The 288,358-nt window shown below is 39.6% G+C and overlaps 12 protein-coding genes, 1 long non-coding RNA gene and 1 other non-coding gene across 19 annotated transcripts; 11 read left to right on the top strand and 3 right to left on the bottom strand.

Annotated features, from left to right (window-relative positions):
- The first annotated feature begins 5,119 nt into the window (after window positions 1–5,119).
- On the top strand, window positions 5,120–27,064 carry LOC122662569. The gene is made up of 3 exons (XR_006333055.1): window positions 5,120–5,265; window positions 26,321–26,325; window positions 27,053–27,064. It is a non-coding gene; the product is annotated as an uncharacterized LOC122662569 (long non-coding RNA).
- Window positions 9,007–10,578, top strand: LOC122662568 (phosphoprotein ECPP44-like). The gene is made up of 2 exons (XM_043858235.1): window positions 9,007–9,362; window positions 10,121–10,578. Exons 1-2 carry the CDS (start codon window positions 9,114–9,116, stop codon window positions 10,529–10,531), a joined length of 660 nt encoding a protein of 219 aa, XP_043714170.1. The 5' UTR covers window positions 9,007–9,113; the 3' UTR covers window positions 10,532–10,578.
- Window positions 15,395–15,466, top strand: TRNAT-UGU. The gene has a single exon. It is a non-coding gene; the product is annotated as a tRNA-Thr (tRNA).
- LOC122662567 (NDR1/HIN1-like protein 1) lies at window positions 17,129–23,725 on the bottom strand. The gene is made up of 5 exons (XM_043858234.1): window positions 23,720–23,725; window positions 20,177–20,187; window positions 18,356–18,844; window positions 17,985–18,170; window positions 17,129–17,460 (listed from the first exon to the last, which is right to left on the bottom strand). The coding sequence occupies exons 3-5, from the start codon at window positions 18,785–18,787 to the stop codon at window positions 17,167–17,169; spliced, it is 912 nt and encodes a 303-aa protein (XP_043714169.1). The 5' UTR covers window positions 18,788–18,844; window positions 20,177–20,187; window positions 23,720–23,725; the 3' UTR covers window positions 17,129–17,166.
- A 20,402-nt stretch (window positions 27,065–47,466) lies between the features above and the next one.
- LOC122661938 (ubiquitin-like domain-containing protein CIP73) lies at window positions 47,467–89,145 on the top strand. Its single transcript, XM_043857457.1, has 17 exons — window positions 47,467–47,599; window positions 66,457–66,574; window positions 67,305–67,412; window positions 67,512–67,630; window positions 67,784–67,856; window positions 67,941–68,131; window positions 68,218–68,287; window positions 68,374–68,528; window positions 84,318–84,482; window positions 84,568–84,639; window positions 85,087–85,213; window positions 85,294–85,752; window positions 85,828–85,982; window positions 86,218–86,418; window positions 87,037–87,672; window positions 88,620–88,775; window positions 88,995–89,145. Exons 1-17 carry the CDS (start codon window positions 47,471–47,473, stop codon window positions 89,061–89,063), a joined length of 3,003 nt encoding a protein of 1,000 aa, XP_043713392.1. The 5' UTR covers window positions 47,467–47,470; the 3' UTR covers window positions 89,064–89,145.
- Window positions 89,146–93,645: 4,500 nt separating this feature from the next.
- Window positions 93,646–119,471, top strand: LOC122661728 (cytoplasmic tRNA 2-thiolation protein 1). Of its 2 annotated transcripts, XM_043857226.1 has the most exons (11): window positions 93,646–93,809; window positions 93,891–94,005; window positions 94,604–94,746; window positions 95,809–95,928; window positions 96,484–96,596; window positions 96,705–96,797; window positions 97,025–97,065; window positions 100,815–100,881; window positions 101,036–101,147; window positions 101,687–101,855; window positions 119,460–119,471. In XM_043857226.1, exons 1-10 carry the CDS (start codon window positions 93,708–93,710, stop codon window positions 101,843–101,845), a joined length of 1,065 nt encoding a protein of 354 aa, XP_043713161.1. In that variant the 5' UTR covers window positions 93,646–93,707; the 3' UTR covers window positions 101,846–101,855; window positions 119,460–119,471. The 2 variants fall into 2 exon arrangements, with proteins under 2 accessions (XP_043713161.1, XP_043713159.1); XM_043857224.1 differs by lacking the exon at window positions 119,460–119,471 and having other exon boundaries at window positions 101,687–101,965.
- On the bottom strand, window positions 102,317–103,582 carry LOC122661727 (signal recognition particle 43 kDa protein, chloroplastic). Its single transcript, XM_043857223.1, has one exon. The coding sequence runs from the start codon at window positions 103,508–103,510 to the stop codon at window positions 102,359–102,361; it is 1,152 nt and encodes a 383-aa protein (XP_043713158.1). The 5' UTR covers window positions 103,511–103,582; the 3' UTR covers window positions 102,317–102,358.
- A 1,044-nt stretch (window positions 119,472–120,515) lies between the features above and the next one.
- Window positions 120,516–163,628, top strand: LOC122660960 (L-ascorbate oxidase homolog). 2 transcript variants are annotated; one of them, XM_043856226.1, is made up of 9 exons: window positions 120,516–120,720; window positions 120,855–120,964; window positions 122,570–122,840; window positions 123,687–123,789; window positions 139,368–139,713; window positions 139,839–140,204; window positions 140,323–140,401; window positions 140,802–141,014; window positions 163,595–163,628. In XM_043856226.1, exons 1-8 carry the CDS (start codon window positions 120,568–120,570, stop codon window positions 141,012–141,014), a joined length of 1,641 nt encoding a protein of 546 aa, XP_043712161.1. In that variant the 5' UTR covers window positions 120,516–120,567; the 3' UTR covers window positions 163,595–163,628. The 2 variants fall into 2 exon arrangements, with proteins under 2 accessions (XP_043712161.1, XP_043712160.1); XM_043856225.1 differs by lacking the exon at window positions 163,595–163,628 and having other exon boundaries at window positions 140,802–141,037.
- Window positions 147,383–172,961, top strand: LOC122660961 (T-complex protein 1 subunit beta-like). The gene is made up of 12 exons (XM_043856227.1): window positions 147,383–147,541; window positions 148,012–148,100; window positions 148,194–148,250; window positions 149,022–149,087; window positions 149,199–149,310; window positions 149,687–149,815; window positions 165,635–165,706; window positions 166,113–166,228; window positions 167,126–167,202; window positions 168,500–168,985; window positions 171,914–172,229; window positions 172,668–172,961. The coding sequence occupies exons 2-12, from the start codon at window positions 148,095–148,097 to the stop codon at window positions 172,812–172,814; spliced, it is 1,584 nt and encodes a 527-aa protein (XP_043712162.1). The 5' UTR covers window positions 147,383–147,541; window positions 148,012–148,094; the 3' UTR covers window positions 172,815–172,961.
- Window positions 172,962–182,445: 9,484 nt separating this feature from the next.
- Window positions 182,446–195,653, top strand: LOC122661128 (enoyl-CoA hydratase 2, peroxisomal-like). Its single transcript, XM_043856447.1, has 11 exons — window positions 182,446–182,624; window positions 183,551–183,573; window positions 183,714–183,819; window positions 189,056–189,123; window positions 189,321–189,393; window positions 190,830–190,869; window positions 192,049–192,121; window positions 192,192–192,342; window positions 194,308–194,378; window positions 195,151–195,324; window positions 195,429–195,653. Exons 1-11 carry the CDS (start codon window positions 182,565–182,567, stop codon window positions 195,514–195,516), a joined length of 927 nt encoding a protein of 308 aa, XP_043712382.1. The 5' UTR covers window positions 182,446–182,564; the 3' UTR covers window positions 195,517–195,653.
- Window positions 195,654–212,975: 17,322 nt separating this feature from the next.
- On the top strand, window positions 212,976–228,507 carry LOC122662700 (tRNA pseudouridine synthase Pus10). Of its 3 annotated transcripts, XM_043858402.1 has the most exons (15): window positions 212,976–213,302; window positions 214,663–215,057; window positions 215,842–215,962; window positions 216,266–216,383; window positions 219,648–219,787; window positions 220,065–220,136; window positions 222,454–222,522; window positions 222,606–222,686; window positions 222,766–222,885; window positions 222,974–223,048; window positions 223,178–223,258; window positions 225,046–225,119; window positions 225,222–225,282; window positions 227,645–227,700; window positions 228,307–228,507. In XM_043858402.1, exons 1-15 carry the CDS (start codon window positions 213,132–213,134, stop codon window positions 228,389–228,391), a joined length of 1,719 nt encoding a protein of 572 aa, XP_043714337.1. In that variant the 5' UTR covers window positions 212,976–213,131; the 3' UTR covers window positions 228,392–228,507. The 3 variants fall into 3 exon arrangements, with proteins under 3 accessions (XP_043714337.1, XP_043714338.1, XP_043714339.1); XM_043858403.1 differs by lacking the exon at window positions 220,065–220,136; XM_043858404.1 differs by lacking the exon at window positions 216,266–216,383 and having other exon boundaries at window positions 219,638–219,787.
- Window positions 228,508–234,171: 5,664 nt separating this feature from the next.
- Window positions 234,172–252,958, bottom strand: LOC122661491 (prolyl endopeptidase-like). The gene is made up of 14 exons (XM_043856897.1): window positions 252,561–252,958; window positions 252,251–252,470; window positions 251,956–252,156; window positions 251,768–251,838; window positions 251,501–251,663; window positions 250,332–250,925; window positions 248,991–249,371; window positions 248,813–248,888; window positions 248,658–248,721; window positions 246,350–246,482; window positions 246,092–246,205; window positions 245,886–245,985; window positions 235,235–235,241; window positions 234,172–234,183 (listed from the first exon to the last, which is right to left on the bottom strand). Exons 1-12 carry the CDS (start codon window positions 252,890–252,892, stop codon window positions 245,920–245,922), a joined length of 2,415 nt encoding a protein of 804 aa, XP_043712832.1. The 5' UTR covers window positions 252,893–252,958; the 3' UTR covers window positions 234,172–234,183; window positions 235,235–235,241; window positions 245,886–245,919.
- On the top strand, window positions 237,033–239,642 carry LOC122661492 (UPF0548 protein At2g17695). The gene is made up of 4 exons (XM_043856898.1): window positions 237,033–237,180; window positions 237,276–237,452; window positions 237,544–237,742; window positions 239,282–239,642. Exons 1-4 carry the CDS (start codon window positions 237,122–237,124, stop codon window positions 239,474–239,476), a joined length of 630 nt encoding a protein of 209 aa, XP_043712833.1. The 5' UTR covers window positions 237,033–237,121; the 3' UTR covers window positions 239,477–239,642.
- Window positions 252,959–266,273: 13,315 nt separating the features above from the next.
- LOC122662156 (rop guanine nucleotide exchange factor 1-like) lies at window positions 266,274–271,369 on the top strand. 2 transcript variants are annotated; one of them, XM_043857725.1, is made up of 6 exons: window positions 266,274–266,674; window positions 266,847–266,963; window positions 267,074–267,612; window positions 269,543–269,896; window positions 270,680–271,120; window positions 271,162–271,369. In XM_043857725.1, the coding sequence occupies exons 1-5, from the start codon at window positions 266,389–266,391 to the stop codon at window positions 271,100–271,102; spliced, it is 1,719 nt and encodes a 572-aa protein (XP_043713660.1). In that variant the 5' UTR covers window positions 266,274–266,388; the 3' UTR covers window positions 271,103–271,120; window positions 271,162–271,369. The 2 variants fall into 2 exon arrangements, with proteins under 2 accessions (XP_043713660.1, XP_043713659.1); XM_043857724.1 differs by having other exon boundaries at window positions 270,680–271,369.
- Window positions 271,370–288,358: the final 16,989 nt, after the last annotated feature.

Genomic DNA, 288,358 nt, shown 5'->3' on the forward strand with positions numbered 1-288,358 from the left:
ACAGGAAATAAAAGAGGTAGGGTTCTAGGGTTAAGGTTGCTTAGGGTTTTCGATTCAGTTCCTAGAATCTGAGATGGAGAGATGAAGAATCGAGAGGGATCAGTACCTCTCTTGCTGGACTGCTATGGTCGCAGGAATAGGGGAGCAAGCAAGAAGAAGAAGAGGGAAGAGATTGCACAGAAGAAGGGAGAAGAAGGAAGATCGCACACACCAGCCACATAGGCACTCATCCCCGTAGCTTAATCTTATTCCATTGTTTTATTGTGTTTTCACCATTGATTTAGCTTTAAATGGTTTTTCCTATTTTTAGGGATTTTACAAATTTTTCTAGGCTTATTTTAGCCCTAGAGCTATTTTGGCAATTTTGTCTTCTTGTTTTTTTCATGCACGAATTTGATGCAATATTTTATTTGTATTAGATTATAAATTAGGGTTTCCACCATATTTTATTTGTGTTAGATTATGGAATTAAGGTGGAATGGATGAAATGAAGAGGTGTGATCGGAATATTGTGTGATCGACACATTCCCCTAAAGCTTAAAAGAAAGTTCTACAAGACTGTTGTCCAACCTGCTATGATGTATGGGGCAGTTAAGAAGTGTCATATTGCAAAACTTTGTGTTGCAGGGATGAGGATGTTAAGATGAATATGCGGCAAAACTAGGAAGGATAAAGGAACGAACGTATTAGAGTTGATGTGGGAGTTGCCCTAATCAACGACAAGCTCCGGGAATGTTCGTCTGAGGTGGTTTGGCCATATGAAACGGAGGCTTGGGGACACCCCAGTAAGGAGGAGTGATCTGATTCTGATCGAAGGAGCAAAAAGAGCCAGGGACATGCCTAAAATGACAATAGGTGAGGTTATGAAGAATGGCATGCATAGTTTGGGCCTTGTGTCAAGTATGACCTCAGATAGAGCCTATTGGAGGGCAAGGATCCACATTGTTAACACCATATAGCTTTGATTCTCCTGATTTCCTGGGCTATTCTTTTTCCTCTTACTTTCTTTGATTTTTCATTTTTCATTTATCACTTTTCTTATCTCATTTCTTCATTTTTATTTCATTTCTATTTCATTTCTTTTTCTTTTCTCTGATTTCTTCTTTCTTTCTAAATGGATCCATATAGCTTACTCCATTTAGTTGGGATAAGGCTGAGTTTATTGTTGTTGTTGTTGTTGTGGAATTAAGGTTTCCCTTATTTTTCCATGCATTTAGGGTTAGGTCCATGCCTGTTGCATATCTTGCTTTTCTTGTTAAACTTTTGTATACTAATCCTTTAATGCAATCAAACTTCTAGGTATATGTTTTCTAAACCATAGCTCTTTATGTCAATGTTTTATTTTTGATGGATTATAGTTTATGAATGTGTTATAATTTAGCCAAATAATACAGAGGTTGATTTTTACCGGACGGACCAAAGTGCCTAACACATTCCCTGGACCGTAACATAGACCCGTACTCAAATCGACAGTTTGACCAATTACTCATTGAATGGTCATGGAGTCATTCTTTATTTTGTGGGCCCTAAACCCTAATCTAGGCAACGTCTCTGATTGTTTCTCTCTCTTTTCTCCAAAAGAGGTGAGATGGAGGATGAGTATGTCCCTCGCCGGTGTACCATGTTCTCATAAGGGACGCCTCCCTTGTTTACATCACCTATACCAACTGTAGAAGCATTATCATCGTTAGCATCACCCCCTGCATTTCTATTGTCTTGTTGTACATCTCTACCATCATTGTGTGACATGGGAAAAGGATCTAAACAAGATCAATGAGGTCATCCATATGAACACTTTATTGAGGAGGTGTTTGTCTTCGAACTTTCATTCCTCAATCCACTAATTTGTTCTTTCGTATACCTCCCCACCAATAAATAAAGCCACATAGGAATAACCGAACCATGTCTACAAAATGCCAGTGCCATGCAATTATTTCAAAGCCGCCGAATTTTTCATTTAACCATAAAAAATAATACTATCTCCATCTGAGTAGATGTCACCGGTCTCTCTCTCTCTCTCTCTCTATGACAAATGTTTTTTGTTAAGGTGAACCCAATGATTTTCTTCTTATCTCTTCATTCAACAAATTTTCTAAAACTTGACTCAATTTGAGTGCCACATTTGGTGCAAAATTACTAAGAGATACCATTAGTATCTCCTAACTATCAAGTAACAAGTTCAGAAGTAACAGGGCTTGTAAGTCATTATCAAGTATCATCTTCATGGAGGAGAGCTTATCATAATTCTTTGCACCTTGTTCAAATGTTTTACACTGAGTTTTCTTCTCAGTACTTCAAGTGCACAAGTTTTCTGATTAGGAAAGTTTTGTTGTCAGTAGTCTTTATTTCGTATAGTACTTCTAATTTCTTCCACAGTGAATGCACCGACGTATCTGTAGATACGTGTTGGAAAGTGATGTCATTAAAAAATTGTCAGATAAATCCAACAAATTTTTTATTAAAAGTCTTTCATTCGATATCAATCATCTTTTTGAGTTTTGTAGTATCACCTTCTACTGGTGCATACAAATCCTTGTAATATAGCAAGTCTATTATCTTCGTTTTTCAAATGATCCAGTTGCTCTCATTTTAAGCAAAATTATCGGTATTGTGGTTTTTCCCTCCATCTTTTACTCACGATTTCATAAACCTCATTCCAATACCACTTGTTAGGACTTGGGAAGAACTCATCCTTAATGCCTAGCTTTTCAGGATAAGTTCTACCTAAGGCCCAATAAATGTTATGAAAGCCAGGCAATCCCAGTATAACTCTGACGATAGAAAAAATATATCAAAGAAGTTATCAGTTCCCACATGTGCTCCCGCATGGAAGGGGAAATTGTTCAATTTCCACACAAAAGGAGCAATAACCCAATATAAGTTCTTATAGAAATCCTTAATGGCTAGCTTTTAAATATTAGTTCTACTCATATCCCAACAACAAGAGAATTTTTCTCCTCTCAGGTTCCCTGCCTGATCAAGTGTGTAGGTTCCTCTCATAGGGAGGGGCGGAAATGACAACCTCACCCCACCCAGGCAGTGTGTTCGGGCAGGGGGTGAGGTCGTCATTTCCGATCCTCTATAAGAGGAATCTACGAACCTGATCGGACAGGAAACCTGAGAGGAGTTAGATTTCCAACAAAACGCTCACTCAAGCCTTGACTGGAGCAAAGAAAAAGAAACCAATTAATTGGACGAGAAACTAATAATGTAAGGGTGTCCCTCCGATTGCTTAAAGAAGCAACCATGGCGAACATTAGGTTTCGCCGTTTAGGCCATAGTAGTTTATGACTGATATTAATCGACTCTTGAGTCTTGCACATGTCCTTTCTATATATGACTCTATCAATAAGATGCTCACAAGGCTGTGTCTTGTTGGAACTTGGAAGTGAAATAAACGAAAGAGAAATTATGTTAATATAAAAATAAAATAGAAATCAATAATCATTAACAATAATGATCATGTTATTAATTCTAAAACATTATAATTCTGATTGTTAAATATTATTTTATTTTACAATCAAATCCTTATTGACTCTTGAAAAAAATTTAAAAATTTCATTTAAAAATGTAATAAGATTTTTAAAGATATTAGATAATCACGATTATAAAAATTATTTTTATTTTACTTGCATTTTTTTATAAGAATTTTCTTATATTCGCAACCAAACGGAGCCAAACAGAAAAGGCAAAGGAGATTGCCACTTGGCATGTATGGAGAGGACTGCCTTTATATTCCTTATTGGTTTGGGAAATGATACCCATGAGACCCATAATTCAAAGTTCAAATTCCAAGGGCCCCTCGAGGCATTGAGGGAGGGAAAGTGACTCTCAAATCTTGGAGAGTCTAGATCTATCCCCATCGTTTCCATGTGAGGACCTGATCCAAACTCAGAGAGTGGTATCTCTCTCTTTGATACAGCCAAGTGCCCCCACTTAGGAATCGGCTGGGAACACAATGATGCATCTGCAGGGTCTATCCTATAATGCAATATGGTTAATTATTTGATTGTTGATGGCTTGCCAACGGTTTCTAATTATTAGCATTCATGTAAACAGACAATACCGAATGAAGGACCAAGCTACACTGACAAGAACAGTAACACTCTTATATGATTAAAAAAAAACCGATAAAAAACTGAGATGAGATAAAAAAAATGATTTGTGTTGGTGGGTGGATGGGTGAGGAAGAACGCACCTGTGGCCCCTGCGATTAGACGCGGTGGGATGTGAAATGACTGTCCCATCTTATAGAAAGATAAAATTCTATCTCCCATTGTTTTTTTGCGTATATTTCCAGCCGCCCCCGTGTTTGCTTAGGAGCCACGCAAACAGACAGCACATTGACTCTTGAGTCTTGCACACACATATTTTTTTTATGGGAGAGGGTTAGGTATGTCATTAGCTTTCGAAAAACTAGCGGCATATATCAATCGGACTGTACTCCTGAGGGTAAGGAGGTTTTTTTCAAAAGAAAAAGAGAGACGGTGACACAGGCTGAGCATCTTGATGGCTTGCCTGGCCTTTTCCCTACTTGATGGAGTCAATGGGAGAACCTCCCATGTACAAATACTATGTAATACTATATCTATATATATATATATATATATATATATATGAAAAGACCAATAAGAGCTTGTTAAGCTTACCCAATAGAGAACCAGACTGAAACCAAAACCAACAAAAACTGATTTTGACTTAAGGATTTGATTTTGGTTTGACTCAATACCAACCTGAAGCTGAATCAACCTAATCAAAACTAGATTGAACGGAGGGATTGTTGTTAGAGTTAGGGGTGTAAATTTCAAACCCAGCCCAGCAGGCCCGATCAAGCACGCTAGGTTAAGCCCAACATATATAATAATCAGGTGATCTCGATGTGGGGTTCTAGCCCGTTGGGCGCCTGACCAGACCAACCGATTTCAGGCCTGACCTAGCTTGACCCTTTAACTTGAACCTTCCCTCTCTCGGATAACACGAGTATAACACGATGTGTAAACCTGATTCACTCTATTAAACTTGTGCCCCATGTATAATACGATGTCTGAACCTGTTTCACTCTCTTATGGTTACTTACAGATGCTTTATTATATGAATCACTAGCGTGGAAATTGCAGCCGAAGGGACTGTTGATGAAGAGACCAAAGCCCAAGTGAAGGCTTGAGCTAGGGCAAGTATAAAGTTAAAAAAATTGCAGCTTTCAAGACTCTGGTCTTGGATGAGAGAGATCTGTGGATGGAGCAGATGACATTGACGGCAACAAGAGTATAAAAAACCTCTGCGGTATTGCAGATGCCATGTGTGTCATGTGTGTCATGTGGCCTCTGTTGTGCCATAAGATGTGCATCGCACACCATGCAGTACGGTAGAGGATCCAGATTTCAAAAGTATAAAAATCCTCTGTCGTACTACAAGGTGTGCAATGCACATCCTACGACACAATAGAGTGTTATTGGTGAAGCCTGATCTTAGTCCAGAAAGTGTTGTGGGGAATCTTCGGAGGGTTGTTTCGTCTTCGAAATGTGCCAAAAAGGATATGTATTTCGACATATGTTCAATTCTAGTCCGAACCAGACCAGGTGGGTCTTTTGAGTTTCCAAGGGCATTTTTGTACTTTCGAGGTTAGGGCTTCTCTATAAAGTGTTCTTATCTCGTTAACAGAGTAAGGTGAGATCTAAAGGTATGTAACTTGCTTCAAAGAAGTAGCGAAAATAGTTTTATCGCTCGCAAAAGTCAAAATTGGGGTTGAACCACGTAAAATCTCGTGTGGTGTGTTTGTCTTCTTTTCTTTTTCGTTTTCTTTTGCAAAAGTCCCCATTTCTGGGCATTGTTGTTCTAACATAGAGGTCATGTGTGCCATGTGACCTCTGCTATGTCGCAGGATACGCACTGCACACCCTGCAGTACAGCAGAGGATCTGAATTCATAAACTTGCAGGTAATAGAAGCCAATAGACAGATGATCAGAATTGGATGCCCACCAGAAACGGCTAGGTGTTTTCTCACTTGTGAAGCATGCACTTCACTGCTTGAGGCATTAAAAAGAAGCCACAACCAAGTACCAACATGCATTGAGTAAACCGGAGAAGATGGGCGTTGCTAACCGTTAATCACATAACTAGAAAAGTCAATTAATTTTGATTAAAACAAACTCTAAAATCTTAGGACTCAAACAACTTAGAAAGAGGATAATAAACTTTTATTTTCGCTATATGTTATGTGAAAGAGAATAATAAACTTTGGGTTCTAATATTTTTTTTTTTAGGGTTGCATCGTTTAAAGTCCGTTCAGATTTAAACATGCCCATTACCAGATCAAAATCCAATTAAGGTCTTATTCTAGTACCCGATTTATAGCCTAAACCCAACCGAGTCCATACAGACCCGATCCAATTTATCTAAACAGACAACCACAGTACATGCTCCAAGCTTGATTAAACCCGATTAGGCCCGATCGGTTGACACCCCTGGTCTACTTAGAATCGTGTATTTGTATGATCTGCCAGTGCCGACAAGCTTCCAAACGAAAATTTTCCAAAAAAAAATGGTGCCTGAATGAAGAATCGACAGGCTTTAACTTACCCAAAAAACAAAAATCGAAAGGCTATAAATTCAAAAAAGAATGTCAGTTCACTCTGAATTCTGAATACGAGAGTGCCAGAGTGGTGAGTTATGGGAAATGGGTCCCAAAAGCAAGAAATCATCATGGAAGAAGCCAGGCCGAAAGACACCACCCCCATGTCCTCAATTTAAGGTTTTAGGAAATGGGGACAGGTTTTAATCATAACTTCTTTAACAGTGAAAGCAGAATTAAAGGAAGGAAAATATACGGTTCTCCTTAAAAAGGAAAAGCGACTTGGAGGTGTCTACTTCAAATCAATGCCCCGCCTTGAACGGAGATTTGAGTTTGAACTTGGAATAATGCAGAATAATTTGATATGATTTCTATTTCAAATTTACTTTCGGATTTATTTTTATTTTCATAAAATTTTTGTTTTGATTTCTGTATTTTATTCTATTTAAATAAAAATCAAATCAAATAGAAATTCTAAAATAGTTGAGGAACTGTTTCAATTTTGAAATTAAAATTTATTTTACCTCTTAGAAGGCATACCTTGTGCAGGAGGCTTCCATCACGACGGGGTTTGGGGCAAGTCATAATGTACACAATCTTACCCCTGTTTTCATAGAGAGACTGTTTTTAGACTTGAACCCGTGGCCACTTGGTTTCAATGGAGCAACTTCACTTTTGCTCTTTAATAACCACATGGTTAATTTGATGGGCAAAACAATAATTTCATGTTAAAAATATAATATCACCCTTCTTCTTCTTCTTATGGTCTCACGACCACCATGCTCCTCCCACCTTGCTGCCACCACCTCTACCTCCCCATCATCACCATCGCTACCTTGCCATTGCCATCACCAACACCACCTTGGTACAACCACCTTTTCTCAAAGAAATATAAAGAATTATCCCAAAAGTCAGCTCAGGTGGCAAAAGACCAACTTCTCAAATATAAGAGGTCATAAGTTCAAACCACCTTGGGGCCCATCCCCATCCCCATCCCCATCCCCATCCCCTATCCCCCTCCCCCACTATTAAAGCTGTCCAATTTCAAAATATATATATATAAACAATTTCAATTTCTTGATCAAAAAATTATTTATTGACTATTTCATAAAATCAATCTGAAATTGAAATAGAATATCAAAAAAATTAGGCTTTAGTGCTATGCGGCCAATTAGGCATACTAGATTTATATCAGCCTATCAGTTCAACCAACCTAACCTTTCACCAATCTTAAAAAAGCCTCTTTAGTAGGGGTGTAAGTTTGGCTTTGATGGTTCGAGTCTATGTTAGTCCGCTCTAAGCCCGAACAGGGTTGGGAATTTTTGGCTCTGGGACAGGGTCAGGTCGAGTCCTCGGGCTACACCTAGCCTAGCCCAACTTGACCTTACCTTGTCTTCTTCTTCTTGTTCTTTCTTAATTTTTTTTTTTTTTTATGTTCTTGTTCTTCTTCCTCTTCTTCTTTCTTCCTCTTCTTCTTCTTCCCAACCTGGCCAAGCCCATGCATCTCCCTCCCACCTTCATGTTTAGGGCCAATCAGGGTTAGCACAGCCCGACCCTAAAAGTGGGTTAGGGTTGAATCTTTCAAGCCCTGAATTAGGGCTAGGTCGAGCCTGGGCCAAGCTAAGGGGACTCAGAATTGGGAATTAGTTTTAAAAGACTCAGCCCAACCCGACCCTATTGCAACCCCACTCTTTAGTATTCAAGTTTGGAATAGAAATCTATTTATTAACTATTTCATTTAATCAATACCAAATTGGAATCGAAATCATATGGAAAAAAATTAGGCATACCATATTAGCGAACCTAACCAGTCACCAATCCTAAAAAACTTGATCTTTTAGTATTCAAGTTTGGATGTCTCCATGTATGTGTATACGTTACACGTACCGTTTTTCTTTTATTAATAGAAACGTTACACGAGGATGCCAGGTGTCTTTTTTAAATTATTATATTGATATTGATTATAGTTGTAACGTACAACATCGATGTCCCATGACACCGGCACGTGTCTGTCTCGTGATACGAACTACGTGTCAACACCGACCTTTCATATTTATTTTCCCAATGCCGACATGTTGGGTCCCACATTACTCGCAGTGACTCACTCCTCACGTTGTTCTTCCACGTGTCTTTAATGTCATTGGTTGTTGGTACGCAACTTCCATTTACAGCAATTTCCAACGTTACGTCGGTCCACGTCTCGTCTCTCTCTTCAACACCTCTTTTCACTTTTTTTCTCTTTAATTTCTCTTTACGAGATTTCGTCGGTTACAAACTTATAATCTTATTCTTGGCTCCCCTCTTTTCCTTTCTCTCCTTTTCTTTTATTTATTTCCAATTTAATCGCGTTCAACCCGCGTACGCAATCATATTCCCCCGTCACCCACTATAAAGACCCCTCACTACTCTCTCTACTTTTCCAGTCCAGAGCGATCAACAGATCATCAACGTTTCAAATTCTCATTTCGTTTCGATTTCGATTTTAGTTTTTCAACTTTCTTGTAGGAGTTTGTGTTAAGGTGATCGATCAGTGTTTTGGTAATGGCGGATGAACACCAGAAAAGCCATGAGTGCGAGATCAACCCTACCACTACCGATGTGGAAACTACTGAACGAGGGATGTTTGATTTCCTGGGGAAGAAAGAGGAAGCGAAGCCACAAGAGGAGGTGATCGTCGCCGAATTTGATGAGAAGGTCAAAATCTCCGAACAACCCGAGGAAAATAAGGAAGAAGAGAAGCCCAGTCTCCTTGAGAAACTCCACCGATCTCACAGCAGCTCCAGTAGCTCGGTAATTTTCTTTATATAATTCATTATTCAGTCATAGTCATATCCGATGTGAGACTATTTTACCCATGTAGTCATGGGTTCGAGTCTGAAACACAGTTCGTAATCTTGGATTGGATCGGACCGATCCGACCAATTGTACGAACAGGAGTTAAAAGGTCAAAAAATTAGAATTTTTTTATAAAAAAAAGGAGTTCAAAGGTGTCATATTTGCCTGAGTTTGGGCGATCCTGATCCGGCCGATCCAATCTGATTCAGTTGATACTGAGATTACGAACCTTGATCTGGAAACAGCCTCTCTGTGAAAGCAAGGGTAAGGTTGTGTATATTATGACCGAAGCCCTATAGTGGTGGAATCCAGATCTCCTATGACACGGGCTATCCGTCCTGCCCTACGGCCGATCCAATCTGATTCAGTTGATACTGAGATTACGAACCATGATCTGGAAACAGCCTCTCTGTGAAAGCAAGGGTAAGGTTGTGTATATTATGACCGAAGCCCTATAGTGGTGGAATCCAGATCTCCTATGACACGGGCTATCCGCAAACACAAGGCGGCGTGTATTGATCACCTTACCCCTGCCCAAGTGCCTTCCCCGAGTAGGGGTAAGGCGGTCATTGCATGTGGCCCTATGTCTCCGTAGCACAAGCAAGACAGGACAGCGTATCGTAGAAGATCTGTGTTGATAGTGGTGGGTCCCTTTTGAACTAGGTAAGATCTTTTTAGTTGACTGATACATTTTAATTTTTTTAATTTTACAGTCCAGTGACGAGGAAGAAGCAGAGGAGGGAGGAGAGGAAAAGAAGAAGAAGAAGGGACTGAAGGAGAAGCTGAAGGAGAAGATAGAGGGTGACAAGAAAGAGCAGAAGAAAGAGGAACACGAGGACACCTATGTCCCCATAGAGAAGTGTGACGACGTCACCCAAGTCCCTACGCAGCCAGAGGAGAAGAAGGGATTCATGGAGAAGATCAAAGAGAAATTTCCAGGTCAGAACAAGAAGACTGAAGAGGTCACTACCCCTTCCCCGGTTGTTCATGCTCCGGTGGAGTGTGCCGGAGAAGGGCATGTTCAGGAAGGTGAGGCCAAAGAGAAAAAGGGAATTTTTGAGAAGCTCAAGGAAAAATTTCATAAGAATGGAGAAGAGAAGAAAGAGGAATCTCCAGCCAACTAAGAAGCTACCCAAATCACAATAGAGATATATCGGCGATTGTGTTTCTTTTTTTATTCTATGATTATATGTGATTGTGTATTTGTGTTCATGTTCCCCTATCCGTATATATAGGTGCTTTACGTGCTTATGTATATAAGTTTGCTTTGGATTTTGGTTTATTTTTTTCTTCCTTTCTAGAGAGAGAAATATAGGGGATCGGAGTTTGAGTTTCTATTAGTTCCTATCTATGCTTTTTAAATTAAACAGTGTTTCAATAGATTGGTTACTTTTTCTTTTTCTTTGGTATAAGAAAATTACTATTACTCTTCTCAATCTTTATGTTCTTTTTACCTAATGCCCTTATGTGTAATTGAATCAATGCTCTTTGTCTCTTATAAAAATAAACGGGGAAGGTATTTGTACACGGGAGATTTTCTCATCTGACTCCATCAAATAAAGAATAAGGATTTTTTTATATCATTTGGTAAGGTAAGGGTATTTATGTCAAACGCATTCAATGTCAACTAGTGATAAGGATCTCACTCACCTAAATTCTACAAAGAAGTAAACATTATCTCAAGAAGGTGATATCTTGTATACCATGAATCAAGCAATCTCTACATATTTCTTTTTTTTGCATTTGCTTTATTACAAATCGTGCAAGCTTACACATCACATCTAATTGATTTACTTTCATGGTATTAGAGCCAAGTTAGCCTCATCCTCTATGTAAAACTCTCTCCTCTCCTTTTTTTTTTTTTTTTTTTTTTTTTTGCCTTCTACAATCTTCATCTCCAACCTCTCCAACTTGGTAGCTGTCAAACGAGATGGCATCAACTATCTTCTCTAGAAAGAACAACTTGAATCAATCTTCGTCAAAGCCCAATTTAATGGGGTATGTTGATGGCTCAATAACCGCACCATCACCTAACCATTTCCTCCATCTCTGAATCAACTGGCTCAACCTTTAACCACTGAGTCTCCCAATCAGGTGTTTCATATGTGGAGGAAAATCGATCATTTCATTCAAGCTTGCATTAGTGTTATTACATGAGTCTCTTTCCTCTCACATCCTTGTACTCAAAACCTCAAAGGACGCCTGGGATGCTACTGCTAAACTTTTTCAGCAACAATCAAAAGCCAAAAAACGTACCTCCGTAGTGAACTTCAAACAATTGAAAGAATCCTCTTCTATCACCAAGTACCTTCAGAAACTCAAATCTTTGGTTGACTCTCTTGTAACCATTGATTAACGAGTAAAGGACTCAGATCATGTGGGTTAGGACCTAGATACAATCCCCTCATCATTACGTACTATTGAAAACATCAATCCTCCCGTCGCATTCACTGATTTACATGTAAAATCAAAATCTCCAACCAACAAGATCCATTAACTCAATAGATCGTAAACCTTTAAAGCGTAAAAGCGTACCTTGTTTGGCATCCATTGTCACAATAACGCACAATGGAAATCTTTAAATCCCCAAAGCAAGATACTTCTCCTCTATTCCCTTCTAGATCATTGGCTAGATGAGAGAACAGAATGCACAAGGAAAAACACTAAAGTGACTCTTCACCTTCTCAAGATATGAGAACCGCTACTTATGTGTATTAGGGTTAAAGGAAGGACCTAGCTCTTTATTTATAAAGTTTTCCAATAGGCTCACTCATCACAGGCCCAAAGGTTGACTCAAAAACCCACACTAACCAGCCCATATTAAACTACTCAAAACCTGTATGTCTCACTTATTTAGATTAATCAATTAGCCTTGTTTTATTTAAGTACAAATACCCAATTAATATAAGCCCACATATAGAAATATTCTAACATTCTCCCACTTGAGCTATATTAATTATTATCAATTTTGAAAACATTTTGTCTTTAAAAAACACTCACAAGATAATGTCCCTTTTAAACTTTATGTGTGCACCTTTATTTATAAAAAAAAATATTGGTCTAGAGACTATTCTGAAAGTCAATCCCATCCCATAAAGTTTCAAACACCAAATCATGGCAGTAACTACATCTTTTAAGCTTCATAGGACCTTCCATGGTCACGAGAGCTCTTAACTCTACTGACATGGATCCAATATGGTAGTGTGGCAACTGAAAAACACCCACATAGTGGTTTCTTATGCATTATCCCCTTTGTCAGTCCAATTTTCTCATTTTTTAAGTAGCACAGGCACACTAGAGAAAATTCCTTATGGTTCCAACGAACCTGTATGTCTTATGCTTAACAACTCGAGTTATTATTTATGTGTTACAAGACATACCTTAAGGCTAATAACTCAATGCCCCAGCCTTTGCTTAAGGTTAACACATACCTTAAGACTTCAAAAATATGTATGTACAACATGCCAACATATATAAAACTCTCATGTGATAAATGGAATTACATGCAAAAGAAAGTTGATATATATAGTCCAAAGTTCACCAAACGGTAAAATTACAAATGGAAAATTTTATTATATAATAGAGCAAAAAATAAAATACCTCCCACTAAACAACCACATCCCATGATGCTCCTAAGCCCATGCTAATGACATGTGTTTCAAAAACACAAGGGTGATTGTCTTTAGTTAGTGGAATAAGTGAAATAGAATATGAGGCAGTCTCCCACGCGTCGTGGTTACGTTATTTCATCACAGATCTCCAGGATATTCCATCTATTGAAAGGTCTATACGGATATACTGTGATAACACTGCGGTAGTAAAGTTCTCTAACAACACATGCTCTGCGAGTCAAGTATTTTGTTGTAAAAGAGGATGTTCGGGATCGTCGTGTTTCAATAGAACACATTGGTACTAATAAGATGTTAGCAGATCCTTTCACTAAAGGGCTTCAACTTAATGTATTTGTGGAACATGTTGGGAATATGGGACTGATGTAAATCTTAGTACATGATGTTTTATCTTATATGTTGCAACATTAATTTTGATGATTCTTGAACCTTAAGTTTTTCTGTCATTTATAAAGTTTGCGAGCAATTTATGTTTTGAAATGACAGATGCCCATTAAGTTTCAAGGCAATAAAGTTTACCCTCGAATTGACCATGGGGTTGATTCTGAAGTGATCATTGGATCAATTTTCTAAAGTTTTTTAAACTAACCACATTAGAGTTCACTATGAAAATAACAGCTCATTGTAATACATGGAAGGGAGTGGCTTACTTATTGGACATGAACCGCCCTCATTTTGAATGTTAAGGAAAACTAAAAGTTTCATGTATGGCCATACAACAAATGCAACACAAGGCATTATCTTGGCATTGGCAATATGGGCCAAGTGGGAGAATGTTGGCTAATGTGGCCTAAGTTGCCGCATCAGCAAACGTGTTGCAAAAGGTGGTTAGTTACCTTACTGACTAGCTAACTACTGTGATGGTGGGTAGTTATCTGGGGAGTAAAATAGAGTAAAGAGGGTTCTGGCTCTATTATTTGGATATGCACACAATTACCATTGTTTGTGTGTTTTTTAGAGAGAAACTATCAAGAGCCAGATAATCTCTTACCCATTGACGGAGTCCTACCAGAGGAAGACTTCGCCGGAGAAGAAGATAGTTCATTGTTTCCGCAAGTTGATCAGAGACATGGCATCAAACGATTCAAATATTTTTCTGAGACCGTCAAGAGGTAGAGTGCATTACCTCTGATTAATTTTGACCCTGTTTGTGGAATGGGTATTTCTTACAATACGTACCTATATATATAAGACAAACTCCAGTCCAAAGCTCTCCTTTAGTAATTGCATGAAGCTCACTTGACTTTGTGGTCATTAATTCGATTCAATCGTAAGTTGTTTTGTTTCTGAACTCTTTATGATTCTTCAAGTCTTACGTGCTTATTGAGATTTATTTTTGTTATCATTAGAAAGTTTTCTTCCTCAACTTGTTAGATTGCCTAATGAGCTTCTGGTCTTCATTGATTGAGGAATTAAAGGTTTCTTATGGATTTGAAGCTAGTCGACCATAGAATTACGTGGTTCATGTTTCATTCTCTTTTTTTGTTATTTTTTTTCCTTAGAAATATTATTCTCCCGGTTGACAAACCACTTGACCCCACCATCTCCCATTTCTTCTCCATCTCGCATGCATGCACACATGTGATGTTATGTGCTTAATGGGGCATCAGTTGTAAAGCTTTTGGTGTATCGGTCAAATACTAAATATTTAGTATCCTAGCTGAACACCACATCATGGATTCAAGTCACGAAAAATACTACCTAAGAGAAGGTCACTTTGAGTAGAGTGAAAGTCATTAAGAAAAGTTTGTCAAGGAGAAAACTTTGGTGCAAAGTAGAGCCGTCTAGAAAGGACTACCCACAGCCAGAATGAGAGCCACCGAGGATGACTGCTGCGAAAGTATAGTGGTTATGACACTATCATAGAATATTGAAGTCGTTATCGCCACAAAAAATCAATAAATTAACCTAATATTTTGGCATATTCCCACTCTATATACTCAAACCAAAAATTCTAAAATTAGAAACAAAACAAAACCCATGACCATAACACTGAGGCCCAAGAATATAAAATAACTAAAAGAATATCAGTCTCAAGATTACCCGCGTATATGTGTTCTTCTTGTTAAAAGTCTTTAGGTTTCTCTCTCCTTTCAAATCACACACGAATGATCTAATCTACCACAAATTTTTCCTTCCATCATGCATAAGAAAAAATTGTGTGGAATGAATTCACGTCTCAACAACTCTATGCAAAAAAGGAAACTTGCCTCCGGGAAAACTCCCTTATTCCACGAGTCAGATTCAAACAGAAAATAATTTATAAGTGTTTTGACCTACTCTTTGGTGAGAACCAAAGCCACCTCCTGCTAGCTTTTAGGGTCTGTTACTTATAATTATAAATATTGTACACATCTCGCCTCTATAGCTCAGTGGTAGAGCGTCAGTCTTGTAAACTGAAGGTCTGTAGTTCGATCCTGCATGGAGGCATTTTTAGTGTTTTTTTATTTTTTTATTTTTTTTGCCACTGCTCAGAAGTTTGATTCCGTTTTAAAACAATCCTAACGGTCTCTGAAGGACTGCAACTGATCAGGCTCAACTTACAAAGATTTTGATGGGCTGGACTTCTCTCTGACTACTCTAGCAGGTGTATTGGAGCAATTGGAGCCCAAAGCTTATAAAAGTAATTTGGTAGACTTATTCAAGCCCAAAGCTTACAAAAGTAATTTGGTGGGCTTGCAGGCTAATTCAAGCCCACAGCTTACAGTAATTTAGGAGACTGATTCAAGCCCAGATTCCAATCCATAGCCCATGTTGATACTAAATGCCACCAATCTCTCTTTGTCTGTTTTTCTCCCAAGGGAAGCAGTTTTCTGTCCGAGTGTGGCCTACACTATCTCTCTCCTCTTTAAAACAAGTGGGTAGAGTTTTCATATGGGGAGGAGAGATAAGACTCATGGGAGTGCTGGCGTAGGCCACACTCCTGGACAGAGTTCTTGTTCCCTTTTCCCAAGTAGCGAAATGATTTCTCTTATGGTAAGTATTTCTTTTCTGCCATAGGAAGGGATAATTTAGTCACTCCCATCATCTAATTGACATGAGATTTTCTAAAATAGACCATATGAAATTCAGTATGACCAATCTCAATAACTATATGGCTCACCATGTGCATAGCCCTCCCCTGCTTTCCTTCAAGGGATCAAGTTCTTCAAAACAGATTTGACTTTTCAAACAATGTAAAATGTGAAGTTGGATGAGACTAGTAAAGACCTTGACACCATAGACTTAATTTGACCACTAACATAAGTGCCAGGTGGGAGATGACAACTGATGTTCAAGAATGGCTTTTCCTAGTAGGCAAAATAAAAGAGAGAGAGTAGCTACCAGTTTGTGGCAAATTTTCGATTTTAATAAAATAAAGGGAAAAAGACCTACGCCAGCACTTCCATTAGTCTCTTTATCCTCCTCATATGAAAAGATACCTTTGTCCCCTTGTTTTGAGAGAGAGAGATTCAAGGGAGTGCTGACGTAGGCCACATTCACGGACATAAAACTACTTTCCTGAAATAAAATAGGAATCCAGTTTCTCCCCAAGTATGCTGAAGAGAAAATCTCTTCATTCATCCCATCCGAACCCTTTGAATGAACTATAAAAAGGTATTTTAGACAATTAACAATAGAAATAAAAGTTGATGATGAATTAACCCAGAGTCTAATCATATCATTACATCACCATTGGTGAAGAAATTCCCTCTTCAATGAGGGTTTAGGGAAAAGTGTCACGCCCCACTCACAAGGAGTAAATCAAGGAAGAAGAATTATTAGTTTTAAGGAAGAATACTTTCATATGCTCTTGCCACAGAAAAGAGTGGGTCATATGGACCCGATAGTCAGGCCCGGACCTACATGAGACCGAAGTACCCAGAAGTACTAGTGCCTAACTTCAGGGACTCGGGCCCTTCACCAAACCAAAGCAGTGAAAGCATCAATAATAGAAGTCAGACAGTGAAGCAAATACCTCCTTAACTGAAACCCACCAAGCATTGCCATGGATAGGTGTCCAAAGGGAGGAACCCTTCTCCCACGGTGGAGGAAAATTTTCTCTTACTAGTAATTAATTTAACAAGAAAGAAAATTATAAATTAATTAATCTAAAGAGTTTCATTACATTTCATAACAGTTTAAAAAGTTCATTGATAAACACAAGAATCGTGCAAAGAGAGCGGCTTGCCGAGTCGTTTGCCTTGCAAGGTGACGGCGCAACGGACGTTCCGGTAGAACTTGGGCTTCACCAGCTTCCCAAGAACGTAAGCCCTCGACCTCACCACAAACGTCAGGTTTAACGGCACCTCCACACTCTGTAGGTCCTGTTTTATTAATCCACCGTTCACCGCCGATACACCGCCGTAGAGCGGCACTTGGTTCCCCTTTACCATCACCGTTATCACCCGCTGACTCTTCCTCGACTGGTAGAACTTCCCCATCTGCACAGTGTTCGTCCCCCCATTTAGTTCCATTTCATACATTGGTAGCTCTAACCTTATAGCTCCTTCATTAATTAGTATTATTACTTAAATAATCTTAATTAATTACAGAAAATGACCAAATTAGTAGATCATAAACGGATGAACTCCGGTCGGACCGGACACTATCTTTACAATAGTGCGAGAGGCAGCTCATCAACGAGGGTGGGGCCCATCGATATCCCCAACGTCGTAAATTTACTTTGTCGCCACGCAGACATGGGAAAAAGGAGTCTGCAGTAACGGACGGATTATGCGGTCCCGTATTTAAGTTCAATTACATAAATGCCCCTAAGATACCTATCCAATCGTCAACAGCTCGTTTGCACCTAAAGTAGTACTTACCATATCCTCACATCGGACTACGGAATCACGATTCACGAGACCCACAGTCAGATGGTTTGATATGACATCTCGAACGGTGGTAATTAATTAATTAATTAATTGAGATTAGAGAGAGGAAAAGAAGGATTAGTTTGACTTACATAACCAGAGGCTAGCTTAAGCTGGTAATAGTAAAGTTGAAGCGGGGTGGAAGTGACGTGGACGCCGAAGAAGGTAGCTGGGTTCCGGAACCAAATCTTGACCGTCGAATTCACTGACATCATATCTGTTGCGACTCCTGAGTTGTCCATCCCTGCTTGTATATTAAAGCTCTCGAATACCATACTCTGCACAGTCACACATCCCAACGTTATCTCCCAAAAACATTCTCTTAATCCTTAATCACTGTTCTGATTTATGAAAACACGCAAAACTGAGTTACCTAGGACGATTTCCGAGTTTCAATAATAGCGAGAGAGGAAAGGAATAAAAAAAAAGGGAAAAATGAGGTTTTCAGGGAAAGATCTCAAACCTTAATGGAGATTTTAGGTTTGTATGGCTTACTTGCGGCCCACAAAATCAAGGAAAACACCGTGAACAGAACAACGAACGAAAAAACAAAACAGATCACATAAAACCTCTTGACGTCGCCGGAATCCCACCGACCTGCGTCATCGTCGTCGTCTTCGTCTCCGTCATCGTGCTCTCCGTGCATTTTCTTCCAAGCGGTAGCGTTCTTAGGGTTTTTGAGAGAAGCGGAGAATCGAGTAGTGGATGATTCACGTGAGTGATGAATGGGAGAACAATGGTAGTGATGTGGAGAACCCAAGGGGCTTGATCCATACGACATTTTCTCCACATCGTGTTGCGACGGGCTCTGCACGTAGTAGAGGAGCCGCCGGGGAGACCGTGGCGGCGACAATGGGTCGAGACTCGTGACCTCCGAGTCGGATTTCGCGTGCATTGTAACCTTCCCGAATGTTTCTGCCAAGGCCTTATGAGTCAATAGCGAGAGCAGAGAAGTTAACGGCGAGAAGAGAGAGCGAAGTACAGGGGATAGGGATATGTTTTCTCTTATAGTCTTATCTTATAATTTCTGCGTTTTGGTTTGGATTTCTTTCTCATTGGATGTACTGAAAGTCTGAAAAGTCGGAGGTCATATAACAGCAGGATCGATGTCGGGCTTCAAACGACCAGTTTGGAGACTTGGGTCTTGGGTTTGGTTTAGTTCCTATCATAGGTTAGATTATCTAACATGCACCCATGGTGCGTATTATCTAAGCCGGTCTTCTTCTCCTTACAACGGTCTATTTTGGGATGTGGGGCCAGGGGGCACCTGTTTTCCATTTTTACCCTTATTGGGTTGCTCCAGTCTTAGAAAGGAAAAGCTGTCTCTGACGGTTTTGGACAGTTGCCACTTGGTTTGGTTTACCGAGCTCTGGACCCTGCATTGGGCCATTGGCCCTTGTTTGATCATTTTATTGGGAAAATGCATTTATGAGATATATAATATAGGATCAAATTTTCCTCCACCCACAGTGAATGGGATTCTGATCATGATCACCACCGGTGTCGGATAGATCAGAGAAGTCAGATCCAAGTCCTCTCTACAGAGTGGAAAGCCCAATGAGGCATCTGACGGTTAGATTGTGCCACACACATCCCAACGGTTGACTGAACGTGCATCAAGATGTATACGGCACAGCCCAACCATCAAATGCCTCATTGAGCTCTCCACTCAATGGAGAGGAGCGAACCACCGTGAAAGTATTTTGAGAAAATACTAAAACTTTATAGAGTTTGTAAACCCTACTACCTTGGTGGGTGAATTGTCTTTGGTCTTCCATTGGTGAAGGAAAACTCTGTCCTATAATATATGGGAAAAATACATTTCAAAAATTGTTTATGATATTTACTATCTAATATCGGAAAACCAATCAAACGCACGTTTGAAAACTCTAGGAAGTAGTTTTCCCTTATTCCCTCATGGAAACCACCTATCATTATCCACACAAATCAGACATCTTGTTTTTTGGTGCAAAATTTGGCAATATGTAAAATATTAGCATGATTTTATATATTATTCATTATATTAAGTAGGGAAATTTTTGCATACACCCCTGTACTTTGCCTAAAGTACTACTCGACCCAAAGTTTCAAAAATCAAACTCGTACACACCCTGAATTTTTCAAAAAATATAAATTAACATTCCACTAGCTATATCATGTTAAGTGATGATGCGGGGTTTAAAGTGGACATGAAATTAATTTTTTTACCTTTTTACCCTACCCTTAACAAACCAATCATCTTCCCAAAACCTCTCCCCGTCTCCGGTGAAGAGGCAAACCAACTCTGTTCTTACACATATTTTCCATAAGCTCTCTTTGATCATCATCAGGAAATCCTTTATCAAACTAGCATCATGGCCACCTGAATATGACTCAACAAAAACCCTAGTTAAATCCCCATTTTCTACAAAGCTCACATTTTTCTTTAATTTTGCTCCAAGGGCACGCCGTTTCACCAAAATCCCACCATCGTTGGGAGGAATCCTAGGGTCATCTTCATCATCACTAATCTGATGAAAGGATTCAAGCTCCACATGCATTCCCGCATTATTCTCATATATGCCCCGAGCTTGGCTACTCAATTTCTCCAAGAGTTCTCTCTGTTCCCCATTCAAATCACTATGATAGGTTGTTTGCACCCAAATTTCACAAATTGGGATTCGTTTATACATGCCATAAGGCCGTGCATTGCACGCTGCCATCAAAGAATTACCTTTTTAAATTTGAATAACTAAGTGGAAAGGTGAGACCCGCCATGACTATAGATGGTGGGAGGTTACAAACCCCCACATGGCCACATGGCGTAGGAGATTAGCACTTTGGAATGAAAGTGGCCCAAATACAAGGAAGCAGGTGGAAGTGTTGGTTATGGGAGTTACCAAGTGAATTTCTTCTAAATAAGACAAAAGCCAAGCAAAAGAGAGGGGACCCAACGGATCAACAACACACTCTAGACAAGAGTCTATCTTTATTTTATCCTTTCTTTTTTTTTTTTATCTTTTAGGATGTAATCTTTCATCCTTCTCTGTAATTCTCCAGCCACCAATGCCTCATTGGCTTGTGTTTCAAGGGGCATTCATGTAGGTCTTGCTTGGAGATTAACTCCAACAACCATGTCTTTTGGCCCGCGTTTCAGAAGACAACCATCATCATCAAGTTGCAAGCTTCATCAGTCCGTGGCTGGCAGAGTTGTGGAAGCTTCATCAAAACCGTTTTTAGGAGATGCTTTGAGAATAACTCTAGCAATCTTGTCTTTTGGCCTGTGTTTCAGAAGACAACCATTAACATCAAGTTGCAAGCTCCATCAATCCATGGCTGGCAGAGTTGTGAAGCTTCATCAAATCCATTTCTGTGAGATTATGCGATTTGGTCGTAGAGTAGTTGTACTGTAAACGTCAAGTTGTAAATCTCATCAATGTTGGATTTCGTAAGTTGTAATGACTCCAACGGATGCAGGCTGTAAGTAAGCAATTTGATCTTCAATCTTCTTCCTTTGCTTTGTCCATCATGATTTTCTTTTACCCAAAAGACCTCAGAGCTACTCAGGCACGGAAGGATCCCCTTCTCGTCCTGGTTAGAAGTCAGAACAGGCCATTTCTGGCCTCTTAGAATAGGCCATTTCAGCCTAGCTGGAAGTTAGAACAGGCCGTTTCATCTTAGAACAGGCCGTTTAGTCATTTAGAATAGGCCGTTTCGGCCTGGCTGGAAGTTAGAACAGGCTGTTTCGTCTTAGAACATGTCGTTCAGTCATTTAGAACAGGCCGTTTCATCTTGGTCGAAAGTTAGAATAGGCCGTTTTGTCCTGGTTGGAAGCCTAGATAGGCCGTTTTCAGTTTCGTTTGGGCCTGCATCAAAGGCTCTGGCACGCCCGTGTTACCTCCACCACATGCGTTGTGCCCCTATGTGTAGGTGTTGGATTTTTCACCAACACATTTTGGCATGCCCGGTGGGACTCCAGAAAGCAAAATCGTGATGGTTCGAGGAAGAAGAAATACCGGTGAAGGAAATCAATTCCCAAATCAGGCAGGGACAATGTGCTCAACCAGGGGCAATTCTCACTATCAATGAACACTGAAAGGTCGTAGCCCATCAGCAAGGGGCACGGTTTACGTCCAACGGAATTTGGGTGGTTCGAGGAGGAAGGTACGCCACCAAGCAAAGGACAAGTCCTTCTGTTGATGCTGTGATAATCCATTGTGCCTGCGATTACGGCCTAGATAGTCCATTGGCATCGGGTGACCTGTCGTGCTTCACCTACCTTCCTAAATCGAAGTTGATTCTCACATTCCTGATGTAAGTAGCAGCAGTTTCTCTTTTTAAAATTTTGTTTCGCAGATGATGCCATCGGAGAATCAAAATAAAGTCGAACCAAAGTTTCCATTGGGTGTGAAATCAAGAGCCAGAGGACCTTCACCTTTCCATGGCCCCAAGCCACGGAGTCGTGGTCCTTCATTTCCATTTCTAGCGGCGTAAAATGTGCGTCATATCGATCAACTCGGTATTCAGTTTGCAAAAAAAAAAAAAAAAAAAAGGAAAAAGAGGGAAAAATGAAAAAATCTAAGGTATACTCAGAGCAAGAGGCCGATTTACTCGGCTCGTGAAGTACGAGATGTGGGTAGTTGAAGATAAATTAGATTCTCTCTCCCCTCTCACATGCCTTCCACGATTCTCATTTATCTCTTCTAAAATCTCTCATCTCCCCATTATCTCTCTCTCTCTCTCTTCTCCCCCATGCTTTCCACCACCTCTCTCCCTAAGTTATCTCTCTTTTCTCTCCACATGCCACCCACTACTTCCATCTCTCCTAAACATCCTAAAATCTCTCTTTTCTCTCTCATCTCCCTATTATCCCACTTCCTCCATTCACATCTACAACCCCTTCCTCCATTCACACCTACGACCATTTCCTCTATTCAAACCACCCTAGTTTTGAAAGCAACGATTAGTAAGGCTCCAAAACATGGGATCGGCAAATGAATCGATCATTGCCGCTTCTAATTTGAATTGGAGTGGAACTAAGGTTAATCGGCCTGAATCGGTTGATTTTTAGCAATAAAAGGTGTGGAATTATAATCGGCCTTGGAAATGGTTTGAAGAAAAGAATTAAGGAATGAGGAAGACCAAATTCCAAGGGCCATGTGTATCCAATTAAAGATCGACGACGGTTGCAATAGCAGAAATGATATCGGATTGGTCCGACAACGTCTGGCCGTATCTCTCGGCCATTTTATCCTAGGGTAACTGATTCTGATCATCTCGCCATTATTGTGGCTGGGGTTTGGAAAGCCACGGTGGATTGTTGATGGCATGGAGGTAGTTACGTAACTTACCATCATGGAGATAGTTATGTGACTTGCCATCTAATGTGGGTTGTAGTTATAACTACCTGGGAGTTAGGTATGTTTGAAACTTATTATCCTATTTCATGGGCATACGTGGCATGGAGATTTCCAAAAAAAAAATATTGGTTGCCACCTAGCAAGGGGCAACCATCTGTTTCTCCTAAAGTCTGTAGTCTCTATGGTTTTGCAAACCTGAAACAGAGACAGAGAGATTGAAAGAATTGATAAGGATGAAGAAGTTGTACAAGAAAAGCAAAGTTCGCTTACCAACCCCATCGCTTCACGTGGCATGACGAATCTATTTTCTGGCATCGTGTGGCTCGCAACTTTGAATTCGGAGGGCCGTGTTTCTGCCAATTTATTTTCTGGCATAACGGTAATGGTGACGGTGATGGAGACGACATCAAATTGATTCGCCAATGCTTCGCCGTGTTTTTCAGTGGATCAGTTTGGGTGTAACTGATTCTAACATCACAGTCATCGCTGCTGGTGTCCAAGATCAGTGGTATTGGTACCCTGCCCATGGGGCATATAGATACTAGTGTTCTTATATCCGGTCACGGATACAATGGCTCGAAATCTACAGTGTTGCTGCACATGGGTTTCATTACTCTATGATCCATATGTTTCAACCATGATTGATGAAGATGAACACGTGAGGTACCCACTCCACAATATATTGGATTTCCCATGCAACATTGAAAAGAAAAAAACAGAAAGAAGATAGTATGCAAGATGCTGAGATGTTTGAAAAGACTGATTAATGAAGAAACAAAAGAAATCGGTCTATGGAGGAATGAAGATCGATCTTGAAGTTACGTGACTCATGTGGCAATGGCCGAAACCTGAATATTTTTCGCCATGGATACTTCTCGACAATCCATCCCACGTTCTCCTTTTCTTTCTCTTACTGTCGTCGCTATGTGCCCACGAGGTCATTGCGTGTCGTCAACTGTGACGGGGAAGGAAAATTCAAGATGGGGCTTGAAGCCGTCGCCACACCTCGGCTTGTGAAATGGCCTATAGGGGTCTTCTTTGTATGCGGTCGAGCTTGTCAAGGCAAGAGCTTTATATTCGGCCTGCTTCTTAATTTCAATCTACATCAACCCATCGGTCTTGCACAGTCGCACCACAGGACTTTGGAGGTGGAGTGCTCTCTGAAAGACAACTGTGCTTACCAGGTTAGAATACAATCTTATATTTTTGGATAGTGAAGCCATTCCAAAGGCATTGATGCGTGCGATCAAACGGGGAATATTCTACATGGCTGTTTTCTTATCTAAAAGGCTTTTGAGGATTATAAATGCATTTATTAGTGGGACCATCTCAAGGCTGGTTTATTGGGTTACTCAAGTGGGACTTCAAGTGGGACTACCTCAAGGCTGGTTTATTCTCATCTCCATTGAGAGTTTGAGACCGAAGATGACTATTCAAATCAGGCCACCTCAGGATATGATGTCAACAATATGTTTGCAAAGACCGACCCTATTTTTGGTTACTAAAAATATTATGTTCGATTTCATAGACCGAACCAATTTTGGGTCAATAGGCTTAACTGGAGAGTATAAAAATATATCCACAATCCCATTCGAACTCGTGTGGCCTCGTTCAAACGGGATTATGAGGGGCATTATTTGCACCCAAATTTCACAAATTAGGATTCGTTTATACGTGCCATAAGGCCGTGCATTGCACGCGGCCATCAAAGAGTTACCCATTTAAATTTGAATAACTAAGTGGAAAGGTGGGACCCGCCATGACTATAGATGGTGGGAGGTTACAAACCCCACATGGCCAAGATTAGCACTTTGGAATGAAAGTGGCCCCAATACAAGGAAGCAGGTGGAAGTGTTGGTTATGGGAGTTACCAAGTGAATATCTTCTATATAAGACAAAAGCCAAGCAAAGGAGAGGGGACCCAACGGATCAACAACACACTCTAGACAATAGTCTATCTTTATTTTATCCTTTCTTTTTTTTTATCTTTCAAGATGTAATCTTTCATCCTTCTCTGTAATTTTTGCTGGAGTTGGCTTCCAGCCACCAATGCCTTATTGGCTTGTGCTTCAAGGGGCATTCATGTAGGTTTTGCTTGGAGAATAACTCCAGCAACCATGTCTTTTGGCCTGTGTTTCAGAAGACAACCATCATCATCAAGTTGCAAGCTTCATCAGTCCGTGGTTGGCAGAGTTGTGGAAGCTTCATCAAAACCATTTTTGGGAGATGCTTGGAGGACAACTCTAGCAATCTTGTCTTTTGGCCCGTGTTTCAGAAGATGACCATTAACATCAAGTTGCACGCTCCATCAATCCATGGTTGGCAGAGTTGTGAAGCTTCATCAAATCCATTTCTGTGAGAATATGCGATTTGGTCATAGAGTAGTTGTACTGTAAACGTCAAGTTGTAAATCTCATCAATGTCGGATTTCGTAAGTTGTAATGACTCCAACGGATACAGGCTGTAAGTAAGCAATTTGATCTTCAATCTTCTTCCTTTGCTTTGTCCATCGCAATTTTCTGTTACCCAAAAGACCTTAGAGCTACTTAGGCATGGAAGGATCCCCTTCTTGTCCTGGTTAGAAGTCAGAACAGGCCGTTTCTGGCCTCTTAGAACAGGCCATTTTGCCAGTCAGAACAGGCCATTTCGGCCTGGCTGGAAGGTAGAACAGGCCGTTTCATCTTAGAACAGGCCATTTAGTCATTTAGAACATGTCGTTTTGTCTTAGAACAAGTCGTTCAGTCATTTAGAACAGGTCGTTTCATCCTGGTCGAAAGTCAAAACAGGTCATTTTGTCCTGGTTGGAAACCCAAACAGGCCGTTTCCAGTTCCGTTTGGGCCTGCGTCAAAGGCTCTGGCACGCCCGCGTTACCTCCACCACATGCGTTGTGCCCCTATATGTAGGTGTTGGATTTTTCACCAACAGATAGGTGCCAATGATTGGATGATTTCTTACTGTTTTCTGCAAGTCTCAAGCTCTTCGTTGCTTTAGAAGAAAGTTCCCGTCCCATTGATGAACCAGATCTCTGCTAACCGATTTCTTTCCACCCGTAATCAGTGAATCACCTCCCTGCAAATAACATGCCCAGATTGCGTTATTGCTTAGAAGAAGGGGGAAATCCAGAAATGTTGTTACCCTATTTTATTCCTACCTAAATCGAATCAAGCTTGAAAAGCAAATCCATGGCTTTCAGTGAGAGAACCTCAAGCTTGATTTGGGAACCATCGGAGATTGAGGATTTCAGGTTGTTGAGACTGACCTTGATAAAAGCTAGGTCTTTAATTTGTCGAAGGGTTCACGATCTACAGACAAGGAAGGCACGAAAATGGGTCTGTATGATAGGGAAACAATGTCACGAAGAGAATTCGAAGGAGGAGATGGAGGAAGAGAAGCGGGGATTTGGTGGAGAGAGGATTCAAGAGCTTCGATGCGACAGAGTAGAGAGGAGAGAAGCGATTGGGTCTGTTGGTGTTTTTGTTGCTTCTGGTATATATAATTATTTTTTGACGGAACTGGTGTTGTTGGGGTTTCAAGTACTGGGCATAGAGATGTGTTTGCGAAGATTGAAGGAGTTGAGCAGCTAGGGCTTGAAGAAGAGGATCTTTAGTTGGGGACTGAGAGACCTGAGAGGGATGGGAAGAGTTGCAACTACAACAGCAGCAAATAAAATTGGGAAAAACAATTCTTATATGCTCTTCTACTCCACAATCGCCGACTGATTGATTATCGATCAATCGAACCTGCAAGTAAATTCCTCCTTCCTTTTACCCTCTTTTGTAGTGTCTCCACCCAGGCGTCCGATCCATATGGGGAAGAAAAGGGTTTATGAGTCTTTTGCTCTTTCTAATTCTGTCATTCTGGTCTATTTACAGTGAGTGAATTTTAGGGATGGAGACTTGGGAGGACTCATAGGAGGAGGCCAAGATTGCTATCACTTTTGTACCCTTTAAATGTGCTAGAGGATGCGCCAGAACAGAGGAACAAGGTTGGTCTTCTCTCCGGTGCCAGAGGAGGAACAGAGATGGTTCGCCTCTTCGTCGGAGACAGGGATGATAAGGTTTGGGGAAGATGATTGGTTTTTTAAGGGTAGGATAAAAGGGTAAAAAAATAATTTCATGTCCACTTTAAAAACCACATCATCACTTAACGTGGTATGGCTAACGAACTGTTAATTTTGCATTTTTTGAAATATTCAGGGGGTGTTCAAGTTCAATTTTGAAACTTCAGGTCGAGTAGTACTTTAGGCAAAGTGCAGGGGGTGTACGCGTAAATTTCCCTATTAAGTATAAAAAAATACAACAAAATATATTAATATGATTTTATCTATTATTCATTATATTATGCATGACTAAAATACAACCAAATCTTGGAATAGTACAACCAAAGTTCATGAATAATACAGTCATGTTGTATATGCCACTTTTTATGTATCCTTCTTTAGTGTGTATTTTTAAAATTTTTAATAAGTATTAATTAACCACTAACATTCAATCTTATAGTGTATTGCACATCTCATCCTTTGAGCTCCACCATTATCGTCACAAGCTCTTATTGACACATAGTTGTCACTACTTCAAGGGATTATCTACATACATAGTCATTTCAAACAAGATCATAGCATTGACCATATCTTCAATTGATAATATTTGATTGCTCGTATCCTAGTTGTCATACAGCTAATATTCAATTCTTGTTGTCTAGGCAATTTGTTATTCTTACGTATCTTACTTTTTATGTAAAGATTGTGATATTCTTTCCATTGTATTACATCATGGTGTGCATTCAATTATATAAGAAGAATCCCCTCCTCTCATTGAGTTGAGCAAGGGATACCAGAATATCTATGTTCTTCATTTACCAAAACCATTGTATGTCTTCGTGGTATCAAACTTCTTTCCTAACATAGCTTCCATCTCCTTTCTTGGTTTTCTCTTATCTCTTTTTTTAAGCTACTGCAATGGCTGCCTCTTCTTCTTAATCTCCCCCACACCTTTTTTGGAACTCCTGTTGACCCTTCATTTCGTCTCAGCCTTAATAGGCCAAACTACATGGTATGAAAAACTCACTTCATTCCTTACCTTCGTGGAAGTAAAATTCTTGGCATAGTTGATGGTATGAGCATCTGCCCTTCAACCACTCTCACTACCAGTAATGACAATGAAGGTAAACCCACTACCTCACCAAATCCTACTCATCAACAAGGATCATTTGTGATCAACTCGCACTGGAATGGATTTTGAGCAATGCTTTCGATGCTATTGTGACCAGGTCATGGATCTACAATCGGTGCGTGAAGTCTGGCTCTCTCTTTGGATGATCTTTTGCCTCTCAGAAGAATGCACAAGCTATCACCCTTCAATTTCAACTTCAAGCTCTTCGCAAAGGTAAAAAGATGGTCATTAAGTTCCTTCAATAGGCCAAGACCATTGTTGATAGCTTCTCTTCCATTGGCAAGAACATCTTCATTGATGGATAACAAACCTATCTTTTTCGCAGTTTGGGATTGAACTATGAAAACTTAGAGCATGACATCTTTGTCCGTAGTGATTCCTTCACTCACGAGGATTTGCATGCAACGTTTCTCACCAAGGAAGCTCAACTTGAACTATCTCGATCCGATTGGTTTGCTTGGGGCTATCCCCACAGATCATTTAGCCTCTACTTAGAAACATGTGTTGTCTTCTCATTCAAACCAACACCAACGCAATGTGGTGCCCCCTCAAGCTTATGTTGCTGCTATTTCTCCATTTCCCCAATCTATTGGGGATTACAATTGGTACCTGGACTCAGGTGATACCCATCACATGATGACTAATATGTTCAATCTGTTTATCCGATAATTGATACCAAATGGTAAAAAAAAATAGTTCTAAGTGAAGTTAGAGGCATGGGAGAACCTAAAGCTACTTAAGAAAACATAAACACATCCATGGGCCCTTGTTTATCATCTATATGCATAACTTTCAAGGTGATAAAATGAGATATGCACAAAATGTCCCTCTTTAACTAGGGCCACTCAGTGGATGAAAGTCAAAGGAATGACTCCTCTTTTTATTGAGTATATGCTAAAACAATTCTAATAACTTGCTCAATGATATGGAAGAAAAGAGCGAATTCGATAAAATCATATGGTCCATTGGTCTAAAAATCATAAAAAACATGACATAGCAGCTCTTAAGGGTGTCGAAACCAGACTAAAATTGAATACTGAATCCAAAACCGAGCTGAATTATCCGAACCATATAAATTCGGTTAGGTTTTAGATCTGCTGTATGAGTATTTAATTTAGTTCAGTTAGGATACAGTTACAGTTTCATTGGTTTGAACCGAAACAGAACTGAATTACCCACTTAAATCCTAAATGACCTTTTATATTACCCTTTACTATTTTACTTTTGCTACTGCGATGTCTCTCTCGACTCTTAACTCCTACACTGCCAAACTCTAACCTACAAAGCTGCAACGTCCATCTTCTCCGATGCTGATGCCGATGTCGACACCGACAACGATATCCTTTTGCTAGACATACGTGGTACCATGATGGACTGGTGGTGCTTTTCCTTTTCTTTAAGCCAAAAGCATTTATGAATAAGTGACTTGAGACGAACGGGAGGAAAACGGTGGGTATCTTCTCACGATTCTCTGGGAGAAGTAGAGAATAGAGCATATATGACTCTATTGCTATTTGATAGGTAAGCTGAAAGATATGATCTAAAGTGGAGAACTAACTTGGGATTCTTGTTTATTTATTAATATTTTTGGTTCTATTGGATAAATAACTTAGCCCCTATTGTAGCTCTAGGTTCTAAAAGAGGTTAGAACTTGGAGTCCTAAAGGTTTTGTGAGCATTATACTTACACAAATGGAGTTCTTGATAACACATCTAGGCTACAACAACAACCGAAAACCTAGCAGAATGGATTGTGATGCGGTAAAAAACTGAAAGGACAGCGTGTACCGTCCGATACGCCAACCTGCACAAAAGAAAAGAGAGCACAAGAGGTGAATCAGAGATGGCCTCGGTATAATCCTCTGATGCCTAAGTCAGTTTGTGGCACAACCAATCAAAGGAGAGAGACGAGTTTGAGAAGAAATGTAGAACCAAATCAGGGTTCTTCAACCTTAGTCAAATTGTGTCCAAAGCTGGTTCTAAGATGTGGGATGGAGTTTTCCCCTCTTCCTTACCAAGTGACTTCATCTGGTTTTTATAGGCGATCAGAAAGAGATGCCATGATGTGACATAATGGGGCTTTGAACCCGCATGTGACCCAAGATTAGTTAGCTTACGTAAGCGTACATTAAATGAGAGGGAGCTTGTCAGAGGACAGTTAACCCTTTCGGTGGGCGTCTTATCTCATTAAGCACGCCTCCATTAAATGCAGTCAATTTGTAGCGTGACTTGATACATTGAGATGGGAAGTAACGGGGGACATGGACGATGGAAGTTCGTTCCCCATCTCTCAATGCCGAATGATTGATAGCCTATGCCATCCTCATGTATGTGTCAGATGCTATCTTTACATGCTAGGAATAGTAGGCTAGCCACTCCAGTTTCCAAAGACTTCTATGAATCAATATCGAACCTTGCTTCTTCGTGAACCGACTTTAAGATTTTCCACATGTCATCCATCCGTGGAGCTATCTTTTAGTGACACATCATTTGTCCCCTCACTCGCTTAAGACTAATAAGGCACCGGGGAGCGAATAATCTTTGTCGTAATTGAGTCAGAATCGTTCGATATTATGAGTAGAAAGAATGCTCTCGGGGTTGAGGTGTGAAGTAGCCTTATAGGGAGAAATAACACAAAAAGTCTCACGCCTTTTATAAAAGCGCCAATAATGGCTTTATATCTCCAGATTAGGGCGTTGCGTATTTTCAAGGTTTTGCTACTCGATATTTTGTGGGACCTTTCACTTCTCATTCCTTTGCCCAGGCAATAGTTTTCCTCCTTGAAAAATCAACTTTCTCATAACTGAAGACTTCTCAGATTGCCACTTGTCCTGCTGTCACCAGGGGAGAGAGGATTATTGGATCGATGCTTTGATTCACTTGCTCTGTACAATCTGAACCGCTAACTGATCCTTTAAATAGACTATATCCTTGCTTCCTTTAGTTTCTTTATCTTCGTTTATCAAACCTTTTTTCATTCTTCCTGCTACCTGTTAGCTTGCTATCCAGATCTTCACCACTCTTGTATCTTCAAAACCTTCTTCTTATCTACATAATCAGTAAGTTTCTTGTCTTCACTTTCTGATTATTATAACTCATCATAGGACTGCTGATCCTTTGAGGCCAATGGAGAGTCTTCACTTTTTTATTATCATGATTCGTCGTAGGGTAGTTAATCCTTTGAGGCCAATGGAGAGGGCCTAGCCTTCGCCCACACTAAATGTGAATCAGGCTGTCAACATTATGACTATTGAGGACTTAGAGCGTCTCCAGATGGAATTCCGGATTTCGATTGATGTAGAGGTTGGGATACCCTTCGAATATGAGAGGGCTAATTCTTGCCCCGTTGGGGAGGTCTGCCTCTATGAGGCTACCTTTCGGGCAGGTCTTCAACTTAACTTTCGTTCCTTCTTCTATGAAGTACTAGAATGGTACCATCTGTCCCTAGCCCAGTTTGTTCAAATTTATTAGACCATGATCATAGGCGTTATCCTTATCTGTGAGGGTTTAGATATCATCCTTAGGGCGAAATTTTTTTTTGCATTGTCACTTACTTCAGGAGGATTGGTATTATTTCAGTCATCGGCAAGAGACGATGCCTAATCTAGTATCAGAGCTTCCCTCTTCAAACAAACGTTGGAAGAACAAGTATTTCTTCGCCTGGATTCTTGATCTGGAGAATAATTGTTTCTCTCTGGGGTGGAGGCAAATGTCCGAGAAGAGGTATCATCAGTTCCGTAAGGAGGTGCTCCTGCTAGAGCCTCAACTTGTATAAGACCTGTATACCCTTAAGGATAAAGCAAAACCCATTAATAAACGCATATTGACTCTGCTATTAGGTCCTAGTGAGTCTAGGAATCTTGGATGTAATCTTAGCCGAGTCCTCATCCTTTTCATCACATAATTGACTTTTTTTCATTAGTGTTTTCTTTAGTGAAATTCAATCGAGAAGAGCTTACAAAAGCATCAACAAAAAAAGCCAAGAGTGTGACTGGAACCAAGGTAAAGAAGAGGGCTCCTTCCAATTATGAGGGGTCTGCTTCAAGTAAGAAGGCCAAATTGCGTTCAGATAACACTACTCTTGAGAGGGAGGAAGCCGAAGAGGAGGAGAGTAAGATTAGGAGCACCTCTGATAAGGATAAGGAGATTGTCCAAGATGCAAGGGATAATAGAGCTAGTGGTGCCCTTCAAATTGTTGGAGCTTCAACAGGCACCGAGCCCTTTGGCCCGACTGCGGTTGGTCATGTGGTCGGGCCTGGCTTGATGATGGATATGCGATGGGCATGGACCTTGAGCTGTGGGGGCCCCGAAGCACCAAGGGACCAGATGCAATCTCTGGAGGAGTCAAGGGATTCTAACGATGGGCTTCCCATGATATGGGATGAAGGACCTTCATCTTCCCATGGGTGTGTCCTACTTCATGCAAGCCCGGGGGTCCTTATATTTTCAATCCTTTTGGAATTTAACGGAGGATGACACCACCTACCAGAACCCCAGATTCAGCAAAGAATTGATCTTACTGTTGCGATTGCCTCATGATAGAGAGACTTATGCTGAACTTGAGGACGAGTTGCTTTTTGAAGGGGGTTATGATTACTTGTGCAGGGTGAGGCTTTCCAAAGCAATTCCAATTACACCTTTCTATTGTCTGGAACTCTAAAAGTTTTTCTTTCTTTCCTGTCTTGCAGGGTCATTTGGGAATGGCTAAAATCATCCAACGCTTTGCTTCATATTTCCCAGAAGTTGAATGGTCTAGAAGGAGGTTGGGAGAGATGGATTCATCTTTGACCGAGATGATGGGTAGCGTAGAGCGCTATAAGAACGATAACATTCTCCTTACAGATAAACTGAAGGAGGCTGAGGGGAAGGATGAGAAACTTTGCGAACAACTGGGCCTGGTCGATACAAAACTTAAGACCAATGAGGAGCTCAATGCCAAAGCAGTTGAAGAAGCTCATGTCAAAGATGTAAAGATAAAGGATCTCAACCTTAATCTTCAGGATTTGTCCAGGTGCTTCTTGAGTACGGAGGAGAGGGCGGTGACTACTGAAGGGAAGGTAGTGGCCGTAGAGGAGAGGACAAAGGCAATAGAGGCCGCCCGAGTCCAGTCCAAGGAGGCTCTGAGAACGATAGAGATGCAGATGTCGTTCTCCATCTCCACAATAGTTGAGGAGGTTGCTGCCTCTACTCTGTAAGAATATAGGGAGTTAGAATATTTCAAGGATGAAGTGATGAAAGCCATCGTTGATGCATACAATTAGGGCAAAGCAGCGGCTCGCAACTTCGTGCTTCTACAAATACCCGATTTTTATTTTTCTGGCATGGATGTCATGGTCACCCCTTCTCTTGAACTTTCTCATGATGACAATTTGGTCGATGATCCTCTCCCTCAAGCTACTTCCATCACTCCTGATGTTCAAGATTCTAACCTCCCTAACTGTAAGGACTGAAGCTGTTCCTGAAGAAATCACAACTTCCCTTGCCCGAGCCATAGACGGTACGAAGAATATAGCTTCAATTCTCCCTTATCATATTCCCTTGTGACCATTTCAGCTTCAGAGTTTTAGATCTCCCTTTTTTTTGTGGAAAGTAATGACAAATCTCTTCTTGTAAAATACTTCGTCATTGAATACAAATTGATTTTTTCTCTTTCAAAAGCTAGACTTGATTCAATCAAAATATTTCTTCTGGATTAGTGTCTTCTCTTGTGATTCCTTGTGCACAAACATGCCACATGAAAAACCGTATCTTTGGTAGAGTTCAGCACCCCCAGATCCTTTTCTAAATCAATATCCCAAGGTTTTGTGTGAGAAGAAGATGGTTGTTGATATTCCAAATTATATTGTTGGTTTGAAAGAAATTGTATACTGATTTAACCGTGAAAACAACATTTTTTGAACCACTTCATACGAGCGTATCATCCAAATGATACAAGCTCAATTGGATTTGTATAATTGCCACTTTATCACAAAGATAAAAGATGGTGTCTAACAAATCTTCCTTCCACCTTCTACATAAATGATCAATGAGATCAGCTATACATTCAAGAGTGTACCCAATTGGTTTTGGATTGGTAGGACGAAAACCTTTTATCGAGGGAATCCAATTGATTTCCCAAATTTTTATGTTTTCCCCATTTCCTACTTGCCGAACAAGACCCACAAGCAAGACAGATTGGCCTTCCATAATACTTCTCCATACCCATAAAAGATGATTTCCAAGCTTTGCATTTAGGAAATCAGTTCGTTAAAAATAAATACCTTGGAAAAATCATGCCCATGGGGAGTCTGTCCAAGCTTTGCATTTAGGAAATCAGTTCGTTAAAAATAAATACCTTGAAAAAATCATGCCCATGGGGAGTCTAGCGAAGACTAAATCCACGATGCCAACTTAGCAAGAAGGGCACGATTATGTAAATGGGGATCACGAATTCCCAATCCTCCATTTTCCTTGGATCAGTATAATCGATTCCAAGAGATCCATTACACAACTTTTGTATCCTTATCCCCCCTAATAAATTTTGTTGTTGCCCTCCTTATATCATCATGATATGATGCTGGCATTTTAAAATGTGAGGACTTGGAATGCATTCATTATTTTGTATAGAGTGTAATTTCATTAGAGTTCAACACTATAATTATGTTTGACATATAGAGCTCAAATCTATGTGAGCCCTTCAATTTTTTTTGTTTAAAGGTTCACTTCGATAGTGTCGTGCTGCTGAAAAATTAGAGTTCACCACTATAATTCTGCCTGACATATAGAGCTCAAATCTATGTAGACTCTTCAACCTTTTTTTGTTTAAAGGTTCACTTCGATAGTGTCATACTGCTGAAAAATTAGAGTTCACCACTATAATTTTGCCAGACATATGGAGCTCAAATCTATGTGGACCCTTCAACCTTTTTTTGTTTATAGATTCACTTCAATAGTGTCGTACTGCTGAAAAATTAGAGTTCGCCACTATAATTCTGCCTGACATATGGAGCTCAAATCTATGTGGACCCTTTAACCTTTTTTTGTTTAAAGGTTCACTTCGATAGTGTCATACTGTTGAAAAATTAGAGAGTATCATTACGTTTGTAGATATTTTTTACTGGTGTTTGAGATGTTGAGAAAGACTTCAACTGTCATTCTTTCCCTTTCCTTTGATAAATAAAAGTTTTCATCATTTTTTTTTATAAGAAACGTTATTGTTATATTTTTTTTTTATTATTTTAGGTGATTTTGGCATCTCAGAGTTTATAGGCTTCTAACTTCTTGTTCTTCTCAAAGTGATATGGCCCTCTACTTATTGTTCGTCTTTTTTAAAATTTTATTTTTTCTTTCCCTTTTACCTGCTTCCATGGGCAGAAATATTCAAAAAAACAAGTAGAAGAAACCTTGTGAGTTTTGATGTCTATCAATGCTTTATAATGGTCTTGTTACACTTTGTTGCTTCTCATTTGCTTCTATTTTTTTTTTTTAATTTTACTTTTAGTGCCGTCTTGTGGGAATTTGAACTCAAAGAGGTTCCCATGGAATAGCTAATTTTATTTTTTCAAATAATCCATGATGTAGTCCCTAACTTAGTGACTACATCATTTACATTCAACAACAACAACCATCAAATAGAGGGTAAAACCACAAAGATTTATCCAAATAGGTCAATTGAGAATGCTATAATGATCGGTAATAAGTAGATTGGAGCTATCAACCCACTTGATTTCAATAATTAACCACCACATAATCAAACCCTTTTTACCAAAAAGAAATAAAAATAACCATTATTTGATTTAGATTTTAATTCTCAAAAATTTTAATTCAGAATTGTCTAACTTGTGGCCGTCTAAAATTCAAATTTGTTATCATGACATCTTATGTATAATTTTATTATGAAAAATATATGACAAACAAGCATTGAAAAACATACGGTGATATTTTACAATGTATTTTACCTCTTGGAAAAACATCGGAAAATTTGTCAATTTTACGGAGCTTAGGGTTTGACAATTCTTTAACAATTAAATCAAAATTAAACAAGAATTAAAAAAAAAAAAAGCAAAAGGTTTGAACCAAATGATTTAAGACTTTATAGAGTAATGGAGAAAACTTTCCCACAATGGGAGATTGTAATTTCCTTCTCATATTTTTTTTTTTTTTAATTTTCTCTCATGTTCTGAATTATGTGGATTCCATGTGGATGATACATTTTACAAGGTGTAGCACTTTTTTTTTAAAATAATTTTATTAACCAAAGCCTCTAGGAAAAGAAACATTACAAGAGCCCTAAAATAAAGCATTACATTACCAAGATGGGGGAGATGAGAAGCAAAGGAGGGGGGGGGATTTGGAAGAAGCTCCTGATGAAGAAAGGAGGTCATCCACAACATTACCCTCTCTAAGGGTATGAGAAAAAACTACATAATCAACGAGGTGCTAAAGTTGAATGGAGTCTTCAATGATGTAGTGTATGCGTCACAGGATCAAGGATCCTTCTACCTTGCCTATTCAAAATGTCGATGACCATAACATTATCACTTTTAATGCACAAAGAACTGTAGACACTGAATTTTATCACCCTCCGGGGATGATGACAACAGGACACGGACAGACATCGGTATCTCTCTCAAGAAGGACTCTTGTCCCTACATATAAACCAAATCACCCTAACATCCCTAAAATGACTTATAAGACCCTTTTATCAAATCTTGAAAGAGTCTGCTCACCCTCCCTACCACGCGCCGTGGACTCTTCCCACGCGCGTGGATGCCTTCCCACGCCTGTGGGGATGTGTACCGTTTTCACGGTGCCATGAGGGTGTGACATCAGCCCGTCACCACGACGCCGTGGAAAAGTCCCCACGACGCCGTGGACATCTCCACGGCGCCGTGGAGGACTTATCTAGCCAGGAGAGAGAGGGGACCCCTCCCTATAAATAGGAGGGTCTCCCCCCCTCATTTTTCAAGCTTTTTTCGGGTAAGGAGACCCTCCAGGGCTTGTTTTGCCCCCTTTTCACCCTCTTTTCCTCCGTCTTTCCCTCTTGAGTATATGAGTGAGTGGAGTTCTTCGGCTTGGGTAGATCCTTCGATTACCCATCCCAGCATAGAGCGATTCTGCTTTTGGGTATTGTTATCCCGTCAGTGTACGGATAACGAAAAACTTCCTTTACAGTCGTTATTCTATCTGTATACAGATAACGAAAATCTCTTATATAATCGTTATTCTGCCCGAAGTCTGAGTGACAAAACTCATCTCGTATAGTCTCATTCTGTCCGACAAGAGAGAGACAAGCCGATCGTCTGTCTCCACCTGAGCCGTGGGACATCACATATTTTGCCCTTGGTGCGCTTTCATTTATTTCTTGCATTTCTAGACAGGTATCTGTCTCTTTCCCTTTCATTATTTTTGGCATAAGATAGACAATTAAAGCAACTCGTTTAGTGTACATAATAGATGATTTTCTCTTCCTTTGTCAAGATTAGTGTATCATAATTTAGCCTTACATGTTAGTATAAGATATATTATCAAGGGAGAATATTCAAAAACCAACATCTAGTAGAAAGATCGGTTTATCCGGGCGAGGTGGGTGCCTAACACCTTCCCACCCTCGTAACCTGACTACGTACCTTGAATCTTTGACCAGACCATATGGAATCAGGTACCCCTTTCCGCTAACCCCGGATGGGGCTACACCCACCTAGGCCCTAATCCTAGGTGGCGACTCCATTTCTTTATAAAGTAGGATCCCCATCCCCATGATGATATATCGGAATGATACGCCATTATTCATCGAAGCCAATCCTTGTAGCCATAAGGCTGAGGAACCCTCGTCCCGAGGACCACGGTACTTACAAGAACAAAGAACAGAAAACCTCAAACATGTGCCAAAATTATAGCTTATTTAATATAAGGGTGTCAAAACCTGGCCCGAACTGTTAAAACCAACCAAAAAAATCCAGACCGAACCGAACCGATCCTTATTGGATTGGTTTTGGACTGGGTATGATGGGACCGACTAAAAACCAGACCAATCGATAGCAAACCGAAAACCGAACCGAATGAAACCGATAAAAAATCAATGAATATAAGGTTATGAATAATTAAATTGATTTCAATATTAGTGAGCAAATTTATGGTTGCAAGGGGAATTGTTACAAATCTATGAGTTCAGTTATGAAAAAAGGGAAATTGATTTGTAATAATGCTTCTTCCATTGATCTCCTTTTTAAGTGTGGGGCTAATGAAATATTTTATGTAGTTAAAAAGAGAAAGAGAAGAAAATAGGCACAAATTGAACCCAACCCGTTTAAAAAACTGGTACCATACCAAATCCAAATCGCTATCAACCCGTTATCATAAATTGAAACAACACAAAACCAAACCGCATCGAAATCGAAAATTCTTTATTGGTTCAGTTTTGATTTCCTTAAAAACCATATTAAAACCAAAAAATCGACCCAAACCCGCACCGAACCGACCGATTGAGACCCCTAGTTTAATAGCTAAAGCCTCAATCACACAAGCTGCATAGAAGCCAATGAGGAATCTCTGGAGCTAATCCCTTCCAGCACTACCAAAGCCACTCTCACCCACTATTGCATTAGGAAATCATACAAGGGTCCTTTTGAGTGTCGTAACCTGCAAAAGAACCTGGGTGACAAAGGAGAACTGGTGTGGTTCCGGCCTAGGACTCTCCGATGCCTAAGTTAGATCTCTCTGAGCAAACAGATGAATGATAGAATTCAAGATGGGTTCAAGGGGTAGAGTACCTTCCTTTTATAGTGCAGTGTGGCTATGTGGAGAGTCCCAGTTGATGACGAGTAACCCTCGTAATAGATAGACGTTCCTAGGTAGTAGGATTCTTACTTGATTGCTCGCATCTCTTTAGGTGGTAGTATCCCAATAGGGTTGGTGTCCCTGGTAGATAGATATTTATATGCCTTAGTTTGTTGGATAAGGTCCTTGGTGCTTGAGTCCATTTAGGACTGTGTTCTTGGTAGATGGTACCCTGTACCCATGAGATGATGTATATCTTGTTGTTGGCGGTAGTAGCCTGGGTGCAGTACTTGGACTTAGTCCTTGATGATAGTAGCCCGTAGTACCTGGACTTGGTCCTTTCCCATTCGGGTTACCAAGCAAGACGTAAGATGATCGGCCTTGGGATGGTCTCCCTGCTTGGGTCGGGACACGTGGCATCTCACGATTGGCCGGTGTGATTTTGGGTTTATCATTTACCCCCCACTCTCTTGGATCAGAATGTCCAAGAGAGTAGACTTTACATTTTTGCTTTGAAGCTTTGTCTCCCTTTCTTTCCTCTAGTCTCTTCCTTTCTTGGCTATTGGCCCTTGGCCTTCCTGATGGCTTGCCTAGCCTTGGCCTATTTAGTGTCGCTTCCTACTTTTGATGTTTACGGTTGAATTCTTGCCTCCCTTCTGGGTGTTGTTGTTCCTCGTCCTCCGTATGTGGAAGATATGCCTTGGTAGTCATTCAACCTTAGTGGCCTTGAGCCTTGGTGGTCGTCGAACCTTGGTGACCTTGAGTCTTGGGGTCTGTGGACCTTGGTGGCATTACACCTCGGTGGTCCATGGACCTTAGGGGCCTTGTGCCTTGATGGTTCCTGGACCTTGGTGGCTTTGCACTTTAGTGGTCTACGGACCTTGGTGTTATTGCTTCTTGGTGGTCTATGGACCTTGGTGGCATTGCGCCTTGGTGGTCTACGGACCTTGGTGACCTTGAGTCTTGGGAGTCTATGGACCTTGGTGGCCTTACGCCTCGGTGGTCCGTGGACCTTGGGGGCCTTGTGCCTTGATGGTTCCTGGACCTTGGTGGTCTGTGGACCATGGTGGCTTTGTACCTTGGTGGTCTATGGACCTTGGTGTCATTGCGCTTTGGTGGTCTATGGACCTTAGTGGTCTACGAAAGTTGGTGGCCTTGTGCCTTGGTGGTCTACAGACCTTAGTGGCATTACGCCTTGGTAGTCTATGGACCTTGGCGGCATTGTGCCTTGGTGGTCTACGGATCTTGGCGGCATTGTGCATTGGTGGTCTACGGACCTTGGTGGCATTGTGTCTTAGTGGTCTACAGACCTTGGTGGCAAGCCTTGGTGGTCTACGGACCTTGGTGCTTGAAAGTACTGAAGTAGATGGCAAAAGTAGACAGATGTAGCCCCGAACAAATTATTTACTTCAAACTCCCAAAAAAATTTTAAATCATTCTTGAAAACGGAATGAGATAATCTTGGTTGAAAGTCGACCTATCGCTACTAATGCTACTACTTTTGTTACTACCGGTGACTTTGCTTCTACTACTGGTGGTACTGCTATTGCTATTCTTATGGTGGTGCTTCCTCGGATACTCTGAGTTCCAGGCATGGTCTACCTTCTTGCCCCCCAAAATTTTTAAGAGGTAAGTCCCTGGGCATATCTGCTTAAAAATTATGTAGGGTCCTTCCCAGTTGGTCGTTAGCTTGCCCTCCGTCCTTGGCTGTGATGCTCTAGCTTTCCTTAACTCCTCCAAGCAGTGTTCTGTTTGTCACCTCCACCTGACCATTGGCCTGTAGGTAGGTTATTGATACAGGCTGATAGTCAATGTTGTAGAGTTGGCAAAAAGCCTTGAACTTTGGATGTCAATTTGGTGGTGGGTAGATGGGGTACTGGGGCGAACAATTGACATTGCTTCGCAAGTCTTGGCATACTGTATGGCTTCCTCTTACATCCGTGGCCAGTAGAACCCTGGCAGAGGACTTTGTAGGCTAGCGCTCGCCTTCCCATGTGGCTTCCGCATATCCCCTCATGGACCTCTGCCAGGGCGTACTTGACCCCCTTGGGTCCTAGGCACCTGAGTAGTGGTGCAGTGACCCCTCTCTTGTATAGTACCCCGTCCATGACCGTGTACTTTGCAGCTCTCATCCTTATCTTCCTTACCTCAATCTTGTCCTCTGATAGGACATCGCTCTGTAGGTAGTTGAGTATAGGGTCCATCCAGCTTGGCCCCTCCTCAATCTCGACCCTTAGTACTCGATCCTTGGCCACAGACACATCTTTGCTCGAACCTCAACCTCGAACCTTCGCAAACTCCAACCTCGGATCTCGACCTCGAACCCTCGCGAACTCCAACCTCGGACCTCGAACCTTGTCCATGTCCATGGCCTGTCGCCTACGACCCTTCTCTTTTTTTTTTTTTTTTATATTGACTCGATTTGATCTTTGGCCACAAACACATCTTTGCTCAAACCTTGATCTCGAACCCTTGCGAACTCTGACCTTGGACATCGGACCTCAAACGTCGTCCATGGCCTATCGCCTACGTTCCTTGGCTGTGGCAATTTTTTTATTTTTTTATTTTTTTTTTGTGACTCGATTTGATCTTTGGCCAGAGACCCATCTTTGCTTGAACCTTGACCTCGAACCTTCCCGAACTCCGACCTCGGACCTCGATCCTCGACTTCGGACCTCGAACCTCAAACCTCATCCATGGCCTGTCACCTACGGTCCTTGGCCGTGGCCTTCCTCTTTTTTTTTTTTTTTTGCTCCTCTCTCTCATGCTTTTTGATTTTCATCCTTTCTTTACATTTGGCAGTTACTTCTTGGTGCCCCCCAAGTGTTTGGCTTTAGGTGGCAAAGACTAGTGTGGTCCACTATTAGCTTCGGCCTTTGGGTTGGCATGCCTTGTGTGCTAGCCTTGTTCACTCTTGGTTATGTCTTCATGCTGCACTTGTGGGGCTTTCTTGTGCTTGGTGTTTGGTCTATGACTTGAGCTCTGACCTTGTATTCACGTCCTTAGTGGGAGCCACGCCCTGGGTCTACGCCCTGGTGCCCTCGATCCACGACTATCGACACTCCCTCGATCCGCGCCTGGGCGACGTCCTTTGATCGACGCCCTTGGCTCTTGTTTGACGATTCGCATCCCGCGACCTTCATTCAATTTGCGCTTAACGACGCCCAATGATTGACGCCCGACGCCGCTCATTCGACGATTCACGTCCAGGGACCCTCCTTCTATCGGTGTCTGGGGCTCCTTGTTCGTTGATCCACGTCCAGGGATCCTCCTTCGATCAGCGGCTAGGGACCCCTTGTCCGTCGATCCACGTCCAGGGACCCTCCTTTGATCGGTGCCCGGGGACCCTCATTTGTCGACCCCCACTCGTGCCCTCGTTCGACGATTCATGCCCAGGGACCCTCCTTCGATTGGCGTTCGGGGCTCCTCGTTCGTTGATCCACGTCCAGGGACCCTCCTTCGATCAGCGCCGAGGGACCCTCATTCGACGATTCATGTCCATGGGCTCTCGTTGATCCACGTCCAAGGACCCTCCTTTGATCGGGGCCCGGTGACCCTCATTCGACGCTTTGCGTCCGTGGGCTCTCACTCGATCGACATCCGTTGCCCGTGGTCTATGCTTGGTATGGATCCATTCTCTTCCCTTTCTTTCTCTCTCTCTCTCTCTCTTTTTCCGATCCTTGACCTTGACCTTGACCCTTCGCGAACTTCGACCTCGGACCTCGGACCTCGTCCTAGGACCTCGATGGTTGCCTGTCGGTTAAGGGTAAAATGTCATCGCTTCTGTTGGATGGACTTTCTGGCTGAGTCTATATGTAGCCTGTGCTTTGCTATGGATCTAGGTATGCCTGGCATATCGGAGGTCGATCATGCGAAGACATCCATGTTTGATTGGCAGAGACGCCCAAGCTCATTCTTCTGTTCCTTGCTCAATAGCGAGCCAACCTGTACGACCTTGGAATGGTCGTCCTTGCTGAGTGGCCATGGGATGGGGTCCTCCACTAGCCTTCCTCTTCTCTCTGTCTGTTCATCTCTTTGGTCGCTGACAAGGTTCTTCCTGCACAACGTCATTCCACGGGTGTTGCCCTGGTTCTTCTTGATGAAGGTCGCATAACATTCTCTGGTTTTCTTCTGATCTTCTCTCCCACCCCATTCTCTGTGGGGAACTTCATCTTCAGATGTATGGGTGATACAACTCCTCCAAGGGCTATTACAGATGGTCGCTCTAGGAGGCTGCTGAAGGATACCACGGACCTAACGACCATAAAGTTCACTATGATTGTCATCTGTCGAGGGTGTTCTCCAAAGGTGACGAGCAAGTCTATGGTACCTCTGATGGAGGCGGTGGCGCCCGAGAACCCATAAAGGTAGGTAAGCTCTGATTTGAGTTAGTTGTCGTCAAATCCAAACTGGCGGTAGGCTTCCAATGCGAGTACATCCACAGACCCCCAGTGTCTATCAACACCCTGTGTACTGGTCTATCGGCTATCTCCACCTGCACTACCAGGGCGTCCTTATGTGGAAGGCTTACTCCCTCCACGTCTGCATCTGAGAAGGTGATTACTGTCTCCGTCTTGGTCATCTTGCTTGGCTTCTCTGCTACTCCCACGAACCTGCCATAGGCTTTGGCCTTCCTGATTGATTCCTGTTTTGGTCCTCCTAATATGGTGAGGATGGGGGCTCCCTTGGTGCCACTTGGTTTTGCTGTATCTCTCCTTTCTTTTGGGCGATCTCTTTCCTGATCTCGATTTGTCTTTCTTTCTTCCCTTTGTGGTTCCTCTCTTTCTCGATCACGACCTCGATCTCCTTGGGTCGAACGGTCGTCGTTCCCTCCCTTCACATATTTATTCAGACTCCATGCCCTCACAAGCTGTTTTATCTCCCTTTTCAGTTGGATGCAATCCTCTGTATCATGCCCTGTGTCTTTATGGAAGAGACAGTACTTGTTGGGGTTACGCTTCTCAGGTCCTGCTAGTGTGGGTCATGGCCAACGTAGTAGGTCACGATCCTAGATCTGCACAAGGATCTGGGACCTGGTGGTGTTTAGGGGTGTGAACTCTGGACTGCTTGCTCGTTCACTTCTCTCTGGGCGACGGTCCCTCCTTCCTGATGGGCGATCGCTCTTCTCCTGTTGACGCTCGGTCCTCGACCTCTTACTTTCTTTGCGGTCCTTCGACGCCGACCTCTTGTTATCCTGGGGCTTGGCTTTGATCACCTTCTTCTGAGCTTGTAGTACCTCGACCATGTTGGCGAACTCATTACACCGCTCTAGGAGCTCCTTCATGATCTTGGTCTCATGATATGTCAGGTCCTTGATCAAGTCAAGGTCCCTGATACCCCCAGCCAAGGCTGCATGCTGGGTCTGATCATCTAAGTCTCGGACCTCCAGGGATTCCTTTGTGAACCTGCTGACATATTCCCGGAGGGACTCCCCAGGGTTCTGTACCACGTTCAATTGATTGATCGTGGTCTTATTCTGTTTGACACTGCTCTGAAAACGAGTGACGAACTGCTCGTATAATTCTACGAACGAACCAATCGACCTCGGTTACAGTCTAGAGAACCATGAGGTGGCTGCACCCTTGAGGGATGCAGGGAACGCTCGATAGGAGACCACGTCCGATCCACCGTATAGGGTCATCATCCCGTTGAAGTAGTTGATGTGGTCATTAGGGTCCGTGGTACCGCTGTAGAGTTCGAAGGTGGGTAACCTGAACCTGGAGGGGAGTGAGGCTAACATGATCTTTTATGAGAATCGATGTTGTCTAGGGACCGAGTGTGTCTCGCCCTTGGTCTGCTTCTTCAGTCCTTCCAACTTCTCGTCCAAATCTCGGAGTCTCTTGTCTAGCTCTTCATCCCGTGATTGTCCCTCAAGTCTGACTGGTCGTTCACAGCGACCTCGTTCTCGTCCTCTCCTTAAAGTCCCCTCTCGTCTTGAATGTTGGCGGGATGGTGAAGGGTCACGTCGCGATGAACCTTGTCGTGAACGCGAGGGGCTCTCTTCTCGATAGGTCTGGCTTTATCCTGGTGTACGACTCCCTCCTAGTCGACCTTGGAACACCGACCTCCTGATGGACCCTTCTGGGTTGGGTACCACAGATCGGTGTGATGGTGTTCTCCCACTGTCTGACTGTACTGGAAGGTCTGCTGTTCTTCTGGGAGGTTGGGATGGCTCCCCCCGCTGCTTAGTGTACCTCTCTGACCTATCTCCCCTGAGAGGTGACCTCCTAGAGCTCTGCTCATGTCGAAGATCTATCCTACGATGGTGGGATGTTGCACGCTACCTTAGGTAGTTGCAGAAGAGTTGTTTGTCATGGAGGATCTGTCGCTGCAAGTCATTGATTTGACCCACGGTCGCTGGTGCTTTAGGATCAGGTACTGGTTCCACGACGGCTTCGATGGCTACTTTGAGGTTGAGGTCAATTACCCCAACTTGTTGGTTCTAGGGGACCTCCCTCTCCTGAGAGACATGGTCAGTGGTTCTGCGACGTGAGCTCTCTGGAGGAGGTGATCCGTTCCACTCCCTCGCAACATTGTTGGTGGAGGGAGCGGTCTTCTTGCCTCGTGGTGCCATGGAATGATCATGAGAACAAGCTAGTAGGTACGATGGCTAGCGTCGTTCCCACAGACGGCGCCAATTTGTTACATCAGAAAATCGTTCAGGGGTCCTTTCGAGTGCCGTAACTTGCAAAAGAACCTGGGTGACAAAGGAGAACCGATGTGGTTCCGGCCTAGGACTCTTCGATGCCTAAGTTAGATCTCTCTGAGTAAACAGATGAATGATAGAATTCAAGATGGGTTCAAGGGGTAGAGTACCTTCCTTTTTATATTGGAGTGTGGCGATGTGGAGAGTCCCAGTTGATGACGAGTAACCCTCGTAGTAGATAGACGTTCCTAGGTAGTAGGATTCTTCCTTGATTGCTTGCATCTCTTTAGGTGGTAGTATCCCAATAGGGTTGGTGTCCCTAGTAGATAGACATTTATACGTCTTAGTGTGTTGGATAAGGTCCTTGGTGCTTGAGTCCATCTGGGACTGTGTTCTTGGTAGACGGTACCCTGTACCATTAGATGATGGATATCTTGTTGTTGGCAGTAGTAGCTTGCGTGTAGTACCTGGACTTAGTCCTTGATGATAGGAGCCCGTAGTACCTGGACTTGGTCCTTTCCCATCCGGGTTACCAAGCGAGACGTAAGATGGCTGGCCTTGGGATGGTCTCCCTGCTTGGGCCGGGATATGTGGCGGTTCATGATTGACCGGTGTGATTTTGGGTTTATCACCTGCGTTCCCCGAAAACTTATTATTATTGGCAGTGTGGGGAAGCCTTTCCATAGATTATTATTGGGTTAATATAGGTCCGAATAGGAGCCCGAATATGGTGGAATGAAACCAATGGAGAGTGGAGACCCATCCGTATTCCGTACGTACGTCCGAATGTTTTCAACCTCGAATATCCGGAGTTTGGACCAGGCCATTAAATTGGGTGGACCGTCAGTGATCCAACAACCCATATGTGCGTATCGCGCACGTACAGGGATTCTAGCACATTCCGGCGACACAAATGCTTCATGCCTTCGTGGAAGAAGGGGTTTGCCAGCTTGACCAAAGTACGAAACCGAAGCTGAAAGAAAAAACTGCTCTGCCATCGCTTCCCTCCTTCATAAAGATCTCTCTCTTGGTGTCCGAAGCTTCCCTCCTTCATAAAGATCTCTCCCTTGGTGTTCGAAGCTTCAGATTTTCTGTCCGATTTACAGGTTTTGGGTAACTAAAGGTAGAATTTCTCGTACTTTTCTTTGTAGTCTATCTTCTGTCAATTGAAGTTTCCGTTGCTTTGTTGTTCCTGTGTTTTGCTTCCGTTTTGCAAAACCCTAAGATTAAATCCTGGGTTTGTTCCGCTGAAACGAGAGGATTCTAGGTTGTTTGGCCCGGAGGTTTCGGGTAATGTTGCCCTTTCTGACTCTCTCGTTCTCACTCATATCCCCTGGTTTTTATTTATATCAATCTCTTGGGGCCCTTGAGTTGGTTGATAATGGTGAATTCATGAAAACCCTTCTGAAAACTATTGTCCACGAGGCTAATAATCGTTTGGGGGCACACTATTTGTTGTCTGGATTTACCATTGTTGAAACGATTACATTCCCTTTGGTGCATGCAAATGATCATGTGACTTCCAATTCGGATGCCAATGGTTGGTTGGTGAGAGCATGTAAACAGCAAAACCCCGTAGCGACTTGCCCACTTTCCCCTTTTATGTTATTAGCTAATGAATAATCAAGTTTCTGTATATTTTTGATACCATCCTTTTCAGTAGAATGGCGGATGAAAATTCCTCTGATGCTGCAAGTACAAGTGAAGGTGCCGGTGGAAGTTCAGAATCAACAGTTGAGCTCAACGTGAAGACTCTGGATTCACAGCTATATACTTTCCATGTTGATAGAAATGTAATGTATTGCTTACTTTCCTTGATACATATATATTTCCTAAAGCATGCTGATAGTTTCAGTGGTGTAGACAATACCTATGAATTGTTCATTCTGAAATCACACTGCTTCTACTTAGTGAATTCTATAATGTCTATAATGCATGACCCCGAAGGATGTACACCAAATAAGTGAGAGCTGTTAAAATACCTCACATGCACGAACGCATGTAACTTGTGCTGATTGCCCTTCTTTTTTATTGCAAATGAAATTGCACGTGTATTGCATGTGATAACAATCTGGAAGAATATCATAGAATTACCAACATTTGTTAGGGGTAATTGTTAAATCTTATATGTATATCATATCAAAATTTTAATTTTCCAGTTGTCACGATAGTTTCATCTATGTATCTGGGGGTATGCATTTGGCATATTTAAATGTCTTGATATGTTTACACAATTGATCACTTAGGTTTATAATTTCAAATGTTCTATTCGCGGAACCAAATTTAGACTTTTAGGTCAATTTTTCACCCTGCAGAAAGGGAAATATATCAGTAAAATCGGATAAGCCTTGGGGAAATCATGTAAAAACCATTGAGATAGTGGATTTTCCTCGGAGTTATCTTGTGAAACTTTATGAACTGCTATTTTAAGCATGGACAATTCTAGGAATGACTTTGCAGTAGAAAACTCTCCAAGATGGTTTTGTAATTTCAAAGCTTCTTTGGCAATCCGTCATGTTGTTTTGAGCAGAATATATAAGCACATATAAAGGGTCTACTATGTAATGTGATTTTTGCCTTAAAAAGTACCAGCTATCGCCGGGTACTTAAAAAAAAGGGCATGCCCAGTGCACGAGGCCCCCGCCACTGTGGGGTCTGGGAAGGGTCATAATGGACGCAGCCTTACCCCCGCTTCACGGAGAGGCTGTTTCCAGAGACTCGAACCTGTGACCATTTGGAGACAATGGAGCAACCTTACCGTTGCACCAAGGTCCACCCTCATTACCGGGTACTTATCCTTACGTAATGTTTCCTAACATATTGAACCTTTTACATTTTCTCTTTCCCTTCTATGTTTCTCTCCTCTTAATGGAAATCTAGTTAAGGAATTAGGGATTGGAAAACCAAAGCAACTCCAGATTCGCGGTGGTTAGGAACTCAAAGATAGTAACCAGAATTTAGAAATTTTAATTAACTCAGAAAAGACAGATCAGATGGGCTTACTTTCCTATTTGAGTAATCTATTATAAATGGAGTACAATCCCTTTAGTCTGATCCAGATCTGAGGGTCGGATCTTAAGTTTTATCATGTAGTCAGAAATAGAAAGTAACCAAAATAGAAACCCCAATTTAGGGTCTTTTTGGTATCATTTTTCATTTTATTTTTCTGACACAAACATTTTTACAAGTGTTTGGTACAATTTATGGACCCTATATCTATTTAAAAAACACCAAAATAATAGAAAAACCATAATATAGTTGAGACCTTATTATGGATTTTGGCCAAAAATCCTTTTTAGTCATTTTTCCGGAACTTTAATGAGCATGTGCTTATAAAGTCCCAAAGTCGAAGGTAAATGAGTCATTTCCTCCTTTAATTAGAAAGGCAAGCGCCCACTCCCCCCTCCTCTTCTTCTTCCCTGACCAAGGAATTTAGGGGAAAAATACAGCGGCGACTTGCGGCTAACCATCCGGCCTTGAAACCCTACGGCGAACGCCCGCAAGACTCCAACAACCAAAACGCTGGCCTAAACGCCGGAAAGACACAGCGGCGGCTCACAGCTAACCATCGCTGGTTCCCATCTCAGTTGCGGATTTTAGGGTTTTTAAGTGTTGGTTCCCATTGCTGCAACTCGCGGCTAACCGGAGCAGCAGGGGCCAATATGTCCTGGCGAAGGGACATCTCTTAACCCATTTCTTAAAAAAACCATTTTGCACATAGGGATACCAAACCCATTTCTCGGAAAAACCATTTTATGTCTATTGGTTACCAAACCATTTTTATGTTTTGATAAAAAATGGTTTTCATTAATGATTTGTGTTAAATAGGCAAAAATAAATGAAAAATGATACCAAAAGGACCCTTAGTAACTGACAGAAAATAGCAACTAGAAACCAGGAAATAAAAAAAATACTCCGAATAGAAACATGTAAAACTAAACTAGACAGAAATAGCCACTGATAAAATAGAAACTGAGACGAACAAAGAAACAATCAGTAGCTAACCAGCAATCGCCGGATAAGAAGGATTCAGACAACTGATTTAGGGAACAAATTGAATCTTGAACTACTTCTATTTATGGAAGGAAAAAAAAACAGTTAGATTAGTAACCTGAATCAATAAAAGGGAAACCAGTGAGAAATCTATCCACAGAATTATGATTTGATTAAGAAGCAGAACTAGACAAAGGAAATACTTACCAGTTGCGGGAATGGTAAACAGAAAACTAACCTCAGTTGATAATAGTGAAAGAAAGAAGGAAAGGATTTGTTCAAGCCTCCCACTTGAACTGCAGAGCTTGAATCTCACCTAACTCCAAACCTGGAAGCTCACAAGGCCCACCACTGGATAAAACAGCAGGAAAACAGTAGTGCATCTTACAGAACTAAGAAAGCACAATCTGGAATGTATATCAAATTGTGGTGAGGGCTTAGACGCCCTTCTCTTAATTATAACTTTGAGAAACAACCGATAAAAGGAAACTTCTCCAAATGCCGGTAAGGGAGAAGTCCTTTTATAACTTGGACTCTTTAAAATGGAAAATAATAAAATGGATAGTCTAGAAACAAAAACAAAGCAAGCTGGATCTCATAGGTGCTAACCATCTTTCTAGAAACTCTAAGAAAATAGAAATAAACACCTAATTTCATCTAGGCCTTAAATCCTTCATATTTGGGCTTATATAGTTGGCCCATTGCAATAGAAAACCCAAAAATACTAACATGACTCTTATAACCCATAGGGAACTTGAAATTAAATTTAACTTGAACCAATCTTGAATTGCAAGTTTAGTTTGACCCTGAAAACTTAATTAAACCCAAAACAACATGCTGATTGCCCTTCTTTTTTCTTCATCATTGTTCTATTTGTCGATTTCATCCAGTGGAATCGAGCATATAAATTTACCCATTGTGTCTTCTCCATCCTCATCACAATATTCTATTTCATCATCATCAGGTGGATGGGGCTAATAAAATTGCATCTCCTCATTGGCTTCAATTACTGCTACAATGGCATTTGTCCTCTTCCGTCGTTGAGGGCAATATCTGGCAAAATGCCCATATTTGTTGTATGTGTAGCACTTTGTTTCACCACCACTGTTCATTGGAGCCTTGCCCTTGTCTGCGACTGTATGTATGCTGCTCTGTCTACCTGTGAACCTTAAGCCTGGTAGGATTGGTGGTCTCTTGTTCTCCCCGGCTTGGAAGCCAACTCACCTAACAGGAGTCTTCTGTAATTCTTCTGCTCGTAATGCCTTTTGGAAGCTGTCCTGTAAATCATAAACATCGACCACACCAATCTCCTATCGTAACCCCAATTTGAATTGAGACACAAGCCGGACATCATCCCCTTTGATCTCCATCCATGAAGTAAGAGAGTCAAACTGCTCCATATACTTGGCTACAGGGAATGCAGCCTGCTGTAGGGAATTTAGCTGGTCATACAGTCATGATCGGAAAATCTGAAGGAGATACTTGCTCTTCTACTCTTCTTTCATCCTGTCTCATGTGGTTAGTGCTGTACTCTGTACCTGTAATCCTCATTTTTGAGTATTCCACCCCTTGCTACTCCGATCAACTTGGCTCGGGCTAGCTTCAGCTTCCTCGGCTTTCTTAAGTCATTCCAGTCCAAATAATTATCTTAAGAGGCTAGCCAGTCGTAGAACACCTGTGGTTTGAGTTTCCCACTGTATTCCTTCAACTCTAGCTTCACCTTTTGGGTGTTGCCAATATACCGATTAGCTACACCATTACTCTTTCAAAATAAGCTCACATATGATCCTCAAAAGAAGGCTGCGGTGTAGGAGGATCCTCTATGGTCCTCTACCAACAAATCCTTAGGTATTTTGAGAATCGTGGTGCTCCATAGCAGTCATTCTATCGGCCAGCAGTTCCCACTTTTGATTCATGTCATTAGATATCTACTTAAAGCCCTCAAGTAGATGAACTTAAATATCTGGTGGGACATCAGGGTTCCTTGAACTATGTTCTGCCATAGCTCTGATACCAATCAATGGGGATCTAGGTCACCTAAGGAATCAGGGATTGGAAAACCAAAGGAAACTCTAGAATCGCAGTGATTAGGAACCCAAAGACAGAAACCAGAATTTAGAAATTTTGATAACTCGGAAAAGACAGATCAGATGGGCCTACTTTCCTGGTTGAGTAATCTATTGTAGATGGGGTTCAATTGCACAAAGTCTGATCCAGCTCTGTTGGTCAGATCTTAAGTTATCATGTCGCCTCAGAAATCACAAGTAATCAAAATAGAAACCCAGATTTAGATGCTAACAGAAAATAGCACCTAGAACGAAGGTTTCAGAGAACTGAAGTTTTTCGAACAAATTGAGTCTTTAACAACCTGGATCTGAACATCCTCATCTCTGCAACACATAGTTTTTCTATATGTGTTAGCTATATGGCCAGAATACTGTGGGGGTATTCTGGTCCTCTTTCTTTTGTTATTTTATTTATTTCGTACATGTGGTTTAGTCCCTCATTGCTAATGTACAATTGTTTCATTCTTCATTATGATTATAAATAAAGATGTGCTTGGGATGACTAAATCATCCAAGCCTTTCCCTAATTTAAGTCTCTCTACATGGTATCAGAGACAACTTCGAATTAGGGACCCCCCCCCCTTTCGATGTCTTTTCCCTTTTTTTCCTTCCATCGTTTTTTTCTCTTTGTTTCTGCTTTTTCCTCCTTGGTTCTCCGTCTTCCATAAGGGCAACACTACAAGAGGTGATCGTATGATCTAGTGGCTGCCCCTCCCTACCTCTTTTTCCTTTTTTTTCCTCATGAATTAATACATGCTTGATAGCTGCTGGACATCACTTGCCGTATTGAAGCCTTCAAGTTTTTTGGAGATCAGCCCCTGCCATTATTGCTGGCTGTTTCTCACCTATTGGAGCTTCTTCAGCACCCTTTCCAGCATTTGTCCAGCCTTTTTTCTCATTGATTGAAGACCCCCACTCCCAATCAATCTCCAACTTCAGGGTTTTTTTCAAAACCTTGATAATTGTCGACTTTGGGTGTGGGGCTGCTTGTTGCTGCCGTTTGGTTCTGATTTTTTGTAGGGTGTTTCTTCTATCATAGAGGGTCCCTCGACCTCAGTTGCAGCCACTTCTCTGCAGATTTTTGACACCTTATTCCCTTCATCGATTTCAGTATTACAGGGTTTTTTTCAAAACCTTGACAATATCGTTTCTATCATATAGGGTTTTGGACCTGAATTTCTGCAGAATATTTTCTACATTATACAGTGTTATTCAACTACAGTTATAGCCAATCATTTGCAAGTTCTGTCCCTCACTTGTCCCTTTATCGATTTCCACAATTCAGGTTTTTTCAAAACCCTGACACTATCGATATAGGGGTCTTCTTGTGCTGCTGGTTCTGATTTTTTGTGAGGTGATTCAGCCTTTACTTTGAAGTTATTATTGGCCATATTTGCTGTCAGTATGGGTGATTCGACCAATTCTTCGGCTACTTCAGATCATGCACTTAATGATGGTCACAGCAAGACAGAGTACCATAGCTTCCCACCAAATCCTATTAAACTAGATGGCTTGAATTATCTTCTCTGGTCCAGATCTGCCTCTTTTGCCATTGCAGGCCGTGGTCTCACCAGTCATATTAATGGCACTTGTGTTATGCCTACTGAACCAGGACCTGCTCAGGACAAGTGGCTTGCCAATAATGGTGTTCTGATGTCTTATCTGATAGGCTCTATGACTTCAGATTTACAACATAACTTTCTTCTTCTGGACACTGCCTCTTAGATTTGGGCTGCATGCAAGGAAACATATGGACAGCTTGGCAATGATGCCCAAGTATATGAAATCCGGAAGAAGGTCCTTCACACCACTCAGGGAGAACTTTCAGTGTCCAAATATTATGCTACTTTGCGTAGCCTTTGGCAGCAACTGGACCACTTTTCTGACTTTCACCCAAGTACAGCTGCTGATATTACTTCTTACAAACAACATATGGACAAGATCAGAGTCTATGATTTTTTGGTAGGTTTGAATGTCGAGTATGATCAGATTCGGGTTCAGGTGTAGGGTCATAAGCCATTTCCCACACTTGAACAGTCCTATGCCCTGGTCTCCTCTGAAGAAAACCGTAGGGCTGCCATGTTGCACCTTCCTATTACTGACAGATCGGCACTCCAGGCTGCTGCCCCTGCCACTCCTAACTTAGTGGCACTGCTTCTCTTGGTGATTCTACTACTGGGTCTGTTGTTTGTGAGTACTGTCACAAACCTTACCACACCAAGGAGAAGTGCTGGAAACTTCATGGGAAACCGGCTGACTTTAAAGCTAAAAGGGCTGCCAAGACCAAGACAAAGACTAAGACCAAGGCCCATCGATCGAGACTATCATCGCGCCCTCAAGCATCGACTCCCGGTCTATCCCAGGATGATCTACATGCACTCCTTCATATGCCGAGGTCTTCCACCGTCGCGCTCTACTACATCAGCTACTGCTAATTCTTCTGCTACTTCAGGTTCCCACTTTGCCCAGTCAGGTATTCCATTTGGGGGTCATTATGCTTCTGTAGCTTCACATCCTTGGATCATAGATTCTGGGGCTACAGATCATATGACCGGTTCCTCTGGTTTGTTTCATAGATATTCTCCCACTTCTGGGAAAGACAAGGTCAAGGTAGCTGATGGTTCCTTTCTTCTATATCTGGAAAAGGAATCATCAGCTGCACTTCCTATCTTCCATTAACTTCTGTTTTGCATATTCCTAATTTTACTACTAACATTCTTTCCATTAGTAGTATTACTCGTGATCTTAACTGCAAAGTCACTTTCTTTCCTTCTCATTGTGTGTTTCAGGATCTGGACTTTGGGAGGACGATTGGATTGGGTAAAGTGCACGGTGGGCTGTACCTGCTTGATGATGGTCGCTTCTCTCCATCACCATTGCCTTCTTCACTACTCCAAAACTCCATGGTCTCTTCTGAACTCTACCAGTGGCACTCTAGGTTAGGTCACCCCCCTTTAGGAATTTTAGCACATTTATTTCCTAGTTTGGTCACCCTTCGTACTAAGGATGACTTTTTTTGTGAGGCGTGTGTTCTGGCCAAACAGACACGTTCAAATTATCCTATTTTAAATAAAAGTTCTTCTTGCTTTTAATTAGTGCACTCTGATGTTTGGGGCCCTAATTGTAAACCCTCTATTTCTGGTCATCGGTGGTTTGTCTCTTTCATTGATTGTCATTCTAGGCACACATGGGTGTATCTTTTGCACACAAAAAATCAGTTTTTTTTTCATGTTTTCAGCACTTTCATAAAATGGTCCAAACTCAGTTCCAGGCTACTCTCAAAATATTGAGAAGTGATAATGGGATAGAGTATAAAGAATCACAATTTCAAAAATATTTGGCTGACCATGGCATCATTCATCAAACTAGTTGTGTTGATACCCCTGCCCAGAATGGTGTGGCAGAAAGGAAAAACCGCCACTTGTTAGAAATGGCCAGAGCTTTGATGTTTGCGAAAAATGTCCTGTCTCAATATTGGGGGGATGCGGTTTTTACGGCGGCCTATCTCATCAATAGGCTGCCCTCTAGGGTACTTAACTTCCGTAGCCCCTCTGATATTTTGATTGGTAATTCCTCCTTTATTGTGCCTCCCAAGGTGTTTGGTTGTGTGTGTTATGCTAAAGATACCAAATTTCCAGGCAAACTTGAACCTCGGGGGCTCCGTTGTATTTTCTTGGGTTATTCTCCTACCCAGAAAGGCTATAAATGCTACCATCCCCCTTCCCGCCGTACTTTCGTTGGTATGGATGTTATTTTCCATGAGTCCATATCTTATTATTCTTCGCCACCTCTTCAGGGGGAGAATGCTGGTGAAGATGTGGCTTTCGAAATTCCTTTACCTGAGGTGCCTCTGGTTGCTGTCCAACCCCCTTTACCACCCACGGCTGCTGCCCAGCCCTTTTTGGATGCGTCCTATCCAACTTTGGATGCTGCCCATCCTACTTTGGAGATTGCCCAACAACCTCTGGCTGTTCCTCCCTCACCTAATGGGAATCCTTTACAGGGGGAGACCATAGAAAATAGTGTTGTTAATATTCCTATTCGGGGAGCGACTCTCCCGAGAACTATTGGTGAATTTCGAAGAGAATTGACAACTCCAACATGATCACCTATACAAGGGGCAGATCCACCAGAGGGCAGCTGCATCCCACTGTAGCACCAGTACCCATCCAATTGCCGGCTCCAGGCACAGATCCTACATCTCCTGGTAATCCATCTCCTTCCGACCTACCTATTGCACTTCACAAAGGTACTAAGACTTGCACTTTACATCCCATATCTCATTTTGTTTCTTATAACTCTCTTTCTTCATCTTTTCGTGCATTTGTATCTTCTCTTTCCTCTATCTCGATTCCTAGAAATTGGCAAGAAGCATCTACAGATGGAAAGTGGAAGGCAGCAATGTTGGAAGAAATGAGAGCACTACACAAAAATAATACGTGGGATCTTGTGGCTCTTCCTCCAGGGAGAAAACCAGTGGGATGTAGATGGGTCTTTGTGGTTAAACAAAAAGCTGATGGCTCGGTGGATAGGTATAAGGCACGTCTGGTTGCAAAGGGGTTCACTCAGACTTATGGAATTGACTATCAGGAGACCTTTGCACCAGTGGCAAAGCTCAACACCGTCAGGGTGTTATTATCTTGTGCTGCGAATCTTCGGTGGGATCTTCAGCAGTTAGATGTCAAAAATGCCTTCCTCCACGGAGAGCTTGAGGAGGAGGTATATATGGACATTTCACCAGGTTTTTCTGATGACAGGACTAAGGGCAGGGTTTGTAATTGAAGCGTGCCCTTTATGGTTTGAAGCAGTCACCTAGGGCCTAGTTTGGCAGATTTCATGAGGCTATGATTTCAGCAGGTTACAAGCAAAGCAATGCTGATCACACTTTGTTTATCAGACGACTTGGTAACAAGGTTACTCTTCTCATAGTCTATGTGGATGATATTGTGGTCACGGGTAATGATGATGCTGCAATCAGGGATTTGAAAATTCTTCTTGGCCGTGAGTTTGAGGTCAAAGATCTTGGTCCCCTAAAATATTTTCTAGGGATAGAAGTTGCTCGATCTTCAAAGGGCATCTTTCTTTCTCAAAGAAAATACGTACTTGATCTATTGACTGAGACAGGGCTACTTGGCTGTCATCCTTCAGTTACTCCTATGGAAGCTACTACAAAACTTAGGGAGAAAGAGGGTGAGCCTGTTGACAAGGGTGCTTATTAGCGGTTAGTGGGCAAACTAATCTACCTTTCTCACACACGCCCTGACATTGCAGTTGCTGTAAGTTTGGTGAGTCAGTTCATGCATGATCCCTATTCCTCTCATATGGATGCAGTCCGTCGAATTTTGAGGTATTTGAAGTCTGCTCCGGGAAAGGGAATCCTTCTATCTCCCAATGGTCGCTTGAAGATTGAAGCTTATACTGATGCTGATTGGGCTGGTTCTCCTGATAGGAAATCTATCTCTGGCTACTGTTCCTTTGTGGGTGGGAACCTTGTCACATGGCGTAGCAAAAACCAGAATGTTGTGGCAAGGTCTAGTGCTGAAGCCAAGTTCCGCGCAATGGCACAAGGAATTTGTGAACTTCTGTGGCTTAGAGGATTATTGCAGGATATTGGTGTTGTTGTCCATCTTCCTATGATGCTTTATTGTGACAATAAAGCCTCCATTAGCATTGCTCATAACCCTGTCCAGCATGATCGTACTAAACACGTGGAGGTTGACCGTCATTTCATCAAGGAGAAGCTTGAAGCCGGCCTCATTTGTGTTCCCTTTGTGAAGTCCACTGATCAACTGGCTGATGTGTTCACTAAGGGGCTGAGTAGCAAGTTGTTTCATCCTATCTTAGTCAAGAAGGGCATGCATGATATATATGCACCAACTTGAGGGGGAGTGTTAGCTATATGGCCAGAATACCATGGGGGTATTCTGGTCCTCTTTCTTTTGTTATTTTATTTATTTCGTACATGTGGTTTAGTCCCACATTGCTAATGTACAATTGTTTCATTCTTCATTATGATTATAAATAAAGATGTGCTTGGGATGACTAAATCATCCAAGCCTTTCCCTAATTTAAGTCTCTCTACAATATGACACTTCTTAACTGCCAAACATTCCGCCCCATACATCATAGCAGGTCGGACAACAGTCCTGTAGAACTTTCCTTTAAGCTTTAAAGGAATGTGTCAGTCACACAATACTCCTGTTGCACCTCTCCACTTCATCCATCTCACTTTATTTTTTTGTGAAACATCATCATTTATGTCTCCTTCTTTGTGTATGATAGACCCCAGATATCTGAAATAGTTACTTGGCGGTATCTCTCTCCTCAATTTTCACGATGTCATTATCCATCATGGTGTGACTAAAGTTACACATTATATACTCCGTCTTTGAACTACTAATCTTAAAGCCTCTTGTTTCCAAGGTCGATCTCCACATCTCTAACTTGGCATCAATCCCTGCTTTTGTCTCATCCACCAAAACGATATCATTGGCGAAGAGCATACACCACAGTACCTGGTCTTGGATGTTCTTGGTTAATTCATACATGATAAGCGCAAACAAATAAGGGCTTAGGGCTAATCCTTGATGTAACCCAACCGTAATTGGGAATTCCTTGCGCTGGCCGCCCACAAATCTCACACTAGTCACCACACCCTCATACATATCTTTAATTACCTTTTTTATATTTACTCGACACCCCTCTCTTCGTCAGGATATGCCAGATTAAATTTCTAGGGACTCTGTCATAGGCTTTCTCCAGGTTAATAAAGACCATATGGAGATCCTTCTTGCTAGCTCTACATCTTTCCATGAGCCTCCTCAGTAGGTAGATAGCTTCTGTCGTGGATCTACATGGCATAAAACCAAATTGATTGTTTGAGATATGAATGTCTCCTTTCTCAGACAGGCTTCAATAACTTCTCCTAAACTTGGAATCTTTAAAATAGAAACTAATAAAATAGAAAGTCTAGAAACAGAAATAAAGCAAGCTGGATCTCCTAGCTGCTAATCCAGTTTTCTAGAAACTCTTGAAAAAATATAAATAAACCCCTAATTTTGTGTAGGCCTTAAATCCCTCATATTTGGGCTTATAGACTTGTCCCATTACTATAGAAAACCCATAAATACTAACCCCATTACCCTTATAGCCCATAGGGGAGTTGAAATTAAGTCTAATTTGAACCAATCTTGAACTGCAGTTTTAGTTTGACCCAAAAAACTTAACCAAACTGAAAACTAACACACTCTTCTTCTCATCGTGCTGGAATTCTGCATCAACTCCCTTGAATCTCCCTTTAAATTTCTCTTCCACTCATTTTCTCCTCTACCACGTCTCTTCCTGTCTCTAAACCTCTTCGTTGCAAGTGAATTTGTACTCACTGTTAGTTTTCCATGTGATCCATGATTCTATGCTTCTGTTTCTTCTCCTTCTCGCTACCTGAAGATCTCTGGACCCATGTGTTAACTGATGCAGCTCAAGGAAGAAGACTTAACTGTTCCTGTGGACTTGGTGTGGGCCCCATGAAGCCAGCTCGGTGGGAGATATTGGGAGCTGCAAAGATCTTTTAGGAGCTACTAATTACTTGGTTTCTATATTCATGTTATAGCTACTTTTAGTTTCTATTCTTGTAATAGGCTCTCAGTCTTCGCAACTAAGAGTCTCTTTTTATTTTAGTAATGTAGCGAGATTAGCAGCTAGGGAACCAGAACCGAAAGATGGGAGAGGGAATGGAGAGAAAAATGTAACAGAGAAAAGAGGAGAACTGTCCAATATGACAGTCTCCCTCAGCATACTTGTATTTATAACTTGAAATTACAATAGAAAAGAGGGAACTCCTAATCTGATTAGGAATTCCTAATCAGGATAGGAGTCCAAGTTACAATAGGAGAATAATAAAACTAAAGACTAACAATTAGGACTCAAAGTAGAACTAGGACTACCAACTAGGACTACAGCAACTCAAAGAGAAATAGGACAGACTCAAACTATAACTAGGAGTTTATAATCCTAATTATAAAACACAAAAACCAAATCACTGTTCACGTCACTGTTCATGTGAACAGTACTTCAACACTCCCCCTCAAGCTGGAGCATACAAATCACCTAGACCCAGCTTGGAACAACTTCGACGGAAAGCAGGTACAAACAATGCCTTTGTAAACATATCACCAAGTTGATTGGTAGTAGAAACAAAAGGAGTAACAACCAACTTCTTCATAACAGCATCCCGAACAAAGTGACAATCAACCTCAATGTGCTTTGTCCTCTCATGAAAAACAGGATTACTTGCAATATAGATAGCGGCTTGATTATCACAAAACATTTGCATAGGCTGGTTGATGGGAAACCCTAATTCCTGGAGTAAAGATTTGACCCACATCAACTCAGCTGTAGTATGTGCTATCGCTCGATATTCGGCTTCAGCACTGGATCGAGCAACGGTGGTTTGTTTCTTGTTTTTTCATGTGATCAAATTTCCACCCACAAAAGTACAATAACCAGAAGTGGACCGTTTATCACCATCAGCACCAGCCCAATCAGCATCAGAGAACCCAACCAGATTAGCATTTCGATTAGGTCGATAAATGAGACCTTTACCAGGAGCACTCTTTAGATAGGGCAACACACGGCAAGCAACTTCTCAATGAATTTTCTTTGGACACTGCATAAATTGACTAATAACCCCAACAACAAAGGATATATCCGGACGAGTGACTGTAAGATAAATAAGTTTGCCAACTAGTTTTCTATATCGATGAACATCTGAGAAATCCTCACCCTCATCGGATCCAAGTTTCTGATGAGGATCCATAGGAGTATTTACTGGTTTGGAAGCAAGCATTCCAGTGTCAGTCAGAAGGTCAAAGACATATTTCCTCTGAGACAAGTTACAACCGTTCTTGCTTCTCAAAACCTCAATACCAAGAAAATACTTGAGAGTACCCAAGTCCTTCATCTAAAAATGCTGATGAAGATATGCTTTAACTTGGGCAATACCAGAAGCATCATTACCAGATATAATAATGTCATCCACATAGACGACCACCACCACCACTTTAGAATTTTGACGGCGAACAAAAATAGAATGGTCAGAGTAACATTGAGAGAATCCTACCTTAGTAACAATGGAGTTGAACTTATCAAACCATGCTCGTGGAGATTGTTTCAACCCTTAAATTGCCTTGCGAAGCTTGCAAACTTTGGTAGAAGACTCCCCCTGAGCAACATACCCTGGAGGTTGCTACATATAAACCTCCTCTTGAAGATCACCATAGAGAAAAGCATTTTTTATATCCATTTGATATAGGGGCCAATCAAAATTAACAGCCAAAGAAATAAGGATCCGAACAGAGTTCAGATGAGCAACTGGAGAAAAATCTCAAAGTAATCCACACCATAGGTTTGTCAAGTATAGCCTTTAGCAACTAGGCGGGCCGTCAGTCGTTCAACAGAACCATCAGGATTGTATTTGATTGTATAAACCCACCGACACTTAACAAGATCTTTCCCAGCAGGTAATAGAACTAGAGTCCAGGTATGGCGAGATAGCAATGCATCCATCTCGGTGTCCATGGCTGATTTCCAACTAGGGTGAGAGAATGCCTCATGGTGGGTGTGAGGAATAAAGTTAGTAGATAATGCGGAAGCAAGTGGATGATGGTGAGAAGGAAGATGAGAAATGGTTACATAGTGCTCAATAGGATAAACAGGTTTTTTAGTACAAGAACGAGTACCTTTACGAAAAGCAATGGGTAAGTCGATGGAGCCTTCAGCATCAGAATCAGATTGAGTGTCGGGCTGAGTAGCGTCCGCTGTATGCCTGCATCACTAGGTAGTACCGAAATAGTACGAACAGGGTCTGTAGTAGGAGTGGGTAATGGATTAGAGATGGGTACAGGTGGCGGAGCCGTGGGAGTAGGTAATGTTGGTGGTCGACGTCGACAACGGTGATAGACCTGAATTGGTGAAGGAACAGGTATGGCTGGACCTAAAGGATCTTCACTGTTCACTATAGATGGTACAGTAGAAGAGGGAAAATAAGGTGTATTTTCAAAGAATGTGACATCGGCATTAATAAATTGTTTGTTGGAAATGGGATCAAAACATTTATACCCTTTCTGAGTACGAGAATAACCAAGAAAAAGACATGTGACAGACCGAGGTGAGAGTTTATCAATGGTGGGATGGAGAATGTGAACAAAACACACACAACCAAAAACACGCGGTGGAGAGGAAAACAGTGGACGATCAGGATGAAGAATAGAAAAAGGAATTTTATTTTGTAAAACAGAAGACGACATACGATTAATGAGATAACAGGCTGTGAGAACAGCATCACACCAAAAACATTTGGGAACATTCATGTGGATCAAAATAGAACAGGCAACTTCGAGTAAGTGCCGATTTTTGCATTCGGTCACCCCATTTTGTTGTGGAGTGTACGAGCAGCTAGTTTGGTGAATAATACCATGAGTAAGACAAAAATCAGAAATAGCAGACTGAGTGTACTCCAAGGCATTAGCTGAACGAAAAGTTTTAATGGATGTGGCAAATTGAGTTTTTATTTCTTGATAAAAATTTTGAAATACAGTAAGAAACTGACTACGGTCTTTTAACAAATAAACGCAAGTGGAGCGAGAATAATCATCCACAAAACTAACAAAATAAGAAAACCCTAGCCTATTACGAACTCGACACGGACCCCAAATATCAAAATGAACTAAAGAGAACAATGAAGAACTTCTAGGTAAAGTACGGGCAGGAAAAGAATGATGGTGTTTGCCTAGTTCACAAGCCTCACATTCAAGGTGAGATGTGGTCTTGCAACTAGGAACTATTAATTGCAGTTTCGGTAATGATGGGTGACCAAGTCGTAGATGCCATTGCATGGGGGATGGAGTGGTAGTAGATGTAGCAGCAGTGGAAGGTCCGGTGCCCTCCAGGTAATATAGTCCGTCATGCTCAAGCTCTCCACCAGTCGTCTTCTTTGTCTGAAGGTCCTGAAAAACACAATAAGAAGGATAAAAGGTTACCGAGCAGTTAAGGGATTTAGTAAGTTGACTAACAGAAACATGATTTAAGGGTAATTTAGGAACATGAAGAATAGGAGAAAAAGTCATGGATGATGTTGGAGACACAGTATCATGACCAGTTATCTTGGTAGAGGATCCATGAGCAAGAATAACATTGGAAGAGGTTTGAACAGGATTAATGGAAGAAAATAAACTTGACTTACCAGTCATGTGGCATGAAGCCCCTGAATCGATAAACCATGAAGTAGAAGAAGGAAAAAATGCAGCATTACCTTTATAGGCTAGAGTGGCGGTAGAGGAAGAGGCAGATGTAGCTTCAAGTTGTGGAGGCGTTTGACTAGCTGGTTGTAATCATCATGAGACACAGAAGATGAAGTTGTTGAACTCTGGTGCATGTCACTAGTAGGTTTAGTAGCAGTATCAGTGGTAGCAGCATTGGCTAGTTCAATCGCCCAATCAGGTTTTCCATGCTTGGCCCAACAAGTGTCAACTGTATGATTAGGTTTGCCACAATATGTGCATTGACGGGTAGATTTGTCAATATATTGAGAATCTGTACCTTGTCCACTATATCCACGGCCACGGCCTCTAAATTGGCCACAGCCATGTCCCCTTCCACGATTGGCAACAAAGACTGAGTTGTCTTTGGGAGTATTCTCAGGTTTGGATGGATTAGCCAAACGGTTAATGTGGGAGAACACTTCATTGAGAGAAGGAACCTTCTCTCTTGCAAGCAACTGACTTTTCATAGACCGATAGTCAGGATGTAGCTCAGCTAAAAATTTTGCAACATGAAACTCAGCTCGTTGTTGCTTTAACTGATCAAGATTAGTGGTTAAGGGTTGGTGTATCTGGAGTTCAACCATGCCCTTATAACTTGCAAAGTACTCATTCAAGGTCTTATCTCCTTGTTGGAAAGTAAAGAGTTTCTCATAAAGATCATACATATGAGAGATATTCCTTTCTTGGGAGAAGCTTTCACATAAGTCATTCCAAACATCCTTGGCCAGTGTGTGAAACATCACATTAGAGGCAATAGCAGGTTCAACAGTGTTCCATAGCCATATCTCGATGATAGAATTTTCACGCATCCACTCATCATGAGCTGTGAGTGTGGTAGGGTCCTTAGGATCACGATTAGGAGGATCATCTGTATTGTATTTCAGTTTGCCCTTGGCATGTATGTAAGCTTGTACTGCCTGGGCCCATAGTAAATAATTTGAAACTCCAGAGAGTTTGATAGTAGTTATCTGTACTTGGACATTGTCCATAGGTGGTTTGGGATCAGCCATCAAATCAGATTAACTTAGTAATACCAGTAGTGTAGATCGGCTCTAAAGTAGAACCTGACTAGGGTTGAATAATCTTCAACCAGCAGCAGTAGAGCAGGAATTAGGTTCTGATAACCTAAAACAGCAGTAAACCAGTGCAATAGCACACTCGGCAGTAGTAGAAATTTGGGTTTAATGACCCAAATATGCAGAACCAGAATCAGTGGATGTTAAATTCAACTCAGATCAACAGTATTAGAGTACCGAGTGAAGTTTAGAATAGCAACAGAATCTGATAACTTATCTGGGATCGATCAGAGAAAAGAGAGAACCCTGCGATGTTGCTGTAGAGTAGAAACCTTATACTTTCTCAAATAAACTTCAATCTTCCGAGAACATCTATAGAATGGGTAGAAAACTTCAATAGGGAATTGTAGAACCTGTCTTCAAAACATTGCCGCAGGTTGAGAAGAGTCTTCTCCAATCAATCTGAACTTCAGATATAATAAAACCCTAGTTTTCAATTGAAAACTTCATCTAGGGTTAAACTGTAATAATTTGCAGCATAGGGTGCTGCCCCCCTTTAAGAGGAATTGAGTTAAGGAATTCTCAAACCAGAATCGAGGAAGAAAACTAGCTTAAGAGTTGTGCTCTGATACCATGTAGCGAGATTAGCAGCTAGGGAACCAGAACCGAAAGATGGGAGAGGGAATGGTGAGAAAAATGTAACAGAGAAAAGAGGAGAATTGTCCAATATGACAGTCTCCCTCAGCATACTTGTATTTATAACTTGAAGTTACAATAGAAAAGAGGGAACTCCTAATCTGATTTGGAATTCCTAATCAGGATAGGAGTCCAAGTTACAATAGGAGAATAATAAAACTAAAGACTAACAATTAGGACTCAAAGTAGAACTAGGACTACCAACTAGGACTACAGCAACTCAAAGAGAAATAGGACAGACTCAAACTATAACTAGGAGTTTATAATCCTAATTATAAAACACAAAAACCAAATCACTGTTCACGTGAACAGTACTTCAACAAGTAAGTTTCTAATTTTGTAATAGCAAGGGACCTTCTTTCTAGAAGTCTGTAAATATCTTGGCAGCCAAGCAACCCACACAATAGAAGTGTTACTAGTTTTGTATTGTGGCCATTGGTTATTATTATTGTAGATAAAGATGAAGGGCTGCTAGCCCCACAGATTTGATGTTTGAGGAAATTATGCTCTATGTGAGTGTGCACTGTGAGAATCAGTCACAGCCCATGTGGTGAAGCACGTGGCAACCAAGATGGTGAAAACTTGGAGGGAGGGTGGTGATGCCCAACCGTAGGTTATAGGTGGTGATACCTATTGTTCATATGACTCATATCCTTTCTTTTCTTTATTCTCTGTTGAGTTTTCTTCTCTATCTTACACTGTTCCAACAAGCATTCCAGCAACCTACTTCCTTCCGTGGGCGTCCCTAGTTGACTTCTTACCTTCTACTTTGTTATTATTTAATTTCTAACACTGTTGTTAAGTTCGTCCATATTCTGTTAGTTGATCTCCAGCACCTATTTGATGTCTGATATCTACTGTTGGACAACAACCTAGTTCAAACTTCAGTGGATAGATTCTAAGAATCTAACCATCAGTTTGGGCTGATATTTATGTTACTCTCCTCTACCTCTACTCCATTCAATACACATTTTATGTTCATCGGATGGCTGGTTAGTGAGTTACCCAGTTTCTCAACTTTCTATTTTGCTGTTTCGTGACTTGCTAATTTCTGTCCATGTCAGTTTTTCACCATCCAACTGTTAGATTCCTTTGATATTTTTACCACTTAAGCACCCTTATAAGTTCTCTAGGATATCTTAATTTCACCTTCATCAGGGTCATCGTTTGAGAGTTCTATTTGGTCAAATTTTCTGCCGTATTTTGGGTTACTTCGATTCTGTTTCTGTAGGTTTGTTAGCATTGGTATGTTTCAGGCTACCATACCTCATCATTGACCTAGTGACCCACCACCTAGTACTGGCAATGGGCGGGTGAATGGTCTGGGTTTCAACCTATTGCTTCTCAGAGACATACCAGTAGATCATTTGGAGATTCAATTTGTATAAATTCAGTAAGATAAAATGACAGAACTAAAAATAGACAGGATATTTTGTTATACAATGATTTCTTATAAAAAAGTGTGTTTATTCTATTTTGGTAAGAAAATTCTCCTTATTTGACCATGTAATTGAAGCTGTTATTCCAAAATTTCAAATGTTTTCATTTTGAACATTTTCAGATGCCAGTTCCATTGTTCAAGGAGAAAATAGCAAATACAATCGGTGTTCCTGTTGGGCAGCAACGACTAATTTTCAGGGGAAAGGTCTTAAAGGATGATCACCTCCTCTCTGAGTATCGTATCCCATTATTTCACACATGTGTGATGCTTTGTTTGTTGTTCCTTTTTTATGTTTTTTATTTTTGACTAGCGTTTATTTTTATCTCTTTTTACTAAGGAATTTTCTTATTGACACCCCTCAAGGTGTAAAATAATATGTAACCTTACATTTTTGCCCTTTTGGTGTGACAATTTTTTTCCAATGAGGGTAATAATGTCATTTCACATTCGTACTTGAAAAATGTGCATGACAATGACACCATTTGATAATGACATAATGATGTGTTCTTTCTACTTTTTTGGAAACCCTTTTATACCTTTATCTTAAAAACCTTTTTAGAATAAGACAAAGGGCAATTAAAAGAAGGTGTCATGTTCTAAATACACCTATAGAGGTGTCATTTAGAGTTTTTCACACACCCTATTACTAATTAGCCAGAGAATTACATTTTCAGTTACTAAAATGTTTTCGTAGTCCATAAAATTCTTTGACCTATTTTTGTTGAACATTTGCTTACCAAATTTCACTGTCAGTAGGACTAATCATCACTGTTCTGATTCAGTTCACGTTGGGTGGTAGACCGTAGACTGGCTGTGTATTTCATAATGTGTGTTAAGTATACATGATCCATCCATGTAACATTTTCATGCTGTGTGCATGAGCTCATGTACAATGCTGGATGCAAGGGCTCACAAGGGGGGTGGGGGGGAGAGATTATCATTTTGTAGTACCCCTTGACCATACATAGATGTGGAAGATGGGCACACACTGCATTTAGTAGCAAGACAGCCTGCCCAGTCACAGCCTTCGTTTGGAACAGGCTCTGGAGAGGCCAACGGGAATAGTGATGTTCATGGTATTAATTCTTCCTTTACATCTAATGAATAGCTAATGCATAGCTTGTTGTATTAATAGCTTGACTTCTATTTTGGACTGATTTTATTTTATTTTTCAGGAAATGATGCTAATGCTGGCGCTCCACGCAACCGGGCTGGACAAGTTTCACATAGTGTAGTTCTTGGAACCTTCAATCTTGGGGACCAAGGTGAAGGAGTTGTTCCTGACGTTACTCGGGTATGCTCTTTTGGCTCTTTGCTTGGTTGGTGGCTATCTTGTGTCTGAGCTTCATGCCTTCATGTAATGCTGAGATGTCATTATTGGTGGTACTATTCACATCAATCAGCAAGATAATACTTCATGGGTTCTGACTTGTCGCTTTACTTTTAGATTATTGGGGCAGTGTTGAACTCTTTTGGACTTGGGAACCAGACTGCCACTGCTGGGACTAGAAATGTGAGTAGCGCTTTCCCCCCCCCCCCCTCTCTCTATAAGGCCTTGGTGTTCACTCAAGTCAAGCCAAATCTAATGGTGTTATTTGTGTTTTTTCAGTCCAATGATTCTGCTCAGGCATCTCAAGGTGTCGAAACAGAAGGAACAAATAATCTTGGTGGCAGGAGCCAGACAGAAAATCAAGTCCCTCCTGCGCAGACACCTCCAAATCACCCATTCCTATCTCTGCCGCAATCTTTGCAATTCTCTATGGCAGGGGCCCCTATACCTCCTCCACTCCGTGTGGTAGAATCCACTCTCCCCTCATGTTTCTTTCACCTTGTAAATGACTTTTTCTAATTCTTTCTGTGGGTTTTTTTGTTTTGTCTCAGCCCATTCCTGATTCTTTGAACACACTTTTTGAGTTTATAAACCGAATGGAGCAGGCATTATCACGCAATGGTGAATAGCTTCCCAAATGTTCTATTCAATTAGGCTGTAATTATGACTACCTCTCTGTTTCCTAATCTTGCTCTGGTTTTCTGCAGGATATCAATCAAATTTTTCACCCACCAATGTTGGGGATCCAGAAAGAGTGGAGTTACCATCTGATGTGAGAGGATTGCCAACACCCGAAACATTAGCTGTTGTTGCTCGACGAGCACAACAACTTCTCAGCGGTCATGCTGCAGCTGCACTTTCTGTATGTACCATACGAATTCAACAGTTTTTTGTAAAGATATCCTTTGTACCTTATGCAAATCTGTCTTTGTGGTGTGTTTGAATACAGTTAAGTTGTTTGGCATATAAATTGGAGCTTTTAGTATCTTTCATCTTACTGTCAATGGTCTTCTCCAGCAACTTATTATAGGGCAAGCTCTTCTTTGATTTTGTCTCATTTAATTTTGCATTTTTTTTTATTTAATACCATATATTTATTTTAACTAAGGGAAATATGAGTACAAACGATGGAGGTGTTTCTCCAATCTTTATCTACAAAACAGTCTTCTAAAATGCTAGGGTACCTGATGACAATTTTGCTCAGTCATCCGCTAGGACTACCTTTGGCAGGTAGTCTGCTTCATAGCTTGCGCACTGTGTACATGTCCATGTACAACATGAGCAAAATATTTCTCCAACTGTATATAATTAATTGGATGCAATGCGAAGAAGGCACCCAAGCGGCAGTAGGAAGAGCTGGGATATGTGAACTAGTTAGAGAATCACTTTTTAACGAAGGGTGCTGGATACCGATGTCATGAATCATGAACAAGACTTGGGCTCTCTTTGATACCATTTTTTATTTTGTTTATGGCCTATTTTAAAAAAATCATTAATGAAAACCATTTTCGATTGAAAAATGAGAACCATTTGGTAAACATTAGACATAATAGTGTATGGAATGAGAAACCATTTGGTAACTACCTAGGTGTAAATAATTTTTTATTACAGTTTTGAAGAAATGGGCCCAAGCTATGGAAAATTAGCATTCAAATTGGCCTTTTATGAAGACATGGGCCCAAAGCCCATATATAGTTTTAACTAGTGAGTGAAGGGAGTCCCCCTTCACCCATCTTCCATTACATTGTGTTTCAAATAAAGAGACTGGGTTCTCAAATTCTGTCGAATGGAAGGTAGGCATAATCCATATCACCCATTTCACGGGTGCTGCAGAAGGTGATGATTTGGCATTGTTTGAAATTGATAAATGCTTCTATTTTGTATTTTTTTCTGAGGCTGTGATGTTCTCCACCGGACTACGTGGTGTTCCCTCTGGACTTCCAAACCTCTTGAGAGTTTTGATAGCTACCTGGGATTTGCCTTCACCGGACTTCGTGGTGTTCCCTTGGACTTCCAAACCTCTTGAGAGTTTTGATGGATTTGCTTCCACCGGACTTGTGAACTGCTCTCATGACTGAAAATCCCCCTCCATCTAAAACTTCTTCGACATCATTATTGTCTGATAATTCCTTTGTTTTCTACCCCATCATTGTCCCAATTTCTGGTACCAAAGATCACCAAGGATCTTGATATGTTCTCTACTTGTTGGCTCCAAAACAAAGAAATGTTATGCTTAAAATTAAAACCTTAGTAGTCCAAAAACAGAATTAGAACTATCAATGCAATGATTGCAAGAATCTTGCCCATGATTCATTTGAAAATTATCCAAGTTACATTGTATCAAGAAAAAGTAACAATAATTAGGAGAGAGATCGACGCCTTTCCAGAGAGGACAACATCTGAAAGCTGGAGATCTCAAAAGGAATAAACTGATGTGGCAGTGCAAGCACCAAGCACAGATCTGGAGCATGGAGCCTGGAAGTTGGAACCCAGTTGGATGCCTAGCAATTTTCGGAGTGGCAGTGCAAACACCAAGCGCGGGAGCAGGGTGGTTCCAGCGGCTGGTGCATTGCAGGGGTGGTGGTGGTGGCAGGTAGGTGGATTGGGGCTGCTGCAGGGCAGGATGGGGATGGAGGGAATGGGGTGGGGTGGGGGTGAGGTGGGGTTGCAAGAAGAAGAAGAAGGGGTGGGGGCTTACCTTTCTAATAACAAAAGCAAATTACTATTTTATCCCTCAATTTTGGGAATTATGAGTACATGCTCATTAAAGTGTCTGCATAAATGGCCCAAAACAATTTTTGGTCATAATAGATAAATGAGTCTTGACCTTATTATGGTTTTTCTATTATTCTGATTTATTTTAAATAGAAATAGGGTCCATAAATGCTACCAAAAACTTGCAAAAATGTTGTGTCAGAAAAACAAAAATAAGAATGATACGAAAGAGAGCCTTAATGAAGAGCCACCCTTTTTTTCTCCCTGTGGTTACACCCTGAGATTATTACGACTTCTGGCTCATCAGAATTGTGGAATGTGGAAAACAGGACAGAATCAGAGAAATTTCTGCAACTAAAGTTAAACAGATCAAAATAGGTTTAAACTCCAGTCGATGGATCTGTTCTACTGGCAGAACAGGTCTGCAAATTTATCAGAATCTGATCACAGGAAAGTGAGTTTTTGAAGTGTCATACTGTGATGCAGAAGTGTTGCCATGGACCGGGCATGAACTCGTTTGCAAGCCTAGACTGAGACGAACCGGGTCCAAATCTGGTTTTGGCCCAGTAGGATATTTAGGCATTAATTTTGGCTGATATTGTAATATTATTTTGATAGGAGTTGGACATGTAGGAGTCCTTTTAGTGTTGGTTTCCTAATTGCGATCCATCTCTTTTAGAATGTAATTAGGAGTTTTATCTTTATATATATATATATATATATATATATATATATATATATATGCTTTTAACCTACGATGGGAATAGATAATGAAATATTGAATTTGGTTTTGAGTTGTTGCCTGCATGGACTGTTTACCAAAGCCAATAGGTGCTCAGTGCTCTTGGTTCTCCTCTCCTTCTCTGACCTCTTCATGCCTTGGGCTGTCTCTTCTTCATCCTTCATTGCTTTACTTCTTCTACTCTTCTTACATATTCTTCTTTTTTTTTTCCCCCTTCTTTTCTCTTTCTTCCTGTTTTGTTCTAACATTGCTTGACGCCCCAAGCATTGACATCGATCTCTATTGATTCTCCCCAGATCAGTTTGAAACTTTAAGATGGTCTGATGGTCATCCCGGTGGAAACAAGGTTCGAGAACTCGCGAGATCTGCCGAGTTTCTCGATTTTGAAATCTCGAGCGAGATTGCTTGCAGTCTCAAAGTGCAATATCTCGCGAGATCTCGGCGAGATCTTGGATCTCGGTTGGATCTCGGTTTCAACCATTAGTTTAACAAGGTACTAAAACTCGGTCTCGGTGCCAACTCGACTCTTGGAAAAACCGAGTCGAGTCGAGATCTCGCCGAGATCTCGCCGAGTTGGTGTTTTTTTCAACTCGAGCCTCAACTTTGGGTCCAAGATCGGACCCGAGATCGAGATCTGCGAGATATGTCGAGTTTTGTCCAATTAGGTAAGGTATTTAAGTGGTAGGTGGGTTAAAATAATGGGTTGAAACCGAGATCAAGAGATAGATCTCGCGAGATATTGCACTTTTGAGACTCGCGGCAATCTCGCTCGAGATTTCAAAAATCCGAGAAACTCGGCGAGATCTCGAACCTTGATTTTAACCCACCTACCACTTAAATACCTTACCTAATTGGACAAACTCGACATATCTCTGCGAGATCTCAGATCTCGGGTCCAGATCTTGGGTTGACCCAAAGTTGAGGCTTCGAGTTGAAAAAAAAAATGCACCAACTCGGCGAGATCTCGCTGATCTCGACTCGACTCGGTTTTTCCAAGAGTCGAGTTGGCACCGAGACCTGAGTTTTAGTACCTTGGGTGGAAATGATGCATCATGTACAGCTTACAGTCAAGATTTTATCTCTGCTGGAAGTTCTAACCAGAATTTCAAATCTGGTTCCTTGTCTTACTGCAGACCCAGTTGTAGAACTTATTTCTTCCCTAATCCTCATCGTTTGGGTCTGATATTAGTTGGAATCAAAAGGAAAGGGGATTACAAACCCTCTCTTAAGGTTCTGTGTGGTTTGGGCTCAAGTTCCACTTGGGTTTTTTGCTCCTAAATCTACCGTGTTTCTGATTTAATCAAAAGGAAGAAGACATCAACTTCCTTTATTTGCAAGTAAGTACAAACTACTGTTAATTACTTTCAGCCCCTTCTTTCTATGGTTCAATTTTATACAATTACATTTTAAATTCCAGAATATGGTCCCTTCACTTTAATTTTAATTCCTGGCTTGTCCTAGTTCCTGTTTTCTTACCAAAAGGGGTCCAAAGCTTCTTGATGTAGATCACAAGCCCATATGTACCCGAAAGAACAAGCCCCAAAACCAGCCCAGCAAGGTTGTGGGATGCAACTGCTGTGAGAGGCAGCCTGGTCTGATGATGTGGCAAGTTTTTGTTGGTTCGATGGAGCATCATCTAAGGCAGCCTCAGCCCAGAGTGAAGCATGAAGAAGTTAAAAGACTAAAACAATTCACATGAACAGTGTCACAGCCCATATTTTCCGGGGATATTTTTTAGAAGATTTTGTGGGCCCATCAAGTGGAGAAAGATTCTATCCTAATGCTTCCATAGTTTAGGTTCTATTTTCAGTTTTAGAAAGTATATTAGGTAGCTGCTAATTTCAGTTTGTTTCTATTTTTGTTTCCTTGCTTGTTTAGAAGGCTAGATCTATAAAGCCTTGGTAGTTTCTATTTTCAGCTAGTTTCTATTTTTCACTAGCTGCTATTTTCCAACCTTCTATTTTGGTTTTAGGAAGTTTCTATTTTCTACCTTTTATTTTGTAAGCTTGCCTATGCTATTAATAGGCCCCCTATTGTAAGGAAGGAGAAGATTTTGGAGAAAAGAATTTTCAGGTCTTGTTGCCATCGGTTATGGGAGAAATTCCTTGTTTCAACAGATGGGAAAGTTGTGGGTGAGAGACCCAGGCTGAGAGAGCCATTCCCCTACTCCCTTCTCTTCTATCTTCTCTATTTCCTCTTCTTCTTCTTCTTCTTATCCTTTTCTATGTTCTTTCATATGTAAACAGAAAAAATAAAAACAATAAAAGTTTCAGTTATTCAATTTGTTCATCCTTATTGTGTTGATCCTGGCTGCAATCGATCTCCTGCTGGTTTCCCTGGTTCGAGGTTGACTTCTTGCATTACTTCTACGTAATTACAAAATTGCCATTAACTTTAATTTTTGGGTTCGTTTTTCACTTGGGTGGGCCTATAGCGATCCCAAACGGGGTTTTGTGACCCAGGATTGCATTATACTTCTATTAGGAATTCTGTTAAATAAATTTAGAACCGCAGTAACTGACTACAAGGTCAGAAATTCAGAACAGAAACTGATTTGGTTAATAAATTGGATGCTACTGAAGCGATCAATCAACAGAATACAGCAGTACTAGTAAACAGTAGCAAAGTCTGAGAATTAACAGAGAATACAATAATCACAGGGTAATGAAGTGTTCAAATTATCTATCAAAAAAACAAAAAAAGTGTTCAAATCTGACCTGTAACTCCATAGAAGGATTGATAGAATAATGGATAGAAATATGGCAGGATAACCGGTTAGGAATCCACAAGGTACACCACTGAATCCACAGCAGTATCACTTAAAAAAATTCTGAACTTGTATAATACTGAAATCAATGGGAAGGCCTCAAGGCCTTACATATATTTAAAATAATCTTTAAATCCCTAAGCATGATTGACTTATGAGAGGTAAAGTTAATCCTGTTCAGAAAAGAAAACATAAACATAAACCAAACCAGACTAATTGACCACCCATGGAAGCATAGTTGTCACGGCCCGGCATCCAAGTCGGTGGAGGTGTCACGTATACGACTCGCCCAATGGCTAGCATGGAATGTTTTATTTTTATTTTCTCTATTTTTAATGTGTTAATAGATGTATACTCAAGCCATGTTTTATTTTTCTCTATTGTTTCTCAAGTTTTAAGAAGAAAATTCAGAAATCGAAGAAGAAATCGAAGAGGGAAAGAAGAAATCGAAAGAAATCAAGAGGGAAAGAAGACAGAAGAAGAAATCGAAGACGAAGAAGAAATCAAGAGGAAGAGAGTGAAGAAGAAATCAAGAGGGTGCCATGGCCCCGCCATGGCGTAGGCATGCAGCCCTCTCGCGCCGCTGGCGTCGCCATGGCACGCCATGCAATATGCATGGAAGAGATATAAATAACTAGGAAAGCTTAAATAATAAAAATAAAAAAGAGTGTCCTAGCGTATGAGGCTCCCATTACTACAGGGTCTTGGAGAGGCAAATGTACGCAGCCTTACCCCCGCTTCGCAAAGAGGTTATTTCCATGTTTTGAACCCGCAACCTGATGGTTGTAATAATGCAACTTGATGGTTGCAATAATGCAACTTAACCGTTGAGCCAGGCTTGCCCACTAAAGAAAATACAAACTAAACAGGATGGAAATTAATAAACCTAATCCAGCCTGCCTTAATAGCAATCAAAAAAGGAAAGTAAATTGCTAAAAGACCTCATAATTTGGACTGAAGATAATATTCCTGATCATAGTTGTCAAGGCATCGCCAAGGCACCGCTTAGGCGTCTAGGCGGATTTCTAGGTGCCTAGGCGGCTGCCGCCTTATTGTAGGGCGCCTTGCATTGGGCTAATTGGTAACGAAGCAGGTTGTGGCTCTTATTTATGCCAAATATCATTTAAGTAAATGTTTTGATATTTCATTTACTTATAAATAAGCAAATACCCCCCTATTTGAATCCAATAAAAATAGTTAGAAAAATCAAATTCCAAAAGGATAAAAAGTAAACCCCCCCAATTCAAGAACAAAAATTGGATTTTTGGCGATAGGTGAAATTTTCAACTTTGTAATGTTGGATTTTTTCTCAAATCTAAAAATTCTATAAATCTTAATATGATAAAACATTGCTAAAAACCAAAAGTGTAGTAAAATATTCATGTGTTTTGATATCTAAAAATATTTTCATTTAGAGCAATTTTGACAGCATTCGGGCACACCAAATAAGGTTTGACCGTAACATAACTCATCAATACAAATCAGATTTAAGCAATCTTGGATTTGTTGGAAAGTTGGTTTTGTGCTTTACCTAATACAAAAAGTCTCATGTAAAAATAAAATCATTTGATCAATCAAATTTCTTAGAAAACAAGAACATTTCTGTAAATCAAGAGCAGGTTAATTATTTATTGATAACTTCATATTTTCTAAGAACAGTATAAACCAAATGTGAGACTAGGTATACTTGAAAATGACCAATTTCAAGAACATATAAACCAAATGTGTGTTTTGATTGTTTCACACATATAATTGATATATTAAAAAAATAATATTGGAACACGATTTAGGCCGCCTAGGCACCGCTTAGGCGCCGCCTAAGTGCCTAAGAGCCTAGGGAGGACCTCAAATGCCTTGGATCGCGTAGCGCCTTGACAACTATGTTCCTGATGTGGCCAAGAATCAGAAACTGGACAGAACTGGAAACAGCAGGCTGTCATGGCTGTCACAAGCTGTTGTCAGATCTGGAAATAGATCGTCTTCTTTCTCCTCTGTTACTGCTGCTGTTACCTTGGTTCTGCATCACTGACTTCCACAATTTGTATGGGGGATGATCATAAGTCTTCGCCCCCGTCCCCACCACCAAAAAAAAGAGAGACAGGACTAATGGAGTGGGTGAGCCTTGGCGCCATTGTTGTCATGGCGTCTAGGCGGCATAAAGCACTGGAGAGGGTAAAAAACATGGCGACACCAACAAGGCGTTCAAGGTGCCCGCCTAGGCGACCAAGGTGCCTCGACGCCTAGGCGACGCCTTGACAAACTATGCTTGGCGCAACGGTTAAGTTGCGCTATTGCAACCATCAGGTTGCGGGTTCGAAACATGGAAACAGCCTCTCCGTGAAGCGGGGGGTTAAGGCTGCGTACAATTGCCCCTCCCAGACCTTGTAGTAGCAGGAGCCTCGTGCACTGGGATACGCTTTTTTTCTAGGACTACCCTTACTGTTGCTACATGACATTTGAAGTCATCTAATCTGTCAACTTCCACTTTGTTGTTACTAACTTTTTTGTTTTGATTGATGCAGCTATTGTTATCCATTTCATGCATGGCTTTGGTGTGATGTTCACCTTTATCCATCTTTGTTGCTTCCTTGTTGAAGTTTTGGGATATAACTGATATTATAAACTTCATCTCAATCCTATCTTATATTTGACTAATGATGGAGGTTTATTACTAAATTGGGCTTCTTTCCCTAGAAATAAGTCTAGGGTTGGGTTATGGACATGTTGGGCCTTTGATCCCATGGGTTTTCTATGTAATAGGCCACTTTAATGGGCCTGAAATATGGGTACATAAGTTGCATACGGGATTAGCCTTATACTGAGTTTATTTTCATGTTTTAGTGTTTTAAATTGAACCGGTTGAACCACTAGTCCAATTTAAGTGATTTTAGAATATTCTCTTAGGATAGAATCTTTTTAACTTAAAGTCATATTTTAGGGTCCTCACCTCTAAACGAATTTTGGAGGGAGTGTTTTGTATTTAGACTCAGCCTGGGATTTATTATTCCTAGGCTGCATAGGAATTTAGGCCTTTACCCATTATAAATAAAGGCAAACCATGGGGCTCCTCTTTACCTCACTGTTTATGAAATTTCTCTCTTGCAAGCTGCTGCAACTGTTCTTCTACTGAATATATGCTTTGTGTATGATCAAAGCAAGGTGGGATTGGTGTGTGATCCAATCGACACCTTGCGGTGTGAAGCCCGTGGTTCGTTGGTGGGATTGGAGTCTGATCCAATCGACACTCTGTGGTGTGAAGCCCAAGTGGTTCTCTTCAAATTCTAGTTTCAAGTTCAAGTTCCAAGATCCAAAATTTATTCAAGCTATTGCCATTACAAGTTGTTGCGAACTACTCCCTACTACTGCAAGTAAGTGTGACAGCATCCGCATCCCCCTACTTCTTCTAAACCGTCTACAGCCCATACCTAACTTTCCCCTTTTATTTTCTTCAATTTCCCTAAACCTAATTCACTCACAGCCATAACCCACCATCAGAATTCATCCAATTTTGAACCACAGCATCCTCACAGTACCTCTTCCACTCGACCTTGGCTTCTGCCTCATCCCACCATTAAAAGCCCTAATTTCCCTTAACCTTCATTAAACCCGAAACCCTAAAATCCTGCCCAGCTACATTCAGCCATCAGTAGACCACCATGCCCTGGCCGAGTGACTCTCCCTACCCCTAGAGAACTCAACTTTGCCCTGCCCTAATTCCATCTCTAAACCTTAGATCCCCTCACTTCCATCTTTTCAAAAACCTGAAACCCTAATTTGCTCTTCTTTGACTTCTCATACTTCGCTCATCAAAACATCATTGGATCAATACTGATAGACTCCCCTGCACCTGCCTAGAAAAAACATATCTTCAAACCCTAACCTAACCTAACCTTAATTTGGACTAAAAACCCTTTTTCTGCCCAATCGGACTGCCTGTTCATAGCAGATCCTGTTGCTTGGCTCCTGGCTGGTATCCTTGCCACCTAGGACTACATTAACAGATGGGCGATTTGCTCACTTTTAATGATAACCAGTCTTGGCTTCCTAATAGTCATTGACGCAGTTGTGCTTTTCTAGCCCTTGATCATGAGTAGAAGTTCTAACTATAAATATTACAGCTGTGTCCATAAAGCAGGATAAGGGATGGCAATTTCTTTTGTCCATTTAGGTGCTATTACTGAAGCTCCTCTAATGGAGGATAATCTTGGACCAGGCTGACCCAACTGGTGCACTACCTTGGACCGACCCAAATCCAGTTGCGTATCCAGATGGAGATGAACTGGCTCCAATTTGAGTGTTTGGATCTAATAGGAGTTTAGGAAGTTTATTTTATTTGGGGAAGTATTATGTAATCTTTAATTTTGGGATAGTTATTTGACATGTAGGGAAATTTCCAATTTGAGTTTTATTGGGTTTCTATTTTAGTTAGCCTAAGCTTTAGTAAGTAATTAGGAGTCTTTATTTTTTTGGGTTTTATAAATAGATGTGTAACCAACGATTGAAGAATGAATTAAAGTTTGAGTTTGTGTGCGTGTGCACCCTTCTCCCTCCTGCCCCCCCTTCTTCTCCTCCACGGTTTCTTCTCTTTCCCCCTGCAACTCTGATTTGTTCCAAGCTTTTCTTTTCTCCTTTCTGGCCCCCCATTATCTGGTATCAGAGCCCGAACCTGAGTGAATATCTCCCTCTCTCTCTCTCTCTCTCTCTCTCGGATTCTTCACCCTCTCAGTCTCTCTTTTCCCCATCTGTTCTTCTTCCTCCTTTTTTCTTTCCTAATTTCTTTTCTCTGTGGTTGTGACTGAACAACATCAGCAGCAACCCCCACCTTCCCTTTGATTCCCGTAAAACCCCAAATCATCTGCGTGTCATCCATCATTGTCGTCATCATCACATTCTGTCCGTGACCTGTCAACCCCATCCATTCCCTTTCCATCCTCTGCAGCACCCCTACCCTTCCCTTCCCTTCGACATCCACTGAAACCCTACCCCAGCCCATTTCTATGACTTCCCAAAAAAAAAAAAATGAATCAAACCCCATCCCTTCGATCCCCACCACAAGTCACTTCTCTTCGATTCCCAAGTGCTAACCCTTCCCCACTGCTCTCCTTTGTTTTTCATTTTTTTTTTCTGCTTCTTTGATCAACATCATCCCTCTAGCCCAGGGTTCCGCCAGATCTGAAAACAAAAAAAAGTAAAAAATATAAATAAATAAATAAATAAAAGAGCGAGAAGAGAAGAGAAAGCAAGAACCAGGGGGAAAAAAATACATACCTGGTTCAAGACTTCACTGCAGGTTGACTCCCGGCATCGACGGCATCCTTCGAGCTGTTCTTCTGGTTCGATTCCATGCGTCTCCTCCTTCGCATCACAGTTTTCCAGTTGGTTTCAAACACTGCAGCTGCAATACCCCGCCGGATTCTCTGCTGGTAGAAGCTGAGTGAAACACCCCTCCTCTATCGTTTCCCCCTGGAGTACAAGACTCCAAGCAGGAGGCGGTAACCCCCTATTTTTTTCCCCCTAAACTGCCCCTCCAATTTACCCCTATTCTGTTATTACCCTTTTTCTTTTCATTTGGGCCACTTTCCTCGTATTACCCTCACTTTAGTCTTTTTAGTTTATTTAGGTCCTTTCTTATTTCTTCCTAATTTTCCCTCCCCAGTCCCCACTCATCATTACACCACACTTCTTTTCTTCTCTTTAAATCCACTACCCCGATAAGTCCAGAACAGAATTGATGCAGGAGAATCTTGGACCGGGCCGACCCAACTGGTGCACTACCTTGGACCGACCCAAACCCAGTTGCGTATCCAGACGGAGATGAACCGGGTCCAGTTTGAGTCTTTGGATCTAGTAGGATTTTAGGAAGCTTATTTTATTTGGGGAAGTACTATGTAATCTTTTATTTTGGGATTGTTATTAGACACGTAGGGAAATTTCCAATTTGAGTTTTATTGGGTTTCTGTTTTAGTTTGCCTAAGTTTTAGTAAGTAAATAGGAGTCTTTATTTTTTTGGGTTTTATAAATAGATGTGTAACCAACGATTGAAGGATGATAATGAAGAATGAATTGAAGTTTGAGTTTGTGTGCGTGTGCACCCCTCTTCCCCCCCCCCCCCCTCTTCTCTTTCCCCCTGCAACTCTGATTTCTTCCAAGCTTTTCTTTTCTCCTTTCTGGCCCCCCATTATCCTCCTATGCTTCTCTTCATGAACTTATCTCCTACCACCAGCATTATCTTTAGAACTTGTGTTCTACCACCATCACTACAAAGTCTTGGTTATTCAGTGACACTCTTCTTCTGTTATTCTGATGTATTTACTTATCCTACTATTTTTTCATGATTCTAATTATTGTTTAAAAATTGATTGTGCAGACTTAAAAGTTGCGACTAGTAAAAGGAAGCTACAACTGAAAAAGAAAAATAGAATTTGTTCAACCAAGGAATTATTTAATGTTGTTAATTACGCTTGAGGAGTTTCTTCCCCTTTTCTAATTTAAGCTTCTCTATGAAGCGTGATGCTGAAAGTGAGGAGTTTTTACATCCCTTAGTGGCCTGTACCTGTTTTGTTTGGAGGTTGGACGAACAATTGTGCATGCCTGTGCACATCCTCTTAGTTTCCTTCTTCCAGTTTTGATGTGGTGCTCCTGGGTTTGAAAAAATCCCGTTTGGGATGGTTATGGACCCTTCCGAAGAAATATTACCCGATTATAAGGAGGTAATGGCAACATGATAATTAACCAGAATTCTGGTGGGGTCACTGGGTAGAATAAAAGAACAAAGGACACAAGGGGATTTATTATTATTTAACAGGGAAAAACTAGGAATGAAAGTAAATGACAATAGAAATAAGGAAGAAATGAGGAGTAATTTTGGAAACAAGAAACAAGGGTTAGAATTAACCCACGGCCTGAGGTTGTCTTTAACCTCTCGACAGAGAGTCCAGCATCAAGCAGATAGGTGTTTGATTGATAGAACTCCTCCTTTGGTTCAGGTCACCTATAGAAGTACCTTCTTTGACGAAAATCTTAGGTCAATCAGAGTTGTATTGAGAGAATCCCAACGAACTCTTCTTTAACCACTTATGCATCGGTACAGGATAGGGGAGTATACCCACCAGAATAACAGGGAAAGAAGAAGGATAAGAAGAATAAAAGAAAAAAGAAAGAGGGAAAGGAGAAACACTGACAACAGCAGTCTCAACACATCACAAAAAATATACTGATTCTTCAGTACATCCAATTCTTAAACTCCATATTAGGTACATGCTATATAAATAAGAAAAGAAAAGACTTGTTAGTATCTAAAACAGAAATAGAATTAGTCTTAAACTCGGAAACTACAACTCAATCAAAGAGCTACCTTCCTAAGTATCCAACTTCCTACCCCCCCCCCCCTCAAAAAAAAAAAAAAAAAAAGCAAAACAAAAAAAAAAAACATATTGTTGTAGGTTTCCATAGTGGGTCGTGCCTGTCCATCCATGTCAATGCTACTGCATCAATTCTCCTCCGAAAAGAACTCGAATCCGTCAAGTTTGGATAGGGACTAAGAATACCATCTGGCTTAACTTGTTGGAGGAAAAACGATTCTGCTGTCCGCTTAAACTTAATGGGAAGACCTTAGCGGGAAGAAGCTTAATCTCGAGGCCACCGTGCTTGAAGGAATAAATGTTCTCATATCCACAATACTATACCTTCTAATCAAATAACCAGAGTCACCCAAGGAGGATGTGACACCTTCAAATATAGGACATCGCATAGCACTGTATCGATCAAATCCCCAATAGAATACGTGAGTAAACACCTTCCATTGATTTTTAGATTGGTGTTGTTCACCCAAGCAACTTTGCTGGGGTTAGGATGTGGTTTTGTCTTTAACCTGAGCTTTGAATGGAGTTTTTAGTGAAAACGTTGGTACAACTATCACTGTCGATTACTATAGTGCATGTTCTGTCGTTGCATCTCACTTCGGTCTGGCAAATACTGTTGCGATCCCAATCATTTTCTTTAGAAGCTGTGTAGCCAAAAGTGGACGAAGAACGGAACAATGTTGCTGCTCTCCATCACTATCACTGTTGTTGACCTCACTAGGTTCACGGCCATACTCTGCCTCCGTAAGTACTTTCTCATTCTTTCATTGCTCTTCTGAAGCAGTAGCCATGGATTCTTCTTTATCAGCGAAAGCAATCAGACGATTGGGACACTTAGAAAGAGATGAAGAGAGCAATAGTCAGTCTCTTGGGCGGCCCCCTATGCTCTCTTCATTCATCCATTTAGGAATGGATGAAGAATTGGGGCCGGGAAGCGGAAAAATAGAATGATTTCAATCAGTGGATCGGAAAGTTGAAAAATGCTCGTACCGCTTGCATGTGAAGCTCTGCATCTCAGCCTTGGCTTTGAAGGAGGTCTATCAGAACCATGCTGAGGTGGAGAATAAGGGTGGTTTGGCCTTGAAGATGCCATTGATGAACGGCTAACCTGTGGCTTGTTGAATGATTTATCTTGGGGAAATGACTGCCGATAACTGTAACTATCTGTAAAAGTCTTCCGAGTGTAGGGCCTTTTCCTTTTTAGACTTTCTTCTACCTGATATACCACCTATGCGGCGTTCTCCATCGTAAGTAGTCAACTGGACACTAGTCTGACACTGATCTGGTAATGCAAGCCATTGCAAAACTGTGCCACCAATACCTCTTCATCCCACTCAAAATTAGATGGAGTGGCTAAGTAATAAAATCTAGCTACATACTCATCAACAATCATGTTGCTGCGAAACTGTGCCACCAATACGTTCCAACGAACTCTTCTTTGACCACTTTACTGTCAATACAGAACTGGGGAGTATACCCACCAGAATATCAGGGAAAGAAGAAAAATAAAAGAAACAAGAAAGAAAGAGGAAATGGAAATGGAAATGAACTGAGATGGGAGGAGTCGTACCTGAAGGGAGATGGGGCCAGAGTCAGAGAAGGGAGGAACTGACCAGAGAGGACGATTCACCCTGTAAGAAGAGCAGAGAGGGAAAAGAGAAACACAGGCAACAGCAGTCTCAACATGTCACAACAAATCTACTTATTCTTCAGTTCATCCAATTCTTAAACTCCATCTTAGCCTCTTAGGTACATGCTATATAAATAAGAAAGATAGGACTTATAAGTATCTAAAACAGAAATAGAAAGTCTTAAACTAGGAAACTACAACTCAATCAAAGAGCTACCTTCCTACTTATCCAACTTCTTACCAAAACTAAAACCAAATACAATAAAAGAGAAGATTACATGTTATCCCCCCAGGATAGCAATAAATCCTACCAACCATTCTTGGACCAATAAGCCAGATTGGGCCTGTTCTGTCTTGGCGTAGGCTTCCACAGCGGGTTGTGCTGGTCCATCCACGCCAACACTACTGCATCATCATGCTTTGGAAGTCATAGACTTAGGTATCTTGCTTCGTTCTTGGAAGTGAGTTCATTAGTAACAATAGTGATGCAGCACCAGCCTTGACAACCAAATTAGGTTGCCGTATTTTAGGACTTACCAATTGAATTGAAGTTTATAGAACAAGCTTCACAGCATCAGTCTGGTTGTCATACACTCAGACAAAAGTGGCACAAAAGAAAAGTATTCTATGAACTCAAATCTAGCTTATCAAAACCGATGACTCTTATGTCAATTAAAATGATCGACTTAAATCTCCAAGAAAGACAAAAATCTATTAATATGACTCCCCAAAAAATATTACCTAGATCTTTTTATGCTTAAGTGATTCTTTAGGAAATTTTCTGGAACTGACGTAACTGGGCTAACTTAATCTGAAGTTACTGAAAATGGTTTCTCTGTTTAACTGTTTTGAAAAGTGACAAAAAGTATGAAGTAACAAAGGTTGTAAAATCTTTATTCTTGTGATTTCTTTGTCTTGGGAAGCCCATCTTTTTGGTGAGGGGGACTGATGTGGTGCTAATTAGGCAATATCTCTTGGTGCCCATTCTTCCACATGTTCATCAGTTTGTATAGTCTGCCAATTACTGTTATGATGGTGATATGGCATTATGTGGTCACCAAGAATTATATAGTAATGAACTCCATAAAGTATAAAATTCACCATTGTAGTAAGACCAAAAGTACTGATCGTAAATTACAGATTTCTAATGCTGTAGGGATTAATTTTTTTTTGGATAGTGATTAGGCGTACATGAGTTTGGTTGTCATCCTTCAATTTTTATGTATCTGCTATTATCAATATTTGGTAATTGTTTCTGTGATCTTGGTATGTTGTTGCCACCTAATGGTGCATGGAAGTTGTTGCTGGGGAAAAGGAGTCATTTAAATGCATGAGTTTGCCAATCATTTCAATGGACAATTGTTTATTTCTAGATCCTTAGCTATCCATTTTAGGAATTGATTATGTGTTAATCATAATTTGCCGCAACTCTGTAGCATATTGCAGGACGTTTGGAAAGAGAAGGAGCTTCTGCTGATCCTGCTGTACGCAGCCAAATTCAGACAGAGTCAGTGCAAGTAGGGCTAGCAATGCAACATTTAGGTGCTCTGCTTTTAGAACTTGGTCGCACAACTCTGACACTGCGTATGGGGCAGTCACCAGTTATAGTCTTCTCCTTTCTCTTCCCTCTTTATTATTATTATTAGTATGAACTATATTTTAGGACTAATTTTGTATTAACTGCAGGCTGAATCTGTGGTGAATGCTGGCCCTGCAGTTTATATATCTCCATCAGGGCCAAATCCTATAATGGTTCAGGTTAGTTAAAAACCTTCTAAAGATGTATGTTATGTTAGAGTCCTTTATTCACTACAATCCAGTGATGATGTATAATGAAATGTTGAACACATGCAGAGGCAGGAAAATTTAAGACTGACCTTTTGGTGGTTCTCATCCATGAGACGTCCTCATATGAAAATCACCTGATTGTTACCCTCTTAACTGTAGTTTTGTTGTTCTGATTTATTAGGAAAAACTGTTGTGAGTTCTAGCAAAGGAATTTTGATAAATCATATTTAAGTATGATTTGTTTTGTTTTGTCATCGGAATATCGTCTGTGAGCTTGAGTGGTGGAACCTGAGGTCTGTGTATAAATGTATATCTATTCAAACTGGAGCAATTAAAGTTTTACCTTTTCCAATTTTTTTGTGTTTATTCTATGTTGAATATGGTTTAATTTAGCCTTTTTTTCTTTTTCTTCCTCAGCCATTTCCTTTTCAAACCAGCTCCCTTTTTGCTGGTCCTTCTCCAGCTACTTTTGTAAATCAAGGAACCCTAGGCACGTTCGGTCCTGGAGATGCCCCTAGAAACGTAAACATTCATATACATGCAGGTGAGAAATTGCACTTCTTAGGTGCATTTGATCTTTTAATTTTTCAGATAAACTGATATTACACCTTATTTGATAAACAGGTACAGCGCTTCCGCATGGTGCATTATTAGTTGGTCCCAGGGCATCTACTGGGGAAGGCAGTCAAGGGGAACATCCTAATGGGGCTGGTGCAGGTGATTCAGGTCCTGCGCGGGTACTGCCTATGAGAAATGTCATTGCAGCTGCTGTTCCATCCCGATCCTCTACAGAAGCAGCAGGTCAAGTTCGAAGTTTTTTCTACCCGGTCCATGCAAGATCTCAGCTGTCAAACTCTAGCACTATGGTCCCTGGACAGGTTTCTGGTGGAACTGTATCCAATGAAGCACAGTCTGGTCCAGGTGTTTCTGTTTCACAGCCACCTTCTGAATCACTTTCCTTCACCAATGCTGTGGCTGAGTTAAACTCTGAATCACTTTCCTTCACCAATGCTGTGGCTGAAATTAATACACACCTTAGAAATCTTGTTGATAACATGAGGAGAGAGAATCAAGCTCCATCAGGTAACTTGAAATCCAATACTACTAAAATGGAGCAATTTTCCGAGTGGTGAATATTAAATAATTTCATGTAGCCAGGCCAATCAGAAGCTTCTGCAATTGAGGATTCATTCAGTGGATCTGGCACTGGAGATAATGTAGGGGATCGTCAGCAGGAATGCATTGTAACTGATGAAGCTCAAGAGGCCAGTGTATCTGGACGTGATTGCATTTCTGATGCAAAAGGGCTGCCGGTACTTTTCTGCATGGACTTGACATTGCTCTTTTGTGAAATAAAATTTCGTTGATTATGAGGATTTGAAGGGTTTACGTGTTTAAAGAAACTTGAATTATGGTTATATCTCTAATAAAGGTTCCAGTCTTTGATCGAGTTTTCAATTTTTTCTTTGTAGTTCAGCTGATGCAGGAATTCACTAACAGATGCCTACTTTATTTTTGTTTCTTTATTTTGGTGGTTTCTACCTACTGCAGATAAAGGCTGAGAAATTTGATGACAAGAAGCCCCAACCTGAGGGAGGTTCTTCATGCTGCCCCAGTGGAGAATCAACTGTTTCTTGTAAATCAGTACTTGTTTCAGAGAATGTTACAGGATCAAGGCAGAGCCATGATCCTACCGAGAGTGCTGAGCATGTTCCTTTGGGATTAGGGCTTGGAGGTTTGCGACCCAAGGTGAGGTTCATATTATCAATTTCTCTTTCTTTTTTTTTTGGGGTGGGGAAGGGGAGAGATTTGTGAATCATTAATGAAATGTTTTAGGAGGATGAAAATCACTCCTTTTGTGACATCAGACCTAGCAGTCTTTTTTATGTCCACACATATGGTGTAAAGGTTTCTCTATCTGTACCAGCTGAGCATTAGTTAGTGCTAAACCAAAGTAGGACATTGCTTTTGGACTTGCCTCTTCAATGGGTGGAAGCCTGAGATTAATATCTGCATTGTCATAATAATTGCAGGTATTAAGCTAATTCTAATATTAGTACATGGGCCGAGTAAAAACATTATTCATAAAGAAAGTGAAAAATGGTGTGCCTGTGCATTCTCCTATGTAATTAATATCTTCTTTATCCTTCTTCTTATATGATGATTTGCCTAGTTTTGACATAACTTATTTTAAAAGCAGTTACAATTCTGAACATCTGATTGTGCCTGGTCAACTGGTGCTAGGTTGTTCAGATTGATGAGCATATGTGCCTCACATAAGGGGGCACAGATCTCCTTTTCATTCTTTATGTGTCTTTATTTGGTTGTTGTGGCTTCTTATAAATCTAAGTTCCCATATGTGCTCAGAGACAAAGCGTAAAATCGCAAGGGAAAGATGCTGGGGGAACATCCAGTGCACCTCCTGTCAATCATAGTCAAGAAACCGTTGCCAATGGGCAGCGAGTTTTGCAGACTCTTTTGTCCCAGGGTTCAAATGCAAATAGGAATGGCACAAGTGGTCCTTCTGTAGGGCAACTTCCTTTTGTGCTTGGACAGATTACGGAGAGTATGCCATCAGAAGGCCAGGGTTCCAATCGTCAAGTGGATGCAACTAGTGTAATGTCTCAGGTTCTTAACAGCCCAGCTCTAAATGGTTTATTGGCTGGCGTGTCAGAGCAAGCAGGGATTGGTTCACCTGGCATCTTGAGAAATATGCTGGAGCAATTCACACAGAGCCCAGTAATGAGGAATACACTTGATCAGATTGCTCAACAGGTTGAAAGCCAAGACATTGGCAACATGTTTTCAGGGTCAGGTACTGGCCAAAGCCATGGCATGGATTTTTCTAGGATGCTTCAACAGATGATGCCAATTGTGTCCCAGGCTCTTACAAGTAGTTCAATCCAGGCAGAATCTCTACAAACTGTCAACCCTGAACAGCAGCCACAATGTAATGAGCAGAGGGCAGCTAGTGATGGCAGATCAAATGATTGGAGTTCTGAGGTATGCCTTTTCTGACTTCTTTAATTGCCCCCTCTCTCTTTGCCTAACTGGAATCTGAGTTACTGGAGATTACCCTACAAGCCAAGCTTGGAGAGGGGGCAAGACATGCAGATGTTATTTTGGTTGATATACCCTGCATATATGCCTTTCTGTTTTTCATCCCTCTCTTCTGATTGGGTCTGTAGTGCAAATCCTTTGGTTCTGATGCAACATTCTCTCTTTAACCAGTGATTCATGAACGTAGATTCAAATTACAAGATCTCATTGGATCTTCACAAATTTTAAGTCCTTGCATACATGTTCCTTCTATTATATTTATTTATTTTATTGCCAGTATTTGGTTTATTCTTCTTGTCCACTATGTAATTTAATATGTGGTCCCTCTCTGTGATTCGGACTGCAAGTGTGAAGATGTGGGTTTGAGTCTGAGATTGACCGCTATGTGCAAAAAATGCTGAAGGTTAGGACCATCTCTAGTCCACCTCACCAAGGACCTGCAAAAAACGTGACATGCATTTTGTTTTGGCCCTTTCCTTTTTTGGTTTTTGTATCTGTAGCTTGTGTTGATCTTAGTGGAAGGAATCTCTTACTTTATTTTTATCTTTCCATATCCCCCCCCCTCCAGCATATGGAAAGAATGGAATTCTTGTAATCACAGTTATACATCACGAATTAATTTTTTATTTGATTCTCCAAATTCCAAAACGACTGTTCACAATCTATTATTGATGATTTGAAGCGGGACCAATAAATGAATGGTACACACTCCCTGCTCTTTCAACATTATTATGGTTTGACGAATCCCCGTGCTTGTTTTTTTTGCCGTATTTTTTCCCTTTTATATGAAAGCATAGTTAGAAACGGAAACATAACCTGCTTATGTGTGTGTGTGTGTGTGTATTGACTGATTTTAGATTTAGACTGGTTTTACTTGTTATGTTTTGCAGATTGACCTCCAGCAGACGGCACTGAGGATTGAGCGCGGTGATCCACCTGCAACCGTCTTCCATTCTGTGGTTGAAAATGCTGCCCGAATGTATAGCAATGGAAATGGTTCTGAAGATCTTGTAGAAGAACTGTGCAGAAACAGTGATCTTGCTGATGTATGTATTTCTCATTTTTCTGATCTTCCATCTATTTGTATCATTGTATGGCATGTCTTAACATAATAACATATACACCTGTCATTGTAGATTGGTTCTATTGTGCATGCGCTAGATGCCTAGATAGAGAGATTATCATGTAAATTACCTCATATATTGTATTCAATGGTATTTTCTTGTCATTGAGCTCAGAAGTGCAAGATGTCTTTGCTTTGACAGGAATTTATGGAGATGATAGGCCACAATATCAGACAGCGACTTCAGGAGGATTCTGGATCTGCAGACTAACCTTCTCTATGCCATAAGCATCAGATGCTAGTTATTTTAGCAACAATGCCATTATTTTGGAACTCTTTTCCTCTTTATACTCTTTTTTCTTTTTGAGCGTATTACTTTCAGTTGAACAGAGACCTTGAATTCAACCCTACAAGACTTTAATGTATATTGATAGAATATCGGACAGTTTATCCAAAAAAAAAAAAAAATAGAGGAAAGTGGTTTGGGGGGGGGGGGGGGGGAAAGAAAAAGGTAGAAACATAAGACATTTCTTCGGACATAATAGTGTACTCAGTAACTTTCAGTAAATTTGGTTGGTGGTCTTATTTATTCTTTCATGTGTTTGTTCTCTCTTCCAGCTCCCTGATCTGTAATTAAATGGGAAACTGAATGATAAACCTTCAGGATTAAATGTATTACAAGATCTTAAGGTGCAGTTTGGGTTCATTGATAGGGGCGCCAGGTCCTATATGGTCTACTTGAGGGCAGTGCTCACATTGCTCCTATCTTTCTGTCTGACCCCCGAAGTGGAGTTTAATGATGATGGCTCAACTTGGTATTGAGAAGATGCTCAAAATAGAGAGATAAGAAAAAAGAAAATACCAACGCATAGGGACAGGTGAGTAGAGAAGCTGCAGAGCAGCTCAGATGCAATGAAGCACAAGGGGTGAAATGGACCAATGAAGATTACAAGTCATGGCAATGAGTCTTCTTTCCGATTCTTCTTGATATTAAACAGTTTTTGTCTAACTTGATGGATGTGTTTAATATGTTTGTTGTAGATAGCATAATATGGAAGCTCAATGCTATTCGCTGCAATGTGTCATGGGGATGAGTTCACTACAGTGACCATCTTCAGCAGAACTGGATGTTTGATTCTCAGACTCTCTGGTTCTGGTTTTAGTTTTGAGAAGCTGTTTAGGTGCCTCCTAGTTTCTTCAATGAAATAATCCTTTTCAACAGAAAGAGAAGGAGGGGGGGGGGGGGAGGGAAGGGTTTGGTTTGATGCGAAGACTCGAGTCCTGGCTTTCTTTGCCTATCTGATGGAGTTTAAGGTATCATTATTGTTCTACTGAAGGGCTGTTTGTTTCCATGGGGAGGACAATATGAGATTCGTAGCAATAATTTTTTTCCTCACAAATTTTTTTTTTTTGGATGGGAGGTGGTGTGTGTTGGTTAGGGGGGGAGAGGGGGGAGGCTTTGGCTGTTACCAGTTAAGGGTGACTTTCCCCTGCTTCCTAACTAGGTGCATTTTCGTGGTATGATGAGGGTTTTGCTGTTTTGGGGTTGGTTAGGGTTGATGGCTTCATTCATAGTTGGATTAGAGCACTTGCAGCAGGGCATACAGCCCAGATCAATGCACTGACATTACGCACAAGATTTGCAACCATGATAAAATCTTAGAATTTTTATTAATGAAATGAAATCCTATAAAACCAGGAAGAAGCAAATATTTCCAAATATCTGTGATTTTTTGGAGCTTTGATCCAAACGACAGACTAGTAGATCTTGCTGTAGAAGATTAGTTGATTTTATGCTATTTTATTTACTAAAAGGGGTGGGGGTGGGGGTGGGGGTGGGGGAGGGTAATGGCAAAAAATAAAGATCAAAGAACCATTCATGGCGGAGCGAATCTGGAAAGATTGCCTCAGTTCGGGTTGTTCTCTGCAACTCGGGAAAATGAAGTTGGAATCGCTAGTAATTGCGGATCAGCAGGCCACGGTGAATATGTACGCGGTCCCTGTACACACCGCCTGTCACACCCTGGGAATTGGTTTCGCCCGAAGCACTGGACCAATGATCACCCATTCCTTTGTGTACCACACTAGTGCCACAAAGGGTTTTGGTGGTCTTATTGGTGCTTACCACAGTGGGGTCGAAGAGGGGGATTTAATCCTCTCCAATTCCCTAAACTATGCAGTGCGGTAGTTCGGTGTGGAGATTTCGACACATGGTAGCTTTGACATCCAACGGTCTGAGCTCATTGACTTCCATTTTTTTTTTTTTGTTGAGCTTGGCATCGTTGGATGTCTGTGCTGCCATGTGTCGACATCTCCACCCCGAACTGCCACACTGCACAGTTTTAGGGAATTGGAGAGGATAATGGCAAAAAATAAAGATCAAATAACGTTCACGGTGATTTCAAAATCAGCTGAAAGAATCAACATTAATCGAAATCGAGATCGGTCAATTGCAATTGGATTCTAAAACCATAGCCAAATAGAGACATGAGGAGAGCGGCAATAGTGCTTGATGCCAATCCCTTGGTTGTTTGATGTTTCAAGTCGACGAACACGAAGAGTGCTTGTTTGGAAATAATTATCCAAACCACACATGATATCACATGTAAATAAGGGGGATAGAGTATTTATTTGAACCTTAGACAAACCAATCGATACATTGACGACAAATACCAAATACAACATTACAAACCTAAAAATACATGGAGAAATTTAAGGAATTGATGGGCCTGAGTCGTTCCACGGACACTTTCCTTAAAAGTGTAGACATCCTTTTTGTTGCAAACTGGATTCTTGTTGTTGCACTCGCTTACTAGACCACGTCGGGACCATAGTTAGCAAAAAGGGAATGACAAAAAAATGGAGTTTTACGGTATAGGTTTTAAATAGTAAAAATAAAACAGAGAACGATAAAAAACGGAAAATAGACGGTGCGGGTTTTAAACGTTTATATTTAATAAAAAAAATAGAACAAAAAAAAGGGCACTATTCTCAAATAAATTGAGGAACTTTTATTTAAAATACAAGCTTCTAATTTTGGTGTCCGTGCCTTGATCTTGAGTTGAAGGTAATATCATGAAAAATGTAGCCCTTCGAGCCATCTTTACGTCGATGAAAGAATCAGGCCAATTAAAGTTTGGGAGAGAGAGATATTGTCAATTAAGTAAGCCATTGTTCAACAAGTCCAAGTCTCCAAGGTCTTAAAAAACGCCAAAAAAATGGAAACGTGTTTTAAATGCGTTTTAAACGGTAATGCTTTTCGTTTGCCTTTTTCCCAATATATTTGGGAAACATACGACAAAACATGTTTAAAATGGTAAAAAACGGGAACACGTTTTTTGCTAATTGAGGTCGGGACACGACAACACTCATTTGGATACAAAATTATAATGGATAAAACTATGAGAAAAACAAAAGTTGAGACTACCTCTCAAATGTTGGAGAAATGGGCTTAACCCTCTCTATATATGGCATGTACATGATCTCGGCGAGATCTCGAAAAAAACTCGATTTCATGAAGTCTTGAGACGAGATGGTAGGTGAAATATCTCGATCTCCATTCGACTCAATAGAAAACCAAGCTATAAAAAGGCACCCTCTCAACGAGATTTCGACCTCAACTCAAAATCTCGCCTCTATCTCGCTCTGCTATGAAGAAAAAACACTTGGAGTTGAGGGTTTTGATACTTTTTTTTGGTATATCTCACCTCAAATGAAACATTAAGAGAGGGTTTTGGTGCTTACTTCAATTGAAGATCAAAGCTTGGAGAATCAAGATTAAAGTTTCAACATCAAGAGAGGGTTTTGATGCTTTTTTTCATAAATTCATGATCAATACTTGTTTGTTGACTATGTAGTTTTCAGTACTAGCTACTCTCAAATGGTAGGACTTGTTACACACTTACACTTGTATTTGTTTAATTTATGTCTCTTTCCAAGTTTCTAATAATTATTAACAAACCGTCAAACCATCACCATGTATGATTATGAATATGATGCTTAATGCTTAAATGGTTTATAGTTTGATGTTTTTTAATTCTTAATGCTTAATTAAGTTGTTTCACACCTCTACTTTAATTATATGTGTTCTAAACATTGTGTGGAATAGCCTAAGGTAGAGCTCACCTATGCCAACTACCAACATAGGGTTCGAAATCAAAATACCATTTTGGGTTTGAATTTGGTAAAATTGATGTTGGTAAAATTGATGTTTTCATTGTGTTTAGAAGACCTAAAATAGGGTGGGTGTCAAGTTTCAGGACCTATCTTGGCCATAAGGCCACTGAAACCCACCACCGATTCAAGACGGAAAAAAATACACCAACTCGCTATGATCTCGTCAAAACTCGGTTCGTGGCCTAGCGAAACTAGGGGCAAAACCGAGACCTAAAACCTTGATATATGGAGGAAAAAAAGATGTCACCAAGGGTTTATCTCCAAAAGATATGTCCAAAAACCATGTCCTTTCGGCTTTTCCTACAAAACATGTTGGTTGACACTATGTCTTCCAATAGTCACTCATATTGGTCATTTAGGTGCCTTAGGAAAAGATCCAACTCTCAATCATATTGGTCATTTAGGTGCCTATGGAAAAGATCCAATTCTTTAATACACTTTAAAAAAAAAAATTTGAAGGGAGAAAGTTTTTTGTCCAATGAGTTTGGTTAAGAATCTCCCACGCAAGCAGGATAGTAGCCCTTGGATCGTGGGAGATGCTTACACTTACCCCTTTACAACCAAACGGAGACATCCGATAAAATTCGAACTATACCCGTTTCCGCCGTTTCACCTATCCTCGTCTGTGTCTTCGTCTGTTAGAGCACTTTTAGTTAAGCCCCAACATTACCTGCAACAGCGTATTGTATTACTGTATTGGTGCCCGGGGTTTAATCGGGTAACTTCTCTCATTTTTCTCATGGATGAAGCCGAGTTGAAGTCGAAGAAGGGGCCTTTGAGGCTCTGCTCTATCTGCAACCAGAGGAAGCCCGCCCTCAAAAGACCTAAAACTCTGGAACAGGTTGGTCAGTAATCCTCTCTTTTTTTTCGTTTGATGACTCTTCTGCTAAATTTCTGAAGTTCATTCAATTCTCTGTTATAGATATGCAAGGAATGTTTCTATGCCGTCTTTGAGGAGGAGATCCACCAGGTTATTGTGGACAACCAACTTTTCAAGCCTGGAGAACGTATCGCCATCGGAGCTTCTGGTGGTAAAGGTGAATTCTTCACTCTCACTGATGCAATTCTCTAGTTCTGGGATTTTTTTTTCTCTTGAACATGACTGTTACTGTCACCTGACGACTATGGTTGAGAATGTAAAGTCATTCTTGGCGACAGAAGATTCTCTCTTTGTTTTTATTCCTTTTCCCCTTCTCTTTTTGGTTAAGGGAGACAGAAGATTGTTAACTCCTTTTCAGAAAACACTGGTACCTGTATTGTAGGAACATTTGAGTCTGTTGTTTGTTTTGCAGTGTTATTGTAGCTGAGTGTGAAATCCTGAATTAGGATTAGAGAGCTTTCTCTGTAACTATTACCTTTGGGGATTGTTTTATGTCAGTCTGTCTGAGTGCAACAAGTTTCCCTATTAATCCAACTGGGATGCATGCCCACTCTATTTTGTCGGTTTGCTATGGTTCAAAACATTTGATTTTCAATGATGCAGATGTTATTCAGTTTATCTGATCCTGTGCTGTTTTATTAGATGATGCATGTTCATCCTTATAGATATGCGGTAGATTGAATGCAAAGTTGTTATTTCATGTTCCTCAATACTTATAGGTTCCAACCCCCCCCCCCCCCAAAAAAAAAATGCAGATTCCACTGTCCTTGCTTATGTAATGTCAGAATTGAATCGTCGCCACAATTATGGACTGGATCTCTTCCTATTATCTGTTGATGAAGGGATTACAGGGTACAGGGACGACTCACTGGAGACTGTTAAAAGAAATGAAATTCAGGTGACTATTCAATTACCTCCTTCTTTTATAAGATTTTTTAAATTAATTGTTTTTGAGTATTATGAATTATTTAATGTAGGATTACCAAAACAACAAAATTTGTCATTAGTCCTTATTTAACAAAGCTCAATAAATTCGCTAGAGATGCTTATATATCAAGTTACACGGTAGACTAATAACAAAAGAAACAAGACATGTTTAAATTTGACCAATGCTAAAGAACTGTAGTCCAGATAGGAGAGAAACACTTTCTTTTCAACCACTTCAAAGGGCTGACCAAATGTCTTTCTTTTCAGTCATATCTAATGAAGCAAACATTTTGTAGGAAAAAAGTTATGTTTCTTTCCTGCCATAAACCCCAACAGATTTCTAATGGAAGCGTCCATGTTATATTTTTTGTAGTTTATTTCCGGGATCTACCATTTAGATTTCTCATTTGTGTTGTTTTGTTCTACTTCAACCTTTCCCCCTTTTCTAGTTTGTGTGCAGTAAATTTACCAGCCAACTCCTTACTTTGCCATGTCCAGACAACCAATTTGCATAAGTAATTAAATACACTTGGGCTATCTTTCCATCCCCCCCCCCCCCCCCCAAACACCATATTGGCATGAGTGAATGATTTCTTTCGGTTGTTTCTATTGAAAAGTATGGCAAATGGAATGCTAGAGTATCAGATATTTACTATTTTTTCCTGGAACATCACTTCTCACTTAAATTTTCTGTACATTAGTTTATCTCATTTCTATCCAAAAAAAAAAACATTACTTTATCTCATGACTTGCCAGGGTCTAGTTATATGGATTTCAAAAATGAGTTTCCACACAATTGTTTTCTAGTGCCTTTTATCAGATCTATCAATTTTTGGCTTGTAAATTTTCTTGCTCGTCATTCTACCAGAAAATTCCAATCCTGTGTCTGCTCATTTAATTTTCTTATTATATTACTCTTACATTAAAAAAAAAAAAAAAATTTGGAGGGGGAGGGGGGGAAGGTTTGTTGCTTTGGAATTTGGATAACACTGTATTTCAATGAAACTTATGCATGCGTTCATATTCTCTACAGTATGGCCTGCCACTGAAAGTTGTCTCATACAAGGATCTGTATGGATGGACGATGGACGAAATAGTGAAGATGATAGGCTTAAAAAACAATTGTACATTTTGTGGGGTCTTTCGCCGTCAGGTATGAGAACTAGTTTTATGTCTTCTAGTTGACACAGGTGGTTCTGTTGGTAGTATTGCCATATTTCTTTTCACTTCGATAGGAATTTTTGCAGTAATTAATATTAATATGTAATTCTGTATGAATAAAAAGTAGAATGATGAAATAAACCGACATTCTATGACCCTTCAGTATGGCAAACACAATGTTTGGAACCTATCATTTGACGGGTTTCCTCCATTTTTTTTTCTCTCTACACCATCAATAGTATCCTTGGGACATTTTGTTGGGAGCTGCAAAAGCTGTCTTAGGTGTAGTATGAACTCTCAGGAGAACTCTTTGCAGGTGGGTATGAAGAAAGAAGTTTTAGTCAAGTCTTATAAGAATTCTACAATTTTTTTTTTTTGGTGAATATGGAATTCTGCAATTTAATAGGAGTTTCTCCTTCAACCTAGTGTCTTGAATATTCTGCTTGAACTCTTCTATTTGTTCCCCTTAGAAAAACCTTCACTCAAGTTCAAAAGACCTAAATTTGTAAAAGAGTTTTTATTTGGTATTTTTTTCCGAATATCTTAGGCCCTTGATCGAGGTGCTGCACTGCTAAAAGTGGACAAGTTGGCTACTGGGCATAATGCAGATGATATTGCCGAAACCATTCTCTTAAACATTTTACGAGGTGATATTGCAAGGTAATGTTTGATCCCCAAGAATTTCTCTAGGTAATTTGTCAACAAAATACTTTCAGGTTTCTTATTCCTTTTTGTTTACTCAACTTACTAACATGATCTGCTTTGCAGATTGAGTAGATGCACTTCAATAACCACTGGTGAAGATGGACCGATCCCAAGATGCAAGCCTTTCAAGTATACCTATGAGAAGGAGATTGTTATATATCCTTCTAGTAGATATTATTAATGCTGAAGATCCTGCATTATACTTAAAACTTAACAAAGTCTTGTCCCAACTAAATGGAGTTGGCTACGTGAATCCTGTTTCGCCATTTCAACTCTATTCAATATGGGTTTAGTTAACCTAAATCATCCATATCAAGGTCTTTTGTAATATCTACATAAATTTCCTTCTCATGTGTTTTGCAATACCTTGACCAGATATTCACGTATGCATATTTCAAAAGGCTGGACTACTTCTCAACTGAATGTAATACTTTACTTCCCTATTTCCTTTTAAGTTATACTCAAGTTCTTAGATCTCTTTTACATAGTGACCTTCCTTGAATAGTTTGAACTTTTTGAATTGAACATGCTGCTTACAACTCGAGCTCAAATCCCTTCTCTCAGAACTTCTCACTTTCAGTGATCTTAGTTCTAAAACTGTATGTTTATGAGAGAGCTCTGCTAAAACAGTCCAACCATTTGAAAGTAGGACCATAGGACCTGATAACAGTAGGCTTAACAAGTGGTCCCAGCAACACAATAACAGAAAATCACTCAAACAGTGGGCTATCAAATGGACTTTTGGCACATAAAACTCTTAGAGATCGGAGACACAATACTAGGGTGTTAACCAATCACAGAAAATAGGACATCACTCGGTCAATACTGTCGGCAGCACTAAAAGTGGACTAAATCACAGAATTAGAAACTATGTCAGAATTACAAAGTTTGAACCAAACTAGTAACTCACTGATTGCACTCAATCCAGCCATTAGAACTGTCACAAACTACCAGTGTAGGGAGGGATATGGAATGTATTACAATTTCAAAACTTGGGCAGAAGCTGATGAACTGATATGGGGATCCAGGGGTTCGAAATCTGCTGCAGGAAAACTCCTATTAACAGAGCCGCAAGGTGTGGATTTGTATCTTCAATCAGAACTCGAAGGGAATTCAACAGTGCAGTCTTCTGATGTCCAGCAGCAATAATGGAATAGCAGAACAGCCTTCAACTCTTCTCAGAGCCTGGATATTTTGCAGAGCCGTAAAACAGAAACTAAGAAACTCGATGTAAGGAAGAGAAAGAAGAGAAGAAGGGGGATAGGATTGGGTCTCTCACTGTAACTGCCTCACCCAACACTGAATCTCTCAGCCATTCCAGCACAAAGATAGTTTTTTTTTTTCTTAAACTCAAATCTTGGGCTAGGCTGGCCTCTTCCCTTTATTTATAATACAAGTATGGATTACAAAAGATAAAGTGTTTGCTACCAGCTTACAACCAAAATAAAAACTTCCTATAAAATCTAGTTTCCATACATCATAATAGAAACTCCTCTTGTAGAGAACAAACGAAAATAGTAACAAGCCGAAACTAGACTACCTAAGATTCTATTACAATAAAATAAAATATACTTTCTAAAACTGAAAATATAAACTAAATTATGGCAGCATCTAATAAAGCACTCAAGCTGTCCATATGAACCCACAGCACTGTTCATATGAACAGTATCACGGAAAAGTAACTTGTGGTACTGTTCACTTGAATAGTAACCTTATCCAAATTTTATTTGTCATTTTCTTCTTTGTGCTTCAATGTGACCAAGTCACGGGTTTGAGTCTGGAAACAGCCTCTTTGCGAAAGCAGGGGTAAGGCTGCGTATGTTATGACCCTCCCCAGACCCCGCAGTGGCGGGAGCTCCTGCACTGGGTACACCCTTTTTTTTTTTTCTTCTTCATGCTTCGATCTACATCACAGACCTAGCATTCCAAAAGGATAGGATGTTCATGATGAAGCAATAGCTCTTTTAGGATTGATGAGATTAGATAACTCTGAAGGTCTATAGTTGTTACTACATCCAGCTTTCAGTTACAACTGAATATACTCAATCTGTCTGACCTTTTTGAAGTCCAGCAATCTGAGTGTATAGTTGAGCCAATAGTTGAGCCCTGGAGAATATTTTTCACCCAGTGCACAGGATATGTGGGAAATGCATTCCTAATTTCCTATTGCTTTTCCTAAAGTTTCCCCTACACCTAAGTGACATGGGTTCCCCGTTGCAGATTGAAAAGATGTGAGATTGTTGACAGCATCCAAAGCAGAATAGCATCACAATGGAGATCTCATCAAATAGGTTGCATTGGGAAAAGTGTGGTTGGTGCTGTGAGCACCTGTGAGGAAGCATACTTAGTTTTATTTTATGTTTTAATTGAACGGTTAATTGTGCATCAATTTATTGTCTAATTTAAGTGAGTGATCTACAGAGGTTCTATATCCTATTGCTACTAGGAATCTTCTTTTTTTAAGTTTAAGTTGTTTTGTCAAGACTCTATTTTGAGTCATTTGAGCCATTTAGTTCCTAATGAAGGGATAAGGTTAGGCCATTCCTTTTTAGTGTCTAAGTCTATTTTTGAGTCTTCTATATAAGTTTGTAAGGGAGGCCAACATTGTACACGAATTTGATTAATGAAAAGCTTTTGTTTGCTGCCATTCTTGCTCGCTCTGTTGAGTGAACCTTGTGAGTAATATCAAGGCTACCTTGTGGGTAATATCAAGGTGAAGGGATTGGTGGACTCCGATCGACTCCTTGCATCTTGTAGATCGGGAGGTCCTTCTTCTAGTTCTTCAAAGTTGCTACCATTGAAGATTTAATCTTTCAAGTAAGTAGTTTATTAATTCAGCATTTAACCTTCTTCTTCTAATCCTCTAACCTAAGCTCCATCTACTCCTATTATCATCCCTTCCATTAATCCATAGATCCATTAGAACCCTAAAACCCTAAATCCAATTCTGCCCTAAATTGCAGAATTTTGTAACTCATCCAAACCTAACTTCTTTATACCAAAATAACCCCTAGACCTGCCCATTAATACCCTATAAACCTCTTTCCTAAAATCTGCCCCTAAACCCTAGATCTTACAAACAGTCCATTTTCATAAGGCATCCTACCCAAAACCCTAGAATTCCAACCTCAACCAAATTTGATCCAACTTATACCATTAAACTCATAAAATTCTGCACATCATTACCAAATAAAACCCTAAGTCGAAACCCTAACCATAACCCTAATTTTGCCCTAATTAGCCTAAGCTGTCCCAATCGGCCAGCCTTGTTAAGAGATCCTATTACCCTGGTTCCTAGTGGGATTACTCCTACCTAGGACTACATTATGGAAAATCATGCAGAAATTTCATAGCTACATGCTCAGTAACCCACTCTGCTATGTCCTCTCTACGGTTCCTCTACTTCAACGTTCTTGTATTTGCCTTCTCTCTGTGACATTTGGTCAAACACTTGGGTTAATCTATTCCATCAGAAACATATACAAAAAAATGGTGCCCACATCTGAAGAACACATACTAAATGAAGGAATATGTGGTTGACCAGTTCCTCACCTGTCCTGTGCGTGAGGCAGTCATGAGGGAGAACTAGAGAAGGTTCACCATCTCCATTCTAGCGTATTGCAATTGTTAATCATTTTGTGAGCTGACTAATGACTCAATTCATTACTATCCACTGTCATTTCTTGACTCCACCAGGACCACATTTAAGTCTGTTGTTTTGTATCCGTTCATTTTAGTTTAAATATTATGTGATTCACAGTTGCTTCACTTTATAAAAGGAAGACTTATTAAAATTTCTTAGAACTTATTGTGTATGAAACGCACCACACACACACAATTGTTATGAATCCATCTCATTTTCATTTCATTTAAGTACTTTTGATCTTCAAAATCCTTAAGTTGATTTCGTCATTATTTTAAAGATATACATTTAAATATCTTAAATGGAATTAGTGTATAGTTGTGATGTTTCAGAGACACGGCTCCTGGATTTTCTAGAGATGAAGTGCTAGACTATAAATGTTTTTAGTGACTAGTTTGCCCACCCACCCCACACCCCCCTCCCCCTCCGCCCAAAAAAAAAAAAATCACCTATGCACATACATGTTGGACTCTACAAAGTTTTATTTGTATCATGCACAGACATTGAAATTGGACTCTGATGAACTGCAGGCATTTATTCCCCTAATGCTTACCGTGGGTTTGCTCGAGAATTTATCAAGGATTTGGAAAGAATAAGGTTGTTATCCTTTTAAACATCCCTGATCAGATATGAATTTGTATTATTGCTATCTAGATTGCGTTTTGTTTTATTTTTTATTTTTCTATCAGCCATTCCCAAATCTGTAATACAGTTCCTAGTGAACTTCTTATTGAATATTTTTCGAATGCAGACCGAGAGCTATACTCGATATTGTGAAATCGGGTGAAAATTTTAGGATTTCAACTTCAACTAAAATGCCAGAGCAGGGAACGTGTGAACGCTGTGGTTATATTTCCAGTCAGGTGAGCTATATTTCTCCTTGAGTGCATAGGTTGCTCATTTCATTCTTCATATTAAACAAATACTCTTTGCTTTTCTCTCAAAAACATTTTGAAGCAATTATCATAGTTTTATCATGCATTTTGTCCTCAAGGAAAAACTGAATTGGTAGAGATAATCTAGGAAGCTTTTATGCCTTATATCGTCCCTTTTGCCCCCAAAGAGAGAGAGAGAGAGAGAATTGCACCCTTGAAATGCTGTAACTACTTGCTGATATATAATGACGTAACATAATGCACTGTAGATGTGAAAAGGGTTGGCATATTCTTTAGGAATATTTCTGTAGTTCTCATTTTGTTTTTTTTTTTTGGGGGGGGGGTTGTCTTTGTGCCCCTTTCTATTGCAATCTACACAAATCCTTCTCCCAACCCTATGGTGTCGGTTGCACCCCCACAAAACCTGCTCACAATTGAAAAAAGTCTAGTTGCTCTTATACTTCTCTTGATCATTAGTAATGAAATGCAAATTCGTTCATCTGTGATTTCTGAATTTCAATTTGCAGAAGTGGTGTAAAGCATGTGTTTTGTTGGAGGGATTGAATCGAGGTTTGCCAAAGCTAGGAATTGGGCGTACCCGAGGGCTTAATAATGGCCATTTGGGAGTTGAACAAACAACAAAAATGAGCGTGCAGAGCAAACAATGTGGAACATTGGACTTCTAAGCTGTGTTTGGTATGCATTCTTGGAATAGATCCTGGGTCTAGAATGTATTATGAAACCCAGTTTTTCTCTATTTTCTTGCTTCATAATGCATTCCAAACCCAAAATTTATTCTGAGAATGCATGCCAAACACAACCCTAATGTTTGATGTATGTGATATAAGATCTGGATCATGCCCTTATTCTCAATTTATCATCCCAAAGGAGTGTCAATGGTGATCATTTATATTATTTTCTTCAGAGAAGGGAAATTTACACATTCCTCTCCCTCCGAAAATTTGTGGTTTACCTTGTATACATGTGTATTTTATTTTGTTTTGTTTTATAACAATGGTGTTTCTCGAGTTAAGGAAGCACAAATGATAACAAAAGTTTTTAGAGAATTGATATTGATGAATTTGTACTTTAGAATTCATCAGGCTATCATTTTATCAAATTTTATGATTCATTTCCAAAGAGAAGAAAGGTGAGAGACAAGTAAAAAGAAGAAAGAAGAATCGCGCAGGATCAGAGAATCAAGACCCAACAGCATCAGGCACCGTTACAGTCTCAACCCCTGGGCTTTGCTCAAACTCGTTGATCAACTCAGGATCAACGTTCTCTTCGGGCTCCCACGTAGGCTCTTCCATATCTATCCACTTCACTAGATACTCTCTCTTCCCATCCTCACTTTCTCTCTTCCCCACCACTCCTTCAGCCACGGCGTACTCTAGCCCAGCCTCGAAATCTCTAACCAGGTCCTCTGCAATACATTGTGCCATCACCCACTGGTTTTCCCCTCCGTCTTTCCACTTTACCAAATACTCCACGTTATCCCCTTTTCCTCTCTTCTCCAGTATCTCCTCCACCTCCGCGTACTCATATATTGCTGCCTCTATTACCTTTATCACCTTCTCCAGCCCTATTCTCCTCGCGAACTGTATAGGGTTTCCCTTGGGAGTCGCCTTCAGAACCTCCCTCGCCAGATCCAACGGCGTTCTCCCCCTCTCGTCCTCCACCTCAGGATCCGCGCCTAGCTCTAGCAGAGCCTGAGCTACACCGGGTTTAACATATCCCGCGGCCATGTGAAGGGCAGTAAGCCCACCGCTGTTTTCCCTGTGGTTTAGGTTCGCACCGGCCTGGGCTAGCAAGCGAACACAACCTTCCGAACCCAGACCCGCCACAAAGAGCAGCGCAGTTCGGCCGTCGGAGTCTACCGCGTCAATATCTCTTCCGTCACTTAGCTCTTCGATTTCACTGTTGGCAGCCAATAGTTGTCGAAGAGCGGATTCGTCTGCTTTCTTGGCGGCAATCCACCATGGGGTCTCGTACTCTGCCACGACGTCTCCGGCGATGTTGGCGGATGGAACCCATGACGGTGTGTGGCCGTCTTTCCATTCGATTAGGTACTCCATTCCCGTCCCACCTTCCATGGCTCTGCTCCCGATGATCTTGTTCACTTCACCGTAGTATTCTTCTTCTTTTTCTTCTTCTACGAGTCCCTCTCTTTCGGTTAATTGAGAGTAGTTCTGATTGCTGATGGCTGAGACTGTAAATTGGAATCGAGGGACACAGCGTAGACGGAGGGGTAGAAGGAAGATGGTTGGCTTTGTGAATTGAGAAAGAGGGGTGAGTTTTGAGGAAGGTTTGAGACGAGAGAGAGATGGATTTATGAGAAGTGCTTCCATGGTTGAGGAAGCGAAGTGATTGGTTGAACGTTGATTTGTCGTTGGAGGTGGATGGGGGAATGAGTTACGGGCATTTGAATCTCGACACTGTGTTATAGAGTCATGGGACTTGAGTGGGTAATCCGCAGCGGATTGAGGATAAGAAATCCCATCCTTGTGTTTTGATTTTCGCCTCTTTTCTCCTGACCAGCGGGGAATGTTTTATGGTTGAATGAATTCAAGTTGGGCTTTTCCGTCATTTTAGTGCTCTGTACTCTATGGATTGACCATCCAACGAGTCACGTGTAGAGTGATTTTGGTAAATCCAATTGAATAGTAATGATGCAATCTATAAATTTCATGGGAAAATTGTCCATATTGTTTTTTACCCCATTTTTTGTGATAATGTGATCCGACCCTTTTATTGGTTTTTTTATTTTTTTTATTTTTATTTTGGGGGGGGGGGGTGTTGGTTGGTAAATTACACATGAGGGGGGGTGTTGGTTGGTAAATTACACATGAGGTTTTGATTGGTTAAATTACACATGAGGAACTCAACGTTAGAGACACTATGTCTTAGGCTATGTTTGGATGTCAAGAAGAGAAAAAAAAACACCCTACAATTTTTGTATGGTTTTGTGGTTCTCAAAATCTCAGTGTGTTTGGTGGCACAGGAGTGATGGAAGATTCTTTGTTTGATTTTAAAAATTCACCATGTTAATGGTTATATCGGAAAAGGCTGGCACACCATCCAAGTAGTATAAGCTAGCGCCTAGAGTGTCTATCTGTCTATTCGTCCCTTTGAAATGACCTTTGCCGCTCCTCCATGCTATCTCATCCCACGCTTCCATTGGTGTCGTCCTCAAGTTTGTTGCTCACGAACAATCTATGGAATCCTCAACAAAATGGACGCCATTGTATTCTATTAACCAGTAAAGTCTTGTTTGTTTAGAGGGGTTTAAGGCGGTGCGAAAGTTGCTAAGGTATGCCCCCATGTGTTGGTGGGGTGACCAACCAAAGTGGAAAAATGAAAACCTGGAATCGGATTTCCTAACTTTCCCAATTCTATGTGTGTTTGTTTAATGGGGGTGGGAATGCTATAGAGAGAGAGAGAGAGAGAGAGAGAGAGAGAGAGATGCACAATGAGGGTGTGGATGGGCGATTCATTGGATTAAATGGTGCACAAGGGGTGGGTGTGCAGCTGGGTGAAAGGCAATTACAGGGTTGATTTAGGTGAGAAGAGATTGGAGTGGTGAAGGGCTTGTAGGGAGAAGGTGAGTTGCATGGGAGGGGGGGGGTTGCAGGGAGCTCATTGAACCGTACTTTTTTTTGTTTTTTTTGACAATAAAAACAAACTAAATATTACTGAGGAACTCAGAAATATACAATCCTTTTAGTCTGGGCATATCGAGTCAGATTGAGTGCTATGGCTATACAAAAAGAGTTTTCTTTTTTGTCAAAACATATATTCGGATAATGATTAGAAACATAAACTAAGTCTTTAATAAGTTTCCATGGCCACGGGGATGTGGTTGGAGATGGAAGAATTTCAGTGATCTTTTGATTTGAGCACCATATTTCTTTTATCTTCAACCCCATACTTGACACATGATCCAGGCCTGTGCGGATGCTAACCAAATCAGATTCCATAGATGTAGAAGCTGTAATATATCTTGCAGCCAAAAAAGTAAGCCTTTCCCTTATCAAAAAGATGTATGACCACCCTGTCACACTTAATCCAGGTATATAGTATCCTACACAGATTAAAACAGGAAAATCTAAATTTAGTAATGTAATACATGGGGGAATTGACTGAATATCCTCTTCAGTAAATATACATGATGGGATGAAAACTTTGGGTGGGTGGGGAGTTAAATGTAGATCAACTAACCAATTTAATTTAATTCATGACCCAAAGTGGGTTAGGTTTTGAGACCCAAAGATAACTTTGTTTTGAGCTGCCCAGATAAAATAGCAAGTGATGATAAAAACACTAAAGAACCAATCTAGAGATTGTTTATCTAACTTGCGGTTCAAGACAATTGTTAAACACAAATCTTTCAGATTAGAAAAGACCAGATATTCGGTTCTCAGCCCCAGAGGTCATGCCACCCAAATATGCTTAACCCAATCACAAGATATGAATAAGTGCTAGTATAATTCGACACAATTTCCACATAGAGCACAGGAAGAGTCGATCTGAATCCATTTTGAAAGAGAAGCCTTGATAGGGAGTCCTGCATTTAGAACACGCCAGAAGAAGATTTTAAATTTAGGATGAATCTTGAGGTTCCAAAAGAACTTCCACCAAGAAGTGGTAAAGAAATTATTGTTCCTAGAATTGGAAAACAACTCAAAAGCGGCCAGTTTAGTACTAAAACAGCCATTTTTGGCCTTAGTACACCACCAACTATCATCAGTATTTGACAGATTAATCAATTGAACACGAGAAGAGCTATTAGAAGGCAAACAATTTCGTAACAACACAGGATTCCAACCAGAGTGCAGTCTAAACCAGTCAATTAAGCAAGTTCGATTCTCAGCAGTCAAGGGATTGAGAGAGAGGGTAGCGAGGTTACCTGGGATGGAAGGAATCCATCTGTTTGTCTAGAAAAAAGTAGACTTACCACAAGCCTACTTCTGATACTCATACTCACCCTTTTATCTCCATACCTATTTTGTAAAACCATTTCTCAACCCACCCCCCCAAGCCCGACCCCCAGTTACCTATGGATTGGTAAATGTGAGAGACTGTGACTTTCAATATGACCCTCATGAAGAGAGAGGGAGCTCTAGTTTCTCCTTCATTATGAAGAACGCCTGGACTGATTGAAGACCGCCTCTCCATTGAAGAACGAAAGTGAAGGCTGCGAGTTTTAGTGGCAAAACTGTGAGCAAAAGGAGAAGCCTTGAAGAGAAGTTATGAAGAAATGAAGATGGCGATGGTAGGATTTAGTTATACACACCACCAGCCATGGAAGAAACCGAAGAAGAAATAGAGAGAGAAAGACAGAGAGGGAGCTACAAGAACAGCAAAGGCAAGTGATGTGGGTTGCAGGGCAGTAGCAGTGGTGATGCGAGTACGCCATGGGGAGGAAGGAAGAAGAGACCTACGGCCAAAGGGAGGAAAGAAGAAGACTGTTGCAACTTTCCCCTTCATTTGATTTTCAAAATTCACCTCGTTAATGGTGATATGGGTAAAGGTTGTCACACCACCTACGTACCATAAGCTAACGCCCGGTGTGTCCATCTATCTTATATCTATTTGCTCCTTTGAAATGATCCCTACCCTTCCTCTATGATATCTCATCCAACGCCTCCATTGGTACCACCCACTAACTTACCGTTCATGGACAACGTGCCTATCCCTCTCCTGTTTGACATATTATGTTTGGCATACTTTTTTCCATATTTCAAATTTTGTCTATGTCACCACCTTCAAAATTCCTCCCATCACCACCTTTTATTTGTTCCACATTATTTTTCTGCCACAGAGGTCAGATTTAGTTGTCAGCAATGTCTAGTGTTGGTTCCATAGACGAGAGTTCATGTATGACATAGACACCAAGACTATGGTGATGCAGACCACTACTAAGTTTCTACAGCTTTGAACTGCACTGAGGAACTTAGAGGCTTACTCTTCCATTTTTATTTTATTTTTGGATAGATCAATTATCTTTAGAATCCTCTACAAAATGGACGTCAGTATATTCCACAGACTAGTAAGGTCCTATTTGTTTAGAGAGGTTTATGGGGTGGGAGTGTTGCTAAGGTGGGACCCATGTATTGGTAAGGTGACTAACAGGGGTGGAAGAGTAAAAGCCCAGAATGGGATTTCCTAACTTTCCCAATTTTATGTGCATTTGCTTAATGGGGTAGGAATGCTCTGGAGAAGTGTGGGTGGGTGGGTGTAAGAGAGAGAATCCTTAAGGCAATGCACAGTGAGGGAATGGATGGGTGATTCATTGGGTTAAATGGTGCACAAGGGGTGGTGTGCGGCTGGGTGAAAAGCAATTCCAAGGTTGATTTGGGTTAGAGGCGATTGAATTGGTGAAGAGCTTGCAGGGAGAAGGTGAGTTTTAGGGGAGGGAGTGCAGGGTCTGATTGAATCCTACTTCTAAATCTTACCCTTTTACCCCAATACCTCTTCTACAAAAAACCATTTCTCAACCCTACTTCCACACCAAGCCCGACCCCTAGTTCCATTTTGAATCTCACCTTCGGTCTTTCAGTCGGCAAAACCCTCCTCTCCTTTTCCTTCAAATCATTCCCCTTCTCACAACCACACCCCTTGACATCAACAACTCGATTAGTCTCGTGATCATTCTCCTTGTTATTGCCTTTGCCACCCTTTTCCACTTCTCTTTGACCCTAACTTTACCACTCTTGTACGTACTTGGTGTCAGGAAGAAACCCACTTCCCTCTTTGATTGAACCGGTGAGGACTCGATCGAACACAAGCAATGGCAATATTCCAAATAACAAATATAGAGAATCACAATAACCATAATTACACACAAGATTTTTACATGAAAAACTCCTCTAATACGAAGGATAAAAACCACAAGACCTATCTCGGAGTCCATCCAAATCTTCACTATAAAATTTTAGGTATAAAACCTAAATCCAACAAGGTACAAAACCTATTCTCAACACTTTGATAGGGGAAACAACCCCACATCCAATAGCAATAGAAACCACAAGAAGAAATGAAGATAAAGTAGCAAAATCTACTACAACAAGAGAGAGATGGTGAAGATCTCACCAAAAAACATGGTCTGAAACAGATCTAGATCTGTAGACATGGAGAGTTCAAACAATGATCTTAACTGTCCAGAATGAAGAGCCTTAAGTCATGAACCTGCTTTCCAAATTTCATCTCAATCGGACTACGGACGACCTCAGATCGCCGGCTTGATCGTAACTGTGCAAAACACCTTAAACCTATGAAAAATCTAGGTTTTCTTCTCTTCTTCTTTTTTTTTTTTTTTTTTTTTTTGTTTCTGTCCACCACAGCTTCTTTTTCACATCTTTGCTTTTGATTAAAGAGACTAGGGTAAAGGGGAAGCAACCATGGTAATTTACCAAGTTGCCCCCACAACTTGAAATACCCCAAATAGGCAGGACAGGCCTGTAGGCCCAACAAATCCCCCTCCAGCCCAATAAGGGAGATGACCACAACAATTCCTCAAAAGGAATCCATGCTGGCCAGCTGCCGACATAACTCAAGCTTCTCTCTTGGAAGTGCCTTTGTCATCATATCTGAACCATTATCATCGGTGTGAACTTTCTCGAGTACTAATCCTTTAGACTCTAAAATGTCTAGTATCCAATAATACCTCACATCGATATGTTTTGACCTCACATGAAAAGTTGAGTTCTTCACGAGGTGTATAGCACTTTGGTTATCACAAAGTAACACATACTTTTCTTGAGTGAGACCAAGTTCTTGAGTAAACTCTTTCACCCAAAGTAACTCGTTGCATGCTTCAATGGCTGCGATGAATTCAGCCTTTGTGGTGGATAGAGCAAAACGTTTATGTAGTCTTGACTGCCAAGCCACAGCTCCCCCTGTGAATATGATCAAATAATCTGAAGTAGATTTCCTAGTATCAGTATCCCCTGCCATGTCTGAATCAGTGTACCCAACGAGCATCGGTTTCTCACTTCCAAATGAAAGTCTCAAACTAGAACTGCCTTTGAGATACCTTAATATCCACTTCACTGCATTCCAATGCTCTCTTCCGAGATTTGACATAAAACGACTAACTACCCACGACAGATGCATAAGAAACTCTTTCTATGTCTTCCATCTCTTTATCACTAGATGGACATTATTTGCTACTAAGCTTAAAGTGTGTGGCAAGAGGAGTGCTCACAACTTTAGCTTTAACCATTTTAAACCTTTCAAGTACTTTCTCAATGTACTTCTCTTGAAACAACCATAACTTCTTGGCCTTTCTATCACGACTGATTCTCATACCAAGAATTTGCTTAGTCGGCCCAAGTTTTTCATAGTAATGACTTGCTCAAATCTTGCTTTAACTTCTCAATCCTCAAAGTATTCTTACCAACTATAAGCATGTCATCTACATAAAGCAACAAAATGATGTAGTCATCTTCTGAGAACTTTTTCACAAACACACAATGGTCAGAAGTAATCTTCTTATAGATGTGCTCCCCTATAAAAGATTCAAACTTGTTATACCACTGTCTTGGTGCTTGCTTTAAGCCATACAAACTCTTCTTTAACAAACATAGTTTTCTTTACCTTTCACTTTGAAACCCACTGGCTGCTCCATGTAAATTTCTTCTTCTAAGTCACCGTGAAGGAAAGCAGTCTTTACATCCATTTACTTAATCTCAAAATCAAGACTAGCTACCAATCCCAAAATAACTCGGATTGAAGACATCTTGACAACTGGCGAGAAGATCTCATCAAAATCAATCCCCTTTTTTTGACTGAAACCCTTGACGACTAATCTAACTTTGTATCGAGGACGTGAAGTATTCTCATCTTGCTTCAACTTGTAAATCCATCAATTCTTCAAAGCTCTCTTGCCCTTAGGTAATGCCACTAACTCAAAGGTATGGTTATTATGCAAAGATTTCATCTCATCTTGCATTGCATCAATCCATTCATTCTTGTATCCATCCTCCATTACCTCTTCAAAACTTTCGGGCTCACCCCCATTAGTCAATAGCACATACTCATCAACAGAGTATCTAGTAGAAGGATGTCAGTCTCTGGTAGACCTCCTCAAAGTAGTAGCTGGTGGAACTGTAGGTGTAATCTGTGGAACATCAGAAATATCATCTGCTTGAGCATCACTATCATCTACACCATGTTGGTCATCTTGATTGAAATCCTGAATCTGATCCTGTACATCATGCTGAATATTATCCCCAATCTGATCAAGCAATTGTCCTTGCAAATCGGTAGATGGGATCGGATCAACATCAATCAATATATTTGTATCACAGGATATTGTCTTCTCTGCCTTTTCAATATCCATTATGGTATGGTCCTTAATAATACAACATCTCGGCCCCTCACAATTTTCTTCTCAACTAGATCATAAAGTCATAGCCGAACTCATCAGAACCATACCCAAGAAAGATGTATTCTCGCATCTTGACATCCAACTTGGACCTCTCATCTTTAGGAACATTAACAAAGGCTTTGCACCCAAACACTCTCAAGTGATCATAGGAAACATCTTTATCAAACCAAACTCTATCTGGTACATCACCATACAAAGCAACAATAGGAGATAAATTAATAACATGTACCACTGTACTCAATGCCTCACCCCAAAAGGATTTTGGCAATTTTGCATCTGAAAGCAAACATCTAACTCTTTCAATCAATATTTTGTTCATCCTTTCTGCTATGCCATTCAACTGAGGTGTCTTAGGAGGTGTCTTTTGATGTCGAATATCCTACTGTCTGCAGTGCTCATCAAATGACTCACAATATTCACCACCATTGTCTGTTCGGATGCATTTCAACTTCTTCCCTGTCTATCTTTCAATTTAAGCTTGAAACTACTTGAATACATCCAACACTTGGTCTTTTGTCTTCAAGGCAGAATAAACCCAAAGTTTCATTGAATGGACATCAACGAATGTCACAAAGTATGATGCACCACCAAGTGTTCTTAGTTTGATTGGACCACAAACATCTGAATGTAACAATTCCAACAAATCAGATTTTCTAGAAGGGGGGTGACTCTTGAATGAAACTCTTCTGTGTTTCCCTGCCAAGCAATGTACCTAGTTTTGCACTCTTCACTCCAAAGAGTAAATCCATCTTGGTCAATAAGTTCATTCTTTTCTCACTCATGTGACTAAATCTTTTGTGCCATAACTCAGTCGCATTTTCATCTTTCACAACATTACAAGTATCTTTGAAAATCTTGGCTTGCAACAAATACAAAGAAGACTCATTCTTTCCACTAGCCACAACTAATCAGCCTTTGGTGAGTTTTCACTGTCCATTGTCAAATGTATTGCAAAACCCTTCATCATCGAGTTTCCCAGTCAAGATCAAATTCAAATGAATATTTGGTACATGTCTAACATCACTGAGAGTCAGTTGTATGCCATTGTTGGTCTCCAAGCACACATCTCCCACACCTACAAGTTTGACCAAGCCATCATTGTCCATCTTCAATGTACTGAAATCTCCTGGGGCATAGGAGGTGAAGAATTCTTTCTTTGAAGTGATATGAAGGGAAGCTCCATTATCAATAACTCAACTTGTCTCATTGCATGCAAAATTTACATTATCATCATAACACAAAATGACAAGTTTCTCAGAGGCGGTGGCAATTCGATCATCATTTTTCTGATCATTCCTCTCATTGTTATCACTATTATTTTTCTTCTTTCTTTTCAGCTAAAAATAATTTTTCTTAATGTGTCCCATCTTACCACAATGAAGACACTCAGTATTTTTATGTCATGATGTCCTTGATTTGCTTCGGCTTTTATTTCTATCTCTCAGACCTCTACTTTGACTTTTTCCTTTGCGTTCAGTAACCAAAACTTTTGAGTTTGATGAAAAACCCTGAGATTTCTTTCTCATCTCCTCATTCAAAATACCACTCTTAGAAAAATCTATGGTGACAATACCATCAGTAGCTGAGTTACTCAACGACATCCGAAAAGTCTCCCAAGTGTCCGGTAGGGTACCAAGCAACCAAAGTCCTTGTACCTCATCTTCAAATTTAATGTTCATGGCAGAAAGTTGATATCACTCCTTGAAACTCATTCAAGTGATCAGACAAAGATTGACCATCCCTATATTTCAAACTCATCAACTGCTTTATCAAATACATTTTGTTGTTACCGATTTTCCTCGCATACAACGATTCAAGCTTGCTCCAAAGGCTTCTGGCATGTGTTTCTTTGCTGACGTGATTCAAAATATTAACATCCACAAATTGTCGAATGAACCCGCACACTACTTTATGCTCAAGTGCCCAGTCAATATCGATCATGCTATCGGGCTTTGTATCTCCAAACACTGGTAGATGCCAACGCTTCACATATAAAAGGTCTTTCATTTTACCCTCCCAAATGTGATAATTCTTTCCATTCAAACTAACAATTCTATTCAAACTCAGTTCCATTATTCAATCAAAGTGAATATGAACCTGGCTCTGATACCAGTCTGTCAGGAAGAAACCCACTTCCCTCTCTGATTGAACCTATTAGGAATCGATTGAACACAAGCAATGGTAATATTCCAAATAACAAATATAGAGAATCACAACAACCAGAATTACACACAAGATTTTTGCATGGAAAACTCCTCCAATACGAAAGATAAAAACCACGGGACCTATCTCGGAGTCCATCCAAATCTTCATTATAAAATTTTAGGTACAAAACCTATTTTCAACACTTTGAAAGGGGAAACAACCCCACATCCGACAACAATAGAAACCATAAGAAGAAGTGAAGATAATGTAGCAAAATCTACTACAACAAGAGAGAGATGGTGAAGTTCTCACCCAAAAACATGATCTGAAACAGATCCAGATCTGCAAACATGGAGAGTTCGAACAACAATCTTAACCGTCCAGAATGAAGAGCCTAAAGTCACGAACCTGCTGTCCAAATTTCAGCTCAATCGGAACACAGACAACCTCAGATCATCGGTTTGATCGTAATTGTGTAGAACACCTTAAACCTACCAAAAGTCTAGGTTTTCTTCTCTTTTTTTTTTTTTTTTGTTTCTGTCCACCGTAGCTTCTTTTTCACATCTTTGCTTTTGATTAAAGAGACTAGGGTAAAGGGGAAGCAACCATGGTAATTTACCAAGTTGCCCCCATAACTTAAAAAATCCCAAATGGGCTGGATAGGCCCGTAGGCCTAACAAATACCTCTCCTTAACGACTAGCTTTTGAAAATGAGACCCAAGTTCCTAACAAGTGGTATCAAAGCTATAGCGTGGAAATTCCCATTTGGCTGAGGGTTCTCGGGTTTGATCTCAGGCTCCACGTTAGCTCCCGCGTGGAGGGGAAGACCGGGATCTCAGACTCCACGCGTTTGCCAACCGTATGGAGGGGGGATTGTTGGGATATCCACGCATAAGGCAAAGAAAAAGAATAGTCCTACATCGAATATGAAAGAGGATGTGGGTGGGTTAATAGGTACTTGGCACCCTCTCCTTAATGGCTAGCTTTTGAAGATGAGACCCAAGTTCCTAACACTTGGATCGGGAAGCATCAGTAACCGTGGTGGAAATGTGAGATAACACCCTGTTTTGATCATAACCCTCTCCGGGTTCACTCAAACATTGTGAACTATGTGATCTTTTCCCAGCATTGAAGCGAGGAATCCACTTTGCAAGGGGATCTCATCGACCCAAGTCACGAAACTCATGACATCCGTTATAATTGGAAAATCTAAGAGGGAATGGTTAATGTCTGAAGCGCCATGAAAGCCTTGCACTAAGCTCATATCTTCGATCGTGTAAATCACATTAAAGAGATTGCATTTGGATCTACCTCAAGAGTTGGCGTTTGATGAAGTGGATTTTGCTAGGGCTTCTAGGTACCTGGTTGCGATATTTGAGAGAGCTTCGAGGGCTATGTGTTGAGAGCCGATGAAGAACGAAAGTGAAAGCTGCAAGTGTTAGTGGCAAAACTGTGAGTAGAAGGAGAAGTTTTGAAGAGAAGTTATGAAGAAATGAAGATGGCAATTGTATGGTTTATTTGTACACACCACCAACCATGGAAGAAACCGATGAAGAAATAGAGAGAGAAAGACAAAGAGAGGGAGCTACGAGGGCATCAGTGGCAAGGGATGTGGGTTGTAGTGCAGTAGCAACAGTGAAGCGAGTTTGCAAATGGGATGACGGAAGAAGAGACCTACGGCCAAGGGAAGGAGGGAAGAAGACCTTGCAACTTCCCTTGGTAATTCGTCAGAGTCCCACCGAATCTGCAAGACTTTGTGAGGGGATGGACTGGGAGAAATCATATGCCACCTTAGTCGATAGTAAAGTATGACAACAGTTTAGTTGTCTACTCAAAGTTTCACCTCATAACAAGCGATCCAAAAATACCATGATTTTGAGAAAAAAAAATTGACGACTTCCCCATTCCAACAATCCCACCCCATCAAAACTCCTATAAACAAACGAGGCCAGAGAGTGCACAAAAATATGCAATTGAAGGCACATTCTATGTCTTCAACTCCATCCTTTAAAAAACCATAAATTTGGAAATTTCTACACCCTTCCTCAATGACCATCATGAAAATATATAAATGGTTTTGATATAATCTAGAAGTGATGTAATGTTTCAAAATAAATGCTTTTAAAATTTCCCCCTTTATTTTGTAAAGTTTGGTTGTCCCAAAGACTTGAACTCAGCAATAATTCTTTTAGTCCCACTTTGGAAATGTGAAAGAGTTAAGACTTACTTATATGTTATTTGGGAACTGCAAAGGTAGGGTTCCTTATGGAAAAGACTCTCTCTCCTCCCTTGTGTCCGAAAGGTCCAGAGTTTTTTCAGGACACATCAAACCAAGTGTAGACATTGAATTTTGTCAAACAAAACCACTGATAGTGTTAATAAATACCAAAATTGCTCTCAGAATTTTCTCAGTAAAAAATGACTATTTTGCCCCTGGGCTGACTTGGGTGATCAAACCGTATTAGAATGTGCTAAAACTTTTATAAAATCTCTATTTAATCATTTTAATGCTAAAAATCTAAAATTTGGTGTAAATACAATATTGTTTGGCCATTGTTTCATAGTTCCTCCTTACTAGTGCAACCAGGTTGGTGTGAACTGGTCTTCGAAGATAAAACAGCCCTTATAGGCCCACTAGTCCAAGTGCACTTGCTGACTAAGCCCCCATCAGGATACATTGGAATTGTGCTCAATTTCAAAAACGAAAAACCTAAAAATAGAGATGGAGGAATTCATTTAAAAAAAAAAAGAAATTAGAGAGAGAGAGAGAGAGAATCCGAAAATGGGATGGAATGTGAAATCTAGGCTCTCCTATATATAGAAATGAAGGTGTCTTTTCCAGGCAACCATTTGAAGGGATATATACCTATGGACTTCAACGAAGGGATCCAGATCCTCTATTGCCGAGCTGCCCGGCAGGACCGTGCTGCCCAGACACGGTGCTGCGCGTAAAGACCGCCTTACCCCTATTCGGGCAAGGCGTTTGGGCAGGGGTAAGGCGGACATTGCGCGTGGCACCGTGTCTAGGCAGCACGGTCCTGCCAGGCAGCTCGGCAGTAGAGGATCCAAATTGTCAACGAAGAGGATTTTATTTTATGAAATTTCAAAAGAAATATTTCAAATCTGTGCCTTTGAGCTCTCCCGCGCATGTGGTCATGTTTGTACCCTTTCATATGGACATGTCTTTACACAAAAACATGTCTATTAGAAAGAAACCCATCCATTACTGGTGAAAAAGATGCCCAAGCAGCTCAAGCTCATGACAAAAACATATATCTAAGTACAAGGAAAGCCCAACCCATATACCCCCACCCTGCTTGGCTCAACTTGGGCATATGTTTGAAAAAGCATCCTAAACCCCTTTCGACACATGAGTGAAGAGAGAGTCTCTCCTCTAAGGGTTATAACCTTATAGAATTACATTTTATATATATACCTCTCCTCTTACCTATCCTCATGCAATGTAGTACTAAAGTTCTCAAAGCAAAACACCCATGTGGAAAATAAATAAATAAAAAATGCACAAAAGACAAAATAAAATGCACTTTTAAAACATGATTTTTGAAACTTTTCAACAACACTGTTAGTCTAGTCTAAAAAGATTGTTTTATCTTGGAGATTAATTCGCAAGGAACCTGAATTGCAGTAAGAGGCGTTTACAACCTTAAGGAAAGTGACGTACTATTTGACACGACTATTTAGGAACCGAACCAGTAAAATTGGTAGACTCCCCTTCTATACATGGATTTCGATAATTCAATATAGATTTGTTTTTAGAATCTCATTTGGTGATTTACTTATACTACATGAAGCCATCTCTACCCATGAAGGAGTCAGCAGGCATCCAACCTACAACATGTTGATCATCGATCCATTGATCTCCAGATATTAAGGCCTTTGTATCATATCTATATTTCAAGAATGGGCTTTCTACTGCAACCTTTCCACAACCTTTTCTATGAGTATCTCTGAAGCTTACTTACATTGGCTCACCAGCTCATCAATTGTGGAAAGCCGTCATCTCCAAGTGGTAATCAAGAAGGATCTAGAATCTTTTTTTCTTACTTTCTCTCCTAATTTTATTCTTCATTTCAATTTTATTTGTGCTAATGTAAATTACATTTTAAGAATGATTCCTTCTTCGTATTGCCGTTTTTCTACCATGTTCCATACATGGGCTTTATGGTTGAAGTTTCTCACACCGCCAGCTTAAAACCCAAATTGCATGCCACTACCTATATTACTGTTAAATATCCTAAATATCCTCTACCCCCCTTAAAAGGCCAAAACTGCACAAGGACATCTTTGGTAAGGGTGTCAAACGGGATGCTTCTAGGTAATTGGGACGGTTTCATATCGGTTTCGGTTCCAAAGTGGTCAATCTTAGAACTGTCGCATTCACTGAACAGTCTCAAAATTAGGATCTGGTCCTGTTTAATAATGGGACGATCTGGTTCTGATTTCTTAATGGTTCTAAGCAATCAAAGTCTTGAACAATCAATATGTACATAATTCCTAGTATACAAATAAAATTCCCAAGCATAAAATAATCAAGGGAAAAAGATCAATTCTTAAGAATACAAACACTCAACTGAGCCCAAAATAATTGATAACTCTTAGTTTTTCTTTATAATTACAATATATTTCTTATGGAAGAGGGTTTGTTACACAGAGAGTGTGCAATTTCATACTTGGAAGAGGGGCATTATAGGAAAATATTAAAATAGGGGGGAATATGAGACATTTTACAAGGGTATGATATGGTAATTTGAGTCTTATGAGGGGGGTCAGCATACAATTTTGAAATAAAGCCGGCGTTGTGCAAATCTTTTACCCAATTCTTACATAAGTTATAACTATTAAGTATTAACTAATCCTAAATAAGCAATTTAGACATGTTAAACAAGTTCTAGCAGTTTCGGGTCTAGCCGGTTCCTTATTGGGCTTTCGGTTCTGGACCCGTTGGAAAACCCATCCCGTACCATTTAATAATCGGTTCCAAAATCAACTCCCAAAACCATCCCATTTAGTAAGGATAATTTCTGGGTTTTACTAGGACGATTCTGATTCCAGACCCAAATTGACACCCTAAGGTTGAGGGAACCCTCCTCCGATCCCCCCCCCCCCCGTATACAAAATACTTTTTTTAGGGAGAAAGAATGCGAACGGGCGCCACAACACAACGTGTACCTGCACCCAGGCACAACTGCTTGCAAAATTACTAGCACACCTCTTGGAAAGGCGGAAAAGATCAAAGGTGCACCATCATTTTGCGCGGGGTTATGCCTAGGCACAGGTACACACCGGTTAGCATTCCTTTTCTCTCTTTTTTATTATTTTGAGGCAAAACCTTATATAAAATACTTTGTAGCTTGAACCCTTTTGGAAATTAAAAGCAATCAATTATTCATAGTTTTTTTTTTTTTTTTTTTTTTTTTTTGTGAAAAGAAAATTTATTGATGAAAGCATCATTATTGATTGCATGGGTCTCTCTAACAAATTTGAACAAATTAGCTTCACATATACGTTGAGAGAACGCAATTTCACAGCTGATGCGTTGGCTTTTGGAGGCGTTCTTTCTTCTGGTTATTTATTTTGGGAATCCCCTCCCTCCTTTTTGTTGTGTTTTCTAATGTTCAATCGTTTAACCATAGCTTTTTCTTTTTTCTTTTTTTTATATGAAAACAAAATTTATTGATGAAGCATCATTACTGATTGCATTGATCTTGCTAAAACTCCCTCCTTTTTGTTGTGTTTTCTAATGTTCAATCGTTTAACCATAGGTTTTTTCTTTTTTCTTTTTTTTTTGTGAAAACAAAATTGATTGATGAAGCATCATTACTGATTGCATTGATCTTGCTGACAGATTTCAACAAATTAACTTCACACATACGCTAAGAGAAAGCAATTTCACGGCTGATGCGTTGGCTTCTAAAGGTGTTCTTTGTTCTGGTTTTTCATTTTGGGAATCCCCTCCCTCCTTTTTGTGTTTTTTTTTTTTTTGATGAGAAGAAAGAACCCTCCCTCCTTTTTGTTATGTTTTCTAATATTTGATCAGTTAACCATAGCATCTTTCCCAATTAAGCCTACTCTATTAGTATATAGTATATAGTATATAGTATATAGTATATAGATAGATGAGCATGATTGTTTGGACTTGGCAATTTCTTATGAGAACTGAGATTTTCTCTGTGCCTTTTATTTAAGTTCTCGACGTAGATTTGACTGTTTCGATTTTTTATTTTTTATTTGGTGAAGTCACGCCTTCCAATTCCCAACTACCTCAATGCACTCAGAGAAGTGAACAGTGAGCACTCCCCGCAAGTTGGCAGCCTGATGTGTGGATCACCAAACTTACCTCTTAAAACCATATGGGACCCCTAATTCATTAACCACCGTCTATTCTGGTGTTTGTTTTGATCAGACAGTACTTTGTAAATGAAATATTAATTACAAGGCAGATTGATGGTTCGTGCCGTCTCCTCATTCATTAATCATTATTGACTCTCACATTCTTTTTTTGATCCCCAAAAAAAAAACTCTCACATTCTTTCTTTTCTTTGCTTTCCTTCTTTGCTAGAAGGAAAGAAAATGTTAATTGGTCGCATGTGGTGCCCAACCCGCACCAAATATAACACAGAATGAGCATCACACCCTAGAAATTTCCTTTCAATATATATGGTTTCGTTTACCATTCCCTCCCTTGTTGAAGGAAGGAAAGGTAAAAGAAAACACCAAAGATAGATACACCATAAGATTAGCATATTCTTTTAAAATCTTGATTGTATCTTAAACGATACATGCATTCGAAAAAAAGTCAAATGTTCTCTATGTCAGAGGCAAGGTTTTAGTAATCGGTATCTGCATCGGTATCTATATCCGCAGTGCTTTGCTGATACCGATCCAAATTGATCGGTCCTATCAGTCTGGATCAACTCTGTTTTTATAAAATTTAAGAATTGATATCGGCCTCCACTGATACCAATACAAATCGGCTGAATCGATCGATCCAATCATATTACGGTCGGGAGTGCAGATTGCGCTTAAACACATGGGGGGTGGATGAAAATTTGAATCAGCTCTATTTTCATAAAAATTTAAGGATTGGTATCGGTCTCCATTGATACCGATACGAATTGATTGAATCGACTGATCCAATACCGATTCCTTAAATCATGACTGGGGTGCAGCGCCCAGACTAGACACATGGGGTGGGTGAAATGAACACTCCCCCTACCTGAATGGCGGAAATCACGTCCCCCTGTGTTCGGGCACAATTTGCGCTACGACACAGATAACAGCGACCCTAATTTCATCAAGTGGGGCTTGACTAGAGCCTAGAAATCACGCCCCCATGTGTCTGGCACAGCGCTACGGCGCAGATAACATCGACCCTAATCTTATCAAGTGGGCCTTGACTGGAGCCTGGAAGGATCCGGGAGCCAGCATGGAACCTCAGGACGCATGTGAGAGACACGGTTTTGTTGGTCCAAAGGTGAAGAGAAGTGGGTGGACCCTACCACCGCTTCACGTACACGGTACACATGATACAATTGAACAGAGTTCAACCGACACCAAATTTTCTCATTTTTCTTTTGTTTTACAGCTCTACAGTTCACACTGCTTTCCTTCAACAACATCTATAGTCTGTACCGCACTATAAATGTTTCTCTCTCATCATTCACTCGCCACACTCACAAGCAGTAGAGGTTTCACAGTTGTACACCTTCCTGAGTCCTGCGGCCCCCATCTCCCATTCCTTTTAAAATTTTTCTCTCTACTCTACAAAACTTAAATAGAGCAGAAACAAAATCCTCTTCTAGTGCTTTACCCATATTCTCTTTGGATCTGCATTGCTTTTTGCAGAAAATGTCTCATAATTTAGGGGATGGTGCAAAGCGCGCTATCGTTTCCTTCTTCGCCGTCTATTTACTCGCTGTTGTTAGTGCCGAAGATCCTTACAGGTTCTTCACCTGGAACGTTACTTATGGCGACATTTATCCTCTAGGTGTTCGCCAACAGGTTAGTCCCTATTTTCTTTCAATTCCAGTCAAGATCTGTTCTTAATCTCTCTCTCTCTCTCCCTCGCTTTCTCTCTGTGCGGTTGCCGTGGTTGATAAATATGTTGTGGCTTCGCAATCGCAATCGCAATGCAGGGGATACTCATCAACGGCCAATTTCCTGGTCCGGATATCTACTCCGTCACAAATGACAATCTCATCATAAACGTCTACAACAGCCTTCCTGAGCCCTTCCTCATCTCTTGGTCAGTGAAACTGTCTCTCTCTCTCTTACTTTTGCTTGATTTGATTATTAGTATTGGATTAAGGATTAAAGATTAAAGATTAAAGATTAAGATCCTTTTACGCGGAATTCTGACAAAAGAATGAGTGGACGGAACGAATACAACTTTTTCAACAACTGTTCGTCACTTTCCATGTTACCTGTCGTAATCTCCTAACCCAGACTTTGATCGATCATGTGCTAATTAGGGATAAGTTCTTTGTTTTTCTGTTTTTTCTTTCTTTTTGGGTAGCAGAAAGGAAATTCTGGTTTACCTTTTGTTTTTTTTTCATCTTTTTCCCGCTAAAATTTGAGTGATGTTAGATCCATAGCATCGGCTTTTAGTGGACTTTTACTTTTTGTATTTTCGTTGGAAGTGTATGTTACTTTTACTAAAACAGAACCCTACAATAAATATACGTGGCCCCCACCAGAAAACGAAAAGTATACGTAATAGTATATTACTTTGACGTCACTAGGATGGTATAGGTCTATTCCCGGTTAGTCTGAACTCTGAACTTTATAGGCTTTCTTTCTTGTTCCGATTTTTCAAATAAAGTCACATGCTTTAAGGGCATGTTTTTTGCATGATACACTGTAGCATGTATGTAAAAGTGTAAAGCCACATCATCTAAAAATTTTGGTCCATTTTTATTCTGTACTTTTTCTCTGAGAGGAAGGTTCCCGGGAGTTGAGTAAATTCCAGGCACATGGCTGGAGGAAAGAAATGTTGGTTTTCTCCAAATTTAATCCTATTGTAATCTTGGTTCTGATACTATTTTTTAGAAATTTGGGTAAAATTCAATCGTTAAAGTTAACCATTAAAAAGAGGATATCTAAGTATTTATAACTCACCCACATTCCCATTTATATCTGATATGGGATTGTTTTTCCGTCCATCACGTGAAATCCTAACAAAACTTATCATTGAGACACAAAAGAGGGTAAGATGACCATTGCATTTCTTGAATGATGATAATGACTGCCTGTTGATGCCTTTGCGTTTTTTCATTGGTCATGTGTGTGCGTAGGGGTCACGCTATTTATAAAGAACTTTTTCTTATCAAACAAGTTTGAGAAAATTGATGTCGGCGGGTATTTATGATGGAATAAAGCATCATCAGTTGTTCACGGGTCCAGTACTTTCCTAATTTATTTGTTTTCTCAAGTGAACTACCATTAAAATAACTTTAATAAATCTGAGTGAACTTTGCGGTGGGTCCTCCGCTGGGTTTTGATCTCTGTAAAGATCAAAGAATAATGATAATACGTTACCATCAGTGTACAGGGAGTAGGGAGTAGGGAGCAGGGAGCAGGGTTTTAGTAATCGATCCGGATCGGATAGATTTACGCTTATTTTCTTTGATATGAATTGGCCGATCCGATACCAAATCCTCAAACTACTAGGCAAGCCACAGTCTGGCACAAACAAGCAATTTACTTTCCCTTTAGAATAAATAACAATTGCGAGAGTAGCATTATTAGGGAAGAGATGGTACTAAAATTAAATTTGAATTGTGATGTTCCAAACTTTATTTTGTTTATCTGATTGTGATTTTTGGGTTTGTAACGGGTGAAAATTTAATAGGAACGGAGTTTTGCAGAGGAGGAATTCATGGCAAGACGGTGTCTACGGAACCAACTGTCCCATCCCTCCGGGAAAGAACTTCACATACGTGTTGCAGGTGAAGGACCAGATTGGCAGCTTCTTCTACTACCCCCCTCTCGCCTTCCACAAGGCTGCCGGTGGCTTTGGTGGTATTCGAATCCTCAGCCGTCCCCTAATTCCGGTACCCTTCCCTACTCCCGCCGGCGATTACACCGTCCTCATTGGTGATTGGTTCAAGGCTAACCACACGGTAATTAATTCAACTTATCACCACCACTCTTTTAACTTTTACTTCAAACTGTTAGTTCTTAATCACAAAACGACAGGAGAGAGAAACATTTTTTTTATCTTAAAAATTATCCCGTGATGGATACGGTGGAATGAAGCATTTCATTTCCCTCCAATAAAAAATTTAAAGCAAAAAAAAACCAAAAGCGGTGTGGGAGAGGAAGGATGGGAGAAAATAGGATCACGTGCTTCTGTCGGTGGACTGGTGACCTTCCAAATGGAATGGTTGGTTTTGGACTTTATATCAATTAGTTATCTGTTATGTAAAACAGCTGGATCTTTTGACTTGATCACTATATAATCGAGTCCGTCCAAGAGGAATTAAAAGTGGCCCACTTGCGTGCTTTGGCACGAGTCTTGTCACACAGTATCCAGCTCATTTGCACTATTCTGTATCCACGTGGTATGTTTCTGGCCATTAAATCAGTACGGGCCCTGGACCCTGTAACATCTGATAACCCACCCCAAAGCCCCAAACACACTACAGTCCAAGTTCCACAGGATGGTGGAGTTCGTAGCAAAATTTAACAAAAAAAAACAAAAAGGATGATGGGCCCAGCTATCAGTAACCCCCACGTCACGTCACGTCACATGAATGGAAAGCGGGCCGGGTCACCCGGCTTATCTCCTCAACCCGATTACGTGAACTTTAATGTGTTCATTGCCTGAAATTCCAATGAACTTGTTGAATCACGATCACCTTATTTACTCTGCTCATCAGAACTTTATTGGTTAAGAATGATATATTGATAATAATTGTGACAAACATGGATGGTTAATATAAAGATGGTGATGACTTGTGTTTCAGATCCTGAAGACCATCCTGGATAATGGTCATAGGATACCCTTTCCTGATGGAATCCTCATCAATGGTCGTGGACCCAATGGTGTATCTTTCACGGTGGAGCAAGGTACCGCTGAATCTCTTTATATGACCTTGCATTATTGTTTTCCATGTTTATAAGGCCTTGAAACAGTCTAATTGGACTTGGGTGGGTTGAAATTGGCATTCCTGACCCGTCCAACTCAGCCTGACACAACTTTTTACTTAGGCTATGTAAGAAATGAGGCCAAGTTTGTTTGGTTAGAGAAGGAAATTAAAGATAGGACGGAGTTTTTCTTAAGCCTAGGTGAAAGAAGGGGGAATTTCATATACAACGGCTATCATTGCATTTGGATGGGCATTTGGATGGGCACCTAAGAGGCTAGGAACAATAAAAGGCATTTCAGACCTCAACATATGAGGGGGTAATAATGATAACCTTAGATTTGTAGGTACACCCATCACTACTGCGCATGGAGGAAAACTGTCACCAAAAAGAAAATAGATTAAAAAAGCATCAGAAAAAGAAAAGTTAAAAAGTGATTTTTTATTTTAAAATAAATTTATTTTTTTTTAATGTTTATTAATGAACAAATAACAAAAAATACAATTTAGAGAAAGTTTTTCTTCATCATAGGTGAAAAGAAACCTATCACTGTGATCTAATAGTAACCCCCCCATTTGACGAATCTTTGAAGTGCCATTGGCATTGGTCCCGGAGTTGCATCAAAGCGTCAGATCCATGGACAATGAAGACAAACTTGGCCTATAAGAGAGTATGTAAACTATATTCCTATGCACTGAGTTTCCCTTCACCCAAGATGAATAGAGAATCTCTTAATCAGCCCCTTTTTTGGCCATCAGATGGGACTCTAGGAACACTGAAGGGCATTTCAAACCTTTACATCATAGGGGCAAAGTAATTATGACCCCGATGAGGTCCTGGTTAGGTCTTGGCAACAGAATCAGAATCCTTTTTAGATAGGATCGTAGGAAGTGAGAACAGTAAAACTGATACCATTTTATGCACTGTTTGTTCCTTATGATCAGCAACTAAACACCTTTTGGAACAAATATGTGAATATCTTAAAAATTACAGGAACAATGAAAAGATAATAGGGAGATGACCAAGGATTTTCACCTAGACCTTTGTTAGAATATCATCAACCCCAAAACAAGGAATCTTACCAAGCAACTCTATATCTCACAATTATGTAGGCAAAGTCAAGACTTTATTCAAATTTTTTTCTTCCATTAGCTTATAGGTAGCCACATGTCCTTATATAGAGTGGCTAGGAGGATTCTAGACCCTTATGGGGACTGCCTCCTAGACTTCTAACAAATTAATGAACTTCACATTTTCAAGATCTTTTACAACTAACAAGTGTGAGAGTGTAAGGCATTAATCAACCAACATAGGTGAAGGTTGTATGTAAATTAATTAGAGAGTTTCAGTTGTATTTTGTAATATTCTTGGAGTTTACTTGAAGAAGCAACCAAAGCAAGAACAAGCTACTAAGGTAAGTGTGTTTAAGTATGCGTGTATAATTAGTGCATGTTTAGTGTTATTTGCATACTCTCTTCATAAGCTTACACATCTATAGTCTCTTGATATTTTCTGGAAAAAGTGTATTGTAAAAACCATGCGCTTATTTGTGTTTCAAACTCTCTATATTTGCCTATTAGCCTTAGAGTGAAGGCGTTAACGCAAGATTTCGAGAACTGATTTTAGGTACCAGAAGCATAGCCATAGTAGGACTTAGGTACCTTCAGTGGACTAGTGACAGAAAATCATTCAGAGACAACAGAATGTATGAGTTAATGGATCGGAGAGTATAGTGACAATTTTAATCAAATTTGGCATATAGATAAAAAAAAATCTGAAAATAGCTTGTCTTATATTAGTAGTAGTATAAATTCAGAGTGCGATTTAGTTCATACGTGGGTATGAAAATTAGATAAAAATAAAAAAATTAGCCAAAATAATTTAGAATCTAAATTAGATGTTATGGATATGAAATTAGATAAATAAGATGAGTCTGTTAAAAAATTAGGTACTATAGTTAATATAGACTTATAAGATGAAACGGAAAAATCAGTTAAATGATGTAATTTCTGCCTTAAAGGATATGTCCATAAACAGTCATAGAAATAGACTATATTATAGTAATGATTATGATGAACTATTGGCCCTTCAGACAGAAGAGTTATTGACCTTTCAAACATAAAGGTTCAATAAAGTTGAATATGACAATATTGTTGAGTTAATTGAACATTGGAGATATATGTACAAAAATCATGAATTATCTATGGATGATCGAAATGTCTTGAACAAAAAGATCCAAGACACTTACTTACCAAATGAAGATATCTTGAATTATATTGGTCGTAATATTGAAGAATTTTTTGATGACTCTGCAAATAGCAAATTTGAAGAAGACGAGGAAACCACATAGACCTTCTTTGACAAACAATCAGAAGAAGAAATTGAAGTGGTTCAAATCTCCAGTGACGATGCTTCCAACCAGGAAGACATCAATAATGATGAATCCAGGCAGGATAGTCATCTAGAAAAAATATTGGTAGGAGAAGATTGACCATCAACCTCCACAGCCCCCTAATTCTAAGGAAGAAGAAGAAAAGCCTATAGGCAGCCCATTGTACAACATGGTACTTAGTTAGACCTTAAGAATGTTTCATTTAAAGACTATAAACGAACAATTGATAATTGGGCACAGCCATTATCTGTCATAATCACCAATTATAAAAATAGTGGGTCTAAAAAAATATTTTTAGATTATATTGCAGCAACACTGCAGGGCGATATGTTGCAATGACTTAAAGGTTGGGAATAGTCTGAAGCAGTTAAATAGCAGAAAGCTTCTTAATTTACTTGTATATTTTAAAATCTTAGAAGGTATACTTCAAAATTTTACAGAAATTCTTAAAGAATAATTCATTGGAGAAGCCGGTGATGACATTCTTCAAAAAGATACAAATTACATTCTTTCAAAATTGGAATTATGTAATATTTTCCAATTTGAAGAGTTTTCTAAACTTTTCCAAGAATATCACAACATACAACTGAAACTCTCTAATTTACATACAATACTCACCTACGCTCTTACAGAATACTCTTACGCTCTAATACTATTCTACACAATATAAGGACTTTGAACAGAGAGAGAAAGAGAGAGAGAGAGAGAGAGAGAGAGAGAGAGAGAGGGAGAAGAAGAAAGAGTTGTATTACTATGAGAGAAAGAACTATTATAATAGCATAAGACTAACAAGAAGAACTTACGAAGACATACAAACTTACATAGATTATAAACTTACAAGAAACTCTCTTACATAGAGAGGTTTTATAAACAAAATAAGAGAAGAAAAGAGGGAGAAGTGGAGCACTATGTTGGTCCATTGGCAGTAGTGGTAAGGTGTTGTCATTGTTGGCAACCAAGTGCAACCAAGTGCAAACAAATTAGGAGATGCTTTTTGTTGGAAGTGTTCAGGGGCATTTTAGTCCTCTTACATCTCTCAGGGGCAAAATGGTAATTTGGCACAGCTAATAAGCAAGTGACAGTACTTATTGTGATGATGGTAGTGTGTTGGCAAGTATTTTTGTGCTTATTCCTCCTTATTTTGAGGAGAGAGAGAGTGGAGAGAAAATTAAGGTGGGCCCCACACTCTGTGGATCCCACAAAGAGTGTCTAACATGGCTGAGGTGGTAGACAATTGGTCAGACAGTGATAAGGTTGAGGTGATGTGGCCTGGTAATGGTGAAGACAAAAGGAATTTCAAAATGGAGTATTTGCTACACTTTGGAAAAGTATAGCATAAAAGTCTCCCATACTTAGCCAAAATTTGGCTAAGTTTTTCAAATGAGCATTCGGTTGGTATTTCTTTGTCTCAGGGGTTTCATTTACAATTCATTAAGAATTTGGTCTACAGGGACATACATAGTTGAAGCAAAAGACTTATTTATAAATGACATAAAGTTGAAAAGGGGTTATGTGCATTTTTTGAGAGTTTGGAATGCTAAGGGCATTGATTCATATTTAAGGATTTGAATCTCTAAAGATTCCGTTTCAAAGGATTCTATTGGGTGCAAAAGTTGGCACATCATGTGTGACTCTTCCCTTTTTTAAAGTCACAAAGCTGAGCATTAAATGAAGGCTTTAATGCCTTTTTGGAGATCCTATATAATGAAATCTCATTGGTTCTTGGATAAAGTTAAGAGATTTGAATTAAACCACCCTCTAGGAATCCGAAACGTGGCATCACCTTTTTCAAGCTTGACTTTTTGTGAAGCTTTAAAAGCTTGGAATGCGTTCAACATGCGCTCTTGAGATTCTGATCTTTAATCATCCATTGGCTCATGTCTCAGTGAAAGTGACAAGTCTGATGACCCATCTGATACCACCTCTACGGCCATTAATACACCTCATTGTCTTACTCCAATCTGACGATCTACATTTAATATAATCTGTGCACCTCCATGGTCCCTTGATTCCATGCTTAGCCTGAGCTTGGTACACGTGCATAAAAGATTACCAAAGTGGACTAAGCCACTTGAAGTACTCCACCAATGCTCTTGGAAGGCTAAACTTTGCAAAATTGATGCATAAACGCCATCAATCTGACTTCCAAGTGATGAAAAGCATCAAACCCCAACCAAAATCTCCAGTAAAATCATGTTCAAGCTTCTTCAACTCCTCACCTAAGCTTTCTCAAAGTTCTCTCACCTTTTGCCCTAATTTTTGAGTCTTTTCTTCAAGTTCTTTTGATGCAGGGACGAAGAGGGTATTTTGCTGAGAATTTTGATAGGTGGTTCACCCAAAACGGACATCGGACAACCAAGATATGGAGCTTCAAAGATCGGCCAATGATAAAATTCCATTTGGAATCTTTTATGCACGTGTACCAAGCTCTGGCTAAGCATGGAATCAAGGGACCATGGAGGTGCACAGATTATATTAAATGTAGACCGTCAGATTGGAGTAAGACAATGAGGTGCATTGATGGCCGTAGAGATGGTGTCAGATGGGTCATCAGACTTGTCACTTTCATTGAGACATGAGTCAATGGATGATTAAAGATCAGAATCTCAAGAGCGCATGTTGAACGCATTCCAAGCTTTTAAAGCTTCACAAAAAGTCAAGCTTGAAAAAGGTGATGCCACGTTTCGGATTCCTAGAGGGTGGTTCAATTCAAATCTCTTAACTTTATCCAAGAACCAATGAGATTTCATTATATAAGATCTCCAAAAAGGCATTAAATCCTTCATTTAATGCTCAGTTTTGTGATTTTCAAAAAGGGAAGAGTGACACATGATGTGCCAACTTTTGCACCCAATAGAATCCTTTGAAACGGAATCTTTAGAGATTCAAATCCTTCAATATGAATCGTTGCCCCTAGCATTCCAAACTCTCAAAAAATGCACATAACCCTTTTTCAACTTTATGTCATTTATAAATAAGTCCTTTGTTTCAACTATGCATATCCCTGTAGACCAAATTTTTAATGAATTGCAAATGAAACTCCTGAGACAAAGAAACACCAACCGAATGCTCATTTGGAAAACTTAGCCAAATTTTATCTAAGTATGGGAGACTTTTATGCTATACTTTTCCAAAGTGTAGCAAATACTCCATTTTGAAATTCCTTTTGTCTACACCATTACCACGCCACATCACCTCAACCTTATTACTGTCTGACCACTTGGCTACTACCTCAGCCATTTTAGACACTCTTTGTGGGATCCACAGAGTGTGGGGCCCACCTTAATTTTCTCTCCCCTCCTCTCTCCTCAAAATAAAGAGGAATAAGCACAAAAACACTTGCCAACACACTACCATCATCACAATGAGTATTGTCACTTGCTTATTAGTTGCGCCAAATTACCATTTTGCCCCTGAGAGATCTAAGAGGACTAAAATGCCCCTGAACACTTCCAACAAAAAGCATCTCCTAATTTGTTTGCACTTGGTTGCCAACAATGACAACACCTTACCACTACTGCCAATAGACCAACAATCTCCCCTTTTGGAATTGTTGGCAACAACCACAAGTGCAGTCTCTCTCCCCCTTTGACAACAAATACAAAGGGTAACGGAACTCCCCCTTCATGAGAGCTCTCCTTGCATAGACTCAACCACAGGAGTGCCCACCGCATCTTCCTATCCTATGGAGAGTTAGTGTTCTATGCACACACTTCCTCCCCCTGCACCAATACCACCTAAGGTGGCCTATAAGTAACCACCCCAAGCTTGTCTCGAAGCCTCTCAAAGTTGTCTTTTGGGAGTGGCTTGGTGAAGATGTCGGCTACTTGGTCAGTTGTAGATACAAATTCTAATCTCACTGCATTCGATGTGACATTTTCTTTCAAGAAATGATATCTAATATCAATATGCTTGGTTCTTGAATGCTGCACAGGGTTCTTGGAAATGTTGATGGCACTCATATTGTCACACATAATATTCACAGGTCCATCACTCAAAAGACTGAAATCTGCCTTTGCATCCACAATACTTGTGTACAACTAGCCGCTGTTGCAATATACTCGGCCTCAGCTGTAGAAAGCGAAACAGATTCCTACTTTTTACTATGCCATGCCACCAAACTTTTCCCCAAAAAAAAATGCACCACCACTAGTGCTTTTTCTGTCATCTATACTCCCAACCCAATATGCATCTGAAAATGCTGTAAGAGAGAATTTCTCAGTTTTTGGGTACCACAACCCATATTCCATTGTGCCTTTAATGTACCTGAAAATCCTCTTAACTGCCAATAGATGTGTCTCCTTGGGATTGGACTGAAACCTTGCAACCAAACAATCTTATTGCATTATATCAGGTCGTGATGCTGTCAGATACAATAAACTCCAAATCATTGACCTGTATTTTGTTTGATCCACTGAAGCTGACTCATCATTTAAACTCAGCTTACAACCAACCACCATGGGGGTACTTACTGGTTTGCTATCCTCCATCATAAATTTTCTTAACATCTCCTTGACATACTTTGTTTGGGAGATGAAGATGACATTCTTCTTTTGATATACCTGCAAACCCAAAAAGTAAGATAATTCCCCCAGCATGGATATTTCAAACTCCTTCATCTTCTCTGCAAACTGTTGACATAGCTTATCACACTGACCCCCGAAGATGATGTCATCCACATATACCACAACCACCAACTGGCCGCTGTCCTCTGTCATCACATACAAGTTACTGTCAACCTTGCCTTTCCTCAGTCCCAATTGATGCAGATATGTGTCTAACCTAGAGTACCATGCCCTTGGAGCCTGTTTCAAACTATAGAGTGCCTTCTTCAATTTACACACCTTGTTTGGGTCATCTCCAAGTTGGAATCCATCTGGTTGCTCAATATAAACTTCTTCTTCAAGATTGCCATTCAGAAGTGCTGACTTGACATCCATTTGATATACTTTGAAGCCCTTGTACACTGCCAATGCCAAAAACATCCTGATTGACTCCATCCTTGCAACTGGTGCAAATGTTTCATCAAAGTCTATCCCTTCAACCTGGGCATAGCCTTTGCAAACCAATTTGGCTTTGTTTCTCACAACCACTCTGTCTTCATTCAACTTGTTTCTGAAGACCCATTTTGTGCCTATCACATTTTTTTCAGCTGGCCTAGGAATCAACTCCCATATGTTGTTCTTTTCAATTTGGTCCAGCTCTTCATGCATGGCTTTTACCCAATGTTCATCTCTCCAAGCTTCTTGAACATTTTTGGGTTCTACCTGTGATAGCAAAGAAAAAGCTGTAGTTTTTGCTTCTCTTCTAGTTTTCATTTCTTCATCAATATCTCCAATGATTTGGTGTGAGGGATGTATTTTTAGCCATTTGTTGTCTTTAGGTCTACCATCCTTGTGAACTTCTGCTTCTGTTTCTTGAATTTCTGAGTCTGTGTCATCTTTCTTTTCTGCCTCTGCCTCAATTGTTCCATCAACATCAATGGGCTCTTCAAAATCTGGTTCTAACTGTACTGACTTTGAGTTGGTAGAGTCTCATCTACTTTCACATCTGAACTCTCAATCACTTTGCACAGTCTTTTGTTGTAACACCTGTATGCCTTACTTTTTGAAGAGTAACCCAAGAAAATTTCTTCATCTGCCCTATCATCAAATTTTCCTAGGTTGTCATCCTTCCTTTTGATGTAACACTTGGAACCGAATACTCTAAAATACTTAACTGTAGCTTTTCTCCCAACCCACAGTTCATATGGAGTTTTGTTCTCATGAGGTCTCAAAGAACATCTGTTTTGAATATAAACAGAGGTGAACACTGCTTCTTTCCAAAATTTTCTTGCAACATTGTTCTCAACTAGCAGAGACCTTGCCATTTCTTGAACTGTTTTGTTCTTCCTCTCTACTACCCCATTTTGTTGAGGGGTTTTGGTTGCAGAATGTTGGATTCTGATTCTATTCTCATTGCAAAAGGCAGAAAATAAATTCCAGGTAAACTCTTTACCTTGATTTGACCTTAAGCATTTAATAGTCTTTCCAGTTTCATTCTCAACCCTCTTCTTGAACACTTTAAAAGCATCCAGAGCCTCGGTCTTATCCTTGAGAAATGTAACCCATGTCATCCTTAGGTACTCATCAATGAACAAAATGAAGTATCTCTCACCTCCAGTACCTTGGATTCTCATAGGATCACATAAATCTGTGTGAATTAAGTCTAAAGGTTTGCTTGAATGGTGCTCCTTGGGCTTGTAGGTTGCCCTGGTTTGCTTACCTTTTTTACATGAACTACACACATGATTTTTAGGAATTTTAATCCTTGGTAGGTCTCTAACTGCTTCTGTTTTGCTGATTTTAGCCAAATTCTTGAAATTTAGATGCCTAAGTCTTCGATGCCATAACCAATGTTCATCTTCTTGGTTCAATAAGCAACTGCTTTCAAATCCTTTATTAAGCACATACAAGTTCCCAGATGTTCTTGTACCTCTTGCCATTGTCTTTCCACTAGTTGCCTTCTTGATTACAAAACCCTCCTTTGTGAATATCACCTCATTTCCATCATCACAAATTTGACTCACACTAAGAAGGTTGTGTTTGAGTCTACTCACATACAAAACATTGTCTGACTTGATTTTGCTTTGATTTAAGTTGACTGGACCCTTTCCTTCAATTTTTGCACCATCATTATTGCCAAATCTCACTGAGCCACTATCAACTTGTTCAAGACTTAGGAATCTTGCTTTGTCACCTATCATATATGAGGAACATCCACTATCCAAGATCCAAGGAGATGACTTACTGTGAGCTTTAAAAGCTGTCTGTACTACTAGAGATTTGTTATTATCTCTCCTCCTTTTTTCAACCCAAATAGCTTTTTCGGCCACACTAATAGGCTTTGGCTTTGGTTTCCCTCCTTTCTTCTTACCATCAATTTTTCTTCTTTGTTGTTGCTCTTGTTGGGGAAATCTTGTAAACCTTCTATTTGCTTGCATTTGAGAAGGAAGCAATGTGTTGCAATTTCTAGCAATATGACCCAACCTATAGCATCTGTAGCACTCAACAGGTTCCTGTGCTAGTGGTGCAAACTTGTTTCTACTAGTAATTGTCATGGGCTTAATTAGTCTTCTACAATTTGCCATCCTATGACCAAAGTTGTTGTAACCATAACAATAACCATAGAAGTAGTTCTGTCTCTGCCAAGTATTACCTGAATGTCCCATGTACCTCTGGTAATTAACTTTAGTGTAACCATCACTGTCAGTCTTCTTCTTAGCAGTCTTCTCAGATCATAAACTCTTCTGTTTTTCCTTCACAAACCTCACAGGGTGGTTTGCAGTTCCCTGTCCTTTTGTTTTAACAACACCAGATATGTTGCCTTTCTCATTTCCAAGTCCAGTCTTGTTTTGTAGGGGTCTTTGGTAACTTAAGATTTCATCCAAGACATTATCTTCAACACTGTCAGTGGAATGATCCTCCACTTGAATGCTAACTTCCTTTCCCTTAGAACTCAACACTGAAGCTGGTGGAGATGAAGTAGCAGTTGTAAGATAATCCATCTTGCAAGTCTTTTCAAATTCAGCTTTTAGATATAATAATTGGTCCTCCAATATAGCACACGCCTCAACTTTTGAAGTGAGATTAAGACTCATGTCATCATTTGTCTTGACTAGTTCTTCAACAGTAGACTTCAACTGGGTGATCTCTTCTTATGATTCCGCAAGGTTACTTTGCAAATTCTTGTTTTTCTTTATTTCCTTTTTAAGTTCTGTTAAAGCATGAAATAGTTCAGCCTCAAGGTCACATTGACCTTCAAATTCCTCTTCTTCATCAGATTTTTCATAACTCTTGTGAGAGGTGTTGCTTCCATAGGCCATAAACAATGTTTCATATCTCTCATCTTCAAATTCTTCTTCATTTGATTCTTCCTCAGAAGTGCTATTGTCTTTCTTTGTCATCAAACTCTTTTTCTTATTGGAAACATACTTCTTCTTTCCCTTCTTTGGCTCACTTTCTTCTTCATCATCAGAGAGGTTGATTTTGCCTTTCTTAGGGCATTTTGAAGCAAAATGTCCTATACCACCGCAATTGAAACATTTCAAGGGAAGCTTTCCCTTGTACTTACCATGTCCCTTCTTCAACCTCTTAGCAAGGTAGGCAATCAACTCATCATTTGAGTCTTCAGAATCACTTCCTTCAATTATTTTCAAACTCTTCATCTTGCTTATAGTCTTGAAAGCTGCTTCTTTACTTGTGGTCTTGGGCTTAACCATCCTCATCTCATAGGTTGTCGAATTTGCATGCAAGTCATTCAAACTCAACTGATTTAGATTCCTTGATTCCTCAATGGCCGACACCTTGGCATTGTATACTTTAAGTACAGATCGAAGGATTTTCTTTACTACAACTGCATCTGTAATCTGCTCACCTAGGCCTCTGATGGAGTTGACAATTTCATTTACCCTGTTCATAAATACATCAATTGTCTCTTCTTCAGTCATCTTTAGACCTTTAAATTGAGCCCTGTAGTGTTGTAGCTTTGCTTCTTTAATCCTTTCATCACCTTCATATATACTCTGTAACTTGTCCCATATTTCCTTAGATGTAGCACAACCTACAACCCTTGCAAACTCATTCGTAGATAGAGAACTATGGAGAGCATTCAGTGCCTTGGCATCATTTTCCAACTTCTTCATTTCAAACTCAACAACAATGTCTGTAGTAGGTGGAGTATAGCCATTCTTCACTGCTAGCCACACACCATAGCCAAGAGACTTTAAATATGCTTCCATCTTGATTTTCCAGAAGTTGTAACTAGTGCCATCAAAGTACGAAATCCTACTACCATGTCCACTGTGACTGTCATGTAAAGCCATACTGCCAATCTTTGTGTCAAACACCCAAAGCAGTAAAGCTTAACTCCCTGGGGAACCTGCTGCTCTGATACCACTTAATGTTCCCAGGCTAACACTGAGAGGGGGGGTGAATCAGTGTTCAATAAAAATCTTCCCAAAATTGTCTTGACAAACCACACACAACTGTTCCTATAATCACCACCGGCCGGAGCACTCCGTAATTACCGGCTACAATTCGCATACACCCCCAACCTCCAACCGAAAGTGGTCTGGCCTAGGAACATCACACTATACTAGTGGAACACTAAAGAAATAGTGAAAGACAAAATGGAAGATGAGAAATAGAAGTATAATTAGTAAGCGGATAGGCAACCAAGGAGTTCTAAGTGTAAGAACGAATACCTTTCCGAAGAGCAATAAGGAGATCATCAGTAGAAGAACCTCCAGGCAAAGAGTTAGATTGGGGTAGTTGAGGGATGGCAAGACTTAGCAATGGAGTCTTATGGCCGAACTTGTAAACCTGTGAAGGCACCATTGGGGGTTTAGGGTTAGAGTCCTTAAGAGAGAATGAGCTGATGAATAAGGGAAACTAGAGGAAATAAGATCCAAATCATAAATAGACGCGCGCCAAAGTAGGGTGTGTTCTCAAAGAAGGTAGCATCAGCATTGATAAATTGTTAACGAGTAACAGGATCAAAACACCTGTAGCCTTGTTGGGTGCAAGAGTAACCAAGAACGACACACTTGGTAGCACGAGGAGACAGTTTATCAAGCCCATGACAAAGAGTATGAACGAAAAACATTGATAGCTAAAAATGAAAGTGATAAACTAAACAAGGGACTAGTAAGAAAAACGACAGGAGACAAAGTTTGATTATGGAGAACAGATGACGGCATCTGATTAATCAAATAACATGTAGTCAAAGTAACGCCTCCCCAATAAATCTTGGGAAGCATATGGAACATGAAAGACCTAACAATGTCTAACATTGTTAGAGAAAAAGGATGAAATCTCACGCTGGATAAGCTCAAGAGCATTATCAGTGAACAAAATTTTCAAGTAAACACCAAACTGAACTTTTGTTTCATTATAAAATTGTTTGAAAACAAACACAAATTCAAAATGATCTTTTAAACGATACAACCATGTCATGTGACTGTGATCGTCAACAAAGGTAACGGGGAAAAAAAAAACCCAGACTGACTCTTGACCCTACATAGACCCCAAATATCAGAATGAAATAAAGAAAATAAAGATCGACTCCTAGACTCACTACGTGAAGGAAAAACAGTACAGTGATAGTTGCCAAGCTCACAAGTTTCACACTAAAGACGGGAAATAGACTTACAAATATGGACCATATGTTGGGGCTTGGAAAACGAAAGGTGCCCCAGCTGTTAATGTCAATGTCAAGGAGAAGAGGGAACAAATGTCGCCATAGATGAGGAAGGAACGTCAAAGTAATATAGTCCCTCTCATGCCCTCCACCAATCGTCATCTTTGTCTTGAGATCCTAAAAAACACAATGAAAAGGATAAAATATAATGGAGTAGTTGAGATGTTTGGACAACTAACAGACAAGAGATCATGAGGAAATTTAGGGACATGAAGTACAGTAGGTAATGAGAGAGAGGAAGTCAAAGGAACAGAACCATGACCAGTGACATTACTAAAGGATCCATCAACAAATGCAACTTGGGATGGAGTAGACTGTTGAAATGAAGAAAATAGATTGGACTTACTAGTCATGTGTGAAGATGAGCCTGAGTCAATGACCTAGGGAGTTGAAGGCAAAGAGGTGAGACAAGTAGGTATACTTGATTGAGCCAAAGTAGTAGTAGAAGTGGAAGAAGATGTCTCAAGCTGTTGAACCCGTATGAGGAGTTGGTTAAAAACGAGTGTGAGAGGAGACAACACTCCCACATAAAGAATTCAGATTAGTGTCATTAGAGGGCACTATGTCAGCAACACTCCCATCAGGTACTGTAGTATTAGCAAACTATGGTGGTGTCCAGTGGGGCCTGACATGCTTAAGCCAACATCTATCAATAATATGATTAGGGCAACCACAATGAGTACAGTGTCGAACAACCTGATCATAATTTGGACTGCCACGACTTCCCCCTAAACCACAGCCGCAACTAGGAAAACCAGTACCATGTTCTCGACCATCATTACTAGTAATAAAAGCGGAATTATCCTTAAGAGAAGGGGTGGAATCATGTTTCAATAGAGATGGGGACACAATCTGCTGAATCCTGCAGTAGGCCCCATTCATAGAAAGAATCTTCTCACCAAATAATATTTGATTCTTGACAGGCTAAAGATAAAAGTAAAATCCAGACAGAAACTTAGCTACAAGAAACTCAGCACGTTGAGATTAAGAACTTTAATGTCAGTGGAGAGAGGCTGGTAGACATTGAGTTCCTCCCACATGCCTTTAAGTGTACTATAGTAGTCACCAACAAAATTTCCATTTTGCTTGAAGGAGAAGATTTTTTTCATACAAGTCATTTATCCTTGACATATTTTTGTCTTGAGAAAAACTTTCTTTGAGTTCATCCCGGACTCCGTTGGCTGTCTTATAAAACATGATATTGGCAGCCAACAGAATAAGATAGGATTCTTAGATTGCCAATCTATGTACTCAGCAACAGTGGTAGCAGTTGGAGTCCTAGTCCAATAATCCATCTTACATTCTGCTGTGATATAGACTTCTACAGTCTGTGAGAGAAGATAATTAGAAGCATCCTATAACTTGATAAAAGTGATTTGGACATTGGCATTGTCCATAGGAGGCTTGGATTCAGCCATAATGATTAAATAAAGTAATGAACAACCAATATCTCACCAAAATTCCACAGAGAAAAGCCAGAGGCTGTCAAATATAACGTTGTTGAATCTTCCATGGAGAACAGATGAAGAGCCAGCAATTAACAATACATATATCACCTCTGAACCTTCCAAAGAGAGGCAACAACGCCCTAAAATATCAGTCAAAGTAGATTACCAGATGAGAGATAGAGAATCATGAAACTTACTGAGAGATATCCAAATAAATTTTAGGGCAACTCTGAACCTTCCAAAGAGAGGCAACAACGCCCTAAAATATCAGTCAAAGTAGACCTAGGGTTTCCTGATATCATGAAAACACTAACTCCATTGACATCTGATTCCCTATTCCACCTGAAGCTGCGGTACCCTGTTTTTTTATTCTCATATCAAGGTCGATGGACCTATCCAGAGGGGTAAATCTACTTTGATTCTCTATTCCACCTGAAGCAGCAGTAGCATGGATCAGCTTCATATCGCAACCTACTCCACCGACTTAAGATAAATCCCCCTCTAATACCTAAAACACCCCTTACAGAAATTAAGTTTAACTCAATGTATAAACACACCAAACATGGTAACTTAACAAGGAAACTGACCTACTACTGAATTAAAACTTCACTACTTTGGATACTAGTTACAACTAACTAGTTAATGCTTTCTTTTTCAACTCATATGCATTGATACTCTTGACCCATCTTGACAGGAATTAACTGAAACTTGGGCTACAATATTTAGGACTGGAGTGTCTGGCCTGAACCAACTGACTTAGTTTAGGCCTGGTTTCTCCCTTCTTGCCATGGTAGTATGGTACTGTTTGGAGTAGAATTTATCTGTATTAGACCCTCCATCCGTGGATTAAAGAAAACTTTTACCTTTTCTTCTCATTCATTGGATTAAGTTTTTCTTCACCCATTTGTGATTTGACCCTTCGATTGGACTCGATGAAGATTGAATGTCATCATTAACTCCTACCCCCTATTGTATGGGGGGCGAAAATACTCTCCCCTAATCCAATCAAAGATTTAGATCCCATGGTTTAAGAGATTCTTTATTCACAATGGTGAAAAGAAACTAGGTCCGATCTTGCGAGAAACATCCAATTTTAGTTACTCAGAGAACCCACTTACCCAGCTAACATCTTGCAATAAACATCCAATTTTGGGTAATGAGAGTTCCCACTTACCCAGCTTATCTGTTAGGTGGCTAAGGCCATATTGCCATCCTGGTACAATTGTGTATTGGATCATGGTTGTACCAAACTTGTTACCATTGCCAACGTTTGTGAAGGTGATGAGGATTCCTGCAGAATCCAGAATGGATGCTAAACATGGTCAGGATCGTACAATTCTATCAACCTGTTCCATTTCACTCCTATTAAGGTCATTTAAGCAATTAAGCCTGCAACAGAGAGCAAAGATATCGCTCACCAACTGGTCTAATGTAAATTTGACAGAGTACTGAACATAGTGGTCACGCATTCTGTTGTGCAGGAAAAACGTACAGGTTCAGGATTTCAAACGTGGGGTTGGAAAGTTCACTCAACTTCCGGATCCAGGGCCACAATTTGAAGCTGGTTGAAGTCGAGGGAACACACACTCTGCAGACCACCTTCTCCTCCCTGGACGTCCATGTCGGACAGTCCTACTCTGTTCTTGTGACAGCTGATCAGCCTGCTCAAGACTACTACATTGCTGTCTCTACGCGTTTCACCACTAAGATCCTCACTGGCACTGCCATTCTCCGGTACAGCAATTCTGCTGGTCCTGTGAAGGGCCCACCCCCAGGTGGACCTACCACCCAAATCGACTGGTCCCTCAACCAAGCTCGCTCTATCAGGTATAGTAATAAGCCATCTCATTGACTTTTGGAAAACTGGAATAATCAATTGGCCTCATACAATTTTGCTGTGCCATCTCGATTGTTGGCTTAATCAATAATCAATATCTTTTTATGAATCTCAGGACTAATCTCACAGCAAGTGGGCCAAGGCCAAACCCTCAAGGCTCATACCACTATGGCCTAATCAACACTACACGAACCATCATTCTTGCCAACTCCGCAGGTACTGTCAATGGGAAACAGAAATATGCAGTCAACAGTGTGTCCTTTATCCCTGCTGACACTCCCCTAAAGCTTGCTGATCACTTCAAGATTGGAGGCGTATTTCGCCTTGGTAGCATCTCCGATAAACCATACGGCGGTGGAATGTACCAAGATACATCGGTTATGGCTGCTGATTTCCGAGCATACATTGAAATTGTGTTCCAGAACAAGGAGAACATCGTCCAAAGCTGGCACCTTGATGGTTACTCTTTCTTCGTTGTTGGGTACGTAATTAAGGACCCTGATGAGGAGCATTAGTGTACTTTTGATTAGATATCACACTACTTAGGCATTGCTCATTACTCAGTTTTCCTCTTGGTTTGTGTAATATTTGTGTTACAGAATGGATGGAGGGCAGTGGACACCAGCTAGTAGGCTGCAGTACAATCTCAGGGATGCAATTGCACGCTGCACCATCCAGGTAAGGATAAGTTGGCTTATTTAGACAAGAATTGAACCAAACATAAACAGAGACTGATAAACCTTGGTCCTATATATTCAGCAAAAATGAAACTCATTAGCTTATTTTAGTATAAAGAAGAAACATGTTTGGTTAATAAGTTATTGAATAATCTTTAAGGGAAAAAGAACTCTGTCCCGGAGTGTGGCCTATGCCAGCACTCTGATGAGTCTATCTCTCTCCTCCCCAAATGAAAAGACACCTCTGCCCCCTTGTTTTGAGGAGGAGAGAGCTAGACACATGGGAATGTCCCCTACGCCAGTACTCCCGGACAGAAAACTACTTCCCAATCTTTAATTTTCAAAGCATAACATATATGAAGTAATATGGATTAAACCTTCAATGCCTGATGTAATTGCAGGTTTATCCCAGTTCATGGACTGCTATTTATGTTGCACTTGATAATGTGGGAATGTGGAACTTGAGGTCCGAGTTCTGGGCACGACAGTACCTTGGGCAACAATTTTATCTGCGTGTCTACTCACCTGTAGAGTCTATTAGGGACGAGTACCCTATCCCAAGGAATGCACTTCTCTGCGGCAGGGCCAGTGGACGACGCACACGACCACTCTGATCCAGGGATATGTACTTGGTAGGGATAAACACTTTCTTAGCTAAGTTAAACACTCTCACGTGGAGATGGAGAGAATCACCCACCATTAGAAGTGTAAATGACCCCAACTTGAGGTCACATTCTTTTTTTTTTCTGCCATAACATTATTATATCACATCCTTTGTGATTATTATTTAAAATATTCATTATTGGAGGAACCTGTTTCTGCTGTTTTTGTTTTGGGAATAAATTTTCTCAAAATCAGATGATTTGTAATGTTGTAATTTAGTTTAAGGGAAAAAGATTGTCTCAATATCAGTTTAATGTACGCAGCCTTATCCCCGCTTTGTGTAGAGACTGTTTCCTAACTCGAACCATGACCATTTGGTCACAATGGAGCAACCTAACAGTTGCGCCAAGGTCTGCTGGCAAAACCTTTGTAAGATTACTTATTGAGCTTGTGTACTAGCAATCACAATTCATCAAGAAAAAAATTAGAAGTTCTTTCTATCAGGTCACATTGTTGAAAAAAAAAAAAAAGCATATGGTCAATTCATGGGGTGGGTTAGAGTAATTATCAAGGTTTTAGGAAGTGAAATGGGTGCCAATGTGCTGTTGCCAAGAATTTCCATTATATGTCTTTCAACACCTTCTCATATCCATCGGGAATATCAGTTTCGACTTTGGACTAAAACCACTCAAGCTATCTTGGGGAGTTCTCCATCAGATCCCATTGACTCCTTCGGTGGCTCTTCGCTCGAGCTTGAAGACATCAGACGACTGATTTGAAGACGATGTAGCATCACCACAGCCTAAAGATTTATCAAACGATACCAATCCAAAAGGAACGACACGGTTAGGAACCATCGCTCTGTGGTGATTGTAAACTGAGACTTCCTGCCAAATCCAACCTCTCGTTCAACTCGATCTGGCTGAAAGCAAAGAAGCAATCATTTGTATCTGGATTGCTCCAACGTGTCATGTTGTAGATTCCATCCGGATTCGCTCAAATACTGCTCTCTTGATCACACTGTTGAACAAGCAGTCATCGGCCAGGATCCTCTCTCGTATTGCAGGGTGTACGGTATACTTCCTGCAGCACAGCAGAGGCCACATGGCACACTGGCAGTATAGCAGATGTGCAAGTGCACACCCGATAGTACAGCAGATGATTTTTATTTGTCATCGACCCAGCTTGAGTGCCTCGAGAACTGTTGACTCATCCTCTCTGTCTCTCTCTCTCTAATTATTGTAATCTTAACAGAACTATGAAGCAAAGCATCGTGTGGGTATAGGGTATAACAAAGCATTCCAACCATTAGAAGGGGGAGAACAATTACCTTAAGCACTATAAGTGCAGTTGCCTCCTAGGGAACTACCCTAACACTCTCACAAGACAAGTGTTGAATATATGTGTGTTCATCAAACCTTATTAAAGCTTGTTTTAAAAACATTTGCATTCTCATTTTGTGTGATATGTTGTCTCAAAGTTGCACCTTAAGGTGTCTACAACTAGGGACAATGTTGGACGTATTGTTCATAGGGTTGAACTATTGTAGATTTTTTGGAATGTTTCTCAGAATGTTCAAGTGATAATTCAGTTGTGTATTTCTTAAAATGCTTCTCAGAATGCTCACGTGGCAATTCCTTTGCACGGCACTGAGGGAGAAAAAAATGTTGAGAAAACTCTTTCAATGTACATCTCATGAGTCAACACGTAACCTCCGTGCTCTAATACCATGTTTGTTACCGTTTAACCTAAAAGCTCAAACTATTAAGGAAGGGCAATGTCAATATGTACATCAATAATCACCGTTAGTTGTTTATGCAACAAGGGTCTCTGATAGTTATTTTTGTCCTCATACCAGAGAGGTCCCTATCATTATCAGGCTTGTAAAACGATACGATTTCGGTAATATGGTACGGTTTCGATACGGTACCAAAAATAGGTACCCAATACCGATACCGTACCATACCATTTAAGAACCCTATTTTCAATACCGCAAATATACCACTATGGTTCGGCTACGGTACGGTATGAAAATGGTATATGTACGGTACAAAAATGGTATAAATTTGATTTTTATAAACGGTATGTATATGAAAACGGTATATATATGGTACAAAAAATGGTATGCATATGGTACAAAAATGGTACGATTTCATTTTTACATGTTTACACCCCAAAACGGTACGATTTTGGTATATACCGACGTTATGACCATAAAAACTGTTACCGTACCATACTGTGGTCAATACCGTTTGACCATACCATACCGTACCATTTTTGCAACGGTGCGGTTTGGTGCCGTTTTACACGGGCGATTTCGGTTTCGGTATACGGTTATGGTTCCAGATTGACACCCTTAATAACTATAGTTATATTTTATGCATTTTCGTGTGCCAATGGTTAATGCCTACACTACTTACATATCGATAGGTGTAGACAACTCATTTTGTCATTCTGGAGGGTACCTTGACGATAATGAGCATCTCTGGTTTCCCTTATCTATTCACACAAAATGACTAAAATACCCCTAGAAGGTAAATTTTGGTGAAAAGTGGCTATTTTACCCCAAAGTTTGGTGATATGTCCAAATGATATATTATTTTGTCATACTAAAGGTTGGTATGAAAACGAATTCATTTACCCTTTAATTGAGAGAAGATTACATTTTAATTGAGTGGGACCCACATTGGACACAGTTCCTATCTACCAATATATGTAGACGATGAATTTTGTCACCCTGGGAAGTGTTCCAACAATGATGGAAGGAGTCTCTTGGAATCTTATTGAAAATCTCAGCCACCTATAGTTTCCAAAAATTAGGGTTTTACTAGCCAAATTATCAAAATGCTGTAGGGTTGATTTGACTATCAAATCAACTCATAATGGGCCTCCTAAATTCTAGCATAGATGTATGTTATCGTTCCAAGCCCAATTCCATATTTTGGTACGAAGGCGATGCCATTTTGCCATTATTTCTTGTGAATTACTATTTTGTAGCCATGGAAACTATCGAAACCCACATGTGTAAAATTTTGCACACCAGTGTGTTTCATCATTTTAAACCATACCCTAAAGTTTGGTGCAAAGTTTGTTGATTTAGCTAACTTATTATCCAATTTACTCTTGTGTTGGATCCCTGACTTCCGGCCCACTTTTTGAACATGATATTGACTAAATCTCCCCAATTATTGCTTCCTTGTTTAGTTCATCTCAATTCATTCCAAATGACACCTAGATAGTGAAAATCAGATTTTCAGATCAAGAGATACGCCTCTTGAAAGATTCACGTCCAAAACAATATCGAGGCAATCAGAGAGTGCCATGTGGAATTGTCTTTGAGGCGCCTCAGAGCCTACCCCTATGATACCACAAAGGCAGTCCATGAGGTGTTCGTAGGCCACATATAAAGGCCTATAAATAAGCCCTCCCCCTTCATTTTTGGATGTTTCTCTACCCTGCAGCCAAGCCCTGTCCCTGTGCACACCGACCCTCTCTCTCCTCCCCTATTCCGACACAGCCAAACCTCTACCAGAATTGCTTGTGTATTACCCTCTTTTCCCCCTCTCAGCTTCTTGACAAAATCTCTATTTTCTAGTAATTTTTTTTCTCCACAACCGGTCTACTCTTCCAAATTTGGGTTTTGTAATGGATGAAAACAACTGAAAGGGATTTTAGCATTTACACTTTAATTGACAAAACCAGCTTAGGGATACATAAAAAGGGAAGTGATCAGAGCAGGAATAGCCCTTATCCTTCTCTTTTAAAGAAAGCGAGGTACGTGCTGATTTCCTATTAGTTTGTGTAACTCATGTCACCTAACAAATCAATATCAATATTCTTTCTTAATCCTACTTACTATTACTATTATTTTTTTCTTCTATGTATGGGGAAACAACGGACATGAGAGAGAGTGAGAGAGAGAGATATGAAACACATGAAAAATAGCTAATCCCTTTCCCTTTTAAGTTTCTCGATGCAAAATCTCAAATATTCCAACGCTAGTTTCTTCTCCTAGATCAATGTCTTATCGGGCATCCATTCGACTGTTGCCCGAATTTGCTAGAACGTCATTGCAGAGTCCTCCCACCATTTTTTTGTTTTTTTTTTTGTTTTAATTATGGGACAAACTGAGGAAAAGACCGACAAATTCGGTGACTTTTTGTGGTCACTCTCAATGAACCGACCAACTCCCATAGTGTGACCGACAGTGTGTACAAGGCCCGGGAATGAATTCACCGCCGTATGATTGACTGACGATTACTAGCGATTCCGACTTCATGTAGACGAGTTGCAGCCTGTGCTTTGCTGCATGCCTTCTTTTTTCGATCAATCCACTGCTTCAATGCGCTTCTGTGGTCACCCTCAATGAACCGACTTACATCTAATCTACAATGTAGATCAAGTCTTACTGAAATCGAATACATATTACAACGGATAATGGCTTAATAAAAATCATTTTCGATCTAAAAATACAAATCGTTTGGTAACTATTAGATGTAATATTTTATAGAATGAGAAACAGGCTATGTGTCCGTCAACAATGGCTTACCAGCATCATTTTCATCCACGCCAACAATGGCTTCTTTGCTGTCAATGGTAGCCTTGGAGTTTTTTTTTTCCGTCAATTCAAATTCTTATTAAGGAGATATTTTCCCATATTTAGTAAGAGTTGTAAGTTTATATTTGGGTGATTTAAATTTCCACTTGGTTGATTGTGTTTTTATAACACATTAAATTGTATTAATATTTAGGGTAAATTATTGTATGTAATTTGGATTGAAGTTATATTATTTAGGGTAAGATTGTAGGGCATCAACATGGATGAGATTTTTTTTTTCAAAAAGGGTTGGGCAATAATTCCGTACGTTCCTGTGTTTAGGAGCAGGAACCACATGACCAATCAATGTTCTTTTTCCCATTATTTCAACTAACCACATTTAATGATTCTGATCCAGTGGATGTTAAAAACTTGGGTGTGGAGATTATTCCCTCCACTCTATGATGAATGAAAATTTTGCTTCTTTTTTTTTTTTGAGTGGATCATCTGCACATACGTACAGGTGAAAGTTCATCCAAGAGGAACCATTTGTCCCTTTTGTTTCCATAAATACCCTTATTCCCTTTATAAATGACAAAAATAGGACATGTGGTTGGATCCAGATCCTCTACTATTGCTTGCCCGTCCTGTCGTGTGCTACGTAGACACAACAGGGTGTTTAATGACCGCCTTACTCTAAGGGTGTCAACATGAAACCAAAACCGAACACCAAAACTGGAACCGACCGTTTACGATCGAACTGAATCGGACCGCAAAAAAATGGTGCGATTCTGATTTCATATATTCTCTATCCGGTTCCGTTCGATTCAAAATCGAATAACTGTCGGTTAACCGCCAATTTTGAACCGAATAGAACCGGATAGAATCCAAGAGTCCATAACTGTCTAATCCTCTTCCCTTTTACGTTTTACCCTAATTGACTAATCCCTTTACCTTTTACCCTTTAGGTTTTAGTAGTTAGTTACATACTCACCAATTAACACGGTTGCGAAAATCGTCTTTACGTCACCAGCCACCTCTCCTCAATGTTGAGTCGTTCACTTCACTTTGTCTTGTTCATGGTCTCATCTCTTAGAGTGGTTTCAAAGTTGCAGTGGAGTTCCATCGTAATTATTTATTATTTACTTTTGTGAAATTGATGATATATTCTGATTTGTTTATGAAATGGGTTAATTGAATTAAAGGACACAAAGGTGGAAGGTTGAATATTAATTATAAGGTTTTGTTAGTGATATTCTGATTTGTTAATTATATTCTAATTTGTTTATGAAATATATAATTTCTCCCACATAACAAGGAAATGGATGATAGAATTAAAGGATACAAAGTTGAAACCAGATGTGAACTGGTATGACAAACCGCATGTAAACCGATTGTTAGCCGTATAAAAAAAACCAAATAGAAACCGCGAAAACCGCACCGCATGTAAAATGATTTTGATTTTGGGTGATTCTTATCCGGTGCGATTTTGATTTCTACCTTGCAAAATGTGCACCGAATCGGAACCACACCGTATAATCAAAACCACACCGTTTGACACCCTTACCTTACTCCCACTCGGGCAAGGTGCTTGGGTAAGGGTAAGGCGATCATTGCAAACCCTACTGTGTTTGCGCAACACACGGCAGGACAGGCAGGGGGTAGTAGAGGATCCAAATTACATGCTGTTGCCTCTAAGATTTACGATGTACGTTCACCTGCACGTACGTACAGAGGAATTGAACTCTTCACCCTATGAATGACAGCCGAGGGATTATGGACTTGTGGTGTAGTCCATGGAGTCTGATAGACGTTATAAGTAGAATCAGTATTATTCCTCACTGTCACAGAAAGCTCCAGCGCTGTACTACGGAAAACACTAGACTTCGGCGGGGCCATTTGGGTAAAACAATTCAAACCCTAACAAGTTACAACCATATCGATCGTCTCCTTCGACAGATCGACTTCCAACTCCCCGTCTCGCCTCCTCTGGGAACTCAGGTAATGTTCTTACGGCTGCACAAATTTCATTTTGGTTTCCAGTCGCAGTGCATCTCATTCTCCGTATTAGGCGCTTTGTGACTTTCTCTTGATTAACCTTCCCTCCTTTTCAAAATATTAGACTAGATTTTTTAGTTTAGTTCATTTCTGCTTCCCTCTGCAACCTCTCTCAGTCATGTATCTGTCTGAGCTTGTTTGGGTCATTGCCAAGGTTAGGTGATTCTGTTACCAATTTTGGCCTTTAGATCTTATTATCCAGATTGTAATGGCGTAATTATTTGCATTTCATTAGTTATCTCTGTAGCCTTTGTGTATTTTTGGTTGAGGGTGGGGTGATTGCATTTGGAGAGCCTTGATACCTTAGAACTTTTACTGACGTTACCTTTTGGAATTCCAAAATGCATTGCGTGGCTCTATTTGATACTGTGGCTCGTGACTTATTGGTATCTTATTGTATGTATTGGCTTCAGATTATTCACTTAGAGGTGTGGTTTTCGTATCCGGATTAATTGGGGCTGCTGCTTTCAGGCTACCTCTGTTCTCTTTCTTTCTCATGGCAGTATGTTTCAGCTAGATGATCGTTTTGGGTTTATTTTTTGGATTTCTTTCAATGTGCAATGGTGTTTTTTGTTTATTTACTGTGATGGTGTAGATTGACAGGCTGTTTAAAGATGAAGCTACTGAAGAGAAAGGGGAGCGTGCTAGAATGGTAAGCATCTTACACCTGTTCTAGATTTAGTAACTTTACTAAAAGGTGCTGCACTTTTTGGCCACAGAGATCATACATTTTCTAATATTTTGCCCTAAAATTTAATTACTTAATTTTTTTTAATAATAACTATTCCTTTTATTCTTAATTTGTTTCATATAGTTTATTTACTTGATGGTTTTATGTTTTTAGTAAGTGTAGTGGAATGGTCCTATTACTTATTTTGCCAACACCTGTTAATACCTGATTGTTGGGAGATAAATTCATTGATTGATTCGTTTATGGGCACTATCATATTCATAGCTATTATAAAAGAGGGAGTTGGTTTACACCAACGGATTCTTACCGTCAATGTTTGCTGCATGTTTGGATCCCCTCTCTCAAATATATCAAACCCTTGGATTTAGGAAATGCAGTGAACAGTGTCTCACGATCTCTCTATTCTTCTTACCTTATTCATAAATCCGTATGAATTTCTTATCCAATGCTTGGGCTGCCTTGTAATTCTTTTGCTTTCTGAACCTTCTGGTGCATGGCTATAAGATGTTCTCAATGTGGGCTTTTGTAGCCATCTTATTAAGTGCTTGTTGTTGCGTAGTGCACGAAAGCAGTTGTGGTGTTCTTGTCATTAATAAGACGTAAAGTGCTTTATAGTTTGAACATAAGTAGGATCCTCGATGCATTAGATATAGATACTTTTGTTGTCAACTGATTTTAAGGTTTTTGCTTGCTTTTGCTTCATGATCATTCATGCTTATGTTTTTGACATAGGCATCCTTCATTGGTGCTATGGCAATTGCCGATGTTGTGAAGACCACGTTGGGACCAAAAGGGATGGTAGAATTACTTTTACCCTATTTTCTTATTTTCAGTTAAAATGTGGGTTGATATTGAGATCCAGTTTGTGCTTTGACTGACATTACTGCTTGGTAATGTATTTTTGTGAAGGATAAAATCCTACAATCGACAGGCCGGGGCCGCAGCGTGACTGTTACTAATGATGGTGCTACCATTCTGAAGTCGCTTCATATTGACAACCCAGCTGCCAAAGTGCTTGTGGGTATCCTTTTCTGCTTATTATCTAACTGGTTCCATCAACTATTCCTTTGACCTCAGTTTCACCCCTGATTTTTCTCTGTTGCTGACCGTAGATATGTTGCTTGGGGGACTGGAAGTTAGAGGATTTTTATTGTTACCATTTCTTGTTTGTTGAGTTGTATCAATCTTTTCTGTGTTGAATAATAGTAGTGTAGCTCCTACTCAGTTGACTATTCTGTGCCTGCTGACAAGACTATTTCTGAATGTTTTTGGGGGAGTTGATATTGAAAGTGATCAGTCAAGTAGATTTAAGATTGATCAAACTACTCCAAGTTTGAAAGTATTATAAATGCACTCATATGGTGTGGTTGATGCGATTCCTTAATTAAGGTTGCCAGATATCTCAAAAGTTCAGGATGATGAAGTTGGTGATGGGACAACATCAGTTGTTGTTTTAGCTGGAGAGCTTCTTAGGGAGGCTGAAAAGTTGGTTGCAACAAAGATCCATCCAATGACAATAATTTCAGGTTTCTTCTTCTCTCCCCCTCCCCCCAATGCATTCGAACAGTCCTATTTGATAGGTAAATTAAGTAACGTTTTTTAATTGACGGATCATTTTGGGTTTTCTGGCTCAGTTATTGAAATCATTCCTGTATACGGAATTTGTTTCAATTTCTGTGATTTTATTACATCAAGTATACATACTGAACTTCTATAATACAGTTTGCTCACTTTGCATATGCATGTATGGATGTGTACGTTAAATAATTTGATTCTATGAAATAAAAAAAAAAAGAGGAAGGTGGATATTGCTTATTTACTTGTTGTGTTTGATATCTTATGTGAAAGGGCAGAACCATTGTGATGCAGGGCATCATCGTATGCTGGCCCAACCCAAGGCCCAATCCTCCCAAGCCCAGCCCATAGGTCTCGGCCTAGGCTGGCCAGGGCACTCCAAGCCCCTGCGGTGCTGCTGATGTGCGTCTAGTGGCCTTACTAGGAAGCCACTAGAATATCTCTTTAGTTCTCCTAGTTTATATTGCTTGATTTTTTGTATTCCAAGGCAGCATTAAATGCCTTCCATTATCAGTTTTCAAAGTATTGTTTGTAGTTCCTATGTCTTGGGAACAACTTTCTAGGTCTTGGGTATAGTTTCTATGTCTAGGAATTGTTCTTTATGTATGGGGAATTCCAAAAGGGTTTTGGAATTCTAAGAGTCTTTTTATTGCTATTGTGTTGTACTCAAGATTTCTATCTCTATATAATGTAAGTCCTGGCTGCTCCCAAAAGACAACCATGAATTGAAAAAATTGCTCTCTTTGAGAACTTTTGCTTGTGAGACTCAAGTGGGATCAAGGTGGGACTTCTTTGATCGTGACCTTGGTGGGACTCCATTGGTTGGGCAACTAGGGGGGCTGTAGGCTGCCACCTATACATATCTTCATCTTCAACTATCATTATCTTCATCATCATCCATTCCCTGTAGCCACCCTCCATCAACCTCCATCGTACCTAGTTACCTACCCATAACCCACTCAAACCAGATTCAGATCAGAATCCTCTTCTAGATTCGATATTGGCTTGCTTATCCTCTCGGGTTTGCATCACACTGTCATCTATACCTTTTGATTTTCACCATCACTAAAACGATTTATGATTGGAAAATTTTGAAGTAAACCATAACCTATCTTGTTCTTTCATTTTGCATTTTTTTTAAAAGGTGATCTTTCATTTTGCATCATGTGGTTCACTATTTAAAAGGAGTTGAGTGGCAGAACATGATTCACTTTGCTGACCTATTAGTTGATTTAAGGCTTGGTTGAGTTGTACTTGTAGCTCATGATTATCGTAACTGGTGACATAGATCTGAATTTTGCTACATTTAGTAAAGCTCTCAACATTATTTTTTTTCTTGCATAATTTTCAAATCAAAGATGATACCATTTGAAAATTGTACTTACACTTATATCTTGATAGAGTCTCCATGGTCATGAATCCATTGGATGCTCACCTGGGGACAAGTAAAGACTTTCCGTGTGAAGAGTTAGTCTTGCTATTCTCTCGGGGTGGTCTACCCATGCTTTGTCCGTGATCTGTAAATTTGATTGGGTTGAAAATGCTGATTAGTTTCCTTAATTATGCATTGAAATATTGTAGATATCCGTGCCTTGGAATAGAATAATCCATTATTTGAGTCACAATTAAGGGGTAATTTAAAGTCTACTGAACTTTCCTCTTTATGATTTCTGCTAGAGTTGTGAAAATTGGGTTGAACACAAGAAATTTGAGTTGTGTTACATTTTTTCTTAATTTTAAATATATTGTATTCAGTATCTGCAGTCTATGTTGTAGTATTTCACATTGTTGTAAAATGGGTTCAAGGGTAATTTTGTCCTAGGGGTATTTCTGTCCTTATTCTTATTCTAGAATGTTCTCGTCTATTATATTATAAATAAAGAGGGGCTTGACCAATTATTCACAATCCATTATTCTCAAATCACAACATAGTATCAGAGCGGGGATTCACTTTGGGATCCGAATACTAATGGTTCTCATCTTGAAACCCTAGGCTCTATCCATTGTCTCTCTCTTTCTTCTCAGTTTCTGCGCCGCTAGCACCAATCGCAGCCACCACCATCTCTCCCTTCTCTTCTCGGTTCTAACCATTACCTCCGCCACCTACACCCTTCACTGCCTCCCACCATTTCTAGCAGCTCCACTACTCTTCTCTCTCTCTTGGTTTCACCCTTGGTGGTGAGTGACTCCTCCCACCAGGGGGATTTTTCACCATTCCATGGTTTGAGTATTTTTTGTTTTTCAGCGGTTGATGTTCTGTTTCAGACCCATGACGTGTTGATGTATTAGTGATTTGTCTCTGAAAAACAACCATGAGTGATTCCGAGATCTCCTCCACATCTACTGGGCAAGAAGGAGTCAATCAACGATATCTTCTTTCGTTCCCTTCTAGCTTCTTTAAATAACATGGGAGCAATTATTTTTAGGTGGGCATGATCTTGCTTCCTTGTCGTTGGTACTCGTGGTCTTTCTGGCTACCTTACAGGAGCTATTGTTATGCCTACCAATGCTAGTCCTGCCAAATGAATGACATCAAACTTCCTTGTGATGTCTTATCTCATCAACTCCATGGATCCTATCATGGCCGGGGGCTATTTACTTCTTGATACCGCTGCCAAAATTTGGAAGACAGCCAAAGACACGTACTCTCAGGTTGGTAATGCTGCTTAATGTTATGACCTTCGTCAGAAAATTCATTCTACCAAACACGAAAGTTGTCTCTTTCCCAGTATGATTCAACATTTCGTAGCTTGTGGCAAAAACTAGATTTTAATGGGGCCTTTACCGCTACATGTGATACTGAAGTTACAACATTTAAAAAATGGGAGGATGGTCTTCATGTCTTTGACTTTCTTGCAAGAGTTAAAATTGAATTTGATCAGATTTTGGCTCATGTCCTGAATCGGGATCCCTTTTCGACACTTTAGCAGGCTTATGCTTACGCCATGGTGCAATCGGAGGAAAGTCGTCGTAATGCCATGGTCCACCCAGTTTCTTAGGAACTATCAGCCTTGGCCACTAGTTCTCAAAATTTATCTCGTGGTGGTCTCTCTCGTGGTACTACTGTCAAAATTTGGAAGACAGCCAAAGACACGTACTCTCAGGTTGGTAATGCTGCTTAGTGACCTTCGTCAAAAAATTCATTCTACCGAACAAGGGGAGTTGTCTCTTGCCTAGTATTATTCGACATTTCGTAGAACTAGATTTTTATGGGGCCTTTACCACTAGATGTGATACTGAAGTTACAACATTTAAAAAATGGGAGGATGGTCTTCATGTCTTCAACTTTCTTGCAAGAGTTAAAATTGAATTTGATCATTTTGGGCTCATGTCCTGAATCGGGATCCCTTTTCTACACTTTAGCAGGCTTATGCTTACGCCATGGTGCAATCGGAGGAAAGTCGTCGTAATGCCATGGTCCACCTAGTTTCTTAGGAACGATCAGCCTTGGCCACTAGTTCTCAAAATCTCGTGGTGGTCTCTCTCGTGGTACTACTATCAAAATTTGGAAGACAGCCAAAGACACGTACTCTCAGGTTGGTAATGCTGCTTAGTGACCTTCGTCAGAAAATTCATTCTACCGAACAAGGGGAGTTGTCTCTTTCCCAGTATTATTCAACACTTCGTAGCTTGTGGCAAAAACTAGATTTTTATGGGGCCTTTACTGCTACATGTGATACTGAAGTTACAACATTTAAAAAATGGGAGGATGGTCTTCATATCTTCGACTTTCTTGCAAGAGTTAAAATTGAATTTGATTAGATTTGGGCTCATGTCCTGAATCGGGATCCCTTTTCAACACTTTAGCAGGCTTATGCTTACGCCATGGTGCAATCGGATGAAAGTTGTCGTAATGCCATGGTCCACCCAGTTTCTTAGGAACGATCTACCTTGGCCACTATTTCTCAAAATTTATCTCGTGGTGGTCTCTCTCGTGGTACTACTGTCAAAATTTGGAAGACAGCCAAAGACACGTACTCTTAGGTTGGTAATGCTGCTTAGTGACCTTTGTCAGAAAATTCATTCTACCGAACAAGGGGAGTTGTCTCTTTCCTAGTATTATTCAACACTTCGTAGCTTGTGGCAAAAACTAGATTTTTATGGGGCCTTTACCGCTACATGTGATCATGAAGTTTCAACATTTAAAAAATGGGAGGATGGTCTTCATGTCTTCAACTTTCTTGCAAGAGTTAAAATGAATTTGATCATGTTTGGGTTCATGTCCTGAATCGGGATCCCTTTTCGACACTTAAGCAAGCTTATGCTTACGCCATGGTGCAATCGTAGGAAAGTCGTATTAATGCTATGGTCCACCTAGTTTCTTAGGAACGATCAGCCTTCGCCACTAGTTCTCAAAATTTATCTCTTGGTGGTCTCTCTCATGGTACTACTGTCAAAATTTGGAAGACAGCCAAAGACACGTACTCTCAGGTTGGTAATGCTGCTTAGTTACCTTCATCAGAAAATTCATTCTAATGAACAAGGGGTGTTGTCTTTTTCCTAGTATTATTCAACACTTCGTAGCTTGTGGCAAAATCTTGATTTTTATGGGGCCTTTACCGCTACATGTGATGCTGAAGTTACAACATTTAAAAAATGGGAGGATGGTCTTCATGTCTTCGACTTTCTTGCAAGATTAAAATTTAATTTGATCAGATTTGGGCTCATGTCCTGAATCGGGATCCCTTTTCGACACTTTAGCTGGCTTATGCTTACGCCATGGTGCAATCGTAGGAAAGTCGTCGTAATGCCATGGTCCACCCAGTTTCTTAGGAACGATCAGCCTTGGCCACTAGTTCTCAAAATTTATCTCGTGGTGGTCTCTCTCGTGGTACTACTGTCAAAATTTGGAAGACAGCCAAAGACACGTACTCTCAGGTTGGTAATGCTGCTTAGTGACCTTCGTCAGAAAATTTATTCTACCGAACAAGGGGAGTTGTCTCTTTCCTAGTATTATTCAACACTTCGTAGCTTGTGGCAAAAACTAGATTTTTATGGGGCCTTTACCGCTTCATGTGATACTGAAGTTACATCTTTTAAAAAATGGGAGGATGGTCTTCATGTCTTGGACTTTCTTGCAAGAGTTAAAATTGAAGTTGATCAGATTTGGGCTCATGTCCTGAATCGGGATCCCTTTTCGACACTTTAGCAGGCTTATGCTTACGCCATGGTGCAATCGGAGGAAAGTCGTCGTAATGCCATGGTCCACCCACTTTCTTAGGAACGACCAGCCTTTGCCACTAGTTCTCGAAATTTATCTCGTGGTGGTCTCTCTCGTGGTACTACTGTTAAAATTTGGAAGACAGCCAAAGACACGTACTCTCAGGTTGGTAATGCTGCTTAGTGACCTTCGTCAGAAAATTCATTCTACCGAACAAGGGGAGTTGTCTCTTTCCTAGTATTATTCAACAGTTCGTAGCTTCTGCCAAAATCTAGATTTTTATGGGGCCTTTACCGCTACATGTGATACTGAAGTTATAATATGTAAAAAATGGGAGGATGGTCTTCATGTCTTCGACTTTCTTGCTAGAGTTAAAATTGAATTTGATCATTTTTGGGCTCATGTCCTGAATCTGGATCCCTTTTCGACACTTTAGCAGGCTTATGCTTATGCTTATGCCATGTTGCAATCGGAGGAAAGTCGTCGTAATGCCATGGTCCATCCAGTTTCTAAGGAACGATCAGCCTTGGCTACTAGTTCTCAAAATTTATCTCGTGGTGGTCTCTCTCGTGGTACTACTGTCAAAATTTGGAAGACGGCCAAAGACACGTACTCTCAGGTTGGTAATGCTGCTTAGTGACCTTCGTCAGAAAATTCATTTTACCGAACAAGGGGAGTTGTCTTTTTCCTAGTATTATTCAACACTTCGTAGCTTGTGGCAAAAACTAGATTTTTATGGGGTCTTTATCGCTACATGTGATACTGAAGTTACAACATTTAAAAAATGGGAGGATGGTCTTCATGTCTTCGACTTTCTTGCAAGAGTTAAAATTGAATTTGATTAGATTTGGGCTCATGTCCTGAATCGGGATCCCTTTTCAACACTTTAGCAGGCTTATGCTTACGCCATGGTGCAATCGGAGGAAAGTTGTCGTAATGCCATGGTCCACCCAGTTTCTTAGGAACGATCTACCTTGGCCACTATTTCTCAAAATTTATCTCGTGGTGGTCTCTCTCGTGGTACTACTGTCAAAATTTGGAAGACAGCCAAAGACACGTACTCTCAGGTTGGTAATGCTGCTTAGTGATCTTTGTCAGAAAATTCATTCTACCGAACAAGGGGAGTTGTCTCTTTCCTAGTATAATTCAACACTTCGTAGCTTGTGGCAAAAACTCGATTTTTATGGGGCCTTTACCGCTACATGTGATACTGAAGTTTCAACATTTAAAAAATGGGAGGATGGTCTTCATGTCTTCAACTTTCTTGCAAGAGTTAAAATGAATTTGATCATTTTTGGGCTCATGTCCTGAATCGGGATCCCTTTTCGACACTTAAGCAAGCTTATGCTTACGCCATGGTGCAATCGTAGGAACGTTGTCGTAATGCTATGGTCCTCCCAGTTTCTTAGGAACGATCAGCCTTCGCCACTAGTTCTCAAAATTTATCTCTTGGTGGTCTCTCTTGTTGTACTGGTGATCGTCCTTTTGATCGAGCTCCAGTGAAGTGTTACTATTGTGGCAAGGAACATCATACCTTGAAAAGTCTTGGAAATTAATGGGCGTCCCATTGATACTCGAGGTTACGGACAGAGTCGTCCCTGTTCTTTTTGAGCACATCATAGTTCATCTGAAGAGACTACTGCTGCCGGCCAATCTCTTTCTTAGGAGGTTCACCATACTTTGCGTAGTTTGGTGACTTGGTTGTTCTCATCGTCTTCACCGGCTCCTTCTGCAGCCTCAACCACTTCCTTGCCAAGGGAGCTCTGAACCGTCTACTTCCTCTGACCACCTAGGTTTTTTGTCCTGTGGTCGTAGTTCCTCCGTTACATCTGATTCATGGATCATTGATTCAGGGGCTATGGCCACGTGACCGGTTCTCCCACTCAATTTTCCCGATACTCCTTTATCAGGTAATACCAAAGTTCGAGTGGCTGATGGTTGTCTTTCTTCTGTTTTTAGGAAGGGTATTATCTAATGCACTCAATCATTGTCCCTCTGTTCCGTTTTGTCCGTTCCCAATGTTTTTTACTAATTTACTTTCTATTAGTTGTCTTATACATGACCTCGTTGCAAAGTAACCTTTTTTCCTGATCATTGTCTTTGTTTTTTGGACTTAGTGACGGGAAATGCGATTGGTTATGGTAAGGTGGCTGGTGGTCTCTACTTGCTTGACAATTCATCATCAACTGTGATTTCTCATTCTGATTCGTCTGCTTCTGCATTGGTTGAGTTACATCAGTGGCATCGTCGTTTGAGCCATCCCCCTTTAGGCGCTTTATCTGTTTTATTTCCCAATTTATTGAAGACTTGTAATCCCAATAATTTTGTTCGTGATGCTTGTACTTTTACAAAGCAAATTCAAGCAATTTATCCAATTTCTGACAATCACAGTTTGGTTCCTTTTAGTTTGATTCACTCTGATGTATGGGTTCTTGCTTGTTATGTTCCTACTTCTGGTTATAGGTGGTTTGTAACCTTCATAGATTGTTTTAGTCGTACCACCTGGGTTTACCTTATGCACCAGAAAAATGATGTATTTTCTTGTTTTCAATTAATTCCACAAAATGGTTCAAACCCAATTTGATGCCAAGGTGATGATACTCCGGTTTGACAATGGCAAGGAATATTTTGATGGATCATTTCAGGCATATTTGTCCACCCATGGTATTATCCATCAAACGAGTTAAGTGGACACTCCAACTCAAAATGGCGTTGAGAAAGGAAGAATCGACATCTCTTGGAGCTAGCCAGATCCCTAATGTTTGCCATGAATGTTCCACCTCGTTTTTGGGATGATGCTGTACTACTAGCAGTATACCTTATTTATTGGCTGCCTCACGGTTGTTGTCTTCCCGCTGCTTTATTGAAGTGTTATTGGGCTCTTCGACTTTTGTGGTGCCTCCTAAGGTTTTTGAGTGTGTTGTTCTTGCTCGAAATCACCATGTTCATGGCAAATTTGATCCCATGGTGTTGCGTTGCATTTTTTGGGTTCTTTTGCTATCCAAAAGGGCTACAAGTGCTATTATCCTCCCTCCATAATGTTGCTTGGCACCATGGATGTTGTTTTTCGGGAGACTGGTGTACTTTCCGTCTCATGCTCCTCTTTAGGGGGAGTCTACCAGTGAAGAGATGCCCTTGATTTCTTCTCTTGATGTTCCCATGGTAGAATATACAACGATTGAACTCGAGGATGGAATAATGAGGCAGAAACAGGAGCAATATAAGCTCTAGGGGGAGACTAGGAAATATGATATCTTGAAGGTTTTTTCCAAAGGATGGTGACATAAACAGAAGCAAGTTGATAACACCACCACCACTACACCTTACCAGTTGTTGCTCTCTAATCCAGGTTCTTCACCAATTCCTTCTGGTAAGTCTCCTTTGGATCCTACTATAAATTTACCGATTGCCATTTGTAAACCCCGTAGAACTTGTACTCAGCATCCCATTTCTAATGTTGTTTCTTATGACTCTTTTTCCCCATCTTTCCATGCTTTTGTATCGACCTTGTCTTCTGTTTCCATCCCTAACACTTGGCATGAAGCACTGGGCAATTCAAGATGAAAAGATATAATGAATGAAGAAATGAGGATGCTGGGAAAAAAATGACACGTGGGATGTGGTGAGTCTTCCTCTTGGAAAAAAATCGGTTGGTTGCAAATGGGTCTTCATTGTTAAACGCAAGGGAAATGAAATAGTGGAAAAATATAAGGCAAGACTAGTTGCTAGAGGATTCACTCCGACACATGAGATTGACTATCAAGAAACCTTTGCTCCAATAGCAAAGATGAATACTGTCAGAGTCATCATCTCTTGTGTAACTAACCAAGGCTAGGATCTCCAACAATTGGACGTGAAGAATGCCTTTCTTCATGGGAAGCTTGAAGAGGAGGTATACATAGACATTCCTCCAGGTTTTGCTGCTAAAGAAATCCAGGGCAAAGTATGTCGTCTTAAGAAACCTCTATACGGTCTAAAACAGTCACTAAGAGCGTGGTTCAGACTTTTCCATAGAGCGATGGTGTCGATTGGCTACATACAGAGTGATGTTGATCATACTTTGTTTATCAAGAAGAGAGGTTAGCACATCATAATATTGATCATTTATGTGGATGACATTGTCATTACTAGAAGTGATGTTGATGAGGTAAGTAACATAGTACTATATCTCGTGATATATCGGTATCTCGGGCCTACCGAGATATCCGAAATATCCGAGATATCGCGAAATATGCCCGAAATATTGCATTTTTTCTGCAATATTTCGGGGGTCCATCTCGGGGGGTATTTGGCCATATCTAGGCCTGAAACTTCATGGACAGCCTTATTTAAGCTTAATAAACACATTTAAACCATAAAATTGTAAAAATGTGAATTCAAATTGGTGTTTTGGGCTTGCACCCTTGATTGACATACGGTCGCCGACCCTAATGTATAAATAGTTAAATACACAGATTAATGAAATCACAACTTAAGTTACAAATTACAAGTGCTAAACTGCTAATAGTAGTTGTTGTGCCTCCCTGGATCATTCCCACTCATGCCTCGTTGGAGTTGACGTCCATTGCTCTCTGTTTGAAGGACATATGTGGACCACGGTATAGAATCGGAGAAGAAACGAGTGTAGTCATCCACAAGTGTCACGTAAATGGAATCATCAACATCTTGTAGGTAACCTATCCTAGGATATAAACTAGGGTTACCAATCGATCCGATCGTGAAGAAGATGATCTCTTGTGATATGATGTTGGGCGGCGCAGAGGCGATGGCATTGTTGCATGTATGGTGGTGAGGTTGGTAGCTAGGTCCGCTAGGGTATGCAAAGATGTTATCTACAAAAGATGATCCTATGTCACTGGGACTGGGATAGTAGTCATAGTCCCCTACCCTACTAAACTGCCCATATGATGATGATCCATATCCATATCCACCGTAAGGTTGTGATGCACCATAATCCGATGCCAATGGAGTGGCATGTGCGTCAAAAGATGGGGCACGCCAATGTCCAGTCGGTCCTCCCTCCCTATCACCCATACTCAAACCACCAACAGAGCTAGATAGGTTATCAATGTCCATGTGATCAGGTTGCAACTGTGTTTGTCGACCCCTACGCTTCCTGTTGTATGTATGTAGGGGGCCTCTCGAGGGTGGCGGTGCGGGGGCACGTGCTCCGTGGTCCGTATCTTGTGTGGCATGATCAAACTGTGTCTCTCCAGTGAATCGGAGTGGCTCTACAGGTGCCGTATCCTGGGCCTCCTGGCCTACCACATAACGCTCTTGCATGCCGTCAAATTCTTCACCAGCATCACCACCACCAACATCACCACCACTAGCATTACCACCACCAGCATCACCATCACCACCACCAGCATCACCATCATCACCATCATCATCATTTGAGGACTTAGACCAGTCTTCATCATCGGCAACATTGCCGCGGTGGTCGGAATGGTATGGGTGAGGCTTCCCTTGCATGTATCGACCCTCGTCGGCCATATACTCGTCCACATCGGCACCAATCTCGGAAGCTATCATGGGGTCGGGCCTACCTCCCTCCTCATCCAACACGGCTCACCTCTATCCTCACCTGATCCACGATAGGGTCCTCATCGTCGAGTCAACTTGAAAGATGTCGGCTAGATCAATGGTGCCCCTCTGTCCCTCATGTCCCATGCGTATGTGTTGCAGTTTCAGCCTCAAGTTGTAGTGCACATACACCATGTCGGATAAGCGTTGAGACCCCAATGCATTGCGCCTCTTGGAGTGGATGAGTGCAAAGGTACTCAGTTCCTCTCACTGACCGGACGAGAACATGTTTGGGCGAGGACTTTAATTGCTATTCTTCTTAAGTTTTCACCGATTCCCATACAACACCCACCATTAATTTGCATTACAAGTTTACAACAAAAAGACGTGTCAAATGTTGTTTCAACTTTCAACTTTCAAATTTCAATACATATGTAATTTAAAACTTAAAAGAATTACCAAGCATCACCACGTGCTCTCGCCTTGTATCGCAGACCTCGGTTCCAAAACTTTCCAATGCATCCCTAAATACCTTGATCTACACCCATGTGGAAAATTAGTAAGTACTTCTTCACTACTTATTTGAAAGCATCAATAAGTTGAGTTTCCAAATGAACTCACTTCATTGTTGCAAATTGCTTGTAGTGCACCATCGGCTCCAACTTCTTCACTACTTGTTTACAAAGATCAATAAGTTGAGTTTCCAACCCAAGCCTATTGTTATATTGATCTCGAGGGTTCAAGTAGTATCTTGAAATATGACATATAGAATAGAGGTATTGTCAAATGCATAGGTAATTAGTAAATAATAATACTATGAATTAGTAAACATAAAACAAATTTACTCACCGACCTTATGCGGTGGATGCATAAGTTGATTCTCCCAGCGAGCATTTATGATATCTAAGAAGTGTTTGCTACTGCGAGGAGCCACACTATAGACACTATCTTTCATCAAGTCTATTGCAGCATATAGGACTGGCATGGTTGGGCCCTTCAGAGGGGAGTCAGCAACATGTAGAATTTTAACTACTGGCTCTAAAACTTTCACCACTTTGCTTAGTTTGGTCCAGAAGTCCTCAGATGACATCGTTGTTTGTGCTTCCCTCCCATTTGCACTCTTGGAACCCTTCCATTCAAACCACTCCTCAGAAGCAAACATGCTTCTCAGCCCGGCCTTCTTTGTCTCAATGCTTTTGAGAACAATGTAGTTGGTGGCAAATCTTGTGATGCCAGGCCTAACCAAGTCACCCCCACATTTTTCCCTCAATAGATTGAGTGCATAGGAGTGGTTGTATACAAAGTTGGTGACTTGTCTTGCACTTTCAACCTCAGTCTTCACCAACTTTAACTTTCCCATATCTTTTAGCATTAAGTCAATGCAATGGGCTGCACAGGAGTCGAAGAGCCGGTACTTACTATTGTTCATCATCTTCTCACCGCCGACGAAGTTACTTCCATTGTCGTTACAATCTGGACAACATTCTCAATACCCACATCTTTTTCCACTACTTCCTTTAACAATCAGTAAATATATTTTGCATCCTTTATCTCTTTGGATGCATCCACATTGAGGAACACTTGTCCTCCCATCACAATAAACCATGAAATTGATGATGAACTTTCTTGTAGGCCCAGTCCATCCATCTGCCATTATAGTCACCCCATATGTCTCCCACATATTCCTCATCTCACTAATGTACTCATCAATCTCACTCTTTTGTTGAGGTAGATAAACATTCATTACCTCATATAGGGTGGGGCCCTTGAATCCTGGGCCAGCCTCTGCAATGGTATCTATCATGGTATCATAATGGGGGCCTTGTGCGATGTTCTTTGGGATGGTATGGTATAGCATCCACTTAGCTATTGATTCTTTAACCAATCCCTTCATCCCCTTCCATGCTCCTTTGATTCTGGGTTGACTGTTTCCTTTCTTCTTATGCAATTTAGGATCAGATGTTGATGGTGGTCTGGTATTGGTAGAGGTGTTGGGGTTGCCCTCACACTTTGTGATCTTTTAAAAGGATTCAAAGTTCTAGGACCTCCGAAGCGCCGCTCCTCCACTCCCCCTCTTGTTTGTCTCTGTTGATCATCTTGAAAACTTACTCTACTCCTTGAAACAGTCCTCCTAAAATCCCTAGCCTCCTCTGCTGTTTGTATGTCATCAGGTACTGCAATGTCATCATCATCAGAGGAGTCATCATCATCATTGTATCGTCTTCCTCCTCCCATCGAACTCCTCACTGTATCCTCAAGTTGTTCTCTTATCCTTTGCTTGTCAGCCTTCCTCTTCTTTCTTCCCCTCAAACTATCACCAATCTCCCTGGCTACTTCAGTAGGGACCATATGACAACCTACAACATCTTTAGATCCTCCAGTCAGATGTTGTTTAAGTCTATTGGACCCACCTCCCATAAATTGCATGTGACAATAGTTACATATAGATTTTCTCGTATCCCCATCAATGGGAGTACCATGTAACCATGCAATGTCACCCCTATGCTGGCTGGCTGGTCTCTCTTGTTCCCTCTATTCTCTTTGTTCCCTCCGCCCCCTTTGTTGACTACTTTCCCCCCACCTTTTGCTTGCCCTTCGCACGTTGTCTATCACGATCCGCCATAATGATACTTGTTTACTGCAATGTAAGTAACACAAATAATTAAAAACTTAATGTAGATGCACTTCAATTGACACTTTTAGATTACTAGTACACTTGTATAGTTATTTAATATTTTCCCCCTAACCCTTATATTTTTCACATAATTAAAACCAATTTTTTATATAATGTTAATATAAGTATTGACCTAACACAACAAAACCAAAAATTAGTAAACATAATATACATGTAATGCATCTCAAAACATATAGAAATAACTTTCATATTTTTTCATTATTTTTTAAACTTAAAACTCATATTTTTCCTTATTTATTTCTGTTTTTTTAATTTTTTATATATTTTTCTTAATTTTCGAAAATTAAAAGAATTATTTAAGAGCAAAAAAATAAATCCGACACTGTGAAGCCGTAGATCGGCCATTGGTGTCTAACATATATTTAATTCATTACCATCTAAGTCATATTACCCTTAATTATTTCCTATTTTAGTTGTAGGAAAATGAATTTTTAAAACCAGAAAAAAAATAAAAAAAATACATAAGGGAAAAAAATTTCGACACCGTGAGGCTGTAGATCGGCCTCCGGTGTCTAGCATATATTAATATCAACAACATCCAACAACATTTGTACAAAGTTTTTTTTTTTAAAATAGTTTAAGAGAAATAGAATTTACCTTAAATAATGAAAATAGGTTTGGATGATGAGCTTAGATGACCCTCCGACGTCTTCCCGGCGTCAAGGAGTTTCAACAATGCTTGGATGAGGCTTGGAAGGGAGGAAGAAAAGCAAAAAATGAGGAAGAAGAGAGAAAATTTGATTTTCAGCAGCTCTCGGTCGAAATATCGACCAAGAGCTGCGAAATATGGAATTATAAGGCCCTTAGTGTGACACTATTTGTCACTTTTACAATATCTCGCGATATATCGTGAGATCCACGATATATCGACGAGATATTGTATTTTTATGTTTCGGAAGTGTTTCGTATCTCGGACATGTCGAGATTCACGAAATATGGCGATATATCGCCGATATTTCGCGAGATTTTATACCATGGTAAGTAAGTTGAAGACCTATTTGGGGACATAATTTGAGATTAAAGATCTAGGAAAACTCAGATATTTCCTTGGTATGGAGGTCGCTTACTCAGTTCAAGGTATTTTCCTCTCACAACGGACGTATACTATTGACTTGTTGTCTAAAACAAGGGTTTAAGCCTGTGGATACCCCTTTGGAGCCAAATACTCGCCTAAAGAGTAAGGATGGAGATCCTGTGGATAGAGGCAGTTATCAGAGATTGGTTGGTCGTTTCATATACTTATCACACACACAGTCTGATATAGCGTTTGCAGTTAGTATGGTGAGTCAGTATATGCATGATCCTTACTCAACTCATTTAGAGGCAGCATATAGGATCCTGAGATATTTGAAATCTACCCCCTGGGAAAGGTGTCCTCTTTTCTCCTTGGAGTTACTTGCGAGTTGGGGCCTACACTGATGCAGATTGGACAGGATGTTTGGATTACAGGAGGTCTACCTCGGGATATTGTACCTTTGTTGGTGGGAATCTAGTGACCTGGCAGAGCAAGAAGCAATCTGTTGTTACCCGATCCAGTGTTGAAGCAGAATTTCGGGCTATGGTCCATGGAATTTGTGAGCTCCTTTGGCTACAAGGACTTCTTCATGATTTATGTTTTACTGTTGAGTTGCCTATGCTCCCATACTGTGATAGCAAATCAGCAATAAGTATTGCTCATAACCCAGTGCAACACGATCATACCAAGCATATTGAGATCGATCATCTTTCATCAAGGAGAAGCTGGACCAAGGAAATAATATGCATTCCAGTTGTCAAGTCCGGTGATCAGTTAGCCAATATTCTTACTGAGAGTATTAATAGTAAAAGATTTGTATCTATTGTTAGCAGGTTGGGCATGTTTAACATTTATGCACCCAACTTGAGGGGGATGTTGTAAAATGGGTTCAAGGGTAATTTTGTCCTCGGGGTATATATGTCCTTGATCCTATTCTAGAATGTTCTCGTCTATTATAAATAAAGAGGGGCTGTGACCAATTAGTCACAAGCCATTATTCTCAAATCACAACACACATTAAAGATAGTCCGAGTTTTAGAATATGTAAATGCATGATTCCGTGATTATTATGAAATTTGTTCTAGTAAAAAAGGGGAGGCAAAAAAAGTTATAGTTAAGGGTGCAACAGGTCAGTTCTGTTGGATGAGCTTTGGATGAACGTCAGTCTTTTAGTGTGCTCTTGTTATGACTCTATAGAGTTGAGTTATGAAACCTGATTCTTGTAGCCAGCCCCATGTAGTTGGGATAAGGATTAGTTGTGATAACTACTGGAATCTATATAGCTTTCTGCACTTCAATTTTTTTATATGACGACATGGAAAGTATACTTATTTTTTGTGTTTGCACTCAATTTTCTTTGCTTGCCCTGTTAGGTTATAGGATGGCTGCTGAATGTGCACGTGATGCTTTGTTGAAGAAGGTCATGGATAATAAAGAGGATGCAGGTAATTGCTGTTAGGTACATGTGGAGTATCATGTCCCAGTGCTTTGTTTCAAATACCCTCTCCCCCCCCCCCCCCCCCAACCCCCCAACCTTTTGCTGCCAGTTAGTTTAATCTTTTTCCTTTTGTTCTCTGATTTTTCTTCTGGTACACATTGTACTTGAGATCTTCATTTCATGAAGAAATTCTTAATAGAGGCTGATTATGCTCTGGTAGTTGCAGGGCATTGGGAAGTCTTAGGCTGTGTTATACTTTCTATATTGCGGGGCTGTGAGCTCTGATGAAATTTCCTCACTGTCTTGATCTTGCATATATTTTCAAAGATGCTGGTGCTACCTTCTTGATGGTTGTATTTGTATAGAATGTGTTGATAATTCTAAGGCATGCTACTGCCCTTTTTGTAATGCAGAGAAATTTAAATCCGACTTGATGAAGATTGCAATGACAACTTTGAGTTCTAAAATACTTTCTCAGGACAAGGAACACTTTGCAAAACTTGCCGTGGAAGCTGTTATGAGGCTTAAGGTATTAACTAACTTTCTGTGCTCCAAATGACATGTTCAACACAAATGTTTTTTTTATCTTGCTGAATCTGGCTTCTAGCCAGACCCAGACTTGTCTAGTTGGCCTATTTATATGCCCCCCTCTCTCTTTTTCTGTTCCTGTTCTGTTAATATATCCAAAAGTGGTTGAGACCCATGAAGGGTAGAATGGAAGGTACCTTAAAGACAATAGAGGTCGTAGGTAATGTAACTGTTTGTTCATTTACTTGACCTTTTAACTTTATTAGTGGTCGATCCCTCCTTTCCCCGCTGTCCTATCTTCCTCCCTAGTAGAGTATCGGATAGATTAGTTTGCTGGAATTAAATCAGAATTTAGCACTTAAGCTTTCTTTTCCCCATTGAGTAGAAAACCTACTTGTCCTGCATCAGTGTGCACTTACAAGATTTTTGTTTCCTCATAATTGAACTTCTGTTTGTCTGAAGTCTGAATTGCAAGCTTAACTCTTCTAGGGGGTCATGTCCTTCGCCCTATACATTAATTCCCGTCACCTCTCTCCCTTCTCTTGTGGAGTTCAGATCAGCTAGTCCATAGTGTCCCTACATAGCACCATGCTCAAATATTGTCAAAAGATGCCAAAAATTGTCACATAGTGTCTCGGGCAATAATTTTCTGGTCAAATGATTGTATCTATTTCTATCTTCCTATACATCCTTGTTTAATGTCTTTTGTGCTTATTCGTGGATGCGAATGAACCCTATGCCAAGTTTCATCTTCTTAATGATTTTCTTGGTATTGTTTGAATATTTCACGACTCACGTGGGGGTTCTGGTGGTTCTTGTTTGGTGTTCTCTCACAGTTTTTTGAGTCAGCATATTTTTCTTGTTGATTGTTGATTAAATGTGCTATGTGATATTGCAGGGAAGCACAAACTTAGAGTCCATCCAAATCATTAAGAAGCCAGGAGGATCCTTGACGGATTCATTTCTAGATGAAGGGTAGGTAATCAATTTGAAGCTTTCAAAGATATGAGTAGGGGATGCACAGCACATAAAATTTCTTGGTTTAACTGAAGTTAATCTTTTACTTTTCCAGTCACAAATTTACTCATCTCTATGGTATTACTTTTATGTATTTGTAATTACCCTTTATCCTTTTCTTTCTCCCCTTGAGGTAGTTACATAGAATGTGTTGTCAGTTGTCACAGAGAATAATGAGTTTGTAGTTTCATCTTCTTGTTGTAATGCCTGATTGTATGGTCAAGCTGGCTTGGAGGGGCCAGGGCAAGAAAAGGAATTTTTACTAGTTAAAATGCATGTCAATGCCAACCTCTGCTACCTATTAGCCAAATGAGAAGTGAAAAGACTTGGTAGTTAACATTTATAGACGCTAGGCCATTTATAGAGGATCAGGATCGTCTCCAGGGAGCCCAGCACCCAGGAAGCTGCCAGGGGGCATTCAGCAGCTGAGCTGTGCTTGCACACATCTCGGCGCACACCTAGGGATGTGTGCGGCACAGCCCAACTGCTGGCAGCACTCTGGGCGTGCTGGGCTCCCTGGAGACGAGCTAAATTCAGCATTAACAGCCTCTTCGCAAAACAGGGGTAAGGCTGCGTACAGTATGACCCCCCTCGGACCCTGTAGTGGCGGGAGCCTTGTGTACTGGCTATGCCCCTTTTTTTTGTCGTATTGGCATCCAGTTTGAATTTCCTAGGCTTTTGCTCTCGACTTTTCTTTTTTGGGTGTAGCTTCTTCTGGTTGTAGAGGTGATATTTTTTTACATTGGTTCATCTCTTATGTAATTGGAAATCTAAAGTGGTGTATGTGGTCTGGGGTTGCCTGTGATTGTATGTTTTGAAATGTTACAGAAAGTGTCAAGTCTTAACTAAAGTGGGATGATGCACCAAGAAGAAATAAGAAATTTATCTGTATTGGTTCAACCATGTAATATCCTTTGCTCAGGCCAAGATTAGCTTTCTAAAGATTTCGAAAATGATCCCTCCCGAAGTTTTTTGCTCATACCTTTTTAGCCTTTCCTTTTCTACTCTTGGTGAATCATGAATGGATGCAGCAACATAGTGGTATAATCTTTGAAGAGGCTTGGTAGTCTTTACCCTGTATATCTAACCCATACTAGATATTCAGTGTGTGTGTAAAACATGAAACTGTTATCTACCCTCAAAATGTGGAACTGAGTAGAAGAATTTTTCCATTTATGATTAATTATCGTCTTCCTCATTTTCTTATTCTCACCACTCTGTATTTTTGCTCATTTTTTGTTTTTCTTATGTGTAGGTTTATCCTTGACAAGAAGATAGGCATTGGCCAACCAAAACGTATAGAAAATGCTAAGATTTTAGTTGCAAACACTGCAATGGATACGGACAAAGTAAAGATCTATGGAGCACGTGTTCGTGTTGATTCGATGTCAAGGGTTGCAGAGATTGAAGAGGCTGAAAAGGGGAAAATGAGAGAAAAGGTTCAAAAGATTATAGCTCATGGGATTAACTGCTTTGTAAATAGACAGTTGATTTACAATTTCCCAGAGGAACTCTTTGCAGATGCTGGAATCCTTGCTATTGAGCATGCTGATTTTGATGGGATAGAGCGCTTGGGTCTTGTAACTGGTGGTGAAATCGCTTCAACATTTGACAATCCAGAGTCGGTTAAACTTGGCCATTGCAAGCTCATTGAAGAAATTATGATTGGTGAAGACAAGTTGATTCACTTCTCTGGGGTTGAGTTGGGCCAAGCATGTACCATAGTATTAAGAGGCGCAAGGTCTGATTTCAACTGCTAGTTTCCTTCTCCTGCAATTCATTTTATTTTATTTCCTGAATTTTTACCCTCTTTTTCAACCACTTGGGTACATTCTATTTTTCACTATGACATTATCCATATGAAGGATTCTGACACTTAAAGATCCAAACATCTGTGTATCTGAGTCTTCCCTGATCTTAACAATTTTAAGACTTGGTTACTCTGAGGTGACCTGCCAATGGCATGGAAAACAGAGGGCTTGATGATGATTAGGGCAATACTTGGCAACAAGGTCATTGATAATGGTGTTGCTATCCTACGCAAAATAGAAGATTTTAATGTAAGGTTAATTTACAAGTAAACTAACCCCAGAATTACCCACAATACAATGAAGTTCAAGCATCAATCAATTCCCAAACCGCAGACCCAGTCTAGGCTGAATCAGAATTAGAAGGCAATTTAGTTCACCTAGGGCCTGCATGATAAAACTTCTGTTTCTGGGCCATGATTCTATTCCAGAAATGACTTTTTGTATTTCTGTTACTGGGCCAAATTTCTGGGCAAAAAAACAAGTTTGTTAACGCATACGAATTTCTATTTCTTGGCCAGAAAAGAAACAGAAAATTGTTATGCACAATCATTTCTGTTTCTAGAACTTCTATAAAATTTCAAAAATTCCATTAAATACCCAAAAATTTGGTGGAGGTGGTGGCGGTGGTGGTAGCGCTGGCAGAGGTGGTGGTGGTGTGGTAGTGGTAGCGGTGGAGATGGTGGTGGTGGCGGTGGCAGAGGTGGAGGTGGAGGTGGAGGTGGAGGTGGTGGTAATGAGTGGTGGTGGCTGAGGTGGAGGTGGTGGCGGTGTCGGAGGTGGTAGTGGTGGCGGTGGTGGTGGTTGAACTTTCATTGGAGGGGGTGGTTTATTTTGAACATGAAATTACTGCTTTGCCCATCAAATTAAGCATGTGCTCATTAAAAAGCAACTCTCCCTTATTTTTTCCTTTTATTTCTGGGACAGAGAAGCTTCAAATTGGAGCTTCTTTTTTTCTATTTCTCAGTTACTTTTTTTTGTCCTGGTTCATTCGTAGGAACAAAAAAATGAACTGGTGTTAACAAACGGATTTCTCTTATTTTTTTGTTCCCACGAACAAAAAAACAGAGAGATAGAGAAACAGAAGAGTTATCATGCAGGCCCCTATATGCCACCAACAGATGGACCTGAGATTCTGATTGATCTTAGGTCTATTTATGAGGGATCAGCCCTCCAAATTTAGGCCTCTTCTGATGGACAGATAAGGAGATGAAGGCTGGTTACAGAATTAGAAAGTAAATACTGAAAGTAGAAAGTAAACTGTAACTAGCAAACCAGCAGCAGGAATGACTCCAAACTTGGATTGAAGATAGGCCTCAAAGATGAGGAAATAACCCTTCAAAACTAAGCTGATTCTGATCAGTAATTGCAAGGCTATGGAGATCTGAACTTGCAGAAGAATCTGGGCAGAGAAAGCCAAATCGCAGGAGTGTAGTAGTTCTCCTATTGGCAGTGTGCAACAGCAGCAAGCTTGGGTGATGATCAAGAGATGGTTCCTTCAAAAGGTGCTATCACATTAGTTTGTTGCAGTCTCACAGTAGCAGCAGCAGAGGAGATCGATGGGGGAGTGAAGAAGAAGATAGATAGGGGATAGGGGATAGGGGCCGGCTCTCTCAACCAGGCTCTCTCAATGTCTCATCCTCACTCAGGACATTAAAAGCAAGTTTTTCATTCATCAATAAATCGTGGGGAGGCTGTAAGGAGCTCTTTACATTATATAGTCAGCAATACCTTGCTCCTCAAGAAAACAGGAAATAGAAACTAACTTGAAATTGAACACTAATACAAAAGGAAACTAAGATCTTGACAAAAAAGGAAACAAACTGAATAGAAACTAAGGTTGCTTGATAGACAACAACAAAATATCTAAGAGAATAATTCTAAAATAGAAACTAGTCCAGCTGTCTTCCTTAATTGTTTGTTGACTGATGCTCAAAGATTCCAGTCGGCCAGCTGCTGTGACTAGAAGAAAGGTTTGAGAGACCCAAAGAACTCTCAGCCCATGTGGGCTGGCCCAGCTTAAAGCTGGTTGGCGCTATGGCCCTGTGGGCTGGTAGACCTGAGGGTCTTGTGGCTAGTGTATTACTTGCCATAGAACTTGTCTACATCAGGAATTTCATCATCTCATCTTTATCTCATCTTTTATGTTTGTAGTATAGGTTCATTGAGTGAATAAAAGTGACAATTTAACGTGGAGACAATAATGTTTTTAAAAAAAATTTGTTATGCAGGGGAAGTGGAATCACCTCTTAATCAGTGTCTCCGAAAAATAATGCATCTTTTTTTGTTGGATACAAAAAGAAAGCTCTTGATGGTATACGAATTCGAACTTAATTGTGAAGGCTATGAAAAATAAGGTGACAAAATTTTCAGTAGGTGCTTGGGGTCTTGCAGGTAGGCAATTTTATTGACACGTATGGTAGTGTCTATCATATGCTGCAATGCTGAGCATGGTTCCATTATTTTAACTGCATTGCTTGGGCAGTTTTTTTTTGACATTTGATGATAGTGCCATCATAAAGTGCACTGCAAGGCATGGTTCCATAATTTTTACTGCATTGGTGTTGGTTGATCTTCTTTCGTTTCCTTCATTTATTTATTCTTGTTCACCATTTTACCATCTCAACTTGTAGACATTGTTCATTTTCTTTATTTCTGACTAGTGGTTTATGGTTTGATTGTTGTTGCAACTCTGGCATTTATGATTTTAAGTCTTCCTTAACAGTTGAATTTGAGTTGGTTGGGTGGTTTTTGTCGTTGTTGGGTGGAGGTATTGATGATCCTTCTATTTTTGCAACTTTCACTGTTGTCTTTAGAAGAGATGTTGGATGTAGGTATTGATGATCCTTTTATTTTTGCAGCTTTCACGTGCTTGATGAGGCTGAAAGGTCTCTGCATGATGCCTTATGTGTGCTGTCACAAACAGTCATTGACAGCAGGGTTTTGCTTGGCGGTGGGTGGCCTGAGATGGTGATGGCAAAGGAAGTGGATGAGCTGGCTCGGAAGACTCCTGGTAAAAAGTCTCATGCTATAGAGGCTTTCTCCCGGGCTCTCCAGGCCATCCCTACAATCATTGCAGACAATGCAGGTTTGGATAGTGCAGATTTGGTTGCTCAGCTCCGTGCAGAGCATCACAAGGAGGGGAGCACTGCTGGCATTGATGTCATCACTGGAGCTGTAAGTCTTCACATGTTAGCAATGGGAAGGAAGAAAATAGGAGACTAGAAATACTGGTCTAGAATTGTTTGAGTATAATGATGCCTTGCCTGGACATTAGATGTATGCCTTACAAGCTCACGTGTAACCGTGAGATACTCTGCTTTCACACTTGTCTTGGTGATTTTCTAGGCAATTATCACCATGTCACTAGGACCTGATCATCCCAATGATTTGTAATTATATGGTTTTTGACTGTTGGCTTTTACTTATGCCATAGGAAATGGACTCGTATTTTCCTAGGTTTCATTTCCCATGGGGACTAAATTATATTATACCATCCTTTTCACACCAGTTAATAGTTACTGTTTGCTTTTATGTTTTTCTCATTTTATCTTCAGCTCTATTGCTTTTTATCTCATGATTTTGGCTGTGTAATGACTTACTGGTTTTCTACAGGTGGGAGACATGGAGAAGCTTGGGATATCAGAGGCATTTAAAGTGAAACAAGCTGTGCTGCTGTCTGCAACTGAAGCTACGGAGATGATACTCAGAGTTGATGAAATTATTACTTGTGCCCCTAGGAGAAGAGAAGATAGAATGTAATGGTCGGTGCGCAATCATGTGGTGTTTAGAAACTTGTTTATTACGATTGTATTATTAACAAGTGATTTGGGTTGAAGAGGATGGCTGGGCGCATGTGGTAATTTGGATCATTCTAGGGAATGTGAGGTTTCATGTTTTTGGGTTTGAGGAAGGTTGGTTTCATGTTTGTAAGTAGGGGCAGTTCCCTTGAAAATAACGGTTAACTGAACACAGATTTTTGAGATTTACAAAAGTAGGATTTGCTATTCAGTAATTGGGCAGGAGAATTAGATGGATCCTCCATTTGTATCTTTCACATATGACATGGAGACACATCCATGCCTTGGCTCTTGTGGAGGCTAGGAATTGGGGGCGTGGGGGGGGGGGGGTTGGGTTTGTTGCATGTAGGGATGGCTGTTGATGGTAATTTCTTCTTTCCTTGGATTTGGATGAAAATTATAGGGAAAGATACAATATTACTCAAGATTGGATTTGGGTTTACTAAATTTCTCAAAACAAAGAAAGGTTTTACAAAACTACCCAAAATAGTGTTCTACACTTTTGACATTTTGACCCATGACTTCTTCCCTTTCTAACACCCACTCGGACAAATGAATAGTAGTGCTTCGCTTGCAGTGGCCACCAGCAGAGACTTTAGGATGGATCAGGTAGGGCAATGGAAACTAAGTATATACCATAGGGTTTCTCTTCCTTTTTACTCAGCTTTGTTTTTAATGCATGTCAGAGAGGGAGAGAGAGAGGGTACTGGAGATTGCTTGATATAAACTGAACTTGCAAAGGATTTGAGTTGGTTGAACACACCATCATCATTGCAACCAAATCTTTAAAAGTTCAGGAAGTCTAAAATTTGAAGGATATTATCATTAGCTGGTTAAGATTAGGCTCCCGTGTTAGACTTAAGGAATAATTTCTTCACTTTTGATGAGCTGAAAAATATAATCATTAGTTGGTTAAGATTTGGCTCTGGAACTGTACTGCCAGAGTTGAGCTCCTCTCCTGCGCGGGATGACGTCCAGTGCACATCGTGTGGCTGGGGAGGCCTCGATCCACATGTCACTGCATTGGGATGCATGCGGCAGTGTGGATCGGAGCTCCCTAGCCATACAATGTGCTTTGGAGACCGTCCGACGCACCGAGAGGAGCCAGATCCGTACTTCCAGAACAATTTCTTAACTTCCGATGGATTTGGACCTCACTTTACAGAAAATTTGAGCACAAACTGTGAAAAAATGTGAGTTTGTCCATCACTGGAATTGAAATGGTAGTTCGATTTGTTAAAAATATCCATTCATACGAAGTTGGAGTTGCAGTCTCAGCTAGATCTGCAAAAATTATTGAAGGTTGTAAAGTGGTCGGAGGAGAGAGAGAGATGGCAATCGGAGAGAAGGAAGAAGGAAATAAGGGCAAAAATGTCCAAAAGGGTAAGTGGTGAGGGTGGAGCACTGTTTTGGGTAGTTTTGTAATACAAATCTTTGTTGTGGCTAATTTATGTGAAAGAAAAAGCTACCTGGTCATGTGTAGTGCGCAGCCACTGCGCCCAGACAGATTGGATGAGTAATTTTGTAATTTTTCAAAAATTCTCCTTTTGTTTCACTGCAGAATTTTTGTAGTCAATGCAGTGCATAGATCATTTACAAAATATAGGCTTAGTTGCATGGATTTGGCTCCTTTCCTTGGAGGGCATCACCCAATGAGTGCCCAATGAGGCATCCGACGACTGGGCTGTGCCTCACATATCCCGACGTGTGCCCAGCCATCGGGATGTATGCGGCACAGCCCAGCCGTTGGATGCCTCATTGATCGATGCCCTCGAGGGAGAGGAGCCCAATCCTAGCTGCACTGCCTGTCCTTGCATTTGGGAATCAATCCACACCGGCATACCAAAGAATTTTGAAAACAATACAGAAGGGTGATTGTCTTGGAGGCATGGTTTAAGGAATTAGAATCATATTGGGATCTGTCTCCGCTGATATACATTTGGATCACCCTAAATCGGTCTAGATCGGATGGAATTACCCTTGTTTTTTAATAATAATAATTGATTTTTATTTTTTTTTACCAATGGATCGAAATCGGATTTGTCAATATTTGGGATCAACCCCGACTGATACCAATCCAATCCTATGATTACAAACCATGCTTGGAGGCAGCTGATCCAGAATATTCCTGACATAGAATGACGATTGGTCTTTGAAGAAATATCCGTCTAAGTATTTTGTTGCTGCAACAATCACATGCAGGTTTTAAAACACGAATCGGGGATGAAATTGGACAATTGGTCATTGGCAGTGTTCGAGGTCTCGACAATTTTCTCGGTTTCCACTCGGGTCGAGTCGAGATATGGTGCAGAATAAGAAGAATACATTTTCTCGGCTGAAAATTTTGTATCTCATCGAAATATCACAAAGTCAGCTATATAAATACCATGTTCCGACTTTTCTCAGTTGAAATTTTGACTTATTCTCAGTAAACTTGACTAGTTTCGCCAGTTTGTGAATAAAACAGCTCCAAATCACTTATGTGCTCCAAATCTTATCAAAAAAAGTTTGGAACACTTGGAATTGATGCTCAAGAACAATGTTTGGAGGAGATTTGCTGCCCAACAACCTTCAATGGAGGAGATTTGAACTTGAAGGCCCGACACTCATTCAATATGGGGGCAATTACTGTCACTATCCTACACTTAGCCTATATTTACTAAAACTATCCTACCTTAAACTTCTTTTTTGAAACTATTCTGCTTTTAAACTTTTACATCTCCTTCTACCCTCATGTTTTAAAAAACACAGATTGCCCTTCCTTTTCACCTAAGAACCTACTAATCTATTTAACCTACCATTCTTCTTCTATTTTAAAAAATGAAAGCACCCACCCACTTTTTCTCTCTCCTAATTTTTTTTTTTTGTTTTTTCTTTAATCTCTCTATTTAATTAATTTTTTATTCAACATTTCATCCTCATCGTTCTTCTTCGAACAGATTGACCTGATCCTCACCGTGATCCAGTTCTTCTTTCTCGTCTCCATTATCACTATGTCGTCATGCATTTTTTTAAAGTAAACAGTGAAATGACAATAATATTCTCATTAGAAAAAGAAATTGTGTATCATACTAAAAGGGAAAAAGAACCTGAGATTACAAATTATTTAACACCGTGAAGGTATGTCAATAATAAAATCTCTTTAGGTATTAAGAGAGAGGTGGAGATGTCAACAACCACCACCACCGCCTCCATAACCACCACCTCGACGACGGCGTTTACGGGATTTATTCGAAGAATGACCATATGCAAATACTATCATAGAAATCATAGAGAGAGACATCACAATCAAGCAAAAAAAAAACAGGCCTCCTGAAATGTGAAACATGGGAGCACCTCCATTGTCATTCACTGCAATAGCAAATGCATGAGCCATACTTGTAATAATATTTCTTTGTCGATCAACAAGCGGCTGAGCTGTGTGAGCATTTATATAGGCTGCTATCAGTTGGAATTTCTGGTAAGCTTCCTTCATTCATAATTTCACTCTTCCCATACTCTTCCCATCTGGAGAGTATGACCAATAGCTAACTATGGGAAGCTGCTTTCAATATTTCTCAGTTTTCCATAGGTTGCTCCGTGTCCCTCGTAAAAGATAAGAAGAATTGACCAACAACTGCCTAGCTCAGTTGGTGAGCCGTGGTGCGCTTCATGCCCATGCTCACCAGGAGGTCTCGAGTTTGAGTCTCCTGGCTGGTACCTTATCCCCCCCCCCCCCAATACAAAATATATATAAAGCTCCCTATTCCAAAAAAAAGATAAGAAGAATTGGGTGAGGACAAAATAGCGGAAGACATTTTAACCACTATTAGCCACATGTTGGAAACTCAATCACCTATCACACACATACCAAAAATAGAAGATTACAATACTATGTCATACTACGTATAAAAGATTGGGAGAGACAATGTAGAGGATTGCACGGGATTGCATGCTTGATACTCAAGCAATAGAAGGTATGGAAAGAAATCGGGTATGGTCGGACATGATGAGATATGGTCTGATAGTTAGAAAGAAGGTTTATGAAGTTATATGGAGTTTGAACTTATCAAACCAATTCAAAAATCAAAGGTTTATTGCCGTATTCTTAAAATTCAAATAATGTATTTCTTAATTCTTACCAAAAAAAAAATATATGTATTTCTTAACACCTCCAATGGGATCCGGCTCCTCTCCAGGGAGCTCAGTTCCCAGGGGGCATCCAAGGGTTGGATTGTGCCACACACATCTCAGTGCATGCCTAGGGATGTGTGTCACACAACCTAACGGTTGGATGCTCCTTGGACGTGTTAGGCTCCCTGGAGAGGAGCTCAAACTCTCAAGTCTGAACCCGTCACTCTCTCTCTATTCGCTTAACCTGATACTGCCTCAATGCTGTCATGTGTATACCTCTAATATTTAAGGTTGAAACTCAATCTAATTGAAGAACCTGCTGTGGGAGTCTAGTTCCTCCACCTGTACTTGTGAGAGGTAACCATATGTCCCATTTTTTACTATTTACAAGGAGAGGAGTGGTATTAATGGGAACAAAAAAGATAAGTGGTTACTCTTACATGAACGCTCACTTACATGTGCGTGCAGATGATCCATTCTTGGGCTGTGGAGAGGGGTAGTAGTGCATGGTGAGGAAGGGGGTGCACACAAAAGAAGAAGAGAAAGCAAACAGAAGATGGCGGTTTCTAATAAAGTTTGATTTATGTTTTAAGGGGCACTTACTATCACTATCCTACACTTAGCCTATATTTACTAAAACTATCCTACCTTAAACATCTTTTCTAATACTATCCAACTTTTAAACTTTTACATCTCCTTCTACCCTCATGTTTTTAAATACCCAAATTGCCCTTCCTTTTCTCCTACTAACCTGTTAATCTATTTAACCTCTCCCATTCATCTTCTACTTGTTAATTTTTTTGTTATTAAAATGGTAAAAAATGAAAGCATCCACCCACTTCTTCTCCCTCCCGTTTTTTACTCCATTCAGTTTTTTTTTTTTTTTTTTTTTGTGTGTTTTCTTCAATTTTTCTATTTAATTAATTCTTTATTCAACATTTCATCCTCATCGTTCTTCTTCGAAACTCGAACAGATCATGGTTCTAAGTATCGGTATTGTATTGCCCATATCGGGCGATACGTACTTGTTTTGCTAGTCACCGTTACCAATAGCATATCAATATCGTATCGATAGCACGGTATGGACAAGGGGTAAAATGGTCAAAAAATTCATTTTTTAAGGAAATTCAGGGATAATTTTGCCCGATACTGCCGATCCAGGCCGATACTGTATCGGTATCATATTGATTTTGCAGGTTACCGATACTCGTTCCAATGCCGTGCGTCGACTCTCTTCAAAGCACCCCACTTCTTCTCTCTCTTTTCTTGTTAATAATTAATTTACTCTTTATTATTTTTGAAGAGAGTTGACCTGTTCCATGGTTTTAGTGCACGGTATCGGAACGAGTATCGGTAACTTGCAAAATCGATACTATATTGATACGGTATCCGCCTGGATTGGCTGTATCGAGCAAAATTACCCTTGAATCTCCTTAAAAAATGAGTTTTCTAACCATTTTACCTCTTGTTTGTACCATGCTACCGATATGGTACCGGCACAGTATTGGTATCGGTGACTAGAAAACCGATACGCATTGCCCGATACGATACCGATACTTGGGACCATGATCTGTTCGAAGAACAATGAGAATGAAATATTGAATAAAAAATTAATTAAATAGAAAATTTGAAGAAAAAAAAAAAATCAAATGGAATAAAAAACGGGAGAGAGAAGAAGTGGGTGGGTGCTTTTAGTTTTTACTATTTTAATGACAAAAAAAAAAGTAAAATGTAGATGATGAATGGTAGGTTAAATAGATTAGCAAGTTACTAGGTGAAGAGAAAGGGTAATCTGGATATTTAAAAATATGAGGGTAGAAGGACATGTAAAAGTTTAAAAGTAGGGTAGTATTAGAAAAGAAGTTTAAGATAGAGTAGTTTTAATAAATATAGGCTAAGTGTAGGGTAGTGATAGTAATTGCCCCTTCAATATTAAGATGATCATATAGCGATAGGGTAACTTGGTACTTGGTAGTAGTTGGTTTGCATTGTTAAATGTTGACTCAAAATATATTTGACTCTATATAACAAACAATGTTAGATGTATGATTTATGAAACGGTTTATAATTTAATGTTTTTTCTTTCACTGCAATACTGTTTGTTTAAGTTGTTCTACTTAAATTATATGTGTTGGTCACCAAAACCAAGGGTTGAGATTTGGCATAAAAAGTGCACAAAACAATTTGTTTTTTGGCTAATTTCTAGGAGCGTCAGCCATGTCAAATCGGTGGACTGCCCAATTTCAATCTAAATCAACCAATTCTCCAATCCAAATCAACCAAAAATTGCCAAATTTATTTATTTATATATTACTATATTTTGGATAGATAGGCTCAACGAGATTTGAACTCATGAACTCTTAAATAAGAGGCAATGGTCCTTGCCATATGAGCTACCCCTTGAGATTTTAAAATGCTACCAAATTTATCATGAGATTATTACATAGGCCTACCAACAAGGCTTTAAAACACAAAATTAGGGAAGCAATTGGCTGGAATTGGTCTCCAAAAACCTTAGAATCGGTCCTCAAATCCAAAAATAGAGAATTTTCAGGACATTTTGGTGTATGCTACCAATCAATCTAATGGTCAAACTAGTTAAACAATTAATCCACAATGTTAGAGACATGAAAGATTTCACTTTTCAATTTTAGTTTGATTTCATGAAATAGTCAACAAATAAATTTTTGGTCAAGAAATTAAAATTGTTTTGATTGCATCAATCTGAAATATTTTAAGAATAAACAAAACCATTTGGTAGTTTAATTTTGAGAATAGATTCTCTATATTTCTTTGGAAGAGGACGACGGTGGCGGTGGTGTTGGTGATGATGGTGGTGCGAAGGCGGGGTGGAATTGGAAATGGAGTGGTGGTGGCAAAATACAATGATTTTGCTTTCATTTTCTTTTAAACATATCTAATGACATATTTACACATGTTATTAACGTATGCTCATTAAAGAGTGTAGAACAAATTGAAATACTGAAACTGGTCCTCAACTATTTCACTATTTCAAATGATTTCAAATTTTCATAAATAAAGAAAAAAAATTCGTACACAATATCATAATTTTATTTTATAATTCCATGAAATTGAAGTAGAAATCATTTGAAAACAACCTTTAATTCAAATTTGCATTCGGGGATCATTTACAGACATCTGTAGATGAGCATTCATTTAGGCTACTGGTTTTTTTGTCCCTTTCAAAGCTTCAAAGAAATACAATATGAGGTCACAATCTTCGTCACTTGCATCACTTCTAATGGCCAAAACCCTTGCTTAAGAAAGAAGAAGACTCGTTTCCCCCCCTCTCTCAAGGTCTCTTTTCTCTAAAAGAATAATGTGTTGTGCATATTAAGCTTAGTGCAAGTAGGGTTTCTACAATACTTCTCTTAAATAGAAGAGACTTACTTAGAAGATTACAATCTATTAGATAAGATCAGACAAATTGTGTGTTCCTAAGCCTTTAAATTGTTCATAATTGCACAAAAGGATAATACTAGAAAAGGCATAACTTGAAAATCGTAATGGTAGATATTTTTATTACGCTTTCTCCCCCACAACACCAACATCCACAATGGACCTAGCAACCATGAAATAAAATCACTGTCATATAATTAAATCCATTGTGATAACTAATAAGAGTGTCATGACTAGTGACTTGACCCAAAACATTTGAAAAATCTTTTTAAATAAATTTAATTTAATAATATAAAATCACTTTTTGTAAACTCTTTACAAAACAAATATCAGGATAGGAAACCAGTCACAATCTGACAACTCTCTATACTTGAATGCTATCCTTAAATGAGTAGTAGAAACCTTATTGAGTGTCACTTCATTACCATCCATACTGTGTACGCCAAGCAGTCGGTATGTAGTCAGTTCTGTCGTTAGACATCAACCATTAACTCACTACAAACACACAAAATATAAATGTAACAGTAAGTACCTTTCATGTATGAGAAAAGAAAAACTACAAAAGTTCCTGTTGCCAAAGAACTAGTGGTGATCCATCAATAATTTCAAGGAAAAATTCCTTAGATCCACTGGATAAGAACATAAATTACAAGATAAGTAGGTTTCAAATTTGTTTTACATCCATTACTTTCTATTATGAAAAGATTTACTTAATCCCCAAAATTGGTTAGAACTCATGCCACACAAGAATAAAATAAAAACAAACATCCAAAATTGCCCCAACCTCATTTAACTATTTTTAAAATCAGCACAAAATCCGATGAAAATGCATCTTAATTGTAGGAGTAGAAATCAAAGCACTTATTAACCCCTCAAAAAACAAAAAAGAAAATGGCATAGAGTCCAAACGTATTAAAAAAAAAAAGAAAAGAAGATGGTTCACCCATCATCTTAGGGTTCACAAACCTTCCTAGGGTTTTAGTATGTTCCAAATACCCTCCCGATACCTATCCCCGCCCTCTCCCGCTCGCCCACGGTGACCCTTCTTATTTTTCCCATGGTGGTTTAAAACAGAATTTTTGGACAATTTTGGTAGTTTGTTTTATTTTATTCTTGTGTGGCATGAGTATTGAGTGCTAATCAACTTTGGGGATTGAGTAAATCTTTTTAAAATAGAAAATAGTAGATGTAAAACAAATTAAAAACCTACTTATCTTTAATTTCTGTTCTTATCTATTAGATTTAATAAATTGTCCCTAATTTCAATGGATCAATGTTAAACACAATAAAGTGTCTGTATTTATATTTCCATGGAGAAATATACAATACAGTAACTCTAGAACAAAATACCCAAATCTATCTAAATCTATCTATTGATGAGAATAAATGACGATACTATTGGATTATTAGACAAAATATAACAATCATAATAAGTATATAATTAATTAATAAAAAATATTTTTTATGCCAGAAACGGATTGCACCCAAACACATGGAGGTGAGTGAAATGATGGCCTACCCCGTGGAAATACTGCCCCAATGCCGCAGTACATAAACAACATCGATCCTAATTTAAGGGGAAGTAGTTTTCTGTATGTGAGTGTCTATAAAAGCACATGCAAGCACTCCTATGTACCTATATATCTCTCCTCTTCAAGTATATAATTAATTAATAAAAAATATTTTTTATGCCAGAAACGGATTGCACCCAAACACATGGAGGTGAGTGAAATGATGGCCTACCCCGTGGAAATACTGCCCCAATGCCGCAGTACATAAACAACATCGATCCTAATTTAAGGGGAAGTAGTTTTCTGTATGTGAGTGTCTATAAAAGCACATGCAAGCACTCCTATGTACCTATATATCTCTCCTCTTCAAAACAACGACAGAGTTCTTTTTCCCTTATTTAAATAAATTGGGTTTGATGAATCCTGTCAAAGTATCGAAGAATTCTTGCCTTCTTCGTTGATAGTCTTAATAGTACTCTTCTCCAACAATTTTCCTTCCTTACCTATTCATCTCTATTCTCTAGTGCCTGAAATTTGAACTAGGATTTTATCACATGACGAGGTCCTTTCTGCTTTTCATGCGGCAGACTTCCGACAAACTAGTGTTGTGAGTTCGCTGCTGCGCAGATTTCTCGGAACTTAAGAAAGTCATAATATCATAGGTTTTTATGGCAGGGAGTTCAAAAATTTTCGATCCTGAGCTGGTCATCTCTCACAAATTCCCTGAGGTTAGCATTTGCGTTTCGAATTGCTTTTTCCGAATGGTTCACTTTACCGATATGGCTAATATTGCTCCAATTCGAAGCTTTTGCGGATAATTAAAATGATAAACGAGTAATTCTCTCTGCAAGCTAGTAAGAATTTGAGGGCCCTAGATTTAACATCGTAGAAGGACGAACAACCCGTTCTCTAAAGTTGGTTCATCTACTAATTGTTAATTTTTTTTTTTTTCAGTAAGCAGGCCATCTCGCCGAAATGAAAATCTTGTTCAAGAATTAAATCCAATCACTCAATGAATGAGGATTTCCTAATTTTACTACTAACTAAGACCAACTATACAACAACCATATGCAGTGGATCGTATTTTCCATCTCGTGTGTGACCCTTAAAATTCGATCATCAAATTGGCTTATCAAAGCTAAAGTTCGGAGTATCCACTGCATTGCTATATGATATTGATATGCCATCAAAGAATGATCCAGCTTGTATTTCAAAGAAATGGATAGCTTTGTTAAGAGGGTTGTGTAATTTTGAGACTAAAGTTGATGAACATGCAAATTTAGTTTCACTGTTTGATCATCTAAAACTCTGATGTCATATCCGTTTCTTATGTCCTAGACAGAGAACATGAGAACCACAGTGAAAATTCATCATTCTTATAACATCATCTTGGTTTTTCCATGTATTGCTCTAGATTGAGAACAGTTTATTGTTTATAAATTCAGTAATATTATTATGTATAAATGGTTATATCATGATTTAGACTCACTGAAATCTTGTTATGTACCAATGTTTTGTTTACATTTGAAAACATTAAAAAGATGGTCCTTGTTGGATTGAATAATTTCTTTGAAATTTATTTGTTCTTAGTTTCTTCACTTATTTATTACGATTATCGTTTTTCTTTTTTGTTGCATGAACGGATGCATTGAAGACAACATTCACCTATAGTGAAAGGTAGAACCTTCAAGAAACTTAGCTGATACATCTTTTATTGTTCCAAATGACGAGTTTTCTGCATCTTTTGATAGTTCGTATTCATTTGGGCACTTAATTATGTACCTATTGTATGTTAATGATTTATCCTCTGTGAACAGAGATGTAGCACTCTATGCTCTTGGCATTGGTGCATGTGTAGGGGATGCCTTGGATGAGAAAGAGCTGAAATATGTTTACCATGAAAACGGGCAGCCATTCATCCAGGTCTTGTGAATTTTTTTTGTAATTGTGTTCCATGAGATTATTTGATGCTGAACATGTGTGTGGTACAGTGTTTCTTTTCCTACCTTCTTGTTATACATAGCAATGGTTTTGAAAAATCGTAAGAAACCAGATCAGTAGTATGAACCTAGTTATGGAGCCTATTTCAAAATTATGTAATGTGGGATGACTTGCCTGCCTCCAGCATCCTGCAAACATTTGGTAATTCTAGGGCATTCTTCACTCTCATATGCAGTCTGCAGTTTTGTTCTCTTTCTAATAGCTGAAAAAGTTGATTGCTGGCATCCATTAAATGTAACACATTCCATAGTTTTGTTATTATGGTCTATTTCATTGCTACAATTAGCTGAGAGAATTGAATGGCTTTGGGTTGACAACAACCATGGCTATAAATAGAGTTGTATGGCGAAACAGGTTCCTATTTAGTGGGAGAAAAGACTTTGTGTAGTAGTTGATTAACTAAGAGAATTCCTTATGGCATTCCTAACTTTTGAAGATCTTTTTTTCTTATTAATAAAATTATTTTCTTATTAAAACAGAAAAAGTTCACCCAATTATTCTGTTTGCCGTGGGCATTTTTTTTTAATTTCCTCTTGTCTTTTGCTAAAAAGTTTGATTGTTGACATCCTTTAAATTTTGAGTTTATTATACATCCCTGTGCTTTCATTATTATGATCTAGCTAAGAAAATTTCGTCATGCCATTTTTTGGCAAATTTCTAAGACATTTCTTCCTTATTACTGAATTCATTTGAGTTATCCCCCACTCCCACCCGAAAAAAGAAGAAGATAATAATGGTAATCCTTTTATTCAATAAAACATGTAAATGAAGTTTTTATAAATGAATATATTGATTCGAGCTATCTACTTCATTGAAAACTGATAGAAGGTACAACAAATACAAAGAGCTTCATGAATTATATTGTTTGATCTCTGCCTATGAAAAAGGAATGCATATATTTTAAAGCTTGACTTCAAGTCTTCAGTCTTGAATAGAAGATTATGATGAAAAACACTTAGTTGATGTAGTCAATTGCAACTAATGAGTCTCAACCTACCATGAGCTGGTTGAATCCTTTGTAAAGGTCTCTGTGACACAAGCTTGACCTCAACAACTAGAACTTGTGAAGAAGAAGAAGAAGAGAAGAGAATGGTGGAGATGAAGAAGAGCAATTCGAAACGCAAAGTGCAGTATAGGTCGCTGAGAACCACTGATAGAAGTGCAACATAGGTCACTGCGGGCCGCTGAAAAAAGTGCAGCAGAGTTTGTTGTGAACCATTGTTAACAACATAAGGTTGCAGGGAACCACAAGTAACATCATAAGGTTGTTGGGAACCACAGATCACAGTATAACATTGTTGCAAATAAGTATCCGCCTTTATAAGATAAAATTGTTAAGGACACGAGCAGTTAGACACAAATGGATAATAATAGTCTTTAAATAAGTAGATGCCACTTTGTTGATGACACGAGTACTGGAGTAGATAATATCGCCAATCTCCCCCCTCACGTGTAGCACTACATGTGGACAAATAATGCATATGATGCAATAAAGATAACCCATCATCATATGACAACAAGAACCTACACCAACAGAAAATAAACCAGATAATCAAGAACATACGCAGAGTAGACCATCAACATCATTCTTCTTAAGAGATTACCGAAAACCAGATTGAGCACAACCCTCTTGTGGAAGTGAAATCTCCACTTAGAAAACTTCGATTGATCTGAAAATTCTGGTGGAAGTTCACAAGTCAAATCTCTATTGATTCCAACTGAAAAGGCACTCAAACAGAGATCATAAAATCAAGGCAATTCTTGCAAGACAAATCTGGGGGTATTTTTACAACCAGATGGTTTGCAGGTATGTTTCTCAGCCTTAAGATATTCTTAGAGAGTCAAACTGGGCATGATAAGTCGCACCTATGAGGTTAATTAACACATGAAATCTCAGGCAAAAAAGAGAAGAATCGATGGAGTTCGATTCAAATCTCTTGAACTGTCAGTACTGTCAGAATCAGAGGATACCATGTAACAAGGGTTTCATAGCCTCCCTTTTTCTTCTTCTTCATGGCTTTGATATCATGTGACAAAAGCTTGATCTCAATAACCAGAAACTGTGAAGAAGAAGAGAAGAGAACGATGGAGATGGAGAAGAGGAGAGAGGGTGAACATGATAGGAATGGTATGGAATGCCTCTTTCGTGGACAGCCTCTCCCTTATGTTAGGCAAGCAACCAACTCTTATTCGGAAGCTTACTAAGAGTGTAATTACAACCAAAGACTAAGTAAATAACAATGACTAACTCAAGCAACCAACTCTTATTAGGAAGCCTACTAAGAGTCTAATTACAACCAAAGACTAAGTAAATAACAATGACTAACTTGGACTATGACTCAACTTAGACTTAACTTAGATTGTGACTCAAGTTAGACTTCTCCCACTCTCAACTTAACACTAACTCTCCCCCATGGTACAATATTCAACAGCCTCCATTGATGAAGGGAGACTTGGGTGTATTATCTAGGTGCTTGGATGATTAATCAACTTGCAACGTTTATTTTCCCAATGTGATGTTACATCAGTATCTTTGTTTTGGTTGCCACCTAATCTGGGAGCAGACCTGCTAGCTTTGGTTGAAGTGTGCCATCTACAGGCTAAAGCCATGGAACCTTTATTTCTTCCTGGATAGTTCAGACCTTAAGTTTTGCAGTCTCAATATGATGCATAATTCCAACAAGAAGAGAAGAAGAGCCTGTTGTTTTGGGTTTTGTTCAGTTTTGTGGGTTAACCACTTAACCTGAACCTAAGGTTTAATATTAGTTCAAGTTAGACTCAGTTTTAGGTCCCCAATTGGATATATGGGTCATGGGCTTAGTATATTTGGGTTTTCTATTGTAATGAGCCAATTCTATAAGCCAAATATGAGGGATTTGAGGCCTTTGCAACATTTGGTATTTGTTTTTATTTTCTTTTATGCTTTAGTTTACAGCAACATTATATAAGCATGTAAGGGCCTCACAGCCTAGGTCTTTTTGTATTAATGAGATTGGCTTCAGCCTTTGTTTTATTCTGTGGTGATTAAGTTCCAACCCTGTTGTGGTGATTCAGCAGGTTGATTGGTGGTGATTCCAAGGCCATATCATTTTTTCATTTCTTCTTTTCAGTCCAGAAAATCAAATAAGTTTCATCCTTCCCTGAGTTTGAGTTCTGTTTGTCTATTTATTCATATTATTTGTTGGGTGTTTACTCTACTGGTTTCTCTTCAATTGATTCTACTGATATTCTGTTTCCAGTTTCTGTTTTCACATTTGACAAGTCTTCAGTTATGAGACTCTTCCATTGATTTCATAAAATTCTGTTGCTATTCTGATTGTTAAACTCCAGTTTTGTGAATTGGTTCTTTCCTGCAGCGGCAAGTTTCCATTCTCCTGAACTCTATCGATGAGCACAGGTATTGACTGCTAGTTACTGTTCTGCTTGTCTAGTAGTCACTACTCTGTTTCTGATCTTCAGTTCTCTGAACGTTTCCAAATTCTGTTTTTATCTTCAGTTTCTATTTCCTTTGGTTTCAAGTTCTGTCCAGCCCTACTTTCTAATTCTTATTGCTATTTCTGCCAGTTTCTAATTTCTGAACTGGCTATGTTCTGTCCACTTTAGTTTCCAAATTTGATCCTGGTTTCTATTTGAGTTTGACTTGCTAATTCTTGATTCCTATTTGCCGTTTTCTGATGTTACTAGATCTGGTTATTATTTTGGTGACTTGAGAATTTTGTGATCTCGTGATCACTTAAGATCTGACCATGGGATTGGAATAAATTTGTTCAGATGTTGCCCATCCCTACTAGACCTTTCGAATAGAGTTGCAGTTAGATCTGATCGATTTTAACCAGGTTATTTGGTTTTCTCCAGTTTGCCCATTTTTTTCCTTATCTACGGGTCTAGATTCTTTCTTAGTTTCTAATCCCTAACCCTTAGGTGATTGGATTCCATTGCAATCTCACCAACACTATGAAAATGTTATTGCTTTTGTTCCAGAATTTCTGCATGATCCACTCCTTGCCCTGCAGAAGACCTGACAGGAGTTTTAGTCCACCTCTTCTTCTTCTTTTTTTTTTTTTTTTTTGGGAGGGTGGGGGGTTGGTGTGCCATGGATAGATGAAAGAGATTTATTAAGAAGGCTCTAAGATTTACCAGTTATATTAGAATGCTGAGAAAATGAAATATTTGACTGCATCATTCTTATGTTGTGCTTATTCGGTCTTCCCAGATGTCTTCCTGGATTTCATTTAGGCAGTTTCTATCGATGGCCATTATGCAACCTTGTTATATAAAACAACAACTCAGCCTTATCCCAACTAAATGGGGTCGGCTACATGGATCCTAAATAAAACAAAGTAGGGAGAACTAAGGTCCTCACAAAGAAAAGTAAGAGGAATGGACATTAAAAATAAAAAAATGAGAAATGAGAGTAAAAGCAAATAGTCAAGCCTAGGAAATCAGGAAAATCTCAGCTACCTGGTGTCAACAACGTGGATCCTTGCCCTCCAATAGGCTCTATCTGTGGTCATACTTGGCACAAGGCCTAGACTCTGCATGTCCTTCTTCATAACCTCATCAATTGTTATTTTAGGCCTACCCCTAGCTCTTTTAGCTCCCTCAATCGGAATAAGATCACTCCTCTTTACTGGGGCATCCTCAGGCCTCTGTTGCACATGGCCAAACCACCTCAGACGACATTCTCGGAGCTTGTCGCTGATCGGAGCAACTCCCACTTCAGCTCTAATATGTTCGTTCCTCACTTTATCCTTCATCTTAACATCCCCTTCTATGCCACACATAGCTTCTCTATATGGCACTTCTTAACTGCCCAGCATTCTGCCTCATACATCATAGCAGGTCGGATGTTATTGAACGCATGAAACCTGCAAAGGGAGGTTCAAATGGTTTAGTTAAAAGGTTCCGTGCTAGCTATCAACCTTACACAACCCCTTTTCTTTATCCAGGCTTGTGACTAGCAATGGAGGAACACTGGCTGAATTGGTTTGCTTACTTCCTTTGGCTAAATTTAAACCTTGCCTTATATTTCTTGTTTATTTATCATAAAGAAAGTGGTATGCAATGTATCAAGGCACCCTACATTTCATGAACACAAGCTGCTTCCTGCATAAATTCCAGTTTTCTATGATTTGACCTAACTGCTACTAATTTGCAGGTCTTGCCTACTTTTGCTGTTCTATTTACTTATGGAGCTGTAAATATCCAAGAGCTTACAGGGCTACAGTGAGTGGTTACTAAATTCAATGAACAACAAGGATGTAACGTAGTGTTTTGTTTACCTATTGATGAGATTATGTCATCTATCATTTTTTCACCATTTCTATGTCACGTTGTCTTCCATGTACAATTCTAGAAAATGTATGGTATTTGCAACTATCTTATGATATCATGTAAGAACTTATGATTTTTCCCCTTACCAGATTTGATCCACGTCTTCTGCTGCATGGCCAACAATACATAGAAATCTACAAGCCATTACCTACAAGTGGCTGTGTAAGACTTCTGCCCAAAAAATTTGGATGGTAGTTGCAGAATGTGTTATTGACAATTATTTGGTTGTGCACTTGTGCATTCATTATAATTCCTTCATTAGTTGGGGAGTTTGATCTCATTGATTACTTGACACAGCTGAGTAATTTGAGGTAGTGGGTTGAAAGGAATTAGAATGTCCTATGCTGTGTAATGATTCAAACTTGGACTAATTGGGGTTGGGAAGATTACTAGCTGGAAGTGTTATTAAACACAGATCTGTGCCGGCTTTGGATATTGATTTAAACTTGGAAGACCTAGCAAGGTGGGACATTTATAGTTATTTGATAATGTCGAAAAATATAATGATGCGGGCACCTTTTTATTAGAGCAAATCTTTTCCCTTGCCAAAAAAGAAATAAAAAAGCCATGGACAGTTGCATACTTTTCATGCTTGAGAATCCAAAAAGTAATGCGATTTATTATAGACATATAATTTTACGTGGACAAAAATCTTTCCGAATCGAATCAAACAAAAATCATATGTCTATTTATGATTGTCATAAAACCTTGAGCAGGCCCAGGAGAATATTCTTTTTTACCCCCTTAAGTTGGTCACAAAATGTTGAGTTCGTTATTGGATTGATATGATTTTAATATGTGTCATAAAAAATAAGAATGGCGATTACTACCATTTCATTTCATCTAGCTTGTGGGAAGTAGTCTAGCTTGGAATTATAATTTTTTTTTCCTGAATTGCCATCTAACATTTGACCTAATCACATGTATTTGACATTGTACAGTAATTATTTTTTATTCCATTTTGACCAAAATTAGAAATCAGTTGATACCTTTTCCTGTAGAGGACTAGAGGGTTGTACCTGTGAATAATTTGCCTTTTGTATAGCTGTTTTTGGCTGGTTTTTTTTGGGCCCTATTAAACTTTACTCTTTAAAATAAAGTCTTCTCTTGATGCATCAGAGATCCCGGGGGTGGGGGAGAAAATCTTCCACATAATCATTACCTCCCCAGCTGTCATCTACTCTGATTGTGTGGAAATATCATGAATCTTTTATTATTAATTCCTGTTAACTTATCCTACCATTTTAAGCATGTCCACATCTAACTTTTGGACAGAGGGTCCGATGGAAATCGTTATCATAACATTTTTTAATGAACATGCCTGAGATTCATAATTCGTTGCTGGATGGAAATTATATTTCTCATTTCCTTCTGCTCAAACTGAAAATACAGAATTTCAGCATCTACAGTTGTATGGCGTTGATATTTGCATATTATCTTGGTTGTTGAGTTGTGGAATTTGATAGAGTCCACACTTTTCACTTCTTTTTTCATTGTCTCATCGCTCATCTCATCCATTTGTTTCATTGTCTCATCGGTCATCTCATCCATTTGTTTTTATTAGCTGGAGTGTAACTGTATGCTTTAATGTTGTTTAGATACAAAATAAAGTAGCAGTTGCTGGATTGCATGACAAAGGTCCTTCTCTCTCTCTCTCTCTCTCTCTTCTTTTTGTGTGTGTGTGTGTGTTTGTGGGTAAAGAGTCAATATTTCATTGATTTTTCCATTGCATGTGTTGGTACAAATGCTTGAGTTGATTTGACAAAACCAAAGTATGAATCTTACAATACTGAAGGTCAATGTTATACAAGGATTTATGGTAGAATTGCTTGGGGTGGATCAGAAGGTATCCCATCTGCTAGAATTGCTCGACAGAATTTGAAAATAACTCAAAAAGAAATAATACATGTTCTCTACACATATTCTAGATTATGGATTAAAGTATATTTTTTTTTAGTGGCGGGTGAGGTGGGTAGATGTGGGTCTGTGGTTTAGCTCTTTTGGTTTGCATTGGGGCATGCTCATTCTGAGTTGATCCTGGCTGGATGCCTCTGCCCTCTTCTCAAGCATTGACTTGTTCTCATATGTTGCCAATGTAAAAAATAGTAATAATAATAATAAACAATAAAGAAGTTTGAATATACAAGTAAACTTAAGAAGATAGAAATGGCAGAGGACCAATCAAGGTATAATGCGGGAAAAAGATTTGTGGAAGCATGGATAGTGTGATGGACAAACCACAACTGTATGGTTGTATATAGTCCTAAAGCGCCCCCCCCCCCCCAAAAAAAAAAAAAAAAAAAGAAAAAAAAAGGAAAGAAAAAAAATCTGCATCTTTGAGAATTCCTTCTGAAGGTTGATGCATCATTTTTGAACCCAAGCAAACTACATGGGAGCACTTAAGAGGATGGACCCATTGTTCTAGATCCTGCAGCTGAAGGCTGAAGCCATGAAATATGCAGGTTGGTTTTGCATCAGTTGAGCACATAGCTAAAGTTCTCAGTTGTATTCATTGGATATATCTACCTTGGACAGAATATAATATTTTCCAGGCAATTTTTGCCTATTTTAGGTGAGAAGTGGCATCGAAGTTTCCTATTTAGACTTCTTGAATATTCCAGGGAAGGGGAATGGAAGATGATATCATGTTCATTGTCTTCCATGAAGTTGTTAACTAGACATATGAATTGGAAAAAAAAAAAAAGAAGGAAATGACACTGGTAATTTAAAAATTGATGTGAGTGATAATATTCATTAACCCTGTTTACTACAGCCATTGAGCTTTCTTTTGAATGGGTGACCTCTCTGTCTTTCCAGGTAAAGCAACCGTTGTTGAGATTGACACAGTAAGTTATGAGAAAGAGTCTGGTGAACCACTTTGCATGAACCGGTTAGTACTATCTCTAGATAGTCCTTTGGATTAGCAATCATTGAGAAGTATTCAGAAAATAACTATGCAGGACAACGATCTACTTGCGGGGTGCTGGTGGCTTCTCAAATCCATCAGCTCCATATTCATGCTCAAAGTATCCTGCCAACCAGATTTCACCTCTTAAAATTCCGAAGAGTCAACCTGTTGCTGTATATGAGGAGTGTACCCAAGAATCTCAGGCATGTACCATCTGCCTTGCTGAACATGACACAGGAAATAATTATTTTGAAAGCAGCTCCATCATGCTCTTAGATTTTTTTGTGTATTCAAATGTAACAGCTATGAAACAGTCAAGGTGTCAAAAGTAATTCTCATGGATAATTGTGATTGATATGCCATATCGTCTATAGAATATAAAATTGCAGTTTCTTTTTTTCCTTTTCAAATTTCTAATTAAGTCTGTATGGTCAAAGAATCAAAGAAAGGAATGTTCTTTCCAGTTTAGTGGCTCAGCTTGGACCAACTTTGCTTAGAATTGCAGGCCAACATCAATAATTTGAGGAAATGTGAACTGTTGGTTCTGATGCTGTTGCACAGGAATATTTAGGTTATTTTCTTTTATGGGTTATTTTGTAATTTTCTTTAATCCTTCTATTATGTTGATGGAGTCATACTAGATAAGGTTAAGGTGTTTGATTCAAAGTCTACTTCATTCATTGAGTTTGGGTAGGGTTAGCTTTTGTTATAAGTCTTTAAACACATGATGTAACCAATGATTAGAGGAGTTGAATAATATTGAAATTCTGATGTACCGTTCCTGTGGCTTGGCTGCTGGTCGTGTCGTGTGGCTTTCTCTTCTTCTTCTTCTTCATCGATTCAAATCTTATCGGCCTCAGGTCTGCAACTCCTCTTCCCCCCCTTTTTTTTTGTTAATACTCTTCTTATATCACTGTTGCTGCTGTTTTGCAAAACCAAGCCCCAGCTCTGTTCTGGGCCAACCTAACAACCACACTCAGTTTGATTGAACTCCTTCAAGATTAACCCATTCAGTCTGAAACTTCAGGCGAAGGGTATAACCCCTACACGATCAGAAAGTTAGGACTTTGGCTGCTGAAATTCTTCCTACTGAGAAAACGAGCTTCCGTTCATGACAGGATGCCAGGATCTGCAACTACCACCTGGTAGTACTTGCAGAGCTGTATTTGATTTCTCTGGTAATTTCTTGTACTGTTGCTTGTGTGTATTCAGTAGGTCATCAAGTTTCTGACCTTTTCCTATAATTTGTGCCCAATCGGAACCTGTAGGAGTTTCTCTGCTCAAAACATGGCCTAGTCTGCCACTTACCTCTTTTCTATCGAGGGGTAGAAGAAAGGCTGTTTTTTAATTATATACAAGGGACTGATTTTTACAAAATTACTTATAAGTCCCTATTTTCTGAACATTTGTTTTTAAGTTATCCCCAACCTGATTCTAATTCCAGAATTGTCCTTCATCTTTAATTTTAATTCCGGATTTGTCCAGCTACTGTTTTCTTATTTATGAAGTGTCCGTCATTGTTCTGAAATTTATGGAATTGCCACTGCTTATATTTGGAATTTATACACTTGGGTGGGCCAACAGCGACCGATAGTCAGGGTTATTGGCATGATCACATCAGATTCAGTTGATCCAGATACAATTTGGGAGCATAAAATGCTTAGTCTCTGGTATTGTCCTATGTGCTGGCACACCTGCTTCTCATTGCCAATTATAGCTCCCTAGAACATTGCCCGAGTTTCTTCTTGTTACTTAAAAGGCATAACCTTATTCAAATAGATAACATTTCAAAATCCTTCTTCCTTTAATTATAATATCGGAAAGCAAATTACTAACTTATGTCATGTCATAATCTGTCATTATGATTTTCCATGTAGGCACACTTCAAAAAACTCACAGACCTGGTCTTAGTCTATGGTTTGTGCTCATGTTGCATGTCTTCGATTTTCTGTCGTCACTAATGCAGTAATTTGTACCTAGTGTATGTTATGCCTATGTGGTTAGCTTAATTGCTTAATTATATAATAGCATGGTTATCTTGTTATGTTTCCTGGAGTTCTATAGTTGTTAAGGCGACTAGGCGACCTAGTTCATGTGTTTTAGTTTATAGCTATTGGGTCAAAAGGGAAGAACAAAAATTATGAAACTTTTCATTCGATATTATGCAGGCATTACTATACAGACTATCGGGTGACTATAATCCTTTGCATTCAGATCCTAAGATTGCCGAAATTGCTGGGTTAGTAAACCATCATCCTTGGAAATTATTATTATTATTATTATTATTTTGGTATCCCTTTTAAGATCATACTCTATGTTTTGAAAATAACTTTTGTGGTTATGATATGCTTGACATGCATTTTTTCTGTTTCCTATACTATAATTATGTTACATGTTTCCTGTGGCTCTAATCAGTTAGAGGATGTTCTAGCAAAAGGGTATTATGGTTCATAAAGTTTACAATGGGCATGCTTCTTTCCGGTATGATATTATCATATTTCAAGTAAAGAAGAGAAGAACAAAATTAAATTTTGCTATGTTTCATTGACTATCTATTGGCTCATGCATTGATATTCATCAAGATAATTTTTACTCATTCATGTCTTGGCAAGAAAGAAACAAAGGGAAAAAGGAAGAGAAAGAGAAAGAAGTAAGAAAAGAAGAGTGACCCCAAGGGGGTAGCTCAGTTGGCAAAAGACCAACACCTCATAATTAAGAGGTCATGAGTTCAAATCTCCTTGGGGTCTATCTATCCAAAAAAAAAAGAAAGTAAGAAAAGGACTTGTGAATTTTTGTTTTTGTCAATGAGAGGACTTATGAATTGTTTCCTTTGAACTTACTATTTTAGTAATAAAAAAAACGGAGGACAAATGTCTCTGTTTATCCATTCTCTTCAAAATCGTGCATCCTGCCAGCTGCTTACATTGTTGAGCCCTATATATGTGAACATTTGATGGAAGAATACGATGATGTATAAATACTTAGACAGGGTTTCTCCTGTATGTTTGCAGGTTTTCTCGTCCAATATTGCATGGGTTGTGCACCCTCGGGTTTGCAGTTAGGGCAATTACTAAATGTATTTGCAATGGAGAAACAACCAAAGTGAAAAGCATAATGGGCCGTTTTCTTTTACATGTCTACCCCGGCGAGACCTTGATCACGGAAATGTGGCTTGATGGAACAAGGTGGGACACATCGTCTTTTGCTTATAAGCATGAATAACTGCTAAGCTCAAGTACTCTTTTTTGGGGGGTTGTTGAAGGACTAATGTTGGAGCTGGAATGTGCAGGGTTTTATATCAGACAAAGGTAAAAGAGAGAAAGAAGACAGTTCTGTCTGGGTATGTGGTTCTCCACCATTTAACTTCAGCACTGTGAGTTCTACTTTTCAAAACTACATCAGAACTCCTGATTCAAGAGTTGCACATTTTGAGCCTTTTTCTATTATTAGTTATAAGGACACCAACAGGTGAGTTGGTGCTTCACATTGTCTCAAGTTGTTTGACATGGCTACTTTGGAAAATCTTAAATGCGAGCCTATTTGTAGAAGCTCTTTAATAATATCCTGCTGGAGAGTTATGTTAATTCTTTCTACCCTAGCTTTCATGGCTAGCCTGTGAGCTATTGAGACACAGGCTGCTTGAGAACGAAATTAGATACTTTACTCACAAAAAAAAAAAAAAGTTAACATACTTGCAACCCACGTAAGTTGGATAAATATTCTCATTTTAAACTGTCATAAAAATCTGTCATGTGATATATTTTTTTTTTTTTTTTTTTTTTTTTTTTGATGGAAGGAAAAAACTTTATTAAAAGCTAAAGAGAGCAGAACGTGTGTACATCGTATAAGAAAGGAGGGATAGAGGCTCTGTTTGTTACAGAGGATAGAGCTAAAGAACGTAAAGTTCGATGCCAAGTAGAGTTGTTGCATGCCATATCATGTGATATATTAGTTGTGATCATATAAGATCATATTTCTTATATCTCTCTTAACTCATGTGATAAGTTTCAGCCCAAAGGTATTACATAACATACCACAATCAACGAGTCAATCTTAACCAAGATTTGGTGTGATAAATTCAATCATAGATGGGTCTATTGTTGCCCCAAGCAAAAGTGATCCCGAATATGCTACGAAGCTGTCTACCTGGAACAAGTAATTTTATTTTGTCTTGTTCTCTCTTGGATTATTGGTTCTATTGAACCAAGATTATACTCGGGATTGTATTCCAGAACTAAAGTCAAACAGGGACGATTTTCAGTGTCTTTATAGCCAGAAGAAGCCCGGCTGTTCCAACTTGAACAAGATTTCCATGAGATTTGTCAGCATGAGAATGGGCAGCATAAAATAGTTCATGAGCTATTGATTAACGGAGCTCTTGCCAAGCCTCAGAAGGAGAAGTGAAACGGAGGAATAGAGATGGAATGGAGTTTGTGTTTGCTCTTGATCTAAGGCCGGGGCAGGAGTCAACAGCAAGGGCTAGGGAGAGGGGAGGGAGGAATAATCGGAGGGACAGCTCTTTCAGACCCTTCATTGGATAGAGGTCTGTTCTGCTTTTGTCTTTGGCCTTCTGCTTTTGGCTTCAGCCGACTGGCTTTCCTTCTGTTTTGACCGACTTTTGAATTTGCCATGGAAGAAAGAACGATTGTTTAGTGTCGTCATGATATAGGTTTTGGCCTTGATACTTAAGTAAATGACCAGTGAGCCCACATGGTCTTCTATATATCCGATGGTTTGAATTGCCACATTAACCAGTTGTCAATTTTTTGATAGTTTGAATTGTCACATTAACCAGTTGTCAAATTTATTTATTTTTTAAACCAAAATAAATTAAGAGCGAGCTGTTAGCATTACATCAATATATAGTTATAGGACTTCTAGCCTGGACAGTCATAGTTTTACATAATAAATTATATGCCAATGCTATTAATTGACTCTTTCCTACCATCCTGTCAATTGGAAATCTCTATTAATTTTGGGTGGCAAAAGTGGTTAGTTGCCTTCAGAGTGTGTGTTGTGAGATTGAAAATAGCCACCCGATTAATGAGTTGAGTCTAATACATTCGATTCCATGATTTTTTTCTTCTAAACTTGGCTAAACTTGGACGAAGCTGGCTCAGATCGTCCGAGTCACCTTGGAGTTGGAGTGCAAAGAAAAAGCATATGCTAGGATCCTGTAAAATGTAAAGGGATAAACATACATTCCATATCAGGAAATCCCTACAAACAAAAATGCGTCTAACCATAATTCTGTTGTGGTTTCATTGCAAAGGATCTCCTTCTGGAATGCACAGATCAAAACCAGTCCACTAAGACTGTGTTTGACTGTTTGGTATGCATTCCTGGAATGCATTCTAGGTAGATTTCGCATATTCTCCAAGAATGTGTTCTAAGAAGGCATACCAAACACAGCCTAAGGTTAATGGTGCCAATGGATTGTGTCGTGTTAATTTTTGGTTACCTCGACACATAATTATATTAGAATATGGCTTGACCCAAACATAATCGGTTCAGGTTGGGTTGGGCTCTTTGTTAGTTACTTAGTTAAAACGTTAATAGAACAACATATCCTTTTTTTGTTGTTTTAAATGCGACTTGCCGAATTGCTCCCAATACAACAACAACAAACTCAGCCTTATACCAACTGAATGGGGTTAGCTACCACGATCCTTGCAAAACAAAGTAGGGAAAACTGACTGAAAATAAGCTAAATGAAGAAATGAAGACATGAGAGATGAGAAGTGTGGAAAGAGAACTGAAAGTGAAATGAAAGTAAGAGGAACGAGGCACAACCCAGGAAGTTAGGAAAATCTCAGTTAGATTGGGTTGGAAACATGGATCCTTGCCCTTCAATGGGCTCTATCCGAGGTCATACTTGTTTCAAGGCCCAGACTACACATGTCATTCCTCACAACCTCTCCTATGGTCATTTTAGGCTTGTCCCTACCTCTTTTCTCTCCTTCAATCGGAATTTGATCACTCCTCTGTACTGGGGCATCCTCAAGCCGCCGTTGAACATGACCATACCACTTCAAATGACATTTTCGGAGTTTGTCATTGATCGGGGTAACTCCCAAATCAGTTCTTATATGTTCATTCCTTACTTTATCCTTCCTAGTTTTTCGCACATCCATCTTAACATCCTTATCTCTGCTACACATAGCTTCTCTATATGACACTTCTTAACTGCCCAACATTCCACCTCATACATCATAGCTGGTTGAATAATAGCTCTATAAAACTTTCCCTTAACCTTTAAAGGAATACGTCGATCACACAGAACTCTGGTCGCACTTCTCCTCTTCATCCATTCCACTTTATTTCTCTGTGAAATATCATCATCTATGTCACCTTCTTTATTTATGAACGACCCTAAATATCTAAATTAGTCACTTTGTGGTATCTTTCTCTCCTCAAATTTCACCATGTCATTATCCATCGTAGTGTGACTAAAGTTACACCTCATATACTCCATCTTTGATTTACTAATCTTAAAGCCTTTTGTTTCTAAGGTTGATCTCCAAATCTCTAACTTAGCGTTCATCCATGCTTTTGTCTCATCCACCAAAATGATATCATCGGTGAAGAGCATACCTCAGGGGACCTCGTCTTGAATGCTCTTATTTAATTCATCCATGATAGATGCAAACAAATAAGGACTTAAAGCTGAATCTTGATGTAACCCAATCGTAATTGGGAATTCCTTGTCCTGGCCTCCCACAGATCTCACACTAGTGACTAGTCAGTTACTGCACCCTCATTCATATCTTTAATTACATCTATGTAATTACTCGACACCCCTCTCTTCGTAAGAACATGACAGATTAAGTCTCTAGGAACTCTGTCATATGCTTTCTCCAAGTCAATAAAGACCATATGGATGTCCTTCTTGCTAGCTCTACATCTTTCCATGAGCCTCCTCAGTAGGTAGATAGCTTCTGTCATGGATCTACATAACATAAAACCAAATTGATTCTTCGAGATATGAGTCTCCCTTCTCAGACGGACTTCAATAACCTTCTCCAAAGTTTCATGGTATGACTCATTAGTTTTTTGTTTCTATAGTTATTGCAGCTTTGAATATCACCTCTATTTTTGTAGATCAGAACTACAATGCTTCTCCTCCATTCATCTAGCATTTTCCTTGTGATCATAAACGTATTAAACAACTTGGTTAACCAAAATACCCCCACAATTCCTAGGGTCTTCCACACTTCTATTGGGATCTCATCCGATCCTAGGGTCTTGCCTACTTTCATCTTTTTTAAAGCTTCTTTAACTTCCGCCATACCAACCTTTTGTACATACCTATGTCGTGTGGTGTCATGACGAATAATGCAATCATCTGGGTCAATCTGATTCGAACTATCTCCATTTAATAGTTCACAAATATACTCATCCCATCTCCTCACAATGTCCTCATCTCTTACCAACATTCTTCCATTCTCACTTTGATATATCTCACATGATCAAAATCTCTACTCTTCCTTTCTCTCAGTTTAGCTATCCTATAGGTAGCTTTTCCCCTTCCTTTGTGTTTAGATTGACATAGAGGTCTTCATATTTCTTCGCCTTGGCTATCCCCACAATCTTCTTACCCTCGTTTCTAGTCTCGTTATATCTCTTTTTATCCTTTGTTTCTTCAGTCTGTTGTCGAATTGCTCCCAATGAGTTGGTAAAAAATGGGAATGGTTGAACTGAAAGTTCTGAACGCGTATAAAACGAGAATCTGTTTTTATCAAATGAAAAAAAAAGTCTAATATTTTAGATATTTTATTAATCTTTGGATGGATATATCTTAGATGAATGGATGTTATTTGATGATATAATTTGTTGTGAATTTGGAATGAAATATGTTCCTCTTCTTACAAAGATCCCAAAGATAAGTTATTTGGATTTGAGTTCTTGGAAAATCAAGTTAATAGGTCCATTGGTATCAAAAATTAGAAAACATATTTATAACTGGAAAACTTATATATATTCCTTTCAAAACAGAAAACTAATGTCATCATGTGAAGCTTGGTAAATAATGCAATGAAGTATCTGAAGACGAGAAAAAAAAATGTTCCTCTTCTTTGTTTGTGCTACAATTGAATGCATATATTTAGGTAATTATTTATCAATTTATGTGTGTATATTGCCCTTTTTTTGCTACCGTATTGTTTAAATTTAAACGTTTAAAACGTGCAGTCTGCTTTCGTCTTTTTGTTATATTTGTCGTATTTGACAGTCTCGTTCACATTTTGATCGGTTTAAAACATGCTCATACCGAACACCACTTTTTGTCGTTCCTATTTTAACTAACAATGGGCTGAATCGTTTTTTGTGCATGTACTAAACTGAACCTGGGGTCAGTTAAGGAAATGCTTGATTTTAGTTTTCGGTTTTTTTAGGATAACTTTTTTATTGGCATTTTTGTTTTGGTCGGTTTTTGTTTCAGCTGGTCCGGTCAGTTTCCATTTTGTGCCAATTTCCAAAAACCCCAAATCCAAAACGAATAAACAATTCTGTCTGTTTTGATTCGTTTTTTTCCCTAATTAGTTTTGACTAAATCAATTGATTCGGGCTGACTTTTGACACCCCTATAGAAACTAGAAAGTAAATGAGTTAAATGGATCAATTTAAATAAGACACAAAAATAAATCAGAAGCCCAAACAAGACAGGTTAAGATAGACACGACTAATGAATGAATAATCCCACATTGGTTATCCTTGGAACTTTTGCTCTCCTCATATAGATGAGTCCCTCCACCTAATAGTTTAAACTTTTTTATTACATTGTATTAGAACAGTTATTTTCAGCAATCTTACTACAGCTATCTCCAGACCCGCCTTCGTTTATCTGTGTTACGTGTATGCAAGTCCATGGAACTGCCTGTTCCTCTTATAGACATAGAGTCCCTCGGTCCAAGAGCTTATGAATTGAACATTTATAGACGAGATTTTCTTATTGGGATTTGTAAACTAACTGTTTTTTTTTTTTTTTTTTTTTTTAATATTTGGGAAAAGGCTGTGCATGCTGTCAGGGTGCCCAACATGTGTCATCCTCTCTCCTCCCCCTTTGGAAAAGATCCCTTACTCTCTTGTGTCCAGCCCTATGATTGGTGTATGCTGAAAGTTGGTAGCATGCCCAACCCTTACCCTTATCTTTTTAGTATAACATAATTTTCTCCAATAAAGAAAATTATTGTCATTCCACATGTATCATTGAAAAATATGCAAGACAATAAGTCACTTTCAAATTATTTTGAAAAACTCTTTTATACCTCTAATTTAAAGAACTTTCAGAAATCAGACAAGGGGAAATTAAATGAAAGCATCAAGTTTTAAATCCACCTATAAAGGTGTCATTTAGGCACTCCCATTAAAATTTTTAATTGGCCGATTTGACACAAAATTGATTTGTGTTTTGTTGTGTTACATCAGGTATTGCCTCCAGTGCTCCTTCGTTTGAAAGCCACTTGGAGTGGGACCCAGATCCTCTCCAGCGCGCATCCAACGGTTAGAGGCACCCGAGCACACACCCCAAGTTCCTCTAGCCATTGGATGTGTGCTGGAGGGGCTGGTGTGGTGGAGCTGATTTTTTTTTCTCTTGAGATGGGGCAGGTCATCCATTTAACTAATACGAGTTGGATGAGTGAAGTATTACAAAACAGAGTATATGTATCCTTGGTCCATTCGAAAGTTCTAACTTAAGAATATGCTTTAAAATAATCCTAACTTATGAGGGTGGTTCATACTTTTTTTTTTTTTTTTGGATAAAAAGCAAATTTACTTAGATAAATGACATGAGTTACACAAGGTTTGGATACAAAGTATCAAAAACCAAGGAATGGAAACACAGCCAACGAGACGACCTTTCAGACTCCGGGGAGGGGTAACACCAATAGCTTCCCAAGAAACAATATTGTAAACAGCCAACGAGACATACTGATACATGAAAAAATATCGTGAGGAGATGAAAAGACGACTAGTGGAGTAGTAATGGTTGACAAAGTCATATGGGTGTCCACTTTAATATCAGAAATTCTCCTTTATCTCAGCGATCCAAAATGCCCCGTGTAACTTTAACAGGCCTCGAGATTTGCCAGTCATCTATTTCGACGTCGAATCTAGCTAGAACTCTGGTTCTATCACTAGATATGTGATCAGTGATTGTTGCATCCTCAGGCCCGTTATAATGGGAGAGTAAAATCCATCAATGTCCGAATATAATCGCTTGACAATTTTGGATATTGATGAGCATTAAGAGAGGTATAATCGCTGGTCACCTGCGGAATTTGATGAGCATTTAGAGAGATATAACCGTTGGCCACCTGTGGATATTGAAGAGCATCGAGAGAGGACAATTTGCTTGCCCACAAAATATTACTGTTGGCCACATGTGTATCCATTTCATGGCCTTCAAAAACCATAACTGAGGCTCCAATGGCTGTGGTTGGTGGCAGAATAACAATCAATTTTGCCCCCGGCCTACCATGAACTTGTCTTCGTCTTCATCTACGTCTTCGTTTTCATCTTCATCTTCATCTTCATCTTCGCCTTCATCTTCGCCTTCATCTTCGCTTAGCTTACTTCCAATTGTCATGGTGATTCACTCACAAAGAGAAAAGAAAAAACTCGGGAGAAGAGAAAAACTTCCAATTGTCATGGTGATTCACTCACAAAGAGAAAAGAAAATACTCGAGAGAAGAGAAAACTTCCTTTTGACTTCAATTTTGAAATCTAATAAATCATGGAATATTTGCTTGTCATATGTTCATATTGGATATTTGTAGTTGGAGATGGACAATTGTTTGTGTTTTGTAGGTGGATAGGATGGGCTCTGTCAAAGCATTATTTTGTGTAACTTGAATAACTAGAACTAATAAGAAACACCCAAAGAGGGAGAAAAATGACAAAAGAGAGTTGAATGTCATACTTATTAATTGAATATAAAACAAGAGTTACATTTTTATTCCAACGGACTTAAAAATTGTTGGTTATTTTTCTTGGGTGTGTGGTAGCAGAACATATGTTCTGCAAACTTATTTCCACGTTTTTAATAGTAACCGTTGATTTGAGATGAGATTAATTCCAACCATTCAATGAATATCTATCTGATCACCTATTACTGGTTGTGATAGTTTCTATGAAGTAGGTTCAGTTATTGGATTAAGCAGTTTGTGCTCTTCTGCCAAAAATTTGGTTCAGTTATTGGATTAAGCAGTATGTGCTCTTCTGCCAAAAATTTGAGTTGAGGTGCAACCTTTCTTTTCGTCAGACGAAGAGGAGACCACCACCGGTACAAAACAAGTCGAGCAATTGCAGGCTTTTCCATTTTCTCAACTCGATCTAGAGGACTGAAGAGCCCTCTTTTAGTATATGATGTGTATGACATTGACAACGGGAGTAATAACAAGTGAAAGATTTGCATAAAAAAACAAACAAATAATGAGTGGAAGACAGAGAGAAAGGTACCCCAAATTTCGTAAAGAAAGAAAACCATGGATTTTTTTTTATTTAATGGAAAATCATAGAAACACAAGAGGATTATTGATATTCAAAATTTCAATTAGACTAGAACATCAGAGGCTTTGGGATTTGGAGCATTCTCTGGGCGACAATTGCTTTGAACTTAACCTTTCAAAGTATTCCGTTCTGGGTTACACTTGATCTACTAAACCCATTACAGAATCACCCCAAGGAAAAAATCACAGAAAACTTAAAAAGCTCTTGTTGGATTTGTGGAATTGAATAGAGATTGGATTTTAGTTGAGAATAAACATTATTAAACCCAAATCAGAATGCCTTGAAATTCTCGGTTAAAATTTAAAACTAGTTAAGGGGCGTTCTTCCAGCGACGGTTTCGCAGTAGATGAGTTACATTTTTTTTTTTCCGATAAACCAGTAGATAAGTTCATAAGAGAAAAACAAAAGGGTTATCTAATGATTTAACGAAAAAGATGAATCACGAAGGGGTTTAGCAGAGGATGACCTAATGTTACCGTAAACCGTCTCCAATAAAGTGAGAGAGTAACCGTTGAACGGTTCAGATTTTATGTTATTAAATCAAGGGTTAAGAATGAAGAACGTCTTGCCAACACGTATTTTGACACACGCACCGCGCCCATTTAACCATTTTTCTATCATTGCCTCGATCATTCATATGATCGAAGCTACTATTGGCCTATCTGCCTGGAACTGTTGAATTTGCAATACTCCACGTTTCCTGATGCTACCCAAGCCCCCATTTGGCTACGATTCTAAACATAATGTAGCATTTTAATCTCCATTGACAACAAGGTACTCATTTTCTTGATTGTAGCTTCAAAATCCTCTTCCTTGGAGGCAAACTTCCGAAATCCCCCAACTCTGTTTCACAAAATCAAGAAGCCCAGAATCAGTCCAAGGAAGAAATGGAGAGAAAAACACATAACTGTTTGCATCGGAACAACGAATACCTGACGCGAATATGCAATGACAAAGAAGAATAAGAGAAAAGGTTAAATACAAGCAAACAAAGAAAATGAAATTAAAAAAATATGATAACCATAGTCGAAGGAAGAAGAAGAAAAGAGAGGAGAAAGTCAGAAAACCAGATTCCAAGGAAGAATAACAAAATCACAGCATACATACCTGTCACCAGAGTCCGATGAAACACGATGCCGTCGCAGTCACCCGAGCCATAGCGACCGGAGTAGCCTGTCGCCGCTGCTAGATTTGCCTGAGGTTGTAGTCGCAATGTGCCGAAGGATTAGGGTTGTCCAATGTCGATGGCCTTAGGGTTTGAGAGTTCACACATTTCCGGTTTCCCTTTTGTCTTTACTCTTTACGTTTTGTGCTTTGTCATGTGTTTTTAATTCTACCAAAAAGATGTGATTATTTTTTTTGGAAAAATTTCATGTACCTTCCATGAGGTTTGTCTTAATTACACTTTTACTTGTAAGGTTTAGAAAATTTCACATATCTCTCCTGCTTTTCAAACTAAGTAACAAAAACACCCAGTCCGGTAATTGGAAACATTAAACATTAAAATTATGTTTTAATTGACCAAAATGCCATAATTATCTCCAAATCGTTTAGGGTTTGAAAAAACCTTCAACTCATCTTTCCCAAACCTGCAAAGCATTTAGGCACTGAAAGTGAAATTTTCCAGTTTTATATTCGCCTTGATATCTTTCATCTTTTTCCAATAAAAAGCACACAAAGCCCTGTAGGTGTCGGGTATCAGTTTGCCTCAAGTTTTGCTTCCGCATATGCTATGGCACAAAAGGACTAATTCATAGAAATATTATTCCTGATAAAGCATAGTTAGTGAAGCATCTATTCACACTCAAACAAAAAATTTTAGAGTCCGGGAGAGGTACGAAAAAGGGCATCCTGTGAGAGAGCGCAACAACCCCTTGAGTTCGAGCTCAGACATGATGTAAGCTTCGCAACTGCAATGGCGTGTGGAGAGACAACAGAGACTGATCACCTCAAAGTTCCGCTGGAGATCTATTGGACAAAAACCAATGACAGGCCACAATTAGCACAGACACCAGGCAGATCAATATCCAATCAAACAAACACAAAAATGAACCAATAGGGATATCAAGAAGGAATTCTGAGTGACCTGCTCAACAAGGAGAACCAACGACTAGGAGTTGTACAGGTTGATCTGCTTAAGAGAGGGTGTAGCAATTAACGTTACAGAAAGGGAAAATTAAGATTGCAAAAGGGGAAGAGGAAGGGGGAATGCTGACTTTGAGGGCAACGACCTCCTAGAAATAGGGGAAGAAGAAGATAGCTATGAAAGAGATTTGATATTTCTTGATTCCCCTTTACAACTGTTGCTTTACATTATAGAACCTATTTTTAGCAGATTATCCATCTACCCCTAAAAGAATAACCCAACACAATAACCCATAACAATAACCCATCTACTTATGAGCATAATAGAGGGACTCTTGAAGCTGGCACTGTTACATATGCTCCAATGATGTTGTTCGAGCATTTGATTTAACGGTGGATTTGAAGGGCGGAAGTGTTGGACTTGTGTGTCCATCAAACCCGGTTCGGTCCGGTTCAACCCGGTTCTTCTTTGTATTAAACTTTTATACAGTTTAGTTTAATATTATCAAATACGATATAAACTTTTTGAGCATTATGTGTCCGTAAGTTTTACTTAAAATGGTAGTCACGACTAGGGTTTGGGCTGGGCACCCTTATCATATGGTCGTCGCATTGGGTATGCCTAGACATGTGATGTCAGGGTACGAATGCGAGTACTCACATGTTTGATGTGTGTATTGGCGAAGAATCTACTTTGTCGATTCTCTCATGTATTACTGTCAGATGTAGGAAGGGATAGACATGTGTCACCGACACCCTTTGCCTGAGGGAACCCTGTCGCTGCAAAGTGTGATCACATTCTTTGGTTCATCAATGACTGAGACTCAAGCGAGTCAAAGCCGATGTTCTGGGAATACATGAACACTTTGTGAGTGAAGGAGTTACTCAACATGGTCACCACTACCCGATTGGGGAACACCAAGATTGAGACTGTCTGTGTATGGTCGGATCGGAATCTAGATCCAGTGCCGTTTTGAAAATGGTTTTGTAAAAATCTATTTTACATAAAATAATAGATTATATATGATTATTTGAATAAAGTGTCTTATCGAGTTTTGCGGGACCCGATCAGATGCACAGACACTCTTATATGGACATGTACTATGGATTGGGGTTTGGCAGTACATGTGTACATGTCCTAGATTCCATAATGATGGTGTTGATTAGTGGGGGGGTTGTATATGATAATTTGTTATCATATAGGGAGTTATTTGAAATTTGCTAATTTAATTGGTTATTTATTTAATTAATGGATATGGTGCTAATTATAATTATCCATAAATATTAAATAAAGTAACTAATTAATATTTTCCCTATTAGATTCTGCTTCTTCACCTTTTTGAAGCACTTTAAGTTTAAACAGAACTACAAAACAAAGAGAGAGAAAGTCAGACTCTCACAGGGATTAATCTAATCCCTATCAGGGTTTTTAATTAAACCCTAGCTCTATATAAGGGGACCAAAACGAAGGAGGAGGGCAGTGCTCCACGTTTTTGCCTGGCCCCCTCTCTCCTGCGTTCTGGTCTTTCTCTCTCCCTCTTGTGATGTCACGCCCCTATTCCAGACAAGGAATAAAGGCACGATAGGCTATTATTTCTCTGTCCTGGTTGAACAAAAGCTCATTGTAAGTAAACACGTCACATTTCTGGAGGAAGAAATGATGACCTAGAGGTTCGAATCAGTAGTCATTAAAGAGCTATCAGATAGCTCAGAAACGTCACTTCTAGAAGTGAGACCAACTGACATACCCGCTGAAATACCAACACCTGAAGAACCTCGATGCAGTGGGAGGACTATTAGATCGCCCATCAGACTTACTCTTCTAACCGAAGAGGAAACAGTGGAAGAGTTCCACATGGTATCAGTTAAATCGGATGATGATTCGATGACATACTCTGAGGCTCTTAAGGATGTTGATGCCATTAGGTGGCTGGAGGCAATGTGCTCTAAAATCGATTCGATGCATTCCAACAAGGTCTGGACTCTAGTCGATCCACCACTTGGCGTTAAGCCTATTGGATGCAAATGGATCTTTAAGAGGAAGAAGGGCGCAGATGAAAAGGTCGAAAGATTCAAAGCAAGACTGGTGGCAAAGGGCTATACCCAGAAAGAGGGTATAGACTATGAGGAAACCTTTTCACCGGTGGCGATGATGAAATCCATCAGGATTTTATTGGCTATCGCAGCACACTTTGATTATGAGATCTGACAGATGGATGTGCAAACTGCATTTCTAAATGGGTTTCTTCAAGAGAAAATCTATATGGAACAGCCAGAGGGGTTCTCTTCCTTTGAGGAAGAAAGAAAGGTGTGCAAATTACAGAGGTCCATTTATGGACTGAAGCAAGCTTCCAAGAGTTGGAACATCAGGTTTGATCAATCAATCAAATTGTTTGGTTTTGATCAAAACATGGATGAACCATGCGTTTACAAGAAGATCAATGGGAGGGCAGTATGTTTTTTTGTTTTATACATAGATGACATATTGCTGATTGGTAACAATGTAGGATTTCTTTCATTAGTAAAATAGTGGCTATCCACAACGTTTTCGATGAAAGACCTTGGTGAAGCTAGCTATATCCTTGGGATCAAACTCGTGAGAGATCGCCAGAAAAGGATGCTAGGTTTGTCACAGGCTACCTATATAGACAAAGTCTTGGCCACATTTAGCATGGAGAACTCCAAGTGGGGAAGTGTTCCCTTCCAACATGGAATCAGTCTTTCCAGATCTCAATGTCCTCAATCTCAGACGGACATTGAAGAGATGAAGAGGATTCCCTATGCTTCAGCAGTAGGGAGTCTTATGTACGCTATGTTGTGTACGAGGCTAAACATTTGCTATGCAGTAGGTATGGTAAGTCGTTACCAATGTAACCTCAGACAGGAGCATTGGAGTGCTGTCAAGAGTATCCTTAAGTACCTGAGAAGGACTAAGAAATATTTCTTGGTTTTTGGATCTGATCAGTTGTCAGTCTTGGGATACACAAACTCGGATTTCCAAACTGATAAGGATGACAGAAAATCCACGTCCGGGATGATATATCTAATGGGAACAGATAGATATATAATTTGTGAACTGCTTCTAAAATTTTGGATTAATGGGAACAAATTTGGTCTTGAAGGATACTTAATGTCCCTCCACTATGCTTAGAGGTGTTTGCTATGCCTTTTCACCTAAGCAATTCCCCTGAAGCTCTAGCTTTCTAATCCCTCTTTTGTCCCCTTCTTTTTATAAGCCCCTCTCTGTCAACTTCAGTCCTCCTCTCTCAGATATCTCTTTGATCTCCTCTCTTTAATTTAACTCCCTCCTTATGCACCACTCACTTCCTTCTATCAGTTATAACCCCTCTTCTGTTCTCCATTTCATGCACACTTACTTCACTACCACTTCTCTCTTCTCCTCTCTCTCTCTTTTGTTTTCTTCCTATTGTTTTTTCTCAGTCTGCATTGGAACCTCAACAACACCCACAACAACAAATGCAGCGACAGCCAAAGCCAAACGAAGATAGGAGCAGTAGCGGTAATAGCAAAGGGAACAACTTAAGATGTGTATTTAAATCCTAGTTGACCATTAAATTTTTATTAAAAACCCTAACTATAATGCAGCTGTCTTAGATAAGGGAGAGAGAGAAGAAATATACCATACCAGCCTTAATCCAAGATGTTCCTTCCACTAGAGATTTTCAAAACGACCCTATTGAACTTCCTAGAACCTGAAATGGAGAAAAAAAATTAGTCAGCAATCAATAATTTCAATTTTTTTAAAAAATACCCTGACTACAATCGAATGAGAACGATAAAGGGAGAGACAGAGAGATACAAAGACAGAGAGAGAGACAGAGATAGATGCAGCTGTCTTAGATAAGGGAGAGAGAGAAGAAATATACCATACCAGCCTTAATCCAAGATGTTCCTTCCACTAGAGATTTTCAAAACGACCCTATTGAACTTCCTAGAACCTGAAATGGAGAAAAAAAATTAGTCAGCAATCAATAATTTCAATTTTTTTAAAAAATACCCTGACTACAATCGAATGAGAACGATAAAGGGAGAGACAGAGAGATACAAAGACAGAGAGAGAGAGACAGAGATAGAGAGATACATAGACAGAGAGAGAGAGAGAGAGAGAGAGAGAGAGAGAGAGAGAGAGAGAGAGAGAGAGAGAGAGAGATAATGAGAGAGAGACAGAGACAAAAAACGAGAACGATAGAGAGGGAGAGAGCAGAGAAGAACCTGCTCTTCTTTGGAGTTGTAGATTGTCTTCGGCATAGAGACAAAAAACGAGAACGATAGAGAGGGAGAGAGCAGAGAAGAACTTGTGCTTCTTTGGAGTTGCAGATTGTCTTCGTCTTCGGTTCCTTGGATAAGAGATGGTTGAAGACCAGAGAGAGAAAGAGAGTCGTGATTTCACCTTCGCTTCCTCTGTCTCACCAGAGATTATCTTCGTCTTCAAGTCCTTGGAGAAGAAAACGATAGGCTGAAGACCAGAGAAACCCTAGCAATCGAATCTTGAATCTTCATTCCCGATTTGTGGAGTCCACAAGAATCTATGCTATATATATGAGGGCCTAGAATCCTGGACTCAAGGGGTGAATTCTTGTGGATTTCAATTTTACATTGAAAAATGGATTTTCATGGATTCTTAGAATCCAACACGGAACCAGGTTTCGAAAAACCAAACACGTAAAAAATTCGGGAATCCAGATTCCATTGAATCCGTCTCCAAAGAATCTTCCAACCAAACGCGTTCCTAGGGTTCCCATGGGCAACCATGGGAAACCCTAAAATTAAAATGGGGCGCCCATGGGACACCATGAGCTAATCCAAGGCGTGCAATACCCTAATTGGTTTATAATTGGTTTCCCTAGGGAACCATGGTTTTATCCCTGGACCATAGTTTGACCTACAGGAAGAGCCCTTCTTCTGATGAATCTACACGCAGACGCCATAGTAGGACTAGATTCCAGAGACGGTGAAGTTGCAGGCTTTAATTCCTTTACTAGGGTTTTAAATGTTGCGGTTTAAACCTCCTTTTTGTTTTCTTCGATATGAGGTTTAACTCCGTCTAGTTGAAAGTAAAAAGGAAGGGAAAGGAGAAGGGACATGAGTTAAATTAGCACGAGATGTAGCAGAAAAAAAGAAATCAAAGAATGTGTCTTTGTTGGCGAGAGTAGAGACCCACAAAGAGGAGGTGGGGAAGTGGATTATGGTGGGTTCCATTTGATTTTTTTTCAAACCCTAAACGATTTCGGGAAGATGAGGGCATTTTGGCCAATTAAAACACAATTTTAACGTTTAACATGTACAGTTAACGGACTGGGTGTTTTTGTTACTTCATTTGGAAAGCAAGAGGAGTATGTGAAATTTTCCAAACCTCAGGGGTGGTACGCAAAATTTTGCCCTTTTTTTTAAAACATATATGTATCCATAGATTCACACTGTATATACTACATAGTACTAAGGAAAATGTTCTCTATTGGGGAAGCCACGCCCGACATAGTGGGGTGAAATGACCACCCGCCCCACCCCCATGAAAGGCAGAAATATCGCCAACAAAAAGAAAAGAAATAAGGATCCCATTACTTTTTTTTGGGGGGGGGGGTAGAAAAAAGATCTCAATAAAAAGGGAAAAAGTTGCCAGTGTAAGCTAGAGCCCAGTGTCCATTTCTCTCTTTCCCCCTTTTGAAGTGACCCCATGCCTCTCTTACATGATACCCCATTCCCCTCCCCCCATTGATGTCACCCCTAGTTTACTACACACAGGCATTGTGTCTAGCCCTCTCCCATTTAAAAAATAAAAAAAAACCAAAAACCTAAAATCCAATAAGACAAGTTAATAAGATAGATGGATACAAATATATATTTTGGATATTTTATTATTGTCGGACAGCTAAGCGAATCAGATAATAATTGATCGAAAACTAGGAAAACCATATTCGTATTCGATTAGTGTTCGAACGGATTGGGATAGTTTCCAAATATTGATTTTTTGGATACAAATTCTCTTAAACGAATACGCACACAGATTGAATACGGATTTTCGATTATCCATTTACATCCCTACCAAAGGGTACTTGAACTCTAACTGATCTCTTCTACCAACTTAGAATCGAACTGGTTAGGAGTGGGTCTAGACTCGGATCATTATCGGCTCCATTTCCCAATTTTCCCCAAGTTCCTCAAATAGGGGGGCGGAAATGACCACCCTACCTCTGCTCGACCACATTGCCCGGGTGGGGTCCACCCCCCCTCTATTAGGGCACTTGGGGAAATGGAGCTTGTAGGAAGTGGAGCAGATAATTTTCCGTCCAGACTCCTGACATCAAAGTTAAGATTCTAAATAGAATTATAACATGGACCTTAAAGCTCAGCAACCGCTAGCTCGGTTGGTTGGAGGCTTTGCCGATTTAGTGCATGCCCCCCAGGCCCCAGTCCTGGATTGCATTTGGGCCATAAAGGAAACCCATCTTCCCCCCCCTCCCCCCTTGGTAGTTGTAGGATTGTGTTGGCTTGTCTTAGCCTTCCCTTTTAGCTTAGATTAAATTAGGACTGACAAAAAAATAAAAGTTAGTTCTTCTTCAAGTGGAAATCATTTCAGTTCAAGCTTCAATGCCAAGGGAAGGGCAGCCCTGACTGGGCCATGTAGGGTTGAGATGGGTGACGCGGAACCAAGGTTCAAAATCTAGGTATCGGACTCGGTATCGGTCATTGCCAAAACCTTTTTGGATTGGGATCGGATCGGTCAAAAAACCCCCCAAAATCGCTTTTTTATGGATCGGGTCATGTATTGGCCAAAGTTGGTGGGTGTTTTGATCTCGGGATCGGATCGACCGATATTATCCGGATCGGATCGGTCAATATCGGTTGGTATTGGTCAAGATAATATAAAAATAAAAAATAAAAAATTAAAACTTAAAAACTTTGAAAAAATAAAAAAATATTCAGTCGGATCGGTCAAAGATCGGATCAGATCGGCTGTTCCAACCAAGTTGGCCGATCCAGGGAACGATCCAGTCAAACCTTTTTGAATCTGTCTAATCTCGGGATTGGCCTTGATCGATACTGATCTGACCAAAATCGGCCGATCTGATCCGATCCGAGATTACGAACCATGCCCGGAACAGAAGAACCCCTGCGCTGTTGTGGGAAACGGTTCTAACTTCTTAACCTGTATCCAAGCACAACAACAGCAACAAGGGATTCAAGGTAGTCAAGCCCATCGTGGTTGGCAGTTGGCTGGTTGAGACATCAAAGTTAAGTATCGCGAAGCACGCGGGAGATGGGGCCGTTGCCCGCTGGTGTAGTTTTGTAGCAGACTTGAGGAGTTGGACGCTTTAGCTTTGGGACTCGAGACTTGAGAGCGTGGTAGAGTTCTCTCGTTGAGTTGAGAATTGAGATGTCGAGCTATACAGAGGTTTCGCAGGTTAATGCCGACGAGGAGGCGCACTTCGTCGCTGCTTCCGAGGTAGCCCAAGTCGACACCAACAACAAGGAGGCGGCCCAGAGTATCGGCGAAGCTATCCCTTCTTTGCCCCCGCACGTGGTGAAGGATTTGTTGTCAATCGGGGTTCGTTCTTTTCTCTCTTCGTCTTCTTCCTCGGGTCTCCTTGTACTCTATTAAGAGTTTTGAGTCGGTGTTCTCTCTAATCGTTTGTTCTGACTGAAGGCCACTAATGCTATTTCTTTTCACTATTTGATCCCAAACAATTTCAGTTTGTAGGAAATTGTTGACTAATCGGGTTTTTTTTTTCTCTCTTACGAATTGTGCTCCCGTAAGAGTGAGCTGCTACCCCAAGGAAACATCTTAAAAGGAGCACTTTTGACGCCACCCCAATTCCATTTGTCTGATGAAATTATGACCCACTTACCTCTTTAGTCGTATCAGATGTTAAACATCGCAGGGTAAAATAAAAATCCAATTTCATGTGCTTCAGTCCTTAGCAGTACTGTAGTTTTTATGCTCATCTTTCTAAGATGCAAGGTCTGATAACTGCATTGGCTTTCATGGTTTTGTTATGGTCAGCTGCTCAAACATGGCGCCCTCAGGCATGGCTCTAGCAAAGAAAATCAATTGTGTTAGTTTCAATGATATTTACAGTGTATTGAATTACATGTGAGATGTGAACTCCTTTCTTATGCAAATCATACATGATATACATTTCAATGATTTATGTCATAATTGAATAAAACCAATTTAAATAATTTGATCACTATTACATTTACACCAGAAGTATCAGTGATTGAACCATATATATTAAGCTAGCAATGCAGCTGTGAAGGTGGCAGCCAATTTATCTCTCTCTTCATTTTCCCCTAATTATTGTGATCACTACTTTCTAGCTTTTCTTCTATTCATCTTATTCACTTTGCCCTTCATGGAGACATCAAGGTAGAGCTAACCTAATTAATGTAGCAGCATCTATAATTTTTGCATGAATAACCCTCTTGTTTCTTTCAGCAGATGAAGAGGTTCCATGGTTGGAACGACACTCAGGTCCCTTTTCCATCTCTTGTTGGCATTTTAATTCTTTTTCTTGAAATTGTTGACCTCATTCCATATAACCTACTGCATCAATACTAATGGCTAAACTGAAACATTACATGCTATGTGTAGAGTATAGAATCAAAGGATGGTGTGCAATGGGTACTGACATATGTGCTAAATATTAGCATAGTGGGACCTTCCATTTATTGTCCCTCAACTGTGTGAGCCTCTGTGCCGAAAAGTTTACCTCGTTAAATGATTGTAACTGTCATGTTCCTAACAACTTTGATCTTTCAAATGCCAATGCCTAGAAAGAATATGGAAACATTTTGAGGAACTAGTTCCCTCTTTTTTTTGTCGATAGGCTATCAATTGGAGCTCCTTCTGAGCGATTCCTTAGATTGTGATTGATAGTGCTTCTGGCATATTTATCATGCTGCAGGTATGTGTGAGATGTATCTTTCGATTTTTTGGGGTTCGTGGCTGTGCTTATTCATGCTTGTCACTCTTACCATCAGACTTGCATCATTCATCTGTTGAAGAATCAAAAGATTCCCATGATTGTTCGGTTGGCTTCTGCTTCAAAGCAAGTGAAAATTTGAACTGTGTACTCGCTTTTCAAGAATCAGAAGATGAGCCAGTATTTTGCAGCATTTGTTTGGGCATACTGCAATTTGCTTATAGTAAGGAGAAAGAAATGTTGGTTAAAAAAGATTCTGCAAGTGAATTCGCAGTATCAATTGCTGAACTAGTGAAACAAGAGGGCCATCAGATTGAGAGCTTTTCTCTTGAAGTCTCTGTACCACCAATTATCTTGGCAAATGAGCGTGCAATTTGGTAAGATACTAAGTACACCATTTAATTTGACTTATTTCGGTATCCATATTATTGAATGTTAGCTAGGGGATAAGAATAAAATAAAGAAAATGATGCGTAATGTGCTTTCGGAATATAATGAATATAGTATGCACATAATTTTGAATATTTTCATACCATCTGTCGTATTTTATTAAAATTTTATGTATTTGCAAGTATTTTCATTAGAAATTTAAATAATGCATCTACCAGATATCCAGAATATAGATCAGGCAGAAGTCAAATATAAAATATTTGTACAAAATCAAGTATATTAGGTTGTTATTTTCTTTTGTTTAGCAAATAATATGATGTATATAAAATTTAAACTTCTTTTATTTGAGAGGAGTCATGGTTGATGGAGGGGGTAGCTCAGTTGGCAAGGACCAACACCTCACAATCAAGAGATCATGAGTTTAACTCTCCTTGGGGCCTACCTATTTAAAAAAATGTCTTTCTGTTAACTGTTAACTGAGATAGTGAATTTTTTATATGTCCGGATTAAAGTTCTGGTTAATTTTACAACCTACATTCAAATTTCTACTGACAATGTTATAATTATTATGATCCAGTAGGATTTTGTGTCGGCCCCTCTGGAAATTGATATATGTCAATAAATTTAGCTGACATTCAGTACCATGCCTATGACATAGTTCCTTTCAGCTTTGGTCCTTAAAAAAAGAAAAAACCTTTCTAATTGCGTTTCAAAATAATGCAGTAGCTTCCCATGACTAGTTAATGATTATTTTCTTACTTATTTTTGTAGGTTATATATGAAAACAAAGTATGGATCAGAATCCTGGTTCCAAGAAAAATTGCTTACAGAACACACTTCTGTGAAGGATGCATTGAAATTGTCAATCATGGATTCACTTGGATCCTTTTTGGTAATTAGGGATCCTCTTTTCTTTTCTTTATGTCAAATGCACATATTCTTTTTAACTTATTCTGATAAGGAGAAAGAATTGAACAAATTGATGGATCAAAAATTTCCTTTGCTTGAGATTGCTCAACTTCCCATGTCCGTCCAACCTCCCCCCCCCCCCCAAAAAAAAAAAAAAAAACAGAAGAAGAAAGAAACAGAATGCAGCAGAAGAATTTCACTTGTTTCAGAAAAGTAAAATGCTACACCTGAGTGTAGTACAATCTATTGTTCCCTTAGTTATTTTTTGTAATTTTAAGTTTTGCAGGCTATAAATAATGGTGTCAGCTCTTTACGTATTCGTCTGACGTACACTCATGCTAAAGCATCATTAAATCTTCAGAATATTCTAGAAAGGGATCAGGGTTGCAAGAGAAGGAAAACAGGCATGCTCTGGCCCATATAATTAATTTTGGAGCTGTTTGTGTTTTATATTGTTTTCTTATTTACATAATCAAAATCACTATCCTCCTTGTTAGCATTTTGAGGTTGTTTATTGTATTCTGTTTCTGAGTGCATGTGTATTAGTGTGTGGGCTTCAACTCAATTGGTGAAGTGCAGGAAATTGAAGCCTTTGTCTGCAGGTAGCTGCCAAGACAGGCTTGCACTTTCTGTATTTATGGGAAACTGATGTTAACATTAAAATTATGAATTTTAGGGAGCTCATGCCCTGATTTTTTCATTAATGACAATATGCACCACATGTAAGCTGATTCCTATACTTGTCAGTTGTCACAAAGTGGCAGCTGATCAAAGAACTTCCAATGAAAATACCTCCATTGATTCATTTCCTTTAAAAGCAACAGAGCATGAAATTATCACACTTCTAGTAACTATTTTATTGAGCAAAGGGAAAGGTTACAAAGTCATAATATGCAAAACGAAAATATGAGTCAGGGAGAACAAGCCCACTGACAACCAGCTATATAATGGGGTAAGGCCTCAAACAAGTACCATCTAACTACCACCTACTCTTGCTATTTGATCAGCCAACTTTTCTCTGTTGTTATTATCTGTTTGTCTTACAATTTTTTTAAAAGGTAAACACTGATGATCTCTCTCTCTCTCACACGCACACACGCATATCCCTGTCTATTTTTCCTTCTTGTAATCTATGATGCTAGTGTTTTCTATGGGATTGCACAAAGAGAAAGCGACCTTCCATATAAGCTTTACACATGTTACACATGGAGAGGGCTTGAGACCAAGGTTCCATGTCCCACACAGGTCATCTTGTGGTCCAGAGACCAGCCATTGGTACGATCCTAGCTATCAATTCATTGGTTGTTTTTCAGATGGTCAGAAGGTTTGAGACTCAGATTCCATGTCCCACATAGGTCATCTTGTGGTCCAGAGACCAGCCATTGGGACGATCCTAGCAAACAATTCATTGGTTGTCTTTCAGATGGTCAGAAGGTTTGAGACTCATGTTCCATGTCCCACATAGGTCATCTTGTGGTCCACAGACCAGCCATTGGGACAATCCTAGCAAACAATTCATTGGTTGTTTTTAAGATGGTCAGAAGAGCCCTTGTGTGTGAGATAACTGATGATGATTTTGATCATCAGGTTAGGTTATTTTCCCCACTGCGATAAGTGTCATTGTGATACCTGTTACTGATCACCGATTATTCGTCAACTGTGTTACATTTGTGGTCCAACCATGAGCTCTTCCATCCTGCCTTGGTGAAAATACATTCTGAATCATGAGACACCTTCATTTTAGGTATGTTCTTGATGGTACTTGATCATGACCATATTAGAGCTGATTTGGTAGTAGCTCCGATTCAAGATAAGCTACGAGAAAGTTGTTTAAGCCTTTAAGGTGGCATGGCCATGTTCAACAGAGGCCTTGGGATGCTCCAGTTTGGAGGAGTGACTTGATTCAGATTGACTGTACTAAAAGAGCTAGGGGCAGGCCTAAAATGACCCTTGGAGAAGTGGTGAGGAAAGACATGCATAGCTTAGGTCTTGTTTCAAGTATGATCTCGAATAGAGCTGATTGGAGGGAGGTTTTCCATGTCTGATATGGACCCAGAATGAAAAATAGATAGGCTTATATAGGAACAGAAATGTCAGTGTTCAACATGAAAGTCACAGGTCTTCAACGTGGTAAAATTTAAAGGGAACAAGTTCTCTGGGCCACTAGGGGAGGGTACTCTCTCTCTCTCTCTCTCTCATGAAATGACCTCGCTGCCCTCTTCTGTACGAAACCATTCCACTGCACCTCATTGGTGTGCTTCTTTATGCCTCTTGCCCAGAGAACCCTCTCTCTCTCTCACACATGAAATGACCTCGCTGCCTTCCTCTGTACAAAAGCATTCCGCTGCACCTCATTGGTGTGCTTCTTTATGCCGCTTGCCCAGAGAACCCTCTCTCAATTTTAAAATGTAGCATTCTTGTTACATAGCATGCACTTGGTGCATTATCCTTTTTAACGAGTTGAAATGAGAGACTTGCAAAAGTATTGATAGAGTCAAATAATTGCAGCAGTTTTCCAAACCAAGTAATATCCCGTTTCATCATTCATGCATCATTTAGTGCTCTATACAACTTTCTTAGATTTTCATAAAAAAAGATGCTTGGGGACCTTACCTTCTATTGGCCAGTTCTTTATAATATTGCTTAGAAACCTCATGCTCAGTGTGGTGAACCTGACTTCTGAGAGCTCTGTCATGCTTCTTGAAATTTTATGTTGAAGAAATTTTCCTGGATTATTGTTTTTGTTTCCCATTCCATGTTTCTTGGTTTTGTATGTAATTATGTCTGCAGAACCCAGAGTGTCACCTATTCCAGAAATTGGGCAATCTAATATTTGTCAAATTTGTTCACCTAGTGTCTCCCTTGAAGAGAATCTGGTTGACAGATGCGGTTAGATAACTGTCTCTTGTCTCTGGGGAATGGATCAGGAAATATTTTAAAAGAAAGACGAAAGATCCATGAGATTCTTAGTAGGCTCTAATTTTGTGTTAGAAAATTCTTTTTGGTTGGTGAGTATTGGTCTTTCTGCTACATTTCCTCTGAGAATCATTGTCAAATGGCATAGTTAATTGCAAATATAAAAGGAAAATATGTCTAAGATTAACCAACCAATGAAAACTGGTATTTTCTGTTGAACTAAGATGAGATCATCTAGAATTTAAAAATCATGAAGTTGGTATCTTGAAGGTTGTTTATCCAAGAATGGAAACCACTAGACCAGAAGAATTCCACTTTACTGAACAATATCAGTTTTTTGCATTATTGTCACTCATTATTTTATTCTTTTTAAGTCAGAGAATAGGTTTTCTTATTGGTTTATAGTTTTTACATATTACATATTCTGATACATCAGAGGGTGATTGCACCGGTAAGGAAGAGCGATAGTTTGCAGATTAGAGGAGCTGAAAAAAATAAGGGTAGGCCAAAGATTATCTGGAGAGTAGTAGTGAGAAAGATATGGATGCCTTAGGTGTTACTAGTTATATGGATTAAAAACAAATGATTCATGTTTAGTTGGGAAAAGGCTTAGCTGAGTTGACTACATTCTGATATGTATAAAATTTAGATATGTTATGGGCTTTTGATTTGCTCTGTTAAACTGCCAAATATTATTGATCTAGGTAATACTTTACACCTCCTGTATACAAAATGACTGCAGTTTGGAACAGGCTCAGAAGACAACTTGGTTGCACCTGGCTCAGAGTTTTCTGAACAGTCTGCCCGTGAAGCGGATGCAGTCTTTCGCAGGTCTCTCGATGGGTTGCCTGATCATTTATTTTGTGAACGCTTCACATTGCCACCAGAGAGGGTAATTCTATTTTCAGCGTATAACTTCTATATTGAATGGAGCTTGGCATGTAGCTCAAAAACCATCAAATTTTAGTATACTCTTGTGGAGTCCCAGAAAGGAAAGTTCTACAATATTTAATGGAGGAACCTAGCTGACATAAATACTAGACTTTGTGATGACTAACATCATCATCGTCTTTCAAACACTTATTTGTTATTGATTTTTCATCAATGTGGCTTCAAAGTTCAATCTGTTATATTCACTTCTCTTCTTTTTTGTGTGGGGATTTTTCTAGGTCAACCAACCATGTCACTTGGCATTTCAGTGCTACAGGACACCTATCTACATTGGTGGGAGGTACTTGAAGGTATAGCAATCCATGTTTCATTTCCTTTTTCTAACAAACTCAAGGTTCTCCACCCCCCCCCCCCAAATCGACCACTAAAACTGGTCTTGAAGATATGGTTTTCATTTGTTCTTGTATTGCTAACTGAGTCATTAATTATAATAAGTTGTTCCTTGAGGCAGTATGTTGTTATGTACGTATGAGCAATGTTTCTTAAATCACAAATTGCAGAACAAGTGTGCTTCACCATTAAAAGAAATTGGTTACCCTCTAACTGAGTATAGACCGTACCCAAGGTTTAAGGTATTGTCATACGGACTCGATACATATCGGTTTTGGAAGGCCTCGATATGATAGGGTCCTGATACGATATGTAAATACAAAAAACAATTGGTTCTTCTATCGACCGATACAGGAGCAATACGGTCCAATATGGGACTGATACGGATTGATACAGGTGAGATACACTCGATACGCTTCATTTAAACCTGCAAAACCGAAATCGTTAGTGAGATTACAAAACCGAGAATAACCGAAGACCTTGGAATTTTTTTTTCTCTTGGATCTGAGTTGGGGGGGGGGGGAATCATCTAGCATAAAAAATTATCCTAGTCTTAACTATTTCGACAAGTTTTCGGGATTTACAGTGCTCCAATCACGGATCGACACAGATTTGGGGGGAAAAAAAGATAAAGTTGTAGATTAAGTAAAAATGACTCAAATCCTTGCATCAAACTGATATATATTTACATATTGCATAATAAGGTGTTTTATGCTTCAAAACTGTATTTTGCATGTATCATAAGTACATCCATGCGTTTCTTGACCATTTCCATGCGTATCTATAGCATATCTTGCTCTCTTCGATACGATACATCTCTTAAAATCTCCCTTCCGATACGATATCCGATACAGATACTTTAAACCTTGACCTTACCACAAACTTAAAGCGAAATTTAATGGTAGTTTTCACCTACAGGACTGGCTCTGCAGGCTTATACAAGTTTTTACAACAAAGTTTCTGAATATTTTTTTTATCAGTATTAATGAATTCTATTAGAAGGGTGGAATATTCTAAATAGGATGAATTCCACTATAAAGAATTAAATTATGGATTATTGACCCCCATCTAGACCTATTCAATGAATTCCATAGGAGGGTCCAACCCAAAATCTTAAGGCATTAGGTGGAGAGAGCTCCTCAAATATATGAAAGCACCAAGGACCAAAATAAACCGATGTGAGACTATTACTCTGTAACTCCCAAAATCTCAGTACTCCCCCTCATGAGTAGCTTCAGCTTACTTGGCTCTACACATGGTAGACAACTTAGGGAGGGTAACAAAGGGACCTGGGCTCTAATACCATATTGTAGGGTCCAACCCAAACCATAAGGCATTAGGTGGAGAGAGCTCTTCAAGTATATCAAAGCAACAAGGATCAGAACAAACCGATATGGGATTATACCTCTATAACTCCCAAAATCTCAACAGACTCTATATCAGAAAATTATTTGCGTCTCAATAGCCTACTTGCCTTCAAGCGTCACCCCATTGGGGAAAAGCCCACTCCATCCGTAAGACAAACTAAAGGAGGCTGACTGATGTAGGACAGGTTTGAGAATCCGCATCAAACCACAAACCAGTCCTACTCTAGCCATAAGTATGACTTGTTGGGGTTTATGGGCTGCTGTATTTGAAAGAACAAATGCCAAATGGAAGGCAATGGGGGTTGGAAGAAACATGATAATGAAATAAGAATAGTTTGTTGTAGGTATAGAGTTTGAAAGAGAGGAGTGGTTAGAAGAAGAAGAAGAAGAAGGTAGAGAAGAAAAAAGAAGATCATCTTGGCTTTACACCATCTTGGATTCACTCCAAGAATTGCATAGAATCACTCATGCTTTCATTCCTTCCTTCCTTACTTGGTTGGTTGCTTCTCCAAATAGTCTTTTTAAACCCCAAAATGAAAAAAGAAGGAAATAACTCTGTAATAACTACTTTTCCAGCAATAACTCCCTAATAACTCCCATACAACATTAGTACATAAAAGTTTTGGCCCCAAATAAAAATACAACAAAATAATAAAAAGAACTACACATAATACTGGTCATCTAGCCATAATGAAGTGACATGTGGCTGCATAAATCCTTGAGTGATGTCCTCATCACTGACGTGACCAGGAAGCCAGTCCAGTATTAGTAACTCTTTTCAAGCTTCCCCAAAATATTAATATGTTTATATACTTCTGTCAATTTTTAACTAATCATGGTAATGTTTGTACTGCAATGTTTATATACTGTTGTCAATTTTTAACTAATCATGCTAATGTTTGTACTGCAGTATTCTAGAAATGTGAGTCAAACACGGTGGATTATTGATGATGAAAGAATGGGACAAGCATCTGTTGAGGTACTGTGAGATTCTTTGTTCAGTGATTCTTGCATCTGAAATGAGGGAATTTGTGGTGTACTCACTTGCTGTTTACTCTGCAGGAGATAATTGGAAGCAACATGCTTCCTATATTACGAGGTGATGACTACAAGTTCCATGCAGCCGGTAGAGAGGATATTGATGTACTACAATCTGTTTTCTTTTACCTTGAGCCTGAATTTCGTGAATGCCTTGTGATTGATGGAATAACATCTTGTGTAGGTACGAATGTTGGGTTCAGGTCGGCCTTTCCTGATTGAAGTACAAAATGCACGTGATGTTCCATCTTGTGTGGCTGTCAAACAAATGGAACAGAAAATAAACAACTTGGAAGACAGATTAGTGAGTTCAATGGTTAATTGAAGGTCTAGTTGATTTGGTTATCTAAATTTAAAGTTTTATAATTGCACAAACGAACGTCTGGTTGCAGGTTGCAGTGAAAAACCTCAAGGTTGTTGGGAATCAAGGGTGGACATTGATGCGGGAAGGAGAGGCAGAAAAGCAGGTTTTCAGTCCTTAATGTTTTACATATAGTCATATTTTACTATTAGTTCAATTTGTTTTCATTTGTGCAAATGTCTGTAGTATCACTAGAAAGGTTGGGTTATGTTACAGTTCTTTGTGTTCCATGTAGAAACAATATGCAGCGCTTGTGTGGATTTCTCGCCCACTTGAGGAAGAGGACCTACTGACTATATCTTCATTTAAGGATATGGTGAGTGTTATGCAGGATTTCGAACAAAGCAATGTGAGCTAAGTTTTGGTCCCCCTCCCCCCCGCCCCCCTTATGAAGATATACACATGAGTACTGGTCTGGGAAGGTTTCTTTCCCCTTCTTTTTTTTTTGGGGAGGGGTGATGCGGTGAAGGAGTTTTGTTGGACGTTGGGTCCAATTAATGCAATGGTTCACATGCCCCACCCCCGGTCATGTGTTAAAAGATGATTGTCTGTATGTGGAATGCTAGTGATAGAATGGCAAAATTCAAGTAGAAATAATCATGGCTTGAGTATGGTCCCCCCCCCCCCCTTTCTTTTCTTTTTTGGGAGACGGGTGATGCAATGAAGGAGTTTGTTGGATTTTGGGCCCAATTATGCAATGGTTCACATGACTCTATCAACTAATGTGTGGATGCTTATCTGAATTTACATACTTATCTCTGGATATGTTGCAATATTTTCTTGTTGGTAGATACCACAGGGTGATTATTTTAGGGATCTGGGCTCAATCATAAGTAAAGGAGAAATAGAGGATGATGTTACACAGAATTAAAATAGGATGGATGAAGTGGAGAGGCATGTCCGGAGTGTTTTGTGATCGACATATGGAGCTGAATGTTGGGCAGTAAAGAAATATCATATACATAAACTTGGTGTAGCTGAGATGAGGATGTTGAGAAGTTAGAGTGGTAAAACTATAAAGGATAAAATAAGGAATGATCATATTTGAGCTGATTTGGGAGTAGCTCCAATACATGAAAAGCTGCGAGACTGTCGTTTGAGGTGGCATGGACATGTGCAATAGAAGCCTTTAGATGGTCCAGTACAGAAGAGTGATTTGATTCAGATTGAAGGAGCTAAAAGGGCTAGGGGTAGACCTAAATGACTCTAGGAGAAGTGGTGAGGAAAGACAAGCATAGCTTACACCTTGTTACAAGCATAGTTCAAAAACTTGTTTCGTCTCGGTCGAAATCTCGAATATTTCGAGTATTTCGGTCGAGTCGAAACAAAACGCAAATTCGAATTGAAAAATGCAATATTGCAAAATTTTCGGTGAAATTTCAGAAATTTCGGTCATCTCGTTTCGGTTATTCATTTCGGCAATTTACACCTACAAATGGCCAACCAAAACTCAGAAAAAATACCATATTTCGACGAAACACCAAAACGAAATGAGATTTTAAACCTTGGTTACAAGTATGGCTTTGAATCATAGTTGTCTAGGCGATGCCTTGGCATCTAGGCGCCTTTGTCACGCCTTAAATTCTGGTGTCGCCTTGGTCGCGTAGGCGACGCCTTGTCGCCTTGTTGGTGTCGACTTGGTTTCTGACCCCCTCACTCGCCTTGGTTCGCGTTGGTTCGCCTAGGCGCCTTGACAACTATGCTTTGAATAGAGCTGATTGGAGAGAAAGGATCCATGTAGCCGACCCCATTTAGTAGGGTTAAGTGCTGAGTTGAGTATAGTATACAAAACATGGAGTAGGAAACCTGTTCCATTTCTGAACATGATTCTCCTCAATTGTGCTTTTGCATTTTGTCAACTTTTTTCTCATTTAATTAGGATCGGATGTGATTAAAGATGGTATTTCTTCCTTAGTTGGATGGTTTTAAATGTTTGATTTCTGCTTTTTATCAGTAGCAATAGTATCTCACAGCTCTTAAGTTCCACTAAGTGCAGCTCTCATTTTTCTTTTTCTCTTTTGGAGGGGGGGTGGGGGGGGGGGGGTGGGAGGGTTTCTTTCAATAAAATGACATTGTTCCTCATTCTTTTTGCTGTTTGCTCAGCGTATTTTGCAGAGAACCCCAATTAGGGTACTTCATCGTCGAAGCCCATTAGAACGTGAAAAGATTATACATTGGTAGGAGCCTTTGGAAGTGTGGCTTTTAAATTATTATTTTATGCATCTCCTGGAGTATGTTTTTGTTCTGAATGCATGACCATAATTTGTTTATGATATTAGGATGAAAGTTGAGAAGATAACTGGAAGCTCTCAGTATTTTCTATTGTATTTATGTACTCAGGTACTTCTTTTATTTATCTTTTATAAATAAGTTTCCATGTTTCAAACCCACAACCTAATGGTTGCCAAAGCCTAACTTAACCGTTGTGCCAAGGCTCAGCCACTGGGATGCTCTTTTTTTTTTGTTCTATCTAAAAGAACATTTTGATTGCTCAATGATTTGTGGGAATAAGAACTTATGAATATCAAATTATATTGTAATCACTTTAAAAATCCCATTTTCAAGTGGAAACATAATGTGATTTAGATGAAGTGGTTTTTTATTTACGCTATAAAATGCTATCTTGATTTATAGAGACTTGGATACTGGATAGAGAGTACCTGTCTCTGTGTCAGACTTGGCTAACCCTCACATACCCTTCCTACCATGGTTTCAATAATCAGGAATCAGATTGATGAATTGGCTTATTCGGATCGGAATCTGCAATCACCGATCCCGATTCTGGCTGCTTTGATACGGGTTCTACTGAATCAGAATAGAATCGGCTAATTCCAAGTCATTTTCTTCATATTTTTAGTTGAATCGAACCGATTCCAAGGTTGATTCCCGATCCCCAAGGCCGATCCTTGCTTTTACATCAAAATGGGTTAGAATCAGTAATGTAGTTCTAGGTTGAAAGTAATCAAACTAGAAACTAAAACCAGAATCTAACTCAAGGGTGACTGGATTAGGGTTAAACCAAGGAAAAAGGCTAAATTGGGTTTAGGGTTTTATGGAAGCATGGATTTAGAAGTTAGGGTTAGTGTGAGGTATTAGGTTTACTTGTTTCAGTGATGATTTAACTGAATACACAACCAGTGAGGGTCTAGGTTGAATCGGGAGCAAGGTATGGTGAATTAATGGATTTTAGGGTTAGGGTTTGGAAAAGGGAAAGAAGCAGGTTTAAAGAGATTGGCTGGACAGAACCAGCTCTAATCTGGATCTAGTTCTCCAATAGGGCAGAGGAGGACTTGATCAGCTTTTGGGAGGATTCCCACAGCTGGTTTGGACTGGGCAGGTTGTAGGACTGGGGAAAAAAAATAAAAGGAGGAAGGGGGAATCTGGGGTTTGGGGAGTTTGGACTTACTTGTTGATGAAGAACAACCTTGAACAGAATTTTGTTGTTGTGAAATAAATCTTGAACCAGAACTTGAATGTAGACAGTAATAGAGAAGACAATGTAACCAAACGAACCACCCGGGCTTCCCACCGCAAGGTGTCAATCGGATAAAGATTCCGTCAGCCTTGATCAAACACAAGACAAAAATCTTCTTGGAGAAGACAGTTGCAGAGCAACAGCTTTGAAAATGTTCTCTCTCCCCCCACTTCCCCCCCCAAAAAAAAAATTGTGAGGTAAAGAGGAACCCCATGATTCACTTTATTTACATGGCCAAAAGGCTAATTTCCTATTAAGCCTAGGAGTGGGAATCCCCTCCTCCCCTAGACGACTCTATTACATCTGTACCTCCTCTCTCAAAACCGTGGAGAGGAGGGGGACAATTAAGTTGTTACATGACAAGTTGTCACATGACCACTAAACAAAATAAAAGAAATCTACTAGTTCCACTTAAATTGAACCACTGGTTCTAACCAGCTTTAAACCAGTTCCAGTTAAAATAAAAATGTCGTACCCAGTGCACAAGGCTCCCACGTTTAGCAGGGTCTGGGGAGGGTCAAATGTACTCAGCCTTCCCCCTGTTTCCAGAGAGGCTGTTCCAGGACTTGAACCCATGATCAAGTGTTCAGCAAGTGAGCACTTGACCAACGCGCCAAGCACGACCTTCTTCATTTTAAAATGTAAAAAAAAAAACATGAAAATAAAACTAAGTAAAGAAAACTATTAAACACTACTACTACTTGAACTGCTTGGACTTCTTCTTCTTCTTCTTTCGGATGTAAGTCTTCAGATCTGCATCGATCAGTCGGATTGTACTGATTCAGGCTGATTCCGATTCTCGATTCCAATTTTTTAAACCCTGCTTCCTACCAAGATTTATATACTGTTGTAAGAGCAGTACATGAACATGGTAAGGTTTTCCATTAGTGGAGTACTAGCACAGAAAAGGCAGAGGAGCATTAGACTTCTGCTTCCATGGGTCATCAGCTTGCTCAATGAGCCCAACCACCAGAATTGCCCTTTTATTGGACATTCTAGGTCTATAAATTTAACCTTTCAGAGGAGCCATTCCTATTGCTACCCTTTTGATTATTGCTGAGAAGTGCCAGTCTGAGTAGTTTATTCATTTAGAAACTACAAACACCAAGTGCACATTATCTCTTAATCTTGTCTCTGTTTTCTTTCTCTTTTTTTGGTAATATCATCTTGTCTCTGTCTTCCTAGTTCCTATCTTGTTTAGTTACAACTCTATTGATATCCACACAGGCTGGAACGTATATCAAGGAATTTGTTCATGGAGATTTTGGACGGACCAACCCCAGGTAAGAAATATCAAATCCATCTATCTTGTTTATTTTATACATCTTGATATTTGTAGCTTCTGTGATGATTTAAACCTTTAGTTTAATTTTTCTGCAACTAGCTCTCTAAGAACATCCAGTTATGGGATATCTGGTTAAACAGTAATAATGCTTGATATATACTACTTAATCTGAAACAAGCTCATTTCTGGTTTTCCCCCCGGGAGAGGGGGGGCGGAAAGGGTAGGGACTGACTTGCACATTAATTTTGGAGAGAGAGAGAGAGAACAGGATTGGTTTTAGTGTCAAGATATAAAATAGTTCCACTTGTGCGAAAGTGATAGTCTGACCATGAGATACTTGGACTTAGATACAGGTCTTCTTATACCACTTTTAAAGCTATAGATTGAACTCACTATAGTATTGGCTAATAAATAGAAAGCAATTTAGATTTAATCCATGGATACTTTGATTATATCTTACATTTTTATTATTTGATTATATCTTACATTTTTATTATTTTGTAGACATTTAGTTTCAGTTTTGTACTAAATACTGAATGCAGCTTGAAATGTGGAACTAAATGTTTTTGTTTGTTTGTCGTTGTATATCCCTCTTGTTTTGCAGTATTGGTTCAATCTTAGGCTGCAGAGCAGAGATATTACAGCTTGATGTTACTGATGTGAAGATGGACTGTTTTTTAACCGAGTGACACTGTCAAAAAATAGTTTTGGCTTTAAATCAAAGGTTAGTTGTACTTTCTGCTTGTTTTGTGTAAGAACCACATTTCTATACACACTTTACTTATGTAAAGCCTTCTAACACCATCAGGACAAGGTTGAGAGGGAAGCCAATTCCCCAAAGACCATGAGAAAGTGTTTCCCTTGGCTTCATTTGTTCTTTGCCAAAAATGGGGGATTATGGATTTGTACTGGTGGCGGTCGACAGGTTCTCAAATTATGCAACTTTTATTCCTGTTCCCACCACTGTACAACTGAAGACACAGCTTATTTGCTTGTGAAAATTGTAGTGAAGTATTGGGGCATCCCCCAAAACATTGTGAGTGATTGAGATCCAAGATTTGTTGTTCAGTCTTTCATGTTCTTCCATCATAACCCAATCATAGGTTAACTCTCCTTTATGAGCAATGCAATCAGAAATGGGGGGATATGACCGTGATTAACTAGTTGGGTTCCCACTTATCCACTATTGGTGTGACGAAATTTAAAATGCATTCTTTTTGACCTAATATTTTTTTTTGAGCAACTCAAAGACTACACAATCCATCTATATGATAGTTTAGATGACCTAGCTGAGACTGCTCTATCTTGACCTAAACTAACAAGTACCCTCAAACCTTTTTTGTTTTTTAGGGTTTGCTTTTCAGGTACCTCTCCTGAGGTATCACGTAATTACAAAAACACTCCTCAGTTTTGAAAAATTATGCGTATCCCCCCTGAGGTTCTTGAAAGTTAACACATGTCCCCATTCCGTTAGTGTAGGACTAACTACCTTAAAAACAAGGGGTGAATTGACAAAAATCCCTTGCACGAAAAAGAAAAGAAAAACTAGCAACTCATCTACCCCAAATCGATTGGAGAAGATGAGTTGCAGGTATCCTTGTAGGGAACACCATGGAAGCCGAGATCTCGGAGAACCGATTGGATATGCAAAGACTTTAATGGATTGATCGATCTCAAAAAGCTAAAGATCACTGGAGTGGACATGGATCGTTTTGGAGAAGTATTATTTGAATCGATTCTGAAATTTATTTACCTGAGGGAGTTGGAGATTGAATGGGACAAAGGAAAGCTGCAATTTCCAAAGTCACTTTCACAACATGTTCATTTCTACAAAATGAGATTATCAGGAGCTATGGAAAAGCTACCAAATGATTGTAATGTATTTCCACCAAATCTTATTGAATTAGAGTTATCTAACACGAAATTAAAGCAGGATGGGGGTGAGTCAATGAAAACCCTAGCAAAATTAGAGAACTTACAGTTCCTGCAACTCCGGAAGAGTTCTTTCTTGGGAAACTATATGGTTTTTCCTTAAGATAGGTTGCCTAAGCTTATAAGTCTGGATATTAGATTGTTATCTGATTTAGAAGAATGGACGGTGGAGAATGGATCATTGGCCAATCTCAAGGTTCTAAATCTTAAAAGTTTAGATAACCTAAAGAAGATGTAGGATGGATTTGACATCGCCAAACTCCAGAAGCTCAAATTGCTCTTGATGCCACAACAACTCTCAGAAAGTGTTGAAAGAGATAAGAAGGTTAAGTTTTTTTGGTAATTTAAGAAGGTTAAGTCCAAAGACGTAAACTTTGAGATCATTTACTAGCTCAGACTCTGCAGGGGCTGTACAATCTCGGTTCTCCCAGATCTCGGCTTCCATGGTGTTCCCTACAAGGATAATTGCAACTCATCTTCCCCATTCGATTTGGGGAAGATGAGTTGCAGGTTTTTTTTTTTTTTTTCTTGCAAGGGCATTTTTGTCAGTTCACCCCTTATTTTTAACATTGTTAGTCCTACATTAACAGAATGTGGGCATGTGTTAACTTTAAAGAGCCTAGGGCCCATACGTAGAATTTTCCAAAATTGTGGGGTGTTTTTATAATTACGTGATACCTAAGGTGAGGTATGTGAAAAAAACCCTTTTTTTATTATAGATTGAATTGAATTTTTTTTTATGAATAAAAATTTTATTACCGAAGGAAAGAGGAAGGGGGGGGGGGGAAGAGCAAACAAAATACAAGGCCTTGCCTTTATAAGGGGGGAGGCAAGGGCTTGCAAGAGGGAAGGGGAATAACCCAAGGAACCATAACAGGCTAAAAGGAAATAACTAATCACAAACTGACATACAAGCCAATCTTCAAGAAAGTCCACTATGTCAAGACAAGTTGTCTCGCCAAAGGATATGGTTGCGGATATCCAGACTTTAGGCAAAATTTCTCCTGGTGGGCAAGGAATAGTTCCTGAGGGACCGCTTCTTGGGATTAGGAAGGGAGTTTATGTCGTGCTAGTGGTAGACATGAAAGGGGGGGATGAGGGGAAATAGAGGGTTGGAGGAGACCAGAGGGAGCGAATGGGTACTAGGTTGAGGGTGGGCGAAAGAGCCTTTCAAAGAGAGACGGGTGAAGGAGAAGTGTTGGGAGTTGGGTTTGGGTGATGATCGACTCAACCAGAAAGGGAGTCAGATGATTGAGAGAGACTTGGGTAGGGCTTTGTTGGGGAAGGGCTAGCACAGGACTCGAGAGAGAAGTGGGCCTAGAATTAGAAGGGTTAAATGGGTTAGGGGCATTAATAGGGGTGGGTGGGTCGGAAAGCCAATTGGAGGATGGGCCAAATGTGTGAGGGGTCAAATTGACGGAAGAAGTCTCATGAGTGATACGAAACGAAGGAAGATTGGGATCCACAATAGAAGTTGAGGATGAAACATGAGGAATATGATGGATGGGCCCAACCAGAGAGGAAAACACTAGGAGGCTTAAAGTAGTGCAAGGGGAGGGGGCAAGATCGTCGACTAATGTAGCAGCTTCCTTAAACATTGAGGGTTGTAGATGTTTGAGACAAGCGGCCAGTTGAGACAAGGAAGATCGAATCCCAGAAGGAGATCTTGCATTGTTGACTACAGAGGAACCTATTGGAGAACAACGACTCTAGGGGTGAACATCCGGATTGTTTAGGGTAGGAGCAGTTGAGGCCTCGGGGGCAAAGCTAAGGGCAACATCCTTGTTTGACTGCAAGGATGCGGAACAGTTGTGACTGACGGTCGCTGATGTTCTATGGACCATCGGTAAGATATGGTGTAGTTGACTAAGTGGCCTCTCAGAGAACCCCAAAACTGCAATTTCGCTCTCCTCCAGCCGTGGCGGGAGTTGGAGAGTCCAGCCCAGCAAAACAAAGGGGGGTTTTGGTCATTTTAAAGGTGGGACCCAAGTGGGACCCCTAATGAAATGACCATACCCCGCTGTTTTTGTTGGACTGGACCTTCCAACTCCCACCACGGCTGGAGGAGAGCCAGATTCCCAAAGCTGGAATACCCCTGGTGCAATGCCTTTTGCGACGATGAGATATTGGTCTTCCTTTGCTAGGTGGGTGAGTACCAGGAAGAGTAGAGCCTTGGGTGAGGTTCGATGGAGGAGGAGGAGGAGGATATAAGGTGAAGTGATGGTTCAAGGGAGGAGGGATGCCGATAGTGGTGGTTGACAGAAGGTCTTTGTGGTCATCCGAAGTAGTCTTGGGCGAGCATAGGTTGGAATCATGGCCAAAGAGCTTGCATACCAAGCAATGAAGGGGACTCCAATAGTATAGTATTTCCTGTTGAAAGGAGAAATCATCTTCATCGTTCAGGTGGAGGACAAGATGAGGAGCTTCTGTATTTTCTTCAATTTTTAATAATTGTGTTTAATATTAACATCTAGTGGTTTGGTTCGTACTTGAAGGGAGCTAGAGCTTAGTAACTACTTTTATTTCCTAAAATAATACAAAGAAAATGTCCATTACACTTATCCACAAAACCATTGTAACATGGCATCAGTAGGGTTACCTATGTAAATTTATACATTTAACCAACCAAACACTGGAAGACCAGACCATTGAGGGGCATTAAGGACATAAAACAAAAACCCCCATAGCCATTAAATATCAGGTCCAGTGCAGGAAGCTAGAAGAAAGTAGGCAAAAAAGAGTAACATTAAGTATTCCAGTAAGTCACTCTGGTAAATTATCATCACTAGATCACCACTCTTGAAGAGACGATACGAAAAACCCATTTTCATCAAGAATTTTGCCCGAAAAGAAATCTGTAGCCATTGGATCTAACCTAAATGGGCTGTGAAGAGGCACCTCTTTCACGTCTTCAAACAAGCTCATAAGCTTCTCATCTTGTCCCCCCTAATGTTCGAGTTGTTTAGGATAGGAGGAATCATCTCCATTGTTTGGAACTTTCAATGATGGAGGGGGAAATGTACTGGAGAGGGAGGTCATTTGTCTTTGGGGCCGGAACAGGGCTGAAGAGCGCACTCTAAGTAGAACCAATCATGGGAGGGCGGGGAGAGGAAGGAGGAAGGTCAAGGATAGGGGGTGAAGGCTGCGCAGAAGAGGACTGGATGGTGGTAGCACCACCACAAGGAGACCAGCCATGGAGGCCGGAGCTCAGGGAGGGCAAAGCATGGCTCTCTCTTTATGCAAGGAATGATTGAAGAGTTTAAAATAACTGAATGTCTGATAATAAAGCAAAAATAGACCAAGGCCATTCCACAGTGATCAATCTGCAACCACCGTTCTAACTGAGTTGAATTTATCAAAATTTCTATATACTAGAAGCTTTTCCTCTAGTTTCTTTGATTCCTTCTTCAACTGTTTTCCTTTAAACTTCAACTGTGGAACCTAATTGATCATAGTCAGAGACAAAGAATATTCATGATTATCCAAGGTAATACACGATGCCCACCTTGCTTCATTAGTTTGTTTCAAGAAGCTACTATATGAGGATAAGTTTGTGACTATCCATTGGTTTTAATTGCACCTCAAAAGCGAAGTAGGAAATGCACTAGTTTAAAGCCAAGCATCTGACTAAAGATCCAACGAAAAATTAGATGCATTATAGGAATGGGATTAGGCTTTTTATTTTTGAATATCATTACATTTCTTTCATGCCAAACGAAAAGCATAAATATGAAATCTATAACTAACAATATATTGCAAACAGCCGCTAGCTCGGCTGGTTGGAGGCATTGCAAGTTGAGTGCATGCCCCCCAGGAGGTCAAGGGATCGACTCTCCTGGATTGCATATTGTGCCAAAAAGGCACCCCTCTCTCCCCTCCCCCCTAGTTGTAGATTGTGGGCTTGTCTTAGCCTTCCCCCTTAGCTTGTAGTTGGCCCGTGGGCCCTTGAGTAGGATAGGACCCCAAAAACAAAAAAAAATAATCTTGAGATCTAAATTTAAAAAAATAATCTTGATTTTTAAATAAATTATAATTAAACCCTAGAAAGAAGTTGCAATAAATCTTTTTGTATTCAACCTTAAAGAACTCACTAGTCAATTCTTTTTTGAGAATGGACAACTAAAAAACAAGTGTTTAAAAGACTCATTTTTCAGTTTACATATATAGCACAAAGGATCAGTGGACGAGCCTTGGCGGAACAGTTAAGTTGCGCTATTGCAAACATCAAGTTGTAGGTTCGAAACATGGAAACAGCCTCTTCATGAAACGGGGGTAACTGGGTAAAGCTGCTTATATTTGCCCCCTTCCCGACCCTACAGTAGCGGGAGCCTCGTGCACAGGGACGCTTTTGGGTGTAGATTAATCTTCAAAAAAAAAAAACAAGGAAATTGACTCTGATGGGTATCTTCTGAAAAAAAAAAAAAGATCTTTTGCTAAGATAGAAGGCAACCACTTTCATATTGTACTCACAAATTTTAGAAAAAGGGCAAAATAATTGATCTTAAACTCTAGATTGTGGGACTATATATAATTCTTGCAACTTGGCTTACTATATTGTGAGGAAATAAAGACTCTAAAAGAGGTACATTCTAGCTGTTACAAAATTCTAGAAGCTCAAAAATAAAAAGAAAAAGAAGAAGGTTAGCTTAAAGTCGTTCAGGTAATCTAAAGTTTGGTAAAGAGGGTATCCAAGGATCAAACCAAATATTAATATTGAAACCTATGTCTATCCTCCAACACAATTTTTTTGAAAGTCATCTTTAATGTCGAAAATACCTCACCAAAATCTTGAACATTGTCTTTTCTTTGGTACCTTAAGGAAGCAGCGTTAAAGAAATATTTAGGTTTTAAAGGCTTTACTCGAAGGGTTTTGCAAAATTTAGATGGAAAAACTTTATTATGAATTTTTGGACTTCTCAAACTCAATCTGCCCAATTTTTTTTTGTCTACACACCAGATCATTCTAGTAAATTGGGCGTAGTTTCCTCTTTTCTGTACTATGATCTCACCAGAAATGACATTGTAAAGAATCCAATTCTTTCTAGATTGCTTTGGGTAGTTTGTAGAGGGATATCCGGTAAGTAGAAATGGAGTTTAAAATTGACTTGTCCAGAGTAGTTCTTCCTGCTATGGATAGATAATTCATTTTCCATCTCCAAGGCAGATGAACCTCTTTTTCTAGGTCATGTTTCTATTCCAAAAATAACTTTTGGTATTTTTAGTTTCAAGGCCAAATTTCTAGATAAAAAAATGTGTTTTGTAACACATGGTAATTTCTATTTCTAAGCCAGAAAAGAAACAGAAACACTTCTGTTCTGCACAATAAATTTTGTTTCTAGAACTTCTATAAAATTTACAAAATGGTCATTGGGTAACACAAAAAAAAAAAAAAAAAAAAAAAAAAAAAAACAAATATGATGATGGCAGTGATGATGGAGGTGGTGGCGACGGTTGAGGATGTAGTGAAGGTGTGTGAGAACAATGACATGGTGGGGAATCACCACGTGTCCTCCTCACCCCATCTTTGGGAGAAGGGAACTGGATTTGAGTCGGAGTCGCTACCTAGAATAAAGGTCTAGGAGCCACACAAGAAAGTTAACTCCATGGTCGCCCTTTGGGGACTGATCGGTTCATCGGTCTGGGTAAGGGTCATACTACGGTCCGGCGAAGGTATTTCGCTGCGATTAACCGAATCAAGCTGTTGTTTGGTCTTGCTTCGGTGTCTCGCATGCACACTGTAAGCCCTCTACAGATTCCATTTTCTTGGTTGAGGTTCTCCCCAATGTTCGGTGACGAAACACTTGCGATCCGATGCCTCAAAATGAGCCCGCGCTTTGACCATTGATCCAACAGTCAGATTTGAAGCCGAACACCAATCCCTGATACAAAGTAACGTTCAGACACGGTAAACCCCGTGAAGATACCATTCCATTGGCCATGGTTATCCCCGCTTGTGCCTTGACAGATCTAATAGATTCAACGGCCAGAAAGCCACCTGCACTTTTGAGCGCTGATTCAACCGCCTTAGCCTCTGCCACCGGCCCATGACACCAAGAAATGTTTTACCAAAAAAAAAAAATGACACCAAGAAATGTCACAAGAATCCAAAAGATGTTGTTTTAAGCCCATCTATGCATTCTCCCTTTGTTGATTAGCCGGTCCAGTTCCAAACAGGGTTTTTGGGGTCATTTTAAGTCCAAATGAGCCCAAGTTTTTTGCAACCTTCTCCAAATTCATTGTAGAACATGTATATGCAGTGAGAAGAGGGAAAAATATGGGAGAAGAGGGCTCAAATGCTGAAATCCTTCTTTGGTGATTAAGGTTCCAACTTTGATGATTGGAGAGCACTAATGTGATATTTTGGCTTCATTGAAGTGCCTATTTGTGGGATTACCCAAAGAGGTGATCCAAGTTGCCAAAACCCAAGTTGATACTGGAAAAAGGGTTTTGATGATGGAGATGACCGTTCAAGTTGATTTCTACATCTCAAGGAGTCATTCGGTTGTGGGATTACACAAATTGAGGTAATCCATACTTTGCAAATCGCTATTTGTTTATTTTTTATAGTAGGCTCGGTGTTCGAAAAAATGCCTGACTCAATGTATGCTCTGTATTTTGGGGGGGGGGGGGGGGGAATTATATTTGTTAAATTGAGCTTGTAATTGGGCTGTTGATATAAGCCCACTTTTGGATGTATTTGAGGGTATATATTTGTAATTGGACTTGTAATTTGACACACAAGTGTTGCAGTGCCTTCACTGTTGAGCAGTGTAAACTTTGGGCTTAAAGTCCTTGTTTTTTGTACTATCAAAAATTGAAGCAGAGTTGCAGCTCCTGGACCGTTGCAGTAGTTAGAATACCGTTGCATATTGGGCAATATATGAAACCCTTGCTAGAGTAGTGCTCCATAGATGTACGTAACTTGCGGATCCACATATTCAATGTGTTGTGAATGTGCTATTGCGATTGTGGAGATTTGAGTGTTGTGTGTGTTTGCAGGATGGATGTAAATAGTCTGCTAGACTTGGTCACTATATAGTAGCGGGGTGAATGTGCAAACGACTGTTTTCATAGGGAACTGATAAAATTGGGACTACCCGAGCCAGTCAACAAGTACTTGAGACAGTGCATCATTGTGTAAGTTTGTTGTCAGTGCATTGCGTTTAGTGTGGTAGACAACTAGTTGTGTTGAGACTTGAGAGTGTCATCATGGCTGAGAATACCAAGGGGAGTAAATGGAAACACTCTTGGGGGAAAATTTGAAAGAATTTTTAGTAGCATTGATTCACCCCCTCTCAGGCTCAACCTGGGAATAAAAGGGTTTTACAAGGTAATCGGATCGATACCGATCCAGAGGTCAAAACCGCTACAGAAAGAGATCCAATCTAACGGGTTGGCATCGTCTTCGACTACTTCCAACTCGCAAATTTGCTCGTCTGCGCTTTCAACCATTTGATTCAGAATTCAGAGAGAGAGAGAGAGAGAGGATGGTGTTCTTGTGCTGGAGTCGCCCGTCTCTTAAGGATCAGAAAGACTGCATCAACAAGTAATGAGAACTTGCGAGTTTGTAACCTCCCAATATGTCCGTTTCCATTATCAAATCAATTTGAGTTTTGAAAAATTGGTTCACAAAAATCTCAGGTCAGGCAGCTTCAACTACGACACCAAATACAGAGGCGCAACTGCTAAACCCTTTTCTTCTCTGCAACAAGACGGAGAGCTCGCAAAAGACGGCTTCTTCATTAACCATTCTCGTGTTCTAGTTGGGTCCGGTCTCCCTACCTACGAGAAGGCTAAGACTGCTCTTCAGAACTGGAGGTTCATCGCATACATATACATATGTGTGTTCTTTCGACACAGGAACACAGAAGGATTCCTAATTCTTCGTTTTCACTTTGTGTATTTGCAGGCATTTCGCATTGAATTGGGCATTCGTTAATCCCAAGACTCCAATCCGAACTGAAACGAAGTTCTGCGTCTGTGTCAAGCAGTTTCTACCGTGGATGTTGATGCCTCTCCAGGTGTCCTACGTTACTGAAGGTAGTGATCGGGAGAAGCTCAAGGCCTCTTTTGGATTCGGCAGTGGCACCCTTCAAGGTCACCTGCTGGTTAGTCTTTCTCTTCTTCCCACTCAGATTTCAGCGTTGATTCAGTAAAATTTCACCGTAGAACAATCCCTTGGGCCTTGTGGCGAACTATATCATCAAGCACTGAAGTTACACCATACTTGCTGCATCCCAATTGTAGCCCTAAAATCAGGATAGCGTCCAAATTCATGTCCCTTTGTGAGCTTATTTATCCCTGCAATTGTGTAAGGTCTTAGGAGTTCATGTATAACATATGCCCCCCATAACATATAACATTTGGTAGGATTTACATCTTAAAATTGGGATGAGTTCCATCTGAGACATGGCAGTTACGATGGTGCTCAATTTTTTTGTGTACCATTGCACATATCATCGTCCGTCAGTGTGGTAAATTTCAGCTATTTGGAGATATAAAGCTCAAAAAACTGGTTGAATAATCAACTTTATTAGTTATGGTTCAACCCTAAGAAATACAAGGGAAAAAGCTCAATAGAAAATGGGCATTCAACTGACCCCAAATCTGAAATGTGGCTAATCCATAGGATGTACAACCCATCCAATGGTGGGTCCCTCAAGACCAATGCTCCACGTGGCCTAAAAATGGACTTGACTCTCATGACAGGGCATGAGGAGTTCCGGCCACACAACAATAACTGTCACATCACAATTCGGTTGGAGCTTAAATTCGTTGTATATATGACCATGTCATCATCTAGTCATGGGTTAATTTTTTTACCAAACTAACTTAGATATATCAATTTAAGTCTTTGGAAATTATTTGAAAATCAAATCTATTTGAAGAACAAGGACTATTGGTGAAACAAGAGCACGAGCTCCATACATGGCTTCAATGGCTGGTGAAATCAAAGGAAAATTTAATAGGGGAGTACCTGCTTGAGGGCCTAAATGACACACAAGAGCTCAAATGCTGCTTGCTCACCATTGAGTTAATTTTTCTGGCCTTCAAGGAAACTTGGGTTCCAAATGGAGAGCTGGAGAAGGAAACGTTGCAATCTTTACCAAGCTTACTTAATGGACTTGGTCAGCTAAAAGAAAGTCATATGCAAAATAGTTGCCATCTTTACCAAGGTTACTTAATGGACTTGGTCGGCTAAAAGAAACAGTCATATGCAAAATAACTAACAAATTGCACCCCCCCAAAAAAAAAAATTAATAATAATAATAAATAATAATAACAATAATCTTACAAGGTAACACTACTGTCGAAGATGATTAAGAGACTTGGAATATGGAAATTAAGGACAGTGGCATGGATTCTAAAGAAAATTTTGTTGAGACCATAGGCCTGGCCATTTAAGGAGTTGAACATACCATCATTTTGGTCTACCTCTTTCATTCTTTGTTTTCTTCCTTTTAATGGGGGATCAGAGAATGGATTCCCATGGTGCATGTCTTTTCCTTTTGTGCTGCTTATTTTGTATATAGTTTTAGTACATGCATGTGTCATCATCATCTTCAGCACATGTGGTCTGCTTCTGTTAGAATGTCTCAACTTTGATCCATTGAATTCTCTAATGTGTCATGAAAAATTGAAAGCAGGCTGGTGAAGAACGGTTTTCAGTTGAGATGGATGAGAACGATCAAGTTTGGTATGAGATCCTTTCTCTCTCAAAGCCTGCCCATTTCTTGTCTTCTATTGGCTACCCATATGTACAATTCCAGCAAAAGTATTTTGCTCACCAGTCAGCCAATGCTTTTATCAAATATGTTACCGCTCAAACACCCTCATTGTAATTGTGTTATGGTTGACTCTATCTAATGCAAATGTTTTTTTATAGACACAAGTGTAAAATGGAAATTTCAGTTTGGAGAAACACGGTTCACTAAGTGAGATCCATGCTCAAACTGAAACCTGATTAGACCTTTTTACCAATTTTTGCAAATGAATCAACTGAGGTATTATGCAATTTTTTTTTTAAATCTTCGAAAGTAAAAGTTTGGTACATATTTTTCAAGAATTTGATATGTGCTTGAATGATTCATGAATAGAACAGGAATTTATATGGCATTGGCTATCCACCCATCTGCCATCACTTTGCTTTAACACATTCATTTGATAGTCAAAAAGATCTGTACCACCATGATCCTCCACCTAAAATGGGAACAAGTTTCCTACGATCAGTCCAATAAGGATTGGGTAAGAGAACAACCAATAACAATGACTGCACAATACATAGGACTGGCCTGAAAATTTTATCGATTACAGTACTTTTGGCATAGGTAATCATTTGGATCACAAGGTGTTAATAAGGGCTTCATTTGGTGGTTGCGAGCAGAGATACAGCATAGAAGAGGGCAGGTGATTAAACAGTTGGATAAGAATTAGGATATTTATGAGCATGGAACAAAATGTGGTACACTGCTCTTAAAGGCTTTCCAAATTGAAGATGGAAATTTCATCCTTGCATCTGTCATATTATGGGTTTTTGCTGTACTATATTCTCCCCCCCCCCCCTTTTACATTTTCTTCTTCCTTTTAATGGAAGTCAGAATGGATTTGCATGGGTTTAATCTTTCTTTTTTTGTTGTTTATTTTATTTGTTTATGGATTTAGCACATGGGCCCTACTTTCTGTGAAATGGTAATCCGTTGCCCATGCTAATCTCACATGCCTTGAAATTGTTGAGAAGAGTCTGGGGTAGAACCATTTTCAATAGAATTAGATGGAAAGAGGCAGTTCTGGTCCAAAGTCATTTCTTTCTCACTGATCTTGTCAATAGAAAATGACCCACAGTATTTGAATGAAAGAAATCTCTTGTATTGATGCTTTATCCGGGGAGAAAATGCAAATATTTAACTGTTTCAGAAGATACTGTAACATATACGAAGTTGTGTAGATGTTGGCTCCCATGATAGAATTTCTTGTTGAGAGCTTCATTCTGGTTGTATTGCTTATACATGTATCATGATTACTACTTAAAGGTTACTAGATGTCCTCCATATCCATCAATTTTAAGGACTCTTTTCTCTGCCTTTTGCCCATTTTGCCAATACTCATGCTCTTCTAACTGCATAATCTGCTAAGAATAAACCATTCACACATCAAAAACAAAAGAAATTGGGGGGGGGGGGGGACCTTTTATCTGAGGATCTTAGCTCGTCTGATTGGATCTACATATAGCTAGAAGCTTCTGAATGGAACACCTTTATAAGATTCTAAGTTGGAGATTATGAAGAATTTATGTGCCTGGTCATCTACATACCCACTTAGTCTGTACAAGTAGAACTTTACTTTTGGTGTTGATAGAAGTAGACCAATAACTGATGAAATCAACAAACATTCAGAGCCAGGGTTGCCAACCCTTGCAAGGTTAACTGGATAGGAATCTTGGGTGATACTTCTGAGTTTTTAGAGCAAAGCTTTCTGTGCAGTGGATACCATTTTCACGACACAAAATAGGTCGGTTCCCCTGGAGGGAATCTTTTTCGCTCTCTAGTTTAACGTTGCCAAATCTAAAGACACTTTAAACAGACAAAAAGCTGATTCCCCATCTTCTTACATGTTAACCTTCCAAGCTGATCTCTTCTCCACAACGAGAGGGCATGGTGATTTGGACTAGAATAAAGCATCAGCATTAGATGCAAAGTTGCTTATTCCAAAATCAGAATATATAAAAAAAAATCCAGTTTATAAAAACCATAGTTAGGACTTAGGATCACAGCTTCATCACAGTGCAGGTGTAAGCCAAGAAAAGAAATTATTTGATCATTGACCGAAGCATGAGAAGGTCATCTCTATTCGGAGATAGAGAGCAAGCAGGCAAGTACCTGCAGCAGAATAATCAGAATAATGGCAGCAGGTATAATTCACACACCACAGATGATTACCATGCTCATGTCACTAGGATGCAAAGGATGCTGAGTGAAGCCGATTACCCACCTTTCTCAAACCTTCATTCTATCTTCAAGAACGAGAACGGGCTTCTTATTCCAGAGACAGATGATCATGACCATGATCATGATCAGCTTGCTGCTGCTGGCAAGAACCATAACCAGCAGAATAAGGGCTTGCAATGGCAAACGCATTCCACAGATGACTACCACGCCTATGTCACTAGGATGTTAAGGACGCCCAGCATCGCTGATGATCAAAATGGGAATAATCAAGTGGAGACTGATGATAGAGAGAAGAAGAATCAGAATGGCTCGCAATGGCACTCACATACTACAGATGAGTACCACGCTTATGTCACTAAGATGTGAAGGATGCCCAGTATCGTCGATACAGATCAGAAATAATAGAGAGGATCGATGGATGTCTAAGATTATGGATCTTCCGCTCTGTTGTATTATATATATATATATATATATATATATATATATATATATATATATATATATATATATATATATATATATATATATATATATATTATATAGTTAAACTTATATAGTATATGTGTATTCTATGATTCCATCCCCCTTTTTTTTGGCTAGATGAACTATGATCCATACTTACGTAATGCAATAAATTTGGCCTTCAGCCTTGTTCTTTTAATTCGCCAACCACATAATTTTTGAATCATTAATTTTTTTTTTTATTATTATTATTTTTTGGTTAAAAGTGAGCTTATATATTATAAATTACCATAACAAGATTACATTCTTAAGTAATTCTTTCCCACAGCATCACTCTCCACTAATTGAATCATTAAATTTAGTTTGTCCGGCCTGAATCGGCATATTTTTGTGTTTTACTCCCCATAACTCTTCCTCAGCCGGCCTGGGGTAGAATAGCAGAGTCAATACAAGTTACCTAACTCATCTCATCCTGTAATAAGTTTAGGCAAAAAGTTGTGTGTACTTACACAGCCATCGATTAGAGTTGAGATTTGAGAGGGTGCATCGTAGAGGCGTAGACCCTCATTTTCCATCCAATGGCTTTGTGTATGGTCGTGCACAATGCATGAGTGTACACAAAACCCTTCCCCATAAATTTATGAATTAGTAAGGAACAGAACAAGAAACAGAGCCCATTGTTTTGGACATAGAACCAAGATAAAAGATTTCAATTAGTAGCCTCCCATACATGATGTATCCATAAGTTGGGTTTTGTTCTTGGGTGATACTTCTGAGTTTCCCTTTCTGTTTGTTTTGTTTGTTTATCATAATGAACTTGTAGAGTGAATATATTCCATATTTTCTTAGGAAAAAAAATTTGTAGTTTGCAAATATAATAAAGTTATGACTTATGATTCATATGGATTAAAATCCTCTGCAGTGCCTTGTACTTCGGACCTGAAAGCTCGACACGTGGAAGATGGATATTTTATTCAACGGTGCAAGCTCGAAAAGAAAGTAAAAAAAAAAAAACTGGGTCAATCAAACTCACATTGTTGGATGAAACATCTTCCACGTGTCAAGCTCTCAAACTCGAACTACAAGTCACTGCAAAGGACTTTTATCCTGATTCATATGCACCATGCATTATATCTAGAGGCCGGCTCAAGTTCATGTATGAGAACATTCTCGTATGCCCCTGAGCAACCCTCTTTGTGGATTTCATCAGGTCAGCTTAGAAGCATACAAGATGGTTCTGGCAGGAACCTGAGCCGAACTCATTATAACTGATGGAGCTAAACTAATTAATTACAGATTTGTCGGAAATCATAAATTGGGCATCAATGGCCTTCAAATAATCATTATTTTTTCACAAGTAGGGATAAACCCTCTGAGGTTCTTACTCACTTGAGCCTTAATGAGCATTAGACATATGCAGTTGGACCGCTCTGAATCCTTAAATTGAGTTCGCTTGGTGTACTAGAGTCAGTGAGGGCTAGAGGTTTCTCAAGCTAAGTTTGCCAAGCAATTGGGAATTTATGGTGTACCAAAAGACACTCTTACAGAAGGTTAACGCTTATTCCCATGGTTTTACGAATCAGTATTAGTATATGGGTATAAGTCAATTCTAAAATTGATATTGATACCGATACGTATCAGCCTTATTGAACATTTTTAACTTACAAAATACCAATATCATACTGTATCTTGACCGTTTTACCTTCTGTCTGCACCATACCGTACCACCTATCTGGTGTTGGCCGATACCGATTCCTTAAACACCGTTTATACCTTATAGTTCTGTATCGGTAGATAGTTTCTTCTGTTAGCTATGGAGAAAAATCTTTATAGAATATTAAAGAAGAAGCTGGAGGACACTGGCAAGGCGGCGGCGGCCAGGCCACCCTGGTCCAAATAATTTTTGTTTGCTAAGTTTAAAAAATATCAAATAGGATACAGTTTTTCTTCGCCCAAAGAGGACGGGTTTTTGTATATTTCAAAATATCCTTCTCAGATCTGATACTCATTTCTGCCCTCTCTTACCCAAAAATTGGGTCCTATTAAATATATCTAGGGATGTAAACGGATCGGATTCGGCTCAGATAGTGCTATATCTGCATCCGCATTCGATTAATTTTCGAACGGATTTGTATAATGCTAAACGGATACGGACATTGAAACGGATCGGATATTTTATCCGTTTACATGTAAATATAGTTTTCGGATAGCTATAGCCTAACCGTATCTGTATCCGTTTAGCTTTCGGACGAATTCGGATAATGCTAAACAAATACGAACACGGATACGAAAACGGATTTTGACTATTCATTTACATCCCTAAATATATCACAAATGTGCTTCTCAAAACATGAAACCTAGAATGAAACACGGCACCTTACATGCATATTTCCTTCCTGATAGTAATAGATGAATTCAGATCAGATCATAGTCCCGACAGTACTTTATATTCATGTTTTAAACAAATACGAATACGGATATGGAAACGGATTTTGACTATTCATTTACATCCCTAAATATATCACAAATGTGCTTCTCAAAACATGATACCTAGAATGAAACACGGCACCTTACATGCATATTTCCTTCCTGATAGTAAAAGATGAATTCATATTAGATCATAGTCCCGACAGTACTTTATATTCATGTTTTAAACAAATACGAACACGGATACGGAAACGGATTTTGACTATTCATTTACATCCCTAAATATATCACAAATGTGCTTCTCAAAACATGAAACCTAGAATGAAACACGGCACCTTACATGCATATTTCCTTCCTTGCATCTAGTATGGTTCGAGCACAATTCCGAAGTACTTGGAGTGCATCAAACAAGTAAACGTTTGCTGCCGAAAGCCGAAGGTTGTTCTATCTTAAAGCCAATTTTACATTCAAACCCGGTTGCATAAGGGGGGGGGGGGGAAATAGTTCAAAACACTCTCCTACCACATCAACACAACAGATAACTCGTCTCATATAAAATTCGATAGCATCAACACAACAGATAAGTCGTCTCATATAAAGTTTATACTCCATTTTTCCTACACTATTGGCCTATTGGTATTAGAGTCGCACCAGTAAATGGGAGACATAAACAGTAGGGCATTTTTGTGGTGTTAAAGAAAGGATATAGTAGCACACAAGAACAGTTGAAGATGAAATTCATAGGAAGAATTCAAAGTAATCTCAAATCAATCAACAAACAGGTCCCTAAATAAAAATATGGATTAAAATGATTAGATCTAAGCATGAAGCAGTCACGACCATAAGATAATGGCTGCATAATTCAAATTAGGTTATAATATCATTTTATGTAATTATTTTAAGGGAAGGCGTTCTCTGAGTGAGACGCAGGGGCCACACCGCACGAGCCAGCCAATAAAAGCGTGCGCGACAATACAATGGGCAACGGAATTTCTGGCCTACATGGGGGGCATGGTGGTCATTCCATCACCCACTGTGCATGGGCATGGTCCCTACATCCCACGGGAACTTTTTCCCTTATTTTAAATTATTTTAATGTATAAAATAATGACCAATAGAAATTTAAAAATCTTACAATGACATTTTACATCATATTTTATCTCTTACAAACAAACATTAGAAAAGTTCTCAATATGTAAAATTTTCTTGCATGGATTTTCCATGTAAAAGTTATACATGTAATATTTTAGATGTAAACAGGTAACCTATGATCAACATTTCAGCATTCACAAGTGTAGGACTCCTTAAATATTATAAGGCTTCAACATAACTCAACTCTTTAGCTTTCTCACCTTTCACCCCCAACCTAAAAAAAAAAAAAAATTCTTTTGTGCTATGTATCTGTGAAGACATCACTGAGTATTTGATGTTCCCTTCTATGTCAAGGCTGTTTAGTCGATCCAGGACACGCCCAACATCTTAGCCATGAAACTATAGCGGTCTGCAGCTTCATCAATCTGCGATATAAGAGTCCAAACCCAATACTCATCAGATCCAACTTTGAATTATCTATTATATACAATAAACTACTATTAGGAATTTGAATTTGTGACAAATAGTTACCAATTTCTGTGTAGGCCGTCCAGCCCCATGTCCAGCTTTGCAGTCAATGCGACCAACAATTGGGTTAGTTTGGGGACTGTTCTCCAAGCTTGTGGAGAGGATATACTGCATGGTCTGAAGGAGAAAATAAGATAAATAAGATGATGAAATGCAAGGACATGAAGAAATGCATATTTGAGTCAATTCGATTCATATATAAATATGAGCAAGTACATACAGGAGTAACAAACTGCTATACAAAATTAATCAAGAACTTACTGCCAATAATTTCAATGAGTGTAATGGCACGACACGATCATCATGGTCAGCTGTCAAAAGCATGGTAGATGGGTACTGACATGTCTTATGCAGCTTATCCCATGGTCTTCCAACATTATGAAGGGGGGAGTATCTGAGACAGGAACAATCATATTAAATCATACACATCCAAAGGTCTCAGTAGTTTACACAGTGAAGATTTCAGTACAAGAGAACCACTACAAAGGTTAGAAGAAAGAGAATCAGAAATTAGGTTTTACACCATACAGAGAACAAAAAGGACATTCAGCTTATTGTGCATACAACCAACCATGCTCTCCTTTTTCTTTCTAGGAAAATAAACAAAGGTCTCACAGAAGTGCCCCAATAAAAGTTCATAGGATGATAACATGGATCACAGAAAACTACACCAGAAGGAATAATCCAAAACTAGCTTTCAAGACGACTTCTAGTATATCCATACATTTTCCAGAAATTACTCCATCTACTAACAATAGTATACTGAAAGTATTGTCAGGGAAACTAATTTGTGGCCCCTAAAAACAAGGCTTCCAACATGGCCCTAATTATTTGCCACATGACAACATTCAAATGTTTGTGTAAGTTATTCATGTCACCATCTAGTCATCTGGTGTCAGCCCAAATGGAGAAATGCAGATATAAAGCATTGGCAAATGGTTGGAAAGTCAGTTTTGGACAAGTTTGGTTTAATAGCTGAAACACAAAAAGAAAAGTTCAATTCATGGTGTGCCATACAGAGGGTAATCCTCTCTGTCCAACAGTTGGATTGGAGCTATCAGCCCTTCATGTTGCCCTAATAGGTTTATTGTGGAGGCCTCCCAGGGCCATGTAAAGGACATTTTCCTTTTACACTGAAAAAATCATAAGATTCTGCTAAACCGTGTGTTGACTGCATTCTTAGTTTCAACAACAAGAAGATGATGAGAGATGGTAGCCTATTCCAGTAGGAAGGGGAAGGTATTCAGCACACAACCTCTAAACTGTTGACCATGTTTAAATTTGCCAAACCAACCTCACCTAAACAAGTTCAAACACAAGGGAACATAGATTGTAAAGTTCAAGGCATGGAAATTGAAACTCAAAGAGATCTCTAAACTTTCTTCGAAAAATTTACCATATCCATACTGTGTGAACTGTGAACTTGGGGAAAAGAAAAATACAGTTCAAATTAAAATTTAGTATGTTTATATAGAGCGGTTTTCCTGGTCAGAGAGTCCATCATGGACTCCATGAGCACAAATATCTGCCGTGTGATATGTTTGATGGACTCAAATTTCATTGAGATAGATATACCCCAGTGTCATCTTCTCACATTTCAGGTTTCAACCCAAACAGAGTTGGTCAAGGGGCAAAATAAAGCTTTGAAAATCCAATAGAAAAATAAAATTATTGAAAAGAATAGATGGCTGAAAACAAAAGGTGAATATGCCAATACATGGGAGGGTATATGATCGAATTTGAGTCTGAAATTTTACACACCCAATCCAGGCCATTTTCTAGATATCCAATGGCCAGATTTGTCATATCACCCTTTCCACGTGGCACAAGTAGGTGTGCAGACTGCACAGTCCAAGAAACTTTTTCCTTATAAGATAGTCATAAATGATTCTTTTAAGATAAATATATCATAAAAGTACCAGAAATATGAAAAAAATAATTGGAACAATACAGAAAAGTATGAGTCATTATTGGTGAATAATCTGTGGTATAAAATACTTTCAAATTTACCAGAAAATATGTACAATGGTACTCAATTTTTCAAAACTAACATCGCTCATTTTTCCACAAATCATGGACTATGACGGTATGACCATGGAAGGCCATGATTAAATGATGACACATTTACTTGAAAATCAGATGACACGTTTATCTTGGAAAACTTGTGAACCTGTTCCACAAGTATGGTCAAAACTGAGTGCAGGAAACAGTTTAGAAAGGTATATTAAGCTGCCTACGTCCCCTTACCCCTTTCTGCCGCTAATTGTTTTTAGGCTCAGAAGGATGGAATTTCAATTTTCATAACCCCTGGCTTATAATATGGAACAACAAAATTTTCTATTTACTAAGAATTTAAATCCAAGCAATAAAGATATAAAGGTTTGTATTTTCATATTAGAAGCCAAGCTTTTGAAATTTCAATTTTCATAAACCCTGGCTTATAATATGGAATGAAAAACTTTTTTATTTACTTAGAATTTAAATCCAAGCAATAAAGATTTAAAATACTATCAAACTACCAAATAAAGACATCTAATACTAAAAACATCAACAACATAAAGTTCCTTACTTGATAAGCCAATGGAACTCTTCCTCCGTCTCTGAACAACCATAGTCAGAAGTCCAAGCATGACCTAAATAAAGACAGGTAAGTCACCACTAAGTACCAAAAAATTGGAGAGAGAGCAAGAATGAATGAGTGGATGAAAATAAGTGTATAATTACCTATAGTGAACTTGTGAAAACGCAGCATATCCATGACACCGACATGAGCCAGAGCACAGCCAAAAAGATCTGGTCGCTGCCACACAAAAAATTGCAATTTCAAGGATAATTCTTCATTATGTATCCTAGAGAGAGCAAAGCATGGACATGAATTGTGTCATCCTTGCAAGGTCCATACCTGATTTATGCAAGCTGCAACAAGAAGCCCACCATTGCTTCCACCTTCGATGCACAACTTTTTGGGCTGGGTATAACCTGCTGACACAAGAAATTCTGCAGCAGAAATAAAGTCATCAAAGCAGTTCTGCTTTTTTCCAAGTGAGCCTGCTTTGTGCCACTCTTCTCCATACTCCCCACCACCACGGATGTTTGCAACACAGAAGACAGCACCAAAATGCCTAGAAAGAACAATACGGTTGACACTGAATGATGGTGTAAGACTAATGTTAAATCCACCATAACCGTATAGTAAGCATGGATTCAATCCATCCAGGCAAATGTTCCTCTTTGACACAATGAACATTGGTATCTTGGTACCATCCTTGCTAGCCACAAAAACCTGAAAACAGAAATTTATATGATGATGATAGAAGAGAAAGGATCTTTGAAGGAAAAGGGGGGGGGGGGGAATGGGAGAGAGATTCTCTGTTTGATGGAGAAAACAAGTAGTGGGAAAAAAACAAGGACAGTGAGATCCCACACCAACACTTGAGGTATAATTCAATGAAACCTCAACCACACAGGCAGCAAAATGTAACTTATTTTGAGCATCCAATCAGATGGCCAAGTCAAGGCCATCCAAGGAGACCTTGGAGATTGAGCTAAAAATATCAACATACTGCCAAAAATAAAAAGACACTATGGAGATCTCACAGGTTAAGATTTCTCCCTCTGTCTGAAAGAAAAGTTATTAAAAAGAGGGCTCCAACAAGATGAAGCAGAGCCAAGAAATCAAAAAAAAAAAATATCAAGATAGGTCAACACCCATGGCAGATAACCCACTCTAGAAAGGCCAGAAACTGGCCACCCACTCACCCTTCCGCGCCAGCCTCTCAACACAAAGCTCCAAAACATTAAGTAGTCCACCAAAGTGAAATTCTCAAATTCAAAAAACACCTAACCAACTTATGAGCAAAACATAAGATCAGTCTTACAACACTACTGAAAGAGAATATGATCCTCCAACCTAAAGGGTTTACATTAGAGTGTAATCAGATACCTTGGTAGATCCTGAGCTCTTTCATTTCTCAGAATAATTTCATGGCCCATGGAACATGATAATCAGAGGCATTGGTATCACTGATCTTGTAAAGTAATTATTTATTCTTTACAAGATCAGAAAGTTCTCCAATAGGTTCTTATCATTCCTCAATGCAAAGAACACATTTAGCTGATTTAGCCCCTCCCCAACACCCAAACCCCCCAAAAAAAAAAAAAAAACAAAACAGAAAAAGGAAATGGAAAATACAGCAAAAACTGGTTAATAATCATTAAGAGATGAAAAGCAGAGTCAAAATACCTGATTAACCCGAAACTCTGAACGATCAAATCCAGGGACCATAATTTCTCTGAATATCTTCATCTCTGGAACCTCAGTCTTTAAGTTGCACCGATAAATAATACCAGGAGTAAGGAAGCTAGTGAATCCAATAAAAACTTCAGTGTCTTTGCGCCTACCAGTAATCCCATAAACTGTGCCAATATCAATTGGCAAACGATGTACCAATGAACCTGTTTCCAAGTCTCTCACTTGTAGAACATACTTGACGTCGCTCAAGTAACTGACCAGAATTTGGTTTCCATTAACAGCAGAAGCTGATTCAAGCACATCTTTCTCAGATTCTTGGAGGATATCAGTCCAAACGGTTGGTTCCTTCAGATCCACTCGGACTAACTTATACTTGGGAGCATCTTTATTAGTCAGAAAGGTGAATATGGTGCCATCATTTGCAATAGCTCGATAACTTGCTTCAAAATTGTCAACAAGCTTAGTGAAAGGAAGCATTTCATTTCTCTCCTTAAGACTTTCAAGCCCACTAGGTTGCAAAGACAAGTCACAGTAGTAAAGTTTGTTGATTGGATCACAGCCCTCCTCAATGTATAGCAGCACAAACTGCATAATAAAACATAGAATTAAGTAAACCAGAGGATTATTACACCAAATTTCTGCAATCTCTAAGTAAAATAATTGGTTTTGTGGATATTTCCAGCAAATCACATAGGGCAGCTTCAATTATTGATGATAAGCAATTAGTCTTGATCTTTTCAATTTATATAACAGAGCATGCAGTTTCTGTATCTGCATTCTGCAGTTCAGACACCAAAGAACAAAGTATTTGGGTTTGAGGCAATGAGGTTATTTTCACTCAAGTGATGAATGGAAGAAGCTGGGTAGCTGGACTTGCTCCAGAACAAGATCTTTTATGACTATTTGACATAATTTTTCCTTAAGCAATGGCAAGTCAAAAATAAGGACTGCCTGAAAATTGAAATTTCAAGATGACTACAATAGCAATATACCCTCTCTTGTTCTAAAGAACCAGTCCACAAGTTTGCAGTCTACTTTGAGACAGGCGATAAGAAAGCAATCAAATTACTACAGCTTCAACAAATAAGTCATCCATCCTATAAACCACAAGATTACACAAGAAGCTAATATAAAGTAGTGCCAGAAAATTAGAATTTTACCTTCCCATCATGCATGACTTCAGCCCCAAACATATATTTCGGGTTTTCAGGATCCTTCCAACACAAAACATCTTGGGATTGGTCTGTACCCAAGAAATGATAGTAGAGCTCATGATAAAGGTTGGCATTTGTTTCAGTCCCAGCATCTATTTCTTCTCCTTCCCTACAACTCAATACATATTATTCTCACGTAACCAAAAAATCCTAAAACAGGAAGAATCAATCTGAGCTTCTTAGAATGAATACTAAAATAGAAGCAAAACTCACTTGGGAGCTGGATAACGGCTATAGAAGAAACCTTTGCTATCATGGGTCCAACTAATAGATGTGAACTTAACCTGAAACAAGCAAATGTGCAAAAACATTAGCGCAAACCCACCAACAAAAATCTCTTTTGCAGTCTTTGCATTACAAGTACTTATTTGAAATTGGGATTGATGAGTGACAATGCTCACCCACGACAGAGTATCAGGCTCGACAGTCTTATCCTCAACTCGCATAACTTTAATAGTGACCCAATCGCTGCCACTGGAGCTAAGCCCATAAGCCAAATACTTGGCATCCTCACTAATGGAATATACATTAAGAGCGACTGTTCCATCTTCACTGAGCCCATTTGGATCAAGCAAAACCTCTCCTTTGTCGTCCAAACTATCCTGAAAGGGGAAAAGCCCAAATGAGCACTGAACCAATAATAAAAACGGTGCTTCCCACCACTCTAGTGACCTATTCATCGGTCGAGCCACCAACCTGCACATAAAGGACGCTTTGCGCTTGAAGCCCTGTGTTATGGGAGTAAAAGTACTTATTCCCTCGCTTAAACGGAGCACCAAATCGAGGGTGATCGAATAGTTTGGTAATTTGTTGGCGTAATTTCTCCCTCGTATCGCACGTTCGAAGCAGCGATTCAGTCAGACTCGCTTGCTTCTGAACGAAATCTTTAACTTCGTCGGCATCTGGGTTCTCAAGCCTGACCAGAGAAAACACAATAGACGAAAAATGAAATTTAGCTTAATGTTCCACAATTTGCAAGAGAAGTTCTCCCATTACAGTATAGTACCATCGATACGGATCAGAGATTTTAACACCGTGATAGTTATCCACGACCGATTCATCCCTTCGAGCGAGAGGAAACTTTAAGGACAGATCTTCTGTGGCAGATAAGGAGCCCATTTTGATGTCAGGGTTCGAGTACGAGGAGAGAGATGTTGGTGAAGCAGAGAAGAGGACAAAGGGAGAAGAAGAAGGAAGGTCAAGATGAGTTGGGAAAGAGTAAGCTCTGATTTCTTTATTAGTAATAAGGGAGAAGATGCGCCGCGGTAGTGGGCGGCACACTTTACGGGGGAGAAGTGGTCCGACGATGTCGTGCGCATGGCGGGCGTATGAAAACATAGAGGCGTCGACTTCTATGGCCGTTTGTCCTTCTCAGGCTTCCATGTAAAATGCCAACACCACTTTCAGAGTTTTGGCGGGAAAGAATGGCGTTAGGGTGTCGCCATAGTTTGTTATTATGTCTCCATTTTTGCCTTTCTTCTCATGCTTTTACCCTTCTCATTTTATGAATTTTCCTCTAGCACCACCTCTCTCTATCTCTCGCCTCCTCATATAAAATGATCTCTTTCTCTCTATTGATTTAACCGATAAGGAGTGTTCATAGGGACCGATTGTGTCCACATCGGAATGACGAAATTGAAAGAGATCGATTCAATCCGTAATTCTAATTTTAATAACCTGGATAGAGATTCCAAGAGGGAGCACAAAGAGGGATTTTAATCCTCTCCAACTCCTAAAAGTGTGGAATGCGGCAATGTTAGGTGGAGGTGTCGACACTTGCTAGGTCAACATCTCTGCTTTTAAGGAATTGGAGAGGATTATTTATCGCACAAAGAGAAGGGGAAAATACATATAATGACACACTATCACTCTCAAGGAAAATTCATAATAGGCGAGAACTGGGTCATGCTTATTCCTGGGTTTTCGAGCATCACCCCCCATGAAGAGCAGAATTTACCTTAGACATTAAAAGAGATGACATCACAAATCTGTTGGTAAGATCATCAACACTCCCCCATGGAGCTCACATGGCATGTCCTTTATGCAACACCGAAGGATAAGAAATGTCGAAAAAACTCTTCTGATGCACTTCTCATGAGTCAAATACTTGACATATACCATGTTTGCTATCATTTCACCTAAAAGCTCAATCTGTATAATGTGTCAGTATATATATCGACACTGCTAACCCACCTCCATTCCCCTTGAAAGTCAAAGGGGTTTCTCTTGAGCTAGCGGGCCCTAGCCGCTAGATACCCTCTTGGTTTTACTTTGAGAAAAGAAATAAAAAGGATTGATCAATTTAAACACGTGGCAGATGAATTGGCTTTTGGAATCTAGGCTTTAAAAATCAGAGACAGGTAGGATGGTTTCCATCGATTTAAGTCAAAACAGGGATCAGTCGGACTCAATTGGAATCGGACCGATTCAATATCCATAGGGTTAGGAAATGGGAATTGGCCTCAGTTGAGTCAGAGTCAACTTAGACAGATTCAGTCAATTCTAATCCGAGTTTTAAGAAAATGATGAAATCCCAAATAGTGTCTTTTACTTTTGCAGTGATGTTACCACTACTAACCCAAGATTTTCTCCCCCTTCTGACAAAAAAAAAACCAGAACTATCTTTTCCAATCTTGGTTGTTTTGAGATGGAAAATCCAACAAATCCATGAGAACAGAACTATCTTTTCCAATCTTGGTTGTTTTGAGGTGGAAAATCCAACAAATCCATGACAACAGAACTATCTTTTCCAATCTTGGCTGTTTGGAGATGGGAAAATCCAACAAATCCCCATGAGTTCTTATTAGTGGAGGAAAGCGTAAGGATGGACCATAAGACTGATATCGACGCCAACGGGTATTATCTCTCTATGCCACCACACATTCACTAGGCGAGGAAAAAGACATTCATAAGATTGAAGGTTCCAACAGGCCACTTGGTAAGGGCCTTGGTTGGTTGTTGAAGCCAGTCGAATCCCACCTTCAATAGGGGTTGGATATATCGTATATATACTGCTTTCTTATTTATACCAAAAAAAAAAAATTTCCAAGGGCAATTCATCCTTTTAAATAAAAAAGGGGAGAAAGTTCTCTGTAGGGGAGTGTGGCCTATGCCAGCAATCCCATGAGTCTATCTCTCTCCTCTCTATTTGAAAAGACACATTTGTCCCCCTTGTTTTAAAGAAGAGAGGGATAGACACATGGGAGTACTAGCATAGGCCATAGTCCCGAATAGAAAACTACTTCCCATAAAAGAATTTATGAAAAAGATGCATTTGATGCTTTTTTGTTTCTCCTCCCTAAAAATGGGATACATGCTATTATCAGAAATTCTAAAAAAATTTGAACTCAAACATCGACAATTTGAATGCTAGTGAGATATGTGGTGAAACCCTTCTAATAAAGACGTTTGAGATCTAGTATCAACCACGCAATTTTCTTATTTTGCCTACCATCACCTCCACCCTCTCTCTCTCTCTCTCTCTCTCCTCCTCTTCCTCCTCCTCCTGTGTATATGTGTTCTTTCTTTTGTTTGGACATTGAGGTGTTTAAAACGAAAACAGATGGTACATATTTTAAACGTTTAGTTTTTTCAAGAACAGGATCAAAAAAATGGTAATATACACGTTTTAAATTATTAATTCTCCTGTACTTCCTCTACCCTCGTAGCACTTACATCCTTATCAACCATACATCAAAGTAATAATATAACCCACCAACCCCACGTCCTACCACAAGCATGTGAGATGAAAAAATTTTGTGTGGAGTTCATTAGATTGACGAGAATAAATATATAAGAGTGTCAACCAACTTGACAATATTTTAACAACGGAACTCAATATAAGGAAAGAAAGATACAAAGAAATATACATAATATTTACACAATATTTACGGCTAAATACACCCTTCAAACTCAAGATGGTGAAAAACATTTGAAGTTTGGATAAAAGAAACCGAAAACAAGTAAAGTATAACAACAACAATAACTCAGTCTTATCTCAATTAAATAGGGTCGACTATATGGATCCTTGCCCTCCAAGGGTGACAATTTAGAACCTGTAGCGTCAAGAAATGGGGGTGGAGCATGCCGATCTTGGTCTTCGCAAGCTGCAAGGAAGAAATACAGCAATAGGGTATCAGGCTGAGCCAGTTTTGCCACTCCGGTGCCTAAATTAGAACTCTTAGCAACAGATAATCATAATATAATTCAGATGATCATGGAAGGAGGTTACCCAGTTATTTATAGGTGCCTGGGAGAATCCCGCAGATAGTGGCGTGTTTCCTTAGGAAAGAAAATCCATCGGCGTGAGTATAGGAGATTAGGAGTCTTTTTAGGGATATGAATAAGTTTCCCGACCCACTACGCCTTGCCAGGCTGGATGGGTGCGATAATCCAGGGCCATTAAACCGAAACCGAAATCGGTTATTTAAAAACCGAACCAAAGTAAATCGTTTTTGTTTAAGTTTCAAAAGCTGAAATTTGTCCTCGTTTGGTTCGGTTTCAATTTCATGCCAAAAAATCATTAAACCAAATCGAATTACCTATTTTCAAACCAAATAAGAAATTGGATAAATTTATATTATTTTTTAAATTATTCAATCAAATGTGGATGATAAATTCTATTCTTTTTTAGTATTCGAAAAAAGTTTAGTGGACTATGATCCTAACAAATTAGGGTTTTCTATTGGTGGAGATGTAAAAGTTTGGCCCAAACACTTAAAATAAGACCTAAACCAAATACGAAACCAAATTAAAACCCATTAAGAACCGAATAAAAGCTGAAATCGAACCGAACCAAGGCAATTTGGTTTTGGTTTTGAAAATGTGTTCCTATTCTCGATTTGGTTCGGTTTTGGTTTCTACATTTTGTGTCTTGAATCGATTGACTCCCTTACCTCCAAGCAACTCTATTCGAAGTCATACTCGATACAAGATCTAAGCTATGCATGTCTTTCCTCAACACTTCTGCTAAGACCATTTTAGGTCTACCCCTAGATCTTTCCGTTCCTTTAATCAGATATTAGAAGGCTAGTGGGGTACATGAGGTGAGCAAACCCTAAATCTAAAAATCCCTATCCGCAGCAGCCGTTGAAGCTAATCCGGTAAAATCCCTCCTTCCCTCGCTCTCTTCCTCTCCTTCAACCTTCATCGATAGCCTAGTGGCACATTACGCTTTAGTGCTTGATGGAGACTTTTATACAAGGCGTTTGGAAGTTTTAAAGTTAGTAGGGTTAATTTATAGTGTTCTAAATTTGAAGTGGGAAAAGTTGTGGTTACCAAACTATATAGTTTTGTTTTATTTTTTTATTTTTTATTTCAATATTTGAGTAGTTTTATTTTCAAGTTGCAATGTTGGAATTCTTTGTGTTTCCTTTGCTCTTTATTAGATTGGCATTCTTAGGGGTGCAAGTTGGCCCTGTCGGCCCGAATCCACCCTGGCCCGCCCTGAGCCCGAATAGGGTCTGGGCTGAGATATTTGGCCCTGAGGGCAGGTCAGGGCTAGAAACTTCTGGCCCTGAGTTAGGGTCAGGTCGGGTTAAGGTTGAGGCCTCGAACTAAGCTTGGTCTGGCCCGACCCGACCCTGATTTAAGTTATACTATAAAATATATATTGATATAATTTATACATTATGAACTTTAAATTTCACCCACATTTTTTTATATAATATACTATATATGAAGACAACAAGTGTTATAATATAATTTATTATATTGTTATTTTATGTAAAATTAATATGTTCTTCCCAGCCCATTCCAACCCATGATTTTCTTTCGCCCTCCCCATGATCAGGGCCAATTAGGGTCGGCCCGGCCCGACCCTAAGGGCGGGTCAGGGTTGGATTTTTCTAGCCCTGAGTCAGGGTCGGGTCTGGCTTGGGCCCAACTAAGGGGACTTAGGGTTGGGCTAGGGTTCTAGAAAGCCCGGCCCAACCCGACCCTGTTGCAGCCCTAGGCATTCTCATTCAGATTGCCCATGATGCGTATAAGGGGATTATTATTTGATAAGATCCTGATGAGACAATAGTAAGTAGTATCTGTATTTGTGATCAAGTTTTTTAACTTGACTTTGTGCTGGAGATTCCTTTGTGCTTGTGTTTAAATTTGCATCTTACCACTAGAGATTTTTAGGAGAAGATCAAGGATATGTGTAGATCTTCAGAATAAGTAATAATTTATTTTCTGGATTTCTTAGTACCCGCTTGATAACTTTACGAGAAACAGTTTCTGGTGTTTTTCCGTTCTGCGAAACAAGAAAACACCCTAAAAAGCGATTGGTAAATGGTGTTTCGTAGAACGTATTCTTGGGAGCATAAATAAAAATTTATGTGGCATGGAAGACTTTTGACAGAACATATTAGACATGTTTTATCGTTTCTGGGCTGAAAATTATAAAACTGTGCCCGATAAAAACTCCTAATCGTTGGACGCACTTCACGATACACTCACCTCTCACTTTGACACAAGCCTTCGTCCTCTTCACGAGCTCTGAAGAAAAACCCTACTGCGATTCGAGTGGATGTTGTCAAGAAAAATGGAGGAAGCCTCACCGGGTACTCTCTCTCTCGCTCTGATTTGTTCTATGTGTGTGTGAAGCTTGAACATAGAAGCTTTGAATAGCCCTGTTTTTCTCATTCTAGGGTTCAACGATCTCTATAAGCCATTATTGGCTCGAAAATCTTACAAAACCCCCATTTTCACCTATGTTCTTCTATCATCGTTGAACCCTAGATTGAGTACTTTTTTTTTTAACTGTGATCTCTGTTTATGATTTTTAGAGGTGGATATCATGCTTTAGACGTCTATTGTTTTATCTCTATGTATGAATTTTCCACACACACTTTATCCTACTCATCTGAAAACGTTTCCAGAATAGGTTTACCAAGGGGGTCAAAAGCGGTTTCTCAGCACAGAAACAGAAAAAACTATTCTACTGTTACTCAGCACAGAAACAACAGAGAAACAATAGTAAGGTTATCAAGCGAGCTCTTATGTTTTACAGATATTGTTGGTGGTTGGCTATCATACTAGACCCCGATTTGGGGTTTTAAAACTCTGGTGGAAACTTTATATTATTTCATACTAACTTCGAAGAATAAATTCTTACAAAATGAGCAATATTAGTTAAGCTTTTGTTTTTAAATTTCTTTTGTATTTTACTTTGTGGTTTCCAGGTGATCTTTTACTTTTTGTTGTGATTTGGCTTCCATTGCTCTTTACTTTTGGTGCTATTCATCAGTTGATACAGTTAATACCGGTGGATACTTAAGCTCTGTTTGGTATGCATTCTCAGAATACATCATGGGTCTAGAATTAGGCCCGTAAACGGATCGGATTCGGCTCGGATATGGATCGGATGTAATCGGATTTGGATATTTTCTGGTGGAATACAGATACCTCTAAATGGATTCGGATGGATTCGGATGCAGATCGAATTCGGATTTTTGACCATCCATTTACACTTCTGCCTTGTGTAACCCAAATCTTCCTCCCCCTAGTGGATACAATTCACTCTCAATCCATAGTTTTAGATCATGATTCTCTTCTCCTCATATTCTAGAACCTGTTGAATCTTCAAAAACCCTCAAGATCGTTATTTACTTAATTTTTTATAATTAAGTATTCGGATTCGGATTTTTATCGGAGTATTTGGATTTTTTTCAGGATATCTCTAATCGAATACGGATGCCCCTAAATGGATACGGATGCGGATCGAATTCAGATTTTCGGTTATCCATTTACAGCCCTATCTAGAATACATATTCTGGCGAGAAAATGGAGAAGGACTGAGGTTCAGAATGTTTTCTAGACTCAGAATATATTCCGAGAATGCATACTAAACACAACCTTAATTTACAGCCTGATGAGATTTGAAGGATGCTCTCTTTGTTGTAGCTTGGGTGGTTCCCTATTGAGCTTTTCTACGTTATGACATTTTTCAAAGGCAGTTGTTTCATCTAGTATTTATTGCTGATTTGCATTTGTTGGTCGCCTTGTTACTTCTATTTCTGGTTTTTTTTTTTTTTGTTTTAATTTCAAATGCATATCACTCTTTGAAGGATCTTTGCAACAATTATCATCACCCTCCCATCCCCGGCTTTTGAATCTTTCTTAAATCCAACGTATGTTCTTGCCATTATTTTTTGCTTATTTGTTTTTTGAATTCCTTTTCTTTTTCATTTTTTTCCTTTGAATAAAATTTCCTTAGTATTTGCAAGTAAGCCAATGATGCATTATATGTAACGTATTATCTTTTTTTTTTGGTAGAAGAAAGATTCATTGAAGGATAGTATGTGTACAACTTAAAACTTAAGATTCACAAAAATCATAAAACCACGAAGTAGAATTTGGCCAATCTGTCATACACATAATAGATGGGGTCTTCCTAGTCAGGGCATCTGAAATACCGTTCATAGCCCGTAGAATACATTGAAATTAAATGAAATCAAAAGACGAGGATCATCTCCTAATATCTGAAATAATGATAAAAAATTCATAGGGTGGATGTCACTAAAAAATAAAAAGATAAAACTAGAGAAGGAGGTGAAGCAAGAGAAAACCAAGAATAAAATGGGGAGTGGAAGAGAGAATAAAATGAGGAGTGGAGAACAGAATTAAAGATGAACACCAAAGAGAAGGTCAAATAGAAGAAGAAAACTAGACAACAACACCAAAGAAGGAGAGACTGCAGGAAAACTTACTGGCGAAGATGAAGAGTTAGGAGAACTAGGAGAAAAGGGGAGGGAGACTTGGGAGCCATTTCAAGAGGCAAAATGGTTATTTTCCACAATACAAAATCCTGAGGGCTGTCTTAGGCTCGAATTACTGGCCGGAGGGATGTTTTGGGAATCACATTTTATAAAATTTGTAAGGAAAAATATCATCCCCCTTCCCTCTAAGTATCTATAATATCAATTCAATCCCCAAGTTTTGAATAATGATAATGTCCTCCCCTACTTTTCTAATATTCTATCAACCTATCCTAACCGTTATAAAAACGCCATTAAATGGTGACATGGCATGTATAAAATTTCTAAAATCCCAAAATACCCTTAATATGTCTATAAAAAAAACCCTTAAAATTATTTTTCCTTTTTGCCCTCCCATACTTTCTCTTTTGTGTCGTCTTCTTCCTCTCGGCTTCTTCTTCTTCTCCTTCTTCCACCAGCACTACCATCATCGCCACCACCACCACGGGGCAAAAGTGGGAAGTTGATATAAGAATTCGGAAAACCTAACCCTATTTCGTATGTACAACAGACAACCTGCTCCCCCTTACCTTCCTCATTCATTCCTTCATAAAGCCCTAAAACCCTGTGGCGTCTCTTACGAACACAAATCTTCTGTATGTGTGTGCTTATGTGTGAGGAAGAAAGTGATGCACCGATGCGGATTACCTTCTAACATCTTTTTTATGAATCGATCCAATACATGTTTCCTCAAAATTTTCCTTTACTTTCTCTATTCTTGTTTATAGGTAACGTTCTGTTTTCAGTAATGTTGATACGCTGGCAATGAGGCGGTGAAGTTGTGGAGTAGAGTGAAGCGGTTGTTGGCGGTGACAGAGAAGAAGGAATTGGTTATGTCGTGGTTGGGATACGATGAGAAATTGGTTAAAGGTTTTGGTCGATAGAGCTAGAGAAAATGGAAGAAAGGAAAAAAAAATCGAGCTGGGAAGAGAAATTGGGAGAAATGATTTCAATAGAAAAAAAAAAAAAAAAAAGAGAAGAAATAGAATGGGATGTGATAACGGCTGGAAAATATAAGAAGAATATGGAAAATGGGAGAGGGTTCGGTGGGGTTTAGGTGGGATTTTTTAGAAAAACAAAAAGACAAATTAAAAAAATGAAGGAGAAAGTGGGTCGGTGGTAGTGGAATCAAAATGGGTTTCAAGAAATAGGAAACAGAGATGGATTGCAGAGGTTTCAGGTTCGACTTAGATGGAAATGAGGAATAAGAAGAAGGAATGAAGAATAAAAATGAAATGGATGGAAATGGGTTTCATGGGGTTTCTGTTTTCGTCTCATCTTTTTTATGAATCGATTCAATACATGTTTCCCTCAAATTTTCCTTACGCTCCCACGTGCTCCATTTGGGCTCCACATTTTCTTCTTCAATCCCCATGGTTTAAAAGTTAAAAACTTCGAATTGATGCGATTCCTTTATCAACCCTTAGAATTTGATCTAGAATCGGAATCTGGATCATTCAGCGTGATTCCAATATGATCACGATCGGTGAAAAATTGGTCAAAACATGCCTTAACCCTAATTTCAGCATAAGGATCAGTCGAGTTGCTGGCAGAAGAAGAAAAAGAAGAAGCAGCAGAGGAAGAAGACGAAATAGGAGAGGATGATGCAAAAGGGAACGTAGGGGAGGGCAAAAAAGGAATACAATAATATTAAGGGTATTTTGGGGTTTTACAAATATTTTGTACATGCCACATCATCATTTAATGGGATTTTTTAACGGTTGTTAGAATCTTGGGATAATAGGGGAGGGCGTTATCATTATTTAAAACTTGGAGATTGAGTTGATATTATGGATACTTAGAGGGGAGGGGAATGAGTTTCCATTTGAATAGTTTTACATAGACCCACATAATTCGTGGAATTTATTTCCAAATATTTCCTTCTTAATTGCAATTTGGGTTTAATTTTTGTTATTTTCTACAAAAAAAATAAAAAACACCATTTTTTGTTCTCTTTTTCCCAGTGATATTTATATATATTTTTTGGATTTTTTTTAAATTTAAATATTTTTTGGTCGATTTAATCTGTTCCAATTAATTAGATCACTGGGGAATAATTGTGCAATTCCTAGCCGATTCCTGATTGGATCTTTTCTCCAATCCTGAGTTTTTAAATCCTATGGGATTAGAAACGAAATTTTGGATAGAAGAATTAAAGGAAATATAAAGCAAGTATAGGAGAGTAATAGTAATTATCCCCATTATGCGATTATCTTTGGGTTTTGGGTCAGGTTGGGCCGGGTTTTTTAACACCCTAACCCAACCCTAAGTTCTCTTAATTTAGCCGAGCCTTAAGTCGGGTCAGGATATAGTAACTCAGGCCCAGCCTTGTCGGGCTTAGCCCAACCCAACTTGACCCTGATTGACCTTGGTGCTTTAGGGTTTAGGATGGTTTGTTTCTTCATTCTAACAAGAAATTAAAAAAAAAAAAGAAAAAGGAAAAAAGAATGAGTGAGGGAGAGAAGTGGGTGGACGGCAGTGTTGGTGGAATAAAGAAATGAAGTGTGTAGGTAGAGTGTGAATATAATTATAAATGGCAAAAAGAATGTTGCTTTGTCATATGGTTCATGCGTCTAGACACAGGAGAGTAAATTATTGTCCAAACCCCAATGAAATTAAAAGTCCCATCCAAGCAGATGTCCCTATGGGCTCTCTCATTGCCTCCTGGGCCGATGCAAGGGTTACATGACTAGACAACGATCTCTTGCCCTTTATTAATATGCATTATACATTGGGTTGGGTTGAGCCCAATTAGGCTTAGCTTGAAACCTCAGCTTAAGCCCAGCCCAGCTTGGCTTGGGCCTGAAAATCCCAACCCAGGCCTGTCATGCAGGCTAAAAAGGGGAATTTTCTTAACCTATTATATAAGGGAAAATTACTTGTACACCCCCTGTACTATGGCCCGATTGCTTGATATCCCCAATTTTTTAAACAATTACTTGAACACTCCTTGCATTTTATGATTTCTTACAAGTAGCCATTGTTCATTAAACCATAGTAAAAAAGGTACCTTCCTTTTCATCGTTGAAGAAGCCCTCAACCCTTGTGATCCTATCTGCGAACCATTAAAAAACCCCTCCCACTTTTCTTTCCTTCTCTGTGTTCCCTTCCAACCTGCAACTAATTTGGCCATCATCACTTAAAAACTAGCGAAGTATAGATAGCAGAAGCCCAAGAATTTGAAAATGATCAATGGAGGGGCCTGATTCTGTTTGCAACTTGCAAGCAAGAGACTGAACATTCAAAATAGACAAATGATCCAACCATCCGTCAAATTATAAAACGAATAGCATACAACTACTCGAAGATTTAAAATTTTTACAGCAATAGAAGGTGTAGAATTCTTAACAATTGAAATGGAAACTGAAACAAGCTCAATAGGACTACAATTATATAACCTCCATAAACGTAACCCAACCCTTCACGACGACCTTCTATTCCAAACTATCCAATCCTTCATCAGGGCCACCCTTTATATCTACCTATTTTTTGTTAGGGTTTAGGGTTTAAGTACGAGGTTGCTTAAAGCATTACACCCGGAGTATCTAGTTTGGAATACCCAGACTGCTGTTTCCAGTTAGTATTTATAAGAAACTAGGTTTTAGGTCAAATGGACTAATTACTAAATTACCCTTCATAGCTTGAATATTAATACAAGTAAGATTATATTAGAACATATAAAGAGATATTACATAAATACCCTTTTATTTTTGTGTTTCCGAAATTTTCCAACAGTTCCACTGGTTCCAACGTTGGCCTTTCTCAGCAACTACGTCTTTGCCTTCTCTGTAGCAGCTTCACCTGAAGACACAACTCCTGCAACTACAATAGAGAACCACCTTCAACCCAATAAGTGGACGACCGAATGGCTACGTGGGAGAATGTTTATGCAAGGATAACAATGGAGAAATAGCGGCAGAGTAGTGGGAGAAGTCAAGGGTTTTATTATTCTGAAGACATTACTGTGTATTCTACAGTTGTTTCTGAAGGAGAGAAAGCGAGCCCAACTCGAAAGCGAGTGAGGGTAGAGAAGAAGCTGGAGCGAGTGAAGTTGCCATCAACTTCTGGATTTTACTTCTACTTTCTTCTCCTACAATCGTACTGGCTCAGTTTAATATGCCACTGTGGCTTATTATTATTAGGACAAGATAAGTGAAATTCCATGCTACGCACCAGTACACTAGACAGGAAATTTTTTTTTCGCTACAAGGCTAGTAGCCAAGGAAATGGAATAATTTACTTCTCCCTTGGGTTCATAAATGGATCCAGATCCTCTACTGCCTAGCTGTCTGGTAGGATCGTGCTGTCCAGACACGGTGCTATGCACAAATACCATCTTACCCCCACTCGGACAAGGTGTTTGGGCAGGGATAAGGCGGACATTGCGGTAGCTCGAAAGTAAAGGATCCAAATCCTTCATAAATACCCTCCTGCTAGGTTTTAGTATTTTCTAAAATACCTTTTAAGATTCCATTTCCTTGGCTGTCAGCCTTGTAGCAGGAACAGTTGTAGCAGCAAAATTTCATCCCACTAGACATGTGTTGAATCGAAAAGTCTTTGTCGAAAATTTCAGAGGTGAGACATATCTTCATCGAGAGTTGCACTGGTGAGTCTTGTCGAAAATTTCAATCGTTTTCTTTACCTTCACTTTCGTAGGTGATGGATTGAATCGATTTAGTTTTTATTAGGTTAAAACCTTTAAAGGGCAAGTTGGTTAAGTTGAATAACTCATAAGGGTAAAATGAAAATTTTCATTTAACCATTACCAATAGGTTAAGACTGTCAGGTTTCATGGGCTTCAAACAATTATTTGAAAAGTTGGGTGTATCATACATTAGAGCCACAGTACAAGGGTGTACAAATAATTTTCCCATTATACAATTATCCAATCCATGTTAGTGTGACCAACTTGGGGATTCAAATCTTCTATGGCATGGGCTGCCCCTCTTGTCGTGCTGCATAGACACAAGGTGGTGTGCATTGACCGCCTTACTTCTATCTGAATGGAGATAACGCAGTCATTATATGCAGCCCTATATCTAGGCAGCACAGACAGGATAGGGGCAGCGCACAATAGAAGATCTGTGTTGCCAACTCGGTCTTCAGGCGCGCGTAGGCGTGGCTAGAGACTATCACCCTACCACCCTACCACTCGCCACTCGCCACTCGCCACTCGCCGTTCTTTTTTCTGATTTCGTCTGGGAACCCGGGGCTGAAATCATCTCATGTCTTCCCGATGTTTTGTTACGCAAAAATGCTAAGAAAACTTTTCCGCTTCCTTGCACGGCGTAGGATTATAATTGGCAATCAAATCTTGTAAGACACGTGGCACATAGGAAACGCATCATCTTGGAACCCACTTGGAAAACTGGCAATCTTTATACTCTGTAGATCACACACCGTCATCTTATCTTGGGAATGGACCGATCATCATAATACGTACGGGTACGATCTTTTCGTGAGAGAACAAAAAAAAAGCAAATAAATAAAAGAGTCAAAACAGTCATTATGGTATGGGACCCACATTCTTAACGTATAACCTTATACAAAAATAACCGCCACTTTCGTCGCTTTCACACGCGATTCCCTCCAAACAACTCCGAAATTCAACGAACACGGGGGCCCACCTGGACATTCCATACTCTCCTCTCCCAACGGCTCAACCTGGCAACGTCTCTATCCACGTCAGTAGAATACTATTAGGTGTCAGATGACGTGGCATATAGGATCATATGGAATAATAGTAGGCAAGTTAGTAGGACATGGAAAAGAAAAAGACTTGTCGGGTGGAAGATGGTCTGCTCTTAATGAAAGGGAAGCCGACCTGCAAATAGTCTCTTTTGCTTTTAGATCAGTCACAGAGAAACACACAAGAGTAGCGAGGGGGAGAGAGAGAAGAGAGAAATTGCTGGTAGTGAACTCTAAACCTGGCGTGGTCTCTTTTCATCTTTTCCTTTTTTTCCAATTCTCTGCAACTCTAGCACATCACGCGGGACTAGAAGGAATCAGTAGCTTTTGCTTGCCGGAGGAAAAGCATGCCTGAGATCTCTGTTTGCCTGTAGGCTTTATTTGGATTTTCTTTCACCAATGGGTAGTGTGTCGTCTGAGGATGGTTTTGATCAGCAGAGCGAACGGTTTGGGAGTTATAGTTTGAGTGCTGACGTCAGTGAGTCGGAGAGTTCGAGTAGTTTCTCTTGTCGGCGCTACGATGGTGAGGGAGCTTCAAGTTCTCTCGCGTCTTCTCCCCTTGCCGGACGTCCGCTAACGGTTAATTCAGGTTTTCCGGCGCCGCCTTTGATGTTACCCGTCATCGGTGGGAGAGACGTTGTGGTTTCGGATGAGAAGCCGGAAAAACCGGAGACAGAATTGTCTGGTTAGTTTTGCTTTTCTATTTTAAATTTACCTATTTTTGTTGGATTTTCTTCATCTTTTTCCGGGAACGAACTTGCAGGAGATCTCACTTGGAACTGCTTTAGTGTCGTGTTGTTGCTTAAATTTCACGTTTCTGATCTATGCCTCTCATCTTAATCGGTTTATTTTTGCAGAAGTTGAGATGATGAAGGAGCGATTCGCTAAGCTTCTGCTTGGAGAAGACATGTCGGGTGGGGGTAAGGGAGTATGTACTGCTTTGGCAATTTCCAATGCCATTACTAATTTATCTGGTTAGTTATTTTGATTTTGCCTTTTCCTTTTGTTTTTCTTGAAAATTTCCCTTACAATTTCCATTTGCGGTACTTAAAATTTTTTTGGGGGTTGGGGTTGGGGATGGCAGCTACAGTTTTTGGGGAGCTATGGAGGCTGGAGCCATTGGCGCCGCAGAAGAAGGCAATGTGGTGCAGAGAGATGGAATGGCTTTTAAGCGTGAGCGATTCGATTGTGGAACTCATTCCTTCGTTGCAAGAATTTCCTGGTGGTGGGACATTCGAGGTCATGGTTACTCGACCGCGCTCTGATCTCTACATAAACCTTCCAGCCCTTAAGAAGCTTGATGCCATGTTGCTAAGCATCCTTGATGGCTTCCGCGATACTGAGTTTTGGTACGTGGATCGAGGGATAATTGTGGCTGAAGCTGGTGATGGTGATGCGTATCCTTCTTCTTCCTCTCTCGGGAGACCTTCTATTAGGCAGGAAGAGAAGTGGTGGCTCCCCTGCCCCAAGGTTCCCCCCAATGGTTTGTCTGAAGATTCAAGAAAGAGATTGCAGCAATGTAGGGATTGTGGAAATCAGATCCTTAAGGCAGCCATGGCAATCAATAGTAGTGTCCTTGCCGAGATGGAAATTCCGAATGCTTACTTAGAGACTTTACCGAAGGTAAATTCATCCAGTCCTATTATTGAACTGATCTCGGTGTGACCATCTTCTATTGATGAGTAGCAAGAATGATTCGATAGTAACTAAAATTTTGTACATATTTTCTTTCGTTTACTGCTTTTGATTTGTCCTGTACTGGGATGCAAATGTAGCTACTTTTTTTTTTGATAACTAGTAAATGCAACTACCTTATTGATTATTGAGGGTAAACCATGTTAATGTTTGATTTTGATATATTAGTCAATGGTGGAGCTAGCGGAATTGAGTAATCAATTTAGCACTTAGAGTTTTGGAACTTGGAAGAGAATCCAACTTGCATTTCTTCACTGCTTTTTGTGCATATGCTAGGGTTCTCTATGTTAAATCTTACCTTTAGCTGTATTGTTAATCCATGAGGAACTTGGAAATGATGAGCTTGCTTATTGTGTTAAGTCTAACTTCATACATATGATTTCTCCCTATTTTTTCAGTCTGGGCAACTGTAATTCTATTTGTCTAGCTCCTTAGGTGTATTTTACCTGTTGAATCTGTCGTGGACAAGAAGTTTTACAAAAAGGACGTACACAGCACATGAGGCTCTTGCCACTGTAGGGTCAGGGCGGGAGCCTCACTGAAAGGAAATGTACTACCTTAGTTTGTGACATGAGATTAGTGAGCATGTGGAAAGATAAAAATTGTTATGGGATTAGGTTTCTCTATTGGCTTTACTCTTTCTTTTGTTTTATACCTTCACATTGGAAAGCTTGCATTAAAAATGGACATGCAAAGGTTAATATGATTCACAAAGATTAATTAATATTTAACATTCTTGCTGTGGTACTTGATGACATTGGAGCTGCCGCTAAGCGGCTTCAAATGTCATTTATATGTTAAGTTGTTAACCTGTGTTTCTTTATGAAATATTGCTTCCGCCTATAGTTTGCAGCTGCTCAAGGCTTCTGCTCATATTTTGAATTTTGTGGTCTAAATCTCATATTTAGAACTAGAGCTGGAAACGACAGAAAGCAGTTAATCAATTAGTGTGCCGATTGTTTTCTCATTTGAGGGTTTCAGATCTCTGAATTATGCTAATAGAAATCTCATATATTTTTAATTATTAGGACGAATTTGATGGTTCAGGAAAGCACTTTACTAAGGAAAAAGAAAAGTATTAAGTATTAAGTTTCCTGACACTTGGTCATTATTTCAATGCCAACTTTTGAGGTTTGAAATTGTAGCAGGTATTATGCAAAAGTGATATTTTAGTGAAGGCTCCAAAAATATCCACAGAAATTGGAATGGAATGTTTTCAAACATATGAACATGGGTACATCGTGTCATTTATACGAAATAGAATGTTATGATTCCTTCCAAGTTGATGCTTGAAACCACCTTGTTGGGGATGCCTTATACGCCATGAACTTAACAAAATCATTTGGGACTAGTACCGCCCAAAATAGATGGATAGCTAATTTACAAAAGCATTTGGAATGTCGAAATGACATCTGAATTTACAGAAAAGAAATTAATGGTCAGCTCGAGTGGCCAAGAAATCAAATGTTTTATAGGCTTCTTTGGATACTGATTCACAAGATCAAAATCTCATTTGTCCCAACTTCCAACAGATAGTCATCAAATTATTTCATTTTTCATGACTGCTAATGTCTTCATTGCAACTGCTCATTGTACAAAAAGGGTTTTCCTCCTGAAATACTGCCTCTGTGCTCAGAACCCCATCTTCTACCTAGGCAATACAACATGTCTTTCAATAAAGGAAGTTAATGTAACCACTTAATCTTGATATAAACAGAAAATACAAATCTCAATCTGCTGTGCTGATAAGTCATTCTGAACTTTTATCTCATGCAATCAAATGTTTCCTTTCTGATACTAATCCATAATAGCTTTCTTTCTCATTTGTAGGCTCACATGGTTTCACCTTTTATTGCAGAGTGGAAAAGCTTGTTTGGGTGAAATCATCTACCGCTATATAACTGCGAACCAGTTCTCCACAGAGTGTCTTCTTGATTGCTTAGACCTGTCTTCGGAGCACCACACTTCGGAGGTAGCAAACAGGATTGAGGCTGCAGTGCATGTTTGGAGGCTGAAAGGCCAGAAAAAACGTTCAAATCATGCAAAATCTGGCCGGTCGTCATGGGGTGGAAAAGTTAAGGGTCTCATCGGGGAGATGGAAAAGAGTCAGATTTTAGCACAACGTGCTGAGACTCTCTTACAGAGCTTGAGGACACGGTATCCTGGCCTCCCTCAGACTGCTCTGGATATGAACAAGATCCAATACAACAAGGTTTGAATCACTGTCAGAGATCATGGTTTCTATGCTCTTCTCTGTCCTTGAATGAGTCAATGTTTCCTTGGGCTTCAGGTTACTAAAACGTAGACTGCTTTGGTAATTGATAAGGCACTTGAATTGTTGCACAATCAAGACACGTACAATTCCAAGCTTCTGATAGATTATGTTCTCTCAGAGGCTAACATTTTCTGATTACTGAAGGAACGCATAAATCAATTTAGGCAAGGATTTAGGGCTTGGACCAAGGGATCCGATTGGCCACTGCCATTCCCGAGCCCACTCTGCTGAGTTTTGTCTTGAATGGCCAGAATTTGGGCACAATAGGGGCTATCCAGGCATCTTACAGCAAAGTTCTGGGTTGGGATTGCCAAGTTGACTCAGATCAGGAGCTGATCCTGATACAACTCAGCCGGTATGGCCAATCCAATCCCTAGTCCTAAATCTGTGGGTTTGTGTTCATTCTTATGGACAGGCCATTGATTGGCTCAAGTTGTCCAAGTTGGACAGTTAATGTCATAGTTATGGAAGATCTACCTCTTTCAAGTGGGCAGTAGCCACTGTTTGCAACTAAATATTTTGGTTATAACCATCCTCCAAGCACAGGCTTTTCCAGTGGCTGCTTCTTATCTAGCCTGGTGGTGGATCATCATGAATAGCTTACTTATTTCTTTGTGGATTAAAAATAAAAGTAGAATTGCTTGTCAACTTTGTCAGCATAAATATTGATATTCTACTAACAAGATAAGATGGAAGAATAATAATTTTTTCCTGCTGTAGGATGTGGGGCAGTCAATCCTTGAGAGCTACTCAAGGGTGATGGAGAGCTTAGCCTTTAACATAATGGCGAGGATTGATGATCTCCTTTATGTGGATGATGCTATCAGGCAATGTGCTGTGGCGGAGTCAATGTCTTTGTTTGGACGGGGAGGATTGGGTGGTCTTCCCATACAGAAGCGGATTTCCCCTAGCCCCTTCTCTATTCAACGATCGTCTTACGCATCTCCATTTGCCACACCAACCTTCAATGCCACTCCAGTAGTTGGAAGTCCTGGGAGGGGAAATCCCTCATCAAGGAAGAAGAATCACAAGGGATTGCAGGATTCAAAGTTAGATAAATCTGCAGATGTAGATAGAATTTGGTCATATGCTGGAAACCTCAGTAGTAGAAAAGATGCCGGAGATGCTCCGGAACGGGACTGACATAAGATGCTAACCCATTGTCACCAGGTTTGATCTGAAGAGTGGTTCTGCTGAGCAAGTGGAATGTAAGGTTGGTGGCTTCCCTCCTGTATATTCTTTAGAAATAGAATTAACATATTCAAATTCTAATCTTGTTTATTTCTCAGGTCCTAGGTGAAGTGATGGAGGGATAATGTTAACCCATGTTTATTACTGAAGCAGGTGCTTTGCTTAACTGACAAAAAGGTAGCAGTACTTTAGCCCTCTAGTGAGGGTTTTAAATGTCCATATGATATTTTTAACCAATCTGTGGAAAAGAAAAATTACCCATTTGATGATAATCAGATTAGAGTGGGTTCAAGAAAGCTCTGTATAAAAAAACCTGGAGTAAGGAACTACTCGTCCTCTTGCACTTTGACCCAAAGGCTTTTGTATTATTACGGATTTAAAGTGAATCTCTTTTTGCCCCTTGTGGCATTATCGTCACTGCAATTATACCACTATGAAGATGTACAGAACAGCTTATATAAGATAGGAAAAGATTCCCGACAAAGGGTTTGCAAAAAGTTAGCATGCATCAAAGCTGCCTTGTCCTTGTGGGGCTGCAGAAGTGGCTAATGCTTGAGGGTAGGGGAGTATAGTTAGTGGAGGACAAGGTTCCTTCACAGCTTGCAGACTCATCAGAAATAGAAAGTGAGAATTAGGGTGAGTGAGAGAGGGTTGTAGTCCAACTATGTGATAAATTTATTTTTGGTGAGAAGTAGGTTTCACAATCCTCTTCAGTCCTAACCATCTGTTAAGTTTGAACCTAAATTTTTTTACCAAAAAAAAAAAATTAAATTAAGTTTGAACCTAGTTTTACTTTGTGAAATGTAAAAATATAAACTAAAAGAAAATATTGAAACAATACAATTTCTTTTTTGAACAATTCTAGACTATTGGTATGCACATGTGATTGAATTAGGAATCCAAATTTGAAATTTGACCAATATGTAGTGTACCTCGTTTCATTCAACAGTTCAGATTTATCCAGTTAACATTCCGCATGGTAGAAATTGGAGTTGCAATAGCTACACAGTGGGGTGAAATAGTATCTGAGTTTTGGCGCTTACTCCAATAGAGTTCCAGTGCTTTTTATAATTATATGGTCTGGGCTCTTTTATGATTTATTGGATATGGGCGGCCCTAGGGTCTAAATTAGGGTGGGGGTGCAAGTGTGGCCTTGTCGGCCCTAGCCCTCTCTGAGCTGAAACAAGGGTTGGGTTGAGATACTGGGCCTTGAGGGTGGGTCAGGACTGGGAATTTATGGTCCCGAGTCAGGGTTGGATTTTTCAGGCCATGAGTCAAGGTCGGGCTGGGTGTAAGCCCAGTTAAGGGAACTCAGGTTTGGATTGGGGTTTTAAAAAGCCCAGCCCAACCCGATCCTATTGCTGCCCTAGTTAAAAACCAACTCATGCTTCTGCAAGGACGGGCTGGGGTTGGATAAAGATGAAATATGTTGGCTTTACAGTGTAAAAAAACTGAGGCTCTGTTTGGTTGCAAAGGGAATGAAAGGGAAAGGAAAGGAAAATTTTTAAACTTAAAAAAGAAACTTTTGTAATCATTATCCCATGTGATTGTATAAACTACTTATATTTCTTACCATATTTAGTAATGATACATTTTACATGTAATATTTATTTTACATTTTAAATCAAAGGTACATGGATGCAAAGTAAAGTGGAATTTAATAATCAAATATGGAATGATTTGAAGTTAGTGATATTGTCACATGGGGTAATGATTACAAAAATTTCTTTTTCAAGTATGAAAATTTCACTTTCCTTCCCTTTAATCCCCGTTGCAACCAAACGGAGCCTGATATATTGTAGCTTTGTTGTGTCAAGTGTGCAAACACGAGAAAAAAAAAAAAAAAGCAAATAATTACACACAAATACTAGAAATTTACTGTGATTTGATACGAATGAATACATCTTCTTTTTTGGGTGAATAAAAAATACGAATGCTTTACATAAGAGAATTTGGGAATTTCTTATTTAACAAAATGTTATTAAACAGAAAGTTCTACATCTCTCTCGACTTCACTGAATGATCGACCTATAAATCTCAACTCCGATACAATTACAATTTTACCATTTTACATGCAATGGACATAAATGTGACTCAATAAACATATACAAGCCCAATGATAACTATGTGGGCTCTACAAAATATAAGACATAGTTCCAATAATATCTAATTTGGTTTAAATTCTGCAAGTCTCTCTAAAGAACAATGTTGATATCAATTCTGCAAACTCCACCATTATCTCTATTAGTTGTCGCACTCAAATTGGCATATTCCACACCCCTGCCTGAGATGCTCCAAATAGCTCACTGCCACTATTTTATATATCATTAAAATAGTGCATGTATATTATATCAACCATATGATATATATTCCTTATACTATATATATGTATATATATATATATATATACCTTAGTGTATAATACTAAAGTAAATTCTTATAATATTAATATCTTATATGAATATTATTAAAATATTACAATTTACATTATGACATTATAAAATGGTACATCTTACATTATAATATTATAAAGGGAAAATTACTTGGACACCCCCTGTACTATGGCCATTTTGCTTAGTCTCCCCAACGTTTGAAACAATTACTTGAACACCCCTTGCAATATACCATTTCTTTCAAGTAGGTCAAGTTCGTTAATTTAGTGATGATGTCATCAGTTAATTTTTTTGTAATGCCTAAACTACCCTTAAAGGGCAGTGAACCTACAACCCACCGATTTCATATTCAAACCCTAACAGATTTAAGAAAAAAAAAATTCTTTTTTCTTAAACAAATTTCAAATCAAAATAACCCAAAACCCGTAATCGATTTCAGATTCAAACCCTAATAAATCTCTTTCATGGCCGATTCAGGTGCAAAAAAATTAAAAAATAAATCTAAGATGCCGCTGCCCTGTTGCCCAGAAAACAATCAGCAAACTTTGGACATCTTCTTCTTCCTTTATTTTTGATTGTTAAGGATTGAAAAAAATGTTTAAACAACACATTGACTGTCGGTTCTTGAAGCAGCAGCCATGGCTGCCTTTTTTTTTTTTTTTTTTTCATGTGCATACATATATTTTTTGTTTTCTGTTGGATATTCGAAACCCAGATCTCAGCCATCATACAGCCAATAGGACTGAGTTTTGGAGGGTTGTTCCTACCCCATTCAAGAAGCACTCGACCTACCTTTGAAGGCCTGTTGAACACAGATCTATCAGATCTGGAATTTTCTCCTGGGATTCATATCGACTCAATGGTTTTAGGAATGTCTTTGCTGCAATCTCAAGGTGCAACTTCTCTGCAAGTATTCTTTTGATCAGGCCCATATTCGATGAATTTATTCTTTCTCTAGAGAGCTCCACTCGATCCAGGTTAAAGGTCTATTTGGCTGGCTGGTTTAAGCCCTAGTTTAAACCTTCTAATTCTGATTCTTTTCCTATTTTGGTGGACTGTTAATCGATCTCTCTGCTGGTTCTTTGGATCTGCTATTTTGCGTAATCTTCCGAGACGATAATGAAGACCAGAGTTTCCATTATCCCTGTTTGATAGGTTCTCAAACCCAACTGGACCAAAAAAAAAGAAGACATAATCGTCGGGTGAAATCCTTGATGTTTCAGAGAGGAATTGTTCCATTGTCGTCTTCGCTTGCTCTGAAACATCAAGGATTAAGCCCTATCTATATCACTTAAAGTGGGAGCAACAACCCAATTTCTGTTGGCCAAACAACGGTCCAGGGATCAAACCATGGTTCCCTAGGGAGACCAAGATATTTATTCTTAGGGTTTTGCACGCCTTGGGTTAGCCCATGGTGTCCCATGGGTGCCCCATTTGATTTTTAGGGCTTCCCATGGTCGCCCATGGGAACCCTGGTGCATCCCTGTTAGGGTTTCTCCTTCCCTCATGTGTCCCATAAAATTTATTATCACAATGGGGACGAAGAAACTCATCCATAGTCCATCACATGGCAAGGGGGATCCATCCCTAACTCGAATGCTCAGCGGAAAAGGTCGATTCGAGTTTCTTTCACATTCCATAAATATTAATAATCAATAAACTGAAGGAATTAATGAAGAACTGCTAACCTGGTGAGCCTCAAGTGTTGCTCCTCCATTAGACAGTGGTTCTTCCTCCAACGAGCGCTCCAAGCAAATAGATCTGAACCTCCAATGGTGCTACCAAGGTTCTACACGCCAGTCCTAGATGCCCTCAAACTCCTCAGCACAGATCTAGGGTTTCCCAACCCTAACTCCCAAACACAGGTGAGAGAAGCAAGAAGAAGAAAAGAGATCACAAGAGGGAGAGAGAGAAACCAAAAACGTAGGAGAGAGAGTGTCTGCTCCAAAAACATGGAGAGCTTCCTCTTCTGCGTTTTTTGGTCCCCTATTTATAATAATAGGGTTTAATTAAATCCTAGATAGATTTAATAGAGCCCTAGTGAGAGTCTGACTCTCTTTCTCTCAGTCTGGCAGTTCTGTTTAAACTCAAAGTGCTACACAGTGAAGAAGCGAGAATCTAATAGGGAAAGTATTAATTAGATTCTTTATTTAATTATTAATGGATAATTACAATTAGCACCAAATCCATTAATTAAATAAAGAGCCAATTAAATTAGCAAATTCCAAATAACTCCCTATATGATAACAATTTATCATATACAGCCCCCCCCACTAATCAACACCATCATTATGGAATCTAGGGCATGTACACATGTACTGCCAAACCCCAATCCATAGTACATGTCCATATAAGAGCGCCTGTGCATCCGATCGGGTCCTGCAAAACTCGATAAAACACTTTATTTGAAATAACTATAAATAATGTATCATTTTATGTAAAATAAATTTTGCAAAACCATTTTCAAAATGGTACTGGATCCAGATTCTGATCCGACCATGCACAGACAGTCTCTATCTTGGTGTTCCCCAATCGGGCAGTGGTGACCGTGTTGGATAACTCCTTCACTCACAAAGTGTTCACGCATTCCCAGAACATCGGCTTTGACTCGCTTGAGTCTCGGTCATTGATGAACCAAAGAATGCGATCACACTTTGTGAGGTTCCCTCAGTGCGTGGTGTCGGTGACAAATGTCTATCCCTTCCTACATCCGGCAGTAATACATTAGGGAATCGACAAAGTAAATTCTTCGCCAATACACACATCAAACATGTGAGCACTTGCATTCGTACCCTGACATCACATGTCTAGGCATAGCCAATGCGACGACCATATGATAAGGGTGCCCAGCCCAAACCCTAGTCGTGACTACCATTTTAAGTATAACTTATGGACACATAATGCTCAAAAAGTTTAAATTGCATGTGACAATATTAAACTAAAATGTATAAATGTTCGATATAAAGGTGAACCGGACCGAACCGGGTTTGATGGACACACACTTGTCCAACAATCTCCCACTTGTACATCAAAACCAATTCCCCATACATTTTAAACCCATGCCCTCCATGTGTTTCTCAAACACACCTGGTGACAAACCCTTTGTCATGGCATCAGACACATTTTCAGTTGTGTCCACTTTGGAGATACTCACGTCACCCTGCTGGATAATCTCTCTGATGAGGTGATACTTCCGCTGCACGTGCTTGTTCCTCTGATGAGCCCTAGGCTCCTTAGCTTGTGCAATGGCCCCTCTGTTGTCACATAACAGGGGAATAGGGCCCTTGACAAGATCAGGGACTAACTCCAAATCTAATAGGAATTTCCTCAGCCAAACACCTTCTTTTGCTGCATCACAAGCTGCAAGATATTCTGCTTCGGTAGTAGAATCGGCTGTAGACTTTTGTTTCGCACTCCGCCACACAATGGCACCTCCACCCATTAGATATAGCATCCCGGACATGGATTTTCTATCATCCTTGTCAGTTTGGAAATCCGAATCTGTGTATCCCAATACTGACAATTGATCAGATCCAAAAACCAAGAAATATTCCTTAGTCCTTCTCAAGTACTTGAGGATATTCTTGACAGCACTCCAATGCTCACGTCCAGGGTTAGATTGATAACGACTTACCATGCCTACTGCATAGAAAATATTCAGCCTCGTACACAACATGGCGTACATAAGACTCCCTACTGCTGAGGCATAGGGAATCCTCTTCATCTCTTCAATGTCTATCTGAGATTGAGGACATTGAGATCCGAAAAGACTGACTCCATGTCTGAAGGGAACACTTCCCCTCTTGGAGTTCTCCATACTAAATCTGGCCAGGACTTTGTCTATATAGGTAGCCTGTGACAAGCCTAGCATCCTTTTCTGGCGATCTCTTACGAGTTTGATCCCAAGGATATAGCTAGCTTCACCAAGGTCTTTCATCGAAAACGTTGTGGATAACCACTGTTTTACTGATGAAAGGAATCCTACATCGTTATTAATCAACAATGTGTCATCTACGTATAAAACAAGAAAACATACTGCCCTCCCACTGATCTTCTTGTAAACGTATGTTTCATCCATGTTTTGATCAAAACCAAACGATTTGATTGATTGATCAAACTTGATGTTCCAACTCCTGGAAGCCTGCTTCAGCCCATAAATGGACCTCTGCAATTTGCACACCTTTCTTTCTTCCTCCAAGGAAGAGAACCCCTCTGGCTGTTCCATGTAGATTTCCTCTTGAAGGAACCCATTTAGAAATGCGATCGCACATCCATCCGCGGATCTCATAATCAAAGTGTCTGCGTTAGCCAATAAAATCTGATGGATTTCATCATCGCTACTGGTGAAAAGGTTTCCTCATAGTCTAAACCCTCTTTCTGGGTATAGCCCTTTGCAACCAGTCTCGCTTTGAATCTTTTGACCTTTCCATCTGTGCCCTTCTTCCTCTTGAAGATCTATTTGCATCCAATTGGCTTGATGCCAAGTGGTGGATCGACTAGAGTCCAGACCTTGTTGGAATTCATCGAATCAATTTCAGAGCGCGTTGCCTCCAGCCACCTAGTGGCATCAACATCCTTTAGAGCCTCAACGTATGTCATTGGATCATCATCTGATTCAACCGATACCTTGTGGAACTCTTCCACAGTTTCCTCTTCGGTTAGAAGAGTTAGCATGGTGGGTGGTCTAATAGTCCTCCCACTGCGTCAATGTTCCTCAGGTGTTGGTATTTCAACGGGTATGTCAGTTGGTCTCACTTCTGGAGGTGACGTTTCTGAGCCATCTGATAGCTCTTTTATGACTACTGGTTCGGACCTCTGGGTCATTATTTCTTCCTCCAAAAATGTGACATGTTTACTTACAATGACTTTATGGTCAACTGGGTCATAGAAATAATAGCCTATCATGCCTTTGGGGTAGCCTAAGAAATAGCATCTCAAAGTCCTGGATTCCAACTTGTCCGTCTGTTGCTTTCGCACATGTGCTATGCAACCTCATACCCTGAGGTGTTGAATACTGGGCTTTCGCCCCTTCCACAACTCAAAGGGTGTCTTGGCTACAGACTTAGATGGAACCCTATTCAAGATATATATCACCGTCTCTAAAGCGTACCCCTAGAAAGAAAGAGGCAGCTCACTATAAGTGAGCATTGTCCTGACCATATCCAATAGGGTCCGATTGCGTCGTTCGGATACACCATTTTGTTGTGGTGTGCTTGGATTAGTTAGCTGACTAACTATCCCTTGGGATATGAGATGTTCTTTAAACTCATCCGATAGATACTCCCCTCCACGATCTGATCATAAGGACTTGATGCGTTTATCGAGCTGTCTTTCGACCTCAGCTTGAAATTCTTTGAATTTATCAAAGGCTTCCAATTTCCTACGCATCAAGTATATGTAACCATATCTAGAGTAATCATCGGTGAACGTGATAAAGTACTCATACCCATATCTTGCTTGTATGTTTATGGGTCCACACACGTCAGTGTGTATCAACTCCAACAGATCTGTGGCTCTAGCACCTTTATTGCTAAAGGGTTTCTTGGTCATTTTGCCCTGAAGGCATGACTCACAAGTGGGGAATGGTTCCACCCTCAGACTCTCTAAGGGCCCATCCCTCACCAAACTACTGATTCGGTCCATATTTATGTGACCCAATCTTAGATGTCACAGATATGTTGAGTTCACTGGAGCTGCTTTCCGTTTTAAATCAATATTTGAAACAACATTCGTTCTAATAGGACAATCTAGAAAATACAAACCACTTTACATATATCCGGATGCCACAAAGGAATTATTAAAACGAATAATCAATTTAGAATTAAAGGAAAAACTATATCTGTCCAAAACAAGTTTTGAAACTGAAATTATCTTCCTCTTGAAAGAGGGTACATAATAGCAATCCTTTAAAACTAAACTAGCAGAACAAAAATTTAAAATAAAAGTTCCCACAGCCAACGCCATGGTCTCAGCTCCAGTGCCCTTCCGAAGACGCACTTCATTTCTTTTCAGGTTCCTTGTCTCCTTGAACCCCTGCAAATCATTGCAAATGTGAACAGTGGATCCACTATCCACCAACCAAGAATTGGTCGGTTCAAAAGATAAATTAGACTCATAAAGAACGTGAACATCACATGTACCTTCTTTAGCAGTCTCTGTTTCATCTGGCTTCTTGTCTTTCAAAGTTGCTAGATAAGCACGACAGTTTCTTTTTCAGTGACCCTCCTTCTTGCAATAGAAGCACTTGCCTTGGCCTTTATTGCCAGACTTCCCACCCTTAGCTTTTAGGGTCTTGCCCTTACTTTCCTTTTTCTTCTTCTTCCCATTTGAAGAAGGTTTTGCCTCAGTTACATTGACCTCAGCCTTGTCCTTTTTCAAGGACGCTTCAGCCTCTACCAGCGCATTAGCAAGCTCGGTGAGCTCCATCTCCTTCTCGGACATCTTGTAGGACATCCTAAAAGGTGCGTAGGTAGGAGTGAGTGACGCTAAGATCACATCAGTCTTGTATCGCAGGCTAAAATCAATCCCCATGGATTTCAATTTTCCAAACAGATTGATCATTTTCATTACATGATCCATCACTGGAGTCCCCTGGGACATCTTGGAGTTATGGATTTGACTCACAGCATCAGAATGTGCGTGTCAACTACCTGTTGAACAATTCAGCAAGCTTATCCATTTTACCCCCAGCAGTGCGTATATCCTTGACTGAGTCTACAACTGACTTTTCCAACGATCCTAGGATATAGAGTGATGCCTTGGAATCCCTCATGAGGAACTCTTGCATCTCTTCATTTGCCTCAAAATCGTCGGGTCGGGTTGAGGAGGAACTTGTTCATCTAGAACTGTGTACAGTCCTTCAGCAGTCAGGAGTAACTTAATGCTCCGGTACCAATCGACATAGTTTGTACCATTAAGTTTGTATTCACTAATGAGTGCTAACAGATTGGAATTAACGGCAGCCATCGTATATTAATCTACACATGCACAATTACCACATGCTAATTAATGACCATTGAAAATAATAAATTGAGCACACACACATCAATGGTCTTTCATGATTTGGGTTTCCCTCATAACCCAAAAGATGAATTGGATACCTACAACCCTTGTATGCATAACTTACCCTGTCGGGAGTCATTATACACACTATGGTAGTGTGGACTAAACTGTCCGCCTTATGGGCTTCCAATATTTTTGTCCATCTGGGTGTCATGTCCAGATCCTGTCGGCTGACATATACCCAAGTCATGTACTTACCTATTACATTAGTTAGAATCATGGAATCATGAAAGATGGCCCACGGTCGCAGTGTCCTCTCACTATCCATACCCTAACGTATCTAAATAGAGGTAAATATAGATAAATATGTGACAGAGGTCCTGGCAATGTCCTGTCGGCTTATGCGGAGTCATGTCACACACTTTCTACATTTATCTTCAATAGGAGGCCATGGACATGTCTACCGATTAAGACTAGTCCATATTATACATGTATTGTGAATAAAGTGGGATTAATTAACCCTCACATACATGGATAGATTTAAACAACATAATTGATCAACATTAATTAAAAGTGATTATGGGATGGCGGCATTTTTATCAGAAGCAGTTAAAGAACCCTCCCAATAAAAATAAAACTAATAACTTTGGTTGCATTTATCATGCCATGGATGCCACGCCTCGATCATCTCCTCTGCCCGATTACGTCTTCAAAGTAGGTGACTTGCATCTCCATAAGCTTTGAGCACCACATGTGGATCACCATCAACATGCCCTGGGAGTCCTAACTCCTCTAAAATTACAATGGAAACCTAGGAAAAATTCTATACACTTTCCTTTCCATAATAATAAAGAAACCCCGCATGGAGAAACCAACCCACCATTTGGGCTGCCCATGGGGTGGAGTACATTTGTTTATAAAAAAGATAGGGGAAGAGAGAGAAAGAGGGAGAAGCATCACATCCCCCCATAACCCCATGTATCACATACATAAACAATCGATCCATTTATTAGAATGCCATTCCCATAATCACATCATAATATAATTTCATGCATGGGCATTAAAGCAAGTAAACCAAAAATTAAAACATGGATTCCTTCAATTATTGAACAACCACATCGCATGTGATAAAATGTATCCAAGCCCATAAAATTAAAATCGCATTTTAATTGCAAGTGGATAAAGATGGAATCTCTTCACCCATCATCATCCTCCAAAAAACAAAACAAAATAATAAAATTCTGTTTTGAAAAATCTATTTTTTTTTTTTTTTTGTGGTTAAACTAGAGGGAAAACAAGGGGGGTGCATGCAGCCCACTAGCGCAGGCTGCAGGCACTCCCTGTGCAGCCCATAGGCACAAGGCCCACGGACAGCAGCTTGCAGGCCCGCAGCCCACAAGCTTGCTGCCCGTAAGGGGATGTGCACAAGGGTAGGTTCATGGGGGAGGCCGTGTGCAGAGGCTTGGCAGCGTGCGCTCCCCCCCGCATATAGAATATGATTAAAAAAATTTAAAATTTAAAATTAGTAATCACAACCTAATTGGATACATGCTTCAATAATTAGAATAAATAAAACAAACCAAATCCATCATCACATGGGTAGGTTGTTACACTAACAACCTTGTAACTACCCATGTGCACATGGGAAGGTTGTTACAACAACCATATTCTAACCACCCATGTGCCAACTTGCATCCCACTCATGATAATTATATTAAACTATTAATTGTCTAATATTCATGGGTGGGAAAGGTGGCTCTGATACCACACTGTTGGCCAAACAACGGTCCAGGGATCAAACCATGGTTCCCTAGGGAGACCAAGATATTTATTCTTAGGATTTTGCACGCCCTGGGTTAGCCCATGGTGTCCCATAGGTGCCCCATTTGATTTTTAGGGCTTCCCATGGTCGCCCATGGGAACCCTGGTGCATCCCTGTTAGGATTTCTCCTTCCCTCATGTGTCCCATAAAATTTATTATCACAGTGGGGACGAAGAAACTCATCCCTAGTCCATCACATGGCAAGGGGGATTCATCCCTAACTCGAATGCGCAGCGAAAAAGGTCGATTCGAGTTTCTTTTGCATCCCATAAATATTAATAATCAATAAACTGAAGGAATTAATGAAGAACTGCTAACCTGGTGAGCCTCAAGTGTTGCTCCTCCAATAGACAGTGGTTCTTCCTCCAGCGAGCGCTCCAAGCAAACAGATCTGAACCTCCAATGGTGCTACCAAGGTTCTACATGCCAGTCTCAGATGCACTCAAACTCCTCAGCATAGATCTAGGGTTTCACAAACCCTAACTCCCAAACACAGGTGAGAGAAGCAAGAAGAAGAAGAAGAGATCACAAGAGGGAGAGAGAGAAACCAAAAACGTAGGAGAGAGAGTGTCTGCTCCAAAAATGTGGAGAGCTTCCTCTTCTGTGTTTTTTGGTCCCCTATTTATAATAATAGGGTTTAATTAAATCCTAGATAGATTTAATAGAGCCCTAGTGAGAGTCTGACTCTCTCTCTCTCAGTCTGGCAGTTCTGTTTAAACTCAAAGTGTTACACTGGTGAAGAAGCAGAATCTAATAGGGAAAGTATTAATTAGATTCTTTATTTAATTATTAATGGATAATTACAATTAGCACCAAATCCATTAATTAAATAAAGAGCCAATTAAATTAGCAAATTCCAAATAACTCTATATATGATAACAATTTATCATATACAACCCCCCACTAATCAACACCATCATTATGGAATCTAGGGCATATACACATGTACTGCCAAACCCCAATCCTTAGTACATGTCCATATAAGAGCGTCTGTGCATCTGATCGGGTCCCGTAAAACTCGATAAAATACTTTATTTGAAATAACTATAAATAATGTATCATTTATGTAAAATAAATTTTGCAAAACCATTTCCAAAACGGTACTGGATCCATATTCTGATCCGACCATGCACAGACAGTCTCTATCTTGGTGTTCCCCAATCGGGCAGTGGTGACCGTGTTGGATAACTCCTTCACTCACAAAGTGTTCACGCATTCCCAGAACACCGGCTTTGACTCGCTTGAGTCTTAGTCATTGATAAACCAAAGAATGCGATCACACTTTGCAGTGACAGGGTTCCCTCAGGTACAGGGTGTCGGTGACACATGTCTATCCCTTCCTACATCTGGCAGTAATACATGAGGGAATCGACAAAGTAGATTCTTCGCCAATGCACACATCAAACATGTGAGCACTCACATTCGTACCCTGACATCACATGTCTAGGCATAGCCAATGCAACGACCATATGATAAGGGTGCCCAGCCCAAACCCTAATCGTGACTACCATTTTAAGTATAACTTACGGACACATAATGCTCAAAAAGTTTATATCGCATATGACAATATTAAACTAAAATGTATAAATGTTCAATACAAAGGTGAACCGGGTTGAACCGGACCGAACCGGGTTTGATGGACACACACTTGTCCAACAATTTTGACCCCACATACAAAGGAAGGAGGTTGGCCTGGGCTTCGATTGTGATTGCTAACCATCTTTTTTTCCTTTGCACTATTGAGTCATACACGGTCTCTTCTCTTTCTCCACCGTGTTTCACATGAGATATGATAGAATCTCCACTTGTGATATAGGAGTTTGATTTGTATAGAAACTCTCATATTCTGTTCTCCTTGTTTATGTAAATCGGATATTGAGAATCCTCTCTATATCCTAATTACCTTGTATAGTTGATCAAGGACTCTTGGACTGTAACCTCTCTATATATATTTTCTCTTTAGAGAATCACAAATAATGAAAACCGTTTCACATTAACATGGTATCTGGAGCCAATTAAAACTCCACCGAGTTCTCCTTCTTCCAATTTTTTTTTTCTTCTCCCTATTCTCGGCTTAATGGGGGACGAAACTTCTTCTAACACTACTCTTACTTCCATCCAACCACCTGCTTTTCCTATCTCTTCTTCATTCCCCAACGCCCCATCACTACATATCCATTAAACTAACATCCAAAAATTACTTGTTCTGGATCACATAAATTGAGCCTTTCCTTGATGACCTTGGTCTCTTCGGTCACCTAGATGGCTGCTTCTTGGCAACGCCAGGATTCAATGATTCGCAGCCTTCTCCTTGCTTCTTTGTTTGGAGAGGTCTTCTCCTTGGTGCTTGCAAGAAGACTAGTCGTGAAATTTGGACGACCCTCTCTACAGCCTTTTCTTCTCCCTTTGAGAGTAGAATCATGGCCCTTACTATGGCCTTGTAAGATATTCAACAATAGCCAGACCAACCCATGTCTCAATTCCTCGAACGCACAAAGTCAATTGCGGCAGAGCTTAATGTCGCTGGCCATCCCTTGCGCCCCAGCTCCTTCAACCTTCATATGTTCAAGGGCTTAGATGGATTTTCATGACATGATTTCATCCCTCCTTACACGAACAGATCCAATTTCCTATGATGACCTTCATGCGATGTTACTCAGCCATGAGTTCTTACATGGCACTACTATGAACAAGCTTGCCATTACCGAGTCTCCTCCTACAGTCGGCTCCCCTGTTGCAAATAATGTTCAATGCTCTAGTCCTTCGGGTGATTCTTCTTCCACGCCTCCTACCCGTGATGTGCGTGGTGGTCATTAGGGGCGTGGGCGTGGTGGCCTTGGTCATGGTAATTATTATGGCCCTCCCTCAACTGGCCGATTTTGGTGCTCCATTTGCCGTTGTACCAACTATTCCACTGATCGATGTTACTACCGTCAACAACCTGGTAACAACTCCATCCCTTCCTTTCCATATCATCCTACTGGCCACCCTCCAACCATCCAGTATACTTATCCTACTTCCCCCTCTACAAACGGTCACCCAAACCCTCCACTTTTACCCACCCCTCACCCATCCACTGCCCTACCGTGGTACCCTGACACTGGTGTTTCTCACTGTGTCACTCCTGACATTCATTCCCTTTCCCAATATGATGAATACGCTGGTCTCTGGATCAGCTCCATGTAGGCAATGGTAAGGGTTTACCAATTTCTAATATTGGTTACTGTAGACGCTGAATTTTGGCACCTTGGAAGTGTGACTCGGCGATGATGATTAAAGCTCGACTGGCTTGCGTGGTGACCAAATGGTAGAAAATTACCAATTTACCCTTACACCACTTTTTGTAACCAAACTGTCCGAAGTAGAGCCCAAATCTCTAGGATAGCTTTGTTTAACCATTTTAAGCCCACATGTGAAATTTCACTCCAATTTGACGCCTTTTTATCAAAATGACTGTCTTACCCCTGGCTTGGTTCTCGGTATCTGGATTGCCCGATTTGGCCCAAAGCACTTTGGATGACCTTATTTGGTCATATTAAGCTTTCACGAAAAGTTTCGACCAAATCGGATAAATTTTACGAAAATAACCATTTTGCCCCTAGCATGGTTCTTGGTACCCAAGCCACCCGATGTGACCTGAAACCATTTGGATAACTTTATTTGGTCATATTGTGCTTACACATAAAATTTCATGTAATTCCGGTATCATTTGGACCTTGATCAGTGAGAAACACCATTTATGTGCTTTCCTCGATATCTGTGCCATTTTTAGACAAAATCAGACCATATCTACCACACGGATGGAAAGTACTTGTTAATACCTTCACGGTGATATGTGGCGCGTCAAAATTGGCCACACGGATTGGAAGATATCAATATTTGAATGTGGGCCTTTAAAATGGAATCTTTAAGAAAGAGAGAAATTTTTTTTTTGACCAATCCGAGTCAGACCGGATTGACCCGACCGGATCAACCCGGCCTGACCCGACCCAGCTGGACTATCGGTAGGGGACAAACCCCCACCATTTAGGCTGAGCCACACATGGCCCCTTGCCCACTTGGCTGAGCCACACAAGACCCATCACCCATGCCCACCTGCCTAGCAGGCCTAGGCACACGCAAGCCCAGACTGTACAACAAGCCTAGGCACACGCAAGCCCAGGCTGCGCAGCAAGCCTGGCCACACGCAAGCCAGCCCATCACTCCTTATCTTAGCCATTAATGCACCAGGGGTCTTTGAGACCTTTCCTCGAACAATTTTTCCCCTATAAATAACAGGCCATTTGGAGGGTTTAGGGACCGAGAAAATTCATGAAAAAATTATCATTGTGAAGTTTGTTCTCCCCTCTGTCCATCCATTCTAGAGACATCTCCATATCATGCTTCCATAGACATATAAAATTCGTCAAATACCCCTTGTTCACCACTCTTGCCATTCAGGGCAAACACACTTGGAGTGGCTTTCGGTGCCTTCCGGCGATAATTCCGGCCATCCAAGGATATGTAGACTGAGCCCAGACACTTCCACGCTTCAAGGTTAGGTTTTATATATCTTTATTTAGTTTTTATGTATTTCTTTTGATTTTCTTTAGTTAAAAGAGGCTGTTTTCAGTTAAAAAATCTTCAAAAATAACACAAGAGTGGTAAATTTCTGAAAATTTTAGGGAAGATGTTCCCCACTGTGCTTGATGTCCATTAATTTTCTCAAGCTCCAAATCATGGTTTTTGTGATATTTTTGCCCCTGTGAAGGATTCCGGATTATGTAAAATCTGAACCTATAGGTGGGGATTTGAAAAAAATCATTATGACCATGTTAAATATCATCTTTTGATTAGTGGGTGTGGGCTCTGGTTTGATCCAATTCGGATCTATGATGGGGATTTTGTATTTTTCTTTGTTTTCCCTTCTTTTTAGCATTTCAGAAAATATTAAAAATAGTACAAATGCATAAAAATTCACAAGAAAATAATGGGATAAATATTTCATCAGGATTGATTTTATGGAATCATTAATCACTGACATGAAAGTTTGATCATTTTCATAGGTGTTCGTTACCATGTTAGGGATGTAGATGTCATTTTTTTATTTGTTGTGAAAATCCAAGAAAATCAGAAAAAATACATTTCTAAGCATTAAATTCTGTTTTAAGTTGTTTTAGAATGTTTTCATATGCATACATGCCTACCATGAATCATAACCATGCATAAAAAGTCACTTATGCCCTCAGGGGTATTTTGGTCATTTTGCGACCAAATCATATTTAGGGCTCTGGAAAGGTTTCTATCACTTTCTTTGCATGTTTTAACTTTCATAAGTATGTTTTAAGTATAGGTTTGCATTTTCATGCATATTTGTATTTTTGCCTTAATAGGGGCATTTTGGTAATTTTACCACTTTGTAGTATTGTATATATTTTAATGATTCACATGCATGCCATTAATCATGTTTTAATCATTTCAGCATTTAAATGTGATTTCTTGCCTTTGTACATATTTTGGTCCTCTAGGGGTATTTTCATAATTTTGGCCATTTTGGCTCTACATAATCACCTAACTTAGGGGTAGTAATTAAGATTAAAACATTAATTTTAATTAGCTTAATTAGGTCCATAAATTTCAACAAAGATAATTAAAACACAAAAATAAAATAGTTTAATTAGGTGCATAATACGCATAACACAACAGTATACAATAGAGTTTGGTCTAGGAAGATCGGCCATCGGCCGGGTGGTTGCTGGGTGCCTAACACCTTCCCAGCCCGTAACTTGACACCTACCCAGAGATCTGGAGTAGACCATCCATTGAGTCATTGGAGTTAATTAGTGCCCTTCTCTGAAGAACGGGCACCATTTGTGGGTCCTAGACCCTGATCTAGGTGGCGACTCCCTACACCATCAACAACAATCCCCGCACCGCTCCCACACTCGGGTGCACCACGCCAGAAAGAGGTCGCGGATCGATCTTCATCCGTTGCGCCTATAGTTACACTTC

This window comes from Telopea speciosissima, chromosome 5, assembly GCF_018873765.1.
Source record: "Telopea speciosissima isolate NSW1024214 ecotype Mountain lineage chromosome 5, Tspe_v1, whole genome shotgun sequence".
Classification (NCBI taxonomy): Eukaryota; Viridiplantae; Streptophyta; class Magnoliopsida; order Proteales; family Proteaceae; genus Telopea; species Telopea speciosissima.

What these genes read in the sequence shown, in the direction of transcription:
- LOC122662568 (XM_043858235.1), top strand. Translation starts at nt 9,114, where the DNA reads ATGGCGGATGAACACCAGAAAAGCCATGAGTGCGAGATCAACCCTACC. An exon ending in ACAGCAGCTCCAGTAGCTCG is followed by an intron (nt 9,363 to 10,120) that starts GTAATTTTCTTT and finishes TTAATTTTACAG; the next exon opens with TCCAGTGACGAGGAAGAAGC.
- LOC122662567 (XM_043858234.1), bottom strand. Translation starts at nt 18,787, where the DNA reads ATGCACGCGAAATCCGACTCGGAGGTCACGAGTCTCGACCCATTGTCG. An exon ending in AACCTAAAATCTCCATTAAG is followed by an intron (nt 18,171 to 18,355) that starts GTTTGAGATCTT and finishes GTGACTGTGCAG; the next exon opens with AGTATGGTATTCGAGAGCTT. An exon ending in TTAAGCTAGCCTCTGGTTAT is followed by an intron (nt 17,461 to 17,984) that starts GTAAGTCAAACT and finishes AACACTGTGCAG; the next exon opens with ATGGGGAAGTTCTACCAGTC.
- LOC122661938 (XM_043857457.1), top strand. Translation starts at nt 47,471, where the DNA reads ATGGCGGATGAAAATTCCTCTGATGCTGCAAGTACAAGTGAAGGTGCC. An exon ending in TGGGACTAGAAATGTGAGTA is followed by an intron (nt 67,857 to 67,940) that starts GCGCTTTCCCCC and finishes TATTTGTGTTTT; the next exon opens with TTCAGTCCAATGATTCTGCT. An exon ending in TACCTCCTCCACTCCGTGTG is followed by an intron (nt 68,132 to 68,217) that starts GTAGAATCCACT and finishes GTTTTGTCTCAG; the next exon opens with CCCATTCCTGATTCTTTGAA.
- LOC122661728 (XM_043857226.1), top strand. Translation starts at nt 93,708, where the DNA reads ATGGATGAAGCCGAGTTGAAGTCGAAGAAGGGGCCTTTGAGGCTCTGC. An exon ending in TTACGAGGTGATATTGCAAG is followed by an intron (nt 96,597 to 96,704) that starts GTAATGTTTGAT and finishes TCTGCTTTGCAG; the next exon opens with ATTGAGTAGATGCACTTCAA. An exon ending in GGACTACTTCTCAACTGAAT is followed by an intron (nt 97,066 to 100,814) that starts GTAATACTTTAC and finishes GATGAACTGCAG; the next exon opens with GCATTTATTCCCCTAATGCT.
- LOC122661727 (XM_043857223.1), bottom strand. Translation starts at nt 103,510, where the DNA reads ATGGAAGCACTTCTCATAAATCCATCTCTCTCTCGTCTCAAACCTTCC.
- LOC122660960 (XM_043856226.1), top strand. Translation starts at nt 120,568, where the DNA reads ATGTCTCATAATTTAGGGGATGGTGCAAAGCGCGCTATCGTTTCCTTC. An exon ending in GAGCCCTTCCTCATCTCTTG is followed by an intron (nt 120,965 to 122,569) that starts GTCAGTGAAACT and finishes AAAATTTAATAG; the next exon opens with GAACGGAGTTTTGCAGAGGA. An exon ending in ATCTTTCACGGTGGAGCAAG is followed by an intron (nt 123,790 to 139,367) that starts GTACCGCTGAAT and finishes TCTGTTGTGCAG; the next exon opens with GAAAAACGTACAGGTTCAGG.
- LOC122660961 (XM_043856227.1), top strand. An exon ending in GATTCATTTCTAGATGAAGG is followed by an intron (nt 167,203 to 168,499) that starts GTAGGTAATCAA and finishes TCTTATGTGTAG; the next exon opens with GTTTATCCTTGACAAGAAGA. An exon ending in TTGATGTCATCACTGGAGCT is followed by an intron (nt 172,230 to 172,667) that starts GTAAGTCTTCAC and finishes GGTTTTCTACAG; the next exon opens with GTGGGAGACATGGAGAAGCT.
- LOC122661128 (XM_043856447.1), top strand. Translation starts at nt 182,565, where the DNA reads ATGGCAGGGAGTTCAAAAATTTTCGATCCTGAGCTGGTCATCTCTCAC. An exon ending in CAAGAGCTTACAGGGCTACA is followed by an intron (nt 189,124 to 189,320) that starts GTGAGTGGTTAC and finishes TCCCCTTACCAG; the next exon opens with ATTTGATCCACGTCTTCTGC. An exon ending in ATGTGGCTTGATGGAACAAG is followed by an intron (nt 195,325 to 195,428) that starts GTGGGACACATC and finishes TGGAATGTGCAG; the next exon opens with GGTTTTATATCAGACAAAGG.
- LOC122662700 (XM_043858402.1), top strand. Translation starts at nt 213,132, where the DNA reads ATGTCGAGCTATACAGAGGTTTCGCAGGTTAATGCCGACGAGGAGGCG. An exon ending in AGGATTTGTTGTCAATCGGG is followed by an intron (nt 213,303 to 214,662) that starts GTTCGTTCTTTT and finishes ATCATGCTGCAG; the next exon opens with GTATGTGTGAGATGTATCTT. An exon ending in CCGGTAGAGAGGATATTGAT is followed by an intron (nt 222,687 to 222,765) that starts GTACTACAATCT and finishes CATCTTGTGTAG; the next exon opens with GTACGAATGTTGGGTTCAGG.
- LOC122661492 (XM_043856898.1), top strand. Translation starts at nt 237,122, where the DNA reads ATGGTGTTCTTGTGCTGGAGTCGCCCGTCTCTTAAGGATCAGAAAGAC. An exon ending in CAGAAAGACTGCATCAACAA is followed by an intron (nt 237,181 to 237,275) that starts GTAATGAGAACT and finishes CAAAAATCTCAG; the next exon opens with GTCAGGCAGCTTCAACTACG. An exon ending in ACTGCTCTTCAGAACTGGAG is followed by an intron (nt 237,453 to 237,543) that starts GTTCATCGCATA and finishes GTGTATTTGCAG; the next exon opens with GCATTTCGCATTGAATTGGG.
- LOC122661491 (XM_043856897.1), bottom strand. Translation starts at nt 252,892, where the DNA reads ATGTTTTCATACGCCCGCCATGCGCACGACATCGTCGGACCACTTCTC. An exon ending in AAGTCATGCATGATGGGAAG is followed by an intron (nt 250,926 to 251,500) that starts GTAAAATTCTAA and finishes TTTATTATGCAG; the next exon opens with TTTGTGCTGCTATACATTGA. An exon ending in TTTTCACAAGTTCACTATAG is followed by an intron (nt 248,722 to 248,812) that starts GTAATTATACAC and finishes GTCTTTATTTAG; the next exon opens with GTCATGCTTGGACTTCTGAC.
- LOC122662156 (XM_043857724.1), top strand. Translation starts at nt 266,389, where the DNA reads ATGGGTAGTGTGTCGTCTGAGGATGGTTTTGATCAGCAGAGCGAACGG. An exon ending in ACTTAGAGACTTTACCGAAG is followed by an intron (nt 267,613 to 269,542) that starts GTAAATTCATCC and finishes CTTTTATTGCAG; the next exon opens with AGTGGAAAAGCTTGTTTGGG. An exon ending in ACAAGATCCAATACAACAAG is followed by an intron (nt 269,897 to 270,679) that starts GTTTGAATCACT and finishes TTCCTGCTGTAG; the next exon opens with GATGTGGGGCAGTCAATCCT.